The sequence below is a fragment of the Rissa tridactyla genome, chromosome 10 (genome assembly GCF_028500815.1).
Source record: "Rissa tridactyla isolate bRisTri1 chromosome 10, bRisTri1.patW.cur.20221130, whole genome shotgun sequence".
In the NCBI taxonomy this organism is placed as follows: Eukaryota; Metazoa; Chordata; class Aves; order Charadriiformes; family Laridae; genus Rissa; species Rissa tridactyla.
The window spans coordinates 3,739,034-4,025,174 of record NC_071475.1 but is presented as its reverse complement, the minus strand read 5'-3'; the positions used below and the strand labels follow the sequence as shown (position 1 = coordinate 4,025,174).

Sequence of the window (286,141 nt, the reverse complement as noted above, 5' to 3'; positions counted from 1 at the left end):
GTTTCAACCACTTCCCCAGGGAGATGATCCTCTGCATAACAATCTCACAGCCAGCGGGTTTATCCAAGCCCTCCAACATATGTTCCTCCTGTAATAGCGCATCTAGATCAGACTTCTCTCTCCTGCTGCTACCACCCAGAGACTGGAGGTGATTTCCCCTGCCAAAGCCATGGCTTAGCAAAGGACTTTATAAAAAGGCATTGCCCTGGTCCCAGGGCACATGGAATGGTCCAAAGCAGCTTCTGAAGGAGGTGAACGTGCCCCGTGACCTGCCCACAGGGCTCAGCCCAGGCAGGGACAGGCCAAGGGCATCAGGTCTCGCACATGAATGTAACGTCCCCAAACGCCACTGTGGGCATTCAAAGGCTGTGTGCCACGCTTTGCTCAGCCCTGAGGGAGTTTATCCACACCAAGAGCTACTTCTGCTTGTCCCATCGACCCCGCAGAGCCCGAAGAGCCATCTGCCAGTGTCCTACCTAATCCCACCGAGTACATCCTACATGATCCCACCAGGCACTGCCGCTGCAGGGGCAAAGGGTGACCCCGCTGAGCAAAGCCCCGGCCCAAAGAGGTGTCGGGAGGTTTGACATCTGCCCATGAACAGCACAGCTTTCCTCCTCTCCCACCCCTGGAAAGCAATCTCCACCGCACGCCACAGCTAGATTTTTATAGATACAGGCTATCCCTCGACGGAGGCAAAAAGCCAAGTGCGAGTAAGTGATATTATAAATCACCTCTCGTTGACGATCACTTGAGTTCTGCACAGACTCCTGCTCGCTCTCATCTCTTGGCTGGAAATGGTTCAAACCCTCTTTATCTTAATGAGGGATGAAATCCCACAAAAACGGCTGCGTGCCACCCGGCCTCGCTGCGCTGACGCCAGGCAGGATCCCAAGAAACGGCTCTGCTGACTGACAAACCAGCTGCAGGACCGCAGGCGCCGTTCACCCCACCGGTGTCAGCCCGAAGCAGCAGCAGGACCGAGCCAGGGGTCCAGGGGCTGGAGCTGTGGCTGTGTAACCCGCATGGCTGCTGGGGCGGCTCTAGCAGGTGGAAGCACCGGTGCTGATGGAATAAATGTTCTTGATATGGGTGGGATGAACCAGTGGTAAAAACAGCTCTTACGCGTTGGCATCCTGCTGTGCTACCCCGATAAAATTAGGAAAAAGGCAAATTCAAGCTACCAGGCGCTGCACCCTCGTGCAGTGGAGAGAGCTGTGTCCCCGGCTGCCAAGAGGCCCCACAGGGCATCCATCCCCACCGGGGCACCTTCTGGAGGGGAAGCAGCAGCAGAAGTGGAGACACCTGGGGAAAACGATTCCCCTACCACAGAGCATCAGTGTCAAAGAGACGAAGGAATAGCAGTGCCCTTTCATGAAGAGTGCGGCGCATCGAACTACAGCTCAAACAGGCAGAAATATCTTCCGATCACAGTCATGTCTACAGCAAAGACCAGCTCCAGGGGCTTCTTCCTCCCAAGTTACACAAGCAGAGGCAAGGAGGGAGGAACAGGGACCACTCCAAAGGGATTCAAGACTCAGCTGAGTTGCTTCAGATTGATCTTTTCTCCAGGCATCGTTCTTCAGAAGATCTCAAACCCACTACGCAATAAGCAATCCTGGTCTGGATTTCATTTTTCATTCTCAGCTATTTCCCCAAAAGGAGACCCAGAGTCACTAATCACATCTCAGAAACACAGGATGGGAACGGAGGTCTGGGAAGCGATCTCTGCTCCGGGAGGGAGCGGCAGCACTGAGGAGCACGTCAGCCCAGGCTCTGGGTACCACACTGCCCATGCCATCGAGGCAGGAACCACCTCCCTGCCCGCACGGGGTTGCCATCCCTTCCCAAACTCACCTTCAGAAACTTGTACAGCAGAAACGTGAACCAATTCGTCAGCATCTTCTCTGCCACCGACTCCGTTCTGTAGGGAAGACAGAGAGCAAAGCTGTCAGCAGAGGATATTAAGGGTCTCTGATCTCACCCGTTGCCACCTCAGCCTCGGACTGTGGCTCAATTATTTTTGGCTTTCAAAGGTCATACGTGGAAAGGCAGGAGCCTCGAAGCAAAGGGGCACAAGCAGACAGCAAAAGCCGTAGTGGAAAGCCTGCCCATCCAGAAGGCTGAGCTACAGCAGCCACCCAGGAGGGAGAAGCAAATTGGTCTCCATCGTATTCGGAGAACTGGAGAGCCAAGCATGACCTTGTCCCATGGGGAGGCTCGCCCAGGGGATGACCAGCTTTCTGCATCTCCCTGGTACCTTCTACTTCAGTGAAGTTTGTTTCTTCCATCGTGTCCCACCGGAACCAGGCAGCTCCCTCCACAGGAGGATTGTATGAGACACCTAAGCTAGGGAAATGTCACCAAACCTACCTCAAGCTCCCCAGTTAAAGCAAAACTTGAAGGGAAGAGCTAAGGTTGCAAGGCAAAGTCAGATCCTGACCCGCATTCCCATGACAGGAGCACCTCCTCCCACATCACCCTGTGCCTGATGTAGCTGGAAGCCCCTTTCACCACCTGGGACCTGCTGCTGACTTCTGCTCCTGCAACGCACTCAATGTCGCTATTGCCCTGACACAGGCTCACCACTACTGGATCACATGGGACTTCCCTGCAACCCCCAAAGTAGCCCTTAATCTCTACAGCCTGAAAGCCCAGGACCCACAGTGGAGTAAGAGGACAATCATCACCAATACCAGAGGGATAAAGACTTTTCCCCAGCAGCCTGTGCAAGGTCTGCTCAGAAGAACTGCTGGAGGAGAGAGAGGACATCTGGTTCTTGGCACTGAGCGGTGGTGATGGAGAAGCTTTAGGAGGCCACACTCTGCACCCTCGCTTCTCTACATGCCTCCACCCTTGGGCCTGGATCTGGTTGGCTCTCGGCAGGGATGGAGAGCCCTGCAACATAAAGAGATGGCACCGGTCCACCGGCACACGGCCTTGGTTAAAGCCACTGCTGGATTTAGGTCTGCAAGACTTTGATCCCAATATGGTTTTGGTCAAACTTATCCTCAGTACTAATTCAGCTGAAAACAAGGAGATTAAAGGAGGAAGGAGTAAGAGCAGTGGTTGGAAGCTTAAGCTGTTTCCCATGTACCTTTGGAGCACTGTGCAAAGACACTGTGCCAGGCTTGGGATTTAACCCTTCCCTGCCCGCATGGTGGAAATCCCGGGTCTCTGTGTGTCTCCTCGGAGTGGGGTGGTGACGTAGGAGTTTGCAGTGAACGATGCTGCAACTACCTGCTCCAAAGGGAGATTAAAAATAGAGTTTTGTCTCTCAGCTTTTGAAGATGCAATTGAAGGAAGCAGCCAAAACTGCCTTGAGAAAGCCTATATATTGCCCCTAGTCTCCTAAAGTGTGGTTCAAATCCAGATGCCATCGTGCTCCAAAGCAGTATGGCAGGGCAGGTCCAGGGGAGTCACTTGTGCCTGTTTGGGACCATCACCGCGCAGCATGTGCCCAAGAGGGAGAGCAGGATCCCGCAGGATGGGTAGGAGACGTGGTGGGTCCGAATAGGACGTGAGGACCTCGGGGTGGCGGTACTGCAGCCAGGACATGCCGCACCAGCAGAGGAGAGGGACAGCCTGGCATGGAGGGGGCTGAGGGTGACACAGGACCCAGGTGAACCATGCAGCCCTACAAGGGCAGCTTAACGCACCTGTCTCTGCACCACAGCCTGATCTTGCTGCTGTAAGATTAAAATTCCCCTTAACACATCCATTATTTTTAAAGCGGCTTTCACTCCCTTGAAAGTAAAAATGCCAGCCAGCCCCCCAACCCTCTCCGGTCACGCTTCTTCAGCTTATCCACCCGTTAATCATCAGATCAGCCACTTGCAACCATAGATGCTCCTGAAAGCACAAGCAATACTAATAACTCACGAATGTGGCTGCATTCCTGTTGCACCAGGGGAAGGGACACAGACAAGTTGACTCAAGAGACAAAACCCAGAAGGAATCCAAACCTCAGAGCCACCAGGAGGAGGCCCACTGCCCAATGCCACGCGCTGCCCAACGACCATGCCATGCCTGGCAGATGGGCCAGGAGCAGTTCCCGATGGCCAGATGGCTGGGGTAGGAAATCCACTTTCCCAGAGTTTATTCAAGCTGACTTAGGGTCGTATGGTCCCATCCCAGGCTTTCTCTGGTGCTAATGGGGCTTAGCCCTTTTTGGCCTCCCTGGAATAGCACAGTTCTCCTTAAACCACTAGGGGATGGTAATATTTGAGCCTCCAGAGGAGGGAAGTGCCCGCCAGGAAAGATTAATCCATCAAGGGGAAGGAAAAATGGAGAAGGGATGTGGGGAGAAAGCCAAGGACGGGGTGGACTGAAGCTATTCAGCAGACACCCTCCCCGGCCCCAGACCAGGTCCTTCACAGACAAGCCCGTAGCACTCATCTGAAGTGTCACCACCCAGGCTCCAGAGGATGTTTGTCTTTATCCGTGATAGAGCCAGATGCCACAGCAACAGAGGGATTATCCAATAACCAAATAAATAAATAACAGCTCTCCCCAGTTAGATCAATGTTAATCCAGTTGCCCTGGGCGGTAAGCACACTCTCACGCCCAACAGCAGCGCTAATCAAAAGGATGGAGAAGCTCAACCCTCAGCACCGCTCGCTCCACAACGTGGCTACAGGAAGAGCGAAGTCTCCTCATTAAATATCACTCGGGGAGGCACAAGCAAGGTACCGGCCAGGGAACCTCGTCCCTGTCCTAAGCCTCCTGCAGCTCCACCTGCGATGGGCCCTCGAGCTCCATGGCTGGGGACCGAGAGTCCTCGGGCTGTCGGCTCTCACCGTGCTGGCTCGGGCTGGGCTCTGCCCCTCTGCCGCTCCCACGGCTCAGCCACTGCGGCTGCTGGCCTCCCTGCACTGCCTTTTATTTATATTTTATTGATTTACTTCATTCCGGAGTTTTGCTCCGATGGCAGCGGCTTCATGATGCTCTGGGAGACCCAGGAGGTGGAAACGTGGTTTAAATATTTCAGTGAAGCCTGGTGTCATGGAGGGACAGTAAGAAGGGAAAAGCCTAAAAAGGATGTGTGTTCGGGGAACAGGGATGGGGACAGGGGTCGGCACCTCCAAGACACAGCCCTCTCCCGGCCAGCCACAGGTCTGCACCGCACCCCCTCCCTGGCACATTGCTAACGAGGTCCTTTGAGAAATTAGGGGCACCCGTGTAGCGTGATAAATGAAGCAGAGAGAGTAAGAAAGCAATGTGCCTAAAGAGACCGGCCAAGGGAAGGTGTCAGGGATGTAACCAGGACCGGGTCACACCCGTGTCTTCTCCAGGCGTCTCCCCAGGGCCAGGCACAAAACCCGACAGGCTTTGTGCAGTCTGGCCATGCCACGAACTTTGGTCGATGTCTGAAAGATGCTCTGGTTTTCTTGAGCCTTTCTGGTGACATGCCAGCCCTGTGGCTCTCAGCCATCCCTGCTGGAGGCTGGTGGCACCGGGCTGGTGGAGACAAGGAGGCACGGCACAGCATGCGAAGGGAGAAGACAGCACGGAGGGCCTCGAGCTGGGCCGGTGGAGCTTATTAATTGTTTTTGTTCAGCACTTGGTGTATCTTTCAATATTCATCAGCCCGTGATGAAGGAGAGCTCAGAGCTATCGTTAAATATTGATGGGCCAGGCAGACTCACAACAGGGCTTGGCAGGCTGCCTCCTGCTCACGCTGCCCCCCGGCCCCGGCGAGACTCCCAGCTTGCGAAGATCCGCTTGGCTTTCCCAGGAAAACCCCCCTGTGCCTGGCAAGGTGGGCAAGCCCCGAGGAGGCAGCGGGGAAAGGAGGACTCCTGCCTGCTGACAGCCTGCGGAGGCACCCATGCAGCATGGCAGCCACCAGGCAAGGTGAGCGCTGCCCCAGGTGCCGAGAGGTGCAGGGGACGGCCTGGTCACCTGGAGAAGGGTAGGCAGGTGAGAGCATCGCTGCAGCGATGCACAACAGCACCTGACACCAATGTGCATCCTCCCTGCACCCGCCTACACAGCTGGCAACTGCCGACCATCTTGCTCTCTCCTTCCCAGACAAGATGAACCCACACGGGCCAAACCAAAGCGAGAACATCCCATGGGCGACTCCTGAGTTGGATGGCTCCAGGCGGTCCCACATCCCTCTCGTACTTGCACGCAGAGAGGCAAGGAAATGCTTGACCACAGACCCAGTGCCGACATTGCCACAGACAACACCAAAGCCACCACTGATGGCATCCCTAAAGGACACCAGCTCGTGTCCACACACTCAGAAGAGCCTGGGCACAGTCCCACAGCTCCAACCTCTCGGATGGTCACTCACCTCCGCAAGAGCAGCTTGGGGTGGTTCTTACTCTCCAGGTTCTTCTCTATGAGGTCGGAGAGGAGCTGCTTCAGCACACCCGTGGCGTACTCCATCTCGCCCTGCAGCGCCGTCATGATGAGGGAGGCCACGTTGCCGCGGTCCCGCATGGAGAAGCTCCGCTGAGCCTCCAGAGTGCGGATGAAGGTCAGCAAGAAGTGCTTTTTGTTCAGGAGCTGCCCAAAGAGGGTCAAGGACTTCTCCACGTTCGCCTGGACCTGCAAGGATAGAGCAAAGCTGGGAGATGGGCACGAGGGAGAGGGCGATGAGAAGGGGGCTGGGCTGCACAAGACCCTGGATTCACCCTCATCCCCCAAGAGGAAAGGATGAAAAAGGGTCAAAAAAGCAGCTGGATTTGCTCTCTCCATACTACCAAGCTTCCTCTTTGGTGATCAGCCTTGGTTTCCTCCAGAAGCATTATCTAGTTTGCAATATCTCAGCATCAGGTTAACACGGTCTCAGGGCATCCATGTATATATATATATGTATTCACACACACACTTCCATACAAAGACTCTCTCCCACGCGTGTGCAGGCATACACACGCACTTCCCGCCCATAAACAAACACTCTTTCTCTCCCAAACACGCGCACAAATTACAATTTTCAGTGTCAGCTAACAAGCAGCTCAATTCCCACCCAAGTGACTGCCTGCAACACGCGCTTCGGGTATTGCACAGAAAGCAAATAAAGCCACAACCCTGAGCTCCGCCAGCAGCAAACCCGCCTGGTTTAGGGGGCCGGGGGCTGGATTTGAGACAGGGAAGCAAATAGCAGAAATCTGGCTCTGCCCCGCTCCAGACACAGCCTGGAATATTCCCGTTCCTCTTGAGATGTTTGAAGGTGTATTTCTGGCCATACTTGGCCACGTAGGACCCAGCAGGGATTAGGCTGGGATGCTTTCATCCCCGCACTGCCATCGTCAGCCCAGCTCTGGTCAGCCCTGACCACATTTCTTATCAGAAATGAACATTTTTACAACACAACGTTTTCCCATTAGAAAAGATGGTTTCCTCTGAATAAAAGCTTTACTGCGGTAAAACGTCAATTTTAATTATTTTTTTCTTTTTCCTCCCTTGTCTTCCTGATTGGGAGAATAAGTGAAAAATTTCATTTCATGTCGATATTGGGAGACAAAACAACACTTTTCATTTCAAAACACCAACTCAAAATGAAGAACAGGGTTTTGACACATCAAATCATTTCACTTCAATCAAAACTTTGGATCAAAGCTCTTCAGTTCAGCAAAATTCCTCATGGTTGTAACCTCCCCCTCCAAAATACTCTTTCCCACTGGACAAAATCCCCGTTTCCCACCCAGTCCTTGTCAATACTGTGATACGAGCCTCCAAGCGCCACTGTCACCCTCATCACCCAGGTGAGAGGGAAAACCTGCCCCAGAGCATCCCAGAAGGGTGATGGGGGAGTGACAAACCCTCTCTGTCCCCGTCCTCGGGGTTCCTCTTGCAGGCACCACGCCAGCAAGCACGTGGCTCAATTTTGCCTAATGCAGGTCAGAGGATAAACCTCCTGCTAGGAACAGAAATGCTTTAAATGATGGTTTCCCGGAGTCCCTCCCTCCAGACGACGCGGGGACCTCACTGCAATGATGCTGGTAACTCAGGCGGATGCCGGAGGTTCAGCAGCGTCGGCTGCTCCCTGCAGGGATGCAGAAATGCCGGTTGCTTCCTCAGCACAGGAAGACCCGAGAGCTGGCTGGAGCACAGCCGCTGCGCTGGAGACTGACCAGACCCACCAGTAAAACTGGGGCAGAGGGAGACGGGCTGCATCCCCACCCCTGCGCGTTTGCTGGTGCTTTTGCAGCCAAGACCAGGCAAAGGAGACCCCGGGACGAGAGGCTTTATCCCTTCAGTGGAGCAGGAGGATCTCGATAAGATGGGAAACGGGCCCTGTCCACCAGTGACCATCCCATGGGAGCCTTGGCAGGGAGCACGGGAGGACCTGAAAGCCCCATCACAAGCAGCATGGCAATGCCCGAGCCTCCCGCATGCCTGTTGCCTCCCTGGGCCCCCCGTGTTTAACTCGCTGATCATTAGCAGAAATAAATGAACAATACTGAATTAAATATTTAATCAGGCTTAAATTCGCACAAAGCAACAAACCTCCCCCTCAAAACCTGAAGCGAAAGGGAGCGGGTACCGACAGCCTGATGCTCGCTGCAGATTAGCCTGTGCGCGAGCAAGTGCCGTTTCCTTCCCGTCACTTGCAATAGCTAATGTTACACTCTGAGTAAAGAGACAAATAAAAGCAAACGTGATTAAATTATATGAAGCTTACACAACTGTAGTTGCTTTATTTAATCTCTTTGGGGGATTTTTTTTTTCTTTTTTTTTTTTTTTCCTTTTTTTTTTTTCCCCTCCTTTGCAACTTTAACCTCTTCTTTCCCAGGCCAGGCTGAGCCGGCATGCTGTCTCCAGCGGGATGTTTTAAATTAGGAGCTGGAAGTGGACAAAATCCCACCCAGCCTGCCATGGCCAATGAAAAATTCCTCCTCTGATACCGTTTTTGATAGCCTTTCCACCCCTCTCTCTTTAGAGAAAATCCTTAAGAGCAAGAGCGGAGGTGAGGGGAGAGCCAGGCGCTCGCAGAGACAGGAAGGGCTGTGCCCCAGGGAGGGCTACGCTCACGCCTGCTGCGGCTCTGAGCATCCGGAAACCCAAGCTGCAAGGGGAAATCCATGGAAACGGGGTCCCTGCCGCCCTCCAGAGCTGGGATTAGGGACCAGGGAAGGAGAGCAGGCAGAGGGCCAGGGCCTCGAGCTGTAGCCATGCTGGCGTACAACACCAGCACGTGCGTTTGCAGTTGGTAAGAGCTTGTTGCATTGTAATTAGCGACCGTGCATCTCGCACCAGCGCCGATTACTTCTCCTAAATGCATTGTGAAGCCCCCGTCGACATTAATTACTGTGCCGGGTCAACAGCGAGGGGAAGCTAAGGTCACCCCCCCTCCTTTCTCTAATCAAGAGCGGCCTCGGCAGCCCAGCAAATGAGAAGCCAATTGCTGTGCAATTGCACGCACTAAATTAAACAGATGTGGGGAGGCCGGGAGAGGAGAGGGAGCTGGTTTGGGGAGCAGGGGAAGGATGCCAAGGATGGGTTCTGCACGGAGAAACGGAGCCCAGCAAGCAGGCGATGTCGGACAAGCCTGCTAGAAACGAGCGGCCGGTCAGGCATCAAACAAACCCAATTGAATAAAGCAAGTGCTGTAGAAAATGACAGCAGCAATGATATTAATATAAATATTGATATTAATGTCAGAGAGCACAGTAACCATTCGGCAGCCGGTCCCCATTTGCGCCGCCTGCCACGCAGCGGGATGCTCTTTGCCAGCATCAGAACCAAGGCATCTCTGCAGCCCTACGCTTGGGGCACGGGGACTCGCGCAGGGGACTGGGAAGGGACAGACAGGCAGACGGTACCACACCTCCATCTCCTTCAGCACGGGGTGGTCTTCGATCCCTGGGAAGAGAACCCGCATGGCGTAGGTGCGGTAATCCAGAAAGGGGATGCCAGCCCCGTCCAGGTCGTTGGTCAGCTCGTTAATGTCAGTCTGCAGCTCAGCGAAGGCTGGCAGGGGGGAAAAGCAGAATTAAGCAACACATTCCGGAGTCCCAGCAGCACAGCATCAGCGCCCAGGCTCCGCCACACCCCCCAGCACCCCATGGGTGAGACACCCCCTCCCCCAGGCGTGAATCAGGTCTGCATCCCCCCCGCAACAGGCTGTGATCTCCGTCCCCATCTCACAGATGGAGAAACTGAGCTGCGGAGGGTGGGGATGACTTCCCCAGAATAAACCAAGTGGCAGATTTGGGAACAGGATCGTGGCTCCCAGGGGGCTCAAATCCCCCCTTCTCAGCACTCACAGCCTCCCACAGATGCTGGGGGCAGCGGGGAACAACAAGGCTTGAACAAAGCCAGAGCTTCTGGGGGAAAACGCCAGCCTAAACCACAAGAATGTCCTCGTTTCTTTTTGACCTAAATACTACTCACGAGAAGAGCTTAAACACACCCACCCCGGCACCTCCGGATCCGAGCAGAGGCAGCTGCAACTCCCAAGGGAATGCGATGCAGGGGGGGTCCTGAACCTTTAATTGCACCTACAGGGAAAAGCTGACGGGAGAGGAGTCCTGGAGATGCACCAGGGAAAGGTGTTGGCGGGGGGGGGGGAGAAAACCCTCAGAAAAATCAAATTAACGGCACTTTAAAGGGAGCTGAAAGCCAGGCAGAGGACTGCAGGCTCGTCAGCCTGATGAGAAAAAACAAACCGTCAGCTTGAAAGGCATGCTATCTTATCTGTAACTAGTGGGACTAGAAAAGAGAAAAGGCAGGGAAGAGATTGTGCCTTTTAATTAAAAGCAGATCCTTTTATCTGCCAGCTGTGGAAGACAAGACACCATCCCCTCCACCCGCTCCCTCCCCTCTCCCTGTCACCAGTGCCATCCGCAGGCGTGCGCAGGGATGGGGATTTGGGGCACCAAAGGGTTTCTCTTTCTTTCCCCTTTTTATTATCTTGTTTTCGGTGCCTGCTCCATCCGCAGCGCCCGGGCTGGCTGTGGCTGGCAGGGTCGGGGCCTCGGAAGCCAGCTCAGGGGGATAATGGGCAATTAGGTTTTATCAGAAGGATCATACAAGGAATTCTGTCCAATTTCACAGCATCCGTCTGTCACATAACGAGAGACCGACTGCCCGCACCCAGGCAGCCTTCGCTACCCTCTTTCTTTTCTCCCGTTTGGAGAAAAGGAGGGGAATTCCTTAACTGGAAAAATCCCCAGATCCCACGTAAAATGAGTTTCCTCTGACAAAGCAGCTTTGCCCATTCCCACCGCCTCGCTGGAAGGCAGCAGGGAAAGGGTGGGAGCACAGTGAGCCTCAGGATATCAGGAGACCCTCCAAGACCCCCACATTAGTGGCACAAGGATCCCTCACCCTCTTTGCATTCCAAGGCCACCCGTGATTCCAGGTTGTCCATCTGCAGCTGGAGGCGTTTCAGGGTCCGGTCAGCATCCCGGGACTTGCGCTTGTAGGCGATGAGGACGATGATGATGATGAGGAGGAGCAGACCACCCCCGCCGCCGATGCCGATGATAGCGGGCAGGGTGAGCAGGCTGTCCGAGTAGATCTGCAGCGTCCCCGGGGAGAACTCGAACCCTCCAGCCTTGATCTGCACCACGGGGAGGGGGAAAAAAAGGACCTGGCGTCAGGGGGCATGCACCCAGGGCAGCCCTCCCTACCGTGCCCACTGTGCTGGGAACTGGGGGATGATTCCCAGCCTGGGGGAAAAAGGATGTGGAAAACAGCAGGAATGGCAGGAGCCGGTCCGGAGCAGCACGGCGCACTTTAATGGGATGCAGGACATGCTGCTGGAGCGGGCAGAGAGTTTGATGTCTCATTCAGACAACATTATAGTACCAGATGGGATGTGAAGCGAGTTCCCCCACGGGTGGGGAGCCTGGAGGGGACCGTGCCGGGTCCCTTTCAACCTGGCAGCGTCCTGGAGCGTGAGCACTGCTGTGCTACAACCCCACAAACAAAGGAGCCTTCCTTACGGCATGAACCAGCACCGGGGGAAAGGGTGGGAACCCCCCCCCACTGCCTTGGCACAGGCTCTGCCTTGGCACCCAGCAGCGAAGCGAAGTTGTTGGCAGGGCCAGCCAGGGCCACCCAGGGCACAGGAACGCCCAGCTGAGCGTGCCGGGGAGGGGACAAAGTATTTGGTCCTACCAAACAGGTAATTAGGGAGAGCGATGCCCAGGGAGCAGCAGGAAGGTGCCTGAAGATGCTCCGGCACGTGCACCGGCTATCGGGTCCTCATCTGGGGCCAGGGACGCAGCAGGGCCAGTGCCAGGAGAGAGACTAAACCTCTGTGACACGTGGGACACGAGAAGCAAGGGCAGCGGTGCCGGCATTTACCGTGACTTTGTGCTGGCCGGTGAGGTTGGGGGACTCGCAGAGCAGCTGGGTCTCGGAGACAGTCAGGGTGCAGGGAGTGTCTCCGATCAGCACCGTGTAGTTAAGGCGGGAGTTACCAGCAGCCGGCGGGAGCAGGTTCCGGCCCTTTGAGGGAACAAGGAATGAGATTGTCAGTTCTCATGCAATGGGGAACACTTAAAAAAACCCAACATAAAGAAAATCTGTGCTCTCGCAGTGCGGAAATCTGCCCCAGGAGAGACGAAAAGCCACCTCCACAGAGGGACATGTCCCCACCCCTCAGTCCCTGGCTGCACGCTGCCTTACCTTGAGGATGAGGGGAGAGCTGGGCTTCAGTTCCAGCATCCCCGTGGGGCTGAGCGGCTCAAAGACAGGGTCCGGGTAGTAGACGAAGTTGGTGGTGTTGACAATCAGCAAGGCCTGGACGTTATCCATGATGAAGCCGATCTCATCTGGACGGTCGCCGACCTCCGGAGGGCTCTGTATAGGGTTGTCGATGGAGGGCGCGTAGCACACCATGGTGGTGTCATTGTAGACGGTGCAGTTCTGCAGGGGGCACAGACCAAGGTCAGACCTGGCTCCCAACAGGGAGGTCAGGATCACACTCCACCAGGATCTCCTGCAAGCAGCAGCTCTGGACATCGGGCTTAGACTTGGGATCTCCTGTCCTGTGCTGTTACATCAACAGGCACCGCACTCCACCCCAGGGCAGAGGGACTCCTGTCTGCAATGGATGTGCGAGGGGTGGCAGGTGGGAGCTTGCTGGGGATGGGATCTTTCTGTTACTATCCTGCAGACATCGCACAGTTTTGCACGCTCAGATCTCGACCCTCTCCTGGCAGCACCCGGCCGGAGGTCCTGCAGGGAGATCGGCGCTTCTTTTTGGGTGGCAGCCCTGGGAACTCAGCCCCTCCAGGCCATCACACCTGATGGGCAAGGGATGCGCTTTCTGCCCTACACTGCAGAGGGACAGCGTCCCTCCTCCTTGTGCTCTGCCGCCAGCCCCAGCCAGCACCACTTACGTTCTCCCTTTCAGAGCTGCAGTACTTCGCCCGGATCCTGGGCTCTTTGATGGTGGCCAGGTTGGTGCCAGTCACGGTCAGCAGCGTCCCACCGCTAGAGACATGGAGATAATGGGTTAGGAGAGGCAGTGTGGCACTGGGTCCCCACTTCTGGGAGGGAAGCGCCCATCCTCGCCAGCCAGACACCCACCTGCCCCAGCCTGGGTGCACCACAATGCCCCAGGGACCTTTCATCCCACCCAGCTGTCACCACAGCCAGCAGGATCTGGCATTCACCACCACGAAATCATCTCAGCTGATCCAAGGGGCAGCTAGAGATACAAAACTTGCCAATTAACACTAATGCCCTACACTGTGTCCAGGTTTGGGGTCTGAAGGCAGCTCCCAAGCTAAAGGAGACCAAGCATCCACAATGGGAAAGCATCCTGAGGAGGAGGAGGTCCCATCTGCCACCCCCTTCTCCACCATGCAGACAGCGGGTGGCAGGGCAGGCTGAGCCCTAGCAGGTTTTCTCCACAGCTTGGTGTTAAAAGCCCTGTGGTCCCGGAGAGCTCGGCCATGCCCCTGGGGAGCTCACTCCTCATCAACACCCTGGGGAAGGTTTCCCTTGGCGCTAGAGCTTAATGGATTCCTTCGCCTTCTCTCCAGCCAATTCAAACCTTTTAGAAAAATATGTAAACATTTCAAAAAAATCCCCCGATGGGAAATATTTTAATTTTATTCGCCACCGCCAAATGTCAAGCGGAAATTAAGCAGCTCCAAAGCGCTCTCTGCTTTTGCCCCCTGCCAGGCTGAGCACTGCAGGCCAGGACTTTGCAGGGCCCCGGTGCCAAGCCATTGCTCACACTCCTCTTGCCACATCTCTGGAGCATGGCCCAGCGGCTATCACAGCAGCACTGGGATCTACCCATCGGGATGGGGGTGGGGATCCACGTGGAGAAGAGCCCCCTGCGTCCCACAAGCTCCCTGCAGACACCCCACGATTCACCTGTTGATGCTCCACTCGGGATCGATCTTCTGGATGGTGGGGTCCTCCGTGTAGTTGTACTTCACCTCCGGGTTGCTCAGCTCTGCCCGGTTGATGTTGATGAGGATGGGGGAGCCGCCGGGGGCGTGCCCGGGGGGCGTCCTGCACCGGATCTCGCGGGCGCTTCTCCTGGGGCACAAACGCACAACCCATCAACCCATCAGAGCGCGGGCAGGAGGGAGGCGAGGGCGGCCAGGGGGGGGCCGATACTGCCCATGAGCCCCCTGCCCCAGCCCCTCTCCCCTTCTGAAACTGCCAGAGGAAAAGAAAGAAAGGAGGAAAAAAACGAAAAAAAAAAAACACCCAAGAAATGAAACAAAAGGCAGCCGGGAAAAGCTGAGCAGCTCCTGAGCGTTCCCATCGCGCGGCTGCTGCAAACAGCAGCGATTAGGGCTGATAACCAGTAATTACCACAGGAAAATATTTAAAGAGCCGCTCCATTATCATCCCTAATCTAAAAATTATCCACTTCATGCCTCAGGGCTTTGTGCTTTTAGAGAAAAAACCCCGTTCTTTGGGCTCTTCCTGCAGCCTCTGACACACAGAGGTTTCGGGGGGAGATGCCTCTGGCCACCTGTGGGGTTTGGCTCCCAGGGTTGCCACTGGCCCCCCAGCACAGGCTCCCAGCCTCCGGAGGTGACCGTCACCCATCCTCCTCCACCCTCTGTGCTCCTCACCAGGAGAAAGCGCAGGGCCGTCCCCCGATGGTCACGGAGACGTTGCTGCCAGCGTTGAGGTGGCTGCCTTCGATGGCAATCCAGGTGCCGCCGGAGAGAGGGCCCCGGGCTGGGACCACGCGGGAGAAAGTGGGGGTCTGTCAAAGGAAAAGAGCAGTCCTGGTGTCAGACGGGCTGGGGACCAAAACCCACGTCCCCAAGCAGCCCTGAGCACGTGACGGGGCCACAGAGGAGAGGGACCTGTGGGACAGTGGTGGGACACGGCACTGAGGGTTGGCAGTGCCAGCAGGGAGGCAGGGCAGCAGCAGCCTTGGAAAAATTCAACCGGCACAACCCAACGCCTGCCCAGAGATCCCCGCCTGCCCCACAGGGAAATGATGGCCAGTTTTCTAATTTGCCATGAAAACCACCCCAAACCACCCCGCACCAGCCCTGCATCCCGGCACGGGGCTTACCACAAAGGTGAAGCTCTTGGGGGACGTGGCTCGGTAGTTGGGCGAGCAGTCGCGGATGCACACTTCCACCCGCGCCTCGTGGACCTTGCTCAGGCTGGCATCTCCGATTTCACACACGATCCTAAGGGATGTGAGGAAGGAACCCTCAGTGCCCTGGCACCAAGACAACCCCTGTGCCATGGTAGAGATGGACCAGCTTGAGGAAGGGTCTTCAGGTTTGGTCTGACACCAAACAAAGGTCCCAGGTGCCAGCAGGTTCACAAGAAACCAAGGTGGTGGCTGTTGGCACTGCCAGCCCTGGGGGGAGCATCCCCAAAGCCTTTGGGCTCCTCCCAGAGCAACCACAACCAGCAGGTACTCCTCTCCCAGTTCAGCCCAGTCAGCTCCACGTCTTCTGCAGCCACAGGCAGCATTTGAACATCAGCACTCCTGTCCCCCACCTACCAAGGTGATCTGGAGTGCGCCCACCCCTCACCGGACACTTACTGCTCAGCGCTGATGTACTCGCTCTCGATGGGGTTGCAGACCACTCTGCCGACTCGAACGCCCCAGCGAACATCTTCAAACTTGAGGCCCAGGTTCTCTCCAGTGATGGTCAGACGGGTCCCTCCTTGTCTGGGGCCAGTCTCAGGGGACAGCTAGGAGAGAGCATGGCCCATCAGCCAAAGGAGCAGAGCCGTGGGGACACCTCGCTCGGGCAACTGTGGGATGTGTGTTACCCCTCCATGAGGGGCAAGGAGCAAAGGGTGATGACAAATGCCAGCACGTCTATAAGGAGCCCACAGAGCCAGAAAGACCTCCCGAACGGCAGCTGTGTCCACAATTTCCCCCAAAAACAAGCCAGAAGATGCCAGATGTGTCCAAGAAGAGGGTTGGGATTTGGACACCCCGCTGCAGATGGAGCCCCCTCGCAGGTGACAAGGACACAGTTGGGAAGGAGGCAGGGCAGTGTCAGCCACAGCTCCAGCTGTGCCGGCGAGGAAGCACGTGGATCTGCCTGGCTTTTGGCCAGGTCCCACATACCCAGAGATGAGGTTCCTACGTCCAAGATGTCCTCAAAGGAGAAAACATTCCCCCAGGTCCCTGCGCATGGCAGACAGCGGCGAGAAGGGTTTCTCTCCGCCACCAAACCCTGTGCCGAGGCCGGCTGGGAAGGGAGGGGACCTCACCCTGGTGCTGCGCCTCATTTACCAGGATGATGATGCCCAATAAAGTGGGCAGGTGTGGCCTGACAGACGGCGGCGGGATGAGGGATGAACAGAGGCACGGGCCCACCGCTGCCTCCAACCAGGCAATTACAGGCGGTTTTACACCAGCGCTCAGCCGCCCCGGGGCCCAGCGCCCACCTGCAGCACTGACCGGGATGAACGGCAGGGCTGCGCGCCCCAGCTGGGGACGGCGCTGGGTCCCTCGTGACACCGAGACAGAGCAGGGGAAAAGGCAGCTGTGGGAAGGAGATGAAGGAGAGAATAATGCAGATCCAGGAGGAAGGTGGGTCCTGGTGCGGGAAAAGGGACCATTTTGTCGCAGGCGATGCTCGCGCTCCTGCGGCGCTGGCGGAGATCTCCTCTAGCACCGGGAGGCACCTCTGCCAGCGCTAAACCCAGCGCCTGGACAGGCTCACACTACGGCCGTGCTCACACTGGGAGCGAGCACGTGCGAGCTCTTTGCATTCCTGGCAAATCTGGGCAGCTGCCACCCCGGGGCCGGAGCCAGATGGGGCCTCCTCCTCCTCCTCCTCCTTTTGCTCTTCCTCCTCGCGCAAGGCTCGCTCCTGGACATCACTCCCGCAGCGAGGAGAAGTGGACGAGCAGAGGGTGGGAAACATACAGCAGCAGACATTGTCCGCATCCCCAGTGGGACACATGGAGCCAAGGGCTCTTTCTGCACAGCCCCGCCACAGCCATCGACACTGGGGTTAAGCGCCATCCTCCGGATTTGCACCGGGCTGATGACCTTCAGCACGTCCAAACCGGGGCAGCCGGTCCCCCCTGCGCACAGGCAGCCTGCGGGACACGTCCCAGGACAGCATCAGAGCTGGGATCGGCGCCTGGGGCCCCGGCTCCCACCAAGGCAGCTACGACTCACAATTTACACGGCGACAAAACCCTGCGGGGCTGCGGGGAACCACTGTTTGCCCGAACCCGGCTCAGCCCCTGCCCAGCTCCAGGATCGGAGCTCATTATGGCATCCGCAGCCAGCGTCAGGTTGGGTCTTCCCCCTAAATCAAGCTCCGCCGGGGAGGCTGGCAAGAAGCGGCTGTTTGTTTGGTGTTTCTAAATGAGTGTTAAAAGCTGCTCCGGCATGTTCGATTCCTCCTCCTCCGCAGCAAAGCTGACAAGGGCCACGCGTTTGGGGAGAAACAAGCCCAGGAATGAAATGACATCGTTGGCCGCCCAGCACAGAGAGGTCACGGCTAAACAAGGTGTGCGGGAGGAGGGAGCTGACGAGGAGAGCGAGGAATGCTTGAGCCTCCCCTTTCCCCCCTCCACCTCTGAACCCCTGGCCCCGACAAACACCGCTGCTTTTCTGCTAATTGGTTTCACAGGGTCCTTTTACATCAACAAGCAAACAGCTCTGGTGGGCGCGAGCAGTGGGCTCGCTCCCAGCTCCGGCAGCCACAGCAGGGCCAGGAGGTGCCGAGGCCAAGGGGTTCCCCCTTCCCAAGGGAAGAGATAATGCTCCGAGGGTCACAGCCAGCACCAGGCAGGATCCCCCAAGAGGTTTGAAGGGGGCTTGTCCCCACCACTGAGCAATGGGTAAGTGATTCTTCACTCCAAAGGTGTGAAGACGGTCATCGCCCAGCCCAGCCCCACCGCCCATGAAGACGCCTGCACTCTGGTGGGCTGGGCTTCAGCTCCTCCTGAAATCCCTGTGAAATCCCTCTTTTCCCCCCCCACCCCATGCTGCCCCCTCTGCACCAGGCTGCTCTCTGGACCGTTTCCAAGCCTGCCCACAGTCCGGAGTGTGGGACAGGGGTTGTGGGAAGCAGCAGGCTACCGGAGGAGCATCACACCAACAGCTACGCACACCCACAGCGACCGCCAGCTCCCAGGGGACTAACGCAGAGCGGCACCAAGGTCAAGCCCACCTGCTAACAGATCTGCTTCTGCTGCACCTGCAGTTACTGCAAAATTTCATAACGATTCAGGGCGGGAGAGCTGCCACCGAGGCTGGACACCACCAGCTGCTGGGAAGCTGCTGTGAGTGGGATGCGTGTGCATGCCCGCAGCCCTGGCCATGCCAGCACAAGAGGAAAGGGCACAGCTTGCAGCAAGGCCACCCCAGTCACCACCCGGCCACTGCGGTCTTCGGTCCCACCATCCGCAGGGGTCCAGCTTTGGGAAGTTCAGCCTGAGCAGGGTAGGAAGCCACCAGGGACGGGGAGCCCTGCAGCGCCGCACACAACAGCGGATCTCCTTGTACAGATGCAGGCTCTGGGGCTCGATCCCACTCCCACAGGAACAGATCCCTTCTCCTGCCAGCACTCCGCCAGCCTCAGGCAACTCTCTGCAGGCAGTACTCCTCGCAGGCAGGGACATGCCCGGTGGGGGAATACCCCCCTCTCCCCATGTTGGCTGCCACCCAGCACACTGCAGCGCCGGTACCCTGCGAGAGGCAGGCGGCGCAGGGAAAAGGCACGACTCTCATTTCCAGCTTCCATCAGATAAGACACTGAAACCCAAACAGATCAGATCCCGTGCTAAGACTCCGGTAATTAACACCGTTGAGGCCGGCCAGCCGCGGGTAAACAGAAGGTATCCAGCAGAAATACCCACCAGTCCCTCCTCATGCACTTGGAGCTCGGCCCAACAGGCATGTGAACATTAATACACGCAATCTTATTAAACGAAGGTCATAAAAGCTGTCAGTGAAAGGGGATGATGAACTGCCGGCGCACACGGCGACAAGAGGAGGAGCAACCCAGAACCGCAGCTTTCCTGGGATCCTCCGCCCACGTGCAGGAGGAGCGGTGGGAATGTCGGAGATGGGCCACAAAGCCGAGCGCACGGGGGTGATGGAGAGAAGGTTTTAGCCTTGGAAATGAGAGTGACGACAACAGATGCTGAGTCCTAAACACCGAGCAGATCTGGCTGCTGTGAGGTGCCACCAGAGAGTCCCATCCCCATCTCCATCCCCATCTTCCCCCCCAGTTCCCCGGCACGGGATATCACCACCTGGCCGTCCCCGCGTACCTTGGTGATCTTGGGCTCGGTGCAGCGGCTGTTGCCGCTGCTGGCGTGCATCCAGCTGCTCTCGTAGGCCAGGCAGTGCTGCCGCAGGGAGCAGCGCCTCTCCAGCACGCACCAGCCGCACTCGAAGCGCGGGTCAGCCTTGAGGCACAGACCGCAGCTCTCCCGCAGGGCCGAGCACTTGTACAGGTGGGCTGCAATGGCAGGAGGAGTACGGGGGTCAGCACAGCCCCTCCAGCCCACGGGCACAGAGTTTTGGGGAGAAGGGCACCCACTCTCGCCCCTCCCACTGCATGCGGGTAATCCATGCAGAGGTAATGGTTTTAAACTGAAAAAGGGGAGATTTAGATTAGATATTAGGAAGAAATTTTTCACTCTGAGGGTGGTGAGGCACTGGAACAGGTTGCCCAGAGAAGCTGTGGATGCCCCATCCCTGGAGGGGTTCAAGGCCGGGCTGGACGGGGCTTGGAGCAGCCCGGGCTGGTGGGAGGTGTCCCTGCCCAGGGCAGGGTGTTGGAACTAGATGATCTTTAAGGTCCCTTCCAACCCAAACCATCCTATGATTCTACGATTCCATGCAAGCCACCAGCTTCCCAAGGGGACAAACCCCCACAGGCAGAAGGCACCAGCACCCTGGACTCAAAGCCAAGGCAGAGCTTTGGGCGCTCTCCCGAAGTTTCTTGGAGAAAAGCCTCTCTCATTTAGAAACCCAGCAGATTGACACAGCCAGAGCATCGCTCCCTCCCCCAAGGCACTGGTGCAAACTGCAGTCGGGGAGGGGGAGAGGGGTGGGCTGGAAGCTGGCGGCGGCGGGGGGGGGGCACCAGGATGCTTTCCCACCCCCGTCCCATGCTTCACTCACCCTGGATGTTCTGGGGATTGTCGATGACAAAGTTCCCGTTCCACACCACGGACAAGTTGACCGGCAGGTCGCTGATGTCGTTCCCTTCATAGAAATACTGCAGGAGGAGACAGAAGGAGGTAGAGCCCGTTAATGGGCGAGGTGAGACACCCCGATGAGGGGCACAGAGCGTACAACCCCATTCCATGGATGGCTCCCACCAACCCAGAGGAGAGCGATGGGAGCCTGGTTCAGTCAGGTCTAACAGCCACTGGTCAAAGCATCGGATACAGCACCTGCAAACCAGTAGGCTAGACTGGCAAAAAAGGATAAATAAGCAAAATAGAGGGTTTCTAAATAAACCCAAAACCCATTAACACAAAGGTCTGAAGCTGCTGCTGGGAGAGAAGGAAACAGATGGTGTCTCTGCAGCACACACGTACCTCTCCCCGCCAGGCACCCGAGCCCTCCCCCATGTCCTCCCCACTCCAGGGATGCTCAGTCGGATGTTTGGGATCACATTTGGGATCATGCTCATCACTACAGTGAAGCTCAGGGAGGACAAGCTGGGCACATGGCAGCAGCAGATTCAGTAGAGCCACCCCTGACACCCGGTAGGAGGTTGTCCCCCATGGTCCCCTCCAGCCCCATCACCCATAACACAATAACACAAAGCCGTGGGCGGGACAGAGCCAGGCACCAGCCCTGTGCCACACCAGCCCTCCGGAAGGTCTTGGGAGACCATCCCTCCCCTCCACACGCTGCCTCTACACCGCACCCCCAGCTGCCCCGCTCCCAGCCCCACGCTGTGCCTGTCCAGCGGCTCTATCCCACTCCCAGACCGGCATCACCACCCAGATCCCCCAGGCTCCCATGCAGGGATGTGACACTGGGGGATCCTGCCCCCCAGCTCCCGGGGACCTGCTGCATGCCCAAACTCAGGCCCCGGCACCCGCTGCTGTCCGGACGTACCCACCTCTGCTGCTCCTTCCAGCGCGGGCAGTGCCTCCTCCCCACCCACACCCCTCTCCGCTGCCTCAACACCCAAGCCCCAGCAGCCCCATCAATATTCCCCGCACAGCCCCTGTACGCAGGCGGAGAGGTTTAATCGATACAGAGGCAGGAAGGCAGTCGGAACCATCCCTGACAGCTAATGACCTCCTTCGGCAAGAGATTCCCCGCTCCTCGCCCGAGAAAATGACAGGCGTGTCAGGAGAGATTAAATGAATGATTCATGGGTTGCTGGAGTTTGTTAGGGAGCGGTGGACGCGCCGGCAGCGGCTCACCCGGCCGCAGCCCTGCCACCGCCTCCAGCCAGCCCCAGCGTCACCTCGTGCAGCCCTGGTGGTGGCCTCAGCATCTCCTCCAGCTCTGCCCCAGCTGCTGCCCCACAGAGCACATTTGTCCCTGCCAGCGCCAGGGACCGCTCCGGTGGGTCTGCTCTGCTCAACCGCCTCCCCAGGAGGCAGGGATGTGATCCACGGACGAAGCCAGCATGCCCAGGTGGCCGTGGGAAGCAAGAGGTGCTTGGGTCCCTCTCGCCATCAAAGCTGGTCGCTCCCGTGCTGAGTGTCTCCCAACCAGGCACCATCAACAGCCACAGTCCAGCATGAGACACAGCACCAGAACGGGGCACAGGACCGGTGTGAGCCATGGCTACGGCAACACACGCTTCCCTCAACCCCTCAGCCCCACAAGGTACAAATGAGAGGCTAAGCCTGGTCCTGGCTTACAGCTCCACAGCTTTTGGCTAGCGGTCCTACACCCAGGGGCCACCCCGCACAAGCACAGGGGAGGAAGGCTGCCACTGATCCGCCGTACGCAGCAGTTATAAGGCATGAGACCTCCACTCCAACCTCAACCCTTTCTTGAGCATCCAACAGCTTCACCACCACCTCTCCTCTCCTGGAAGAGCCCCACACCTCCCACACAGCCTCTCAAGACACGGCACCTCTCACGGTGTTCACTCAGAGGACCTTCAGCCACATCCCCACCACGCTCCATCCGCAACCAGAGCCTCTCAGCAACGTTCCCGTCACCAAGCCTGGGAAGATGGACCCAGAACTGGGCTGGGAATCTGGATTTGTTCACCATCCCCTATCCTCCACCCGCCCAAGGACATCCCCAACAGGACCGTGATGAGGAGCTGGTCAGACCCACAGCAGCAAGTAGAGGCCATCCCCTGGCAGCAGGAGGGAGCGTGTGCTGGGGAGGGCGGCGGTGGCGGCGTCGGAGCAGAATTTAGCTGTGACGAGCCACGTGGCAGCGTAAGTGAAATTGGCATTTTCAATTTGTACTCTGACATGTCTCATTTGGGGCCCTGGCATCTCGGGAAGGCATCCAGCCTGCAGCTGTCCAAAACACTTATTTGCATCTCTCTGCCCCGGCTGCTTTTGGAAATTAGTTCTTCTGGGAGGTGGGTTGGAGGAAGAAGAATAGGGGGAGAGGGAGGGAGAGCATTAACTCTTCATGCACCAGCCCCGAGACAGCAACAGGGCAATTGCACAAGAGACCCTGTCCCTCTGGGAAAGGGCACGGTGCTGAAGATGCTGAATTTGCTGCGGAGCTGGAGCAGACGGTGGGGAGGGAGTGCAGGACCGTGCGGAGGGAAGCAGCAGGCAGGAGCAGGAGTTGTCGCCCCAGCTGGCGTTCACGGCATGGGATCACCAAGGGAACGCAGATGTCAATGAAAAACGTGTCCTCGGTGTTTGTGTGTCCGTCAGCAGCATCTCACCTGCCCTGCAGAGACGAGCAGCGGGTTCACGGCTTGGATGCCGTTACTGGTCCCTGTAGGATGCCAGAGCCGGAGTCGTGGTTTGGCTGCGTGCAGGCAGGAGCTGCAGCCACCGGGGCTCAGCACTCAGCCTCCTGGGACACCGAGATCCATCAGATCCCTCTCTAATTTCCCAAGCACCTCTTATTTTGAAGGATGTTTTCAAAAGGCCTTCCCGCAGCTGCTCTTGCCACAGCACGGGCAGGAAGGTGCCCTCTCCACCCATGGGCACAGCCACAGACAGGGAGGTGGCAGCAGCCCGGCCGTGGCAGCTGAGCAAAACAGTGGCCACTTTCTGGAACTGAAGGCCCCACAAGCAGTGCGGATCAGGCAGAGGGGTGCTTACCAATGTCTCCATCCCATGGGATGCAGGGAAGAGCCCACAGGCAGCCAGCAGGTCCCACCACGCTGGCTCCTCCCCTGCTTCTAGCTAACACGGTGCTAAACATCCATTAAACGCTTAACTGTTATTAACTTCCCGGTTAATCAATCGCTGTGGCTGGCAGCGATCTGGGATGAGCTGCGAGAGGGGCGGGGAAGCCGGGGCGGGGTGTGAGCCGGGGGGATGCACCTTCCCAGGCAGCCCTGCTATCAGACCACCTTTCGCTCTACAAAGGTGCCTGGGACCCTCCAGCTCTGCCGCAGGACAATCCAGCACGGCAGCTGCCTCGGGGACAAGTTATAGGAAAGGGACGTTTGCTCTGGGAGCAAAAACCGACAGGCACAGCCCCAGGAGTAAACCAACAGTGCCCAAAAGAGAAGCGTGCTCACGCAGCATGGTCCACAGAAGGTGATGGGAGAAAAGATGTCATCGGGTGAGTCAGCAACAGAGATGTGAGCTGCTTGGCTCCTTACCTAACCCGGCCAGCCTTTTCAACCCTCTCTGGAAGAGCCTACAAGGCAAGCGTAGAAGGGCCGATGGAGGACACACCAGCCCCACCGACCTGGATACAACTATTCCCAGCAAGAGCTCCTTCTGCAGGGATGTGGTTCAGGCGAGAGGACTCCTCACCAAGCCTTTCTCAAGGCTCTTCACCCCAAACTGATCTCAGGCATCTTCCCAAGTAACAGCCAACAACTTCATGTGCTTCTCACAGCTCCCGTTCTCACGCCCTCCCTGTCCCCCAGGGGAGGATGCCCACCAGCCCAGCGTGCTGCGAGGGCTGTGGGCGCCACCTCCCCTGAAGGTCTCATATTTGGTTCTAGCAAGCCCACTGCTCACCCACCAGTTGGCAGGAACGGGCACCGAGAGACACCCAGCTCCCCTTGGGGTGAGGGATTCAGCACTCCAAGAAGGTGCCTCCAGGGAGCCGCGCTCCCAGGGGACAGAGCTGCAGCCAGCGAGGGGACACCCCGAATCTGGGGCGGATTGCACCGAGATGCACTTTGAGATGCTCCTGCAAGCGCCATGCCAATTAGCCAAAGGCACTAGCCCTTCCCAGCCCAGACAAGGCAGGGTGGCCCCACGGCCATCACACCCCTTGCCGTGGGGCAGCCACCTCACTCCGGCCACAACCCAGCACGGGGAAGGGAGGAAGGCTGCGGAGGGGCTGCTCCTCTGCCCTCTGCGAGCAAACCCGCACACCCGAACTTCCCTTACAACCCCCCTCCTTCTCACCGGCACCACCCCCCCGGGCTGCATTTCTGGAGGAGCGCTTGGGCTGCAGCTGTGTCCTATTTTTCTGTAGTTGATGACCTCAACTCCTTCCCCGCACTACGGGGACGGCAGTAATGTACATCGTGTCTCGCCAGGGCTCAACTGCAATTCATCATTATTTTATCTGCTGGAATTTAATTGGATCCTATCAAACTCTCCTGATACTCCCTTTTCACTTTAAACACTGCTGCAGGAAAGATAAATGTAGGCACCGCTAGGACGGAGAGCACGGCTTTGTTGGCGAACGGTGCCGGGGTTGTGGGCTCCAATCCTGTTTCCCCCTCCACGGCTGGTTAATTAGAGATACATATACTGGAGGTGTGCGGCGCTCAGAACAGGGCCTGTGTGTATGATTTATGTTCCTCTATAAACACACCCCAGGCCTAGTAAAATACCATCATCCACACAACAGCACAACTCGACAGTAACACTTGGCCTCCGATTCTGGACATCCTTTTGCTCTTTTCACATCAAATTCCCCCTCTCCTCCCCCATCACATGCAAGCTTCTTCGCCTGCCTCCGAAATTCGGCAGGGTGTGAGTGAGAACCCAAGACCCTGGGAACACATCAGACCGACACACCCAGGCTCCACTGTGGTACAAAAATACCCAGAAAAAGTAATTCTAACAGGTCTTGCCTGTCTTCCCGGCATCCACACCCGGGGCTGGGCATCCCGGCCTCAGCCTCGGCGGCTCTGGGTACCACTCACACGCCGACCCCCCCAGTCCAGCTTGCTCCGCATCCGTATCATTTCGTCACAGGGATGAGCCGCTCCGCGCGGCTCCCAGGCAAACATCCCCAGCCTGGTGGGAGGGGAGCAGCCGTTGGAAATGGGTGGGCAAGGTGGGCTGCCCGTGTCAGGGGGACTGGCGAGGAAGAAGGCGAAAGGGAGCCAGGGAGGTGACACAGCTGCTCCTCACCACGCAGGGCTTCGGTTAAAAGGAAAGGGAATTAATTGAGGCACGAGGCTTAAATTAAAGTGCTGAGACGACAAACTCAAATGCTCATGGAAAGGAGATCAGGGGTTCCTCCTATTTTTACATTTAAAGGGAAAGAGCAGCTCTGGGGCTACTTCAGTCTTAAGAGGAACATTCTGGAGAGAAAAAGCCAAGCTCTTGGCAGCGAGAAACACCTGTAGCCATTTTGCCAAGGCCAGGACTAAATGGGATGAAGTCCAGTGTTACAAGCAGTAGCGTGGATTCAGGACTGGGGTACTTTCCAACAGCAAAACTCCCTTATTTTTCGCAGCAATCAGAAGGATGAGCCCTACTGAGGAATGGCAGATGGGAAAAAATGGGCAAAAGCAGGGATTGCTTGGAAAACGAAACTCAGGCGTTACCTGCACGCATTAAGACAGGTGACCCCTTCCCCATCCTCCGCTGCATGAAGCAAGCCTGGAAACGTCTGCCTCCAGACGATTTAAAGCAACCAATTAACAAAAAAATAGTTTACTAGCAAAGAATTTGTTTTCTTAATTAGGCTTTTCTTTTCTTTTTGGTTCTTTACAAAGCATGTAGAAAACCTTTAGGGTTGATTTCCTTTTGAACGGCAGAAAGAGACCAAACTGAGGAGGCAGAAAAGGGTTTTTCTGCTTCTTTTTTGCCCTGAGATGTGTGGGGAACACCAAGCCTGGTCTCTCTTGAGTTGGCTGAAGATCTATTGGGTGTCTCAAATGATGTTTATAGTCGACACTCAAACCTTAATGAATGGACTGCTGAATATTTAACCAAGATGTCCTTTCTTCAAAGCCCTAACAAGTCATTGGAGTTTGACAAGCACTAAAACTAAACAAAAGACAAGGAGTTTTAAGCGGGCTTGACTTATTATCCCTTCCATTCACCCGAGATTCAGGAAAGCATCCCTAATTCCGCAGCGCAATTAACCTCTTGTTTAGATCCCATTGAACTACTGGAAACAAAGTGTGCTTAAATGCCTTCCCGAGGCGAGGACATCCATTCCTCACACGCTGGCTGGGCCGATGTCATCCTTTCCCTGTTTCTGCGCTCACCAGAGTGTCCTCCACACCGGGCCAGACCCAAACTCCTAACCCAAAAAATAAATTGCGATAGAAGAACCGGGTGGGTCACGGGTGGGTGATGGTGGGAGCCTGAAGTGCTATCAACCAGCCAGATGGACTGCAAAAAAAGACGGGGAGGAGACAAGCATCACAGAAGTGTGAATCCGAATCCCCCACACCATAAAGCAGCCTGGCTAAATGCCCTCAAATGTTAAAGCAGGAGAGCAGACCCTGAAAGAAAGACAGCTTCGTTCAAGCCAAAACTCTCTTCTTCCGTCTGTGAAGCCACCTTGCTCCTGAAAGCCACGTCTCCTGCCTGAGACCGCAGCCCCAGAGAGCTGCTGCCACCCGCTCCCGCGCCCACGCAGCCCCCAATGCCTGCCACGCGTCCTCTGGCTGATTTGCTTTGCTTTCCGAGCATCTGCGGCAATTTTCGGGTCAAACGTCCACCACTGTCAGTCTGGGAGAAGGTGTCTGTCATCTCAGCTCTGCGTGGGGACCGTGATGGCAGACAGGCACACCTCAAGCCATCCCATCCCTTCGGACAAGAGCTGCAGAGGCCGTGCAGCTCAAGACACTGGTGCTGGCAACAGCAGCACCCTTCGGAAAACACAAGCAGTGTTTTTTGCTTCTGCCTCTCCCTCCCGCCTTGCAAATTGAAACTTACTGGGGAGAAATGAGTCCAAATGTTTCAGACTCCCCTCTCCAAGTCCCATCTCCGTTAGGGAAAGGCTCCACTCCGGGAAAGGCTCCGCTCTGGCGCAGGCACCTCTCCCCCGACACCCTACAGGAGCCATCAAGGCTGCCGCTGCCGGCACCGTGCAGCCGCTTCTCTGTCAGGAGCATCCTGCAGCACACGCCGTCCCAAACTGCTTTTGAATGAACCAAGCCAAACCGCAGGCTGAAGAACGGGGCATGAGGGAGCGGCCAGCTCTGCCAGCTGCAGGCAGAGGACCCTGGCAGGAGGCTGGGCTGGCCGAGGGGCTCTGGCCAGGCAGGGGCTCACAAGATGTCCCCACAAAGCTGGGGACCAGCAAATCACCGTGAGGGATTAAAGTCTGCAAGCCAACATCTGCTTCCCCCACAGACTACCTGTGCCCCAGCAGATGCGGTTTCAGCTCCCAGGTGCTGATGGCCGGGGTCCCCGAAGGCTGGCTCCCTCTTTGGGACAAAGAGGCCAAGTTTCTTCCACCCTTTGCAACAGGGCAATGGTTCCACCAGCCCGTTTCCAGCCACAGGTGCTCCAGCAGCAGGGCCAAGCACTGGCACATTGCAGAACAGCCCTCGGAGAACCAAGCGGGTACCTGGTTTAACCAGCCAGGACAAGGGTGTCTCGGATGACCCCCAAGAAACCTCCCATGTGGCTGTGATGGAGACAGAGCAGCCAAGCTTGGCTACCGGCAGCAACGAGACCCCAGCAAAGGGACCCTCGCCACGGTGATGTCTCTTCACACACACATCCATCATGTTCCCCTCGAAGCACCAACATCGAGCCATGCAGGCAACGGGGGCAAGACTAGGTCTGACGGCAGATCCATGTGGTCAAGCCCTGGTGAGGGTCACAACCAACACTGGGGACCAGCAGCCAAGCCAGCTCTGCCGGGCAGTGCTCGACCTGGCTTCTCTTCCCCAAAACAAGCAGCAAAACAACAAATCTTTGCTTAATCTGCCTCAGTAATGGCTTCTTGCAGACACCACTCTGGTCCTGCACGTCCCTGCACAGACCCACCACCACCATTTCCACCAGCAGCTCAGGACGGGGAGCATTTCTGCTCCTTGAAAACTACGTGTCACAGAAAAAGAGCCCTGGCAGCACAGCATTCCCCCTGGCACTGCTGCCCAGCGACTCGGGATGCTCCTCCTGCCCAAAGCCCCGCAGCCCCGGGAGCGCAGGAGGAGGGCGGGAGCCAGGGCTCATCTTCAATGGCCTCTAAATGTCAGTGGTGCCACCAAAGGCCAAGGGAGCCGGGATTGGCGCTGGTGTTAGGCTGCAAATGAGCTTTCACAGTGTGAGTGACAGAAAACAAATTTTAAAAGGATTAAATGGGAGGGAGAAGGGAGGGGCCGGCTCCATGCGGGTGAGGGCAGGTCGGTGCAGAGCCCAGCGGGGCAGCCGAGGAACTGAGCAACGCCGGCTCCCGGGGGGGCTATTAACACCTTGGGTGGGTTTGCTCATGGGCTTGGTGCTCAGGACGGCTGCACAGCGAGGGGCACACAACACAGCTCACCAAGGGGCCACAAAACGCCCTCTCGCTTCGGGATAAGGCAACCGGAGAGGGTAGAGCAGGCAGAGCTGCCTGCAGGAGGGAGCTGCAGGGAGCAAGGACGGAGAGCAGGGAGCGAAGCACCAGCAGGGCCGGGATGGAGGGCAGGCAGGGGGATGAGGCAGCTGCCGGTGGGAGCTGGGGATGGAGAGGGGCTGCAGGGGAGGGGGGGAAGCGGGGGCTGGCAGGCACGGCGGCGTGCGGGGGAGTGTGCGCAGCGAGACACGGAGAAGGTGTTAGCTCGATCCCGCCTGTACAGCGGGATGGCTTGGTGTCAGGGGGAAGCAGGAGCGGGCAGAGAGGAGGGGGAGGCAAGGCTCCGGCACGTCCAGGCCAGCTGGCTCCCGCCCAGGCAACTTTCTTCAGCTTTCCAAAGCCAATTTCCTTGGAAGTGCTCCTAAAGCCTGGCAGCTCCCTCAGGGTGGCTCTGGCATTGATCCTATCAGGAACGACCCCCAGCAGCAGCCTCACCGTGCACTAGTGGGGGAGCCCACCTCGCACCCCACGGGCACCAGAAACCCCCGTGACCTGCCCACCGGAGAGCAAACCCGACCGTGCAACGACCCGAGAAGGTCCCGGGGCAGGGCAGGAACGAGCAGCCCACAAACGAAGCCCGCGCCGAGGTGAGCCACGCACTCACCGAGGTGTTCTGGCACTGGATGCTGGTGCTGTTGAAGCGCAGGGCGGTGACGCGGGTGGTGCTGCCGGGGATGTGGAAGATGCACTCGTAGTTGCGCTGGCCGGACTGCGGCTGGGGCAGGTTCTTGGCCGTCAGGGTGATGGGTTTCACCACGCCCACGGGGATGTAGATCTGGGTGGAGGGCAGGATCTGGGGGCAGTCCTGCGAGGGGAACAAGGGGCAGGCAATGAGAGGGGAACAGCGCGGCAGCCTCCCCCAGCACCCCCACAACCCCCCCTTGGCTGGCAGGCTGGGCAACGCACTGCGAAAATACCACCCTGAGCACACGCTTGAGTAAATCCTTATGTGCAGCCAACCCCAAACCAGCATCTCATGGACCAAAGCCCTGAAGACACAAAAGGAGAGCACAGAGGAATTTGGCAGCACGGCAGTGGGGTGTTTTCCACATCTCAGGTTAATCCAGGCGGTAGGCGGCGACTGGATTCGGCTATGGGACCTGCAACCTGGCACTGCAACAGCAGCACTGATTTCGGTGAAATGACTGGTAGCAAGATGGGCTATAAGGCCATCATTGCAGTCAGTAGGTTTCAGAGTTAACACCCATTAGGCTGTGTATTGTCAGGCTACCCTCTCAGCCCTCCTGTTTCCCTTACAGCCTCCATCCCCCTTCCTTCACAAGTGGACAGAAAGGCCTTTTCCCCCTTCAACACTGCAACGCGCTTCTGTAACGTTGCAGAGAACCTGCTCTGCAGCAATTTTTGCTGCTGCTGCCGCTTCTTAACCGTGGCCAGCTCGAAGCAGCGTCACCCCAACCAGCCCAGCTGCAAGCCGCCCAGAAGACGGCACCGCCGGCCAGGGGATGCTGGTGACTCCAAGCTGGGGACGAAGGCAAGGGCAAGGGGCTCGGCAGTGCCAGCCGCCCACGCTCCCCGGGGAAGGAGCCATTGGGAGGACAAAGCACTCAACTTTTAATAGCCACGGGCTCCCAGCTGCTCCGGAGGAGCTGGTGAGCCTTGTGTGCAAAGCACAGGGGAGCGGGAGGGAGCAAAAATAAATGAGCTCAGGCAGCAAAAACAGCTCCATGGCCCTGGTAGGTGCCACTTCGGCAACAACAGCCTGACGCAATCCCACGCCGGCCTTGCCGAGCCGGGCGGAGGTCTCGCACCTATGGCAGCGACTCCTGGAAGCGTCGGCGTGAAATAACGTCAAGAGGGAAATAACGTGTGCTGAAACGAGCTGTTCCGAAAACAGAAATGGCAGCAGCAGCGCCGGTGGTGGACGCAGCCCCCCCTCCTGCTCTCACAAGGCTGCTGACGGCCACGGCGCGGCTGCAGCTCTCGCCCCAAGGCCACTGGCAGCCACGCGTGGCCAACGCTGCCCACCTGCCTCCTGCCGGCCCACAGTGATACGGGCCGGACCCTGCGCAGCACCGGGCTTTATCTCAGCTGGTAGGATTAATCTAACTTTCAAATGATGTAGAGAAATGAACAAGAAATTGTTTCATTTAGCAAATATCAACAGAAAGCCCCAACTCGTTTTACTCTAAGCTTCCTGTTCTTCACAAGCCTGTATTCCCCAAAAGCGCAATTTTTAAGGGAAGTAACTATTTATCCCCAACACATGCTAAACGAAATGAAAGCAGAGAGGAACAGGAGTGCCAGCCCCAATCCGGAGATGGTGACGGGGCCGGGACAGTCTGGGGACCCTCAGCACTGCTCTGCCACCTCCCTGCTCCGTATCCGTGGCTGCCCCTCTGCAAAGGGGGCTGAAGTTGTCCCCTCTTTCAGCATCAGCTGGGGGCTCACAGCGGGGAGACCCCGCATGCCCGCTGCCATTTATAATGAGTGGCCCCCACCGCTGCAAAGCGGTTGCTCCCCACCAGCTCCCGTCTTCGAAGTGCTGATGGAGGGAGATGTCCCCGCCTGCTTGATCCCCCTCCGCATTGCAGGGGGACCCCCACGGGTGGCACACACCTTCCCCACGGGGCACATATATGCTTGGAGAGGATTAGTTCCCAGCTCACTCTCCGACACCTCCACCTCCTCATTTTTCTGTAATTATTCCTGCCAGCTCAGCCGGGGCAGCGGGTAAGTCCATGCCACACCAGCCGGGCTCACCACGGATGCTGGCAAGACCGGTGCCCGGGGAGCACGGCGGGGACGAGCGTCCCCATCCCCGCGCAGGCAGGAGGGCTCGTTTTGCTGACTCGCGGTTTGAGCCGCGTCCCCCCCACGACGTCACATGCTCCGCATCTGCCGGCAGAAGTGTCTCATCCAGCAAAAATGTCAGCCTGCGCCCAAACAGGAAACACCTGGCGCTGGTGGGCGCCCGGGGTGCCCGGAGGGGTGGGGGCACAGGGACAACTCATTTCCCCTACGAGCCATTCCGACCGCTGACAAAATCTCACCCCAGCGTTGCCCGGCACTTAACTTCCCTTGGGAACACTCTGCGCAGCCCACAGAGCTCCCCATCCTGCCAAAAACAGCCTCCCCCCCGGCAGAGCCTCGGCTGCCAGGAGCAGGGAGCTGTGAAGGGATGGGACGAGCAGAAAAGCAAGACCCCAACACATGCACATTCCCAAACACCGCACAACTCGGATTTTCTCCATTAAAACTGTTTTTCTAGCTGGATGAGAACACGACAAGGGTGTCCAGGTTTGCTTGGAGAGGTAAGAGCTTCAGAGTCACGCTGCAAACGCTGCGGTTTGGGTTTCTCTGGCAGCTCCCAGAGATGAGGATGAAGGCAATCTGGGGCTGAGCTTGACCCTGGCTTTGAGGTTCCCTCACAAAGCCCTCAGCCATTCCCACTGGCGGGGGAATGAAGAACAAACACAAGCTGAACCTGCTTTAGACTGAACCAACACACACGGTCCCCGCAGGCCGGGAGCTTTTCATCCTCCACAGCAGCTCTGCATCAGCAGGGACTGTCACAGGAGGGCAGCTTTTTGGGATGGGACACTCCAGCATCCATCACTCTTCACCCCGCAGCCACCGCTGGGCACCACGAGTCGGGAAAAACAAACAGCAGCGTGTGCTGCTTCATCACCCCTTCCCCAGCCCTGCACCCCGAACACGCCGCAGGGGAGGGAGATCTCCAGAGCCCAGGCTTCAAAGCCACCGCAGCTGGCGGGCAGGGACATCCTTCCTGCTGCCACCATTCCCAGGCACATTTACGTGAGCGGTGGCTCCTACCCACGGCCCGTTCCTGCCCTGCCACCCCCAGAAATGCAGGTGAACGTGCCCAGCATGCCCAGGACAGAGTGCCATGGGTCACTCTGTCTTTTGCTACAAAACAGCTGCTTCCCCACTCAGGAAACCGTGGTGAACCACGGGCTGGGAACCAGCAGAGACGGAGTTAAGCACTGCTGGTAACCCCTGTCTCTGCCCCTCCTGACCAGTGCCCACCACACTCCAGCCAACGCATACAGACCAAATCCTGCTTAAAATAACCCTCCCAGTTAGATATCCTCCCACAGAGAGGATGGACGTCTACCATTAAACTTGTCCAGTGGTGTCATGGGCTGGCACAGAGTTCCCCCACCCGCCACACCACCCTGCTGGGGACTGGGATGGCTGGGGACGGGGACGGGATGTCTCACTCCAGCCCGGACACACGGCCCACAGCAGTGGCCAGTCTGAGGATGTCTCGCCATCCCCGCCAGGAACTGCCGAAGCCACACCAATGTGCAAACAGGCTGAGCCAGGCGCTCCAAACCTCAAGCCAGGCACCGCTCCAGGTCCCAGCATGGCCAAAAGGTCTGCCGGGGGACAGACTGCCCATGCTCGGGAGCGACACGAGTTCCCGGAGAGCTGCACGTGTCCCAGAGACAACACCCCTGGGGTGTATGGCCAGATGCTTTTGGGTTCGCCTGGCAGGGAAGGAAGGGCCAGCAGCCTCCCCGTGCCCTCGGTGAGGGGAATGGGCAGACGAGAGCTGCCAGGCTCCAGTGGTCTGGACACCACGTGTCGCATTTGCAGAAGCAACACCAGGGCTGGCTGGAAGCGCGACCTCAAGAGCAGGCTTCTGGGATGCCTGGGACAGGCCAATCCCTCGCTGGATTTCTTCAGGGCACAAGCTAGGAGAAAACAGCTTTTTCTGATCTTCTTACATTACCGAATCCCCTCTTCACATGGGGCCGCCAGGCTGGGCTCGTTCTGGCCTGTGCCAAACACGCTCAAGCACCCATGAAGCACAGTGCAACCCCCTTGCACTTGGGTGGGACCTCCAGGGAGGTGAGGGACGGTGCCAGAGCCCGGAGTTTGGCCGTTTGGTGGAAGGCACAGCGCGAAGCCATCGCTGTGCCATCCGAGAGGCTGGCAGCGGGGCTGCGGCACGGCCCAGGCACCCGCACGCTCGCCAGTGCCGCGGGGGCAAGAGGGGCTGCTTAAGGAGCGGAGTCTCGTTACCATCCTGTTGACATGCAGAAACGGCAAGCACCAACCCCACCTGCCCACGTGCGGGAATGATAGTTGGGCTTTTCCAGCTCTCCCGAGGCACTTAGCTGAGAGGCGGCTTCAGCTCCACACTTGGAGTAAGGATCACGACAAGAGCCCAGCATGGCCTCGTGCTGGAACACCACCATCTTCTTCAAGTCCATCCACTCCTGAAGGCCTTGGAGGCTCCAAACTGGGGAGCGCCCACGTATGAGACCCAAGCAGCTCTCTTTGCAGGTTGCAAAGCCCAGACGTTCCCCCACTGACACAGCAGCTCCCCTGGGAGAGGGAGACACACCAGGTACTCTGGCTTTCCACAGGGATACGGCTTGGTGGGCACCCAGTGTCCAACCAAGGTCAAGCCACCCCAAGGGAGCAGGGAAGCCACACAGGGTTCAGCCCCAGTACACGGGAAGATGCTCCTCCATCCATCCCATCCTTGGCCCAAAAGCGATGGTGCTGCTGGTGGCTGGGCAATGGTTGAGTAATGGCCCAGCTCTCCCGTTCTCTCCTGTGAGAGCGTGATGACAGAGGCAGAGGGGGGTAATGGGGAAAAAATTAATTGGGGTTCCTCATCCGCAGAAGGATCCGTCTGACTCCACACGTGCTCCCAGCACAGAAGCAGGGGGACACATGGAGGACAACAGCCCTGATCTAGAAGGATACCCATGAGCTCACAAGTCCTCACCGAGGATGAGGGCAGACCTCAGAAGACACAAATTACAGGGGATAGAGATTTACTGCTCCTCCCGACCGGGGAGATGCAGAGACAGGCTTCCTCTCAGTGCCAGCCAGGACAGCAAAGACCTTGAGGGACATCTCGGCTCCTTGCCTTCACACATGGTCTGCGAAGCGGAGACAAGCTTTCCTTGTTCACCTCTGCTACCAGGGACCAGTCCTGGCCTGGGAGGCTGCCGGGACACGAGCTCTGCTGGAGCTCAAGAGACCAAACTTTATCTGAGATGATCTGGGCTAATGCTTTCTCCAGGGCAACATCCGTTTGAGCCATTCCTGTGAGGGCAGCACACGGCTTTGCTCCCAGCAGCAACCATCAGACAGAAGGACCCTTCCACTGGGCGCTTGCACAGGAGACTGTAAAGCCAGGGAAGTTCAACCAGAGCCCTCTTCCAGGACAGGGATGGAGGAGAAACTCTCCCTCCCAAAATTCTCCCTTCAGAAACCGAATCGGCATTTACAGCAGAGCCAGTGGCTGTTGGTCAGACCTCCAGACCCAACCCAAACAGCCAGCAACGCCACCACAGGCTGGGGACACCAGGACCTCCCGTGAGCGCCCTGCCAGTGACAAGTTTCGGCAGTGGGTGGCATGGATGCTGCGCAGGATGAACCCCTGCAAAAGAACATGTTTCTTAGCAAAGCACTTGAGACGAAGAAGGCGTGAGGTGCAGCGAAACAGTTTGTTTTACAGATTTCAACCTTCCCCTCTCTGAAAACAAGTTGTTCTGCAATGACAGCTCAAGCTTGCTCCCTTCAAAAACATCAAAGGAAAATGCTTCACCATCTCTGCCTTTGTTTTTCCCTTCATTCAGCCTAAAGTGCTCTCGGCTGCGCCCGGCTTCCCAAGCAGCCTCTCCGCAGCATCACTCCTCAGCCAGCGCAGCCTCTCCCCTCTGGCATCCAGTCCCGGCAGCGCTTCCCACTCCCCCCTCACTGCTTCCCAGGCAGCCCCAGCACCTCGGGCAAGGCGGTGGGAAAGGTTTCCAAAGCCGTTTGCCTTCTTCTAAACCCTTCCCCATAGGGCAGGGGGCCGCGACAGGACCAGGACAGGAGAGGGCAGCTGGGTCACGTCGCCTTACCTCGGAGAGCTTGACGCGTCCCTCCAGGAAGGAGCAGTCGGCGGCGTTGTGGGTGCAGATGTGGCGGTACTTGCACCAGTGGCAGGGGAAGGAGCCGTTCACGCAGGACAGGCAGCTGCGGAGAGAGCAAAGCGGGCAGCATTAGGGCAGAGTCCACCGGGGCACTTCTCGGGATGCTTCTGTGGGACAGCATCCGTAGGTGATCCTGCATCTCTCATCCCTCATGCGCGGGGGGCAAGGGCTGTGTGCCAGCAAGCTGGGAGGGGAGATGCCTGCACACCCTGGACCCCCTGGCCTTGCAGGGCGAGGAGAACTGGCCTTCTGGGCACCGCAGGGTCTGCGCCCCAGCCAGGCCAGCCACGCTCCCTCCTCCGCTTGGCAAGCTGACCCTGCCCGCCCCGCTCCTGGAAGGGGGAGGCCAAGCTCCAGACTTTGGGAGCTTTATTTGGGTTCACTGAAAGGCGATTTTTAGCAAGAGGCGGCAGAACAAGGGCTCTGCACCGCAGGGGAACAGGGGAGAAGGCACGCTCATTGAGAGGAAAATTATAACTGGCGAAAGGTTGGGTCAGATTAACATTTCGGGACTGTAGCGCCTTTCAGCCACTCACAATAGGTTGTGTGTCACCCCCTCCCTCAGCCCCCCTCGTCGTCAGCCCTCCGTGGCCGTGCGTGTGTGTGTGTCTGTGCAATTCCACCCTTCCTTCTAGCCCACCACGTTTCCGTGTCTCTCTTCCCAGCCTCCTCTCCAGGCTCTTTGCGCCGTGGGATCGCGCGTGCCCCCCTCTCCCCGCTTCTCCTGGGGGATGCACTCGGGCACCCGGGGATGCCAGGAGCCCCGTGCTCTGCTCTGCACCCCACTTACCAGAGAAACCAGCCCCAGGCACCTGATGCATTTCCCCCACAGCATACAGAGTCCCCTCTTTGTGCAACCATTCACACAAGCGGCACCCCAAGAGCCTGTCCCCTCGCTAACCCCCCCCAAAAAAACATGCCCTCCCAGCACCACAAGGCATCCCTGTTCGCAGGCACGGGGGATCCCGCAGAGCCCCCCAGCCGGAAGGTGATTTTCGGGGCCCTGGCCCTGCGCAGATGGAAGGGGCTGAGCCCTCCCCACCACGCTGTCCCCAGGCAGCAGAGTGGTCCTGCATCAACGCGGCGAGCCTTCACAGGGCAGGTCTCCCCGTGAGCTGCCCTCCTGAGGAGGAGAGGGGGGAGATGCTGAGGCATAAGCTTGAAGGAAAAAAAAAAAATAATAATAAATCAGCCTGGCTTTGGGGGGAGGGGAAAAAAAAAGTGGGGGGGAAAAAAAGAAGCAGCAGCAGTGTTTTTCTCCCTAGAAGGCTGATACCTGCTCTCACTGATTCAAGCACACGCAGGATCGGGCCCAAAGCAATTATATTTAAACAAAGGCAGGCTCTTCCCCTGAGCACAGCTCTGGCAGGAGGCAGGCAGCCCTGCCCAGCCCCATCCCGCTCCTAGATCACACGCCACCTCTCTGCCTCTACACCCCGGGGAAACGACGGGGAAAACACAGCACCGCCGAGCCAGGCGGCAGAAAGAAAACCTTCCCCGGGAGAGGGATCCTGGGGTGGCAGGGCCTGGCATGCCGAATCCCTGGCCCTTGGGCAGACTTGTCACTTTTGGGGTGTGGGGGCAGCACACGAAGGGGCGGCGGCAGCGGGCGGCGCAGGGTGCAAATGCGCACCTAGGGCTTCGCAGCGCCATCGATCCCTGCCCGCCCTGGGGCTTCACACACCATTACATATACAGCAAGAGCTTCCCAAATCCATGCGCACACACTAAGGAAATATTTAATTAAGCTGCTTGCAAAGGGGGCTGGAAGTCATTTCCATGTTTCGCTCACATTTTCACTTCCAAATGAACAGCCCTTTTAGCTTTACCCACAAATATGCTAATTGAGATGCTCCTTATGCAAATATATGCAATTTTATTTCAGCTGCAGAGATTCAACTTAAAAGCAGAGCCGTAGCCTCCTATCTCTGGTTGCTTTGATGGAGGGAGGTGCAGAGGGTGGGGGAAATGGGGGACACAAATAAAGCAAAAGGACGGCTCCTGCCCTCCCGATAAGAGACCGGTGGGCAGGGAAATCCAAGATGCGGAGGCAGAGGGGCAGGGAAAGCACGGGTTAATCCTCATGGAAGTAGCGCAACCACAGAGAGGTCATTTGTGAGAGGAGTGTGGTACAAGCAGTCGCAAGGCACCCGCCGGGGAATAACCACCAACCCTCCCATGAAATCTCTGCAAAGGAGAGATTTTCCAGCCACCGGGTCTTTCAGAGTCTGCAAAAAAAAAACCTCCCCAGTCCCCTCTCCACCACCTCGCGAAGTGCCTCAAAGCAGTCGGGTGAAGTCCCCGGCCCCCGGAGCTGCAGCTGCACTCCGCAGTTCTTCAGGGCCAAAGCCAAATCTTGGCTATTTCAGGACCCTGCTCACCTGAGGGTCTCCTCTGCCATTTAACTACTGCAGGTCCCAGCCGGTCTCTTGGTCTCCACTTGCCAAAAGACATATAGACACACCTAAAGCATCTCAGGTTATCCTCCACATACACCCCAAGGCACAGGGATGCCCCTCTCCCGCTTCAGTCCTCCCGGCTGCTTCCAACTTAAATGAGCCATTTCTAAAGCCCCAACCCCAGAGATGTTTTTCACACTCTGCCAAGGTTCTCCATCTGCCATAAAGACATCAAACGCCACCACAAGAGCACTCACCGCCACATGCCTCGCTCCACAGCATCTCTGCTGCATTTAGGGCTTGCCTGGGTCAGCAGCCCCCGACTGGCCAAAGACTCTGTAAAGTGGCGAGCAAGTCAGCGCCTGGGTGCCAGTAATGGGGTGAAACCCCATTTCCAGCCTCCCTCGGTCCTGCTGGCCTCAGCACGTCTGTTTGACCCCCGCAGCTCCCTGCGAGGCTGCCCAAAACCCAGGGCAGGAGCTTCCCCGGCTGCGGGTCAGGCCAGGCAGCACGGCCGGGGCCGTATCCTCGGTGTGTCCGTGTGTCGCTGCTGTCTGTTCCCAGCGCAGGAGCAGGTTGCTCGGCAGCATGATGCCATCTGTGCCGTCTCTCTCCTTCCCACGGTCAGGCACTCTTCCCTCATCACTTCTTGCCTAAGAGGCTTTCATCACTCCTGATAATTAGAGGGAGGCTCTCCTTCTTGTGTTCAAGTCCCCCCCGCCCTCCTCCCCGGAGCGTGTCGGGAGCGCGAGAAGCCCAGCCAGGCAGAAAACCCAGGCTGGGGGTGCTGCGCAGACACGGACCCCATCAACCTCCTCCCCAGCCCTGCCAGGGGACAGGCGGAGACGAAGCCCAGGCTGGGCAAGGGGAAGGGGGTCAGACCCGCCGGCAGTGCTCCCCTTCCCTCCCGACACCCTGGTGGCAAGGGGAGCAGCACCAACCTCAGACCCGCATTTCAGGATCACTCTGCAAAGAATGCCCCATCCCAAAACAAGACCAGGCTCACAGGCAGCAGGGCAGCTCTGCCCGCCTCTGAGTGACCCAGGGGCAAAGCCGGAGCCTCCCCACAGCCTCCACATTTGCCCCCAACTCACTACGCAGACAGGTCAAGACCTCCCAGTGCTGCTCCCCTCCCACTTCCCAAACCAATCCCAAACTTGCTAAGGCTGCACTAGAGAAACACCTGACACGGCTGCAGGAAAGCAGCGGTGAGGAGAGGGCGGCAGGACAGTGAAGGAGCATCTCAGAGCTGGGCCCATCTCCAGGATGGGCGCGGGGCCACAAGCATTGCTGCAGGACGAGCCCAGACCCAGGGGTGGCTTCAGGGGACCAGGCGCAAGGGCAGGTCTGCAGAAGGCACCTCCGGCCACCACGGCAAGGTCGCAGCTGTCTCCATGCCTGATCCGAAGCAATACTGCAGCTGATGGGAAGCACGGGAAGCCAGCAGTGCTGGATCCGGGCTCCTCACTCACTGTCCTTCCCGTGCTCCCAGCCCCAGGTGTGCCACGTGCCCGAAGGAGCCCAGAGCTCTTCCGTGCACTGAGTGGGGAAGGCAGAAAACAAAACCAGCATCCACAGGGGCGCGATAAGCCTGAGCAAACGAGAGGGACAGGGGGAGCGAGTGTTGCACGTGTGTGTGTACACACACACACACACACACACTGGGGCTATTTCCATGGAGTAGCACATTCCTGGAGGAAGGACACGGGGCAAAGGGCGGGGAAGAGGGACGGGGGCAAGTTCAACGGCACCAAGAGCAGAGCAGGGGAGGTCCATTGAGAAGGGAAATTATAAACACGGTGCTGATGGAAACGGCATCTGCGCACGCACAGCACAGCACAGCCCGCCGGCGAGTCCCCCGACCGCTCCCCAGACCTCCTCTTGGCAGGAGGATGTATCCTTAGTGAATACTCAGCTCCGGCATAGCCCGCATCTGGAGCAGCAGCTGGCGGGGTGAGGGGCTGAACTGTGGTGCTTTGGGCTTTATATCCATCTCTCTGCCCCAGGGAGGGGGGGAAATGCTGAACAGCAGCAAGAACAAGCACTCAGTGCCCCCGAGCCCCTACACGGACCTACAGACAGCCCTGCCCTTCCCGACTGGTGTCCAGACCCAAAGCTGGGAGAGCCGTGGGGTGGGAGATCCATCCCCCTCCCTCCATCCCTGCCCATCTCAAACCACCACATTCCTGCCCTTCCTTTCACGCCAGCCCCGATGCTTTTCCATTCCTGCTGGGTTTTGCCAAGGACCTTACTCAGGGGGGCTGGGCACACAAAGCCTCCCTGCAGAGTGGTGCAGGGCATCCACTATCACGCTGGCTGGAGGATGCAGAATCAGGCCCTGGTTTTTAAAATCTCCAGAAACACGTAATTCACTTGAAACACCTTCAGCCGCCTCCCCTCACTGAAACACAACACCAGGGTGCACCAGCTCTCCTCCTTTACAACAAACGTGACATAAACCAGGTTATCCCAAGTGGTCTCTGGAGCTATCCTACGGGATTTTCCACCTGCCCCAGCCCAGGAGTACGCAGGGATCTGTTACCGCCTCGCAGCTCAGCTGTGCTAACTCGGATACACTCACTCAACTGCTTGCAGCCATCTGTCTGTGCCTTCAACAAGGAAGCATCTGTAAGCATCTGGAAACAAGCAGCGCGGGGCCTGCGGAGAAGCAGCCACGCTGTGTACGGGCAGCTCGGAGGCACAGGCAGCCCAAGGCACGGCCAGACGGAAAGGCTGCAGCGTGGAGCCCAGCGGTACACGGACTGGCATCGTCACACATGGTCCCACGGGTGCCACCAGGTGCTTCGGCCACCACAGCAGCCCAGCCCTGTCCCCAGCCCCTGGGGCCATGCGTTAAAATCCCATTTAGTTAATGGAGGCTTACAGGGAAAGCCTGACCTGTGGGACAGGTGGACATCAGACTCACATGTCTCTGGCCAGGAGGACCCAGAGCCACATGGCATGTCTGCCTCTCGCTCCGGCCTTGGAGAAATTCAGCACCCTGCAGCTGATGGGACCCAGGTGTCACAAGCATCACTGCAGCGAGGCACAACCACGAGGCCAGAACCATCACGACCACCTCCCGGATAGAAGACACGGCGTGGGCGCGCACAAGCACAGGTTTCCTGGCTGCTTGGCTCCCCCCTCTCAGCATAAGACCCCCCAGATCTGCGATTTTCCCCCTTCCCCTGTGCCATTGCCTGGATTTTTGCTTCCACGTTGCAATGGCTGGTGATGCCGGGCAGAGTCTGGTGATGCGCCAGGCACGCCAGTGCTCGAAAAACCAGCAGCGCTGCAAAACCTACCCATAGCATCGAAGGAAGCGCTGAAGGCTTTCGTCTTCTTCCCCATCCCCCTCCACTTGCCAGCCCCCTTCCCACAGCCGCGCTCTCCGAAAAGCCAAACCACAACAGGAGTAACGGACTGGAGTTTCCAGAGGAGAAAGCCAGAGAGTAAACATGGAAATAGCGGGAAGAATTACATCCTGGTATTCTCTGGAATTGCTCGCTGGCTTTCCAGGAGGATTCCTTGCTCGCCCACCTCACCAGCAAGCGCAGGCTCTGCCGGAGGCAGGCAGGGAGCCTGGTGTTATGTCTTTATCTTGAAAGGGGACTCATTTCCCCACGAATGCTTTGAAGAGGGAGTTTAATGCTGACAAAGACGACCTCAACATCTGCCCGCGCACGCGCTGGACACGGGCTGATTCATTAGACGATCAAAGGCGCCGAGCGGTCTTTCAATGCCTGTGCTTGATCAGTGCCCCATAGGAAAACCCCAAAGGAACCCACCCTGGTCCCTGCCACGGGGTTTTCCATCCCGTCCTCCACCGCAGGAACCACAGCCTGTCCCCAGGCAAGCCTGCGTGGGCAGCCCGGTTCCCCCACCATGGGCTGGCAGCGACCCTCAGCCACTCACATACCCCTCCGCAAGGGACCCATTTTTCTGCATCGACCTCCAGGTTTCCACTCCCCCGTTCAATGCATCTCTCAGCTCAGCCAGAAACATCCCCCACCTGATGCACAAGCCCTTCAGGAGCAAGATGCCCAGAAGATGCCACCGCCTGGAAATGCCTGCCTGAGCCCCACAGGAGCCCCGAGGCTGCCGGGTGAGGTGCACCAAGCTGGGACCTCCAGAACCTTGCCAGGTGACCCTGCTGGAGCAAGGAATGGAGACCCAGAGAGGGTGTGAGTCCCAGACCCAGGCTCCCAGGGACCCCCACATGGAGAAGTACCCCGGGAGCCAGTGATGCTGGTCTGTGATGGGGACAGTCCCATTGCACCAGGTAACACTATAAAGCCCTGCAATAACAGACGGGACAGCAATGGGGCTCTACCTGGAAGGCATCCCCTCAGCGTGGACCACCACAAGCCAAATACATGGGCAGCACAACCCCCTCTGTACCCCTCCTTCCCTGCAGGGTTAGACATATTTTCCCTTTTGCAACCCCTCCCTGGACCAGACTGGTTCCAGCAGTCCTTGAAAAAGCACGGGAAGAAGAGTTTTGCAGGGCGATGAGAAACAGGAGAGCCGGGATCCTCGCACAGCAGCAGGATCCGCCACCACAGGGCTTCAGCAGCGCAATTTGCTGCTGCCTTTCCAGGCACCCGCTGAAAATAAGAAGGGTCAGACAGACTCTCCCCTGTGTACGCGGTGGAGCTGTGCTGGTTTCCCTGGAGCTACCCCAGCTTACACGAGCAAAGAGCTGCCTTGCAATCCTCAAAGTTCTCCATAGTCGTCTGAAAAATCTCACCTAAACATTTCATCCTCAGTGGAGAAATGATTTGACACACAGGCCTCTGGCTCCCAACCCAAGTAAAGCCGCCCAAATATAAAAAGAAAACGTACTGCACGGTCATCAGAGATCTCCACAGGAAAAACATTAGCCTCGTGGAAAAGCATATTGCCCTAATACAGAATTTATCAGGCTGACGTATAGATTTTCCTCCACAAAATATGAAACCTGGATCTGAAAGGCTATTAACTCCGAAGAGATCCATTAAAGACGTCTGTCTGCAAATGGTATTTAAAAGTATTGCATCATCCTAGGTATTGTCATGCTCTTCGGCTATGACTCGACTGCAGGTCACACCGTTAAAACTGCCTCCAAACCCTAAAATTCTTGATGTAAAGAAAATAATAATAATGTTCACCAGCCTAGAACATGGACTTTTCTATCAGCTCCAACCGGAGCCCATAAATATTAATGCATCCATAATTAGCCTTTTTAAATAATGCATCCAAAATTAAACATCAACGCAGTAATAAATCAGTCAGGGCTCTTTGTTGTAGGTTTGTTGGGGGGGGGGGGAGGTGTAGGTTTTTTTTCCCTCCTGTGTAAGGCACATAAAATAAAATGCCAATTCCTGTCACCTTTTCCCACTGGACCAAAATGCTGGAGCCCCGATTGGACCGGATCGGATGCCATTTGTACTTAAAAGTCTTCTTTCTTTCATTTAGAAAAAAATAAAAGCCACATCTGCTTTTTGATTTGCGAAATAATGACATGCAGCCAGCCCGAGCCAAAGCTGAGCTAATGTTATTGAAACCACACGACGTGAAGGGAGACAAAGCTCATCTCGGGAGTCAAGGTGAGGGAGAAAGTCAAGTTTGCAAACTCTCTCCTCCCTCGCCGGCACGGCGCTCTCGGGAGCCCAGACCCGCTCCCTCTGCAAAGGGCGGGCAGGCCACAAATCCCTGGGATGCACAAGGTTTGCAGGAGCAAACGCATCCCACTCGGAGCTCACTGCTACCCAGGTACCCAGCCGGGGAGCCCGCATCTCACCTGCTTCTCCCTGATCAAAGTGGACAATCCGAACGGGCTTTGGAGGAGCAACCTGCAGCGCAGCCCTCCAAGCCAGGCTAGACACTTTGCAAAACGCCGTCCAAAAGAGATCGCTCTGCATTTGCTTATCTATAATTACTGATCAGCTGGAGCGCCACCATCCATGGGAGGTTTCTGGCAGGGTAATGAAATCGCTTACATTCTTGAGCTCCAAATTCTTTGCCCAAACACACCCCGGCATCTCCTCCGACGTTCCCACAGCAGAGCCATCTCCCCGCCGCTCACACACACCGTCCGCAGCTCCTCATCAGGAGCTCGCTGTTAGAGGCTTCAGACACCCTGCTTAGACAGCACGGCGATAATCCACACCTCCTCTATTTTACCACGTGCATATCTCAAACTGCCTAAAAACCCCTACACGGAGTAGATTTCACGGCAGCCCGACAAGAAAGCAAATTCGCAATTACTTCCAGTTCGGAAATTCTTGGGTAAACGCCCCAGGACATGCAGCTTGTTCCACCCCATGTTGCTGTAACTTTCCAGCTCGCTCTCCAGCAAGCCTGGGAAGCAGGTACCGTCGCAGGAAAACACAGGCTTCTCCTTTTGCATCGCCAAGTCACTCCTATTAACTGTTTCCAGGAATAACAAGATGCTTGGTATTTTCGGTCACATGGATTATTGCTACAGTCTGCAATGCAGTAAACTCGCTTTTTCTTCCACAGCTTTGCCAAACCCAAAGCCCTGTTTTTTAAGTGAGGTTCTGCCCTGATGCGACACGTTCCCACACGCCCAAACCAACTGTGGGTGCTCTGGTCACCGTCCCAGTTTACAAGGGCAAAAGGAAGAGGTTTCTCACTGCAAACACCACTGTACTCGACGGCCTTTTCCTCTTGCAACATCAGCACCCACAAAGCTGAGATCCCCCTCTCCCAGTCTCACGCTGCCCCACCAATCTGTTCCCGGAGGACTCTGGTGAAGCCCAGGACACTTACGACTGATGGACGCTGCAGTTGTAGAAGACAAAATCCACGGAGGCAAACTTCTTCCCCGTCTCCTTAGATTTCAGGTAGAGCTTCACCACTCGCTTGTCCCCTGGGAGAGACCCAGGCAGAAAAAGGCATCAGAAGGGACACAGTGCACAGCTCGGCATTCATCCCAAGGCTTGTGATGGGCTGGAGGGAGCTGGGCATCACCACTTAGCCCCATTCACTAACAAAATCCCCCAAATCTGGCAACAAAAAGTGTCCACCCACATCCACCCAGCCACCAAATGGGCCAACGAGACCAAGTATAGCTCTGAGCCCCTACAGCTAACTGCAACCCGCTGGCATGAAGGCAGGTGCCTTGGGCTGCACTGGCGGTACTGAACGGGAGCTTAACAGTTCTGGGGTCAGCAAAATGTCCTAGAGCCCATGGCCACCCAGAGCACACCTGCCCAGGAACGGCCTGTAGGTGGGAACAAGGCCAGGGTGCCCAGGACTGGTGCACAGACCACTACAGTGTCAGCAAGTAGCTGTGCCCGTGGCTTGGAGGAGACCAAGGACAAGTCCCCCACGAGCAGCAACGTCCTCCTCCTATGCCCTGAGAACCCAACTTGGGTCCTGCTGGCTGGGGATCGCTGTCATGGGAGGACTGTCCTCCTCCACATCTGCCTGTGGGGCAACAATGGGGACAAGGTTTGTCTTGGGCTTTCTCCCCACCCCGGGGCACAAGCTCACCGCGGCCCCTGGTGATGGGGATGACATCCTTGGCAGAGGGAGAGCTGCAGTAGATCTTTCCATCTTCAATGCGGCTCTCAGACTCGGTGAAGTCCTCAAAGGAACAGTTGACTCCTGCTGAGAGGTCTGGGACGTTCCACGCCTCCAGGACCAGCTGGGGGAGAAGAAGCAAGAGCATCAGTACAGAAAACTGGCAAAAAAGACTCCTTGTCTGCTACGTGTTAAGTCCAGCCAACAGAGAAGACCAGGGGTACAATCCCTACACTCCACCACCCACACGTTGGTGGGGTGACCTGCCTGGGGCTTTTGCCAGCGAGCCCCATCCATGGACCTCCCCGCTCAAGCAAGGAGCGTGGATTTAAATGTGTTAAAAGACGGAATGACTCACAGCCTCCTGTCCTCTGCCCTCGCGGTACCACAAGCCATTACGCCTCACCTCTACAGAGACCAAGCACAGAGTCAGGCTAAAGAGTGTTTCGCGGAAAGGCATCTGCTCCGGCAGAGCCGAGGAGGGGAGGAATCCACCTCTTCCCTCGCAAAGTCATTCCCAGGGTCAGCAGTTCTCACTTTACAAAACGCTTGCCTTATTTCTAATTTGAATTTTTCACAGCTTCCAGCCATTAGTTCTTGTTATGCCTTTCCTTGATAGATTAAAAAGCCCTTTAGTCCCTGATATTTGCTCCTTGTAAAGGCACTTATACTCTGTAATCAAGTCACCTCTTAATCTTCTTTTTGATAAGCTAAGCAGATTGAGCTCTGGAAGTCTCTCACTGCAAGGCATTTTCTCCAGCCTTCAACTCATTTACATGATGTTTACGGAAGGTTTTCAGCCTCCCCCTTTAAAAGCTGGACTCCGGCCCGAGCGCAGCATCCCCGCGCCGACAGCACCAGACCTCCGTGCAGCGTCCTGCCACCGGTCAGGGAGATAACCACCCGCAGAGCTGAACGCACCGCCCTCTTCCCAGCTTCGCCCGAGGAGCGCGGAGAGCCCCACAGCAGGGGCTCAGCCCCGGCACCGTTTTCCAGGACGCCAGGTGAATGCTTGTCTTTCTCCCTCCGTGTCTAACGTTAGACTTGGCAACATCGAACCCCCATTTCTCTGCTAAACCAGCCCCGCTCAGACCCAACTGCTCTGCAGAGGAACCTCGCCCCACACCACCCCGCCAGCCTCAGCGTCCCAGCAGGTGCCATCCCCAGCCACCTCGCATTTATTTCCACGTTACCGACAAACGTTAGCCCCTGCAGAAGCGCTTTCCGGAATGTTTTCATCTGGTGACCGTTCCCCTCTCACGAGGGCTTTTTGAGATTTGTCACGTAGCCAGTTCTTAATCCACTTAACACGTGCTTTATCAATATTGTATAATGCTAATTTTTAATCAGAACATTGCGTTGTACCAAGTCAAATGCCTTGTAGAAGCCTAAAGACATCACATCCCCACAGTCCCTCTTCTAATTCAAGTCATAATTTCATCAAAGAGCAAAATGTGGTTTGTTTGACATAAAACCGCCTTGACTGGCATTAATTATATTCCCATCCTTAAATCTTTATCAGTTGTATTCTGTACGCGTTTTTTTTTCCTTCATTATTTCTAAATCTGATGTCAAACTAAGCAGTCTCTGACCATTGGGTCCATCCCATGTGCCCCTTCTGCATCGGGGCAAAAAAATGAGAACTTTCTCTGTTTCCTGGGCTTTTCTCAACATTTGCGTATTTATTACAAAATGATAATCATTCATTATTCTATTATTACAAATACCCGCAGGCCAAGGTGCTCCTCAGCAGCTCTTTTAGAACTCCTGAGAGCCCGATAGCCAGACCTGGCAGTTTGCAAAACTTTATTGCTAGTATACGCTGTTTTGTATTCTCTTCACGATGCTAATGGCCTGGAAAATACTTCAGGGAAGTCCATCATCCTTTCTGTCTGCACAGCGAGGGCAGCGAGTTGTACATCGAAGTCTCATCCCAAAATATCTACTGCAGGCCAGGGTCAGAGACAGGCTGTTGAGCTAGATGGATCACTGGCCGACGAACGGCAACTCTGATGTTGGTGTTTGTACTATGGAGAAATATTTATTGCTCGCTTATGTCTTTTCTGAATAATCATCAACCGGTTTATTATCTCCATCAATGCTCTGCACTGTGCTATGTTTTATTTGTCTCGGACCTCTCTTCCCCTTTCTTCTATTTGTCATGTACTCATTAGGTATTTTTAATTGCCACCTTCCAAGACGTTGCCCGCAAAGGGTGAGGAGGTGGCTGGGGGCATCCACAGGCAACAGAGGTGGCTTACCGGGACCTCCGACATGGTGACCGAGATGTTCTTTGGCTGGACGGTGAGCTGGACACACTGCCGCAGGTCGGAGGCGAACCGCTGGGGCTCGTCTGCCCGCTCACATCGGTCCTTGCGCGAGCATCTGGAGAGGGATGAAACCACCACGGTGAGGAGGAGAATCCTCCGGGGTCCTGCGTGGCTCCAGGCTGACGCCACGGCAGACAGACCCTTTGGCAAGGAGCTGATGCCCAGCTAGGGAACCCTGGGTGCTTGAGGTCCATACAGGAGCTCTGCTTTCCCCCGGTGCCAGCAATGGGGACTTCTGGGGTCTTTTATCTTCAGTTTTTCTTACTGGCACAAGGATGCCAAACTGGAAAGCCCGTGGGCAGGACTTAGGGGTGCCCTGCCAGCAGCTTTCCCGTGCATGGGTGCTGTGGGAAGGGATGACGGACCTCTCGGACCGCTCCATCCCCACACGTTTCAAAGCCAAAGTACAGGAAGGGTCTTCCCCAAGGAGACCAGCGGTGGGGACGGACATTCTTTCCAAACCGTGGTTCACTGGCACAGCCCCGGGGCCGATCCCGCGGTACTTACATGTTGTGGAGGACGCACCAGCCGCAGTGGGGGTCCCGGGAGCCCAGGCACAGCTCGCAGCTCTCATACTGCTCGCAGCTCTCCACCGGCACCCGCGTCACCTGCGGGGAACAGGCGGGGAGTGAAGGGGGACGGGCTGCGTGTTTCCCCGCCGTGTCCATGCCTAGACCCCGCCAGAGATGGGACTCACCCTGGCCCACAGCTCCCACCCCATTAGAGAGGAGGCAGATGCAGGGAGCAGTCTGAGCCCCCACCATCACCCACTCCCCTCCCGGGCAGCACATTTGCAGGCAGCGTCTCCACCCCAGGGAGGCTTTTACCCCAACCGAGCTCCTTCCACCATCACATCTTTGCAGGGCTGTGGGAGTGGGCTGTGCCGGCTCAGCCCCACACCGGCTCCCGGTGCCGGCCAGGCACCCCGCGGCTACCGCAGCCCTGCTCCGAGAGGGTTACCCGTCCTTTATTAATTGCTCCTCCAGATTTGATTAAAATCCCCTCGTTCTCCAAGCCCTTCGAGCTCTGTTACAACTGTTCATTTAATTACTCTCCACCAGCACTCTGATAACACCGAGCCGGAGCAGGGAAGAGAGTGGGTTTTATTAAGGAGAGGGGAGGAGAAGAGGGGGGACGTGGGGAGCCGGCAGCGGCAGGCAGCTGCCTGCACCTGCTGCGCTCGTGCCTCAGTTTCCCCAGTGCTCCCACGGGGCAGGACTCATTTGTTAATTTAAATTTGCAAACTTCTCTGCCAAAGGCTAAACCCGGGGTGCTCTCCCTCCTCCCAGCCCAGTAGGGGCTGGGCTCAGCGTGATGCCTACAGGGTTGGGGTAAGGCTGGCCAATCAGTACGCTCCGGCTTGCATACCAATGAGGATACCTGTAGCGTTTCCATTTGTCCCTGACATTACTTCAGGCAGGCAGTGGTGAGGGGGTTGGCAGCAGGTCCCCCCCAGTCAGACCCCACACAGGAGCATGCCGGCTCCCAGCAGCCACGGTGGCCCCTGGGGGAGATCCCTAGTCCAGCTCTTTGTAACCCGCCCGCCCGCAACCACGTCTCCAACATCCCCCCTGAAGAGGGGAGGCTTAGCTGAGCCAGGTCTGGGACAGAAACACGGAGGACTCCAAATCCAGTTTCTACCTCACCTGGGAAGACCCAGGTTCCCTGCAGCAGAGCAGAAAGCAGAGACAGGAGCTGGGAGAGAGAGGGAAAGGGCCCTGCTGTCCCCATGGGGATGTCTAGACAAACCCACCGCCCGACTCCAGCATCCTTCCCCCTCCCGAGCCCCCGGGCTGGTGGCCAGGAGAGCTGTCACGGTCCGAGCTCTGCCATGGTCCCACTCGCACCCCTCTGCCATACTGCGAGATGCAGGCACGCCACGTCCCAGCGAGGCAGCCCTGTGTCACCCCACGAGGATGACGCCGGATCCAAACAGTGCCGCCGCCACGGCACAAACCTGCTTCACCCGCTCCACTGCAGCTGATGAACTCCCATCAGCAAGCTCTCCCGCAGGTCGGGCATCACGCAAACACTCACAAAGCCAACTGAAACATCCTACCCTGAGCCCCAACCGTGCTGCCAGGACAGCAGCACCGGATCCACATCGGGTCTGTACCTCCAGTACAGCAGAGGCAGGGACCAAGGGGTGCACGCCAGGGCCTGGGGGCACACCAGCCCCATGTCCCCTCTGCCCCGAGGTGCAAAAGTAGCCGTCCCAGAGGAGAAAAAGCCATTTGGAGTGAGGAGCTTCTGCTAACCTGCAGGAACCCTGCTCTGGAGGGAACGGCCAGCACAGGGAGGAGGTTTATGGCCAGCCCCTCGTAGCAAGGAAGGGTCAGGCAGCCCTCGGTCCCCAGGGACCGTGGGGATTTCAAGCAGCTGCTGCTAACAATTACTGCCTGGGGCACGGCCCCAGCGCGGAGAGGAGCAGCAGGGCCACAGCGTCAGTGCCTCGGGGCAGTGTTTCTGCAGAGAGGAGCCAGAAGGAGCTGCTGCCATTCCCTGGGACAGGAGTCCTGTCCCCAGGCAGTCCAGACCCTGGGAAGCAAAGCACTGGGGAGCTGCCCAGAAGGCTTCCCAGCGCATGGACTGCGAGCTGGGGCTGCAACATGGGCTGCCATGTCAGGAGAGCCGAGGGGCTGCCGACCCCTGCCCTTACCTGTTTCTCGGTCATGGCGTAGATGTGCTGGCGGTCAGGACTCAGCACCAGGTCTCGCAGGATGGAGCTGCCCTCGTGGGCCACGACGTTCTCGTACTGCAGCGCTTGGTGCTTCCTCTCGGCCGGCAAGTCCACCAGGATCTGCGGGGAGAGCAAGGGGAGGTGAGCACGGTTTCACGCGCAGCCCAGGGACGGGGAAGGGGAACATGACCCGTTAGAGATGCCGCCTCTCTGTCCCACACCAGTGTGGCCACAGCGTGGTCATCGCAGCATGGCAAAGCAGCAGCTGTGCTGCGAACATTCTGAGCCTTTCCAAGAAGAGCAAACTGCAATATTTTCTTCCCTTTTTTGCATTTGTCCCATGTTTATGCTGACAGCGTTCACCCCTCTCCAGGGAGGGATGCCACGTACACGGCCCTGCTCTGCACTGCCCCACTGCCACTCAGCCCCAAAGCCCCTCCAACTCGCAGCATGGCACGGACAAGCAAAGCAGCAAACCCCGTCTTGCTGCAGCAGTGCCGAGTGTGGCTCGCACGCCCCGCCGCACCGAGCCCCGGCCGGGCAGGATGCTGCGATGCAGGCAGGCAGGGCTCCCGTCTCCCCATCCATCAGAGGAAACGCTTGGGCTCATGACCGGGGAAGTCAAGAGGGTCTTAAGGAAGCTGGGGGTCAACAGAGGTTCAGAAAGCGCCTTTGTTCCCTGAGCAGGAACGTGGCGAAGGCTTTAATCCCCTAACAGCTCACAATTACGTTAAAGCTCTTCCTAAGTACACTGGTTTCTGGCTGTACCGGCGATAACTGCATCACGAGGCACCACGGGGCTGGAAGCACCCACCGAGCAAGAGCTAAACTCGGCTGCGCTACTTGCCATAACCTGATTGCCACCTCCACAAGCAAGAGGCGCTTTCTGCTAACGCCATCCCTCACGATCTCCCAAGATTCGGGCTGTCCCCCAGCACGGGGCAGCCTCAAGGGAGACAGTGCCGGAGAAATGGCTGAGTGGGTCTGGTCTGCTCCCACGGGATGGGATAGGATGGGATGGGGGCCACGCCAGGAGCACGTTCTGCAAAAAAAACAGCAGCAAGCAGAGAATCATAGAATCACGGAAGGGTTAGAGTTGGAAGGGACCTTAAAGATCATCTAGTTCCAACCCCCCTGCCCTGGGCAGGGACACCCCCCACTAGACCAGGCTGCTCAAAGCCTCCTCCAGCCTGGCCTTGAACCCCTCCAGGGACGGGAGTGCCCAGGGGAGCAGCGTGCCCAGCACGACGGAGCAAACGCTGCCCAGCATCAGCTCCATGCTGCCACCGGCACACACGGGGAGCCGGTCCGGCACCCCCAGCCACGGGGCTCAGGATCCCCCCCAGGGCACGGGGGTAAATCTGCTGCTTTGAAGCATCCCCCCCAAAACGCATCCCATGGCCCTGCCCTGATCGCGACGCCCACTCCCACAGCCATGCCCGAGCCCTTGTGCCCCCCACGGCAACCGCCCCAGCACCCCGGCCGCCTCGTCCCCCTCCTGCAATAAATGGCCACCAGCATTTGCATAGTTCCCAATCAGGAGAATACGGGGCCAGGAAAGCAGGATCCCGGTGTGCAGCTGATTAGCATGGAAATGTATGCGGCTCACAAACAAACCGGGGCCCGTTTAATTAGAGCGGCGCCTTTGATTCACCGCCAGCCTCCTGCATGCACCAGCCCCGGATTATTTTTAGGCAGTTTTACAAAACAAATGTATTTAATTAAGAAAGAGACCCCTGAGCAACCAGAGAGCGTTGAGTCCTGCGCAGCAGTGAGTAAAGGGGCCGCCCTCTCCGCAGGGGACACGGGGACAGGGCTTGCAGGGCCAGGTGTAACTCTTGGGAGCCCACGGCACAGCCAAAAGCCCCCCGTACGTCTTGCCGCAGGACTGAAGGGCCTTCACCATAACCCAAACTGGTCCTGGTACTTACCCACCTTTTCAGCATCCTTTGCCAGACCCATACACAGTCCCCATCACCCCCACCCCGGGTTACCACTGTGTGCTGGGGAACCCAGAGATGCCAAAAGCCTGTCCTAAAGCTTCTGCCTGCGCTTTTTTTTGGGGGGGGGTGTCTTTCTGCCCGGGACCACATTTGCTCCTATTCCAAACATCACAGGCAGGTCAAGCCTCAAACACCTGCAGCACAGGGTCGTGCAGCACCTCCTGTCCCACCTTACCCCCTGCCCCACAGCATCGCCCCCAGGACCCAACCCTGCCTCCCCGCATCCCTTCGCTCATCACTCCCCTCCTGGCTCTCAGCTTCTCCCCTGTGAAGTCCTGGCCGAGCCAGCTCTCCGGAGGAGGGTAACAGGGAGCATCCCCCCTCCCGGCAGCAAGGCATAGTCTCTCCCCCCCACAGCAGCAACGTGACAAACGCACCTTTCCAACCCTTTTATGGGATGCAGTTGCGGCACAGAAGAATCGATATAGTTTTACCCTGGTTCTAAAATAGATCTATGGCTGGATGTCGCGCTGGCAGTAATTTTTAACTAGCGGGGTAATTTCCCCATTACATTATTGCACTGCGCAGTGCTGGGAAAGAGAAAGAGATGTATTTAAAAAAAAAACCAACAGACGTGAAGCACTTCCAGTTAATTTGAGACTCCAGGAAGAACCTAAAAATATTCTCAGTATTCAAAGGGGGCTGGAGCCCAGCCTGCCACACGTCAAGGTGCTCTGGTGGGGGGGCACGGGGCCACCCCAGGCTTGCACACACGGGAACCCTCCTCTCCAGAGCCTCTCCTCCTGCTAAGGATGCTCTACAGAGGGGTTTGGGATTCAGGAAAATGAAATTTGGAAGACCTGGCAATTAAGTTGTTTTCTGGCTGGCCAAAAGGCAGGGCACGAGGGAGTCTTTGAGTTAGCTCATGGTAGGCAAACACATCCTACCGCTCCTCCCCAGCACCAGCAGATCATCGGCAGATAGATCCCAACATCATCCCACACGAGGAGGATCCGACTGCTGCGCCGCTGCCATGCAGGCAGAGATGGGAATGCGGCATCAGGGCCCTTTCCAGTGGGATTAACCTGATGGGAACCTGCCCATCTCAGCTGGCGGGAAGGGGACGGGCGGTTTGGACCATAACACAGCGGAGCGCTGCATGGGATGCACAAGATGCCTCTTATCTGATCTCTTACAGATGGCAGGGAGGGATAGGGATGGCTTCCCCCCCTCTCCCCACACCCGGGGGGCAGAGGAAGGGGGAGAGGATGCGGTTTAATCAGAGCAGCCCCCCTCGGAAACACGTTCCTTCCTGCCCACCCTGCCTGCCTTCCCACCCAGGGGAAAAGACATTTACCAAAAATAAATAAATAAATAAACTTATTAACCTTTCTCCTCATCCTGACACTGATATAATTACCCAATACTAATAATTACGCGCACTAATTTCTCGCTCAGGATTCCTGCCCTCGCTCTTGCCTGCCTCGGGCTGGCTCCGGGCATGGGCTCGGCGGCGCTGCCTCCTGCGAGGGGCCGGCAGGAGCGCCAGCAGCGGCCGGACCCCGGAGCCGCGTGGCGGTGGAGGAGCAGGAGCGAGGGTCGGCGTGTTGGCCTGCTACCTCATTATGAAAACGGAGGAGATCGGAGGCAAGAAATTACAAGCTCCCTGCTGCGGTGAAGCATCTCAAAGCAAGCCCGGAGGTTGCTCTGCCAGAAACCCACGTGCACGCCCTCCCCACCCAAGCAAGGAGCCCACCCCACGGGGTGAGCACCCAGTGCAGCTTCACTCTGAAGAGGGAAGGGTTTAAGACCTGGTCCCCCAGAAGTCAAGCGGGCTGGCTGAGGCAGCGCAAGGCCAGGAGACGCAATGGCACCTCACCTTCCCAAGAGGTCCCTTGCCTCCCAAGCCAGCCATGAAGAACCCCAGCAGGGAAAGGAGGGCGTGCAACACTTCAACCCCCGGGCACCCCAGCATCACAAGTGACCGTGCACAGCACACCCCAGCCAGGCAAACTCCTCCCCCAGGAGGCCCAGAGAGGATTCCTGGGGATGGCCTTGCCTTGGCTGGAGACGTGAGTTTCCATCCCATACGGGTTTTGGCGGAGGAGAGCACATCACCTCACTAAGAAGCATGCAGCGGTGCAGGGTCAGGGCCAGACAACAGCACGAGCCGGCCCTGCTGCTGCTGCGTTGAGCCCAACGCTCCCTCCAAAGCTCGGCTCTCCTTTACGAACCATGATGCTGGAGCATCCAGAAGCTTCGGCAGGGCCCAGACCCCACCGCATCCAGTGCTCGTGAAGAGCCGCTGCCCCGAGGAGCTGTAGAAGACAAGGCCGGGACATGACACCCACGCAAGAGAGAATGGGAAGTGAAAGCACCAGGAAGGAAGAGACAACACATCAGAGGAGAGACGGCTCTTCCACTGCGGCATGTTTGCTCCCCTGGGCAGGAGGCCCTCCAGGCTGGTCCAGGTGAGGAGGCACCTCCACACTGGCATAACCACTGCCCGACCGCTGCTCGCCAAACCGCCAAGGGCAAAACCTCTCAACGTCCTTACGGCTGCCAGCAACAGGAGCAAAGTAGAGAGGAGCATCTCCCCAGGCTTGTCTTTTGGTACAAGACGGGCAATGAGAAGAATGAAGGGCAGTAGCCATGACCTGGAGGACACCCAGCAGCGGCAGCGGGTCTGGAGGAGGACAGCGGCAGAGGACAGGGCTCTACAGCTCAGCCTTGGCCAGGGATGCCAGGCGGAGGGGGAGGAAGCACAGCCGGCGAGGGAAGGCAGCTGCAGACATGCCAAGGCTGCTTTCGGATTTAACACATGCCATCAGGGGTCTAGCCAGGGTCTGGGGGGTGCTGGGGTGGGCCACCGGCTCCCCACAGGATCAAAAATGCATGCTTGAGGGCACAAACAGAGGGTCCCCAGGAGACCCCGTCTCACTACAGGGGACACCCCCCAAGCCCACTGCTGGGAAGAGGCGGCTCTTCACCACCCCACAGCCGGTCTCCCCGCAGGGCTCTCCCACCCCAGCCCTCCATCGCCCCCCCTCCGGGCTCTCCAGCCCCCATCCTGGGTCCCAAGCGGTCCCCCGCAGACCCCCTCCTCCAGGCAGGAGAAGTGCTCAGCCACGCTTTGTACTCTTATCTGTACGGGGCTGTGATTAATTCGCAGCGGCTGGCAGCAGCTACAAGAGGAGGGCGCTTCTGCCCGCCTGCCACACTTCAAAGGCAGGGACTTATCTGCCTGAAACACACTCCGCAGCCTTTTCACGGGGACCCTTTCCAGTTCCACGGGGCTTGCACGGCGCTGACGGGCAACAGGAAAGAAGGGCTTATTTACCAAAGTGCATTTCAAAGCCTCTCCTCTTCCCTCCCAACACTCGCTGGGGGAAGCAGCGAGTCCCCCAGCCCCAGGGGTGTCCATCGGGGACGGAGACTGAGCAGGGGGGACAAGACGGGGCTGCGAGGAGAGGATGCTGGATCGAGGTCCCCTTCCGACCTTCGCCCACGCCCTGGTCCTCTCCTGCCCCATCCTCTTCCCGGTGAGCAGCTCTACGGCACATCCCTGGGTTGGGAAGAGGAAGAAGCTTTGACTTGTGCCGAGGGCAGAGCCCAGCCCTGGGACCAAAACCTTTCCCTCCCCACGCCACTGGGGACTGAAACCTTCCCGTCCCCACATCACTGGTGCTCCAGCTCAGGCACCACCGAAGCCCCGGGCTTCCACACCCAAAGAGGTGGGTGCACATCCCCCTTCGCAGGAGCAAGGCTGTGCTAACACCCCCAGGACTTTGCTTTGATTTTGGCACCGTCCGCCCCAAGGGCACAGGACAGGGCAATAAAACCAGGAGATGAGCTGGTCCCAGCAGAGCTGACCCCCAAACCACGGGGCAACCTCCCAGAGGCAACAGAGGACCTGCACAGCCCGGCCACCCCAGGGCAGAGGTGACAGCTGCCGGGCAGTGTCACACAACACCGTGCCAACGAGCCTACAGCCGGAAAGGGGGTATCCCATGTCCAGCCAGGGGGGCCGGCGGGGGACAGGGACCCCCCCCGGGGTGCCAGCCTGCACAGCCCCTCCTGGCATGTGGCCTGGGCTCACCCCAAGGCAGCAGGCAACGGGGACACCGGCTGCCCCTCCACATGCCTCCCCCCGCCAGCCATCCCATGGGGACCAGCAGCTGCCGCCCACACGCCCCTCTCTGGTTTCCAAAGGAAGGCGAGGGGTTTAAAATGAGGTTCCCGGATCAGCTGCTTCAGGGACACACACACACACGTGCTCTTTTTCCCCCCCTCCCCAGGAAGGTGCAGGGGCTGCCCAGTGAAATGCGAGGCCGGGAGCAGCTGCGGGGCCACGGCATCGCCTGTCCCGGGGGTCACAGCCAGTGGGGACGGGGGGACTGGAAAGGGGGGCACTGGCGTGCCGGGGGACGAGAGTGAGGAGAAGGTGGTGGGGGAGAAGGCAGTGACTCCTGCTCCCTCCCATTGCATTGCAGGTTACCAAGTGTTGGCAGCCAGGGTGATGAGGTTTTGCTCGGGCATCAAGAAAATCGCCACCAGGAGAGCCCCGGCCATGCTTCCCAGGGCTCGCCGTACGGCTGCTCTGTGCGGGGCAGCGGGGGGGACAGGCAGGGCCTTGGGGGATGCGACTCCCAAGGGCTCGCACCCGGGGCTGGGGACAGGACGGCCCCGCAGAAACATCCCAACTATGCGGGGCGGGTTGGCAGCCGGCACCCCCGCTATCTCCGCTCCCCCCAGCTGCCTGCACAGGAATGCACCAGCCGGGTAGGGATCAGACACATGCCGCCGCCTCCTCCTCCTCCTCCTTCTCCCAGACGGGCAGGCAGCTGCCTGCTGCCGGCTGCTGGAACCCAGCATGCCAGGGTCGTGCGGAGCTGGATGCTGGCCTCCTGGACTCCTCAGCCGGGAGGAGGTTTTGCCAGCTCCTCAGATGGGGCTGGGATGCTCCTGCCTCACCGGGAACCTGCCAAGGGCGAGATGAGCTGCCTGATTCCACTCAGTGAAACCCATTCGCTTTATAAGGGTGAATACAAGCAAGGCTTTCGTCCGAGGCCCGACATTGCCCTGAGCTGGAGAATACTGCGACTTTAATTATACCAGTATAATAAAGCAAAAAACAAGGAGATACTTAATCTAAATCAATGCTCATAACAGCAACAAATGCCAGCGACTCGCTGACACTGACAGATATGACACCAGTTCATCTAACCGGTTTCAATGCACATGTTGTCGCCCTTGTGTTGTCCCCGGGCAGCATCCTGAGCTCGGCCACGTGGGCTGAGGACAGACGCACTCGCTGCACCTCTCCAGAGAGAGGGGGTGGGAATTGGGTGAAGGCGCTGGGGTTTGTCATAGAGAGGGGGAGGCAGGGGGGTGACCCTGCCCAGCAGGACCCTGAAACACAGCACTACCTTCCCCAAAAATCCTCAACAGCCTTTTTCTCCTGCTCAGACTCATTTCCATCTTTTCCTCTTGCACAGCCACCCACACGGCGGGCTCGGCAGAACCGGACAGACCAGCGCCAGCCCACGGGGCACGGCATGGCACGGCACGGCACGGCACTGACCGGCTTCTCGCCCACCATCTGCAAACCTTCTCAAAACCCGCCCTGAGCAGGTCTGCCCGCACTGCCCCATCAGCAGGAGGGCGAAGTACAGCCCAACACACCATTCCAGCAACTCTGACACAACTCAAACGCTGTCAGAAAAATCTTTTCCGCCTCTCTGTACCAAAACCTGGAAAGACGAAGCAAGCGCCAGGGCACCGCATGGGAGCAGCACCTTCACCAAAGTCAAACCCGGGTGCAGGAGGGACTGACAGAGGCAATGAAGAAGAGGGAGGGATTACAATCACCCCCCCCATCGGGAGCCACACGGCGTGGGATGGATAAAGGCACTTGCTCTGCTTCCCTCCCCAGCAAAGCCCCGGGTCCCGGCCCCACGGCCGCTCCGGCGGTCTCGAGCCATTGATTTCCCAGCTTTGCCCTTCAAAACTCTCCTGGCTCAGCGCCCAGTTCATATCGTCTAGTCACTCAGGAGCAAAATATCTCTATTATTATTGCAATTATTTCCCAATCAGCACCGCTCAGGGCTGAGGCGGTCAGAGGGGGGCCCCCGACAAGCGAATCGATGGGCAGCCTCTGCCCTGGGGGCTGCCGGGGACAGGGCGGGAGGCGCTGGCAGCTGCCAAGCGGCACGGGGAAGGACGGGCGGAGGACGGGAGACCCTGGGGACCCCTCTGTGTGATGCCGTGGACCGGCACGGTGGCAGTCCTCGGTCTTCGCTGACCCTCTGCCAAGCAACGGCGATGCAAAATAACCTCTGCACGGACTGCGCACGCAGCCACCGTCCCCACGCACTCCGAATGCGATGGAAGGGCTTTACCTCCAAGGCGCTTCACGGCTAAACAGAACCGACAGGAGCCCCAGGGCGTCCCCAGGGGCAGCACAGCAGCCACCGGGGCATCAGTTCCCTGGGGAAGGAGCGATGGAACATCCCGAAACTATCCCTCCAGTCTGCACCCGGCTGCGCCTTCTCCAGCGCAAATGCACAGCGAAACCCCAGCACCGCACCTCACCGCAGACGCGTCCCTCTCGAGGGAAGGGAACACCGGCAGGTAAGCAGGTCCTGCTGTTTCTCAAGCCACGGGAAGAGAGGAGGGAGTTGTGGAGGTAGGAGAGCCCGGTAACGGCTGGGGAAGGCATTTTAGCCCTGCAAAACTGAAGGAAGGTAAGGGCAGAAAAAGCACACTGTAAAATGGGACGGGGGCCTTCTCACTGCATCCCACTGCCCCACTCCGTGTAGGAAAAAGCCGTGGGTGACAAGCAGTGAAGGGCAGAGCACATCACAGAAATACAGGGTTATTTTTCCCCCCGTTTATTAATTACTGTAGCCATCCCAAGCGTCCCAGCAGGCCCCCGGCGCGCTGAAGCCATGGCAATGTGTCACCCTCCTGGCTCCCACGGGACTCAGGCTGCACGTGACCAGCCTGGGGCGAGTTAATACCTAAACGTCCCAGAGAAGTCCCAGGGAAGAAAGCTCTCGCCTGAAGGACTCAGTACTCAGTTTTCCAAACAAAAGCCATCCCTTCAGTACCAAGGAACCGGCTCCTCCAAGGAGACCGCATCCTTCTGTCCCATGGGGACCAGCCCAGACCCTCGGTACCAGTCTCCTGCGATGCCCAGCCTGGCTGGTGAGCAGAACAGACCCAGAGTCGCCATCCCCAGCCTCTCCACCGCTTAGAAGTTGCTATTTCTCCTGCAAATCTGCAGTGCTACTTATTTTCCTCCTAACAATGCTATTTAGCTCAACAGGGCAGGACAAGCCCCCCTTCCTGAGCCCCACCGCGCTTCTGACCATGCAACCAGACCAAGAGAACCCCAACACAAACAAGGGCTTGTTCCACCACCCTCGCCCTCCTGGCCACTCGGGACATGCCTACGGCCAGGGGCTCAAACCTTTCCAGATCTCCATCAGGGGATCCCAAAAGGCAGGGAGGAGGCAGCGGAGGCGGCGAGGGACGAAGGAGGAGCTCCCAAGGCTGCAGCACAGCTGGAGATCAGCTGGATCCTTCCTCCCTCCTCGGCTCCAGGAAAAGAGCTGTTTCCTTCCTGGTCCCTAAAACAACACAGCAGCATGAGAGGAGCTGCCTGAGGACAAGGCAAGGGCTGTCAGTCTTGCAAACAGAGGAGCCAGTGTCAGGAAAAGCTCACGCAGGGGAGGCTGCGGAGGGACGGACCCCAAGGGCGGGGGATCTCCTTCAGGGGACCCGTGCACAGTCGGGTCTCCTCCCACCCCAGCACCAGCCAAGCCCCCGTTTCACCAGAGCTGCCTGCACCATGGCTTGCGTCTGGATTTATCCATCCATCAGACTCTAAAGCCTTCTGCAAGCCCATCTCAGCAGCTCCCCATTCATTCAGCTCCAGCCGCGTAAGTTCACCAGCTGTTATTTCCACGGCGTGCAAGCCCAAAGCCATTTGCTGCAGCAATACATTGCAGCGAGGGGGATGTAATAGGAACTAAATCCACTGCCCATTCACCTCCACCCAGGGAGAAGGACAACACTGACCGCATGGGGGAAATTCGGCTTTCCCCCGTTTAACGCCGGCTTTGATCCCTTCCTACCGATCAGGCCTCTTGTTACTGCAGCTCTGGGCTGTCCTGGTGGTTTATCTCCATGGACGAATCACACCAGACTGCCCAGGAGAAGCTGATAAGCAATAAACGATCAGGGTCTAAATATCGCAGGGCACAGTGACAATATCAAATATTACCACCCAGCACAGGCAGCAGGACTGGACATGCAGAATCTCTTAAAAATTCAATGACAAAATCATACATCACATGATATACTTCCTGGGAACGTAACCCACGGCATCAGGAGGCAGCAGAAAGCTACAGCCACACTTTTTTTTTTTTTTTTTCTTTATAGATCAACATCTCCGCTATTGACACACCATGATCAAAACTGCAGGCTCTGCCTTCCCTCCCGAAACAGTCCGTGCTCCAAACATAAGCACCTCCAAGATTAGAGAAGAAATCTTCCATCGTTCCATGCTCAGTGTTCCCGGCGATAACAGCCAGCTAAGCCTGGCTTCGGGCTGAGCGCACCGGAGAGCGCCTGCAAATATTTTGCTTCAAATACAGTCAGACCCTCTTGCTCACTCCACCTTGAGCTCTTGACGTGTTTGCTGAATTCCATGCTCTCGCTTTTCGTTTCCGTCTTAAGGTTTCGTTCCCACACCCTAAACCTCTGGCCCCTCTGCTGTAGCATCTCCAGCCCCGGGAGCCACGTCCCTGGCTACACCACACCCTTCTCCGCATCTCCGTAAAGCCAGGGGAGAGCTATGGGGCCACGGCTCCCCACCGCGCAGAACCTGGAGCGAGGAAAACCGCTTCTCTGCAGTGGGCTCTCCGTTAAAAAAATCAGGATGAAAATTAGGCTCTTCAGTGCAGATAGCAGCAATTTCGCAGGAGAGATTGAGAAGATTTAAATATAGAGATTGCTCTCCCTAAGGATGCTGCTCGAGATATTTAAGAGCTCAGGTTTTACACGGCATGGATTTCCTTTGGCACCGATGCAGAACTCCCCACCCCGCTTCTCCAGGCAGCAATCCCTTCTTCAGGCTGTCGGGCAACGCCAGGTACCGTTGGCTAACGCACAGCCCATCGGTGACCACAGGGCTCAGGCAGGAGGGTAAACTGGGTGCAGGGGGGCTGGAGCCCACCTGGAGCTTTCCAGGTGTGACAGCACCTGGCCACAAACTGTCGTAACCCCAGCTCTTGCAGGTCCATGCAGTAGGAAAAAAAAGAGACCCACTCACTTCTTAATAAATTAACCCTGGGAGCGCAAGGCTGCTCTCTGAAAGCTCGGCTCTTGCTATGACCAGACCAGAGCACACGCTGCATTCAAACCCAAGTTCTCAGAAGACCTTTGAGGAACACCTACCACCCTCCCCACTCTGCCAGGGGACCTTCAAGCAGAGCTTCCACCCACCGCAACGTGCCAGCACCGTGACCGGTCCCAGACCGGGCCGCAGGTTGGCACCCAGCAGCCCAGCGAGAGACGGGCAAGCACCAAGCATGGCTGGACCTCACCGGCCTGATGCTGGAGGGAGCAGGGATGGGGACGGGCAGACAGTCCCCGGATAAACAGCTTTATCCCGAGATGCAACCCTGGCAGGCACCCATCGCACGCCTGAATATCTGTAGAGGGAGGCCAAGGGGTGGGAAATGATGTTAATTAAAGTTTTAATTACTGTAACCAAACGAGTAGTATAATTACTTTATTCTCACAGAGACTTCAAACTGATTAAGGACCACGTGCGCAGTCTTCGGGTTGATGTGGTTTTTAATTAAACGTGCCATCAAAGACGGTGAGAGGGGGTGGGCAGGACGATGGCTCAGCCCTGCCTGGACCTCCCCCCCCCCCCCCCCGGCCCCCCGAGATCTCGTGTGAGGAGGGAGCCCTGGGCTGGCAGAGACACAGGTCAACAGCAGCAGCCAGTGCAAAAGGGCAAGGATGCTTTGGGAAGACCGAAGCCGGCGGGATGCACACAGGTGTCTCCAAGGAGAAGCTCCTCTCCCGTACATCGTCCCTCAGCTTCGCATTCCCCCAAAACATCTCCAAAACAACCCCGCATGGGCCCTGAAAATATTAATGAACTGGTGCTGCCAACTGGAGGGAATGATTAAAAAACAATTTTGCAAAGGTATCCTTTTCAAATAATAATAATAATACTAAAAGACAAAGCAGTAGAAATTAAATTCCCAGTCCCCTACCTCAAATAAATAGTATCAGAATTTGAAATGAGACATAATTACCCCAGCAAGGTTAAAGCCGCTAATGCACGCAGAATACGGAATCACCATCCATCATAATCATATCTCATATCGCAGCCATTATTTATAATTAGGAGGCACGGTTTAAAAAACACATAAAGACGCCCATGCAATGCAGTAATTCTTCTGTTATTGCTCCTGGAGGGCCAATCCTGCTCCGGTTTGTGGAGTCTGGGATCAGGCAAAAGTAATTCCCAAAAAAACCCCCAACAATCATTCCCAAAAAGCTCCTCGCTGGGAAGGGAAACCCACCTCAGCCCACCTGCGAGCTGGCAGCAGCAGGACACAGCCGGGCTGCTCTGGGTCCCTCCCGGCCATTTCAAACCCAAGCGGGGCTCAACAAGGCATCCAGGTAGTTCTTCTCCCTTAACTATATTGAATTTATATTTTTTTTCCCCAAAACGCCAGTGCAGGAAGAGTGGAGCTGAGCAGACACCAGAGCCACAACCCGGCTCAGCGAGGCAGTGGCACGCAGGCCACGGCCGGCCTGGTGGGCTTTCTCCTCTGCTGGGTGGGTTTTTTTACACCTATTTTTAAAACCACGGAACGAGTTATAGCAAGAGCTGGGGAAACAAAAAGCTAACCCCGGCGCTGCCGAAAGCTGCCCTCTTTTGAAGCACGGGCTTTGCAGGCTGCCCTCGTGTCCCAGTGAAATATTAACAAGCTCCCGGCGAAGCAGGAGGAAATCACGCTTAATATATTCTGGGGAAGTCCGCAGACGGCAGCGCCTACACGGCACAGCCCCGCTCCTGAGGGACCCACCTCCAAATCCCTTCTCCTCCCAGCAACGAGGAGCAGCGAGGCTCCACGGGGGACGCAGTAGCTCCATGGCACACGCAAGCGATGAAGCCAGCTTGCACAGAAAAACACAAACACCGACCAGGACGTGGCTTTGAACCCTTCGGTGGTGAGTTAGAAAGCGACGACGGTTGGAGGTGGTGTCCTGGGGACACACTGCCATGATGGCTGAGGCTATGATGAAAGCTCAGGGGTGAGATCGCAGAAAGGACAGACACAGGAGTGTGTGAATCTACGCTACGGTGTTTTCGGAGATGGAAATCAAGCCGGGATGAGGAGAGGGGAAGGCCGAGCCATGGCCAGAGAGGCACAAGTCCCAGGCAGAACAAGCTCCCCATCTTGCTCAGCCCCGCGAGCGGCCAAAGGGAAACAGCCAAAGCCGGCTCACCCCGCCGGTCTCATGACTGTTACTCACCAGCAGAGCTGGGCTTCCTCAGAAGTTTCCCTAAGTTGGAAAACCAGAAAAAATATGAACAAGAAAAAGAAAAACCACCCCCTGCCCCCAACAAAAAGCCAGCTTGCAGATGCGCGTACAAACACCGCTCTCCAAAAACGAGGAAGCACGTTTCTAATGAAGGTTGCGGCAAACACAACGAAACACCAGCCGAAGATCCAGCCAGGATGCCCTTGCCGGAGGTGCCACGCTCCTGCGGCACGGAAGAGCTCTCTGACACCTGGGCTCCATCTGCTGCCAGCACGAAAGGGGGGGATGAGCCTTTTTGGGGTTCAGGCACTGCGCCCAGCCGGCTGCCAGCTCCCCAGGGCAGGCTGTCTTCTCCACCACTACCACACTGGGGGTGTCAGACATCATAAACGATGGCTCTGACCCCCAGGGTGGCAAGCAGGGTACACGGGGCACCTCTCGGGCTTGCCCCGAGCATTTTCCGGCTCTTCCTCCGTTTCAGCCAGCCAGCACTCCACCCAACACACCAAGCATCAGCCTTGCAGGATCAGACAAGCTGGCAGAAGACCACCTCGGGGTGCAGGAGAGGGGATGCTCCCCATGGGGCAAAGCCAAAGGGGACGGGGTCATCCCCCCATGGCCAGTGCCTCCCCAGGCCCTGAAACAGCCATCGGCGCAGCTCCGGGCTCCGGCTGATGTCCTTCAGCCATCCCCAGCCCCGACGGCACACGCCAGAAGGACTCTTAACATCGGTGGCAGCAAGTTTACCACAAGAAAAAGGAGGAGAGAGAGGAGGCGGCGCTTTCCAGGATCAGGCAGAGGATCACTATTTGCCCTTCCAAGTGCTGAAAACTAATCCCCCCCCTTCCCCCTTTTTATCCCATTGAAAACTTGACAGAACCTCCTAGCGCTTTGCAGTTGAAATTGGCAGGTCTTAAATTAATTGACTGCAATTTTACACAACAACATGTTTAGCTGCGAGCTGGCCCGCGGCCCGCTTGGCTCGCCACCGCTCCCCAGACACTTTTCAAGCAACCTCCAAAACTTCATAACACATCGAAGGCGAGGGGAGCAGGCTGCCAACGTGACCCGCTCCCTGCCAAAAACCAGCCCTGCCTCCCCGTGCCCCTGCCCCGACCCTGCTCCAGCTCCTCCGGTGTTTTCCCCCGCTCTCGTTAATGGTTTGTTAAATTATTCTCATCGTCTCTGAGGATTTTTGCTCCTCCAAACGGCGAGGAGCACGGGGCGGGCTGGGTTACGGGCCCGCTGCTTTGCCATGGAAACGGCAGCAATGGGACCAATGCACGCAACCGGGGCGAGTAAAGTCAGGGTGTTCTGTTTTGTTTTTTTTTTATTTCCATCCATCCTGACGGATTCCTGCTCTCCTTCCACTTAATATCCCGCAAGACGAAGCCCAAAGCAAAAGATGACAGCGCAGTGGCAGGTCTGCCCTGTCCCCATCTGGGTCTGGGCGCTTGGGGTAATACAGAAAACACAACCCCAGCGCCCAGGAACGACACGGCCCGGCCCAACCTACCCAAAAAAACCTCTTCTTAGGAGAGGGTCGGAGCTGGCACTGCGGAGCCTGCCCGCGGGGCTGGTCCCGGCTCCAGGTCCCCGAGCTCCCGCGAGATGCTGGGGCCAAGCGCGAGCCCCAGCGATGAGTCAGCCCCAGCTCCCAGACCTAATCTCATCCCGTTCCCGATGCCGGGCGGCTTTCCAGGGCATGTCCGCAACATGAAAGGCGCGCTCTCGCCGCGCTGCCGGGTCGAAAACCGGAGGAGGAGGAGGAGAGGGGAGGATTGCTTCGGCTCTGCCTAGGACTTGGGTCGAGCAGCTGATGCTCTGCGAAAGCCAAACTGGGGGTGGGTTGTTTGTGTGATTTCATTGCTTGAGCAAACAGAAACATCCTGTATGTGATTAAGAGCCTTTATGAAAAACACCCCGGCGCTGAGCCCCGCAGCTTGGGGCCGAAGGTACGGCTGCGGCTGGAAGGCAGCGCGCAGCAGGGCTCGGCCGCGCTGGGCTGAGCGGAGCTCCCAGGAGGATTCACGCAGCCACAGCATCCCAAGGATGTTTCAGAGCATGCCGGGCAGACAGACATCCCCCCCCCCGCACCTTGGAAATCACCTCCCCTGTATAATGCCACTTTTTTCATGCCAACCTCCCCAAGCCCTCGCTTGCTCTCGGGAGCGAGAGGCACAGCAGGGTTACCAGCAGCCCAGAGGATGGCTGCACGGGGAGAGGCAGCCGAGGTGCTAACATCACTCCGAAGCATGAATTCTTTCCTTTATCACCTTCTGCCCCCCAGATATCAAAGTACTCCACGCACCCCTACAGCTTGCTCCTCCTTTTGGCTGCGGGCACGGCCACCCGCAGATGGCACGGAGGAGAAACGGACGGCGCAGGCAGGAGGAGCGACCCGACCACCACCGTCTAACACCCCCAAAACAGGGAGGACTCCAGCTCCTGCCAAAAACCAGGACTTGCCTGGACTTGTGCGGCCATCACCTCCCCAGCCCCTGCCCTCCGCTCCGGCAGAGCCGCCTCTGGGGAGCAGCGCCAGGAAAACACATGGTTTTGTTTAAGGAGCACAGGCTGAGGGGGGGTGGAGGGGGGTGGAAGCCCTCAAATGTTACACACACACAAGAAAACTGAAGTTTTGAAGTTGTTTCTCTTTGGCAAGGTTCAAAATAGGGCAAGTTTTTTGTTTTTGCTGGGAGGCTTTTAAAAAAAAAAAAAAAAAAAAAAAAAAAAGTATTTCATCCATACCATCCTTGAAACATTCTTGACATTTATTACCATAAACTTTTCCTCCAATTAATTGCTCCTACACAACTATCATTTTCCTGATGAAAAACACCACCAGAAACTCACAAGCCCTTAAAAAAAAAAAACGCTCGCTCTCTCTTGTTTCTCCCTGCTCACGAGCATAACCAGAGCTCGGGAGATTAGGGGGGTCAGAAACAAGAGTTTTGACTCAACAGCTTTGGCCGGCGAGAGCTGCCACCCGCGGCAGGGACACCGAGGGCAATCTAGCTCACTGGACGCTTGCAAAAATACCAGGCTCTACAGGTATGCGGTACCACCTCCGGCGCTGACTCAGAAATGCACGATGGGCCAAGTCTCGGCTGAAAAATCACGTTCTCGAGGATTTGGGCTGGGTTTATAGCCGAGGCTTTCAGAGGGCGGCGGTGGGGATGCTCATGGAGGGGGGTGGGAAATGAAGCCGAGCAGAGGTGAGCGGAGATGCCTCCATCCCAGGAGGGAGGCATCGACAGCCACCTGGGCGGATATGGTGTCAGGGAGGACCGGAGCTGTTTGCGTGCTCTTTAATTGCTTCCATTTCCATAATGAAGCCCAGGTCTCGTTTCGGCAGCACCGGGCGAGCAGGCACCGGGTGGAAAGGCAGCCCCGGTTTGAAAGGACGAGGCTGCAGAGGGGAATGCAAGCTGTGATGCTGAACTCCATGAAGGGGGCACAGAAGAAGCTCCCCCACCCCTCCTTAAGCCAGTGGGACGCGGTTGCTCCCCACCTCTGGGATCAGCGGCTAAAGAGGGGACGAGGCACGGGGGGGGACACGCTGGAGGCACCCCAAAGCAGGACGCACCCCCCGGGGACCACGGGCGGTAGGTGCCACCACAGCTGCGCCAGCCCCCACGCAGCCTCCGCCAGAAACCCTGGCGCTGCCACACAACCGAGGTACCGCAATTTAACGAGCCCTCCTGCAGACGAGCGGCGGTACCACATCGTCACGCGGCGTGCCCTCCGTCACTGAGATGAACCACACTTTGAAGCTCAACCAAGCACATTGTCACCTCCCTACTCCCTCGTCCTCCATCCCCACGCCAAAGGTAGCAATTTTTGCCCTCTTTTAAAACAAGAAGCCACCCGAGGGAGCAGCCAAAGCTCACACATCCCACATCGAAGCTGACTCATCCCCCCGGGAGGAGAGCCCAAGCATCTCATTCCCAGGTTATTTGCTCCAGCCGCGGGCTCGCACTTTCCCACCAGCAGATTCCGGGGGGGGAAGGAGAGGCAGGAAGGAAACCCCCAGCTGAGACACGGAGTGTTTATCTCACCTGCTAGAAGAGAAACACATCTTTAATTTTAAACGTTGAGCGTAAAAACAGATCCCTCGAGGCTCATAAACATACCAGACAGAGAGGGAGAGTAACACGGCGAAACCCTGGGGAAATAAACAGAGAATTCAATTTGGGAAGTTTCCATCCCTCGTGCGGGGCGGGAATCAGCTGGCACGGGCCACGCAGGCGAGGTGCAGTTTTTTGGATTTTGAGGCCTTTTTAAAGGACTTTGCTCATTTATCACAAAAAACCATCACGTGCATCACCCACACCCCCTCCCCAGGAAACCAAGCGTGGCGGCGGCGAGTCCAATCCCATCCATCATCTCCATGCAGGGGGGCAGAGGCTGCCCCAGTCCCTCTGCCACGAAAGCTGCCGGTCCAGAGCACATGGTGGGAGCCCACTGTCTGCACCCCCCGGCCCTCCAGCCGTGCCCGTCGCCCCCGAGGTCCCTCATCCCGACCTCCACCGCCGGGGATGCCGAGCCTTTCTGCGTGGCTGCCTGCATACCAGCCTCGTTAAAACACCCACTTTCCATAGCTAATTACAGACGCAGTCACGCTGGCCAAGACACAGGCCTATTTTTGGAAGCTTTTAAAGAAAAATAAATACATATAGATATATATATACACACACACGCACGCACATCAAAACTGCATCATATTTTTCTTCCGCTAATACTTTCAGTTGCGTTTTTGCTCAACAGCTACCAGTTAATTTTTGACCGCCGTCAATGGAAAGCAAAAAGCCAGGGAACAGCCAGGTGCTTGACCCAGCCTCCGAGACCAGCAGACCTGATGCCTTCACAGCTTCCAGGACTGCAAACTCCTCTACAGACCTGAAGCTCGTCCACGAGCACCCCTGCTGAGCCCCAAATCCCCCCTCGGAAGGATTTTTGCCGCATCTTTCAGTGAAAATTTAGTTTTAAGTCCTGGCTGGGGAAGAGCATCACCAGTGATATGAGTTTGGTGGAGCTCAGGTTTTGGTAGGGGATGCTGTTGGGAGGACTGGGAGGACGCGAGAGGGCTGGGGAGGACTTCTGCAGGTGAGGAAAGTCCTGATGGAGACACATGGATGCCACTTCCTCCTCTGGTCCCGTTTCCTACCCCGAAGGAGGCAGCATCCATGTGTCTCCAGCTCCCTCTTCCCCAGGATTCACCGGAGAACAGCTACAGTGAAATCATCCACATGTATATTTAATATCATCCCTTCACCCCAGTTCCCACCCCACGCAGCTCCAGGGGTCTATCACATCCAGCAAGGACAACGAGTTGTCCCCGAAAAAGCAAGGAAGCCCCTTACCTGAGCATCCACCCAGCCCAGAGAGCATCATTACCAGCGTTAAGCCTCCAGCTACAGCAGCACCAGGTTTCTTCTGCGGATGCCGGCACATAATTAAGATCTACGGGGCTCCATCAATCACCGAGGGGAAAGAAACAGGAGGGGAACCTCTCGTGGGACACGGCAGAAGCCTACGCGTTACTGGTGCCAGGGTGCCTGAGGGATGCTGGTGGGGTGGCACAAATCCAAGCCACCCCTGGAGCAAGCAGCCGGGCTCTCCGCCCTTCAAACTGCCTCTTCTCGCCCGCTTTGCGAACCGTAACCCCCCTAAAGACAAGCCTGTGCTCTCCCAGCGCAGCATCGCTCCTAACTCTTCCTAGAAAGGGAAGAACCCCAGTTAACAGCCCCGTGGATACCGCAACCCAGGGTGGCCCTGGAGGCAACTGTTGTTGGGAAGAGCCGGTGTGTGGGAGATGGGGTGCTCCAGCATCTGAGGCTTCCATCTGGCACCCTAAAGCAGGGGCTGGGGGAGGAGAATATCTTTACACGAGTCTCCTCACCCCCGAGGAGAAGCCCTCCAGGGCAGATCCGGCACAAGGAAACGGCTTCTCTCCCACCTCTGCACTCTGCCTGCCCTTGCCAAGCACCATCCCCCAGACTGGCAAGGACAAGAGGTCTCCAGGATCAGCAGCAGGACGGCCAGGAGCCCTTTGCCTGGACCCATCCATTGCCAAACCCTCCTCTGGTGCCCAGCCCTGGGGGGCAATTCCCTGGCCCTGCCCTCAGCAAAAGGCCCTGGGGTGAAGGGACCTTCCCAGGGCTCCAGGCAAAGGGACAAAAGGACCAGAGAAGGCAGAGCCTTTGGAGAACAAGCCCCCTCCTGCCCCAAAACACCCTCATTAACCCTTCCCCTCCCAGCCAAACCACGGAGCTTGGACCCACCAGCTCTCAGCCCGCACCGCAGCAGGATCGGGGAGCAGGACGCGAAAACTGCACCCCAAGAGCACGCACAGCCTGGGGAGCAGCAGGACAACCTCCCCTTTCCCCCGGAGCATCAGCCTTTCCTCGGCTCATCCCCAAAGAGGGACCGCCCGGCGGGATGGAGCGGCATCTCCACTACCCCGGAGCCGCGCACAGCCACGCTAGCGCACAAATTGCTTCATTAAATTTCATCGCATTAAGCCAGTTTCATGAATTGTCCCCGGACTATTGTTTGCCTGAAAATTAAATTAAGGCAACATTTGTTGTTTCAACGAGTCTGTCAGTTAGGGACGGGGCCAGAGGAGGGGGACAAAGGCACAGGCAGGTGATGCCATTTTGGCAGCAGGACTCCTCCAGGTGGGCAGTTCCAGTGAAGGTGGGAAAGGCAGCCACATCTTCCTTCACGGGGGAGGGAGAAGGGAAGGATGAAGCTAACATGCTGTTTCAAACCCAAGCCAACTGTGCCAGATACAGAGAGGAGAGCCAAGCTGCCCGGGAAGGGAAAGCATCACTGTTTTGGAGCAGATAAAGGCTCCGATCCGGTCCCAGCAGCCACTCGCCGGCACGGCAGAGCATCATCCCACACTCCTCTGGGAAGCACAGACCCTGGTTACGTCCGCACGAGGAGCTCGGCACGGCAGTCCGGAGCTTTTTGATCTTTCCAGATTACAAAGCTTTGCCACGTACAGGAACGCTCTGAAAAATTTCTCATTTATTCTTCCTTTTCCCTTGAGCAGCTCCTCTCTGCAGTATCAGAAACAAAGGTGACAACCTTTCGCTTTGTAAAGAAAACCGTTGAACGAAGCGGACTATAAATAGCACCCAAAACTGACCTGCATCCCCAGCCGAGGGGAAGGAAATGAAGACGAGCGAACGAACAGCTTCAAGGTCAGAGAGACAGGGTTTTTTTTTTTTTTCCTTTGTTCAAGGTCTGGTAATTTTTATCCACACAGGAGAGCAATCCAAAATACATCATTAGGGTCGTAGCTAATAAAAACCACGCGGGCTTTTTTCAGCCCGGCGTCGTTTTCTTTGCCCGTATGGGGATTACGGCGGGAAGCTGCTTTCCCCAGCACGGGCTCTGCATCCCCTGCATCCCCCCACCGAGCTCCCCAGCCATGCCAGATCCGTCCGGGCACAGAGAGACCGACCAATGCTGCCCTCAAGAGCACAAAGCATGGCAAAATCCAAGCGCCATCAGATTACCCTGCCTTTCTCTGCCAGACCGTAGGGATGCTCCCCACCACCTCAGCCCGTCCTCGGTCTGCAGAGAACCAGCTTGTCACACGGCGCTGGCTCTCTTCCTTCTCTCCAGCTGCTAAACGGCATTAAAAGAACTAAGCATCCATTAAATAAAACTTTCCCACTATTTGCTTCCCATGTAGACAATTGCTCTCGCTGCCACAGGGAGGTTTTGTGCCGGCGGCTGGTACATGGGCGCACAAAGAGTGGGGAGGTGCCAGGGTCGGCTCTGGTACAGCACGGGCCACCCAGGGAAAGCACCCGGGGGCCTCGAAATCCAGTGCCAAACCCCAAACGACAGCACTCCCGCCGCTCGTCACGTCCCCCGCTGCATCACGCTGCAGCCCCACTCTCCCCCCTCCAGTCTCGACCCAATTGCAATGCTAAGGAAAGGGAGAGAGGGGGTTATGGGGAAATTTCCCAGCTTGGAAGCAGCTGGGGAGGGTTCAGGAAGGTTTATTCAGCGCAAAGCCCTTTGACACCACTCCTCTGATCAGTCAGAGGTGAGATGCGGGAAACTCAAGGACCCACCAAAGGGCAGGAGAGTAAGAACATGGGGCTGGCGTGCCGCAGCCGGAGATATTTTGAGCCCTGGTGGGGGTAGGAGAGATAAAAGAGAAAGGTAACGTGAAGGAAAAAAGTAAGAAAGGGAACAGAAAGTGGAGGTGGTACCTGCAGTCCATCCCATGGACTCGGCGATGCTCCTGCCCCTGCCTGAGACGCTCTGCCCCAGCTCTGCCCACCAGCCTGCTCCAACTCACCCTCGGCCACGTGGCTGCGTCCAGCCCAGGGACTAAAGCGAGAACCCACCAAGCTCATTTCATCGTGAAGCGCCATCGTGCAAAATGCTAAGCATTATCCTTATTGTGGTGGCCCAAGCCAGGATTAGCCCACCCACATCCCCCAAGGCTGGGAGACCCCTTTCCTTACCCGGGCAGCACGTCTAAACCCCAGTGATGTGGCTCCAGCTCTGCCGCCCGTTGATGAGCAGAGCTCCCGGGTACCTGCTCATCCCCGAGGCATGGCAGGATTACCAGCACTGCCCTGATCCCCGCGTTTGTTTGACTTGTACCGCGCAGGCTAAGCATGACCCAGGCAAGATGCAGGCCGAGAGCTCCGGTCCTGCCCGACATTAACGGCAGCACACCCCGTGCGCTTCTCGGGTACCAGACACGACGGGGTTGAACTCCTGTCCCCTACCCCACTGCCCAACAACAGGAGAAACAGGGGCACGGTCCCAGGGGTCTGCGCCCTTACGAACACCCGGCACCCGCCCTGGCTCCTCCACCTCCGCATTTCACACCATGATGCCGATCCTGCGGGGCACCTTGCTGTCACCTTCCCCATCAGTACCAGCCTGCCATTAGCATCCCTTCTCCTGCTCCATTTCAGAAAAGCCCATAATTAACGAGGGCAGGGGACAGCGGAGGGCAAACAGCAGCTCTTCCGAACGGCCTGGGGCTGAGCGCCGTCCCTGTCTGGACCTGCAGCAGAGACAAATGACCCCCACGTGTATCAAAGCCTCAGAGATGGATGACGGGCTGGAGCAGCCACCAAGGGGCGGCGAGAGTCACGTCCTGCGTCCCCAAGTGCCGTATCACACCTCCACCTTGCTCTTGATTTATGATGGATTTTCCTCCCAGTCTGGGGAGGGGGACTCGGGGGGGGCGGGGGCTCAGCCCACGGGACTGGGGACGGCTGACCTTCCCCGCTGTCACATCTCTACCTGAGGCTGTGCTGGGACATGCGGGGAGCTGAACAACACGAAAACCAGCTTGGCCCCTTCTGAGCACACATCTTCCTTCCTCCAGCATCTTCCCTCCTCCAGCAGGCCATGGGCTCAGGGAAAATTCCTCCGGCACCATTAACCTGGGTTAATGGGGCTGCACAAAGGCGAAGCAGGACACCAGCAGGGCCCTTCCCACCCAGGAGCACCCGCAGCCCCTGTCCTCCCTCTTCTCCACTGCCTTTGGTGGGAGGCCACGGCCATTCTCCCACCTGAAAAGCCAAAATTAGTCAGTGTTCAAGCCTGTGAATAGGCACAATAGCTCCAACAGGAGGAACCCAACAGAGCTGGGGCCTCCCAGCTCATTTCCATCTCAATGGGGTGGCTTTTCACCCTGCCCTGTCCCCATGAGGCCACTGCAGAGGTCCCCAGCAAGAGGCGAAGTCCAAAGCAGGAGTCGTGCTCCCGCTCTTCCCAGCAGAATAGGGGTCACAGGCGGGGACGACAGCCCCCCATTCCGGGGCAGAGAGATACAGAGAGAACACACAGCAGCTTCGTGCTTCACCAACCAAACCAACCCTGCCGGCCGTGAGGGAAAACCCAGTGAACACCCCCAGCGATGGGCAAGTCCACACACCCCTTTTCCTAACGCAGCCCCCCAGAGCTTTAGAGGGACTCAGTGTCCCCACCAACAATCCCAAAGCATCGCTCTCCCGCCTCGCTCTCCCAGAGCTGCTGAGCCACGGCCACCACTGCCTCACACAGCCCCACAACAACCGGGGCAGGACCAGCGACCGCATGCAGGCACAAACCCGCAGGCTCTTGCTTTTTCCTTTCCCAGCCCTATATCCACCCTATTTCCAGGGCGGCAGCCCCTGCCGGGGCACGTCATGGTCTGCAGGGACTGGCTGCGATGGTGATGCTGCTGGTACAGACCCAAGCACACCCCATGGGGCACCTCGAGCCGGCTCAGTGGGCTGCCAAGAGGTATTTTGCCCTCAAACCCCTTTTTCAGGACGATTACAGAAGCCAGCTTCGCACCTAGCAGCCCTTTTGAAGACACAGGGTCTTCAGGATCTGCCTCCAACCCTGAGCCTCCACCGGCTTCTGCAAGGCGCCGCTCCCCAAAAGTCACCTTGGCCCGACACCGGCACATCCCGGCGGCGATGCTGCCGTACCCGTCAGCGGCTCCTCGGCAGCCGGAGCGGGCTGATGGATTGGGGTTAGGCGGCGCGTTGCCTGCGGGCACCCGGCGCCGGAGCCAGGGAGAGGCGAGACGTGCACCGTCAGCGCTTTCGGCAGGGAAGGTTGGAGCAGGGCTGGCTGCTGCCGCTGCTGCTGCCTCCGCGGCTGGCCGGGCGCCAGGCTCCCAGCCCTCGCTCACCTGCCGGCTTTGTGCAGAGAGCAGAGCAGATGGGGAAAAAGGAGGGGGGAAAAGAAAAAAAAAAGAGGGTTATGGCTTGTGAGTCAAAAAGCCTGGGGGCACGAGGGGTGGAGGGAGCGGGGTTTGGAGGGAGGGAGCCCCCTGACACCTACTCTGCCTCCCCAAGGCTGTGTGAGCAACGCCGGAGCATCCCTCGGAGAGCCAGGGGCATGGAAATGCTCAGCCCTATCCATCCCGCATGAGGCAGGAGCCCCAGCCCCGGCGGCGTCCCCCTCCAGGAGTCACTCGAGGACGGAGCTGGCAGCTGCCTGCAGCCCCGGCCCCGCTGCCCCGGCCGGTCCCCGAGGCCAACGGTTCACGATGAATTTCTAATTGTTTCCTCCAACAATGAGACATCCTGTTCGGAGCCGGGCGGCTCAACAAAGCCCGACGCAGGGAGCGGGGCCCCTTCCTGCTGAGCAGGAGCGGGGCGATGCCGAGTACTCCCCACCATGAGCAGGGGGACAGGGACAGCTCTGCCACCCCCTCCCCGCCACCCCATACACTTAACACGCCAGCTCTCCAGCCACCACCTTGATTAAAACAGCTTAACGACTCCAGCGAGAGCTCTTGAGGGGGTGGGGAGCCGCCGAGAGGTATTTGATGGATTCACTTTGGCAACCGTCAGCTACCTTGTCATGCCAATAAAATTATTGCCATTGATTGGGGAGAGGCGTGGACGCATGCTCCGAGGAGCGGATCTCCCTCCCGGAGATGGGCGCAGGCGCCCACAGGGGCTGTGTCAACATGGGGAGGGGGCGAGGGGTCCACCAAGGGATGGGATGGGGATGGAGCAGGAGAGGGCAGGGGGAAGAGGCAGGAGGAACAAAAGGCCCTTGTGCCGGGCAGCCAGCTGGGGAGAGGCAGCAACACGGGCAGGAGAGGATTTCCAGGGGCTGCGCTGGGCTTGATGCTCAGGGACTCCTCAAGGGTCGCCGGCTGACACCGCCGAGGCCAGGGCAAGCTTTATGCCCTAAAACTCCCCCCCCCCGCCCCCTCCAAAAAAAAAATCCCACCGAGGCGCAGGCAGTAAGTAGGGTAGCCGGCAGCAGGGTCACGAGGGGGGCCGAGCCCTCCCAGAGCCGGATTTCACGCGCCGAGACACAAAGGGCCCCTTTTCAGCCCCAGCCGCTTACCCTGAGCACTAAGCCGAGGGCAACGTGAAAGGACCCGCGGGGACGGGACTGGCAGAGCGGGCAGGGAGCCCGACAGCTTCTCCTTCCAGCTCATATGGACCACGATCAGGTCATGCATCATATCCACGAGGCCGACACATGGGGGCTTTTGTGATGGGAAGAGAGCCGGCAGGCAATAGGGAAATTCCCAAAAAGCCCCCAGTCAGCAGCTCCCTGTCCCCACAGCACCTATTTTCAGGTCATACTGCCCAGACACATCAAGGGTTGTGAACACACTGAAGCATCCTTCTACAAAGCTTTAAGAGGATCCTAGTCCCAGGGGGTGCCTCCACGGGCTGCCAAATCTGGTTCCCCAAAGCACCCCCATCTCCCTGCCCTCGGGAAGGGGGCTGCAGGGGAGCCCCCGGACCCTCCCCAGGACAGGAGAGCAGCACTGCATCCCGTTGCGTAGGGATGGCGATGACCCACTTAGCGTGAAGAGTTTATTTATTGGTATTATTCTTATTATTAAAGTGGAGAAGCCGAAGAAGCCAGACGTGGGGCCAGTTCAGCTGTGCTTTCCGTGGGAGAGAATAAACAAGCCGCAGCAAGTGTGAGCCCGGGGAGTGGGGGGGAGCAGATTCCTGACGGAGACACGTCCTGATGTGTTGGTGCCCGAGGCCAGCCAGTTTCAGGACAGGGCAGGGAGCTGTGGGGATTACGGTGGCGACTGGGCAGTCAGATAATCCTCAAAAAAACCCCAGAGCTCGGCTGGCTGCGAGGGATGTGTAGTCCGACGCTATCCTGGCTGGGATGCCCTGGCTGCGCCGTCCTACGACCATGCCCGCCTTAGGGATCTCTGGTGCCTGGATCCCAGGTGGTGTTCGATGTCTCCCGGGGGGCTGTGGCAGGAGGGACAGCCCGCAGCCCCCTTGCTCCGCAGCAGCCAGGGGACGGCAGCGGGCAGGGAGCCATCGAGCTGCTTGGAAGAAGGAGTTCAGCTCATCCCCCCCCCAAAATAACCAGGCAGCACCCAAAACTGGGTCAACCCACAAGGGTCACACCGGAGCCCAGCGGAGCCCTAGGGCGGCGCCTTGTTTGCATAACGAGGAGCAGATGGTGAGCTAACGAGGTCTCTGGGCTGCACCTCCCAGGATGCCCCAGCTCCGAGGCGCCAGCCCAGCACGGTGTGGTTACTGGGAGGGGGCTGCACCATCAGCACACCCCCTCCAGCACCGCCCTTCTGCCCTCTCTCCGTACAACACTTCAAGCACACCCAAAATCGGGTCGTTGGTGGGCACAGGAGGTGACTACGGTTAAGAGGTGACTACGGGTCCAGCGTCAAACGCATGACTGAGCGCTCCCATTGCAGTTACACACGCGGCTTTCTGTCCACCCGAAAAATTGGAAAGACAACCTGGGAAAACGACAACCGCCCAATACAAAGATTGTCAAGCGAGGACGGGTGGTTTACAGGAAAAACCCAAGCATTAGGAAGCAAGCCACCCTTCCCTTGCGCAAATATCCCCTGGATATCCCCGCTGCAGCATGCTCATGGCTCACGTCCCCATGTCACTTCCCCATCTGCAGCACCCTCAGACCGCAGGGTGCAGGGCCGGGTCCCCGACACACCGGTTCGGGAAGTGGCTCCCTGCCAGCGTGAGAAGTCATCCCTGCACTGCTCACCCGGCCAGCGGCAGGAATTCCCCAACCATCCCAATCCCATGACTGCTGGCAGGGAAGAGAGCGAGCACGCGGGGCCCGAGGGCTTTCCAAGCCTGGCCTCTCCACAGAACTCGGGGCCAGCCAAAAGATAACCGCCTGCCTGGTAACCCAGAGGGGACCAGCCGAGAGCGGGCTGCCACGGGCTTCGCTGCTGCGACCCGCTGAGCATCCTGTATCTCCACCCCTGCCACTGCCTCCCCATCCCAGCCCGCAGCCAGTTCTGCGCATCTGACATTGCTTGCGATATCCTTACGTGCGCACGCACATGCACACCCCCCCGAAATTAGGGTCCCCCTGCAGCTGCGGCGGCAGCAGGTGCTGCCCAGCACCCCGGCCTCACGGCGGCAACTGTTGGCGGCAGGGCCGGGGAGAGGCTGCCGGGCAGAGGCTCGTGTGGCTTTTTTTTTTGGGGGGTGGGGGGGGGACAAAGGCAGGCTCTGTCTGCACGCAACAGCCTGGACAAATGCTGGGCATGGGAGCTGCCATCCAAGGAAAATCCAGACGCGGCAGTGACTCTGCCCTGACCTTACCCCGGCCCAGATGGCGAGATGGGTGCCCCCTCGGCAGAGCGGCCTCCATGACAGGGCTCCCGGGGATGGGGAGGGGAGCTCCCAGCTGTCGGCCCAGCCTTCCCTGCCCAAAGGAGATGCCGGGGGGTTCCAGCAAGGGCAGGGGCGAGGGGCAGGAGGGCAGAGACGCCACCAGGCTGCACCAAGCCTAACACAGGCGCTTGCCAAGGGGACGGGGGAAAACACGGATGGCTCGAAAGCAGAGGGACTGCAACCTCTGCCGGGGGATGCGCCCCTCCTGCACCCTCTGCCTGGGGGAGACGCCTTGGCCGTGCTCTGCTGTATACCCCAGGCATCCCCTGCCCTGGATGGGGACACATCGGCACCACTCGGGGACAGGTCAGCAGCCCCCGTCTCACAATCCCCAGGTAGGGGGGAGGCTCTCCCTTCCCTCCAGCCCTGCCGGCAGACAGGCAGCAGGATCGGGTAGCTGCTGAGGCAGCGCTTTGCTGGGCCAGCAAGGCAGGGGCTGCTGCAGACAGGCTGGGCTGCCCACCCCAAGGTCACAGCAGGGGACGAGGCGGGGACCCAGCATCGCAGGGCTCAGCGCCCGCAAAGTGCTCCCCCATGGTCACCGGAGAGCTCTGCCACCCCAGTGCTCCAGGCAGGACGAGCCTATGAAACCCACCAGGAGTCCCGGCGCTGGGACAGGATTGAGACCCACCCCGTCAACCCCCATGGAGCTCCTGCTCTGTGTCCTCGTGCCCTGCAGGGCCAGAGAGCCAGACCAGCACTTTGGGGCACCGAGTTTAGAAACCAGCAAAAAGAAAGCTGGGGAAAGCCCTGCCGAAGAGGACGATGCTCAAACGACAAGGAGGTTTGCCGAAGAGGACAATGCTTGTAGGATGCAGCCCACACCCTGGCCAGGCAACCCCCCTTAGATCGCCACTTGCAAATGGCTCTGAAGGTGCAAGGACCAGAGAAAAACTGAAAAGAAGGAAGGAGAGGAAAAAACAAATCTGCCATGTAAAAACGAACTGCCAGCCTCTCTAGATAAATAAGGAACTAGAGGTGTAACACTGTCCCCATGGCTTTGTGAACCCTCCTCCCACACGCTCCTTTCTTCCCATCCCCATTTAAAACCTCCCATCTGGAGCCCAGCGGCAGGAGAAACCGCCAGCAACGTGACACCGGTCCCTCTGGATCCCTCATCGATCCGGAAGGGAGGACGAGCTGCCTCCGTCAGCTCCCCGCAGCCCCGCTCAGCCCTGGCGCCGCCATGCCCACCCCCACTGAGGACCACAGAAAGGCAAGCAGAGGATGTGGGGCTGGAAAGGACCACCAGCATCCTGCCCCCACCTCCACACATGCTGCCCGTGTCCCCCCTGCCCCTAAACATGCTGCTAACAGGCAGGGCTGCAGGCAGGTCAGGGGTCCAAGGGGAACACGGGCAGGGCTAGCGGAATATATGGAGACTACTGCCCACAACAGCACCCTGCTCCTGATTCCTGCCAGGGAAGCCACCATGCATCCTCCAAAGCACCCTGCCCAGCACAGATCAAGAGAAGCAGGAAAAATGCAGGGTGCTGTACCCAGGACGGGGCGCTGGAGCACCTCACAAGTCACAGAGCAACAGGCCGGACCCCCTGGCCAAGCCCTGGTCCTCCTGCCCCTGGCAGGGACCATACCAGGACCTTCCCTAGCTAAGGATGCAGTTAATGCAAGCTGTGTTTATACAGGGCATGTACAGCTGTAATTATAGGCACGATGTTATGATAACAGGAAATCCGTGCCCTGTGGAGATGCAGGCAGAGAAAGGCATGCACGGAGCTATTTGCTAATTGCCACCAACAAGCAGCCTTTTGTGCGATGGCGGGGTACGGGAAGAGAAGCCTCCCTCACGCCGGGCTGGAGCCACCAGCACCCACCTCCACCCACCCTGTCCAGGTCAATGGCAAAGCCATACGGACACGGACAGACAGAGCCCACCCTATGGCAGCTACAGGGCAAACCCACCTGCCCTGAGACACAACGGGACAGGCTCTGATCCACCAGTGGACAGGACTCAACTTCCCTAGGCTATAACCCTTCCAAAAGACAGAGGTTTTGTAAATTTGATGGGCAGAGAGGAGCAAGGGGAAATTGCCCCTCACTGGCCCTTTGCACGTTACCCCCAGTATATCAAGTCATGCTACGAGAGAGGCACAGCCAAAGGGCTGGCGAGGCGAGCGGTCATCCCTCCCCATCAGCATCACTGACAGCTTTCCTACCTTTTTGATCTTCCCGCTCCGCGTGCCCGCAAAGACGACCGTTTGTCCTCTGTAGTCGTAGGCAGCCACCGAGGTCATCCCATCCTCCTTATCCACGAAGAGCGGGGTCCCCTCGATGGTGACGGTCCCGCCCAGCGGCTGGTTAAAATCCTGGCCACAGAAATTGTCGTCGATCTGCAGCGGCTGTTGGAGGCAAACAGAGGAGAGATGAGCTTTTTGACAATGTCTCAACACGCCGGACCTCCCAGATGGCCATCGGCCATCTCCCACCTCCACCCCATCAGCTACGGCAGCTTTGGCAGCGCCATCCCTTGCCCCTCCTGTCCCAGCCATCCCACCTCACCAGCCGAGGGAAGGGATGAGCTGATGCTTCCCTAAAATTCCCTACGCGCTGATGTAAGGCAGTTGGGACACATCCAAGGCATGCAGCCCCTCTCTGCATCTGAGCGAGCTCTGCAGATGAGGACCAAGGCACTCAAGTCCTCTGCATCTTACACAGCGGCACTCACAAACCCAGCGGGAGCCAGCGCAGCATCCCTGCTCCCCCTCCATCCCCGCCGCTGCCATCTCAGGCACGTGGGATGCCGGCACGAGCTCCTCGGCGCACAAACCCCCCCCCTCTCCTCCTCACCCCGGCGCTAGCTTCAAAAAGAAAACGGTTTGGCAGTAAGGCAGGAGGGGCTGAATCCTGCGCCCCAGCCTTCCCCCAGAGACAGAACACTTCCCAGCCAAGGCCGTGCCAAGACAAACAGGTCAGGGCTCCTGAAAGAGCCTCACTTCACAGAGCAGAGCCTCCAGCAAACACGCTACCCACCTGCCAGCCCTGCTCCTCCTCCCGCAGGAACGTCTTTGGGAAATCCCCGCATTTTTTTCGTGTTGCATTGCCCCAGACAAGGCGCCTGGCTCAGCCAGCTGCCTCCCCGGTTCAGCGCTCGCCCACGGGCCTGGGAGAAGCTTTTGCAAGCTCTTGCCTGCACCAGTGGGCAAGGAAAAGCCAGAGGGATGTCCCCTGTGAGAGCCAGGATGCAGGTGGGGGAGCGGGACCAGGACGAGCTCAGCAGCACTCGCCCCCTCCACCGAGCATCCTCGCCACACCGCCCTGACCTGCTGGGCAGAACAACATACCCTGCCCGTGGGTACCCAGCCTGGGGGGCACCCGGGCCTCATGGAGGTCCCATTGGCCTGATGGCCATGCACAGCACCAGCAAAATCCAACTCCAGCAGCCCCCAGCCCATCCCAAGCAGCGAGGCGCTCCAAACAAATCCCCGGGGTGGCAGCAAGCCTGGGTGCAGGAGGTTAGGGCGGCAGGGCAGGCACGGCCACAGGGACACAGCCAGCTCCGGCCACGGGATTCTTCCACTCCACGAGGCTCCTTATGTAACTTTGAATTTAAAGGGGAGAGAGGTTTTTTGGCAAGTGGCGGCCTCCAAATGCATGCCAGTCCCCAAGGGGTTTTAAATCCGTGCCGCATGTGCACGGAGCATATGGGAAAACACCGAGCTCCCGCGCTCCACATACACAAGGGCTCCACCATTCCCACTCTGCCGCCTGGGAAGCAAGGGTCAGCCCGCAGCGGCTCCCACCAGCAACCCACAGTCACCTGCGGGGAGGAGGGAAAACTCAACGGTTTTCCGCGCCCCGGCACAACGCATTCGCAGCCACAACGGCTTCAGCCTCCTGCAGCCACGGCGAGGCCGCTCGCCCTCCTCGCAGTGCCACCACACCGGCCCCACGGCCAGCGGTCCCGCTCCCGGCTGCAGCCGGGACTCAGCGCCGTGCCAGCCTTCCAGCGGGGGAGAACTGGGAATTACGCCAGTCGGTCACGTTTGGCCTCCCCCATTGGTCTGGGGATGCTGGGCTGCGTCCTCAGTTTTTGCAGGGCGCCTGAGTTAATCTACAGTCAAAGATCGACTCCCTTCCCCGCCTGACCTTTGCTCGTCCTTCCCTAAACTGGGGAAACTCCTACAGCCAGGCCTGAGAGATGCGGGGATCCCCAAGACAGGAACATGAGGCACCACGCGCCTCTGCAACCACAGGGAAAGGGGGGAAGAAGAATTAGGACCTCTCCACCCGTCCCCCGAATCCCAGCTTTGCAAGCGCCCTCTCCCATCCATCAGCCAGCACACGCACTCAGCATCCTCCTCTGCATCACCAGGCTGGGCGTTTTCAAACAGCAGATCTGAGAAAATTATCTTCCTGACCACGGAGCGAGACGGCAGCGATGCTCCAACCGATACCCAGTGCCCATCCGGATACCCGGGATCCTTCAGCCACTTTGCTGGGGAAAAAACACCCTGTCCCGGCCAGCCCCTCTGCCTTGGTAAAGCATCCCAGCACCTTCCACCCGGCCGCCAGCAATAGCAGAGGGGTTAAGGGCAATGCCGTGAAGGTATTTAAGCCCTGGCAGCCCCTGGGTGCAGTTTCTGCTCTCTCGGCTCTCAATCTGCAGCTTCCCCAACCCCTCGGCTGCTGAATATGCAAGAGGGGAGATGTTTACGGTGTTTACTCCTCTCTGCTTTGTCTCAACAAACTCTCTGGGAAACGACAAATACAGCTGCGCTCCGGGACCAGGAGGAGCGCCCGCTGCCGTGATGCCGACACCACCTCGATAAATAATTACGCCAACAATTAGCTCATTAACAGCAAACTGCCTCGTTAGGAGAGGCGCAGACAGGCAGCACGGCGAGGTCGGGCCAAGGGCGGTGGTACGGGGGTTACGGCACCAACCGGCATCCCTGGCGGATGCGGGCTGCAGGGAGAGGCAAGGCGGAGCGATGGAGGGACAGAAGGACAGCTGTCCCCTGGCCGGTGCCGGCAGGGACCGACATGCACCGTGGCACACGAGGGCCAGTGACCTTGCAGCATTTCAGCTTGCGGATGCTGGGATCTGCAGGAGGCATCGAGCTCTGCCCGCTCTCCCATTTGCACGGACCATGGCCTCAGCACATTGCAAGGGGGAGGGTGTAGTTTGTTTTGGGGGTTTGGAGGTATTTTTTGTCCCTTTTTTTTTTTTTTCCCCTCTCTTGTTTTTCTTTCAGTTCTTTCCCTTTGGCACCCCTCTGCGCTGCCCCTGGCCCCCACCTCCATGACATTGCAGCCTTCTCCTCCCTCCCACCACTAACCCGCCTCCCCAAAACAGGGTCAGGAAACTCAGATTTCCCAGGAGAAGCGGCTTGCCAGAGGCGGGGGGAAAGCGGACCCACAGCACCGAGCGAGCGGGAGCAGGCGTCTCCTTGACATGCCTTGTCTCATTGCCTCCCTTCAAGCCCACTTACGAAAGCAATGAGGGAGCAGACAGCAGAAGCAAGGCTCGCACCACTCAGCATTATTAATTAGCCTGTAATTTGCCAGTTAACACCATTACAGGCACACCCCGTCCCCTTGTGCACCCCAGGGGCTGCGATGGAGGATGTGGGGGACGCGAAGAGACAGGGAGGAGGTTGCAGGAGGCAGGTACCAAGTGCCAGGCCGGGATGCCAGCCTTTTTGCACGTTAATCGCTGCCCAGGAATAATCCCAGTGTGGTACAGTTCATTAACACATGCATTTCTCTGACTGCCCCAGGGAAGGATTTGGCTTCTCCTGGCCCAGTTTGGGCCAGTTTGTCACCAGCCATTGCTCTGTGCCAGCCAGCTGGGCAGCAAGCCCCACCAAGGACTCAAAGCTCATTTTCTCCCTGGGGGAGCCCAGGGAAAGCTGCTGCCCAGGTCCTGCCGGCTCCGGGCACTGGCTTTGCCTGCGTTGTCAGCCCCGGGATCAGGGACTCGGGGAAGCCCGAATCGCTCCCTCCTGTAACATCTCCACTCCAGCTCCAACCCACCACCCTTTCCCAGTCATGCTACATCAGACCCTCGTCCCCCCGCTTTGGGGACAGGAGCACTGGGCAGATGTGCTGAGAACATCTGGCTGCGGGCACACAGACCTCCAGTCCCTGCGCTGTGCCGGGGAAGCAAAGAGCCGGGCTACAGAACACCGAGCATCTCTTCAGTGAAACACAACGAGCAGCAAAACCTCTGGACGGGCTCAGGAGCAATTTGGGCAGCGGGGATGGCAGAGGGGAATGGACCAGATGGTTCCTCAAGGTGCCTTTGCTGCTTGTGCAAGTCCGTGCTCAGGTCTGAAGGTACCAGCTTGAAGGGTCTCGTTCCTGAGCCAGCTCCACTCCCCTTCCCACTGCCGGACCACTGGATCCCAGAAGGGGAGAGAGAAATCAGGGGACTGGAATTTGCTCCGCTCACCAGCACCGGGGAGGAACCGCTAACATCTCGGGAGCTGGCTGCCAAGCCTGGCGGCCTCTCCTCCTGGCTCCGACACCGGCTCCAGAGAATTGGATCCCTTGTCCCTGCGCTGCTCAAGGTCTGGGACCCGGAACCAGCAAAGCTTCCTCCAGCATGGACCAGCCTCAGCCCCTTGCTATCACAAAGGAGTGGAGCGAGAGACCTCCTGGGATATTTTCCATACGGATGGGGTGCAGATCCCAAGCAACTACTGACTTGAGCAATTACATTCTGCCTCCTTAAAAATAATAATAAAAAAAAAAAACAAAACAACATGCCCTTCATTTTCTGGCCAGCCCTCACCACTGAGACATCCGTCACCGCCACGACCCACCCCAGAGGTGGCTGCATTTTATTAGGGGCGCGGAGATTCCTGCCAGAAAGAGGTTACATGCTCCGCGGGGTCTGGTTTGGCTTGCGCCCAGCACAGCGAGGGGCCGAGGGCTTGACTCGCAATCCAGTCGTGCCTTTCCAGGCTCTTCTCGGCAGCTGGAGAAGGACAGGGACAGAAAACACCACCTGGCTCCCCTGGGGGAGAGCAGCACCCCCCAACCCAACCCACTGGAAAGCAGGAGACACCCCATCGTGGCAGGCGTCCTTCCACCCCACCAGAGCTGTCTCTGCAGGACCCAAAGGACACCTTGAGATCCACCTACTCATGCAGGACAGCCACCAGGTAGCGATCCCAGGACCTTCCTAGCATGAACCCCCCCGCCAAGGGGTTAGAGCCCCCTCCCCAAACCCAGGGGGCACGGTGCTGCTGTGGGGCGCTGGGGGAGGCAAGCCAGGAGCGCAGGAGAAGGCAGCGAGCATCGCCGCCGCCGGAGCCAGCAGCTGCGCGACCCAACAGGCAGCAGTGTAACGATTTCATCATTTTCCAGCAAAATTGAATTAGTTCAAAGCCAAAATCTGATTTGCGAGCCCAGCGCTCTTGACAGCAAACCCTTTACTTTGTCAGGCAGCTGTTAGCTGTCTCCTCCGGAGCTGCAGGGAGGATGGTGGGAGGGAAGGCAGGGCTGCTCCGCAGGGACCCCCCTCACCTGCCTGCACCACCAGGCACCCAAAACCCTGTTCAGGCAAGGCTGGGGGGCTTGGTGATGGGTGCTGAGGACCAGCAGGGGGGCTGAGGGGCGGTGGGCAATAGCAGGGCTGTCGGGACCTCCACCAGACCCTCTCAAACACACACACCGGCACCCCAAACCCCGTCTCTGCCACGTATCCGACCCTGCCTGGGGACTACCCAGCCCAGCTTGGTGATGCCCAGTGTAAGACCTCCCCGTCACCCAGAGCCACAGCCGCCCTGTGGCCACTCGTGGTTTATAACGTTGCCTGGGAAAAAAATCCAGCAATAATAATAGTTTAGCTGAAAAACAAACCCAGAGAGCCAAGCGGGGAGGTCCTCTGCTCCCTGCCACTCATAGGCCCCCCACAGAGCAGCTGAGCCATGAGCAGGGGCCAGAGGTGCCCACGTGAGCACAGGGCAGGAGGACACATCTCTGGGGACAGAAGGGAGCTACTCACTCAGCTCTGGGATGCCAGCACTCGCCTCCTGCACCTCAAGACGACAGTTTATACTGGCCACGCTCAAAACCCACCTCGCTGACGGTGCCTTGTGCCCTCCGTCTTCCTCTCCAGCACCCCATGGAGAAGACACGGTCCCTTCACGTTGAGCATCTGACCAACTTCTACTGGGACGGCCAACATCCCCTCCTCCCTTCATCAGCTCTGCGCTCCCTGTCCCCCACATCCTACTGCCCCAACACCTGCTTGGCCACCACCAAGCCCCAGGTGACACAACACTCACGAATTCACGCGTGCCATCTGCAAGGGACTCCCCAGCGAAGCTGCAGCAGATGCGCTGAAGACTGAGCATTCTGCCCTCTCAGGACAACTCACCGACAATCCCCAAATCCACTGGGCACAGGCACCAGAAGCAGGCCCCTGCATGGACACAGGGGCCCTTGCTTGGGGCTCTCTGCGGGCACTGATGAAACCCAAACCCAGATGGCAACCTCACAATGAAGCAATGACCTCCACAAGGAATGGTACCGAGCAAGCCAAGCGCCCAGCCCTAGCAGCGCCAGTCCCCCTACCGGGAAAACATGGCTCAGGTCAGGTCACCAGCAAGGGTCTGGCCAGAGAGGGCACCACCAGGAGCCAGAAACAGCCTGGCTTGGGTAGAGACAAGCAGGAACTTACCGAGTTGATGCAGCCCAGCTCCTTATTCAAGAGCCAGGGCAGCGAGAGTTTCCCTTCCCCTCTGTAGCACGACTGGATACGCTCCTTGATCTTATCCTTGATCTTCTTCAACGTGAAGAGGCAGAGCACAGACTCCTTGGGAGGCTTAACCCTGTTTTTCTGGCCCTGGGAGAAGATGGTGAAGAGGATATCCTCCCTCTCCGAGATGCCCAGGTACTTGGCCAAAGCCTTGCCAGGCTTGGTCAGGTAGGCGTCCTGGATCAGGCGGTATTCAATGCCGTCCTGCACGCATCCGATGGGGAACTCCACGTAGGAGTAGAACTTGGGGTCATCCACACAGAGGCGGACAATCTTGGAGGTGAAAAACTGCTCCCCAGTGGAGTCAGGCGAGGTGAGCTGGGTGTCCAGCTGCAGGGTCAGGTAGTAAACAAACTGCTCGCTGCTGAAGCTGTAGATGTAGTAGATGTCGAAGGTGGGGAACTTGGAGAGTGTATCCGAGGGGATCTTGAGCTGGGAGGAAACAAACTCGTCCTGGTAGACAAAGCCAAACATCTCCGCATTCTCCTCGTTGGCCATCAGCTTGCGGCTGGAGAGCGTGGGGAAGTACTCCGACTTCCCATCAATGGGCGTCCCAATGAAGAGCTTGTTCTGCCCATTCAGCACCTCGATGATGACCCCAGACATGGTGCCTGACTCGTTGACGCTGGAGAGGTAGTGCTCCTTGCGGTGGTGGGGCTCACCCAACTTGAAGAGGTCGTCCAGCCGCAGGAACTGGCAAATACCCTGGGAGGCACTGCCACAGGCAATCAGCCGGTTCCCCGAGTAGTCCACCAGCAGCAGTTTGTTCACATTGTTGGTGGTGACCAGCCCATGCGGGCAGGACTGAACGCTGGGCGGAGGGTAACACTTCTCATTGTCCTCCACGGGCCCCGTCACATGAGTCCGCAGGAGCGTGAGGTTATTGGAGAGCTTGTAGATCCGATTGACAGCCCCCACGTAGACCTCCCCGGTTTTGTTGTGGACCACCAAGTGTGTCAAGCTCCAGTCTGTAACCGGGAAAGTCCTAAAGGGAGACTTGGGGCTGCCTTCCGCCAGCGGTAGCCAGGTGCTCCCCAAGAGCAGCAAGGTCCAAATGTTGATGGACAAATGGTGCTTGAGCCAAAGGAGCCACATTGCAGCAGCCTCACATCCAGCCAAGGCCATGCCCAAACCCAGCCACAAAATAAATAGAAACAAACCCAAACTAAAGGGAAAAGGGAGGGAGGAGGAGCTAATGGGACACAGTCTCCTCTGCTTCTGCTGCGCTCGGCATTCAGGGCATCGTGGGCACGGCCAGTCTGGTCAGCCCTAGAGGGAAAAAGACAAGAAGAGCAGGGTTAGGAGCCTTTCCTGCAGGGTGTCAAGCCTGTTCCACCCCACCCAGCAGAGACTCGGCTGCTTCACGCTCTTCTAGCAGGCAGCCTAACAAAACGCCCCACACCACCCACCTCCTGCCCCAGAGGAAGACACGTCCCCAGTGCGGGGACCAAGTGAGCCTGCGACATGCTAAGGACAAACAGCCCCACCTGGTCGCACACAGCACATCCCAAACAAGGAACCGCCATGTGCTTTGTCTCCCCATCCCAGCCTGAACCACCATCCAGCAGCCCCCTCCAAGGGGCATCACCCAGCCCTCGCGCCCACCCAGGTCCCCTCAGGAAGAGCAGCAGCCACCTGAGCGTGCCTGCAGCCGCTGGCTGGACCCAACCAGCACATCCCTGGCAGCCAGCAGCCTTGCAACACGCTCCGGTACATCTACTGCATACCAACGCTTTGGCTGGCCTCAACCCGCTTTTAACACCACCGGCAGCACCAAAGCGTTAGCCGGGAATGGCTGCTAACAAGCCATGAGAGGAGCCCCCTGGCCTGCTGCCCCTGCCCCGCTCCACCACGGCACTGGGAGTAGATGCAAAAACACAGTGTGCAAAAAACACAGCCCGAGCCCCTAGAGAGAGGAGGACCTTCTAAAGGAGCTGGGAGAGCCGAGACCCTGGCATGCTGCCGGCCATCCCTGCCACCTGCCTGCCTGACAAAGCCCAGGAGGGCCGCGGGCAGGAGGAGTCGGGGGGAGCAAGCGGGCACGGCAAGGAGAAGCACGTCCTTCTGGCATTTATATGCATTAAGAAGCGCAGGGCCAGCCATCAGGCAGTTGGCTTGAGAGGCTCCGGAGGGACGAGGGGGCACACGCAGGGAGGATGGAGAGCTCTGCACGCTGCTGTGCCACGGCTGGGGCTCACCAATACAGAGCAGCAAAGCAGCAGGGAGCCAGCCAAAAACCCACACCAGTGTGACCTCTGCGTCCCCGGCAGCGGGGAGATGGCCGCAGGCAGCCAACACAGAGAGCTTTACCCTTCGTGCCTGCTCAGCAGCCCCTCAGTTGCATCCTTCTCCATCCCTCCAGCAGCACAAGCCCCCCTGGGATAACACAGGGATGTGCAACCCCCCTGCCAGCACACAGCCCGTCCCACCGACACCGTCACAACCCATCCACCCAGGGTGGGACCATCCCTGCCAAGGTCCACGGTGGGGACAGGAGCTCAGCCCTCAGTTCCCCACCCCAGCCATGGCAGATAAGCAGCTCTGAAAGCGAGCGGAGGAGGAGAGCCTCCCTCCCTCTCTCTCCTTATCGCCCATCTCTGACTCAGCCCGGGATAACCCGGCGGGAGGATCCCCACCAGGGAGTGGCACAGGTAGGAAACATGGCCTGCGGTGACTGCGTGGCTCTGCCGGCATCCCGGACAGGGCAGGGTGGTGTTGGAGGGCGGCCAACAGCAGGGGAAAATGGCAGCCCCAGAGCTCAGCAGCCTGTGCTCAGCAGGGCTCTGGAACCCACCAGCCAGCCCCCACACAGACGTTGGGGGTGCCGTCGTCACCAGGCCAGCGGCTGGGCCATACGGTACCCTGACATCCCATATAGCATCCTTCATTTCTGCTGCCCCAAGCCAGGAGGAGGTCAGAGGGAGGGGAGAGGCTTTTCCCCCCCTTTTCCCACTCCCAATGAACATGAAACCTTCCTCTCCTTTCCCAGTGCAGCTCCAGTCATCCTGCATCCTTGCCAGCTGTGCCAGCCGGCGCTTAGGGCAAAGCCTCCACAGCACTTCCAAACCCTCTGCAGATCTGCTGGCTCCAACAGCTCTCCCCTGCCCATACGTTCACGATCCTGGTCCCTTCCACCCCTTCAACACATCACCCCCCATGGCAATAACCTCAAGGGAGGTTTGGGAAATGGAATACGAGCAACACTGAGATCAAAGCCAGGTGCCACAAAGCTCCATGGGTGTGGAGACAACCAAAGCATGGAGCCATCAGCCTCAGAAATCCCCTGCATGGTCCTCATCTCCCATTCCCACCACCTTTTGCAACACTGGGAGCCTCCTAGCAAAGAGCACACGGCCAGCACTCCCGGGGCGAGCGCGCTCCCAGGGGACAGCCATGCAGCCCAGCCTCCTCATTTTCACGAGCTCATAGGTAACATGAGCACCCCAGATCGGAGCTTACGAGCCCCAAACCACACCAAGGCGTGGGACCAAGCCGTGTCGTTGGCACAAATCCATCGTCTCAGAAACCACCATCCCAGCAGCGGCAGGCATTGTGGTTTCCTGCCGGGTCGCCGGAGGGAGGTTTCCCACCCCAAGAAACCAGCCCGGCTCTCACCAAGCTACTGTGAACTATGGGGCCGAGGCCCTCCCAGAACAATACAATCGGCTCCCTCGCAAGGAGATCACCAGCGACACGAAATTCCGGCCCCAGCGACATGCCGCAGAGAGGAGAAGGAGCAGGGAAGGCAGTGGAGGTGAAAGCAGAAGCTCGGAGTAGCGTACGGATGGATGCCAGCCGGAGCATCGTCCTGCTGGGACAGGTGACGGGGACAGGGAAGCCACTTTCTGAGTGCTTTTCTATGATTCATCGCTTCTATTTCAGGGAGCGGGAGAGCTGGAGGTCGGGCTGCTGCTACAAAGCAGGGCTAGAAAGCCCAACAGGAGATTCCCAAATTAATGTAGGGAACTACTACTCGGGAGCTAGAACAAGAGCAAAGCGAGGCAGAACTGGGGCCAGCAGCGACACGACACCCTGCAGAGCTCCGCCGAGATTTCTGCTCCTAAACATACACTAGCAGCAACATCTCATCCCAGTGCTTGATACCAGCAGGGTCGTTGTCCAGTCCTGCCTATAACCATCAACAGCGATTATTAAAAAACACAAAAAAAAAGAGAGGAGGAATGGTAAATTTGTCTGCTTTCTTCAGGATTAAATGATCCGGGTACCTGAGACTTGGATTGAATTAAAGCAGGATCCAACTGCAGCCCTGAGCTGGAGCACAGCCGCCCGCATGGGCCCAGCTCCCCGCCAGCGGGAGCAGCCAGGGAGGAGCGGCGCAGGGGCCAAAGGGCATTTCCCTCCTGTCTCACTGCCTCCATCCCCCACGGGGAGGTCACGGCACGGATAACGGCAGGGCAGCTCCTCCGCCGGCACACGCTTTAAACCACGCAGCACCCAAACCCCCCAGGGCTGCGCCCAAGCAGCACCTCGCCCTGGGGGGCACCACCAGGACCACCAGGGAGTGCTGCCGGCAAGCGAGACCCGCACCGCGGTCCCCAGGCACGGAAAACCCCCAAGCGGACACCCGGGAGCCGAGCCCAGCCCTGGAACAGGCTGTAATAACATAATACACCCCCAACCTGGATGCATATGTGCCAACTGGGAGAGTAGGACCAAAAACACACCCTGTTACGCTGCCCGGGCAGCAAGCGATGCATCGCAGAGCACCATCCCCACGCAGGGCTGGATCACCCCACAGCGGGGCCACACCACCAGAGAGACAGCACCACAGGCTTGTCTTTGTTTTCCATGCACATATGTATATATCTATACACACACACACATAAACATATAGCAGGAAGCCTGCCGTCAGAAACAAAGCCGGTGAAGCAATCGCGCAAGCACCAAATCCGCCCCAGCCCCTTTCATCCCGCGCCAGAAAGGACATTTGCTCACGGTTTCACCTCGAAAATGGCCACGCTGCGACGGTCACAGCTGCTGCATGACCTGAACGGGGCTGCCCGCCTCGCCACGGCCAACGCTCGTGCACCCCGGCTTCAAAAGAGCCTTTCATCAAAAAGCCATCGGCTTGCCCCGCAAATGCCTGCATCCCGCTTGCTCGCTGCTGAAGAGGTGACAAGCGGCTGCAGCATCGATCCCGCGAGGCTGCTGGGCTTCCCCGTCCCGCAGCGTGGCCAGAAACCTGGGTTTGGGATGGGAGATCACACTTTGGGAAAATAATCATCACTTTTGATAGCACAAAGCAGGAGTACTGGGATGGAAAAACTAACCTTAAAAGACCGGACTGAGCACTAAGGACCAGCTCTCCGCTCGTCCGGGCAGCCAGTCCGGAGCACTGACGGATGCCGAGTCAGCACGGGCAGCTCGGCTAGGAAGCGGCAGCTCTCGTGGAAACAGCCAAAGCTGGGGTTTAAAAGATGCCGACGGGCACAGCGGTGCACAGCTGGCACTCACAGACCCGCTGGCCGTCCCCACCCCTGCACCACCAAGACCCCAGAGGGCTCACATCGCCGCTGGTGCTCCCCGCCACCACGCACGCCCCAGGAGAAGCCCCCCAGGGATATCCTGGGGTGGGGGTGGGGGGGTCTCTGCACCCCCAGGGCTCAGGAAAGCATCGTTTGTCTTGGAGAGAAGCTGCTCTGGAGCAGTGGGACGAGGCTGCAAACCGCCCCAAGAGCTTTACAGCCTTGCACTTTGCAAGGGAGGCTGGAAGAGTGAAGCAAGGGGATTGAAAACCCCCATATAACCGACCCTGGAAAGGGGAAATGGCATTTACCGGGTCTTTACCTGCAATCTCTCCGAGTCACTTTCTGCTCTCAGCAATAGGAAACTGCCTGAAAAGGAACCGGCTCCATTTTCAAACACGCGAGCTGCTAGGCTGCCAGTAATTAGCAAAAGGGAGAGAGGGGAGATTATCCGGGGGAGAGAAAAGCCCGCAGGCCACAGGAGAGTCCGCCTCACCATACAGCTGGTGTATTTTTAGGTTCGTCTGCCTGGGAAAAGCCTCGCAACAATGAGGAATGGCTGGTGGTGGTACCGAGTTAGAGCTGCGCTACATATGCAATCCTCTGCAACGGGGCTAAACTTTAACTCCTTCCTTCGCCGCACACACTCATTAAAAACTATTCGGCTGGGGGCTCTCCCTAGCCAGCGAGTTAAATCATTACAAATCTTATCCCTGGCTCGAACCGCACCCTGATGAAATCAGTGGCAAGCACTGAAGCTACTATCACCAGCACCAGGAATATCTTCAGTTTCCTCCCGGGCTCCTGCCATCCCCCCCTGGGGCAGGGACAGAGGACCCCGTCCTGCTCTATCACCGCGGCGCACGTGGACACGGCAGCTTCCACTCCTGTCCTGCAAGCATCTTCTGGGCAAGAAATTCAACCTCTCCCATCCTGAGAAACATGACAAGCAGAAGCAGCCATCTACTGCCCAAGGGCTTCAAGAAGCAGCTTGACCCTCAGCAAAAAGGGGCATAAAAGAACAAGTAGCAAGGAAATTAAATAGCACTTCTCAAGCGCGCAATTCCCCTTCCCCAGTCCTCCGCAAGAATTCATGTCACGCCAAGCCAAGGAGAACAGCTCTGGAGCCCTGCAGAGAGCGGTTCCCAAACAGGCTCACGAGCACTTCTGAGATGGAAACACAAGCTTCCCCCAACGACAACGTCCCAAGGCAGAGGCACGCAAGGACGGTCTCAGTGGGTCCTGCCAGGACTGCTTGTGCCTGCTATGGAAACCAGGCATGGACCAGGACCTTACACATGTTCTCCAACTCCATCCAGCGATGCTAGAAGTGCAAGCCAATGGCTGTCCTTTGCATTAATTATTCTCACAACTCATCTGGGTATTGAAGTCCCTATAGGGACCATATAAGGACTCCTAAGAGGCTTTCTATATGCAGCCCACGAGCTGGATGCGTACTTCCCAGGAAGACAGTGAACCCCATCTTTCACTTGAGCTCCTGCAGCCAAGGGAGAAATATAAAGACCTGGACGAACTGATGGCTGGATGGAGACCAACACACAGCCCACGGCTGACCATCTACACAGGACACAGCCTGCTGCCTCCCGCTCCTGCTTCAGGAGATGTGTCCATCAGCACACACGGAGCAAAACACCTTACCCCGAACCCCTCTGCAGCTCTCGTCATGCTGCAGAAAGTGACCCAAGGCACCAGGACCGCAGCTACAGGGCTGTGGATTCCTACTATCAACATCCAGGCCAGCTCAAGGCTTCACACTCCAGACTGGCGTGAATTTTTCGACCTCGATCAGGAACACTTAACAACATTTTGCCCCCAGCTTCAGAGCAAAGAAGTCCAAATCCCCCTGAGGGCCACCTTCCACCTTGACTTTGGCCCATGCATTCCAGACACTGGTTCTCACACCCCATCAGTCCCCTGGCCAATGCAGACATCCCAAAAACCAGCCCTGCTGGCAGAAGTCACCTTGGTCCAGCTGCACCTGCAGAGAGCCAGAAGGTCACTCACAAGCCCGGTCTCCCAACAGCCAGCACAGAAGTCCAACGAGAGGTCCTCTGGCCACTGCCATCCTTCCCTTGTCTGATCTCACTCCCTGTGCCCTAACACATTGCTCAACGTTCCCGAACTCGCTGCTCCACGTTCCTTCAGCGGGCCAGGGCAGCCACAAACACAACCCAATGAGCCGACCCTCCCCAGATCAATGCACCTCTTCCAGCCCGGCTCTGCATGGAGGACCTTCCCCTCTTGGACACGCACACACACCTCCGCACCTCCTGACCTGCGCTTCCCCCAAACATCAGAGCGAATTCCAGGAGCTCCCGCTTTGCAACGACGCACTGGCACAGGAGGATTCCTGGGTGCTGGACCCCATTCTGCTCCCAGCAAAGGGAGGTCGCTCCGGAGCTGGCTTAATCCTGGCTGAGCCGAAATTCCCATGCTTCCGCCCGGCGCCGTGCTGACACCAGCATCCGCGCTGTCACGTGGTGAGCTGAGCACAACCGCCACCAGAGTTCGGTCTGATTAAAACAGACCATGAAACTTCTCCAAACGAGGTTTCACCAGCTAAACTCCAAGCCGCGCCTTACCCCTAGATCTCCCGTCCTTCCCTCTTCCCCGTCCCAGCTGTGCTGCCCTGAGCCCGCTGCTGGAATGGGCTCAGCTCCCGGCTCCGCTTCCCCTGCGAGGTCCCTGGCTCAGCACGGCTCCACGCTTTATTTGCCCAAGGTGGAGCAGACCCAGGAGCAGTGACTCAGCCCGAGGGCTAACGGAGCCTCGCTCGGCTACGGGATGGGCAGAGAGGGAAAAGAGCCCGAAAGCCTCCCCACGGCACCACCACCACACGGGAAACTGCTCCCAGAAACTAATGGGCATCGGCACGGCCCCCCGCTCTGGCACACCTCCCCCTTGGCAAGGGGGTCTCACCCAGCCGATCCCGGCAGAGCGAATTTCAGAGCACGGGCGCAGCACTGCCCAAGAGACACGGGCTGGGACAGCGAGCAGAGCGGTGCTGCTCCTCTCCCCGCGGATCCCAGTTGCAACTCCAACCCACGCTGGGCGCAGGCGCCCTGACGCTGTGCACGAGGGGCCAAGACCCCAACAGACGTTAGCGTCATGGATCTACTTATTCGCCGCAAAACCGAGAGGATGCGGCTGCCTGCCTGCGCTGGGAGGGCTGTCCAAGCACCTCTGCCAAAAATCCATTTTGTGCTAATGAAGGTGGCTGGATGGCGGCTCCAGCGAGCGCCATCACCCCACAGAGGGCCAGGGAGCCATGCATGGCACACTCAGTGAGCCCAAAAACATCCTATCGGGAATCCCGGTGCGGGCTGACGCATGCCCCTGGCATCCGGGCATCCCTCCTGCTGCCTCTCACCCACGCAGGCACCAGGTCCTGCAGAGCGGGACCTCTGCCACACGTGCCGGCAGCCCCGCGGGCACCGCCACCGTGCCAATAATAAGGAATAATAATGGGTGTCGGTGGAAGCCCGGGCTGCCGGCGGCGTCAGGGGCTCGGCGGCTGCTCTCCTTCGGAAGCGTCGCTGCCTTCCTGCCTTCCTCCTCCCCCATTTCTTACCGATGACATCAGCCTGAAAAACAGGTTCTTGACTTCAGAAGGGCTCATCGGGCCGATTCTGGTCCCGCCGGAGAGGGGAGAGCCCCCCGTGACTCTGGGAAGGATGCAGCCATCCAGGAGCCGGACCCCAAGATAAGCAGCGGCAGGCAGGGACCCTGCCGGCATGCCAGCACTTCTAGGAATAAAAACCACGCAGGAGGAGATGGGGGTGGAAGGAGCGCGACACTGCGGAATGGATTTGACATGTTTTACAAGAGGCCTCGGCAGCTGGAAGCTTGAGCTTGCCCAGCTCAGGTACGGGGAGCCCGACCCACCCAGAGCAAAAGCCAAAACCCAGGGCCTGCTCCTGGCCCCCTCCGTCGCCCAGAGACCCACAGCGAGTCCTCAGGCTGGCCAAAACAACAAGATGAGGCTTAACACCGCCCAGCAAAGACTTCCGAGGGCCACAGAGCTGGACTGGGACCAGCGGGGAACACGATTCTGCGAAACATCCTGCCCACCGGCCAAGCTCGAGCATTTATTTTTAAACTCCTCCGAAAATACTTTTGGTTTTTCCTCTTCCCCTGTGTGAAACTAACAGTCTGCGCAGGAAGAGCGAAGTCAGAGCACGGCCGCCCGCACAAAGCAAAACAACTTATTGCCATTACAATTACCTGCGATGTTATCGGCGGCTCTGACTTGGCCGGGGGGGGGGGGGGGGGGGGTCGGCATTCGCAGAAGGAAATGCCGTTTCCACAGTGTTGTCACTTGTGTCATCCCTTCCTCCCGCCCTGCCCGAGGGGGTCGGCCACCAAGCAGCGCCCACTCGCACCCACACGACGTTAAATTGGGGTGGGGGGGGGCAAGAAAAGCCCCAGGATGTGGGGCTGCATCACACGGGAAATTTCTTCCCCCCCCAACGCAAGCGCCGACAGGGAATCCGCCTCTCCCCTCGCCAGGGATTTGCTTCTCCAAGAGCCTGAATATTTGGACACACAGTAAGCACTCAAAGCAAAGGGACTCGCAGTGATTTATCTGGATGGGGGTAGCGCCGGTTGTGTCCGGGGCCCGATCCTCTGCAGAGGATCGGGCCCCGGACACAACCGGTGCTACCCCAAGGATGGGCTCGGAGCATCCCGGGATGGCGAGCATCCCAGCTGGCTTCCTGGTAATGGTGGGAAACCAGCCCTGCTCCTAACCCCTCACGTGCCGGACCCACAGCTCTGCTCCACCGGAATCCCGAGAAAACACGAATCGCTCAACATTTATCAGTTCAAAACACCCGTGCAATTAGCGAGATTATTTTTTTTTTTTTAATTTTTTTTTTTTTCCCCCTTCTCCCTCCAGTATAATTATATACGTTCTAATGCAATTACCACCCCTGTATTTTGTACATTAAACAGTAGGCAACCGAAGGAAGAGAGAGGCTTTATTTTTCTTGGCTTCGCCTTTCTGAAAATAATAGTATGTTGCAAAACAGCTCCGGCAGAAGGGCTTATCTTCCTCAGAGAAAGAGGGGGAGCAGGCGGAAAACGGGAAGGGGGATGGAGGGATCTCGGGAAGGGAAAGCAGGGATTGCAGTCCCCCTCCGCTCCTTACACTTACCTACACCTGGAAACCCTCCCCAATAGCACGGGCAGGACTCAGAAACAGCCTCCGCCTCTGTCCTCCACCGCCGACAGAAAGGAAAACCAAATCAAGCAAATGGTCGTCGGTTACTCAACCCCTCAAGCCGGGGTCATTAGCCGGATTAAAGTTCCCAAGCTCCGGCTGGCAGCACGGATAGCAAAGTGCAGCTAAACTGCCCAAATTGGATTACTACCGCTCCCGGGTCTCCGTGCCAAGTTGGCCAACAGATTGCGGGATGCTCGAGACGGGGAGGTGGGCGCCGAGCCCCAGGGCTGATCTCGGGCTGCCGGGGAGGGGGAGGAGGGATGGGGAGGGGACGGACCCTGCACAGTGGGTCCCCCAGAGCCCCGCAGCCTGTCCCCAGCGTCCCCGCCGTGCTCTCACCCCGGGCACTTTCTCCAGCAAAACCCCTCACAAGCTCAGCTCAAGGAGCAAAGAGGATATCGCACCACAGCTCGCCCCAGGCCCCGGATCAACCCCAGCGGTAACAAATCTCCTCTGAGGTTCAGGTGGCTCACAAGGGTCTTGGTCCCCGGGCACAGACCAGTACACAGCAGCCCACGGGGCTTGGCCCCCATCCCACCAAGGCACCCCACACTGAAAGGACAGAAGGATCAGCCAAAATAGCCAGCCTTACACCACACAAGGAGACTTCAGAAAAGAAAGGAGCAGAAGTATTTGTGGAACACGAGCCCGACAGTCTGGACGCGGAGTTTTTCTCCAGACTGAAACATCTCAGCATGTCGGCAACAAGGAGGAGGTTTGCCAAGCCTTGGCTAAAGGGAAAATAAACTTTTAAGTGTTTTTAATTCAGGTTTTTAAGTGGTGGCTTCCACCAGGAACAAGGGCTGGAGGCAGGCGTGGGATGCTCAGGGAAGCAAGGCAAGTGAGGACACCACCCCGTGTCCGGCCGCTCTCCGACAAGCTGGTGGGAAGATGTGCATTTTGGCTACACAACATGCCAAGTGCAGGGGAGATGAGCCATGTCTGACCATGCCTGGCACAGAAATCAAGATTTATTTGTTGGCTTGAGCTTTTCTCCTCCATAATGCGCAAGATATTCGCTCAAACCTGGCTTCTAGGCACAGCTGGAGGACCATGTTGGGGTATCTACACAGCTTCCACGCTGCATGCATGGCCAGGGCTAGGAGGGGCGTAGCTGAGGCTGCAGGTCAGAAACAGTGGCAGAGCGCACACGTTCTCATCACATATCACCCATCTGCAGTAGGATGTTCCCCACGGCTCTGCCCAGAACGTGTCATGGGCTACAGACAAAGAAGGTGACAGCCTCCAGCCTGAAGCCAAACCAGCCACCCAAGCGCTGGACGGTGGCAAAGACTCACTCCTCCCCATTTCACATGGAGCCACAGTGCCCAGCACTTGCTGGGAAAAGGGGCTCTAGCCCAAACCCAGGAGAGGTAAGGGATGGGGGGGCCATGCTGAGCTAAGCTCCCCATCACTCGTGATTCCCAGCCCTTGGGCCTTCCTCTACACACATGGTACATTGTCGAGCCATTCACCAGTCAAACACTGGTCAGGAGCCCTCTGCCCACTGGTTTCTTCCATATAGCACACAAGTATCTAATGACATGATTTGGAGGAGACACCAAAGGATCACAGAGAGCGGCAACCCAAGGTCTCCACGCACACATCCCACCAGGGAGGTCAATGCAAAACCCGAGCTTGCAGGCAGCGAGGATGGCACATGGGCATCGGGGTGATCCATGCCCACCTTTCCATTGCCACAGAAGGGTGGCAGCACCCCCACAGCCCTGCCTCTCCCAAGGCCCACCCTCCTTTTCCCGTGCCGGGGTGCCAAAAACCATGACTCACTGTGGACACAAGCGACCACGGCACCGAAACTCCCAATGTGGAGAGGGGACCACAAGAAAGTCCTGCGGGACCAAGCAGAAGCCCGACGCTGCAGGCAAGGCTCCCCCCCTGGTTTGCAGGGAGCCAGCGGCGCCAGCACAGCAGCTCCGGGCTCTCCTGCTCGGAAATTCCCAGCTCGGGGCCAAGTCCGGCTCCCGCCGGTGGTTAGTGCTGCAGCCGGCAGCAAGGCAGGCAGCAACAAAGGCCCCGACCCGCGCTCAGCCTCGGGAATAAACGCGTACAACTTTCCTTCGTTAAATCCGATCCTGGGGACGAATCCTTCCCTTTGCCCCTCGGATGTCAAACACAGCGAACCCACCGACGTTAAATCGCCCGGCGTGAACGTTTACACGCAGGGAACAGGGCCGGGGCCAGCCGCTGCCGGGATGGAGGAGGGGAGGCAGTTCCGCCGGCACGCAGCAGCGCCGCTTTTATGACCCTCTTCCATTTCGGCTGCGCAAAGCTCCGGCGAAACAGCGGCTCGCTCGTAGCCTCCGCCGGCAGCGTGGTCCTTGGCCCCGTCTCCGCCGGAGTTGGGATTTTTGTTTATGGCTCACAGGGGCCTCCGTCTCCGCACGGGAAAAGGGGCTTTGTGTGACGGAGAAGGCGGCGAGGGCTCTTCTCCCCGGCTCCGTGCACAGCCCAAGCGTGCGCGAAGGCGGATGCCTCCGCTCTGCTCCAAATCTGACGCGTCTATCGCCAAAAAAAAAAAAAAAAAAGAAATAAAAAAAAAAAAAGAAGCCAAGAAGGGGGGAAAACTCTTGCTGGTGCCACCGAAACTTTAGTCTTCAGGGTACCGAGGAATTTCTTCCCCCAGCGCAAGCACCGACAGGAATCTGCCTCTCCTCTCGCCAGGGATTTACTTCTCCAAGAGCCTGAATATTTTGACGCACAAGCAATCGCTTAACTAAGCACGTAAAGCAGAGAGACTCGCGGAGCTTCTACAACGATTTGCCCAGATGGGGGGTAGCGCCGGTTGTGTCCGGGGCCCGATCCTCTGCTATTGCAGAGGATCGGGCCCCGGACACAACCGGCGCTACCCCAGGGAGGGGCTCGGAGCATCCCGAACGACAGAAAGCCCAGCCTCCCGGCATCCCCTCGGGAAGCAGCGCATCCAAGCTCACCGCTCTCGGAGGAGCGGCACACGGGCAGCTGAAGCCACCGGGAGCAAGCGGATCGCAGGCACAACGGGCTATTTCAAATCCAAAACTTCCTTACCAGCCTTCCTTACGGCCCCACGCCGCCGCCAGCACCGGCATCCACCGGCAGCAGCAAACCGCACCAGGGCGAGCGGGCAGAAGCAAAAACCTTTCCCCCCCCCTTGCAGGCGCTTAAGAAATTATCCGTGCATCCTCCCAGAGGCTTCTGCCCTGCTGGTTCTCCTTGGCTTCTCCACCTTTCCACCCCGTTCGGTCACCAGTGTCTTGAGAGAGAGAGACATCGAGTCACTCATTTTACCCACTGAGTATATACAAAAGACCCTGAGATTGTTCAGGAAGCAATTAGCCGCTGTTCAGAGGAAAATGGTGTTTTCAAATGGATAACCTTTGATGTAGTCAATAGCCCCAGCTCCTCTTTTTTTTTTTTTTCCTCTTTTTTCCTTGCAGCCACACACAAAAGAAAAAAAAAAAAAAAATATCCAGCAAAAGGCTGGTAATTCCCCCCGACACAGCCCTCGCTCAGCAAAAAGGGATTTTCTCGCAAGCCGGAGGAAAAGCAGCTTCGGAAAGGCAGCTCATCTGCCCAACTTTTCTCCCCTCCGTGTCCCAGAGCGTACGAGAAGCATCATGAATATTCATCCCCCTCCCCGTTAGCAGGTTCGGCTTTTGTTTTGTCCTCCCCAAAGCAGGAGGAAGGGGGGAGCTAACAAGTGAGGTTAATGCCTGTCTTTTCTCTCCCATCCATCTCCTCTTTAACCAGTGACCTTCATGTTAAGCCCTGTTTACACACCAGTCCCCCCCCCTCCCCTCTCCCCTGGCTCCCCCCACCCCGGCGCTGGGCCAGGGGCAGAAGGAAGAATTTCCCCGCAAGGAGGACAAGGGAGAAGGGAGGGATTTCGGGATTTATTTCAGCGTGCCACAGAGATTTTGCAAATCCCTCCCCGCTCGCACGCCGGAGCTGCCGGGCGTGTTTGCAGGGCAGAAATGGGTAAAGCAGAGGGGGGATAAGGGGCCACGAACGTGCAGCCCCCCCCCCCCCCTTTATTTGCCGCCTTCCACGTTAATACCGGCGGCGGCCGGGGCGCAGCGGCGGGCAGCCCCGCACACAGGTATCTCAGCCTCCCGCGGCGCGGTCGGAGAGGTGCCCGGGCGCCGCGCTGCGAAACTACGACGCGATCACAATAGTCACGATAATAAGGAGGGCGACGGCAGCCATCCCGCAGGGCGCCCTGCCTCGCTGGGCAAAGCCGAGCCGGTCTGCCGGCATCCCCCCGGCATCCCCATCCCTCCGCCGGCTGCCGGGGAGAGGGATGCGCGGGGGGAAAACGGCGGCTCCGCGGGGTTCGGGGCGAGCCCAGCTCGGATGCGGCGCACCGCGCCCCGGCGGGATGCGGGGACGTGAAGCAGCGGGGATGCGGGGACGGCAGCGAGGGTACGAGCAGGGATGCGGGGCAGCGGGATGCGGGGATGGCAGGGAGGATGCGGGGATCCGAAGCAGGCAGGACGCGGGAACCGGCAGCAGGGAGCCCGGGAAAGGCTGCTCCCCGCACTCACGTCTCCAGAGCTGCCGGACCCGGGCGGGCAGCGGGGCGGTGGGCTCCCCGCGGTGCGGCACCGGGGAAGCCAACCCCGCCGAGAGCCGGGGCGAGCTGCATGCGGGAGGGAGGCGGCCAGCCCCGCCGCTGCACCGGGCAAGGAGTCACCCCCGGCCCCGGCACCCCCCCGGCGGGACCGACCGCCCCGAGCAGGAGGGCGGCCCCCGCCCGGTCCAGCCCGCACCTGCCCGGTCCCCAGCACCCCGCTGCGAAACCCACGCGGGGCGTGGGGTGGTTAAAGAAAAAGGCTCGGTCCCCGGCGGGTTCGCGTCCCCCCTGCGGGAGGCGGTTCCCGCGGCCGCGCTCCCGGAGCCGCGGGGCGCAATGCGGGCTGGCCCCGGGCGGCAGCAGCGCGGCGGCGCCGGCCCGGCCCAGCCCAGCCCAACCCGCCGCGGCCCCTCCGCGCCCCCCGACGGGCCGCCGCTGCCCTGCCCGGGCCAGCCCCGCTCCGCCGCCGCCGCATTTTTGGGGGGCGATAAAGACAAATCCGTGTATTTTTTTTTTTTTTTTTTTTTGTTAACAAATCAACGCAACCGGGCGCATAAAGCCGCGCCCGCGGACGAAAGTTGCGAACCGGGGTTACTCACGGCTCCGGTCGCCGCTCGCCTCCGCCGTGCCAGCCATAATTGCATTCCACACCGAGCCGCCCGCCGGGCCCCCGCCTCCTCCTCCTCCTCCTTCTTCTTCTTCTCCGCCGCCGCCGCCTGCTCCGCGCCCGCCTCCCCCCGCCGCCGCCGCCCGGGGCTCCGCGCCCGCCTCGCTCGCGCCGCCGCCGCCGCTGCCCCGCATGAATGGGACGGCGGCGCGGGGCCCCGACGGAACGCCGCCCGCCGCGCGCCCCCGCCGCCGCGCGCACGCGCACGGCCCCACCGGCGGCGCGAGGGAGGAACGGGGCGGGAGGGGGGGAAGGGGGGGGGGAAGGGGGGAGGCGGAGGCTCGCGCCGCCTCCAGGGGGCGCCCGAGGGGAGGGAGAGGTGGGCGGAGCCGCCCCGCCCGCCCTTAAAAGGGCGATGCCGCCCGGGAGGGGGTTTTAAAGCGGCCACGGTGAGGGTGGGGACCTCACACACCCCACACGCACAGGCAACGCGGGCGGGGTGTGGGGCAGCCGTGGGGCCGGGAACACACCTGAGGGAGGAGCAGCGCTGAAGGGTCCTCCTCGGCCCCCCCACACGGCAGCACCGCTTTCCCTAGGGGCGTCCACACAACATCTTTCCACTGGTGCCCCATCCACTCCGCCTAAAAATGAAATTACAAAGGGGGAAAAAAAAAATATTAAAACCCATAAAAAAAAAAAAGATCAGTTGAGGGGCTGAGGTGATGGTTTGTCTTTTTTAAGCTCGCTCGGTGCCAGCGACTTTTGTCACCTTCACTCTCCCACCCTTGCGCTCTCTCCCTGGGCCATTGTCTTCCCTTTCCCCAGCATCAGTGGTCCCCTGCCCGCCCCAGCACAGCACACCTCGTACAAGGGGTCCTGCGTGTTTGTGTAGGCCCTACAGAAACCCTCCATCATCTCTCAGCCGGGAAGGGACCTTTGTAAAGACCAACAGGAATAAATACAGTGTTTATAATCGGGACCTCCACCGATTTCATGAGCGACCTTTGGGATGGAAATGGTGGGGAGCAGCTCTATCCAGACCTGCCCACCAGGAGATGGAGCTGCAGAGGGTTATGGTTTACCCAGACCCCACCATGTGCTGCAGCACGGGGTCCATAGGGTCACCTCTCCCTGAGCAATCAGTGCAGGGTGCCTTGTTCACCCAGGTTTTCATGGGTGCGACCAGCCAGATCTTTATCCCCACCAAATCTCAGCGCTGGGACACCCTTTGCCCTTTAGACAGGGATGTGCCATTAGAGCTTGGGAGTTGCCCCGATCCACGATGGAAGGCGTGTGCTCACCTTGGGCGTGCGCAGATCTCCTCCGCCGGCATCCTGGCAGGCATCTGTGCCTCTGCATGGGCCAAGGTACAAGCACCTCCACAGCTCCTTGCCCTCGCTGATGGGAGGAACCAACTCCTGAAGCCGCGGGGACCAGGGAGGCTCCTTCAGCAAGAGCAGCACAGAGGCCACTGCGGGTCCTTTGGGAGAGGACATGGAAAGAGAGCCAGGGGCTCCTGGTCAACCTTAAGCATCAGAATGGAGAAGGAAAGGGGCCCTTGGAGGCTCCAGCAAGGGTAAGAAGGAGAATGGAGGGGAAAATAGGTGATTTGGCCAAGTACACCAGCAGAGGTGCTCTTTCCTTCCTCAGCACCTTGGTCTTGCTCATACTTTGCTCAAAGCCCACTGGAGAGCAAAGGTGACCGTCCCTACGACTCGGACAACAGGTCCCTTCCAGCACAAACAGGGTTTCCTCCTCCTTTGTCCCCACACTCTGCCCTCACCAGCATCCCGCTCCTGGAGGCTCAGAGGAGCCGGGAATGAGCGCGTTCCCCGGGGACGCTGCGTCGGTGCCTGCCGTTCTCCCACCTCTTGTTTGTGCAGACACACATGGGGCCCAGACTTAAAAGCTTTCCAGACAGAGGAGAAGAGAAGAAATCAGGGAGCTCTGCCGGCAGGGAAGTGGCTGGGGTTTGGATCGCTTCCCCCAAATTGAAAGAAACACTTCTTTTTTTCTTTTTTTTTTTTTTTCCCTTCCTCCAAGAGACTAAATTTAGTGAATTCCTTTCACATTAAAAACTTGTCAGGTATTCACATCCAAAGAGGCGGCTGCTTGGCTCTCTCAGGGGAGTTACTGAGACAGCGAAACCTCTTAAACGTATAAAGAAGAAGGAAGAGATATTCAGACAATCTCTCACTGCTGCTTTTAAATCCACTCTCTCCCAGGACGGGTGCACGGGCACCTTGGTCCCATGGCTGCCATCTCCTGCTGCGGATGCGAGAGGAGAGGGATGAATCCTTCCTCCCCGGGGCAGGGCCGAGCGATGCAGAAGCACCGAGCCGCAGGGCCGCCGCCACCGTCCCCGTGTCCCCCTGCTCAGCGCCGGTGTGAAGGAAACGGCAGCAATTTGTTTTTGCTGAAAAATGGATTGTCAACATCCATCCGGCGACGAGGGAAGCCAAGGTGGCAGAGCTGAGAAAAGAGCGGGCATCCCTGGCTGCGGGATCACCGCCTGCCCCCTCCTAAGCCACTGACGTCCAGCCCTGTGACGGGGGAACAAAAAAAAGACAGTAAGAAAACCCAAGCATCCCCCATGGATGGCCAGGAGCCCAGCACAGGGTCAGGGAGGGAGCTGGCAGGGAGCATCCCGGGTTTGTACCGGGTGGGAAGCAGCCCCTGTCTCACACAGCCCTCATTGCTGGTCCGACGGCCCATCCAGCACGGTGCCCGGCGGGCACTGGGACACGCTTGTCACTCACATGACTTCCCCCCAGGTCTGGGCACATCACCCCTGCAGAGAGACCCTCGTTATCTCGGGAAGCCTGGCCTTTTATCCGGCCTCCCATGGGGCTTTAATTGCTCTGTTCATTCCCCAGCCTCCTTGCGCATCCTTACCCCTCTCTCTCTCCCGACAGATCCCGCGGGCTGACAGCCTCGCCGTGCCCCGAGGACAACCGGCTTGAGTGGCACCTCAAAGGCACTCCGAAGCTCCGCGCTCGGCAGGGTGCTGGGAGGAAGGGCTGGAGGCAGAAGATGGCTCTGGTGGCAGCTGGACCCAAAGCCCCAGCGGTGAGGGGTTCGGCCGGCTCCTTCTCGTTACGCTAACAGCTGAGTCGGCACGTCTTACCCACAACTTCGACCAAAATTACACTGAGAGACGATCTGTCCTCCGTGCGTCTGGTCTCCACGTTACTGAAGAGACCAAGGGGCATTTTGTTCTCTAAAAGCAGCCTGACGACTACTTCGTAAAAACAAAACTAATTGGGAGAGCATTAGGAGGCTGGAGGGAGCCCAAAGAGATGGGGAGACTCTTCTGCTCAGCTCACCGGGTTAACCCCAGTCCGAGTGGTGAGGGGCTAAAAATAATCAGCTAAATTCACGATTTTTCAACTGTTTGCAGTTTTTGACTGCTAAAAATTTCTTCTAAAAGGCAGACTCCGGCACGGTTCACCCAAGTCCTGAAGCACACGCCACCTCCTTTGGTTATCGCTCATGGACCATTGATAAATGAACCTCCCAGAACCTGCGGCCAGGGTTTAAACCCCCTGCACTGAACGGCACACGGGGACGAGATAAATCCAGCAGCCCCAGCCCAGAGGCCTTTTGGGCTGTGAGATCTGCCTGGCCCAGAGAACAGCCCTCAAATGTGGGCTTTGGGGACCTTCACACGGAAACTCTGCAGCTCAGCTCTGCCCAGCCGGTCCCGGGGCATCCTCCGGAGGAGCATAGGCCCCAGGAGGGGATCAGCTCTGCCCCGATGTCAGCAATAAGGTTTTTTTTCCCCTCCTCCCATCCTCGCAGACATCTTTGCTAATCAAGTCCCGGGAAAAGAAAGGCTGGGCAGGCAGCGCTGGGTCCAACCAGAGGGTTTGTCAAAGTTTTCCAGGAGGTGTCAGCAGCTCTTTAAGCTTCTTGACAGCCAGGATAACAAACTGTGTCTGCGGAGCTCTGGGGATCCAGGGCAAAATTAAAACAGGTAATGAATAGAGCCATTTTTCAGGGGATCGCAGCTGCAGAGGCAAGCGGGGCCAGCGGGCAAAAAGCGCTGAAGAGGGACGTGGGGAAGGGGCCTGGGGTGGCACCGGGGCTGTCACCAGGGCGGCGTGTGTTCCTCATCTCCCAGCTCTGCCGGAAAAGGAAGGCACTTTGCTGGCTGCCAGTGAGGCTTTTACCCTGCGCCTGCTGCTACGGGCACCCTCCGGATCAGCAGGGCCTGCAAAGCATCGTTGGCCAACGGCCCCTTCCTCCCCCCCCGCCATGCCTGTGTTCCTCAAAATGGGGAATTTTCTGTTAGAGGCCTCAGTAGGCACGCTGCGCCACCATCGGTTACAGCAAGAAGCTCCCCCTCAGCCAGGGCTGGGAAGGAAGAGATCTGCAGGCAAAGCGGGTCACCTCGAAGGGGATCGGGAGACAAGAGGGGGCTGGGAGCATCCTTGCTTCCCCAGGCTGTCCCGTTGGCAGCAGCGTGCTCTTTGATTTGGGACGAGGCTGAGTGGGATGGGCGCTGGGAGCGGTGTTTGTGGGAGATGCTCTAGGGGACCCTGCCAGGTCTGTAAGGAGAGGAGCAGGCGTTAGTGCCAGCACACGGGACCCAGGGGAAGACACCTGGTGTGACGGGAGAGGATGGCCACCCAGGAGGACAGCTCGCCCTGCTCTTATCCAAGCTGATTCCCAGCTCCCAAAAGACTTGCCTGTCCTGGTGACTGTATCCGCCAGCCGATGAGCCGCACACGCACCAGTCCTTCCCAGTGGGCAGGGAGGTCCTGCAGAGATCCCCCCCTGGCCGCACCTGCACCGGCTGAGCTCCTTCCCGGCTCCTCCATCCCTCAGCCCCGTGACTCACGACGGCGCTTAATTAGCAGGAAGCCTGATGCAGACACCTGTCAACTCCTCCGAGACAACCAGCATTTCACGTTAGCTGCCCCGGGGCTGTTCGGCAGGAACAGCTCGCTCTCCGTATTGATATTCCTTCATCTCAGCCTATTTTCCAAGCCATCAAGCTGCCATCTCAACCCTCCCAGGGCCGGCAGCGCCGGGGAGAGCAGCCTCGTGTCCATCAGCTCCTGGACTCTGCTCCCACCTTTGGAGCAGCTCAGGAGCACTGGAACCGCTTTGTGCTTCCCCCCAGCAGCCCGAGGGCTCCCCACCAAGGAAATCAGGCAGCCCTTAATGAGCCAAACCCTGCCGTCCCTGCATATCATCCACTTCAAGTCAGGGCAACTTTGAAGGGAGGAAAGAAAGTCACTTTCCGACTCCTCAGCTTCACAGAGAGTCTCCGAGACACGGACCTCTGCCACCCTGCTGGCACCGTGGATGCAGCATCATCTCCCCGGCCATGGCGTGGGGATGCCCACCCCACCACGAGACACAGCCATAGCCGGTAGAGACTGGGCAGCTGCTTTGATTCATTGCAGCAGGCAGAAGGGTGGGGTGCCATCACCAGCGTGCTTAGTGCCAGTGGCATCTGGTGACGCAGTGGTGTGCCATGGCCGCTGCGCTGGGTCCTGCAGAAGGTTACCTGGGATGGGCTGAGGTTCATGGCCGGTCTTGCAGAGGCAGGAAAAGGTAGGACAGGTTGACCTGACGGTTCTAAATGAGGTATAAAGAGACACCCTGTTAATTGCAAAAGACATTAACTCTGAAACCTAATGGCTGAGGGCTGAATAGAACCCTGAGGTCAGGGCTCACCACCTTGGCTGTTCTGTCACCAGCTGGAACCAGGCAGCGCGTCCCTCCTGGGGTAATGCCATGCCCTTCGGAGCCACCCTCCATCCCCCCTCTGCCATATCCCACCATACTGTTGCTTACTCCCACCTGCCCCATGCCCTCCCTCACCAGGCCCAGCTGAGGACCCCTTTCACGGAGCAGATTTGCCTCCTCCCTCTCCATCAGGATGACATCTGTCATCACCTGCTTCCCAAAGGCTCTCTGGTCCTCCACCAGTGCCAGGATGAGAGATGCTGTTCTTAGCACGCCTAGGGACAAGGCGGGGTTGCAGTGGTCTAAGAGCATCCCCCCTCCATTTCATCCCCCCTCCATTTCATGCATGGGGAGAAGACAGAAAATGACACAATTAAGGCCCAATGATGCATCAGCCAGACTAAACCCCAGGCCATAATTGCCCCTTACTTCTGGGTGCCAGGCTCCATCCCCAGGCTGGCCGCTTCCCCAAGATTCAAGTCAGTGGAAATATCAACACCAAATCCTGGGGCGACTCAGAAATTCATCTCCGTCACATGGAACAAGTGGGTGGCCATCAGACGCCAAGGAGTCCCTTCCCTTTCTCCAGTGCCCATGTAAAATTAAAATGGACAGGGAAGAAGCTGCTGTAAATAATGCATTTGTGGTGCACTACACGGCTTCGGGAGCACATATTCATTGTCTAGTCTTATTTAAAGACACCCAGCCCCGCCTGCGTCATTAAAAATGCATCCTGGTTTCAGCTTCATCCCATATACACTCACCACTGTGAAGCAGGTGGCTCGGTGGCTGTTTTCATGCCTTCCCACTCTCAGCTGGTCCCGGGCAGCCCCATGCTGGTACGAGCGAGGCCTCCGGGTCACATGAAAAATTCACGCGTTGGGCATCAGGCGTTTTCCATCCCTCTGCTCCCTGCTCCTCCCTCGCACCTGGGCCTGAGGACCCGCTCTCTGCCGCTGCCTCCCGGACCCCAGCAGCATTCTTCGAGATAATAAAGGATGCTGACGAGAACTGCTAAGCCCCAGGCTGGCCACAGCATCAATCCCACCACTTTCCCATCCTTCTGCCTTCTCCCCACTCCCTCTGGCCAGTTTTAATTCCCCCGTGCATCCCGCATCCCCCACCCACCCACAGCCGGGGTCCACCAGCTCTTGGCTGGGTGTTAACAGCTGGTGGGAGCCGAGCCTGCAGGGAGGCCCATTCCCTACAGCATCCTCCTGCTTCGCTGGAGATGGCAGCAAGGAGTCAGGCCGCTTTGGACCCGCAGGCTGCGGCGTCCTGTTTGCTCTTCATTTTCATTCCAGGGATGCGGCGCCCAAGGCTGGCATCTTGCACGGCTCCCAGCAGGCACTGGAGGGGATTTAATTTGCCCTTTGGTGCTCTGGGAATGGTGGCTGGGGATGAGGTGGTGGAGGAGAGGCTGGACCCAAGACTGGAGCTGGGTAGAGGAGGGCCAGGTTGCCCGATGCCTGGCTGAAATTCACCACGTGCCATTCAATAACCAGGCGGCCACAAACCCAAACACCTCTTTAATGGGGCAGCGCTTCAATTAAGACAGCTGAAGCAACAGCAGCTCATTAATGATGAAGATCCACCGCTTGCAGGCTGAGCCGAGGCAGGGTGGTAGGAGCAGGGCTGCGTGCGGGGTGGTGAGGAGAGCAGCCACGAGGAGCTCCGTGCCAAGGGCATCTCCTAAGGGGTTGGTGTGGCACATACAATGCCCAGAACAACCTGCGTGGCAATTTGCTGCAGAAGCAGAGCAGCCTCAAGCCACTCCAGAAACTCCCAAAATGCCTGCCCTGGGCACTGCTAGCATGGGATTCATCATAGGTGGGGTCTCATGATGTCCACCAGCCAGCCCTGGCACAGCAGGGGCTCTGCAGGGAGAGGGGAGGAAACCCAGGGGGTTTCCAGCCCCAACCAGTGCTCCCACCCCTCAGCCAGGCCACAACTAACGTATCTGCACGCCCCCCTGCAAGGACAGATGGGTCCTTGGGGTGCTCCATGCCGACCCCATCCCTAGGCAGAGCCATCACACCACGCTCAACCCATCTCTGCTCCTCCTTCTTGGAGGGAGCTCAGGGCTGGCCACAAGTGCACGCGAGATCACAGCAAACCTGGGTCAGAGCAGTTATTCACAGCCTGTAAAATCTGTCCCTGCTTGCTGCTCACCACCCCCTCCTCTCTGGGAAGCGCTGAGCCGCCAGCCGGAGGCAAACCGCGGGGTGGGATAACCCGGCAGCATCGCTCGGACACACGGACACCAACACGCAGTCCGTGCCTGCCCGAATCCCCCGCATCCCCCTGCGGAGGAGCTCCTCCAGAGACACTGCAAGAAAACCTGGGAGATAACACATGCCTGCGACATTAGCAATTAAGGAACATTAATTATAATAATAATAATTATCACAAAATAGCATTTTTATGGCACAATATTATGCTGAAGGATTTACAACATACTGAATCATGAAGTTCGTAATTAACGTTATTTTAGTTTCTAATTCTGTTTTAATTCTATTCCAATAAAAGATATGATAAATATACGTTAAAAAAACCCAGAGAAACCATTACTTAAGACAATTTCCCTATACAGGCATGTTATATTGCAGCACAGAGATCCCTTGAGGCGCATCACAAACCTCAGCGAGGAAGAAATGTCCGGTCCCATGAAATACTGAGCTCCCACAAGCCTCACCCCAGGGCAGCAGGGCATTTGCAGCCTGCGATACATCCATGGCCCCTTGGCTTCAGCTTCCTGGCCGCGAGCCCTCCCGAGACGGTTCTGTAAGTCACCGTGTTTCTTCTGCTGGGAGGAACAGGAGGAACTGGAGACCCTGGTACCCACGAGGCAGCTCCCCAGGAGGAGCTGAGCTGGGTTTATTCCTCATGCTGCTGCTGGAGGAGCCCTGGCATCACCACGACGTGTGTAACGTCCTCCCTGGATGGAGCTGGGATGCGTCTCTCCTGCTCTGACTTCAGTCCATGCACCTGTAACAGTGGGTAGGAGAGAAAGAGAGCAAAGAAAAGAGCCAAACCCCAGTCTTCCCCGCCTTGAGGAACTTACTTGGAAACTTCCTTTTTTTCCCCCCCTGCACAACTTTTTTCCATGAGAAAATGCTGATTGACTTAAAAAAAAATCCAAACAACCTCCAATTGGTGTGATCAAAGTTCACCACCACAGTAAGAAAAGAAAAAAAAAAAAAAAAAAAGAACATGGAGAAAGATCTATGTCTTGGAAGAGATATTGCCATTGCAAAAGGATGTTTCAGTTCCATTTTGTGAATAAACTCCATAATATTAGCAAAGCCGAAACCAGAAGACAAAGTTTGCCCCTTACCACAGCAGCCCGCTCTGACCGCCCCTTATCTTACTGCACAGGAATTTCGAGTGTCGAGTGCATCACCCCGCCGTGGAGCAAGACACAGTTTGAAATCTCAGGTTCTCCCCGAAAACCAACAAGTCCAGCCTCTGCTTTGCCGGTCCTGCACCGTAACCGGGCTGGACCCACACGGCAGCCGGGCTCACGTCGGCTCAGCCATCCCCACCTTGATGCCCCACTGTGTTGGGAGACGTGGGGCCACCTTCAGCGGGTCTGAGACCCCCTTGCCTGGGAGCTGCGCCCCACTCTCACTGCCGACACCAAACGGCACAAGAGGAGGGGAGGGAAGAGGAGGAGCTGATGGGTTTGAGAAGTCATTTGCTCCAGACCCCCCAGGATCAGCCCCGTGGCCTGGGCAGACACCACAGAGTGCGAGCGGCTGAAGATCCATCACATCCATCCCTCAAGAGTCAGCACGGACCCAGCTGGCACGCTGCTGTCCCGCGGCGGCAATAGTCATTTGATTTCACCCCACCTGGAGTACCGCACCCAGCTCTGGAGCCCTCAGCACAAGAAGGATGTGGACCTGACGAATCGGGTCCAGCAGAGGGCCACAAAGATGACCTGAGGGCTGGTGCACCTCTGCTGTGAGGACAGGCTGAGAGGGCTGGGGGTGTTCAGCCTGGGGAAAAGAAGGCTCCGTGGAGACCTTATAGTGGCCTTCCAGTACTTAAAGGGGCTCCAGGAAAGCTGGGGAGGGACATTTTAGAAGGGCATGCAGTGGTAGGATGATGGGTAACGGCTTCAAACTGGGAGAGGGGAGACTTAGATTAGATATTAGAAAGAAATTCTTCCCTGTGAGGGTGAGCCCCTGGCCCAGGTTGCCCAGAGGAGCTGTGGCTGCCCCATCCCTGGAGGGGTTCAAGGCCAGGTTGGATGAGGCTTGGAGCAGCCTGGGCTGGTGGGAGGTGTCCCTGCCCAGGGCAGGGGGTGGAACGAGATGATCTTCAGGGTCCCTTCCAACCCGAACCATTCTATGATTCAAAAGCCAGAGGATGTGCTACATCCCTATGCCCACAGCACGGCCCCCACTCGCTGCCTTTAAGGACCCCTCAGTCCGCCTGACCCTGTGGTCTAACGCCAGAGCAACTCATCACGCCAATGGAGCAGCCGCAGGGAATTAATTTCTCCATAATTAATTTAGGTGCCGCTGTGTGTCTGCTGCCCACCGGGGCCTCCCGAGCACCGATTGCCCACCTCGCTGCGGACGCCGGGAACGTTGTGAGTGGGGCTGGGGGACGGCAGGTCCTGGCTCCCTGCCAGCCCGCAGCCGGTGGCTGGTGCGGGGGGGCAGCCGGGGCAGCGTCCATTCCCAGAAAAGCAGCGGGTGATCCTGGCACCCACATTCCCAGACAGAGAGGGACCCAGCCTGGGCCGGGAGGGAGATGGGAGTCCCCCAAAAGCAGAGCGGGGGCGGTGGGAGGTGCATTTGAGGGAAGGGTGGGGGCTTTAACTAAAAGAGGCACGGCTATTACTAGCAAGGCCTTTAATTGATTCTGGGAGAGTGATTACTAAATTATATCCTGACGCGTACACCGCAATCAATAAATGCATTAAAGCCCAAGGAGGCTGCAAGCCCCTCGGTTGTGCTGCTCCACGCCATCCCCGCGGCCCCCGCCCTGCCCCGTGTCCCGCCGGGGCTGCAGAGGAATCCCACGGGAGCAGCTGGGGACGTGCCCACGTGTAGGATCCCCCCACCCCGGGCAGGTTGACCACCCCTGGGAAGGACACAGGCACCCCGAAATACCAACTTCTTCAAGACTCGGTGCCACGGTTTGGTGGCAGAGACAGAAATAAGTGGGGGCACCGTGTCCAGCTCTGGAGCCCTCAGCACAAGAAGGACATGGACCTGTTGGAGCGGGGCCAGTGGAGGGCTACAAAGATGATCCGAGGGCTGGAGCCCCTCTGCTGTGAGGACAGGCTGAGAGGGCTGGGGGTGTTCAGCCTGGAGAAGAGAAGGCTCCGGGGAGACCTTAGAGCCTCTTCCAGTCCCTGAAGGGGCTCCAGGAGAGATGGAGAGGGGCTGTTTGCCAGGGCACGTAGTGACAGGATGAGGGGCAATGGTTTAAACTAGAGCAGGGCGGGTTTAGAACAGACATCAGGGAGAAGTTCTGTACGCTGAGGGTGGTGAGACGCTGGCCCAGGTTGCCCAGAGAGGTGGTGCAGGCACCATCCCTGGAGACATTCCAGGCCAGGCTGGATGAGGCTCTGAGCAACCTGATCTAGTTGAAGATGTCCCTGCTCACTGCGGGGGGTGGGACTGGATGGCCTGTAGAGCTCCCTTCCCACCCAACGCATTCTAGGATTCTATAAGTCTCCCTCTGGTGCTTCCACTGCAGCCTTGAGCTCCTCCTCTTACCCTGCTCCCCATCTCCCGGCTACTTCCAACAAACTTCTTTCATCTGGAAAACCAAGAGCGAGGCGGAGCGGCCCTTTCCATAAGGACATGCCAAGAAATCCTGAAAAGCTCGGCTGCCCGCCTCTTTTAGGACGACAGGTTTCGGAAGGGGTTTAGCATCCTTGGGAAAGGTTTTCGTGCTTTGAAGCATCAGCCTGGAGGTTCCCGCTCTCCGTGCAGCCTCCCCTGGCACATCCCCGCTGCCCGAAGGGAGAGCTGGGAGCTGGAAAAACAAAAGCAAACACAAACACTTCAGCATATTTATAAAAAAAAAAAAAGTTTACAAAATGATGAGTGAAAGACAGCTAATGATGCATCGTATGGTTAGTGCCAGGGAAAACGCTCTAAATTAAAGTCCTCAAATATGAAAAGAATCAACATTTAATAAGACAGTTAATGTATGTTATTTAAATGTCACTTCATTATTAAAAGTGTATATTTTTTGAGGTTTAATAACCATGTAATTGAGGCATCTTTTCTATAGTTAAACCTTGGCAAATATGTTTTTCATAATTAGCTGGTATTTATTTAACATGCAATAACCATCCCATTAAATTTAATGACTTCAATTAATAGGTACAGAGGGGCCTTTTTTAATGTCAATATGTATTCTTAAAGACTGTTCCCGAGGCGGTGCGGTGAGGAAGCTGGGCTACCTGGGGGTGACTGGGGAGGGCAGGAGCCCGAGCCGAGCCCCGGGGCTTTGCCGTCACCCCCGGGGAGGGGGTGCTGCGTGCCCTGGCCAGGCCTTGGGGTGCGCAAGGAGGGGGATGTCACCGGAGACCCCACAGGGACCCCAGCCCATCCATGCCCGGCACCTCCTCACCCCGCCAGCCCCTTCCCCGGGTACAAGGAGCGAGGCTGAAGGGCAAACTGTGCCGGGGCGGTGAAGCAGGAGAGGTTCGGCCTGATGCAGCTGCGACTGAGCCTTATAGCCCAAATCGTGGAATCGTTTCGGTTGGAAGGGACCTTTAAGGTCATCGAGTCCAACCATCAACATAACGCTGCCAAAACCACCGCTAAACCATGTCCCTCAGCACCACGTGGGCCCGTCTTTTAAATACCTCCAGGGACGGCGATTCCACCACTTCCCAGGGCAGCCCGTTCCAGTGCTTGATAACCCAAATCAGCGAACAGCCCAGGATACATTAACTCCTGCAACAAGCCATCCAGTACAGGCTTATTAACCGCCTTGTAATAAAGCCCAGCCCGACGCTGTGCAGGCTGCAACCCTGGCTCCGGGCTATAAAACCCCACACCGTTAGGGAGGAATCCTCATCACGCAGGTACGCACCACCTCCATTGCCCCGGCACCTCCCCTCCCGGGCAGGGGCTTTGCCTCCCTGATCCCTGCACCTCCAGGGGCTCCCTCCTTCCCCTCCAGCCCTGGCAGGACCCCCCAGATGCCTCTCCCCCACCCTTCGGGCCCCTGCTCTCCCCATGGACCTCACCCACATGCCGGGGGACTTGGATTTGTCCGAAGGCAGATACGCCCGAGGAGCCGAGCAGGGAAGAGCGCAAGTTTCCGCAGGTAGCAAACTGGGAAGCGGGCTCGGGAACACGGAGCAAACCCCTCGGAAAGCAATTACTGCTCAGGAGAAGCAGCGCGCTAGAAACGCATCGCCTTTCTGCTCCGGCAAAGGTGCCGGAGTGCGGAGCCGTGGCAGCCGGCCCCGGGGCAGGCTGCAAGCGAGGCGCTGCCCCGGGGACGCCCGAACGCCGATGGCCAAGGCCAGCAGCCTGCATGCCCCCCGGCCTGCCCTGGCTACAGCCGGGGTGACCCCAGTGCCCCCACAGCCACCCACCCGTCCCTGAGGCCATCTCACCCGGGGACGTGACGCTGGCTGCGGGCACCAGGTCAGGTCACGTCCTCCTGACTTAAAAACCGGTGAGATGACGCTGGTTGTGCTCACTGCAGCCAGGGGACCCTGGGGAGGTGGTTGCTCCATTTTTCCAGTTGTCTTGAGCCAGGACACAGCTCAGGAGACACCATATCCTCAAAGGCAAAGGATTATAGGTTGGGTTTATAGCTCTGGCCAGGCTGGTTCACCCTAGGGCAGAAAACCAGCTCTAGCAGAGCCCACACCCCCAAAAATACCCCAGCACGTGACCCTGGGGCTTTCCTTCCACCCCTGACTTCTCCCTGCCCCTTCCAGCCCTTCCCATGGCAGCACTGCAGGGGCTGCGGGGCATCCCACCGCCTCGGTGTCCCTGGCACCTCCTTCCCCAGCTAAAACCCTCCAAGACCACTCGCAGGGGATGGCCGAAACGCACCGAGGACGGAGCAGATTGGGGAAGCATATGTCTCCATGCATTTCCCCGGGCACGGAGCGAGGTGCCAGCAGTGCCACTGGCCTCCACTGGGCAAGACACCGGCTGCCTGTGCTCGCCCACCCCATGTGCAGCAAGGGAGCAAGGCTCAGCAGCAATCGGTGAATGCCATTTAATTGCGGTATGAGTAATTAAGGGACCCCATCGGTTGCTCCAAGGCTGCCAAGAGCCATCTGCTCCCCTTGCCCGGGGGTGGCGAGAGGGGCACGGTGATTTCTGTGGCCGGGGTCTGGTGGGAGGACGCCCACCCCGCGGCCCCCCTACCTGCGGCTCGGTTTGGGTAGCATGGTCAGGATGGGGAGCGGAGCCGATGGGGTTTAGTGCCTCAAATAGGTGCCAGGTGCCTGGCGGCGAAGCTGCCAACCGGCGAACAGCCGCCCGCACCGACGTGGCCATAAATTACCCGCGGAGCCACCGGGGACCCGCGCCGGAGGGGAGGCAGTAGTGTTGCGCGGCCCCGTGCAGGAGCCCGGCGCAGGTGATTAATCCTCGTTAGCAGCCTGACAGGGAGAGGGGCTTGCCGGGTGTGTGGCACAGGGTGGCTGCTCCTGCAGCGGGGCTCGCTCCTCCGGCACCGCTGCCCGCTCCCGCTTGTACCCCTCCTTCCTCAGTGTCCTCTTTTCTCTGCAACTCCCCCCTTCGCCTGTCCTCCCCCCTGCCCTCTCTCACCCTTTTTTCCTCCTGCCTCTCTCCATCCTTTCTTCCCACCTCTCCCTCCAGTGTCCCCCACGGAGGATGCTCCCGCAGCGCTGCTCCCATCCCCAAAGCAAGGGTGAGCCCGGTCCCTGCCCACCGTACTCGACAGCCCTTGCGAGGAGGCAGCCGCTGAGATTTGGGCATCCCGTGCCACAGTCTCAGCCACCGACCTCCCGGCTTTCCAGGGAAGAAGATGAAACCAAGACGTGTCAAAACCACAAGGCCACCTCTCGAGCCCAGACCCGCCCTGCTGCGCCCCAGCCCGGGGGGGACACGAGGCTCGCTGGGCCGGGGCAGAGCGCAGCGCGGGCAGGGCAGCCCAGCAACGCTGCGCAGGGATGTGTCATCCCCAGCGTGACATCCCCGAAGCGAGCAAATGCCGCTTCTCGCACAGCAGATGGCAAATCCCGCAGCGGGGAGGGGAAGCAGGGTGCCCACCAGCACCCCCAGCTATCGCCTTAACTCAGCACCTCCCGTTTCAGGGCTGGGAGCCAGCGCCGGGCTCCCAGGCTCTCCCTTCCACCACCGTCCTCATCCCGGCTCCAGACGTCCCCAAGGACACCCCCCAGGGCCAGGGACCAACCTCTGCCTCCTGCCCGCAGCCCTCTGCACCCTGGTCCATCAGCCACCGCTCCAGAAGGAAGCATCGAGCTGAAGCAAGAAAGGACCTTGGTTTGAAAGAAAATAATAATTCTAGAATAAATAAATAAATAACAAGCCCAAGCACAAGTCTGCTTTTAAATTCAAATGTGCAATATGGCCCAGAGCCTCGGAGCCAGAAGGAAACTACAGATTTGGGCAAAGAAACAGGGAATGTTTCACTCCAGCTCAGTCCAAGCCGTCATGATTTACACCGCAGCGAGGGAGGTGGGGGGAGCGCTGCTCCCCGGGGGGGCTCTGCAGCTCCGGCAGCCGTGTCCCCCCTCCCGCCGCCCCGAGCTGCTATCCCTAGACATAAAAACTTTCTCCGGGCTCTCACATCCCGCATCAGCTCCCCATCATGTCCCACCAGCTCCGCTCCTGCTTAACCCTCCAGCACCCACGGGCACAGCATGCTCCTGCCCCACCGGCACCCTCCAGCCCGAGAGGGGCACAGGGCCACCCGTCACGGCCCCCCAGCAGCAGCGTAACTCCCAGACCCCGCTCAGGGGCTGTTTGGGATCACAGAAACGCCACAGCGGCTGCCATCCAGCTCGGGCTGGGTGTTTGCGTGGGGCAGCAACGCCCCAACTGCGGCCCTGTCCCACGGGGAGGCTCCTGCCGCTGCCGGGGGGTCACGGCTCCCACCCTGTCCCAGGGCGAGGGACGTTCTCCTGAGCCCCGGGACACCACCAGCCAGTGCAGTGCTCAGTTCCTGCTCCCCCCGGGCCTCTCGGTTAATGCACCCGCCCCAGGAGCCCGGGGCCATAACCCGGATTCATGTCCTCTGCGGGCCACACGTGACACGAGTTTGGACAGGCCTCAGCCCAAGTCCTGCAGTTGGGCACAGCCGGGCTCTTACCTCTCCGATACCGGGGTCGTCCGGGATGCTCACGCTGATGCGCCCCGACTTTCCACAAGGGCAGAGCTCGGCCAAGGGCAGCCTGGGGACACGGCCCGTCCCCCTGCGCCAGCCCCGGGTCCCCGTCCCCCAGCAGCCCCGGGGCTTCCCCCGGCCCGGAGCCCAGCGGGAGCCGGGAAGCAGCTCCGGCAGAAGCGCGGACCGACAGTGCCATCTTGTGCTGTCTGCCAGAAGGGATGCCCGGCCCCGCCGGCCCACGGAGGGCCCCCAGCCCCACGGGTGTGGGTCCCGCACGGCGGGGGGCCCCGGTGGGCGCTCCCCATCCCTCGGCGGCACAGGGGGTCCGGCGCAGGGGGCTGCGTGCCGGGGGAAGTGATGGGGGAGGCGACGGCGAGCCTGGAGCTGGGGGGGGAACCGGAATAAACCCCCACTCCTGTTTTCCCCCCGCCAGCGGGTGCGTTAACCCCACTACCCCGGCGCCCCCGCACCAGGGTGCGAGGACAAGGTGGGACCGGGCACAGGGTGATGGCTGTGCCCATGGCCACATCCTGAACGCACGAGCTGCAGGACCCTGCGCCCAAAATCCAGGCACCCCGAGGCACGTGCATCGCCCAGCCAGACACGGGACACACGGCTTCGCACAGGGGCATCCCGAGAAGAAACCCCTTGGCCCTGCACAGGGAAGTTCGGGGCTGCTGCTCGCAGTCCCGCTGTCATGGTGGCTGCTGGTGGGGCTGGGGAGAGGAGCCCACCCCAAAACCAGCAGGTACCCTCTGACACAGCCCAGCTCCCCCTAAAAACATAGGGGCAACAGGGCACAGCATCACCTCAGCACAAAAAGAGCAAAGTGGGGGTGCAGGGCTGGCTCCCAGGGGGTGTGAAGGCACACGGAAGGTGTCAGGGACAGCTTGTCACCGTGTCACCCCGTCCCCAGGCACAGCTGCTGGGGCCTGACGGAGCGATCCGGGGATGGAGGGGCTGCAAAGGCCGCAGGCAGCGCAGTGACATCCTCCCCCCACATCCCCGTGGCACACGAGCATCCTCCACCATGAGCGTGGAGAGCGAGGGACGGGGGGGGAACCGACCGTGGGGTGGGGGGGGGAAAAAAAAAAATCTGCTTCACAAATTACCGTTAGTACCAAATGTCCCTTCTTATCAAGACTGGACGGGTATTCAATTTTCTCTTCAAACGCCTGCCTTCTGAAATGGTAATAGAATTTCAAATATAGGGGAAAAGGGAGGGGAAAAACTGAATATGCAAGGATTAACAATGAGAGAGAGAGACAAAGGAAGAAATTATACCAAAAAAATATAGTCGGAGCCTTTGCAGGAATTAATTAAATACAAATATAAAGAGAAAATTAACAGTCTCATGCTTAGGAGGGGGGAGAAAAGGGATATTTTCTGAGTTTAATTAACCTTTTTTTGCCAAGAACAATGAAGAGGAAGGGGGAAGGGAGGGAGAGGAGAGCAAAGACTCCTAATTGTTTTGCCTGGCAGGAGATAATTACGGGAGCTGGCCGGGTCGGGGTCTGCCCACGCGGGTTTGGGGTGCGTGGGTCCGGCTCGCGCACGTGCCGGGGTTGTGTGCATGTAACAACTCATTTGTTGCTCCTAATTGGAAGGTGAATCGAAGGAGCAAAGGCAGAGCCGGGAAGAGCCCCGGTCCCCTGGATGGCAGGGGGCTGGAGGCGGGTGAGGAGGGGATGTCCCCTCCTGGCAAAGCCATGGGGAAGGGGAGAACGTTGGGCATTGGTGGGAAGTGGCTGGTGGCCACGGCGGCCGGCAGGACTGTGAGATGACCTCCATCCCCGTGCTCCCTAATGTCTTGTTTGGAGACTTGGTATCTGTGGTGCTCGGAGGCACCAGTCACAGGGCAACAGCTCGGGGGTAGGATGGGGGTTTGGAGCTGCTGGATGACAAATTAATGTCACCGCTGTCCCCTCCTAGGGAAATCAGGGGAGCCAGGCAGCGACAGCAGGACAAAAAGCACAGGACAAGGAAAAGGAAGGTGATGCTGATGGTAACAGGAGCACTTGCGTGCCGAGTCCTTGCTGCACGCCTGCTCCTTGCCCTGGCACCTCTCTGCTTTGCTGCTGCCCGCACAGGAGCTTTTTGGCCACCGCGCGGACTCCAGAAGAGGGGAAGGGATAAAGCCAGGCCTGGAGAGCAGGAGCGCTGTGGCTGTGGCAGCAGCCAACACCGTGCCCCGCCGTGCGGAGCGGCACGGGGCTGCCTCTGGGCTACGATGCCGCCCCACAGCCAGGCTCAGCCCTGCGAGCCCCACAGCAACGCTCACAGCAACTCACGTAACGCCAGCGCCCGGGAGCGACGGAGATCAGCCAGTCGATGCCCCACGGGCCATGTGGGCAAGGGGCAATGAAGAGCACTATCCTCCTCCTCCTCTGCGTGCCTTTCACTACATCCTTTTGATACCTCGGTGGCACAAGGTTAGAGCAGGACCTGTCTCCCTCTAACCCCCAGCCGGGTGAAGCAGAGTTTTCCCAAGGATTCATCACATGTAACTTCCTCGGGCCACAACCCACGGAGATGTTCTCCACCTCCACCCCTGCACCACAAGCTCTCCCAAAAAAATTGCAAAGCCCTTTCCTCTCCCTTCACCCCCACCCTTCACTGCGCTTATACCACCATCCATCACATAGATGCTTGGGTGGGTGATGGAGAAGCCCAGGTCCATGCTCCTGGATGAGGCCGGAGGCAGCAGAGCTGGGTTTCCAGGCGGGATCGGCTGCACCAAAGCCCGGTTTCCACTGGGTGACAGGGGGAGAAATTCGTTTCTCCCAGGCAGGAGGCTCCTGAAAGGCACAAGCTGACGATCCGGACCTTTGCAAGGGTCCAGCTCCACCACCACGGCATTGCCCAGGAGGACGCACACAGGGGCTAGGGATCACCCAGGAATTGGGACGGGGTGATTAATAAGTTAAAACCAACACCAGGAAGCGTTCATTTAACAAACGCAGCTCCTTATCTGTCCGGGAATAGATTGCGAAATTATGCAAGAGTCTTCAGTGTAAATTATTCTCGGTATAAGGATTGTTTAAATTGCAAGCTGGGAATATTACTGTGAAGTGTACAAGGTATGTGGTAAATTATGTAACCAATTTATGTAATTTATAAATTGAGTTACATAAATTAGCTACACAAGGTACAGCATGAATGTCAAATTGTATACTCAATTGTCACAATAATAGCTCAGCATCAGATTAGCTTGAGGATTAATCCAGACAGTACGAAGTCTGGATGTTACAAATAAATAAATATAAATACCAAACTGTATAGTAACAGCTCAAACTAGAAAGTCATTGGCATTAATAAAGTGCAACCACTCAATTACTTGTTGTGGGGGGGGGAATGAGGCAGAGGCGGCAGCATCCGTTTGCTTTTCAGCATGCGCAGACGTCCCCGGTGCCCCGCGGAGCACTTCTGGAAGGGCAGAGACTGCCCGAGCCTTCTCCAGAAGTCCAGGTCTCACTCCTGGGGTAGGAATTATCTCCGTCAACAGTAAGGGGCTACAAAATCACTGACGGACTTTGCAATTAAGAAGGTGAGTCTAAAAGGCACCGTTACACCACTTACTTCGCTGCACCCAGGGCCACGAGGATGGAAAAGTCCGTCAATTTACTGCACAGCTCGGAGGCTCACTGGCCATTACTCACAAACCCGAGTTTTCAAGACTTGGAGAACCCTCAGGAAACCTGAACTAAGTTAACGCTCAAAGGTACGTTTCGACCGCTCCTTTTCCATGAGCGTTTCCCCTCCGCTCCCACAAAGCACTCAACCCCCAGGTTCAGCACGGGCGAGACAGCCCTGGGCCAGGCACTGCCTTTTTGGACATAGGGACACCAGGAGATGAAAGGAGCTTCTCCTGCAGGCTTCAGGTAGAGCTTTGGCACAACTCGAAAACCTGGAAAGGGGTTTTGGGAGGATACGTGGGGATTTGGAGAAACAAGAGCAAATATTACAGATTGGTTTATAAATTACTTACCTTAAAATCTAAGGCTGGGTGGGAGTAACTGCTTTGGACCAGACGAAGCAAGGAGAGCCAGGAGCTGCCCCCGGGGAGCCCTGCTCATAGGGCGGCCCCATGGGCAGAAGCAGGGCTGAGCCACCATTCACGCTTTTTGCTCCTTCGTCCACATTCTCAACGGATGCTAAAGGCTTCCGAGTTTCGGAACTTTTTACCTCGTACACCTTATTAAAACCTAATTTGCTTTCAAGTCGAGAACGGCAGAATTCTGCTCTCCTGAGAACAGCTGTGATTATGTTGTCATCTACTTGCCCAGGAGTGCTGCAAGGTCTGCAGCAGTGTTAGAGCACCAGCTTCCAGTCCCAGGGGTGACTAAAAAGCGGTCTAGAAGCACAATTCTCTTGAGTACAACTCGTTAAAACCTCCCCGCTAATGGGTGTGCTTGGTTTTCCCAGAGAGCTGTATGAGTTTGGACCTCCCAAGCAATCCCAAAACCATGAGCAGGGGTGGGCAGTGACCAAGTTCACAGTTAGAAGGATAGTATAGATTACCTTAAAATTATGGTCTCATGGGTCTCTTTTTTCAGTGCAATTCCTCACACTGTTGAACAGAGACTTTTGCCCAGAAGAACCATACTTCGAAACATCTGGCCCATCAGGCACAAAGGACTTCCTTTCTCCTGATGCCACACCTGTAGACTGTCCCCTTGACATCGGGGTCCTACAACCTGCACAGATCTAACCCCGTTCAGATCTCACCCCGTTCATTGATTGAAAATAGCCTCAAACGAAACTACTTGAGCTTACAGCAGCAACAAGCAATGCAGCCTCCGAAGAGGACATCTGTTCTGTTCTTTGAGGAGCTGAAGAACCAGACCCCGCTGTCTGAGGGTGCTTCCAAGAAGATCATCAGCTTAGACTCCGAAGCATATTTTCTCTTCTCTCTCTGTTTGGCCACAGACTAAATGGCGACCCTTTCCTTCAGACAGCACCGTTCATTCTTCCTGGCAATAGGGGGGGCGTCAGGCCAACCAGTGGCTGGGTGGAATGGACAGCTGGCACGGAGCTTTCGCGGCTGGGTTTCACTAGGATGTTAGGGAAAGCAGTCGTGAAGTATATTAAATATATCACTGCGGATATTCCATTTTCTAAGCCACCCCCCCAGCCTGGGAATGTATACTTCAGGGTACCAGAAGGCACTATATAAAATCATTGGAACGTAGTCTTGAAATAAATGGATGAGCCTTTTCTCTCTTTGTAACCTCTTTAACTTAAAGATGCAACAGCACAAGCACCTGATTTAAGTCTGGAACAAGCCCAGCACACCGATAAGCCTACTGGTCTCAGCTTACGCTCTGCTGGACAGCCCTGTCTGCCTTCCCACCACGGAGCCATCCTTGGGAGCCGGCGCAAACCTCATGGCAAAAGGTGGCTTCGGACACCCGGAACGCACGGGGATGCCCAGCTCAGTCTATGAGGCCATCACAGATGGACATCGCCGATCCATTTAATCCAATAAATCGCAATCTGAGGAAGTTATTAGTCGGCAACAGCGCACTGGGAGCTAAGGAGTAGAGGGGAAAAGTCACGACACAAAGAAAGCTTGCAAAGAAAAATAAGTAAATAAGGATTAAAGGGACTATGAAGGCTGTTTCATTGAAGCAGCCCATAAAGAGCAATTTCCCTGCCTTTTGTAAGCTTTTATTTTGGCTGATATGATTTAAGCTAAATCCTGAACTGGCGTTTCCCCCCTGTCTCGTTAAGAGCCATGAAGCTTCACTGCAGTCACCAGCCAGACCTCGGCAGCTGAAAGGCTACTGAAGGAAAAGTAAAGAATTAATTTTTAAAAAGCCATGCTCGCACACGGCTTTATCAAATGGCAAGAACTCAAATCTCTCCCTTGGTTCAGCCGCTCGGAGGGGGAATGCATGGCAGTACTGGCAGAGTTCCTGTTTACTTGTTTTATGATGGTTGTAACGAGGAACCCATTAAATTAATAGCCGTGCTTTATTTTTAATGTTATGTTTAGCTAATCCTGACTTACAGTGGCACTCCCCATTCATAGAAAAGAGAAATCAAACTCGCCATGACGATGGAGTCCATTGCCAAGACAATGGATACAGAGGGATGTGCAAGAGGTCGTAGGAGCGAAAAAATAACACCTTCCTTGTTCCTTCAGAGGGAGCGTCACTCACGTCCCTCAGCTGGTGCCCACTAGAGAAATTATCTCAGGCAGTTCAAGGACTAATAGAAAACTGATATAAAGCCCTAAGAGAAAAAAAAAATGCCAGATAGACCCAGTCCAAGTCCAGTCGCACCTCAGCCCCAGGTACCAAAACAGAGACGTGCTCCTGCCCCTGCCACAGGGAACCCCTCGGACGGCTCCTGCACGCCCTCGTCCCCGGTGCCCGTAGATATTCTCCTCACCTGTAAGGCTTAAGTTATCCACCCCCACACGCCAGAGCACGTACAACAGGCTAACAATGCAACTGGGTCAAAATGAGCCTTCTTAGATCTGAGATGGATCTTGGGAACAGCAGCCCTTCAACTTGCCTGTTCAGCGACCAGTGGACCCTGGAGCGGCTCTGCCCCGGACCCAAGAGGGAGATGCCCCCCCAGAGAGCCAGGCAGAGCCCCGCAGGCACAGAGCCACACGCAGAGGGCACGGCTGGAGCACGCACACGTGGGCACACAGCGCTTCCAGCCCTATGGCCCACCAGCGCAGGCGAGGAATGACCAAGGACAAGCGGGCACGGTCAGCCATAGCGGCAGAAGGGTCTCGCTGGGGCAGGGACAAGCCGTTCAAGTGTATCACCAGGTCCAAAATGCACTCGCCAGGGCCACCTCCCACCGCCGCACAGCAGCCGGGCACTGCACCCCCGCGGGGGCGACAGGCACGCAGCTCTCAGAAGGCAGCAGCTGCCTCAGAGCAGGCACAATTCAAGTAAAACAAGCCCTTTTCATTACAGACAAAATTGGTAAGGACCAAACGCAGAGAAGCCAGAAGGACTCTGAGTTTCCAGCGTGATCCTCGGAAAGCTACCGAGTACAGCACGGCTGAATGAGCCCTCCTATAGCTGCTCCTTGCCCTCGGTCATCTCCCACTCTGCAGTCTGGGTCAGCCACCAATCTTTCCTGGCCTTAAGCAGTAAAGAACTCTTTTGTTTTTAAATTCTGTAGAGAAGGAAGTAGGAAATGTATAGGACTGAACTGCATGCACCAGTTTGCCATAAATGTTAGCAGCAGGAGGTGGGAACGAAGACAACTGCAAACCTGCTCCGAAGATATCAGAAATGATATTTATTTCTAAACAAACTTTTGGAAAACAAAGGAAGGGGCAAGGTAGGAGTCAAAATGAGACTCCAGGTCCCCACTGCCCCTTCTCCTGCACTCCCTGGGACGGCAAGTCTTCCATGCAATGGCTCCCCCACAAAACAACACGGGAACCAGACACAAGCACTATCAACCTCTCACCGCACATCGCACAAACGGAACGGCTGGATCAAGCACGAGCTACTCCACTGAGTGCAAGCAGGAAGAGCGTCTAATTTAGGCCACTCACCTAAATTAGGGGAAACCAGCTTCAGGAGCCATTTGTTACATATCCCAGAGGGAGCAGTTAGTTTCATCTCCAACTTCGAAACAAAAGTTTGTTTGCTGCTCTCCCTTACGCAGATGACAAAGGAAAAGTTCTCTGCCATGTGCCGACCCCTGTAAAAAGTCTGAAAAGAGCACATGTGTCATTAAATCCAAGACACGCTTCTGACACGGAGCCCTCCTGAGACCAACGGCCACTTCATTCGCTCCCTCTGGCTTTGCCCCAGGCTGCGCAACTACCACTCTGCCAGCGTAATTAAAAACCAGAGGGGGAGACGGAGGGGCGGCATTGCTCGCCCTGAACAACCTCAGCGAGAAGACGACTACTGGCCCAGGCTAATCACTTCAGCCTGCATCACCCTTCACTCTCCCCAGGCATCAGCCCAGGAAAACCGGGGAAGTGACGAGAAACCAAGACATACCAAGAGCAGAGTGATAAGGCTGATAGAGAAGGAGGGCAGGTGAGTCAGTTCAGGAATATCCCATCCATCTTCTTCCAAGGATTAAAATAAAATAAAATAAATGGCAGGAGGTGTGGGGCTACAACCCCGCAGGACTCTGAAAGGCCCTTCAGGGTCCTGTAGGTTTCTGAAAAAGGGCTGATAACTCTACAGCGCTGGGTGCAACAGCTCCCAAAAGAGCTGTAGCAGTTGTAGGCTGTATTTTATCCAGGTGCATCTAGTTACAGCAACCCCTGGAGGGCGTGGGAAGGAATGAGTGGAGAATCCCTGTACCTATACTGCTTCTAACCCCAAAAGACCAAGTCACCAGGCAAAGAGAAGGCGGCAGCGGTCCTGAGACGCGTACAAGACTGGCAATGAAGCGTTTTAGGGAATCAGACATAAACAATTTAGCAACAAGCTACGGACAAACACTTTTAACCAGTTTGGAAATAAAAAATAACAACAACTTGAAAGACAAATTGAAAAATTCTGCCTGGAAAAGGAGCACACAGCATGAGATCACAGGATTCAGCAGACTATAAAATAGGAAATGAGACTTACTCTTCTCCCCCTACAGCTACACAAAACCCTCCCACATAGATTACAGACAGGCTTGGCAATTGCCTTCCTCCTCCCGCCTCCCCCGTTATGGACAAGGCAGAGTTGGTAGAAGCCCAAATGCAGAGAGGATATTAGATACAGCGTCTTGCAAAGCCAAGTGTGAAATATTAACAACAGGAGGCAATGGGTCGTGTTTTTATGCAAGATCACAAATTTGGTGCTTAGAGAGCCTGAGATGTTCTTGCACACTGGAATCTCAAAGCGCTTGTTGAATGTTTCATTTAAAAAGCTATTGAAGCCTACTGGAAAATTTCTCTCAGTTCTGTTACTTGCTGTATCTTCTCTAACTTCGTTGGTTTTGTTCTTTTTCCTTCCTGCAACACTAAGAAATCACGCACGAATAAAAAGGTTGTTCCTTCCATTCATCTGGCCGGTTTTAAAACAACCCATACTGGTAACGCGGGCGCTCTGCAAGCCTGTATCACGTGAAATTACCACAATTGTGCACGTTGCACCCGAATCCCCGGATGCATTTGTACACACAATTACCCCATTTGCGCACGGGACTGCAATAACCGGGCAGGCAGAACGGCCGTGCAGCTGTTCAGCTGAACGGAGCGCCGCGCCGCACCTGCATCCGGCAGGTTTGGTTTTAGTAGGTGAAACAGGTCACGGGTATTCCCGCCCACAAAAAGAGCTCCTTTTTATCCAGCACAGCCAGCAGCGTGGCTGGCTGCCCCTACCCTACCTCAAACTTGCCTTTGGAGGAAACTGCCTCCAATTCAGCCTCTACAATAGATTCAGACCTTGTTTATCCCGCTGTCCTTGCTGCCCATTAACGCCAACTGTGACGGTTAGCTGTGTGATAAGGACGTTTATTCAACACTGGACACCAGGCTCCAGGAATAATGATCTCTGCCACTTTGGAGCGTAACTGACACCTGCTGTCACAATCTTGCATGAAAAAAAAAAAAAATAAAAAATTCATGCTCCGAATATCCAACAAGCAGTCAAGGAGAAACATAAGGAGAGGGAGCCTAAGGGAAGATGCAAGGCTTCTTCCTCCTTTGCAACAGCCTCAGTAGTATAGGAGGAGCAAAGATGAAGGGAGGGGGAAAAAAAAGAAAAAAAAAAGAGAAAACACTCGACACCGTGTTACCTGTATGGTTTTCATTTGGATGGCAGCTGAGGCTCTGCGAACTGAACATCATCTTCGGCAATTTCCTATCGACATCTCTGCCCATCTTTTTTTTTCCCCAGGCTCAGATACCCGAGCTGATGATTAGGGCAACAGCAGCAAACAACTGCTCCTGGGCACTAGGAAACAACCAAAGGAAAGAGACTGCCCGAAAGGCAGATGGGACCACAATCCCCACCAGCACCATCACCAAGAAGTTTATAGACATTCATCACGGAGTAAGCTAAAAATCAAACCCAACGTGGCAGGACAGAGGAGTTTCCCATTTCAAGGCTACGCAGTGAACTAACGTCTGTCCTCAGAGACTACAGAGAGCCAGAGTTAGGCAAGCCAGTACTGAAGTGCCATGACAGGCAAGAGGTATATTTTCAGCTAATAATCAAGCAGTCCCTCAACTGGAGGTACTGGATGGCCTTAGAGTGCCACTTTGTCCTTGTTGGGCTGCAAAACAGCCGCAGTGCACCTGGCCAACATTAGCTGGAGATGTTACATTTATGATTTTATGGCTGATTTTTTCTTCCCCCTACCCTCTATCAATTGAGTTCACTGTCTGAACGATCACATCTGTTTATGTTCCACAGACACCTGCATATCTTGAGATGACAGCGACTCCCTGAATGCTGTAATCAGTTATTTCTCAACAGAGGAATTGCCAATTTGGTAAATAAAGCTCATTATAAAAGAACATGGAAATGTATTACAGTTGCCTAACAGAGAAAATTGTCCAGTGCCGCCAAATAATCAGCCCTGGCATCACAGTCCCCCCCAATTTAGGGCAGCTGAAATAATGACATGCAAATTACTCAGGCCCAGGCAATATTGGATGGGGGCAAGAGGAAAATGAGGAAGAGACAAAACAGGTACTTTTCTCTTCAGACCAACAATAATTTAAAATCTGGTCAGGGACAGACCTCGATGCCCCAGATTTCTGCGTGCAGAGTCAGAGGTTTTGCGGCTCTGTAGAACCTGGCTATCCCAAGTGGATCCAAACGCCGGCAATGGCAGCAGGAGCAGCAAACGCCCTCCCAGTACTGCTACAAACAGATCTGAGGGCACCAAGCGTCCTACTTTGCTTTGGAAAACTTGCCCTTGGGGACAGCAAGTTTGACCTGCACAGTGATAAAACGCCAGAATTTTTGCAAGATCTGAGACTGAACAGAGATGAGCCATGGGTAAGCAAATATCGCGTCTAAGGAGGAAGAGGGTTATGGCATCAGCTCTCCACAAGAAGGAAAAGCATTTTGTTGCTTTAATGAAGATGTAAAGCGCTAAGTTGCTGCCTAAAGGAAAAAGAGACGAAGCAGAATATAACACAGAAAACAATTCTCAGCCCCCCTCATCCATTTTCATAAACACTACATTAAACTCTGACATGACCTCCAAAAATCCATGTTCGCATTCTTCAGAAACTGTCAGATACAGTCAGAGAGGACACGAGCAGCAAACGCTGCCAGAGGAGAGGCTTTAACCAGAGAAGGCGAATCAAGTTACCAAGCTAGACCTGCCGCCCTGGTTTGCTGACAGGTCTTTTGCGAACCTGACGCACCTACCTCTACGAAGACGAAATGCCGGAGGCATGCAGCTCCCACTATCCCGCCGCTCTGCAAGGAGAGGGATCAAAACCGAGCACAAGGCTGAAAGGGATGGTGGTTTATGGCAGACAAAGCAAGATCTGCACACAAAAGCTGGTGCAAGGAAAGATAACTCGGGCTCTGCGTTCAGCAGGCGAAGGTTTTTTCAGTATGATTCACCAACACCGGTTCCCTTCAGCCAGGACTTCGCACTCTTCCAAGTACTTTCAAACAAGCCAGAGTCAGTCAGCCCAGGACCAAAATGAACAAGTTTTGTGATTTATAAACTGTGACTTGAAATATTTCTATTCCTCATGCTTGTTTGGAGTTTTTGTTGGCATGGGCAGGAGGCAGAAAAACAGCAATTTACAAACTCACGGGACTGAAAGTATCTCACGGCACACAGTGACCATTAAACACTTTATTGTTTAGGAGGGAACCTTGGAAGGGAAGAAACGCGCCTGCTGGTGTAACCGATGGGAGCATGCTAGGAACAGTTAATCCTAACAAGCCAGTTAAGGTTACTTCCAAATACTTCAGAACCCTTTCTCCAGAGCAAATGGACAAAGATAACAGCTCTTGAAACTCAGATGTGGAGTGGTGAAACCAAAGCTAGCAACAGGGTGAACCAGGCTCGTGTTGGGCAAGCCTCCAAGCTACAAGCTGTGCTGGAAGCACCTGGGGTCAACAGGATTCTTTACATTGTAATACAATAAAAAAGGAAACGGTAGCGCCCCCCTCTCCCAGGACCTTCCTCCCAACTCCAGGAACATCCACTGAGACTGATACATGCAGGCAATTAGAAGAGGAATCATTTCGTTGTCTTGGACCGCGAAGGGCAGAAGGCACCAGTTTTGGTCAGTGTCTATCCAGAAGGATGCCGGGGCTTCCAAGGGCGTCTGTGGTCCCTGTCCTCTGCTCTTTGGAGGCTGATGTTTATCCAGAATTAACTAACAGCTCCTGGGGGAAAAAGGAGACAAAGGAAAAGGCAGCAAGTTAGTTATGCAGCTGTTGACATGGGACTGTTTCCTTCCGAAATGAAGGAGTAATCTTGGCAGGGTGAAAATCCCACAGAAAAATCATCAGGTTTCGCCTGCTGTAAAACACGAGACACTCAAGGGGACACAGGACTGTAGAAGCAAGATAGCAGGTCATGGTATCAAAGGCGAGACTGATTCTGGGAACAAGAATAGATGGTGAGTTGCAAATGATTACGGTTTATAAATCCTAGGGCCTGCAGCAGGAGAGAAAGGCCACAGTCTCAGGTAAACCTCAGAGCAGCTGGGTCGCAGGAGTAATTGTAGCTCCACGCTAAGTCCCAGCCTCAGGAGGACACCGGAGCACTTTGATTAGGTGCCATCAAACACTCACACACCACTCGCTCGTCCTGGAACACGATCAACATAAGAGTGAGCATTAGAGAGGGGAGGGGAGGAAAGAGAGGGACTCGGAGACTGCCCTAACTCCTGACATGTTTGACAGCCTTTATCCTATTAAGACCCAAACCCTCCTAAAATCGAAAGTAAAATCACAGCAGCTTTGTCCCCCACAGCAACCTCCTGTTTTCTAAGTGATACATCCTCAGATCATGCAGACATCTGCATATGAGCCATGGACTTCCAAGGGGTAGAAAAAAAAAAAAACAGGACGCCTTTGACCTTTTTAGTATGGAGCCTGCTATGGTCTCTTCCTATTTTTATCTTATCACTCCTATAAAATCAAAGAAATCAAACCAACAAGGCCACCACCTGGCACCAGTTATAACACCTCCCCCTCTGAGGACCTGGGGTATCGACGTTGGACCCTACTTCAAAACCCAGGCAGGCAATCAGCTCTCGCGCATCAGCAACGGCACCTTCATACCAACAACCTGCTGGTGTAGCTACACTAACAGCAGACTCGCACAGGGTGATCCCATCAACACGCTATTTTTTTCCCATGCTCTGCAGTTCCATTTTGCAGAACAGACAGTACGTACCCACGTTTAGAGGACTCTGATAAAGCAAACTACAGAAAGCTAAGTGAACAGTTAGCTGCACGTGGTCTTGCCACCCGTTTTCACTAGGGCTGGATTTGAGCTTGGTTCTACTCATTAGACACAAGCCTTTCTTAGGAGAGAAGCTGTGCTTCCTCGAATGTGAATCAGAAAGGAGAACATCCCAAAATAACGACGCTAGCACACTTGGCAATACCTGTCAGAAGATGAGGATGTCATTTGGGCTGCTTCTGCATAGCAGGCTGATATTCGCTGCCTAGCACCTGCACGGTCAGCATACTCCGTCTCCATTGACCATGCATCTCCAAAGACAGCCCCATCTCTAACAACAATGAACTGGAAAAGCTTCAAAGGACTCAAGAATAAAGAGAAAATTGTTTGCCAAATTATTTAGACAAAGCTTATCCAGAAATCTGACAAATGAACCATCAATATTACTCGACTGACTCTAATTTCCCAGGTAATTTTTCTCATCATTAGTGACTTAAAGTTTTGTACAGAGCAATACATTTTAAAAACTCCAATAGCACTCACACAAATTGTAATGAGCGAAGCAGCAACAACTCGCAATCAATTTTGCAATAAAGTAATTTGCTGTATTCACATTGTAACACTTCAGTGAAGTGTCGAGGAATGCTACATTTTGTGAAAAAGCCACTGATGTGGCCACTCTGTGGTTAACCCTTACGGAAGACAGTAAAACCTTCTTCTTTAAAGTAATTTTAAAGAATACTATAGTTACAGAATTTCATGTTCAAAGTCATAACTACATATTTTTATTCATTTCAGGGGAAAATGCAAACAGCCAGCACTTAACCTCAATCAATTCTTTCCAACCTAAGCTGCCCACATAGCAGGAACGCATCAAGCAGGAGGCTCACAAACATTCCTTGTGCAAAAACATCAGGTTCCGTCTCACTCTGGATGACTAAACCTTCTCAAAATCTTTTTGCACAGTGAGCTCTGGGCCCAGAACTGATGGGCTGCCAGGCAGCCCCGACCCCAACCTGCTGCTGCGCAGCTGGCAGGACAAAGGGAACAAAGGGAGCAGGTAACGATACCGTCCATCGCTGCTCCCAACAGTGGCCTGATACAATTACGTCTAAGACCAGCCTGCGCTGGATGGAACAACTAACTAATGTCCCTTCCCTCCTCAGGGGCACGGAGTGCTCATAAAGGTTATAGCATTGGCATTTCTTGGGAACTGAAGCTCCCCCAGTAGACAACAGCCTGCACACACAAGTGACTTTCCCAGCCGTTTCAGACTTTCCTGATCAGATGCCAACCCCGATCTTGCAGCATTTGCCATGCCGATGTAGACCACTAAATCCTGAACCCTCTAGTATTGCTAAGGTTCTCATGGTTCTTTCTTCACAAAGAAAGCGGAACCAGAGCACAGTCTCCGGCTGGCTATGGACCTGTGCTCCCCTGGATCTTCTGCAGAACGTGCTGTGCAGTGCAGGCACAATTAGCAGCTAACGATGCCGGAGGCCAGAGGTCTCCTCTGCCAGCTACTGCAGAGCGTCACACAGCCACTCCACGCTGCACAGGGGAAGCTCTGCAGGCCTTGTGGTCTGTTAGCACATCGTATAAGTCTACGCTTGTCGGAACATGCACATAATTGTTTTCACTGTTCCTAGGCCATCAGTTTATAAACCTGTGGCTAACTACTTAAAAGCACGGTTGCATCGATTTCATGCCTCGCATGCTGTGTAATAGCATGGAAGGACGCCATAGCTCTAAGACTAAACCCACTCTTTGCTAAGCCAACCATTTACACCAGCGCCTTAATTCCACCTACCACTGCAAACATGCCAATACAGGTTTGGGACCCCTTCATTTCCTTCCAACCTGGAATCCTCCCTGCAAGATGCTACCAGGTTCCTACAACACTTACCTTGAGCAGAAAGAGCCAGGAAAGGGAAGGAGAAGCCTTACCTCCCCTGCATGCCCTTAGCGTTGCATATGCAACTTGTCTGGTGCAACAAGTCCAGGCAGCTTGCAATCACAAGCTGTTCCCACGCGACAGGATACTCCCAATTCATCGAGTTGAGGCTCAGCCTGAAGAAGTTCGGTGCCTCGTCACAAAAATAACTGCCCCACAGTTGACATTAGCTGGTCTCTGCTGCAGTCTTAGCAGAACAACTCAGGAAACAAGTAGCCTTGGAAAGTGCACCGCACACTCGCTCTAATGAGAAGGGACGGTGCCCTTCTTGCACAACGAGGGTAGATTGTTTTTAATGCCACTGCAATGTCAGGTAGACGCCAGGTTCCAGTCTCGATGAGCTCCAGCACCTCTGCACATGAATGCTGTGTCCGTACAAAGACAACTCCTCACAGCTGTGGCTGCAGCACAAACAGGAATGCCAATCTGTTCAGTCCCAACGGCAAACCCAGCTGGAGGGCACGCAGCACTCTCTCTTCCCCACCTCTCCTGGCAAGCAGGACCCTGAGCCACTAACCCATGCTCTTCTACCACCATGAGACCCCACTTGGGCACTAACAGCAGTCAAAATTGGCTGGCTGCTCAGCTGACACAGCCGCCACTTCGCAGCACCTGTGGGGAAGCCAGTAGCTTTCCAGTTCTGGTTCCAGTTGAGTGAGGAGAAAGGGTCAAGCTCTGCACATCTCACCCCTGCTGAGAAGGGAGTCGCCCAACACGGTCCTTGTCCCGTAACAGAGAGCTGAGGCCTTGGTACCAGCACCAGGGCAAGCAAGTGCACCGCGCTCTTGTCTTCCTCCTGTTCCTTCTTTGCCTGTCTGCATCCCAGCATAGGAGCTCAGGGCTGCCTGGCGAGTCTGCAGCATCCTCTCCGCCTCCCGCAGTCACTGGCTAGTTCTGCGCCTCGGCTCTCAGCCTCGTCAGAGGCTCGGAGCCAGCAGAGGAATCTCCCTCCTTGAAAGCCCAGACCCTGAAGAACTTCCTCCCTCAGTGTTTGCCAGAGATGCTGTTTGCCAAGCCTCAGCTGTGCTAAGACATATTTATTTAACCAGCCTTTAGTCTCATGGGGTAAACCCTGCAAGTTTCCTCCAGTGAGTGCCTTACCTTCGTTCTAATATTCCTTTAAGCGGTCGCACCACGGCGCTCGCACATATGGGCCCTGTGTAGCTATGAAGAAATCAGAAAGCAGATCCCCATGATAAATGACTCGGTGCATTTGGAGTGTCAGTGACAAAGTAGAAATTAATCTCCATAGTTCCTAGTTCCTTGCCACGTGCAGGCAGCTCTCTCAAAACCAGAATACCTGTTGGCACACTGCGGACTTCAGTAACATGACTGCACAACTTTTTAATCTCAGTCCGGAAAGAGGCACTAACGAAATAGGAAAATCCTGACCTGTCCTAAGATGGGTGTTGTTCAAGGCCTTTCCACTGGGTAAGGCATTTGTTGCGGGGCTATTAGCACCCCAAAGTGCTGCAAGGGACATTTGAGTCACGTTGGTTTGATGTATGCTGTAGGTATTTTTTGGTTATGTGCAATTTGTTCTGATACATTCAGGGTATTGGCTATTTTGTGGAGCAGCTGTGCTGACTAATGGATCACAGCACTTGTATGCCATATAGTTATTGCACAGAAAAGCCTCTGTCTCTCTCATCCTTCAGGAGTCCAACAGTTGCTGTCCTTGGGTTTGGAATAAGAAGGGGCAGGAGTATGCCTGGCAGCAACAAAAAAATACTAATTCAAAAAGCTATGAAGAGAGTTTTGTTTTCCCTCTTCTCTGTGCTGGTGTTAATAGCTTTGCAAAGCAGAGAAGTTCACCCAATGACTTCTTGGCTGCTTCCCCAGATGGTGTCTTCAAAGCTGGCTTGACAGCAGAAAAGACGCCTTTCAAAAGACTCACCAGACACATTGTCAGAACACCCCAGAAAGTGCTTTCACGTGGAAGTCCCCTGGTCCACATACCCCACCACCAGAGTGCAGGAACAGAGACAGTTTTTCTGGTTTCCTCTCCCCCCTCCTCACTCTCCTTTGACTCACAAGAGCCCCACGCTGTTTGCTTTGCTCTGCCTTGACACCTCCCATTGCTCTGCATCGCCCGAATATGAAGTTATTTACCAGCACAACTAATCTCGAGCTGTTCTAAGACTCACCTGTTTGTTCATGCATTGTAACACTCATTTCCTCCAGACAATTGTTCTGATCATTGTTCTAACTCGCAGAGAGCTCCCGTCATTAGCCTTGCTTAACAGGAAATGTTTTGCCACTGACTGAGCAGCTCTGCAGTTACTAGACTGCACAAAAAATCATCCCGGCTGGGGGGCTGCATCCCCCCGCTGAGCTGGTAGCCCCAGCTGTCACAGTGGGGAACGCGCGCTCAGTGCTTTTGATTTTGGACATGTGCTAGAAAATACCCGGGCCAGGAGGAACAAATACCGCTCTACAAAGGGCCGCTGCTGAAAGGATAGCTGTTAATTAATCGGCATACAAACTGAGGGCGGTTTTTGTTCAATCAATGTTAATTGCATTTAATCTCGTTCTCACCATTAAGAAAAGCCACCAGGCCAGGCTGATGTTGCGGGTGCCTGACATGCAGATTCCACCCACGTTTGGGAGGCAAGGCGGGAGGAGTAAAGTAATGGAAAGAAAGGAAATAACCCTTCCTCACCCCTTCTGCATCACTGCACAATTTCATCGGGTCTCTTCCATTATTTAAACAATTTTTGTTTTCCAATAACATTACAGAGGAGCTCAAAGGATGAAAATCAGACATGGAGCATTTCACTACTAGTTATTCTTGCTCTCCTGGGTACTAGCTTCGAGCTTTGCTAACCTGCACAGTCCTGGCTATTCTGCTTCCCTAAAGGACTGAAATAAGAAAATTGCTTATGTGAAGCGGTGCCTGCTTTTTAATCCCAGGCTGGTCCCAAGAGAGCTGCCAGTGCCCCTCAATATGACCTACAACTGCTGACTGCCACCTTCCACCAGCTCTGCCAAAGTCTTTCTCCTCACCTTGCTACTGACCACAACCCCACCGCGTACCAAAGGATGCTGAAGTCTGTCTTTCTCTAATGTCTTATAACAGAAAGTAGTATTTGCTGTTAAACAACCTCTGACCAAATTTGCCTCGTAAGTCAGTGCACGTTTGAAGCCTGAGCTTCCCAGGTAAACCACTAGTGCATCCGCCAGCGACTTGGCTCTGATCTGGGGACTGTGCCACTATCTGCCCAGCCACCTGCTTGGGAAACGGGAGCGATCCTGTCCCCTCTGCAGGAATCAGCCTGGGGGCAGGGGGGCAGCTCTTGCAGCACAGGAAGCCCAAGGTAGTGGATTTCGTGACTACCGGCTTATTGCTTCTGCGAGTGCCTTGCGTTTTTCCAAATCAGTATCAAGAACAATAATAATGGAGACTGGGCTCTGTCGGTGCCTTTCGCCTGTGGCAGCACACAACGCTTGCTCAAAGCCGATGCTGCCATTTGTCATAGATTTTCTTTATCCCTGGACAAGTGTTAGTCCCATTGCCTCTCACCGCATAAAGTGGACATATCACAAGTGCCGTGAAGGGCTGGCTGAGTTTTAAGTGGTCTGAAATGGCTCCACTAGACTTGGTCAAGATTGCTTTAAAATCATTTCCCATTAGGACTGTGACCCTCTCTCTTTACAGCCAGCATAATGACTCTACCTCAGGGGAAGATAATTACATCCCACTATCTATACACATCAGAAAGTATACACTACAAACACTACCGCGCCTTTCTGGAACAAGCAACAGAAGGCAATGCAGGAGGAAAAGGAGATAACACTGGATGCCCCTCCATCCCGCAACTGGAGTCACCCCGAGCGTTTTGCAAGCTGGTGGATTAGCCCCTGGGAGGGATAAAGGGATCCAGAAGGCACAGAGTGTTTCTAAAGCAGAATGACAACTTGTACAAATCCAGCTCTGGTTTTGTAAGGATTAAAGTGAACTTCACCCAACTGTGAATATCCGTTGCCAGAGCCAAAAGGAATGGAAAACCACTTAATGATGCAACAGCATTTCATTATTTCAAACCCTAAGCCCAATGCTTCCAAAAGTGAAGGAGAGGCAACAGTAATGTTACTGCTGGGGGACATCGGCTGCAGGCGTTTAACTGCTAAACTGCCAAGCCGTGCCCTGAGCACAAGGTAATGAAACAGTACACACAAAGGCAACTCCTCCGTGCTCTCATTCGTGCTCTTGCTACCAGCCCCCAGAATAATCAGTGGGAAACGAAAAAAAATAATCCCAGAAGCTAAGAGACTTTGGATTAAGTTGTATAAATTACCTGTTACCTCCTAACACAAGGAAGGGAGAAATGCAATAAATACCTGCAAAGCCATTCCAGTATTTTGGATTAAATGGATTACAGAAATGGAAAGTACATGATGCAAGATGTTATAAAACAAGACGCCAGGAAAGTGCAGGAATTTGAATCAGGCTGGCAAATGACCCCTGCAGACTATTGAGGAAAATTAATAGAGAGAAGGGGTAGAGAAAGGATGCAGTAAGAACACTGACTGATGAACAGTGTTGTTAGGACATGTAAATTCAGGATGTCAGATTTCCACTTAAATCTACTTCAGTCCTGGAACAAAAATAGCAAATCCTACTGTTAAAAAGTCAGATACGCCGCGCCTCATTTCAGGATAGGTTTCCCCTGTGCATCCCTCAAGATTGAAGTTTGTGACTTTAATTATTCCTGGAACATTGTGTATATAGGGATTCAATGCAGGGATTACTAGCAGGATCCTTGTTATAAGTGCCACTTCTCAAACAAATTACACTTCACTGGATGTCAGCAACATACACAAGAAAACAAATTAGATAAAAGGCAGCAGGACGGAAAGATACAGATCTGGTGCAAGGAAATTTCACAAGGTCACCCAGCAAAATAAAGACACTTAGAATATAAACTCCTACAACGTTTCTAATTCCACAGCGCATTAAAGCCTCGCATGACCCAGGCACAATCTACCTCCTATACACCGGTGACTCCACACAAGCCCGAGACCAAGCCTATTGAGACATGATTTCTTGTGAAGAAATGCCACCAGGGCGGGGGTGGAGGAAAAGAGACAGAGATAGAAAGAACCACCCCAGTTGTCCTCTGAACTCCTAGGGACCACCCCACCCCATCCCTTAATCCTGCCTGTTCACAGCCAAGCACAGCTGGATGGGAGAAGCCAGAAGAGAGGACGTCATTTTGTTTGGAGGTAGCGACAGCAGCTCCTTGACCGTAGGGCTTCTTCACAAACCGATCCCAACTTTCCATATTGCATTTTGCGGTTCCGGATCTCATTCTGGAACAGATTATTAACCTGCACTAGTCCTAATGAGCACATCTTTAACTCCTGGAATTTTCATGAAGATGGAAGCACAGGGAAGTCCGGTCTTTGCATAGAGTGCAAAGAGCTGCTGAAAACACTTCTCAACCCCCCGGCTACGGCACTGTGCCTTTGAGATGGGACCTCAACCGTCGTTGTTAAATTCTCATCCTGGGGATTTCACCTGCCACTTGTGAGCATCTCTAAACCCTGCGGCTTTCCCGTGGGCTACAGGAAGGCAAGCACTGCCCGCAGGCCGTGAGCCAGAGTCCTGGGCCCTCTTCTCGGACTCCTCCCAACTTCGCCCAGCAGCTGTAGATAAATCCCCATCTCAGTTTCCCTTTCTGTACACAAGAGTAATGCTACTTACCAACCACACAGAAGTACGATAATTATTCACCAGCAGAAGATGCTAAAGAAATGCAAAAAAACCCACACAGTTCTCAAGGGATCCATCCCCTCTGCACAATTTGCATTTAGGCTTCAGAGGATATCTAGTGCTTTATCTTGTCCCTTTCTGCCTTGCTTTAGCAGGCTCCTGCAGTGGATAAAGAGATTTCCTCTCCAGGCCAAGGTAGCACGTCCACATTTAAGGCATAGCTCACTCCTGTCTAGTCCAGCTTCACATACTAAACACAGAGGTAGGCAGAGAAACTTCTCCAGATATCCTTTTTCTATGCCTAATTCTATTTCTGTTCAGTGACACAGTGAAATTCCACGCAGAAGTATTATGAGCTTGACTGGCTTTATTTGTTTAACAGTTCACATTTTCATTAAGCTGTTGCTATTCGGCAGCCAGTAATTTTATTTGTGTGATAGGCGTATTCATCTCGCCCGTATGGGTGTAGATGTCGCTCTCCTTCTCTTCTGGCAGAAGAGGCAAAAATCAGCAATGATAGAGCCAAGAGAGGACTGGGAATTCTCATGTCTGTTTGCAGATGGATGCAGATGGAATATAGCTTCTACCTGGGTTTGCAAAGTCTCTCCCAAAGACTTGGGTCACAGTAAAGAGCCTAAAGGTAAATTTAAAAAAAAACAACTCGGCAACTAAACCTGTCTTGGGAGACTACCTCCACTGCTCAGGTACAAAACCAGAAATTGGAATATTTTTGGAGCAGAATCGGCCCCTTTGACTCAACACTGCAACTCTTCTGCGCCAGAAACTTATTGCTGACTGAGCATTTACGGAATTTGAGTATCAGATTTTAAAGAATTAATTGCACGTCTAACTCTTGCCAGTCTTTAAGTATCTTGAGATATCTGGTCCCAGGAGCTGCAAGATCTGATTAGATCACAAGGAAGAGAAGCCCGGTTGGTTGGCCCGCACCAAGCCCCAATTAGACAATCCTCTACCAAGTTCAGGCAACCAGACAGAAAAATAACAGGCGTTTTGAAATGTTAATGACCTGAACTGAGACAGTCAAACGACTCAACCACACCTCTTAGATAGAGGTTCCAGAAGTCACCCAAGGAACTCTCTTTTACAACATGAAGGAGCAGAGGGAGTGCTCCCCCAGCGCTGGGGAGGGAACCCGCAAGTCCGGCTGTTCCTGCCGGGCACGGCACACTTTCCGCAGCAGAACGGAAAGGCTGCAGAGGGATCAGGAGGCCACGGAGACGTTCAGTCAGGCGATTACGTGCGGATGCCCAACCACAGGCACACCCAGGCAGTGACCTGCGTGAAGCTGCATGCTCAGCCCTGAACCAGGAGCCACCGTAGTCAGTCTCTCAGCAAGACAGGTTTGTTCCGAGCAACTGCCCACCGGCGCCCAGCAGAACCAATGCAATTAAGAGAACGGCAGATAAGATGCCCGACAACCTGAATCATGGATCTGAGCAAACAAAGGGAGAATGGCGAACACCGGGAGATGCATCTTTATTTCCCAATCAATGTCTCCTCCTGCGTAAATTCCAAATCCTTCTTTCAAGATTAAAAACCTTTACCAAGCGAAAAACAAGTCAGCAGTTCTCTAGCTTCTTCCTGTCCCCTTCCCTCTTCGGTAGAACACCAGATGCTGGAACAAGCCACAAAAGCCTCCTAAATAATTATCTCCCAATCTCCTCCACTGCAAATTTATAGTCCTGCATCTGTGTCGGTACAGAGACCTGTTTCCATCTGTCTAAAACACATCCTTTGCAGAGGGGACCTAAAGGTGGAATGTTTAATCAGAGCATTTGAAAATGTACGAAGAGACTGGAAAAGAAAGCGACAGTTTATAAGTGTGCTGTTCGCTTGTCTTGTGGATTCTGCTCAAGTGGAGGGGGAGCTTTCTTTTTTTTTTTTTTTAAATATGACAAATGATGCTGGTCCCATCTTGTAATTTCCCTCACTGTGCAGCATGTCTGTTCATGATAGATACCGGCACGGCTGCTTAGGTGTCCGTTTATCTGCTAGAAAAGTGTTGTCTGTTTGGAACCAACTCATCCTAAAACAGTAGCCCCAGAGGGGGAAGAGAGAAAAGGGAGGGGGGAAGGAGAGATGAGGGAGCTGTCGACTGGGAATACGTTCACGCTTCTGCTGCAAAGGTTCTGGCAAAAAGCAAGCATCATATTTAGTTTTAGCTACGTCCTCTCTTCCCTCCTCCTAGACCATTCTTTTCTAGCAACAGTCAACACCTCTTTACACCCTCTTCCCACAAAGACCTTACCACTAACGTACGTTTCATTTCATACTTGCAACCTGTGGAAACAAAGCAAGCCCACAGCCTTCTTCCACAGGGCTGTGCCAGCGCGCAGGAGCTCTCAGGTCCCAACCTGAACAGTCTGCAGCTGAAGACAGGTAAAAATGAAAAGAAAAACAAACCCCAAAGGATGGCAAAAGAGAGAGAAAGGACCAAAAAAAAAAAAAAAAGCAATCAAAGGGTATTTATATTTTGGGTTTAAAGAGACTTTACGCAGGAACTTGCCAATTTTCTGTAGCCAGGATTAGAACAGAACGAACTCAAGCACTTTGTCCTTCTGCAGAGCCCTCTGAGCCGAATTTCACTCTCCACAAAATGGCCAATATAGAAAGAAGCTCATAAATCCCTGTGACGTCAGTAACTTCACATTACTCTTGGGGAAACAGAGGCAGGGACAGATTCATTAATCCAAGTAAATGAATCTGTGAAGCAGCCTGGGTTTCTGAATCCCCATAATGTCCCCCACAAGAAGCAGCACCCAGGCCCCAGCAGTTTCTATGCCATGCTGCCTGGCACAAGCAAAGCAAAACACTTGAATGGATTGAGAATGTTTTTAGATAGGAAAAATATAGTCATTAACCACACCTGCCCTAGCCAGGTAAGCATGCATTCTTATGAAAACATGTTTTATTACTTTAAAATGCCTCCCACCATTTCACTCACTGCATCGTTAATACCAAAGACCAAGGTCACATCTGTAAGATGCTGCCTCAGAAACCTGCTGAATAGCAGAGAGCTGCAAAACCTGTCTGAACAGGTGGGTACCTATTCCAGCGGCTCAGCGCTGCCGGGGTCAGCCTGCTGGGCATACCCATGCCAGCAAGGTTAGGGCTGGCTTTCATATGGCAACATCATTCTGCAGCTTAGGCGCATCCTGAAAGGATGTTGCTACGGGCTGATACTCTGCCTCCGCTTTACCCAATACAACTGCCACGCGTGTGCAGAAGAAAGCTGGGTGCTTTAAAGCTGTTTAGATAGTTAGACGTTCACTAAGAGCTTTGTAAGACATTTATGTTAAGGAGCTATTAGAACCAGCAATGAATCAAAGACTTCACTTTCAAGATAAGGAACTGTCCCTTAAAAAAATTAGGGTTTTTTTTTGGTGGAGTGGGGTTTCTTGTTTGTTTGCTTTGAAAATAATGAAATCCCACATGGAAGATGGTATCAGTCAGTTGAGGTTAAATTGTGTAAGGCAGTTGTCATTACTGTGACTTAAAACTGAGACTCGCATTCAGAAAGTTCAGTATTTATTGCCTCCCAGAATTTGAGTTCACAGAAAGACTGGCTGCTCCTGCAGGCGGAAGGCTCGTCCTACCATCTCTCATCCATGATCAGCCCACAGCCACATTCCCACACACGAATGGTCCCGAGTGGACTTGCTGACAGCCTCCAAAGCACCACCCCTGGATGATGCTCACCAACGCCAAGCGCAAGGCTCTAAATTACACAAACTGAGTCCAGCCCCACTGACGCCAGCCAGCCTTAGCTTTTCAACCAGCCTGGGAAGGAAACACAGGCGTGCAAGCACACATACACCCCCCCGGCCCACCCAGCACCGGGGGGACAGGCCAGCCACTCGATTTGCAGAGAGCTTTTCCATTTGTCCCACTCTACTTACTGCAGCGTTCGAGCAGACAGCCCGCTCCCCTTTCACATGCTCTGCGGTGGCCATTTCTCCAGAGCTGCCCATCATTTCCTTATCAAGCAGTAAAAACGCAGGATCACTAGAGACACCGCTCAGCCTTGCTGAGATTTCACTCTCTCAGCGGGTTGTAAATGCCCCTATAATGTTGGCTTTTTTAATCTTGTGTTATTATTACCCGCGGCTGCCATTCAGTCTGCAGAGAATAAAGCGTCAAGGCTTTCAGGACCCACACAATGGCTCTGTGCATTTGCCAGCGGTTGGACAAACAATACCTCTGTGTTTCAGCTTTATTGGAAACCTTTCTGTTGTGGGAGCCTGACTGCATGTGTCCCTCTGCTCGGGTGACGCAGAGGTGCGAGCGTGTGCCTACGAATTCGGCGGTGATTTCAGGAGCACGTGCCTCCGCGGCTGCCTACAGAAGCAAGATGAAAGCGTGCGGGCAGCTGCCTGCAAGCCCTGTGTGCTCCTGCGAGCCTATGGAGGGGCACAGATAACGGGATTGCAGAGCCAGTTGGTCTTCTCTATAGATCAACCAGGGAGCACGAAGCTGAACCGGGCCCCTCTGCGAATAATTACGTTCATCTCTGCGTAAACGGTGTTGCCAGCTCATGTGGAAGTCTGATGGTATATGACATAACTACGCAAATGTCAAAGCTCCACTTCCCCGAACCGTGTTCTTACGTGAAATCTTGGCTTCTGCTTAAAACTAAAGAGCTTGAGATCCTTGCGTTTGCAAGGAAGGCTCGAAAAGTGGAACAACCAAAAAACTCCACAAATTAGAATGCAAACGAGGTTTGAAAAATCCAGGGCTCTTCTAATTTGGGGAGACTGATTGTTTTGGTCGGTTCGTTATTGCTTGCAGGGGACACTGCAGATGTGTGAACTCTTACAGAGCTGCAATAATTCTCTCACTCAAGAAAACGAGCCGCGCTGCACACTCTTCACATATTCAAAACCCAAGAGAGAAGTCAGAAACTCCCCAAAAACCACAAGGTTGACTTGTAAAACTGTTTAGAAATGCACTGGGGTTATTTCACTTGGCTTCTGGTTTTAAGCACCTGAGTCACGTTCTCATACCACTGCTGTCTAGGCAGGAAGGCTAGATTATTTTATTGTATCTATTCCTTTCTTTTTTTTTTTTTTTTTTTTATAAAAAAACAGAACTAAGATTCTCATGTACTTGTAAAACTTCAGAACAACTCCACAAAACTAGGGCAATAGAAAACATGCCAAATACTTCAAGGCTTGGCAACAGTGAGTGCCTGCCTGTCTCTCCGTGGCAGGAGGAATGTCTGTCTGTCTCAGCCAATGTTTCCGAGCAAGAATGTCTCATCCCGATAGCCCGTGCACATATAAAACACCTATGCTGTCAGCTCTCCAGGAAGAGACCTTGACATTTTGCAGAAAACCACATCCCCATCTCCCCCGAATATCAGCAGAAGGCAGAAAAACCTGGTAGATCTGAAAATGTAAGAATGAGGTGCTGCCTTCAGCAAGAATTAAAGTTAAAATGGAAAAGGCAGTGGTGAAACAAGCACAGAGCAGTCACTGCGCTCAGAGTACCAAGGAACCAACCTCCAGGTTTCCCAGACCCCTGTCTGCAGCTGGGCTGTCCCACTCACAGACTGGCAGGGGTTGGAAGGGACCTCTGGAGATCATCCCCTCCAACCCCCTGCCAGAGCAGGGTCACCCAGAGCAGGTGGCACAGGAACGCGTCCAGGCAGGTTTGGAATGTCTCCAGAGACGGAGACTCCCCCACCTCTCTGGGCAGCCTGTGCCAGGGCTCTGCCGCCCTCAGGGTAAAGAAGTTCCTCCTCATGTTTAGGTGGAACTTCCCATGGTCAAGTTTGTGCCCGTTACCTCTTGTCCTGTCCCCGGGCACCACTGAAAAGAGCCTGGCCCCATCCTCCTGACACCCACCCTTTAAGTCTTCATAAGTGTTGATAAGATCCCCCCTCAGCCGTCTTTTTTCCAGACTGAAGAGACCCAAATCCCTCAGCCTTTCTTCATAAGAGAGGTGTTCCAGTCCCCTAATCACCTTTGTAGCCCTTCGCTGTCCCCTCTCCAGCAGTTCCCTGTCTCTCTTGAACCGGGGAGCCCAGAACCGGACACAGAACTGGACTCCCTCTCTTGGGAGCCAAGAGAAGAAATATCTCAAAGAGGAGGAAATTGAGGCTTTGCTATCTTAAAAAGAATAAATAAAAGGTGAATGGTTTCAGCACATACCGTATTATCATTGCAATATTATGTACCTCATGCACCCGGAGAGATAAACTGCAACTCGCTCTCTGAGCTCTAACTTTATGGTAACCGGGCTGGCACGGGAAGACGAGCTCTGCTCTCTGCGGACAGAGTAACTGGATTGCAATGTTCTCTTCCTGAAAAGAGTAATGAGGTGCCCAGAGAGCCTGCAGAGGTGTCAGAGAAACAGATGCTGTTAGACCCTTCGCAGGCCAAAGACAGATTAAGAATAACACAATACCAGCACAACAGGACCTTATCGACAGTCTTGCAAGCGCTAAGAAGTGGAAGCTGAGCGAAGGCTGTGACACCTGTCTGCATCACAGCCCCGCTATTACCGCCTCCCGACTTCCCGCACAATCCGAGTGTCCAAACGGCTTTGAAGCAAGAAACAGCAAGACAGGCAGGTGAATCTGAACTGCGATCAGCTGTCTGAAGAGGCGGTAGGAATACCTTACATTTCAGTAACACTTTTCATCCACAACATTTCCGAGACATCCATTCAACCTCAACACTCCAAACCACAGAAGTAATATCTGCCCGGGTAGAGATGGGCAAATAAACACAAGTTAAATGACTGTTCAAGGTCATCCAAGGACTACGAGAGAGAGAGAGACACACACACACACGTCTAGCAAGTAGATTACTCTTCCCTTTTGAAAGGCACACAGACACACACACGCACGCACAGGGGATTGAAACTGCTTAGCCAGGTGTGGAGCCTGCTGTGATCAACGCAGCTTCACCGAGCAGCAACTCTTCTCGCTGCTGTTTCGCTGGTGCTAAAACGTAAAAAGCAAACCTTTGTAAGAAAATTCATTCAAACAGATGCAAATAGGGCTGGGGGATTTTGCATCTGGGCTAAGTTACTGCAATCTACACATCCTATTTGTCTGCTAGTTATTAAATTACCCACAAGCCATCAACAATTCAAGTCTCTCTCCGAGAAGCAGAGATTAACTAGGAATTGCTATGCAGAAATGCTGCTCATCTCTCTCTCTAGCGAGATCAGCCTCATGATGAGTTGCGGACATTTGGGAACAAAGGTGAGCTTTCCTGCAAGAATCAAGAGGCACAGAACGATGAGGAAAATGCTACTACGGGGAGGAGAGGATTTGCAAGGCAAGAATCCATCAGGAATGGTTTCACACACGCCGCAGACCATGGACTGACCAAACGCGCTCCTGTATCGGGAGCACAGGAAGCCGCACTTCTGTCCAAGCACTAATGCAAATGAGATTTTCAGGGAAAGACAACGAAGCCAGTATGTAAATATTAATTTAACAATCTAGTTGACAAAGCGTCAGCTGATCTATAAATAGCCGGTTTATTAGCAGGTGATGCCGAAGGCAGCTAGCCTGGCTCCTCTTCCCACAATCCCCTCTGCCACCTTGTTTTTATTGACCCCAGAGACACGACGACTCTTCACCGTAACGCAGCTTGCTTCTCCACCGCTACCTGCAGAGGAGCTACAAGCACTTGACAATACAATATATATTTATCAAGGCCCTTACACCACAAGGATCCTGCAGCACGACGCACACCACAGCTCACAGTCCTCAAAGCGAGCAAATGGTTTAGAAAAATAGAAAAATAATCATGCAGTCTTGCTTTTAAGCAGGAGGTGGCTGAGGGGCTGGTCATTCTGGTACCATCAGGCATTTAGGGAATGAGTGACGCAGGGCCAGAGCCAGGCACCATCCGTCTGCATTTACACTGCGCACTTGGCAAGCTAAGCCTCAAGGACAGCAACACCTTTAATAACTTTAGGCCACCAAAGAAGCACTTTGCCTTCTCAAAAGAAGATGTCAAAATCCTGATTTCTTTCCCCAGTTTTATCTCATCTGGCATTATTACGATGCATAATCAATCTTATGATTCTTCACCATCTCTTTGGGCGGCACACGCAGGAATCCCTTCTCTCACACAGGCACAAGACAGCTGTTTAACAACGGAGAGCAACACCACAGCAGAGTTTAGAGCGAGCGGTCAAGAATCTTGCACCCTGGTAAAACCGCTGTGGCATTTGGACCAACAGAACACAATTGCCCAAACCGCGGCATGGCCAGCATCCATGGAAACAACGTGAATTACGATATTTTAGGCTATTCGCATGGATTTGTATATATTCCTCGGAAGTCTTTTAAAGCCTCGGTCTTCCTCTTTCTGCAAAGAACAGGGACAATGTACTTGACGGGCTGGGCTTGTAAATAGGCAGATTGAATTAGAGGAACAGAACGGACTTTGTTATCCCTCCCTCCCACTTGCCTCGAGTTTCTAAAGGAGCCTTCTGAACACAAGAAGTCACTATGTTACTGCTTATCATATGGCTAGGAGAAAGAAAGAAAAAAGATGAAAAACCCACACAATCAACACTTTTTTTTCCCCATAAAGTCTATCATATTCTTGTACAGCTTGTACAGTGGCAGGCCTAGAGCTTACCCCAACTGGGAACCTGCTGCGCCGGGCATGGCATCAACCCCGGCACGGGCAGAGCCTGTGCTGGCAGTGGAGAAGTCTACACTGTCATCCACGCTGCACGGAGGGGTGCCGGGGCCATGCAGGCAAAGAGTGCAGGTACATACCCTGCACACAGCCCACCCTGCTGCCGCAGCCTCGCTTCTCAGCGCTGCCCCATCCGTTAGGTGATAAAACATCTCCAGGATACCAACGTGGGCTCCCACGGCACGGCAGACAGGCTCTAAAAAGATCACGGTGATCTCCGCCAAGGGAAGTAAGGATCCCTGTGCAGCAGGCTTTGGACGCAGGACTCTTCCTTCATTTGTCCAAATAACAAATGTTTCAAAATTTTGTATTTAAAAGTTTTAAATACAAGGGTTAAACTGATATTTATATGATTGCAATCCTGTGATGGTCTGACAATCTGGCTTTTTATGACCACCAGGGACTGTGGAAAGGAAACTTTTGCAATAAAGCTCACTTACTAAACTGTCTTTTCCAAATGGACGTAATTCTGTTTTCCATTATTTATGGAAATAAGACAGAGGAATTTGACTTAGCAGAATAGAGTTTTAAAATAAAGCCATGCTCAGAAACCCTGCGAAATTTAGCAAGAGAAGTGCTACACGTTGCCAAATTGACCATAAATAAAGAAATGAGTTGTTCTCATTAATCAACTAGAAAAAACCCTAGTATAGTAATAGATTTGCAATCATCTTTACTATATTATTTACTCTAATAAAACTGCCATAAATCTAATAGCAACAGATGTAAGTAGCACCGAGGAAAACCTGGAACATTTTAGATAGTTCAGTAAATGCGGGATGCTGCAACAAGGCTGCAGAATAGCCTTCCCAGGAGAAATCCACTCAGTCGCCGTCTTCTTTGTCTTTGATGTAAAGCTACGTATAAACCTGCAGTGCTAAATGACTGAAAAGCTTCTCTTCCCCAAACCTCTACATGTGCCATTTCCTGAAGCTCTTGAAAAGTTGCTGCTTTCTTTATCTGCTGTCTCCTTTTCATATCAGCACATCGATTTCACAGCCCAGCCAGTCGTAATCCAGGAGTGCTTACAAGCCAGGACCCGAAAAAAAGTTTAACTAAGTTTGGTTCCCTCTCAAGTAAATTTCGAGCAGGTGGAACACAGATGAAATCCAACTTATCCAGAGTAATTTATTCTTCACACTTGTTTAAACATGGTCACTCACCGAGGAGAGACGGGCAGCGTTCTTTGTGGGCTGTAGACTCCACCGCACCGCTAGGAGCTGTGCTGAGACAAGTCCACATCACACGCCAGTGGAGATGGACTGCAGCCTTCAGCTCTGGGATGGGAAGATCAAACTGCTAGATAGGTTCTCTTCCTTGCTGGGTACGCTGATTTTTATCAACGGGAAAAGCCAATTAAAGTTGATAAAGACACATTCTCTGCTGGTTTTTCCTTACTGCCCACTGCTCAGTGCTAGTATAATGGATAATGTTCTGCCTGTGGGTGTATTTTCTAAGATCTGTCAGTTCTGACAGCATTTTGGCACCTGGATAACTCAAGATTTATACCGAGGGTCCAGGAATGCACCATTTCTCAGCAGCTGATGGGTACATTTTTCAGCAGGGCTTCCCTAATTAAAGGGCTAGAAAGAGATGGGATCAGATTGATAGGTTTTACAGTCACACGTTTTACGCTTAGTTTGATGAATTATAAATCATCTTTTGCAACTTTTGGAACACGTGAGAAGAGCATGCAAGAGAAACTGCAGCAATATGTCCAAAATATCACAGTATAAGTACTTATTTTCAAATTTCACCCCTACCCCTATGGCAAGACCATTAAAGACATACTCAAGAAAAGAAAAAAAAAAGTATATACATATCTCAAAAAGAAAACTGATGCTATGAAACGAGACACTGCTGCTCTGGAAGTACTCCCAAATGGAAGCGTTTTACCCCAGGTGGGACACAAAAGGTGCAGCCCTCCTCCTTGGAGCACCACCCTAGGCTGGGGACACGGCAGTGGGATGGAGTGTCTCACACAGCTCAATTAGCAGCCTCCCCTGCCAGACCAGCGGGAAGTTTTGCCTTGTCCTCTGCTGTCACAGCCTTGTCTCGGGGCTAGAGAAACCACTATCATATTTAATGCTTTGACTTTAATACCTGTAAAACTGTGCGAGGACAACGTATTCTGTGCTGGTTTCGTTGTCTCTGTCAGAGCTCCTTCTGTATATATAGTGAAATATAACTCCAGAGAGGCCAATGGCAAGATCTTTCAGAATAATCACAGCTGATGCTGGTCTTAATGGGATCTGCAAGTACTGAGCTCCTCTTGGGGGGGGTGGGCGGTGAGGGAGAACAGCAAACCACCCAAAAACCCAGGGTGTGAGAGCCCAGTACCACAAAGTGAAAGTTCACGAGTTCCTCGTTGCCAGAGCGTTGTTCAGACCAATGTAGCCTTAAAGCTATAGAAAAGAAAGTCACAGAATAACCATCTGGAATGGCGAAAAATATTTGTTGGTAATTTAAAACATGAAACTGAAGAAACACAATGCAGAGCAACCAGGATGTGAAAAGCATTTCCAGGCACTGAGAGGTTAAAACAATTATTTGAACAGCTGGGAAAATTAAAATGGTAAAATAATAGCTACCCTTCAAAACTCTACAGATGCAAAGAGACTCTTCAATGAATAACTGATAAAGGGGAAAAAACATTTTAGAAGAGAAACTGTTTCACGCATGAAGGTCATACAAGTAACAGCTCCTCTTAAGAACCTGGATTTTCAGACTTGGCAAGAGATGAAGCGGTGGGGTTAACACAGCAGCCTTTACCTCTAGGGATCCAGGGTCAAATCCTGAATACTCTAAGTTACACATGAAAGCGACTTTGGGCATATCCTTTCTAACGCTTTTTTGGAAACGGTTCCCCACCCCAGCAGAAGCAAGGTCACATAGGATCACGCCGGAATTGTTGCAGCGGTTTGTTTGCTTTCCCAAGGAACACTCCCAGCGCTGGCACAGCCTCAATGGCTGCAGCAACTGGTGCAACCTTAGAGCTGACTGCTCCGGCAATTTTACTACCCTGTTATCCAGAGCCCCCCCGTACACACAACCTGGCTCTGGCAAGAATGTGGTAGTACGTAATTTTTGAGAAAACATTGACAGTGTAATGAGCCACTTGCCTATTCAGAAAAGGTGTAAGAGGAAGAATAACACCAGTCAGGACTGCAGTGTATGAGCCATGGTGTGCCCAACGCTGCTCATCAGGACAGACATATCCAGGGGACTCAAAGCTCCAGCAGAGCCGTCTTCCGGGCAGGGAGGAGCTGAAAGAACACGGCTGGGGAAGATCTATCTGCCACTTGGCTCCAGCTACCCTTCTTGTAGGCAATGAAACCTCTCTTTCTACTAGCTATTTTAAAACAAGAAACCAAAATTTTTCAGAAAGTAGAGAAAAAATTGACAACTGAATATGTAGCACTGCAGAGAAGAAATCAGCTGCACGGTGCCAGCTCTTGTTTCCGTTCCTCACCCACTTCAAATGCACAACCTCTTCCACATAAATACCGAGCAAACTGTTACAAGGACAGCAACTGAACACACCTCATCAGAGTCCAAAAACATGGATCCTTTGGCAAAAAAAGGCAGAATTGGAACAGAAGGCCAAATCCATCCACCCCAGCAGTCAATTCTTCTATCACTCACACATATCATTTCACCAGTCTCCAACTGGGAAGTCTTAACTAACTACAATTTTTTTCTTCAAGTCAAAGAAAAAAGTTAGACAGCACAAACGCTGAGGTCGTCCTACAAGAGGACTTCTTCCTCCAATCAAAAGACTTTGCTATTCCAGCATTATTAGAGCATTTCTGAAGAACTACAATGTAGCCTTCTCAATCTGTATGTTTCTTCTCTCTCCAGAGCAGATCCTACTTTAACCTACTTTGAACTCAGCTGTTGTACTTCTCCAGTTGACAGTCATCTGGTATTGAGTCCTGATGCTGTCAGGTATCTCCTCTGATGTTAGGCTCCTCACTAGTCAATGACACTAAAAGAAAACACGAAGAGGATGAGCCTGAAGCTTCCCCCACGCTTCTTGCTGCAATCACCTTGAACACCCCCAGCTACGTAGACCAGGTTCGACCACTTTAAGGATCATAAACATCCAATATGTTGCAGAAAGGAGTAGTTCTTACCCTGTGGCTATGCCAAACCAAAGCAGCCCATGCCGCAGAAAGTAACATGGCTGACAGAAGGTTTCTAATAGAGGTCTTGACCTTCCCATGGTCCTGAGGGACCCTGTGACACATTTTTACAAGAGTCAGGATCCTGGTATTCTGCCAAACTACATACCTTTGGTCCAAACTAAAATTATGACTGCAGCTTTAATTCAATATGCTCTCCTTCACTTCCGACCCTAATCTGCTGGCAAGAGCTGTTGGACCGGTAAGCACCTACCGTTGGTTTTTTTTGCCCTTTGAGTGACTACATCACTGTGCTGCCTGAACAGATGCCAGCGGCTAGAGCTGCACAGCAAAACCATTTTGGAAATTCACCAGCTGGGTACCTAACCTGCCTTAGCAGAGCTTCTACTCATACTGGGAAACCTGCACACCCATCTCTGGTACCTTGTCAGGGCACTGGCTGTGATAAGAATGTGGAACAGGGATATCCCACTTGTCCCCTCGCCGTACCAGCGCGATGATCAGCCATTAGTCTTTTACTTGCCCGAGGCAAACCGTATCCTGCAAGGTTGATATACAGTTAGGTAATGTACTTCAGGATCCTTTAGGGTTAAAAAAAAAAATGCATAAATCTGATAGGATGAGAAAGAAGCTGAAGCAGAAAAAGAAGGTGTGAGGCTTACACAAGCACCCACACCTTTCTAGCCTCCTTCCATGGAGCCTCTGAATCTTCCTCATGTTTCCTGCAGTCAAACTCCCCTGTGCCAAGCAGCTTTCATGTTCAGCGAGGAACGCAGGGAGGATGCGGAGGATTACTCCATGTCTTTATGAGCTTCCAGTACCCAAAGACTTCTTTGCTCCTCTGATCAGCCATGTTCAGATGCATATTTAAAAATAAGACAGACACTGAACTCTGTCTTGCCCCCTGAGGGAACTACAGCCTCCTCTTTCCAAACCGCCAGTTCAGTGCTGCAGGGAATAGGCAGCCTGGTGTCAGCTCCAATACAGATTTTAAAATGAAAGGAATGCAAACGAAGGGGACAGAAGAGAGTGGAGGGAGGGAGAGGGTGCAGAGACAGTAGGAGCAAGCAGGTGAAAAAATGAAGAAGGGGGAAAAGGAAAAATCCAGACTCTAGAAAGAGGTTAGTAAATAAAGAGACAGAAGGAGGAGGAGGTAGCAAAATAGGCAACAGCACGTGTCTAGCTTGCTTGTACATACCACAAGAAAAATCCTACAGGTGTCCAGAACCGCTCATGCTAGTGGGGTGAGGAGGGTATCACTCACTCACAGTGATATCGCTGAGCCACACACAGTTTAGAATATACGTGAAATACCCACAGCTTGAGTTTCAATCACAGAATGTCACCAAAGAGCCCCAGAACAATTTATCCTTGCGTATAGCTCAAACATTTGCTACGCACTGTCCTGAACTAATGGAGACCCATCCCTATGCTAGCGTGGCATTCCTAATGAACTTGAATTCAGCAAACCACACAAAAAATACATCAAACCAAGAATACCGTGTAGAAAATGACTTGGTAGTGCTATACAGCACTTAATTCTGGTATCAGTGGGTCAAAAGGGGGATTCCTCAATGCTGCATGTTTCTAGATCTTGCCCAACAGGTTTGGCAAATTTCTGGTGTTTTAAAGCTTAAGACAAGGATTCCAGGTAGCTAACCTCAGGGAAACAGTTTTGAGAGCCTTAAGACATTATTGGTCTATTAGGGAGGGGGGGAAAAAAAAAGAGAAAAAAGGAGAGAGAGAGAGAGGTAATCAAATGCCTACCTAGAAGTAAACTTGCAAATAAGAAATGACAAGTCAGAAGTCAGGAGGAGAGGTTCTTACAGATCCACAACACACAATTTCAGAAGCTCATCAAAACTTCAGTGGCACTTGAGAAGTATGTGCCAAGATGAAGAAACACTTCCAACTGTTGATTCCAATGCAATTATCAGGAAGAACACAAGCTTGCCTGAGCTGAAACACACAGTACGGTGTGAACTTACCATCCTGTTGTCAGGACGGATCAGGTACCATGGTACCGAGTACAAATCAAAACTGATAAAGCCAAGGAAAGCACCAACAGAGAGAGCAAAGCAAGAACAAAGATGGAGCAAGAACCAAGGATCATGAGGAAGAGCAGGCACAGTTACAGCCTAGAGGCTTGCGGAGCAGTTCAGAGCCACGGAAGAAATTCCCTGACATACCCAGCTGGGCGGTTGTCCTGGTCATCAGTCAGATCCCAACCTGCTGGGGAGATTAATTGCAAATGACAGATTAACACACAATCCTTATAACCTTTTATTCACATGACAGTGTACTAGATTGGTGCTCTGTAAGGCTCTTCTCAAGGGAAGATGCCTGCTTCAACCTTCAAGCACCACAACATTCCTAGTGCTTTATGTTGTCCCTTAAGAAAAGCTTTTCATAGCAGCAATGAAAGCTTTTTGCACTGAACAGCTGGAACCAAAGTCAAAGCACAACCTGGCAGTTTTCTTGGCTGAGCAGAGATGCCACTGAATCCGAGGCACAGGCAGAAAGCCCATATTGACAAAGGTTTGAGACAGTGGTTCAAGGTATTAAGAGAGTCAGAACTGCAATTTGCAGGATTTACAAGAAGAATATTTTGAACCTTATCCTTCTGCTATGGCTGGCATCCAGGGATTATCTCCCTTACTTCTTTCCTTTAAATATTTTTTTCCATAACACCTATCAAAGCCACCATCTTCCCAGCAGGAGCAGCCAGGGCTTGCTGTCAGGTCTCCCTAGATGCTCAGATTAGCGAACTCTCTCCTCCATGTGGGAACTCTCAGACCCCACAGCTCAGTGAAGCAAGGATTTGGATCTGAGATTCAAGTTTCCATGAGGGGATTCCTGTTATTATAGCAGATCTGGTTCCAAACACAGCCACTGTGAACTATGTGACAGGATATGAATCCTCTTCTATATATTCTTGCTGTGTGATCTCACTCTTCATTTCTTCACATCCCCCTTTCCTCTATAGTATTGCAACACTTCATTGATTCAACACAATCGCCAAGAGAGCATGAAGGCAAAGGCAGACTCTCAGATTGGAACAGCTGGTTTTCTTGATGGCATCGTGTCCCAAAGAGAGGTAAGGAATCACAAGAAAAGAGACTGCTTATTCTCAACAGCAAACAACTCCACACCAGAGAAGAAAGCACAACCCTGCTGACTGTGAGAAAAAGGTAGCAGGGGGATTTTGAATATATTTCACACTCCTTGACGGATCATGCCTGAAGATTTTGTGGGAAAGCGGAGCACAGAGGAAACCACGCTTCAAAGCCTATCACTGTACTCACAGGGACAGTGAAAACTTTATAAATACGATCCCCTGCTATACTGTCCAAAGCTCACATGCAGACGTGCTGACGTGACCAATTCCTCAATGGTCACACTCCACAACTACTACACCCCACTGCCACTAAGCTTTGGAATAAGCTCCTGCCAGTCACGGGCTTAAGGATAGATGGACAAGGATGACGAGCAGAGAATGAAAAAAGATGGTCAAAAGTCATTGACTCTGCGACCAAGCTCTGACATAACAGCCACCCACGTCTCAGCCAACGACCACACTGAGTCCCCACCCGTGAGTTGACAAATCTTAGGCTACTCCACTCAAACACAGTTGCCTGTCGCACCAGTCCTTGGACTTGCCATAGGAGCACCACGTTGCAAAGTCTCCTCTTCCCCCATTTCAACCGCTGTCCTGACAACACGCAGCAGCAAAAACAAGGTACCGAGGAACTGACAACGGCCTGCTGATCAGGAGGAGAAGGTGCTGAGGCCAGCAAGGCTCAGCCGTTGCTCTGGTCCCCCGAGCTTAAATTTCCCAAGTGTGAAACATTTGGCTGAACAACGCAGAAAGGGGTGCAGGAAGCAAGACCACAAGCTACCTTAAATCCAGGAGGTCTGTTCTTCTTCCAGGTTGGTCACACCTAACACCATATCTTTTATCTCATCCCAAAATAAGAGAACACGCATTGCAGGATCAAGCTATTAACATCTGAAAGCTGGGCCCTCTCCACAGCCCTCTCTTGCAACAAGGGGTTTGCATCCATTTCTCAAAAGCAAAGGAGGAAATTGATACTTGGACAGAGAAAGCATATTCCAAAGGACAATCCCTAAGAACAAGGCTGCTCTCTTTTCTCAGCTGCTGCAGTGCCGCCCTTGATGAGTCTCTCCAATGAAGCTGATTATAACGGTAAGCACAAATCAGACTCTCATTTAGGCAAGCTGGAGTCCTCGAGTGGAAATAAGCAGTTTCATGAGCAGCAGAACTGAAGTCACTTGGATTCCTTCAGATTTGTGTCTCGAAGTCAAGTTCCTCTGTGACCAAACTGATGTCTAATAAAGGGTGAGTCAATACCATTCCCTCCTGTACAAGCACCACTGGGGTCCCTTCCCTCCACCTAATTGCCTGCTTTCACAAGATATACAGGAACTTATTACTTCAGAGCCTTTGTGCCTTCTGAGGAACATCACCGCAACTCGCCAGCAGGTTCAGAGCAAGCAGAGAGTGGGACAGAAACCAGGCTCACGGACGCACAACATGGTTACGCGAGTCCCATTTCCTTAATCAGGGTAAAACTCCAGACACGGCTCGGCAGGAGCCATACATTCAGGGGAAGTGCTGGCACATTAAACCCAGAACAGCGTTACCCGTGACACCTGAGCAGGCTCTGCCCTGCTCTCCAGGGGCTGCTCTGTATACGGCAAAGCTCCTGACCTTCCAACATCTGTTCAGGTTTTATACAAAAGCAATTCAGGGCCCTGTAAGGCAGTACAACATCTTTGTTGACATTTCAGTCCCTGGGAGAGAAGCTCTCCTTTGGCTTTGTGTCAGACACCTTTGGCTATGTCAGAAAATAGTGCATAGCCTGCTCTCTCAAGCAAAGCAATTCGGCTGTGCAAAGGTTCCCGGCAAACAGACAGGAGGTGGCAGCTGGAAGGAGGAGACCTGGGATCACTGCACACAATCTCACCTTTTATTATTTATCCACATTTACTGAACACAGCCTGGCTCTAATCCATCAGTGCAAGAAACCTGTTAATACACCTACATGATTGGAGAGAGACTTCCCTGCATTTTATGGGGCTCTATTGCAGCAAATGTCAAGGCTCAACAAAACAAGGCGGCACTAGCAACTGTCTCGCACAGCCTGGGACCTCTCTCTCTTGCTTATCTCCCAACCAGCATACATTCGACACTGCATTAAACAAGGAACTTGAGAGCATTCTGTTGTCTCAAGTTCACGCCATAGCTTTGTCTGTACATAACCCCGCCATCAGCACAAGATAGAACAAAGTATGACTTTCAAATTTAACAGCTTCCAAAATGCTTGTTCTTCTTGAACAAAGTGGCACCCCGTGTGCCTCAGACATTTGGTAAAGGCTGGAAAGAGGGGAATTCATTAGAACATTGCACCCTGTCTGTCCTCAGCAGTGAACCTGCTTCTGCTCCAGAGAGGTCAATCTGGAGTCTGTACGGATGCTTCAAGGTTGGCTTTTGCAGAACAATAAGGTGGTCACTGGTGCAGCACATGATCTCCACAAAAATTTCTCCAGTGCACTCCAGTTCTACCACTGTGCCTTCATCACGTCAGCTGAAGGCACACACAGCCGGGAAGAATCCTGCCCGGATCACAGCATCCAATACAATATTCAATGGCTGCCTACTTCTACAAGACTTGAGAAGATTTCCTGAGCCTCAGGATACTCCTGAACACAATTAGGCTTGGTACTAAAAGACAAAATACAACTATGATGTGCCACAGGAAGTTAAATAGTTCTGCTAGCATCCTAGGGCCCAGAAATATTATGGGGCTTGTTAAATGATGATACACCTAAGTAGGCCAACCTTCAACACTACTGGAGACAAAAGCTCTCAACTGTTCCTGCTGATAAGGCCTGAGGGAACCTCTTGTATTCAAAGTCAGCAATTGGTGTACACCTTAATCCACGAGAAGACACAGTAGTCACGTGTCAGAGAGCCCAGAGGGTCCTTAGAAGTACCCATATAATTTACCGACATTCTGCGTTTAGCTGCAGACAGTGCCTCAAAAGTACATGTTTTCTCCCTTCTTCCGCCCATTAAAAGGAATCAGGAGAAGTGCTCAAATGTGGAATTAAGATGGCATTGAGGTGGGTCAAGAAACAGTAATTCAGTCTCCTTTCCAATTCCTTTGGAGAGATCAACAAGTCTCCATATCCTGCCTACAACCAGAAATTCTTCTATTCTGTCAAAGAACTTCTTTCATAAAGTTATCAAGTACAAAATTGAAACAGAGTATATTACTTGCTCTGCTGCCTCACCCAGAAGACAAAACCCTCAATTCTTTCATATTTAGAAACTTTCTAATTTTTTCTGAATCTTATACCAATATACTCCTCTACATTACACAGTTCTTCCTGAAGTTTACACCAGTAAGATGTGTTTACTTACACTTTTCTTCTGAACCCCTCTCTGATCCCGAGTTCAACCTGCTCAGGAGTTAAAAAATATAAATAAATCTCATGATCTTCTTTCACCAATGTTAAATTCATTCTGAGAAGGGAACTAGGTACAAAGACACAAAAATGCTGCAGATGTAGTGGTGACTGTTCAGAGCTCCCACTCCCCCAATAAAAGGACAGTGTAATAATGCTTTACTAATCGACTGAACGAGTAACCCTTAGCTTTCTGTTACACAGCCCGGTGAAGGAACCCAACAGCTGATCTGCTCAGAAAAATAAACCCAGACCTTGTGGGCAGCAAACGCGGACTGATAAACTGAGTGGGGGCGAATGCAGAGGCAGATGGGTAGAGGTAATCGGAAATGACAAAGATAAGCAGGCAGCGGGCGAGCAGAGAGCTTGAAGGACAGAGGCAGAAGAGCTGAGGTTTTACCGCATACAGATATTTGAAAAGTTAAATCGACAGCTTTCCGATAGCATTATTTTAAAAATCATTCCCCCTAATATATGCAGGGAACCAGCTGCTTGCAAAATGACCTTTAAACCCTACCTACTATACCTTATTAGACTAATTCAGAGCTGGGGGTTGGCTGATCCTGAAATCCATTTATGCAGGACAAACAGGCATTCAGCAGGGACAAAGAGCGAACACATTGTCAAAATAATTTCGTCTGCGTTTCTGGATGCACACTCAGGCTTAACACAGTAGAGCAGCGCGATGCTCCAACTTCAGAAACAACAGCATACACGAGACATGGCAGCACCATCCTCACTCAAGGCTTCACTACCTGCTTCCATCAACTTACAAAGGTAACAAACTAATTACAACAAGTGTTGGCTTTCTGGACAGCTTTTGTGAATGCAGAAGTCTTTAAGAGTCTTTCATAAATTCCTACAGGCCCCCAAAGGCCTCTAACCAAAGAACGATGTTATAACCAAATGGAAGTTTCTTGCTCACAGATGAAAGATCAGCAGCAGAGTGAACTCTAGCACTATATACAGATCAATGTAACACGCTGTCTTCAATGTGTCTTGTTCCTATATTTGAAACACTGATGTCCATAAAGGTTACTTCAACTGTCTTGAGAAGGTCTAGGTAGGACTGATACCTTTAAATCGCTTCAGAAGCATCGCAAGTATACTAGGAAATATCTCCAGATAAGGAAATATCTCCAGATATTTCCTTGTCTCCAGACAAGGCCTGTCGGGCAGTCAGTGTCACAAGGGGGTGAAAATCACAAACAATTAATGCAGGCACGATGCAGAAAAGCCTCCCCGCAACGTTCAGATTTTGTAACAGATGAATGCTTTACAGTCTCGGACAGAGAGGCTCTGTAGAGAGAACAAACACCAGCAAGCAGCATCAGAGCAACTTCCCCAAGCCTTCTCCTCCAACATGCCACAGCCCTGATGAGAAAAGGATTGGCTTTCTACTAATAGAAGGGCTCGTCCGTCGTTCATTAACTTCCCAAGTTCTCTTTGGCAGTGCATAGAAGGGCTAGTCAGAGCAGTCTTGCTTGCTTGGTAGCAGCTCTTCCACTGGACTGGGACCAATGCCACCAGAATAACCCCCGCACATGCTACCTACACAGACACATTCAGCCGATCGGCGAAGGCTTTATATCCTATTATTCCTCAAGGTATTCAGTGCCAAGACCTGCTAACAAAAACCGCTGATGGATGGTGTGTGGAAACTGCAAACTGCATGTAGCAGGAAGCCATCCTGCGCAGACTACGACCAACAAGGAGCATAACAAATCTTTGGTTTCCCCAGTTTGTCATGAAGACTTTGGCACCACTGATATAATTTCCCAAGTTATAGCCAAGTTGTCAGAGAATGGATCTAACATTAGCACGGAAGTTATGGAACTCAGGGCTATTTTGGAACTTCTTGGGAGTGTGAAGGCATTTGACCACTGACCTTGTGCTTCTAACCAGCAATTGCTATCGACAGCAATTTTTGTGGATCTGTTTCAATCTAACTTCAGCAGCAAAACACATAGTTTAAAAATTGGAAATCAACTTCTTTCTGTCCAAGACTGCTTGGTCATCAGTCTCCCAGAATTAATCTGAGTAAGAATTTCCACTTCCAACTTGCCAACATAGTGCTACAAATCTTTTTGTGAAAAAATCTGGCATTAAAACAGCATGATGTATCACAACACTCTCTCACCCCCAAGCAACTATTTCCCGTGCTAGATAAGCCCAGATGAATACAGGCTACGGTTCTCAGGAAAACGCTGCCGAACACACCATACAGAGCACAGAATTAGAGAAACCTGTTAGATACAGTAGATCCATGTAGGTCCCATTAGTTTAAGCCAAAAGAGAAATAATTTTTGAAAAGAGAGAGAGAGAACAATACATCAGAGAGATACATTCCTCCCGATAACGCTTGGCCCTACTTTGCTTGGAATTTTGATACCCAACTTCAAATGAGCCTTTTCAGATTCACTCGCTCAAAGACCACACCACAGCACCATCAGCTATGACTTCTCATTCCCAACTGGCTAGCTCTTATAGTATTTTTATTGTAGAAAGAATTTTAGACTGCCTTTAAACACATTCAGGCAAACTAAGTTTTAAAATAAAAAGAGCGGTAGTACAGACCACATTTTAGACGTTATAAAATATCAAACAGCTCAACTTCAGGAACTGTAATGGTATTCTGACTTCTTCCCCTCTTATAACAAAATTGCCGTCAAAATTATCTGTGAAAGACGCATATTTAGATTAACTTTACCTGTAAGTGTATCTGAGATCAGAACCATCAAGCGAGAAATTAGACCCAAAAGCAATTCTGCCGCACTGCAACATCAAAAAAACCCAAACAAAAACCAGGAAACCACGGACTGTGCATTAGACTGCTAGACAATAGATTGTTTTTAAGAAGAGAAATGGGGTCAGGAGCCCTCCTTCCAGACCAGGCAACAGATACAACCACTCCAGAGGAAAAGATGATGCAGGGTATGGACTAAGTATCTCTGGAGGAGGAGCCTTGAAGCAGAGCCAAGCGAGCAGAAGAGTTTAAAGCTTATTTATGTTCTTGTTTTCTTCAAAATTTACAAACACCATGAGGTGCCGCATTTGGGGTTTACGTGGCCTGCAAACAGCAGAGAGGGGTTAGCAAGCACTGACGACACGCCAGGCTGTGGGGAACATCAGGGCTTCGTGAAGTGCCGAGACAGAGCAAATAAAGAACTTATGCCTCCAGTTTCCTAAATACCGGTACAGGCAGGAGCCATTTCCATTTTAAGTAGGCCAGCATTTTACTCTGGGCCATGCCTCATGTATTAAGGTGACGGTTTACGTCCTTTCAGGCAGCTCTATACTTTCAGTTTATCCACTGATGAACTCTTGAGGATATGAAGCGTTGTGTATGGACCCAAGACTCGCCAGAACCCAGAACTGCTGCCTTAAAAATCAAAACAATAACTGTTTCCATCCTTTATAATTAGAAGGAAAATACGGATCCTTTTCACCTCAGCAAATAACAGGTCGGGGTATGCTTGGGTACAGCTAATCCACTGCCGCTCTCCTCTGTGTTTACGACTAAACAAACAGCAGCTGCCTGCAGCTTGCGGCCTCTCCACCGACTCCCTTGTGGGGGCCATTTATTGAGTCATAAACTCTCTGATAGTGTTATCACCACAGCATTTGCACAAATAAAGGTTGGAAGAGAGAAAGATTAAAAAAAGAGAACTGACTTCACAGAGAAGGCAAGACAAACGCTCTACAGATATGTTTGCTTTGAGCAAGGACCGACCGCCAAAAGCGCAGGGCGGGCATATACCTGGCTGAGGATGGCTGGGCACATCATCCTCCTGATATGAAACACACAGATTTATCTGAAACTACAAAGCTGCATTTCAGAAAGCTCAAACAACCCTAAAGCCTTCCAAGTTAGATATATTGCATTTCAAGTAGCGTACCGTGTGATATATTTATATCTTCTCGACGAGACTTCAACAGCTAAGATCTACCTCTGCAGAATCCCGGGGGAGGAGAAATCCTGGCGTTTCTCAAGCACAGATATGGACCTCACTGTATCTGGCCAAAACCTTCTTACCTCAGCCACACACACTGACAGCTGCTCTCTACCCCAATAAGGTACAGAAACAATCTATAAAGCATTTTGCAATCCATCAGAATGGAAACAATAATAAGAGCCTAATGATCCAGAATGATACCTGCAGTGCAGCCCGTGGCATCCAACGCATCCCGAAGCTGCTTCTCTTAAGCAGAGAGAGAGTTGGGTTGCAGAAACGCCAGCTCCCGGCAGGCCACGCTTCAGCGGGATCCAAAATGCTTGAGCGAAACTGCTCCATCAGGATGGGACACTGCACAACTACCTGCGGCATCTTCTCAGCAATCTAGGTCACTGCCCACAGATGAGAGACAACCTTCCAGCAGAGCTGCAGTGCTTTGCTGTGTGTGCCAAATGGGAATCGAGCTTTCACAGGGATCACTTGGAAAAGTAGGAGCAGTAAACTGACCACATTCCTTTTTACTATAGTCAAGGGCAAAGAAGAATGCAGTCGACTCAAGGTTGTGTTAAAAGTCTACCTCTGCTGGAATCCAGACAACCAGTGTTTTGCAAGGGCTTGTTTGCATAGCAGAGTGACTCACAGAAAACAAGTGTGAATTTTCCCTGCATTTCCATTACAAGCCGAGAATGCTCATATACAGAGAAGTTGCTGTACCATAAACTCACTCACCGGTTTATGGCATCGTAATTTCCTTATGTAGACAAGCCCTTAAGCCCTGATAGAAGGCGGTTTACCTTTGTCTGTTATGAAGAGCAGACTTGTGAGAAGCTGGGCGCAGAATACGAAGAAAGAGCGCAGAATTATGAATGGCTCCTAGCTCAATGTATACAGCGCCTATCGACAAGGGAATACATGTGTCTGAGTATGCAGCTCTTTATAGCTTGGTTTGGCCAGGAGCTAGAGCGCAAAAATTTCACCTTGGTCCTTCCGTGAAAGACAGGCACCTAGAGACAGTAAGAAAACACTAGGAAAAGAAAGGGATACACGCTCTTCACTAACCGGCATTTTTTTTGCACGCTGTTGCAGGACGCAGGTTCTGTTTGAAATCTCAAATCACGTTAATACATGGTCACCAGAGGCCGCATTTTTCAAGTGGCAGCTGGTTGGAGATTCCCCGGTATAACCACCGATTACGTAAGAAATTTACCAACTAAAATTCCATGGAAATTCAGATTTGCCTACTGGTGTGAACAGGACGTTAAGGAAAGTAGAATGGGTCACAAGTCTTCTGAAAAGCTTGCACATGAGTGCATATTTGCAGGGGGGAGGGAAGCAATTCAGTAATAGGACTCAGGCTTGAAAAAAAAAAAAATCATTTGTTTTTCGCTTCCATCTGGACTCAGAGTAAGAAATTACGCAGATTTCCACTGCCCACTCTCCTTTTCCTTCCACACCCTCTTCTCATTGGCACGAGATAAAACCTCGGGGAAACAGCAGCAGCAATTTTCAATTCTCATTATCTAACGGCAGCAGTAGCTCTTGGTGAAACTTGCGGTCAATAAACTACAGGCAATTTTAAAAGACACAATGGGAACTGCCCCTCCCACAGCTGTCCCATTATCCCAGCTTTTATTAGATTTAAAGCCAGTGATTTTTATGCTGTAGCTGAAGTTCTGCAGAGCCACGAAAACAGACCACCAGAAAAGATAAAACACTCTCAAATTAAACAGGAGACATTACAGTAACATACTCTAAAGTCAGAGAGCTTCCACATAAGCAAAGCACCGGACGCAGCAAGCAACCGAGAGCCCAAGTGGGCCGACGCCGCTGCAGCGAACCAAAGGTGATGTGACCAAAACTGGATGTTCCGGATGGAATAAATGGCAAAAGTTAGTGAGCAGGTTACGCGGGGCAAGCTGAACGCATACTAGCTACAAAAGCAGACGATCAGAGCAGGATCCTGCTCCCATAATGAATATCCCACTACAGGCATTAACTTTGGAGTGCATAGTCTGGATGTGCCTCCCAGGCAGCAGAGAGAAATACTCACCCACCGATGGCAATTCAGCTGGCCTGATTCAGGTGACTGTCTCAGGATCAGCTGCGCCATGCTCTGGCAGTGCCTGTTTCCCTCCCTCGACTACAAAAGAAGCCCTGATAGCCAGAAAACATACAAAACAGGTGATGTCAGTTATACCCCCGTCACACGCTACAATAAAGTAACCTGTTCCAGTAAGAGGGCCTGTACAGGAAACGAGTAGAAAATAAATTTCAAAACTCATTAAATGATTACCTGATATATTTGTCCACGGGGCAGAAGTAACTGAGGGTGCATCTCAGCTCCTGGCTCAGAGATGTGCACGGCAATAGGCAAAGGGAAATGGGTGCCCAAAGGAACAGTCTCAAACAAACACGGTAAAGGGAAAGATGCGAAGAATTATTCTCATCCCCTGTAAGCTGCAATTTTCAGTCTAGAAATCTAGAGCTTGCTTTCTCTGAGTCTAATGTATACCATGCCCTGGAGACATTTTTACCAGCCATCAAAAGGAACTTGCAGAGAACCAGATGCTTCATTAAAGAATATTCACCAAGCCTTATAAAATCTTTAGTAAAAAGCAGAAGAACAAATCACCGGCATGCAAGTGAGCTGAAGTCACACATCCAGCTTTGATTACAACCTCCTGTACTGGAAAACAAATTGTGTTTTTAAAAAAAAAAAAAAAAAAAGGAAAAAAACCACCCAAGGAATCAAGAGATTCTGGCCTCCCTTTCCCACATTCCTCCAACCTGAATTTCCTGAATGAGGAATGCGTGAGACAAAGCCATTTGGTAGAAGATGCTAATTTAAACTTAAAGAAAAATAACAGCTTAAAAGGGGAAAGGGAGGAGGGAGTTTTAATGCTTCACGAAAAAAATACAACAGCTTGTGATCACTACATATTTCTCAGGAGTCAGAGAACTCAGTAAGAGCAGTGAGGAAAATTGTCAGGGTTTGAGCAGTCCTGGGACAAAAGAAACGACAGAAGATGTACTGCCTTACACAAGTTTTATTTGAATTTGTACTCGCAGAACCCTCTAGCGCCTATATCTAGTGCCAAGGTTTAGTTACCTAATCCTTAGCCTCTCTCACCCCTTCTTAAAACATAGCAAGGAGATTTTTCTGCCACATTGTCATCATCCACAACAAATTAATGTCCTGTGCACTGCTCCCTCCAGGAACTTTCTCTAACAGTGGGGAAAAAGTTTCTGAAGTTCACTGAACACTCTGGGAACCAAGACGATCCCTAGTTTTTTGGTTTATAAAGGAAAACCTACCAAAAATCGCACCACCACACAAATCCAAAAAAGATCCAAGTTAATAGGATCTTTCACTGCCCTCTGCTGTTACCAGTCATTTAGCTTCCAATTTACTCTTTAATAATGTTGGGCTGGAGATCAGGGCTGGCAGCGTCCCAGCCCCTTTCTCAGGCGGGTTGGAGCCGCAGCTTGCAAATATGCTGAAGTTTAATGCAATCTGTCTTCTTTGGTAATCACATTCCGCCCGCACTGCATGCAATAAAGATGTATTGGTAAATGCATTTGCTAAAGATCTACTCCACTGAAAAGGCTACAAGGGCTGATTTACAGGAGGCCAGGAGGAAGCATCAGGTAACGGGGGCTGGCAATAGATGCGCCAATGCTCTGCACACAGCAACAGAGGGCACGGATTGTGCAGAGGCAGCACAGGCACCGCTTTACTTTAAAGCTGAGAAAGAAAAAGAAACCACACGTTTTGGGAGCTGGGGACTTTAAAGATATCAGAGAAAAGCCCTTTCCCTGGCAGCTTTAACCTTGCTGATTTGCAGACATACAAAGACCTTCTTTGTAAACAGGAAGGAAAAAAATTCCACTAGGACTAGCAACAACATTTGGTCTAATATATCCTGACAATTTTCCCATCTCCTTCTGTCGGGCTTCTTCTGGGAGCCGGCTGGCAGCTTGTTTCATGTTATACTTAAATCAGGCATACAGCTTCCCCTCACAATGCTAATGCGACAGAGAAAGACTGCTTCTATGAGATCTCCACCCTGTGCATTAGTAATCCCACAAGAGGCGTCTCAGTTTTCTATTCCCAGAAGGTTCCCCAAATTCACCTTACTATTGTCTCAGCCCCTTTTGGAGAATTTTCAACCGTCCCAAAGAAAAAAAAAAAAAAAAAGCCTGCCCTTCAGGGACACCTGACCCACTGAATTTTCACGTGGGGAACAGCATCCTTTACACTGCAGACATCCCACGTGGCAGCTTATGTCTTACCACTCACTTTTCCCAAGACCATATCCTACTTGTAATGTCCAAATCCTTAATTTTTCCTTTCTCCTTCACTTGTTTCAATAGACAGAAATTCTTCCAAGGTACTGAGCAGCCACTGTCCTAAGGCATCAACAGACTCTACTAGGGCTCTGCATCTCAGAAGGAAGAGCCATAAGGCTTGCTGGCCACCCCCGCACAAGATAAATAGTTTTTAGGAGTGTGCATTTTTCTTAATAGGCAGCAGCTTTTCCCAGTAAAGAAGCCTTCCTCATGCAGCAATGAAAGGAAAAAAGACTGTGAAGTCCCATAATGGGAGGATGTTTAGAGCCCGTTCTAAATGTTGCTGACATTGGCAAAACGGATTTGCCTACCATTTGCAAAATACAGCATCCAAGAAGGCAAAACCTGGGAAAATTATTGTGACTGACTTTGAAACCTAGGAGCGTCGGTGCTACTGTTTTGGTGGCAGCTCGGTATGACAGGACCCACTGACAGGAGTGAAGCTGGGACATACCACAGCGTGACTGGGAAATGTGGAATGAATGTGGGGAAAATGGATCCCAAAGAAAAATCGTCTCCTATGAACACTGCAATTTGACTAACAGATACCACAGCTCTCAGAAACACTTCCCAGAAGAAAACACCATGCAAAACAAGACAGCAAAGCCAGCAAGTACAACAGAGCTTTTGTTACCTTCTGAGCTGCACTAACGCAGCGCTGGTACTTCTTAGCCAGCTCTGAGCATTTGAGCACTTCACGTTTGTTTTCTTGGTAGCACTTCAGAATTTCAGACTGCAGGCTTGCACAGACAGGATCAGTGTTCCTCCTCCTGCAGGGAAAACAAGCACAGAAAGACACGTGAAGAAGAGTTTCACCCACTTACTACCATTTTACCAGTGACACACATACTAATCTTGTGTTGGAGGCACCTAGCCCTAAAAAATAGAGAAACTGGTGGGAGCAGCAATCACCAAATTGGGTGAAATGACCAACTGTGTCCTTCAGCTGAAAAATCCAGAGCACCTAGCAGAAAAAAGGAACACTTTCTTTCTGGGTTGGTGTGGATGGCTGTTTTATCCTTAGATAAAGCATCATCTCCCCTCTGCAGTCAGGAAAAAGGAAAAAAAAAAAAAATCAATTCCAAGAGGTTCAATGGTTTCCCCAACTCACATTGGAAATCTGTGTCAGAACTCAAGAATCCTGGCTGGGCCTGCGCTAGATCTGTAACAGTCTGACAAGGAACTGAACGGACTTGGTGAATAAGCCGCCTCAATCTATTGAATTCTCATCTATTTAAACACTTGAAAAAATCCAACATGGTTGAAAGCACTGCGATTCTCTAAGTGACTAGAAAAAAACCGGAATAATAGCAAGACCAGATATCTTTTTCTTTGTATTTCTGAAGCAATTAGTACTCATACCCCGTAAGTGGCATTGACAGCCACCCAAGAACAATTAGGGATGATGTTCTTATACTCTAATGTGCATGTGTACATATGGCACATCATCAGCAACAGTACCAATAAAGGGGAAGGTCGTTGTAAAACAATACCGGCAACAATGGCACAAACACAGGAACAACAGTGTCATCAGCTGCACAGACAGGCAAACACAAATTGCAGGAATCTGCAGCACAATTGGCATGGTCTGGTTTACCAGAGAACAAGAGAACATATGCTTAGGTGTAGCAATCGTCAGATGCCGCCTCCTAAACCATAAATCCATTTAATTCCTTGCATTTTCTGCCCCAATATGCTTACAGATCTGTGCCCAAATATCAAATGCACCTCTTCCTTCCAAAGCGCTGGATGCTACAGGCAGGCATTAATGCCGTGCTATGATGTATTCATTCCCACAGTAACGACAAGCGGCACTCATTCGGCAGCAGGGCTTCATAGCAAGGCAGAGAGAAAACACGACCTCTTCCTGGGCACGTCTCATTCTCTCGGCTGGAACAGATTTCTAAGAAACATGAAATCTTAAATCAAGATCTCCTAAAAGCTTTTGGAGAGCTCAGATAGGAGTTTCCAAATCACGCTCGCTTTTTGTAAGGTGCTCAGGAAGGCAAGTGGAAGGACCCAAAGAAGAAAAAAAAAAAATCTGCCCTTTCCATATCAGCAGGCTGATTGCTCCCGCAAAATAGTCTGGTTGAGGCACAACTCAAATGACGCTTCTTCAGTCCTCAGTCCTACTGCCAACATACAGACAGACGAAGAATTTATCGGTAACAGTATGACAGCCACAGTCTAAAACACTGATGTTTAGATCAGAAATCACCAAAGATACTACACAGACTTCTTTTTCCACCTCTTCACTAATCTTACGGCTTTTAGAAGAAATCTATTCCACACACGGTCCCCTAGAGGCTGGTGTGCATTTCTAATTTTTATGTTCTACAGCAAATCACTCTAAAGCCTCTAAAAATCCACGTTCTAAAATATCTTCAGATTTTGGAATAGAAGAGAACCCAGGGAGAGCTTCAGAAACTCATAATGTTGGCATTTTGCTTTGTCACTAACTTTAATATCACTCTAATCAAATCATTGAGACTGTGGAAATGATACCAAACAATACCAGGTCAGGAAATACCACCAAATCCCTCAATTCATTCAAAAAGTTAAGACCGTTAAAATTACGTTTTTTAAACTCAGCCATGTTAAACTGAAGGGCATTCTGTATTTTTCATGCAGAGAGCTGGAAGAGCAGAACGGTACGGCATGCCACAAAACAGTCTGTATTGACCTGAATTGAACAATATGGTACAAACATTAAGAAGAATGCTTGAGGTTGCCATTGTCGGTATGGAGAGCTACAGGAATCCAGCCTTTTGGGGTTTTTTTTGTCTGTTCCTTCACTGTCCCTTCCTGCTGCATCGGTTGTGCAACAGTAGTGCAAAGTCCATGGTCCTCTTCTTTAGGAGATGCCTCGGTGCTCAGCCCACAGTACAGGGCTCTTTAAAAGCCACACAGTGGTGAGTGAGAAGCCACGGAGTGAGTGTTGCTGCCTAAAGCCTCCCAGAGGCAAGGGATCAATCAGCACAGAAAGGCATGCCCAGCGAGTACCTAAATCAGCGTTCATACATGCCACTTCCCACAACACAGAGCAGATTTATTGGGCACCTGGTACCCAGAATCATAACAAGATTATTCTCCTTTATTTCTTCAAAATAAAATCTCAAACTCCGGTTATGCATCACTTGCACCAGCTTCTCAAAACAGATTTAAAGAAACTAATCAACGTAACGCAAAGTTGGTTAAGGTAATTATCAATACAAATTACACAAACCAATATATTAGTGCAGTCACAAGCGAACTGGAAATTCAACAGAGCCAGTTAAATCCTACCGAGAAAGACTTTTCACTTTGGAGTGGGAAGCTAGTGCTGCCTGGGAGGTAACTGCCACTGTGCCCCACCACGCAGCGTGGTCTATGAAACGAAGGGACAAGAAGTGAATGTGAGCTCACCATAAGGAAACGTACCCTGCAGAGTCCAGGAGTACACAAGTCACCCACATCAGCAGACTAGTTCTGGTACCCATCCGGACTGGAAAAGGCTATCCGAACCGCTTTGGTGAACAATTGCTTGAAGGGCTTTCCTCCCGGTGCGGCAACCACTACTCCTGTCCTATCTGACTCAAAGGGATGTCACTCTCCTGCTCACGCCAAGTCTCTTAACTTCAGGTTGCAATATTTCCATTCAAGTGGTAACTACTGCCTTATACACCAGTCGCACCTTACAGTTGTCTGGCTTTACTCATATATGTCTGAAAGGAAAAGGAATTAAGCATGAAAAACCTGATGGAGACCAGCAGCGTTTAACTACAAACATTTCTGCTGAGAGAAACAGCACGCTGTCTTCCAAAGGAGGTGGCCTTTCATTAACCATCTCCCTTCAACCTCAGCCCAGCTCAAGGCTGTTGACACTAACCAACCTTTAGAAAAACTAATCTTCTGGGCACTCCACTACAATTGGTAAACATCTCATTGTTTGACGGTTTTTATTATCGTTTCTTAAACAACGAGGGGGAAGGAACATGGTGGAGCAGGGATGAGGTCCGAATGCATGAAGAGCAGATTAGTATCCTTTGACCTTTCTTCTAAAATGGGTCACAGTTTTAAGCAAAAATACGCTACCACCAAAAAAAGTAGACAATTAGCCTCTGTCTAAAATAAAATGCGTTGTAATTGCTACCGCTATTATCAAAACAGATGTAAGAGACTCATTTATAGCAGCTAGGGAAAAGGCAAGAGCAAAAGGCTGGGCTGGGAGGGGGCAGGACAGTGCCTGTGGCCAGGCAAGTATGGGAGATGAGCTCTGACAATACCTCGGAAATAAATGCAGGTCATACAGAATATGAAAGATTAAACCAATAACACACACTCTCATCTGTTTAAGGGAAGAGGAAAGGAGAAAAAATGACAGGAGGGAAAAAGGAAAGGATGAATCTAGAAATAAAACTCATTAGTAGTGCCTCCCCCACCACAGTGGGGAAAGAAACCTTTGCCTCGCCACTGTTGGGTGGGAAGGAAGGCTATGTACACATGAAACCCACAATTTCAGATCTTCCTCTCCCCCCTCCCATGGACGGATCTAAATGAGGTCTTTGTCGGGGAAAGAAGGGAGAGGTTTTCTTAAAATGAAACAAAGGGCATCCTTCTCTCTGCTATCCCTTGAGGTAAGGCAGAACGAGCATGATCTTGCTGCATTTTGACACACCGAGAGTTACCAAATCCTCTCTATCACTGCGTATTCCCTTTACTTTATTTAATAAATGAAATCTCATCAACTTATCCTTCTTCTATTATCACTGCTGACATCAATCTGATAATATTGGCTTGGCGTGGAATCGTGCTATTATATGTCCTCTTGATATTTAATTTAAGAGAAACGTCTGCAGTGGGGTGAATATGTGAAGCAAGCTTTTTATTACTGGCAGCAGTAAGGACGCTGGGAGTGAATTAGACATTCATCTTAGTCAGGGCCAATCTAGTGGCTCAGAAGAGGTTTTCTTCTTAACCCTCTCCTAACTGTTCAATAGCAGCAGGTAACGGCTGCTTCAGTCAATAACTGCATTCATTTGTCTTGGCAAATTCATTTCTACATGGATATAAACCCCATGAAGAACTGCGAAGCGTCTGGGAGGTTAAAGCAAGGTTCTTCGAGAATTTCCATCATAAGCTCTGCGATAGTAGGAAGAGTGCTGGTCTAAATGTCCAACAATTAATCAAGAAGCAACACAGTTTCCAAAGACAAACGCACAAACTTACTTCAAGAAGTGATGAAGGCGGCAGCATCATCAGGATACAGACCCCATAGAGAGAAGGGTTCAAACACAGCACAACGGCTACTAGCTAGTTGCTGCTGACAGGCTCCCTTTTTGGAAGAAGAATTATGTCCTCAGTATTGGAAAGCTGGAAAACGTGTACGTATTTGCTAGTCCTTCCACCCAGCTAAAAGACCAGACTAGCCAAGCAGGGATACAACTTTAGTGCTTTAAGACTTGGCAGCTGTTTAGACTAGTGCAAAATCAGTAACTCCACAGCGAGTACTACACCTTCGCTTGGCTTTACCGGGTAGAACAGCAACTCCAGATGGAGTTAAGAGCAAGATCCTCTTTTTATCTTTTACCCTGGGAAACCATTCAGGCTGAGAAAAAACTTGAGATAGAGACCGATGGTATCTAAATCCAGACGTTTAGATACCTCTGCTCAGAAAGTGAAAAACAAAGACATGCACGGTCCCTCTCGTATAAGCCAACTTTGGAGCAGCTAGCTCCAGCACACAGCTGCAAGCTGCGATCTAAATGGGACAGCAACCTGGAATGTCCTGTGGGCTGCAAAACCCAGCAACCGATTAGCTGCTTTCTGCTGCATTATTTGATTAAGACCAATGTCTGAGCTAACTCGAGCAAGCCGCATTAGTCCTCACTGTCACTACAGTGCAGACGGCATCGGAGGTCAGCAGTGAGGTGCATGGGCAGCACTGTGAGCAAAACCCAGGGCACACAGCAGCAGTTTCTGCACATCAGGAAGGAATCAGAGACGTGTCATGTAGTTGGTTAGCACGTTTATATATCCAGGGTACATTATGTGCATTTCGGACTAAGCTCGGTGACGCTTTGGTCACATAAATGTGGTGTGCTGTCATGCTGTACTGTACATATATAAAAACCGGTAAGTGGCTAACTGACCTGTAAAACTGCATTCTCCCTTGGGTAGCAGTTGGCTCTGATGGCTTCTCTTTAACATGTCAGAAAAATAACTCCAGACAGATGCAATACGCAGCACATAGAAAGGTTCCATCCTCTCTCATTACCACATCCTTGACATTTACAGCGGAAAATTAAACACAATTGAAGCATTTCATTCACATATAACAAACTCATCAGCAGAGAGCAAACAGCCAGGAAAGCTAACTTTCAGGTTACAGGATGCTGTACTATCACAACGCAAACACTATGGCCTCGCTACAACCTATGGGATTCCCTGATCCTGCATGTCAGCTTGATAACATGGCTCGAATGAAAGAGGGAAGAGTCATGTTGCAGCTGTTTGGCAAGAGAAATAAGAGATGGAAGAAGCTGAATAGATTACCCAAATGTCTACTAAAAATTCAGTAATATTTAAGCTACATAACCCTAGCACAGTGTAAACAAACTGCATGCCTCATGAGGATAAAATCATGTGATCAGGAAGGAAATATTTCTGATCAGCCTCATGTATTCAAAACACTGCTCATCAGGCTTTGCCACCGATCTGGATGGAATACAAGGCTTGTAGAAGTAACGTACTGCGTGGAGCAAGAGGACATGGACTAAAAGAAGAGGTGAAACCTCATGACAACTTTCATGAGAACAGGGCACTACCTCCAAATTTCAGCTGAAGCAGTTGTATTCCTGTCTTTCTAAGCCCTTCCCATATGCCTTTCCACACTGTGTGCAGCACGCTGTTGCCCACCCCCTCTCCTTCTCCCCCTGTATTTCAATAATAGGTCAGCCAATTCTCTTTTTCCCTACCTTGTCCGCTGAAGTGCCTGATGAGTGCGTGTTTATAAAGTACTATGAGTTTCTGGGTGACTCTTCGGTCCTCCAAAATTTGCTACTCAAGTACTTCCCCATCTCCGCTCCTGCTTTGACAGCTTGTTTGAAGCTGCCACACAATTCCCCACTGCAATTCATGCACTCGGTGCATCCTTGTCCTTTCCAGGGCAGATACCGCCCTTCTTTCCGATCACAGATACGCAGAAGCTGTTCTGAAAGCTTCTCCAGCGTAAGTAATTAGATTCTATCACCGAGAACAAAAGTTAACACAAATGTCCAAAACTCAAGTGTCAGCAACTTGTTGTGTCACTGTACTGCATTCAGTGAGAACAGCCTGACCCAACCGCATTTTCTTCATCAAACAAAAAAAAACCAAAAACCCAAACTCTAAAACATACAGATTGAAGTGGAAAATAACTCAAAGTTAGCAGTTTTCTAAACGACAGTTTTCTGTAACAACCTCTAATTTTGGAAATCCAACAACGGTCTGTCCATTTCAGCGATGAAATTGATGCAGAGATTGTGTGACCCATCCAATGCTGGTTCCAGCTCTCTATCTTACTTACTCCAACGTATCACAAACTTTCCTGCCTTCCTACACAGTTTATCCTCACACACAAGCAGTCATTTCCCATTTCACTAATGGGTCAGCCTAAAAGGCTTCCATTTATACTTCACTGTGCGTTGCCAAGTGCACTTTCAACCAAATTTATCTGGCTTCCTTGGCACCCCATAAGCTGCAGGCACTGGGGTTTTGGCAGTGGGCTGCGGGTCTTTCGGGGAGGAGGAAGATGGTAGCAATATGCAAAAAACTGCACAAAACCATACAAAATTAAATGATCCCTATCCTACTGAACCTGCAAACGCAATAACTAATCATCCCTATTAGCATTCTGCATGGCAGATGGCAAGTGGTTTGGAATAATGAGAGACTTTTCCCCACAAGTGGATAATTCCAAGTACATTTGGATGTAAATTCTTTACTGATTATGATGGTAGAATACTGAGTTATGAGAAACTGCCAGTTTGGAAGATGAAAGGAAAACTACTGCCTCTTCCTTCACTTGCCAAGAGATACAGAAGTTAACAGAACTGGATCTCCTGCCCACAAAGCCATGCACCATTTTTTCCAAAGATGCCAACTACTAAAAGTTGACTAGCAAAGATGAAGAGCCTAAAGTTAGCTGCAAAATGGTCTCTGGAAGCCAAGCAGGAATGAGTCAGAATCTTGTTGCTGGAAGGAGTTCTCTGAATCAGAAAGGAAGCTGGCTCAGCTCCCACAAGGCAGAAAAGCAATATAGCAAGCAATAACTGAATCTGAAAACAACACACAGCCCAACAAGTGACCCGAATAGGGATTTTCTTCCTTCAGATAAAAAACATCATCTAAAAACTAGTTAAGATCTCAGGTCAGGAAGGAAATGCATGCAGCTTAGAGAATGTACGCAGCACGTGCCCTAAGAATATACGGGTTGTGGTAGTGCTATAATGTCTGGGAGTTAGCTGGGAAACCGTCTGCTGGGAGGATGCTGGGCCCATATTCTTTGCTGGTCTATTAAACCCCTCCCCAAAAAGTATTCTAAGGAAAGTAACTGAAGATGTGATTATGATGATTTCATATAGCCACAAGACATGAGGGACAGACAGGTTCAGTAAATTTTTCCTATGTGAGATGATCTCGGAATGATGTCAGACTGCTAACAAAATGTTCTTTTTAAAAGAAAACCCTGACCGCTCATTTGAACACCAGTTACTTTTCTGGAATGCTACTAAGCACTGTACGAGGTACACCAGGCTACACAAAGGGGTATCAGCGATGGACAAAAATATGAGCCATTAGCATATTCTGCACTGACAGAGTGGTATGTCCTGCTAAGGATCCAGAAACAAATTGTGAGAGGAGAATGAAGCTGCCGACATTGAAGTTCAGATGGGATCTGAAGCTAAACATTCGCCTTATTAAAAAGGATCCCCTTGCTTCTGCCCACATGCTCTAATCTTCAAAAGCAGTGCCCCCTTTCACCATGCTGTGCAATTTGCTGGGTACTGACTCAGCGAGATCCCAGCTGAGGACTCAGCTACGCGTCCCCCAGAGAACGTCAATAACGGTGTTTCGAAGAACACCACAAAGCCTTGAAGTCTGGTTTTGGGGGGAGGTGGGATTATTATTTTTTTTGTTTGTTTTAAAATAAATATTATAATTTCAAGACGTCCTAAGAGAATTGAAAAAAATCCTTATAGAAAATAATTTAGGTAACGTGGTTTTAAGTTTGGAGAAGAGCACATTAAATGTCTCGGGTGAGTTGAGGAGACCCATGCCCACCTGAGGCTGCTCCAGTGTGTTGTTAGTGGCGCTTGCAGCCAGCACAAAGCTGAGAAATTCTCTCCAAAGAAACAATATTCATCCCTAACCAAGCAAGTGTTCTAAAATGCCACTTTTTTGGGCCAAATTCCTGATGATTGTGGTTGATGTGGCATGTGTATGTCCCAGACAGGCAGGCAAGAGACACTTCGGGACTAAAAAGGAAAATGATAGGAAGGAAGAACCAATCCCAGCAAGGTCCTCTCACAGTAGGCTGAGGATCACCTGATCTTGAGATTCCAAAGCTGATGGGACCCCATAGCCCAGAAACCTGTTTTATCAGAGTAACTTCATGAACTACCAAAATCACACCAAATAAATAAGAAAACAAATTAAGTCATCGAAGCCTAGTCTGATGGCAGAGATGATTCTTCTCTCCCTTTATAAGGGAAGAAAGGATCTCAGTCTCTCATCAGCCAACAACATCAAACACCACCAACTTCCTCTGTGGAGATGGATCACCATGATGGAAGGCATCCACAGCCGTCCTGCCACAGTCCTTATTTTCTCAGAACGCAGAAGTACAGAAGCTATACAGAACAAACTATTTCTCTCCTCGCATTTCCCCCACTGGTACTTGCCTTTGGTCTCTCCTGTCTTCTCTCCATCACTCCAGGAGGAAACTCTGACTCAACAGTAAGTAAAGTCATTTTGCACAGCGCATATAATCCAGAATCAGGAATACAATTACTGTTCAAAATAGCAACATTGCCCTTGAAATCAGTTGCTACTGAATTAATGACCAGATTGTTAGGAGTGCTACCTCAACTCTGCCTTAAGCTGCTAATTAGCAAACAAGTCATTAATTCACTGGTAACAAGTGGTTTCTCAGGCATTATTGCTTCTGACATCTTTAATTCACCATTCTTTTTGGAAAGCTTCCCCAGACAACTCAATCCTCTATAAATCAACCCCATGCCACTACCACCAGCACACTATACAACACACACGGAAGACAGAGGCAGAAAAACACAGCGTGAATAAACTGAGCTGGGTCATTAATTAATATTCACAATAACCTTCCCAATTCAAGCCAAAGGGGGATCAAGGCACAAGAAGTTCTGGACTTTGGCGGGGACTTGTCATTTATATATAAATACGCAATAAAATACCATAAAACCTGGAGAAACCTTGCTTCCACCACGGCACACAGTGGAATATGTAATTCCCAACCTGAGGGCAGAGATCTGCTTCTATTTTCACTGCATTCTCCAAGATAAAGAGCTTTGAACTGAAATATTTCACGTACTCTGATGCACAAAGTATTTCTGAGGTTTGTTTTAACAGCTGCACAAATATCCATGCTTTTGAAAACAATCTGGATTTGGCCTGCCAACAAATCCTGATCTAAGGGTTTTATAATGGCAACATTAGTAGAGAATACAAGTGCTTTCCATGTAAAAATCGATAGCAATAGAAACATCCCTAATAGACTACATGGAGTCTTTGGCACCTCTTCCTTTGCTGTTCCAGCCTTTGCTATTCAGGTCTTATTTTATAAATTCCCAAGTTCTACCAATGTACCTTTGAAGAAATGCTCTTGCAATTTTGAAAAGATGTATTAATATTTTACACCAGTTTTTCAGCACTAACAGAACTGCGCTCTCACTTCATTGGACTGATTTATTAGTCATCCCTCAATGTGCATGAGAGGAAAGACGACACTGTGAACACCAGATTAGAACATCATTTTACTAACTGGGCTAAAGGAAAGTCTTATTTGGAACCAGCATCTTTGTCATCCCCAAGACCTGAACTTGAGAAAGAAGACTTCACAGCTTGGATAGAGTATACAGCCTAATAAATTTTCAAGATTTAAAATTCGGTTCAAAAAAGAATAATCTGGCCCAACTGGAACATTTACACAAATCTGTTACGTATATTCAACTTCTATTACCACATACCATATTGCTAAAGTTACAGGGGAACACACCTTGCTTGGAAATCAAGGCACTGGTACAAACAAGTTGTTTAACAACAGGCCTTCTGGAATTTGTAAAGAAAATTTGTAAAGAAAAAAGTTTACATGCTAATGTAAACGAGGGAAAAGCTGTGTGAAGCAGAACTGAAAGTGATCAGAAAGTTTTTCTTCTAGTAAAATTCACACCATGTAAAATGACACAAAGTCAAAATTGACCCATTTACTCTTTTACCCTCTTTTGAAATAACTTTGGGGAAACTCATGCCTTATAGTCTCTTAATAGCAATATTCCAATTTCCTACTAAGAGCAACTTTACAAACATGAAAAACAGCAAAGTTTTGACTAATAACTCATCCCTTTATTTAAAGATTACATGAAACAGAGTCAGTGCAGACAGAAGTAGGAACAACTAACACAAACCAAGCACTGAGGGAAGAACAGGACTAGGATGGAGCCAAACCATTTTTTGGAAGGTATCATCATTGCAGGGCACAAAAGCACTCTATTGAGATACGGCTGGGGATGAGCTCCCAGCATTAATCAGTCTTTTATTCCTGAAAACTCTTAAATCCCTATTGTAGAGGCTCTTAATTTCAACACTGAATTAATCATTTATCTAATCTAATGACAGGAGAAATCCCAGAGCAATTTTGTTTGAAAACTATGATGTCTTTACCCTTCTTCTCCTTGGGCTTCACGACTGTCCACATAATAACCGTTTCAGATCTTGACTCCTGGGCACAGCCCTCTTGAAATACCTGAGGCCTTGGGGTAGATTTCAAGATTAATATCAAGAATCACCTCATAACGATTTTATAAACCTACCAGATCTACACAAACAGGAAAAAAAAGAAGAAAAAAAAGAAAAGGCAGCTCCTCTACGTTCCGGTTAGTGCTGCCATTTTAACTGAGGGGCCATCAGACTCATAGAATCTTGTGCAATTCATTTCCATGAGTACTGAAAGCAAGCCATAAATTCCCTGTTCCCAGCAGACAGTCCATCTCTGAACTTTCTCCCCCTACCCCTGCCGAGTCAGTGGGGTTCTGTACTCCACCTTCAGCCCAGGAGGATACTTACTACTTGCCAGTTTCTCTAGCATAATCACCTTAAATACTCATGTCCATTAAGTTTAAAGATCTTAGGACCATTAAATGAAACTCTTAGATACTAAGTCCCATATGGAGTAAATCTCTTTGGCAGTTTCTCCATTGGAAAGCTGCCTTGGATTCAAGGCTGATCTTTATCAGGATAAGATACCGACGTTCTTTATGCGCTCCTTGATAACAGCGCAAAGCATATACAGTCCTCTCAGCACCACATGCAAAGCAACACAGCCATCAGTACGCAGCTTCAGAAACGCTTCTGCAAACTATAAGGAGATCTCAGAGGGAAACTCAGCTTCAGAACAATTTTATCTTTTAACAGCTTCCCAATCCCCTCACCCCACTCCTGCAGCTTTACCTTTCAGAGAGAGTCACACCCCCACCCATACCAATTCTTGCATCCAAATTTAACAACTACAAAAATAAAATAAAAACGCGATAAGACAACCTTCACAAAAGAAAATAAATCAAATTTTTTTAAAAAAGAGCATTTTGAGGATAAATCTAGAGTGCCTGCACTAAGCCGTAACCTCTTTACTGATGTTTTTTTCCTTCCCCTTAACAGATTCAGGGACTGTAATAACATTTAATCCTCAGAAGCTAATCTAAATGTAACACTCAAAAGAAGACAAAGACAACGCAACAGAAAAAAAATTTGGCCACTGCCTTTTGGGAGTGCTGCTTTATCCCCGGAGCGAGCGCATTAATAGAGCTTGGAATGAAATGCCATTTTATTCTCTGTAGCGGGGAGGGGATTAGCAAGTTGTCTTCTCTAAACCCAGTCTGAGTCATGGCTCTATGAACACTGAGAAAAGGATGTGGAACGAAGTGAAGGGCGGGGAGCACTGGCTTTTTATTTACATGCTGCTCCCTTTGTGGGTGGTTACTGATGTGCACAGTTTGCTAAACAGGGAAGGAAGGGGGGGAAAAAAGTTCTAGGTCCCCAGACTTTAATTCTGTTGGTTAACAAAAGAGAAAAAAATAATAATGCATCAATTATAATAACATCATTGAGACAATATGTCCGTGGCAACTGTCCAATTCACCACGGCATGTAAGCAACAAGGGCAAGTTGCTTAAGGTGCTGAAAGCTGTGCTCAGTGGTTTCTTGTTGCTAGGATCTTCTTCCTAGGAGAAAGAAACGGGTTGGACAAAGCTCAGAACAAAGAAGAAGGAGACACTGTGGTAGGAGGAACGCAGACAGGAGCAAGCTGGGTTCGGGTGAAGAAATGAGGATCCAAGTCCGTTGCACAAGTCAGGCCATGCAGGCACCAAGACTATCACCCTACCTTGAAGTAGAAACCAAGAGCTAATGACTGTATCGGTGATTTACTATGAAGCTCAGAATTAAGTACTTCTGTTTCTATACAAAGGGAGATAGGAAGGTTTACTTGCTCACCTCGCAGACGTGCTGTGAAGGGTCACTGGTGGAAAGCTTGCACAATATTCCTAAGTCCTGCAACACTTGATAATCACTAAAGAGGGGAAATAGTCCATGGAACGCTTGACCACTTGTGCAGAGCTGCAGGTGTTGATAACGGAATTACAAGAATCAATAAATGCCAAGAAAATACTGGGTTCTTTTTGTTTCAGATATTTCTTATCTTTGCTTCAACATGGACCCTGACAAACAGGGTACTCACTGTGGAAACAGCCCCAGCTCTAATCCCCTCTTCCTCCATCAGCTACGCTGATATACAATGGCAGAAGACAACCAACACATGGTAGATTGGTCTCACAAGGCACAAGTGCCAGGGGCTGGTCAAAGAGTTCAGAGTGAAACAGAGATAGTACAAGCTAGGGAAGAGCCACCATGGCAATGAGATGCGCTCTCCTCTGCAGATGGAGAACACGCCACTCCTGGTTTCCTTTCATCACAGGAGCTGTCATAGTCCAGCACTGGAAACAGGCAGAACTGCACTTCATTCATAATTTGGCTATAGTCCAGTTCATGTAATTTTGCTGCAGTGTCAGTTCATTCCTGCTAATCAAGTTACTAGATCTGCATAAATCAGTCTCACCTACCTTAGCACTAACTGTGCTTGTATGTCCAATATGAGAGTGCAAAACAGGACGAGCAAACTGTTCTTTCCACTGAAGTCACAGGATCTTGTAATTTACTACCATAAACAGGCTGTAGAAAGACTTGAACGTACAACTCCTACAAAGAGGACCTCACAACATGCAGACTTCACGTCCTACCAATTAAGCACGAATGCCAATGCACGGAAGAAGTTTCCCTGACCTTGTGCCAGACTTATCATGACCAACGAGGCTTGTGCATTCTTTTAAGAGTGTTTGTACAGCACATTGTATGCCGAGGCAACAATCCCAAGAAGGATCACTGCATACTGCTTTAAGAGACACGTATGGTTCAGGCTGCTGGGGCAAAGCAATGATTCTTCCCACATGTACAATTAGCAAAGGGCATTATCAATCCCAGCTCACGCACTCCAACACGCAGCTCAGTGCAATACTGGCTATTGCTGGGGATTTCTACTGTAAAGAAATAGAAAGTGTGATGTTCACCTTCCCCTCACACTTCCACTAGTGCCACACAGCTTGTCCCTTCACACAAAATTCAAATTAGGGCAGGTGTCTCTTTCGTCAACAAGGAAGACGACAGCCTAAGGCATCTGTCCCTTCATGACAGCTCAAGTTCATATGCCCTGCAAATAGAAGGGCATTGTACAATAAGGCCAGAAGCCAGGGACTGGCAGATGATGAAGCCTCAAAGAAAAGGGGAAGGAACCCCTAAGAGACCATAAACACATTTTCTGAGTCTTGAAAGAAAGAAGTCATTAGCATTTGCATTGGTCTCAGCCACCAACCTTTATGAGAAATGGTTGCATTACCAGAGTTCCCGACATTACCAGTCTTCCTCTCCACAAGAAACAGAAGAGAACAAATGAAACTGAAACCTCAGGAAACAAACTTAAGACTGCTATAAAAAAAATAGGTTAGTTACAGTCTGTAATAGCAAGTAAACAACATCACACAAGGTCCCAATCTCTTCCTTTACGAAGTCACAGGGGCAAAACATTGCTATGTGTGTTCCCAACAACTGATCGCACATCTGCAGAAGCAAATCCAAGGAAAGATTCAACTGATCAAAGACTGTCAGAACTTTTTGTCCTATGAATTTTTAAAATTTTATTTAAAAACAGAATTTAGGTTTCTGCTATGGAAAACTGCATGACGATGCACGCAATGTGTTAGCTGCCTTGCTTTGGCTTCTTTAGCAACTTATTGCTTGACTGTCCAAACAAAAAATGTGAATTTACAACAGGTTATGTGATGCTTTGGCAGCCAAACATAATTTTAAATAAAGACAGCACAATATACTGCACTCCCCACTAACATATTCATCACTACTATATTATCTATTTATACAATTAAGTATCATACAGTCTGGACTGGACCCAACTGGACTACATATGTTGCTACTCCAGTTTACTGCATGTTGGCCAACTGTTTACCCAACTGAGATCTGAGTGCTGCTCTTGACAGTGTAATTGCTTTGGATTCATTAATATTAAAGAATTATAGAAAATATTTTTTCTTGGACAGCTGTTAGTGCATGTGGAACAATAATCTATATAACACTACTGGCAAATAAAAATGGAATTCAGACACTAAACATGCTCATGGTAAAAAGGCAACATTAAAGGTCCACTAATTGTGCCAAGGCCAATAAAAAAGGTCAGAGAAATCACTGTACCCATTCTAAGAAAACATTCATGATAATTACAACTCTATTTTGATTGAAATTTACAGGGCTGTGATTTAGGCTGTTTATCTTTTTCTTACATGTCTTCTCCCCCGCAAGATCTAACAACTTAATACCAAACTCCGTCAAGCTTGGCACAGGAAGAGAGGATGCAAGCTTACAGCTCCTCAGCCCCCTAAATACCTGACAGGAGGTAACCCCACACTCCGTTCAGGGGAATATCCAGAGGCTACACACAAACCGTTATGAAATGCAACCGGAACTGTCACAAAGAACAAAAATGGCTCCTCACTTTATCCACTCCTCTGCCTTGGTGGCTGCCTCCTGGTACTGCTCGGATGTCAGCTTGTAGATCTCTGCGTTCTGCAACAAAGAATAGAATGCTCAGCTCTAAAAATTAAAGGCGTCTCAGATCTTATCCCATCACAAAGTTATCTTCTATAATTAATAACGATTTCCAACAACAAACAGCATATTCAGTTCAAAGAACACAAAAAAAATGCTTAAAAGTTGATTTTATTTTCAGCAAAATGCATCAAGGCCACAACGTGTCCTCCATTCCACGCTTCACCTTTGTGAAGGGAAAGAAGGGGGAAAAGGTCACTAACAACCAACCGTCAGCTTTGATTATTCCATGTAACCACAAAAACAAGGTGTTTCCAGCGCCGAGTTATTTTGAGTTTGGTTGTGTTCTGTTCTCTTTTTTCATTAATTGCTGTGAAGGATCTTGTAAGTTACTGACGTGCAAGTATCAAAATTGGCTGCTAGCACTGGAAAATCCATTTTACATTTCAGTGCTTCTACTTATGTTACTTATTCTTTAAAAGAAAATTATGCAGCCTGTTTCCCTTTTAACAACATAGGGAGGCGTATCAGGTATCAGTTAAGGCACTGCCAAGCGGAGTCTGGAGTGTCTTGCTGCAGGGCTTAAGAGGTTTGCATTAAATTCTCCTGAGCTTGCACAGAAAGAGTTTTAGTTCACAACCGCTCAGGCGCTGAACATGGAGAACGGATTCCTCCTCTCGGCTGTGCTCACAAACCTCCCAAGCACAAACAGCAGAAGGGAACGGCTGTGCACCCCCAGCGACTGCGCTGCAAGGTCTCGTGCCCCTGAACTGCTGATAAAGCTGCTTTAGGCAAAGCCTCTGGACTTTATACTGAAATAGCTGCAACTGCCTCGCTCAAAGCTCATCTGCAAGGTCCTTAGTCTGAAAAGGCGCACGCAGAAAATATGCAATAATCAATCAAAAGAGTGACAAAACGGTATTGAAAGCGAGGACAGCTATTCATTTAGGGCTGGTTCTAGCTGCTATCTCATCTCTCCCCAAATTTGGTCATTTTATATAGAATACTATTCTTGCCCTTCTTCATTTACTTTCCCATAAATGCAGCTGTGGTCCTGCGCATGATGAGACGACACGTATTGTTCAGCAGTTAGAAAAAGGAAAGGACAGATATAACTCAAGTTCTATTAGTGGTTCTGCCACTTGTGCAATCTTGGGCAAGTCACCATTTTCCATCTGCAAGCGGGGGATAACAGCTGCCTGTATCACTGAAGTTGTGTGAAGCTGAGCTAATTGGAAGGTTTATACAGGTTTTCAGAGCCCAGGCTTCAAGGTGCTATATTTAAGCGTTTTATCTCTGGTGCCTGAATTTATGTCACGTACCGAAAAAACCCACAGAACAGACTTTGCTTTTCCAAACTTTGACCTAGGAGACAGACTTAAACTGAGAAATCATGGGTAACCACTTCAAAATGCATTTTTGCCAGCAAATTGTCATTAATGTTTTCATTTACTTACTTGTTACATAACGGTCAAACTTCTATGCTATTAAACCCATTTTTCTCCTTCCTATAATGAAAAGTTCAGCTTTTAATGGAGCCTTTTTTTCTGTCCTGTAAACAGACCTCATGACTTTCAGCTCCCTGCTGTTACTTATTCACACATGAAACCACAAGACCTGTGCTTCATTAATTAAATTTGCCATTAAAAATTAAATAATGTGAATAAGTAGATGTAAGCGTTATCTCCATGGGCTTCATAAGTCTCACCATTTCTCCAATTACCACCCAAGCAATTTTCATATTTCATACCGTCTGATTTCTCAAAGGGACTGGATTTGAGAGATCAAAATGAGAGAAAGTGGGAAAGAGAGAAAGCAAAGTAGTAAAATTAAACATTTTTCAGGCAATAGGAAGTAGCCCCGTCAGATACTATTAGCCTGCAGCACTCTGCAGTGAAACAGCAGCAGGAGAGGAAAACAGGAATAAATATGTTGTACGTGAGACGCAGCATGAGGTTGGCATTTAACCCACCCAAAGAAAGAAAAAATAGCCAACAGATTAATTTGCTGGTTGCTCTGTCGATTAAAGTGGCTGTGGCACAACCTCGCCCAGTTTATTAGAGAGAGGGTTCAACTGCCCAGTGCCATGGTCAGCCCATCTTCAAACATCAACTACAAACGTGTACAAAAATACCTGGGAAAGGAACCAGCATGCAATAGCTCTCGATCCTAAAGCCGATGAAAAGCAGGCAAGTAAGAACCTGAACGGAGAGGCAAGAATCTCAGCGAGGGAAAGGAGGAGAGACCTGGCCTCAAAGAAACCACAAGGCACACGGCATGATGCGAAGATCAAGGAGGGGCACAGAAGACCTTCAGCCTGAAGATGAAAGCTGATGAGTTCTAAAAATGAAAAGGAAACATCTTTGCATGTGATCCAGCTGGGCCTCTTGCCTTTGGATCAGACCCCTTTGCCACCTTCTTCCCTCCTCCCCCTCAAAAACCCTAAAAACCAATGAAGTACTATTTCCAATGCTATGACTCAGTATCTTTAAATGAATCCCCAAGTAAGAAAAACAGAATTTACCATTTAAACCTCAGTTCGTTCAACAAGCTGACTTGTTAAACAGGTTTTCCCTGTCCTCTAGGCCCTTTCCTACCTTGGGAAAGTCGCGTTCACTTTTGTCCTAAACATGGACTAAATGAGCAACAGACGGGCCTTTCAGCATGGGCACAGTCACGGCAGGTTCTGTGATTTGAGGCTTCTACTTACAGAGAATAATCTTCCAAGTATCCTCACCTGTACGACTTCAGATCCAAGATCTGCTTCATTTTCAGTATTTTACCCTATCACACTGTGGCAGGGGATAATTTTCCAATGGCCTACAAAAATCTAGGACTTTATAATAAGGTTGGGAATGAGGAACCAAGCCAGGAACCACCTATGCACTTCCCGCGACTTCAGCAGAGCCGCCCACACAAGGGCTATTCATCAGGATCAAGGTGTGGCATTTGCACTTGAAAGAAAGTCTGAGCTGCCCATAGTCTTAGTGAAGTCCTTTAGCTTCATAAAATGATACTCAGTTGCACAGTAAAAGGGAGAACATTCAACACAAAATTACAAGACATCAACGCTGCTTTTAATTTACTCTCACAACATTTGATGCTTGAGATAAAATGGCAGCTCACAAAGAAAAAGTTGAGCATGAGACCTCAACTGTTATTAAATAAAGCTCCTGGCAGTCTTAGTTGCAGAAATAAGTTTAAAAACATGACCAAAGGACACCATAAGGGCTCAAATAACAAGAGACACAGAAAGAATGAATGAACCACCTAAAATGTTTCACTTCTCTCAATAAAGTTGAGCCTTAGGGGAGCCAACTTCAGAACATCAGAGCTTTGTCATATGGGGAGAGAGCTCTCCAGAGAGGACAAACAAACTAAACAAAGAAATGTTAGTTTGAAAGATTTTCCCCTGCTATTAAATGATGGTTCGTAGCAAATAATAAAAACACCAAGAAGTTATAAAAATACATAACTAGAGCCTAAAGACCAACAGAACCACTTTTCCTTTACCCTGCTGCTTTTCTACAACAGATTTGCTGCTGTACCCTTGCTCCCCATTCCTTCCAAAACATCCGCGCACTAAAAATTCCCCTTGCAAAGGAAATCAATTTTAAAACTTAGAGATAAATTCGGAGTCATTTTAATTCAGCATTCCTCCTTGGCTGCAAACATGCAGAGAAACTCCAACACTCACTACTCCACCTCGCTACACTACCCAGGCCCTTTCCACAACATACAGCAAAGAAAGTAAGAAAACAATACAGCAGAAGACGCATTTCTCAGGGTTATTTCAGGAGGGAAAGTAATTGAAGCATAAAGAGAAAACCCTGCCAGTTCATTCTCACGTTGACTTTAAACCACATTTGTCACAACTTCAGTGAAACACGCACTATTTGCAGTAACAAGTAAAAGAGAAAGTCGAGCAGCGCGAGCACGGGGCACTAGAAATTAATCAGATTTTAAGCAAAATTCTTTGTGAACATCAAGCAGCAGCAGCAAAAGCTTGACACTGGGACACAGATTTCTCCACCAGGTTCAGTCTGGGTCAATAGATCAGAAGGTACTTGGATTTAAAAAAAAAAAAAAAAAAAAAACACCAAAACCAAACCCAACCACCATCACCCCAGCTATCTTGAGATATTCTGACACCTCAGAGTATAGAAGCTTGTCAGTGGTCACAGTGCTTAAAGATACAAAGAGGATTAACAGCTGTTGAAATGCTGCCAGCCTAGATGAATGCTAGTGATACCTCTGATGAAACGGAGCAGGCCAGCGGAGGCCTTGACAAACGCTGCAGGCGACAGCCGGGGGATTAGATGGTACGATCTGCCCCGCGCCTGATGGACACGCTGCTTCCATCCCCTCTCCCGACATCCGTACCCGCCAGCTTCCAGCAAACCTCCCACCGCAAGCCCCACTCGAGCCGAAAGGAGCCCGAGAGCCGGTGCCGCGTGGCGGGGGGAACACAGAGTGTGCCTCACCAGGAGGAAACACCACAAACTGGGGAGAGAATGGGGAGAGGAAAGCGGTTACTTCCCATGTATCAAATGTCAACTGGGAGACGTTCCAACTTCTCCTTCCAGCTGCTTCTGGAGCCAGAAATAAGACCTCACACCATCCCGATAAAGCAGCATGACTGTCACCTGCCTGCACGCACCTGGGGACAGGGAACACGCACATGCCCTGGACACAGCTGTGCCACAAGGAACAGAGGGAAGCCGCGGAAAAACATGGGTCAGTGCAGGCTTTGGGAAGCGCCTTTGCTCACAGCAGTGGCTACGGGAAGCAAAGGAACACTCGGGCACCACACACCTCACCAGGTGGCTGTTCACACGCACGCCATGAATCAGGTTGTTCGTTCTCGTTGCTCGGAACTCTCATGCAAATGGCTCTTAACAGATTTGAAAAATTACCCCATCTACCTGCACCCCTCCCGCAGGTATGGAGGCAGATGAGCTGAACCGGTCTGTTCACTGGACGACCATTTGGATCTGTTAAAATCAACCTACACAATCAATCACTGCTATCAACTTCGGTCCAAAACAGGGAGTTTGGGAATTTCAGGAGACACTGCAAGAAGCAATCTCTTCACCTCCTGAGCTCGCTCCTCTTGTGTTCCTGCTCAGCCTGTTTGTTGGTAACAGCTAGCATTTAGCTAAAAGAGATCATTCACATTTTCTCCTTCCTCTCAAGCACAAGTGCACATACACACAGCAGCCAGTTAACAAGGAAGAGAAATATGCATATAAAGCATATCACGAGAGCACATAAGCCAAGGGTTAATCGGCTTTTATGTGAATTCAAATGTTTTTCTCTCAAAAGGTAATAGAGGAAAGATGCAAGCAACTACAAACAGCTTGCTGATACAGAAAAAAAGGGTTTTTTCAGCCAAAGCCAACTTCTAAACACAGTTCTGTTGTTTGCTGTTCATGTGTGGGTTCATCCACTCCTCCCGCTGAGACCAATAATGAAATGAGAGCATTGAATTTGTGTCATTCTATTCTTTCCTTCGGCAATAAACTGTGAGATCATAAATTTTGGATTAAGATTCAGAGAAGACAGAAAAAGAGAAATGTCCATAGTAACAACGTAGGGAAGTTAAACTAGTCGCAGGCAGAAGTATATTCCTGTTTGAACAGATCTTCTCATGACTGCAATGTTACCCTGAGTTGAAAGCAAAATATTAATTCTGTAGCACATCTAGACAGCTTCTCAAAGATAAAAATGCCACAAAATACCGATCTCCACAAAACTTGAGGAAGGCAGAGCTGGGGAGAAGGACCACAGCTGGATTTATCCTGTGGATAACAAGCTAGGCACAAGAAGGTTAAGCTACAGCCCCTAAAGCACACGGTGCATCAAACAAAGCTACACACGCCAAGACTTCCCAGAACCAGGTCCCACACCAAGATATTTCATCTGGGTGAAAAAGGGTTTCCAGACCCAGGCTGAGATCGCACGTCAGAGTCAGACTGTCGTTATGAAGGCGCCCTGGGAAGAGTCCAATTAAAACAGGTACCCCACAGAAAGATGGTATTAGGAACTTCTCCGAAGAGCTGCAAGTCCCTCACTGGAAACATGCAGAAAAGCCCCATGTTATCTTCAAGTCAGAAAGATAGGCAACGACAAAGAAATTATTACTACAGAGATGATTAAAAGGGGAAGAAAACCCAGAAAGAATTAAACACTGCATTTATATGAGGCTGCTTTAAAGCACACCGTTCTGAAAGACTGCAAACAAAGCATTGGTAATTCTTTAAACATAAACTCTGGAAAGTAAAAGCACCTTCAAAGAGAAAGGCCATAAAATGCCAGCAGGGTTTCTGACAAGGACAGCAACAGCAACGTGAAAGGCCCAGATTAACGCGAAAACCGTTGTAGGAGAGTATCACTCTGCTCTCCTCCTAGCTGGAAGTTTAATATAAGAGCAAGAAGTCTTAGGTGAGGAATTCACAGTAAATGCCCGAATCAATTACACCTGACAAGTGCAGGTAAACAGGCTTCCCAGGCATTGATTAAACATCATGGGTCTTCAGCATCTGCTTCAGAGAAGTCCTAACACCCGGCCGACCTGCACAGATAACAGTGTCCATGACGTTAAGGGCACGGCAATGCCTGCTAAATCCCTCGCCCGTGCTGGGCAGCTGCACAACTACTCCCATAGTGACACCTGGGTCCTACCAGCCGACCTGTCACACAACCAGGATGATCTCCCACATCACAGGACGCTGCGTCTCACAACTGGGCATCGTCCAAGAGAGAGTGACAGGCGTGCGCAGGATCCCGAGCTAAGGGAAAGGGAGAAGAGGGAAAGAAGGGAATTGCCAGAATATCAAGAACGTGAAGGTATGTAGCTCAAAGTTTCACTAGGAGGCTGACCAGCACTTCAGAGGGAAAAAAGAAAAAAAAAAAAAATTCCAAACAGAAAATTGGCAATCATCAAGTACTTGTCATACATTTGAAAAGATACTAAGTACATTCCCCTGTCAGGCCCATCACAGGAGCTTATTTCGGGAAGGGAGGAACATTATAATTCAGGTTTGATGCCATCATGCCAAAGCTGGTATTTGACAGAGCCTCCAACAGAACTCCCACCACCTCGGACGGGCACACTGCAGCTCAAACTCCCGGCTTTCTCTGCTGAGAATATCCCTAAGGCCCATTTATAAACTGCAGCAGCAGGCCCAGTTAACAGTTCCTGTCCCAATTTTAAAAATCTAAATTGTATTCATGAACCCATCCTTTTCCACAACAGGTAGCCAAGGAATGCAATTCACTGGATTCCCAGAGGAAGTCAGAACAGGAGGGGCCCAAGGCAGAAGGATGTGCAAGAGGACTGGAGAACGCTGGGGAAAAAAAAAAAATGCATCACATCCATGCACTTGCATGGGGAAAGGGAACTGCAAGGAAGAGAGTCACTATAAGGAAAAAAAAACCACAAAACAAAACAAAAAACCAACACCACCAAAACCCAGAAGTATACCAAAGCCTGCAAGTTCCACCCCCTCCCCAGGGTTTTTCCTCTACCCCCAACTGCAAATTATTCTCCATGTGCAGTTTCCAGTAAATCAAGCTTTGCTAAATAACCCCGACATGTGCGGGGCTGAGAACCAGCCAACAAGCAACGATGAGATGTCCCTGGAATGATTAAGGAAAACGCAGACATCTCTCAGGTTACAAGGAAGCCTGTTGTACTCTCCCCTTAGTGCATATGCAATGCTGCAAGCACTGTTCCGAAAACCTCTGATATTCAAAGGCTCATTTGGTTGACAAGGAGCCTGTGGATTCGTGGACAGATTGTCACACAAACTGTCAGGTTTTTAGAGAGACTATCAGACCTCTCTTTGCCTACGTTATGGAGCACATCAAAGACACAGAAGATGAACCAGACGCAGACTGCACAGATCTGACAGAATGGTGGGTGTACATATTCAGAATACTGTACTGCTGGGGGGGGAGGCTTAATGTGAATAATCAGGGGCTGAAAGTTCCAGAAATGTGACAGTTTTTGGCAGCGATTCTCATCTTTGCATTTATTTATCGAAGGCAGAAAAACTGCCATACTAGAGGCAAACTTGTGAGAGGAAGAAAAATTATATCAGCAGCGATTTATTTTGCCACCGTACTTTTTCTTTATTATTAGTACTCCCAGAGCATTTTCTAAAGATATTTGTATTTTCAGTCAGGGTTCTCTCACTACGCTTGCAGCTTCTCTTCCCATTTTATCCTGTAGGAGAGGCTGGTTTAATGATTACAGCCAAAAAGACCGCTAGGACTTTACAGGTCAGCGTACACGGTTAATGACACAGACGAATCCACACTTCCAGAAGTGCCCGCTGGCTCATGGCTCTGTCTGGGGATGCTCAGGAGCTCATTATTCAAAACTTCAAGCTCAAGTTATGGATAATCAGCACATCTGAAGTAATACAGCGTACCTGGACAACCAAAAAGTGAAGTAACAAAAGCTATTATGGAAAATACTAACCTTAAGCATTAGGGTCTCACTTTTAAAGTGGGGACGATGTTCACTTGTCTTCCAGTGCACTAGAAACCCAGTTAACAACTGGAAAAAGTTCCCAGCTCCACAGCTCCAAATTAGTCTTACAAGGATAACTTGATGTCATTCTCCTTTATTAGTAATACTTGGACAAACATTCTAAAGCAACAGTATATTTATTTTACAGCTGGCAAAAAAGGCATTTGAGTATTTATACCAAGAGGTATTGATTACTACCTAAAAAGGAAAGTAAAATATAAAACAAAACACCGATAACAAGAATAAGAAAATGGATTAACACAGATCCTTTTGGCCTGCCTTTACAATACCACTGTCACATAACCTCCAGTTCTCCACAAGGCATCAGTTATTCCAGAGAAAAGAACACTAGTATCTTTTTATATTTAGTTTGCTATTCAAAACGGATTGAAATTCTCCACACAGTAAACAGAAAATAAATACGATGTTTATCTTAAGATAAAAAAGCCAAGGAGGACAAAGGAGAAGCGATGGTAAAAGGGAAGAGAAAGAAATCAGAAAATATTTGTAAGCAATTTCCTTCCCATCATTTGACAGTCTCATTCTCTCTGCTTTTAGTGATCTTCTCTTTCACACGATTTTTAGCGCAGTGGTTTTGCCTCCTCAGAAGAGGACGAGGCATTGCAGAGACATCTCTGTAGCTGGCAAAGAGCTTGTGAAGTCTCCAAAGACAAGCCCAGAAGGACCACAGACCGCTAATCAAGTGGAGAGAGGCATTTCTCCGCAAGGCTATTGAGACGTAAATATTAACATGAAAATCAAACACCCACACAAACGCTTCACTCCCATACTCGGGCAGCCACCGCTCCTTCACAGTCGAGGACTGTCACAGCCCTTGTGCATGTTGTCATCCGCGGCCTTCAATAGCCTTTTGGTCACCACCAGCTTAGTATCGCAATTTTCATTACAGGATACAGACGGAGGAAAGGGAACAAGGCATTTCTTACATTTAGTCCACTACAGAATAATAGGAATAATTACTTCTCATTAAACCAGAAAAGTCTCATGATGCCTTGTAGCCGAGACACCCCAGGAACATAAAAGGAAGAATGGCACATCTACCATACACCCATAGACAGAAGCTAAACCTACTCTCAGAATTTAATTCTAAAAACTGTCTCTAACAGCAAGGAGTACTACATACAAATAAGAACAGACATTGACTTTGGGACTTAACGAGAAAGAAATAAAAGTAGGCTTAAAGCTCCAAAAGAAATATTTTGGTGTAAGCATCACAATTATCTGGGGTTTGTTGCTGTAGCCGATAAACTTTCTAACAAGAAGAGTCTTGGGAAACTGTGTTATAAGTGAATTTCTTCAGACTAATAAAAAAAAGTATCACTTTTTCACCTATATCTACTGGACAAGACCAAACAAAAAATCCCAGCCCTTCAACTGGGGAACAGCTTGGACTCAGAAATCAGACAACAGGAACACAAAGAAGGAACAGAACTACACTTTTACTGGGAAACAACAGGAGGGGGAAAAAATCCAAACACTCCAAACAGCAGACCCGGAGCCAAATACTCTGCATAGAAGCGAACACACAACAAACTTCCAACCCAGCCCTGTCCTATTTTCAGCTTGCAAGTACAATCTCCGTGTTCCTTACCAGGATGCCCTTTGCCCATCACAGAAATCGACAGCTAGGACACAGTTAGGCTTTGGGGTTGGTTTTTGTTCTTCTCGCAATAAACCCTTACCTCTAACCGGAGGAAGAGTTATTATCTCGGTGCCACACGAATGAGTGATTAGCCATCAGCAAGTAATGGCTTTTTGCTGCTGCCAACGGAACCCGTATCTGAACAAATTACCTAAAGGTGAAAGGTCTTGTATACTACACTTAATCCTCTAAACAGCCAAAAGAAATTTTGTGGTATACTTAACCATTATGAAAAGTGAAGTTAAAAAATTCATATACATGCCCAGGCGGGCACACAATACAGCATTTTTACACGCCCGTGTGAGTCGTCTTCCCTGTTTCAAGAACCACAGCCCAGCCAGTTCAAGACTTGCTGCATGTCAGAGCAAATTAGAAGATTTCTATATACCATCCAATATATCACAAGACATCTCTGGGGAGGGGAAAAAAATAAAATTCAGGCACTCCTTGATTGACCCAGGCATGCAAGATCACAGCAACCTTGCAGCTTGAAATTATATAAGCAAAAATTTGGCTTCTGTTCAGAAGAATGGGGAGGGAGAAGGAAGAAGGAATTAAGCCTTTTTTCTTATGAAAAGACCTGAAATGCAATAATTGGGAAGGAAAAGGAAAGCTAGCTCTTCCCTTAAAATAACCTAGTTATTACAAGTCCTCTCAAATCAGAGGCTTAGTTTTATCTCAACTCCCGCATTTCCTTTTCCCATCTCTCGCTCTTCTGGGGCCCTTGGAGACTGACACGGATTAAGTGGCCTCTCAGCGTTTGCTGGCTCTGCGGCTGTCCCTTGCCATCACTGCCCTCCCTGCAGGGCACCGCCTCTTATCTGATGGCCACTCCGCTGGTGAGTACCAGCCAGGGCAACACTCCCCTCTCCACATTTGTCAGGGTTGGACTCTACAGCAGGCAGATAGTTCTAGTGTGCGTGAGATGGATGTTTACTATTTTTGTTAAAAGCAGAACACAAATACAGCCATTATTTTGCATTGACTTACAAAGGGGCCGGACTGTGAATGGGTAAGTCAGGTAATCCTCATTTGAGTCAAGGTGTTTAATGGTAAACTGCGACTGGGATCATTCTTGGTGCAGCAGAATATATAGCCAAACCACCAGCTAACCCCAAAAACAAGCAAACAAAAAGCCCATCAGGCATCATCCTGCGACCAGGACGTTCTGTGACATATGAAGCAAATACCATTTTCAGTGGCTCAAGACCTCACGGTGAGCCTCCTGGTGCAGATATATTTAAGAACATTAAAACACGTTATTTACAAGCTCCTTCTGAGTCACTCTGGTCTCTTGGGAACGTGCATTATATGTTCAAGAAATTGGAATAGCTCTTTTATTTATGTTTCTTTAAAATGACTGGCAGATGGGGAAAAACCTTCAGAGAAGTGGCCCTAGGCTGTCATGAAACATGTATTTAACACACCCACAGTAAACTACTAAACACGCTCCCTTCAGAAGGTACAGCCACTGTAAATACGGAATAGTCCCTTTTTAAAGTCTGATCTCTGGACTACTTAATTCAGCACAAATTTGAGATGTTCTGTGGAGTCTGCCCAATTTACAGGGTAATTACTAGCCATATTTTGCATTAACATGACGACAGCATATTCTCTAAGAGCAGAGCCAGAATTTTAAGGGCCTTTTCAAAACAAGCCCAGACCTTGGCTTTATTTTTAAGTCACAATAGTGATGCCTTTTTTCCTGCCACATGTGGAAGGACCGCTGTGGGCTGAAATAGAAATCTCAGATTCCCCAAAGTCAGGCTCTTACGCAAGTGGATTCCACACACAGAGGGAAGTTTTGTCTACCTGAAACAATTTCCAAGACTAAATCTAAATCTGGAATATCCCAAGAGAAGTGCAAGCTTCAATCATCCAAATCCCAGCAGACACACAGACTCCAGCCTAAGGTCTGGAACATATTTAATCAATTCACTGTGCTAACTCTCTACAGTTTCATAAAATAGCCAATACTGCAATAACAGGGCCAAAAATTAATTGTACACTGGTTGGCGAATTACACGGAAGTAACAGGCAGCACTGGTATTTATTGCAGCAGGATAATGTAGTTGGTGCTAAGGTACAAGTACACCACAGTAAAAATAGGTGAGAGACAGACAGTGTGTGCGTGTGCACGCATATATATGTACATATGTGCATGCAAGCACTGCTTTCCATTAGAAAAGTAGCACTGGTTTTACTGGTAACAGTGCTACCTGTATATACACGCATTTATAAATACCGTTCTGCTTATAAACAGCACAAAGAGGGAGAAAACAGAAATTTAAACTATTAGGCAGTAAAAAAAATGAATGAAATGATGGGAAAATTGGGTTGAATAAAAACGCCAGGGGAGGGTATCAGAAATATCAGATAATGGGGAAAGCTCTCAGAAGTAAGACAAAAGCCCCCCTTGTTTTGCACTTTTTGGACTAGACTTGACAAATACTCTGGTGTTGAGTTCTAACAAAGAGACAAGATCACATTCTGGGTCTTTTTGTTCTGCCTTTAACAAGTCTTCATAGTGATACACTGATGAGACCAGATACCAGATTGTTATCTAAATTCAGCTGCTAAATGCAGTGTTAAGACACTAAGTTCAAACCACACATTGCCACATTTATTTCACAAGTCGAGCCTGAGGATGGATTCCTCCAAGACTGAAGCAGCCCATAAGCATCACTCTCTCCCTCTGCAAAGGTACTCTAAATGCCAGGGAAAGAAAATCACTGCAAGGCTCTGACAGTTCATCCTTCAGCACACAGACTGCAAAAGCATCTCTACACTAATCGGGCACACCGAAGAGGAAGCAAACACTTAGTTGCTGTTTGCATAGAGGCTGCCTGTAATTTGATGTAATGTACTGTACATCAGACAACACATATTGAAGAGAGAACATACACACGGCAGAGAAGGCAGAGAGGCAGTGCTGACATCTAACACATTTTATTTACCCTATTATAGATGTTCTTTGAGTTCATCAAATTACCAATCAATTTATCTGATCTCTAAAAGCTTGTGTACTGAGGTATATTAACTACTAAACTTTACAAGCTTTCAGCAAAACAGCCATTAAACGGCTGAATTGAGCACAGGGCACTGGAAGTCAGCTTGCCAGTTGGCCAACAGTAACAACGAAGCAACCTCTCCCCGCAGACAGGGAGGCGACGGAGGAGCATTAGGAAGGCAGGCTCCCCGAGATGCTGTTCAGCCCTAACGGACACCAGCAGAACAACAGAATTATGGATGCTGTGCTGCCTCCTCCTCCCCCAGCCTGACACTTAATGTCTGTGAATAACTGAAAAGAGGAAGAGGATGGGAGGTCAGAGCAGTTCAGATGACAATTGCAGGTTCAGATGACAATTTCAGGTTCTTTCTTTTTTTTTTTTTTTTTTTTTCATTTTGTTCCCATTCAGAAATTAAGCACGCACACAGGACAAAATCTGCAGTTCTTGAAATATCAAAGGCTGAGAGGCTGCTAGCACCACCGCCACCTGAAAGACAACATCCACCCAGCCTCGGACAGACAGCCCAAGCCACTGGGAAGTGATCTGGATGATTAGGATGGATCTTATCAGCCTCTTTCAGAAAACTATACGGGGGATTATTCTTCTTGTGTTCAGAAGATTAAACCAACAGTTCGATGAACTGGGTGCTGCGTTATATTGCTCCACTGGCCTGAAAGGCAAACTGCTTTTTTGTAGGTTCACAGAAAGCCCTGCTGGTTTTCTGGGAGGAAGGGTTTGCAGGGGATGAGAAGAGAATGAACAAATTAGGTAAGAAAAAGAATGGAAATTCTAAGGAATATTGTAAGGCTTGATGACGAAGGCAGGGATGAGTGATACTTTTGAAAGGGAAACACATTTTCTGAGACCAGAACTTGGTTTCACACCAGCTGTTCTTCCTCAGAGTACCCCACAGCAGTGGCTAGAGCAGTAAGCTAGTGCCTGGCCACACAGTGACTGGAGGCAAAGCAGCCCTTATACACGCAGCCCTAAGACGTTACAGGCCGTTTTACTGAGAAAGTAAATGGTGTCGGTGACACCTGTCAAGACAGATGAACTCACTTAGAAAAGGGCACTGAATCTTTAACTCCCACTGAGAGGGCAGAAGGCTTGGTTGAAGGTAACATCTCAACACAACTTGCTTTTCAAAGGTAGGGGAGAGCTCCCTAGGGCTCGTGGACACAGACACGGCCTGGGATCCCAACTCAGGGAACTGATTCCCCATCCCCTTCGACAGAAATCCCTTGTCACCTTTGCCAGGTGACATCAGTTTGTTCAGCCCCACAGAATCTGCTTAAAATTGATCACGAAGACCCAACGTGAACATATTCTTGTGGAAGGCTATTTTTCCAAGGCTGCTGTCACTTTCTCCACAGAGATTTTTAGCGAGACAAGTTACTGGTCAAAAAGCATAGAAATGACAGTGGATTCACATGTAGGGGTGACCTTGGTGCACCAGAATTGGGAGACTGCTCCAAGAAGAAGGATCAAGACCAACAAGATTAACAAACAAAAATAAGTTTGCCTCCCATTCTTTACACATCCTAAATGCTTTACAAATATGAATTAAATGGTAAGTGCAAGGGCAAAAGGAGATTAATTTAAAAGCGCCAGACAAGGTGAATGCCACACACAAAATTAGAAGATTTGTGAAGCTAAACAGAGAAAAGGGTGCAGTCTACCTTATTAATAAGAATTTAAAAAAAAAAAAGTTATTTGTTCAATGCACTGCTTTCCCACTTGCTTATGAATACTCCACAGCTTATGAATACCTCTTGTGCTATTTACTGTTCTGAAAAACTACAAGCAGAAAAACATTGCATATTAATGTACCCACTGCTGACAGTAGTCCACAGCCACCTAATAAAAGATAACGTGGGAGACGGAGCTTAGGAAAATCCAAACAAAGACGAGACATCCATCTATAGAGCAAGGAGTTTCACTTCATTGCCGGATTACCTTCAGCCTTTCTCTGCCGTTCCGCGCTACTCCGAAGAGCTGCCCGTGTTCTCCTGCCCTGTAGCACTGCCCTTCACCTTTGTCAGGTTAAAGCCAGCAAGAGGCCAAATAGCAAAAGGAGTCAAACAAATACTTACTTGGGAGAAAATTTACAGCTAATACGCTAAGGGAGATCTCCTGGCATCTAAAGGGTTCCAGGAGAGACTGCATTTCTTTATCATACTTTCTAAAGGATGATTCTACCATTTGGGGAAAGCAGGACAAAGCATACATGGAATCCTCAATAAAAATCCCAACTCTGAGCAGTATATGTTAAGTATTTATACCAAGCTCCCGCCATCTCCCTCCCTCCCTGCTTCTCAGTAACATATAAATGCATGAACGAACATCAGCTTAAGCTTCTCAAATGGAGTGTTTCTAAGGTTTTCCTTACAGATTATTAGGCCCAACTCTCAATCTTTCTACAAAGAGAAACACTACAGTACAAGACCTCCTTCAAAACAGTTGAGACAAGACCCACTTTTTGTAAAACAATTCCAAATTACATGGATGAGATGTAAAATTACTCCAACAAGTCAGAGTTAGAAGTTTAAACGCTTATAACAAATTAGCCAGGTCTCATTACTGGATTACTTATTGGAGATTAGACAGTCACACACTGGAAACACAGGTGTGGAGTGGAACGGAATGTCTGTATCACCAGCTCCAAAATCCTGCAATTACACACAGTCATATAAGAAACAGTCAGTTCAAAGGATCTATTCCCTGTAATTTTCCTGATTACCAAAATACTTCTAGCACTCCAAAACAAAAACACACAGGCAACCCAAGAGACTGAAACACACAACTACTACAACTACTAGAGCTAAAGCGAGGAAGACCAGGGGCATCACCAGTGTCCTAATCCTCTGCAAGGAATTTGTTCAGTAAAATTTGATTTTAAAAAAAAAAAAGTCTAAAAACCATGCACCGCACCACAGACAGACCAAAACCTACCATCCCTCCGCACACACGCACAAGCCCTGACAAACTGATAAGGAAGGGTGCAGGGGGAAGAACACCTCCCAGCAACAAATCACAGCATTGCTGTAATCCCAGTACCGCTGCTTCATGCACTCAAATCCGCACACAAAATAGCTGAATGCTGCTAGTAGCAGTAGCGTGTGGCACTTGCTGAACACAAGTCACAAGTGCAAATCAAGCACTAGGCACCACAAAGAAACAGAGAACCAAACAGTAGTTCTCGTACAGCTGCCATATATATTCATGGTCTACCTGTATCTTGAGCACTCTGTGCACGGTTCTGATTCACATCTCTCAGAGAGGATTAAATAGACGCGGGAAAGTTTCAAAGACGAGCAGCCAGGATGAACAAAGCATTTGGGGCAAGTACTCCATATATTTGCCCTGATCCTACGTTCATCCCTGGTCATCCACCTTCGGTCACAGTCAGGACCAGCACAGTGACACAGCGGTGCTGCACTCACCACCTTACTTCTTCCAGTGCTTTAGTGGACGATGTAGTGAAAACCCCAAGAGCCGAAATACTGAAATTGTTTTTTCATACATGCCCTTTCCTGTGAAAATTTTAATGAGATTGTCTAGAGAACCTGAGTTTCTCAAGATCTATTTGAAATAAGGTACACCCATAGTTCATCTCATGCAAAACTAAAGGCAAAGCCTTTTTAGCATTTCTATAGCTTTACTGTTTCACAACACTTTGCCCTCCCATTATAAGCTATTCCATCATATAGATGGAATAAGTGAGATAGATGGACTAAGTAATTGTTTCAAACTCCCCAAAGAGAAACAGCTATTAGAAAATGAGCAGTTTTTTGCTTCCAATTCTGTGCTCTGTCCAGTAGATTACAGTACTCTTTCAGAGATTACAAAATAAAAAGATAATGTTATTCACACAATCTGCTGCATTCAAGGGAACTACCAAGTTCAATTCTAGTCATTGCATCTCAAAGACAGAGCCGCAAGGGGGAAAGGGCCCAAAGACAAACAAGTAGAATGAGAAACCTGGAAAAAAATTATTCACACAAGCAGAGACTGAAAAGGTGAGGACTGCTCAGCTTAATGGGAAGGTAAAGGAGGGAACAGATGTCTACAGATAGTGAATAATGAAGAGAATTCCTTTTATCTCTTTCACATAAAAGATATGAAATGAAAAAAAGTATTTGAAACTGGTAAGAGAGAATTTATAGTGTATGTAAGTTAACCTGTGGCACACACCGCCACATGATATTGGAGGCAGAGCGCTAAACAAGGCTTCAAGGAAAAGCGCCCGAGACACGTAGAAGAACAATGGCAGGAATCCAAGTTCCATTACAGTGAATAAAAATACTGAATGAAAATAAACTTTTGCAGCAGGGTACACGTCAGCCTCTGACTGACAACACTTAGGAAGACTCTTCTCAAAGTTGTTCTCCAAAAGTTGGGGCTCTTTTTGTTTTGGTGAGGTTTTTTTGGCATATTCCTTTGAAGTCTTTGAAAACTGGCCACTGTCAGAAGAAACAGGACAGTCTCCACGTTTCATTCAGTGCAGCAGCTACTACATTGTAAGGAGTATATAACAAAATTATTCTTAGCATGCTACCAGGAAGGTACTTAGTTCTCAACATCAACAATTCAAAACATCCTTCAAAAACAAATCTCTAAGTCTCCTACTGCTGAATTCTGTTATCATGCAGAAGTGGGGACAAAGCCAAACTGAGGTAATAGATAGGCACAGCAGGGGAGGAGAGGGGGGAATTCCTGACAGCCTGATTCTTAGGAGAAATGTCAGCTTTCTAACTCTACGCTGAGCCATCACACTCATTCACTCCCAGCCCAACACCTCTGACCTAGCAGCGACCACAGTCCAAGTGACCATCCCCTCTGGCAACAGCAGGGAAAGCAAACTTCTATTTCAGAGCTCCTCCCCACCTCAGCCCCTTACCACTAGCTGTTTTTCTGATATAAACACACACGTACATACATAGATGTATAAAAATATATATCTAAGGCTGAGTTGGAAGGTTTTAGCAGAGTAGAAGGAAAAATAAATAAATAAACGTCAAGGTCTGCGTGTATTCAACAAATAAAAGCAGAATTATATAAAAGCAACAGCTAATAAAAAAGATTGTTCTGTGCTGTGTTTTCCATCTTTCCAACCATTATAGGAATAAAATTATCCACAGAGAAGATAGAAAACCTTTTTCAAAACTAATACAATTAAGCTTTATTACACTGTTTCAAGTACATTTCTCTCCTCTCCCTTCTAGCCCCCACCACCTCCCACTCCAATCTAGACTAACGGTTGGCGGCATTCTTCTGTTTTATTACCAGCAAAATGCTAGTGTTTAAGGGTCAGAAACTATCTAGTGTTTCAAGAGAGGAAAAGAAAACCTGTCCTTTTTAGCTACTTGCTTTTGTACGTGTAAGAACTAGAAGGCAGTTTCTATGCAGCTCTGCAGTTTGAATAGGACTATGGGCAAGCCACCTTACTCCCCTGAGAAGATCCTGCGCTAAAATATCCATCACCTTGTTTAAAAAGTTACCCTGCACCAAGGGACACAGACCTGAAAAGGGAAACACAAAATAGAACAAAAGACTTCAAAAAGAGGACAACGCAGCCTGGACACAAACTTCTCCCCACTCCTCTGTCCACAAAGGACAGACACACATACAAATTTTCCCTGCAGTTTCTGCTTCATGAAACCAGATCCAGAGAGAAGAATATAATAGAAGCACACAGCATGAGACCAAGAAATTGCAAAAATTCCCTTTGCGTATGAACATATGGACAACTGTGATAATTAGAACGATAGCTGCTAGATTGTTTGCAATTTCACTGAACAATCCCCATTATCTAGAAATAGAATTTAAAAATCTGAATGCAACACCAAGTGGTAGTTTTAATAGTTTATTTTTTAATGAACTGTATGGATTAAAGTGTTGCAAAATCGTATTACGTGAAATTGCTCATGGGCACGTTTTACCATCAATGGCTTAAAAAAAAAAAAAAAAGCTGTATGGACAATCATGCAGTAGCAGGGAATGGATGTGCCAACAGTTTTGGACCATTTCTATAATCTGTAATTTTCCCATGTTCCATATTCACTATCATGCTACATGTTGGTAGTAAAGCTGATTGATTTCCCTGTCTCTTTACAACCCACCTTTTCCATTGTTTGCATTTCTTTTTAGTCACATAACACAACTACAAGTCAGATGTATGCAACTCCCTGTCAGGAGGTCTAATTGCTTCAAATTGGAGAAGATTATTCTCTACATTTATTAAAAAATAAAGACTACTTATAACATTATTTCATTTTGCCAGGAAGTGAAAAACGCATTAGTTCATAAGGAACAGCATGGCTGCTCCTATTTTTATGGCATCAATTTTTAAAAACTCATCATGGTAAACAATTAAACAGAGAAGCAAATCCCACGTTTAGGGGAGAGATTCAAATCCCTAAATGGATTTTCAAAGGTCATTTCAGGCTTAAAAGATGCTTGACGGTGTCTCTTTAAATCATGTTCATTTCAAAGGCTTATCCAACAAGAAGCAGGCAGTGCACTGCAGCACCCCCCGTTGAACTGCTGGGCTCCCCAGAGAAAAATTAATAATACAACTTTAATTCATATTTATAGCCAGATTTGTGTTTGGCTTTTTCTTTTAATTTAGGAAAGGATTTTTAACAAAAGGAATAAAAAAAAAAGGGGCATTTGTTTTTTTGAACTTAGCTTTCACCTCAACCCCATGGTGAAAAAGAAAATAAAGTTTGAATTACTTCATTAAAAAAATCACCCAGTTAAACCCCCCCTTAACCTTTCCAATGCAAGTTGTTCAAAAGATTTGGTTTGTACAGCTTTTTCATCGCTTAACTATGTAAGGGGTGGGGGGCAGACAGATACCGAGAGCTGACAGTTCCAGGTTTCCGCACAATGCTCCTTGTTTCTCTGCTCTTTGGATCCACACCGACCTGCATCCAATCCCATCAGTATTCAGAGGCCACAAATAAAAGCCAACTTAGTCTTACCTTCCTCTCAATGCGGGCCAACTGCTCTTTATAGAAGGCCTCTTGCCGCTTCAGCTCGGCCTCCCTGCCTTGCAGCTCAATGGCCTAGGAAGAAGAACAAAAGACCATCAATAGAAGAAGAAATTAAAAATAAAAAGTGTGAGTGCAAGGAAAGCACATGGGATGCAGACCAGAAGGAACCAAAAACATCATTGCTCGGGACTGGTGTATGGGATCCCTCTCGGGGGAACTACAAACGGTCGTACTGCAGTTCATTTTGGATTATCCCCACAAGTTTGAAATGCTCTTATTAGTATCACACTCAAACTCACAGCCTTGATTTTATTTCTCCTTATTAAATGAAAACATATAGGCATAGAAAGGTGACACCTTCCTATTGCCTTTTTCAGAACTCGACCTTACCCGACTTTGTCTTCCACAAATTCTGATGTTTATTACTCCACTTCAGTGTCCCTCGCCTTACCTTAAAAATAAACTCCAAAGCCTCCACTTAATAAACGCTTGCCCCTTGGAGTGTCAGAAAACTTCTGTAAGATTTAAGAGACGCCCACAATCACGAGGAAGATCCAAAATAGAACTCTATGTTGTAACGTTTTTATAGCAACATGCATTCTCACTGCCCATGCGTTTGCTTTTTACACACGTAACTAGAACTACCCTGATAATTACTCTCTCCACACTCTCTGTGCGTACACCACCAGCACCCCCAAAGTTCCTCTGGCTGGGTGCTGCAAATTTGGAGGGGCGATGGGTGTCAGAGAATTTCTCTTCCATCTTCCAAAGTATAAGCGTGACACTTCCAAAAGAGCAAACTTGGTATACAAGCGCACGCTTAAGCGTAACCTGGTCATCAACTAAACAATGACCAATTGTGTGATTACAGCAGCGCCTTTTGCCTTTTAGCTCTTTACAACCAGCAGCACTTCATTGCATTCCCAACCCTAAACTGAACTAGCATTAAGAAAACACGGCATTGATGCACCCGAACCAAACTTTTTAAGCTTAAAAATAACAAGCAACAATAGCAAGAAAAATGGCACTTGTTTTTCTTCCCCCATCCCACCCCAAAATCTCTGGGGCCACATAAGTTATCACCAGGCAGGAAGACCTTTCAAAACTAGAATTATTAGTCCGTTTAACATGAACACAAACCCTGCCAATCTATAGCATCCCAGCAGCATTGCTCTAAACTTTTAATGATGATGGTACAAGCACAGAAAACGCTGGTCCAATATGATTAAGCAGCTGGGACAAACATCCTCGTGGGCTCAGACCTGTCATTTTACGGCCAGCAGCCATTGTTAATGAGAAAAATTACATCTGAAAGCCAGTTGCTGTGTATTTCCTTCTTTCTACTCCCCCGCTGATGGAAATACAGTGGTATAATAGGGCTTAGAAGAGATTTTAAGCTAGGCAGTGAGGGACAGTTGATAAGCAAGCAAGAAAAGAAGTAGGAGCACATGAAACAGGGGGGTTGCGGGAGTGAGGTGGTGTCTGTTTGTTTGTTTTTAAAGGAAAAATAAATATTTTGGTTCCCATGTTTGTCATACAGCCAACAGGGCCAGAGTAAGGCACAAGCACAATAGACTCACATCTAAATCCCCTTGCTCTCCAAGGCACTCCATTAAAGGCAAAATCTCTGGCTTTGGTTTCACCAGAGCTGCTATGTACCTTCCAGCCCACAAACCAGCTGAAAAAGGATGGGAAGGGGGATGAGAATCAGCTGCCCCATACATGTAGCCTGACCAAAGAGATACCACAGCAACAATAGGGGTACTGATGGCCACTCTGTAAGTGCCAAAATTATTACTATTCTGTGATAAGAGAACCAACACTATACTTCTGAACCAATATCCACCTTCTATACAGAAAAGGACTAAGCAATTTCAACTGAAATGAAACAGATGTAAGAAGGCAGGGTGGTCTGGTGGATGACCAAAGGAACCTGATTCTCCTGCTGATTTTCTGCATAACACCCACAAAATCAGATTACTAAACAAGTGATTTGTATTTCCTTAAGGAGAAAATAAACAAGGAAAAGAAAGAAGAGTAACATGGTACTGACCCCTCTACACAATTCAGATGGAAGGTGATTGTGATGCCAAGTGTATTTCAAGAAAGAAAAAAAAAAAAAAAGAGTCAAAAGATCAACTCTTAAAAATGCAAGAAAGTTTCTGCTTAATCTAAATAAATTAATTATGTGGCATTGCCACTCTCCTAAAGTAGCAGACTATTCTGCAAGCACAAAACCAATACGTGTAACAATACTGGTGAGCAAGAGCCTGTGTTCTGTTTCTGGCAAGACATGGATTGACATCTCTAGAAGGGAACACAATCCAAATACCTAATGTCTCCCGTGGGGTGCTGAGATGCACACACATTAGAGGTGTGCTGATCTGCATGATGACAACCCAGGGACTCCCAAGCAGACCAGACTGGAGCTGGGGTGCCCACTGAATAATACCTCCACACCAACGCCCCCTGCAGCAGACAGACATTCTGTTAGTGCCTTCCCTAGGGTCTTGCAAAATTGATGTCAAAGAATCAAAACGGGATCTCCTAACTGCAGACTACGACCTCAGTATACTCCCCGTTATTCCCCCTAAGTAATTTCTCCCATATTATCTCCCGTTACATCCCACTTAGGGCTCATAAATTATGTGATGAACCAGCGGGTGCAGAGAAAACTTTTACTCGCAACTCAAACATATTTTCAATGCCTTGCTTGCTTTCAAGAGCTGCTGATGTTTCAGTGCATTGAAGTGTAAGGGGAAACATTCTATTTGTGACAGATCTGCTTGAAAGTTGCTGTTTCCCTCTATCCCCAGCTGTTATTACTAGAAACTTTAGTACACTTTATGATGATGTTTGAAGTATGAATGGTACAGTCAGAGCATGTGTCATTTGAAATATTCACTGTTTCAAACTGGGTTAGGCAGCAAGGGACATTTTATATGAATACAGCATATTTATTAAGAGTTCCTCTAGTCCTGCTGCTTATTCTCTACCCGAAGGCAGAAGCCTGTGATGTCCCAGACAGAACTGGCTGCTATGGATATGACTACAATTTCACTGGGGACTGAGACTGCAGGTGCCAAACAAAGCATCAGATACACTTTTCACATAAAGGCCGGTAGAACTAAAGAAGGAAGGAGAAGGGAAGATATACATGATAACACACTGGTTTGAAAATAACATATTAGAAAGTTGCATTTCACATCCACGCTGCAGAACCTACATCTGAGCTTGAACATATCATGCAAGAGATGACCAAAGCCCAGAGATGACATCTAAGAAGCTGTAGCGTAGAACACAGCCGAGTGTGGTGTACAAGAAGTATGAAGGCAGAATAAAAACAGAGGGAGGGGAGGAACAGCGTAGTTAGTTGTAGAACACACAAATCCACCTAAAACTTAGAAAAGTACCATGGGACAGCACATATTTGCAAGAGAGAACGTATGCAATAGGCAATTGTCCTCTGTACAAAAACTAGGTATAAGATATGTTGAGGAAATACTCAAGAATTCCCTGTGACGATGTCAGAAGTTACAAGCACTGCATTCTTACAAAAGGACAGTGAAGGTTCACTACTAGCATGCTACTGCAGCTTCCACGGGCACGGATCCGTAGACTGGTTGCGGGCTCTTTCAAGTCCTTCCTAGGTTTTAACTTTACACTTTTTCCACAACCCAAAGGTTTTTTTGGGTTCTCTCAGTGCTGCTTTGAACAGCAGAAAAGAGCTAGGGTAGACTCACCTGCGATTCCCTGCCTCCTCCTCTCCCTTTACCAAGTAACCCATTTGGAAACAACCTGTGGAAGCAAATCTCTAGAGCTATGCATTACACACTGGCTCAACTGAAGAATTCAAGTACTAGCCTGACAGCTGACAGGCAGGCCAAAAGAAATATTTCACAAGCCGCTTAATTGAAGTAATGAAATATTATTGGTTCATTCTCTATGAACAAAGCCAGACGCTCTTAGCCCTGTCCTGAACTGACATCAACAACCAACACATCAGACTGTGCAACTGATCTTCTGGAGCTGGGCTTCACTCTAGCTACAGCCGTTCACAGATTAGCTTTGGCTTTGCCCCCCAGGAAACATCACCAGATTTTTATTATTTTTAATCACAGTCCCTTCTCATCACCTTGTTAAACATGAAAACCAGGAAGGAAATCTGCTTGAGAAAAAAAAAAAAAAGGGTTTCTTGGCAGGGTCAGATTACAGTAGGGAATGTGGCACCCAGGAATAAAGTGCAGCAATGGCACAGCCCACAGCTGATGGCTACCATCGGGCTGTCTCTCTCTGCAGTCCTGTTGGGATTCTGGGATTTGGGGAGACGGCGTGGAGAAGACTCTACTGGAAGGGAAAAACAACCCACCCCAACCCCCTCTCTGCAAAGGGCAAGTCAAGCTAGAAGGAAAGGTCCATACCTCAATCTATAAAGAACTTCCTCAAAGGCAAGTCACAGCACTTGGCAAGATTATTGCAAAAATATTTATCTTCTTGGCAAAACACGTTCACCAGTCACAGCCAAACTAGTGAGATGACGCCCAGAGAATCAGTCAGAGGCAATCCAGGGAAAGAAGCTACATGGATAACGGAAAGTCTCTATCAAATGCCTTGTTTCTAGATCATCCTGTCTTTGCTGAGAGGAGTTATCAGCTTCCCCCAAAGGTATCCAGTAACTTCTCTGCAGCAGCATAGCAGAGATGTTTTGGCTGAGTACCTCAGCTTGCCACACTCCACAACTGCAAATTCTTATACCTCATGCTTTCCCATGTCTCTTCCAGTCCTGGTAGCAGTCCAGGTGGCAGGGGAGAAAAACAAATGCTATTAAAGGCTCCAAGACTAGAAGAAGGAATTAACAGCAATGCACCGAAGAACAGAACTAGCTCCGAAATTAGCTAACTGGCATGTTCCTCACCAACCCTAAAGGGAAAGGCAGAGCTGAAAGGGCAGCACCGAAACAGCAAGAGCCAGCTTACGCACATCATGTCTGAGACTGAACAGCAGAACTTTACAGAGAGGCTTGTACCGGACAAGTAACCGTGGGGGAGTCCTGACTCAGCCTCCACTTGCATCAGCAGAAATATCACCACTCCTCTGGAGTCACCTACAGTCACTATCGCAGACACGCGAGACTTACAAAATTGCCTGCTTTTTGTCCTTTCTCTCATTCTGTTGAAGGCAGGAGACTGGGTTTGTTTTTGTTTTAGAACCCAGATGCAGACTCATGGCCTTAAAAAGCAGCACTGGTGTAACCTTCATTTCCTCCTGTTTCTGCTACTCTCTTAGCCAAAACACACATCACCAGATCAAGTTTGGTTTCAGCAGCTGTAAGCTACACAAAAGGAACTAGTGAAAATCTTTATGGAGGAAATAATATGCAATTTTCTAGCTGAACACCTTTTAAAATGTAATGACAGAAAATAAAATCCTGCATCTGTGCTCAGCAATAACAATCTGTATGCGCGCAGTAACAACATGACACTTGGAATAAGCAAGATCCAGACAAAAAAGAGAGCTTACCCAGGCGTCCAAATCCACAGGCTTGGAATAAAGAGAGTGCAAGAGAGAAAGGAAGGGAAAGAGAAGAAAAAAAGAGAAATCAGTGATTTATGGAGGCCGCCTGCTGCTGCACAATATAGCTTTTAGGATGACAAGTTTAGAAGAGTCCCTTAAAAATGACAAGCATCTTAAACAGCGCAGTGCTGTCCCCTATTGGGAACCGTGCTATTAAAGCAAAACAAAAGCACATGCACCCCCAAAAATAAAAAGAAAACAAAGGCCCTGAAGACTGCTGCAGGATTGCCCTTTAGGGTGGAAACTAAGGGAAGGCAGCTTCAAAGCAGCCGGTTTCAGGGAGTCATGCAAAGAGCTGCACAATGTTAGAGATGCTGACATCCGAATCATGCACCAATGAACATGGCAACGCGGGACGTACTCAAAAGGAGGTGGCCAACAACTGTGCTGTTTCCAAATTACCTGCAAAGAACAAGTATCCTTTTGCAAGGGCATTTTTGAATGCACAAGCTGACCTACATAGCAAGACATCTTCTTGCTGGACAATCATCTGCTGGACAATTTCAAAGAGTGCTTCCTAACAGAAAGCCCGTTGACTGATCAGATTTCTAACCAGATCCCCCTTCATGGGCAATCAAACACACCTCCAGTGCGCGATCCAAACCTCTGCCAAATCCAAGCTGCCTTCACCTGCTCCTTCTTTTGTCAGCAAGCCTATTTAAGTATGAAGACAAGCAGGCTGCAGCATCACTTCTTGTTTACCTAATACTACTTTTTACTTAACACAGTAACCCAGCAGCAGCAAAGCAAGTACAAGACGATAAACATTTCATGCCCATAACCACCTCCTTCTGAAGCCAAGGCATTTATGAGGCAGCCACAGTTCTCATTTGTTGTCAAGGGCTGCAGGCCTTCCCTGCCTCTCAGGGCTACACTCAATCAGCAGCACGTTTGCTAAGCAGGAACTTCAGAAAGGCTGGCCTTTTTTATTATGATTATTTATTTCAGGGGAGTTGACAGGGCAGGAGGAACTTTCCTCTTGGTCATAGTTCAGTGCCAGAGGGAGCAGACGGTGGAGTGCAATATGTTTATGGGATCTGCCATCATTTTAATGGCACAGGGCAGCTACTTCAGGTAGCTGAGGGATGATGTGTCATCAGCTGTGTGCATCGTCCATCCTCATCCTTTGCAACAGCTGAGAGGGCTGGAACTGAGCATCTACTGTTCAACTGGGGGAAGCCAATTCCCCCCCTTCTGCAGACAGGTTTTATATAGCAGCACTGAGTCCTTGGCCAAAGAAACCAATACACAACAGGTGTTCACCGGTAATCACTGACTGATCTTGACAAAAGCCTGATTTGAATAACATTTTTCTTCCTGCTGATTTTTTTTTTTTTTTTTTTTTTTTTTTTTTTTACAATCACGACAGATGTGCTTAGTTTTGTTTTTTTCAGTTTAGCAATTGCAAGGCTGTCCATCCTCAGCAGATGGACAGGAGGAACACAGGGCTCTTTATGATGCATGTTATTATTTCAGCAGGTAGGTCATCCACACCAATAGCTCTTTACTGGATTTACACCTGTCATCCCTGGGGTGCCTAAGGCATTAACTGCCACATTCCTGATGGACAAACGCTTGCATGACAAAATGAACAGGAGGTACTAACTCAGTGGCACTGGACAGCTGCTGAGAAGAGAGCAAGGAGAAGGAACCAGCCCTATCACTGAGAGGTGGTCCTCCTTATACCCCATAAGATATAATACACAATAGCAGAATTACAGTTTTAAGAAAGGTAACGCTGTCACTAAGCACAGAGCATCTCTTCTGCAGGTACTGCCAAAGGCTTTCATTTTGTCACCTTCCAGGAGGGGGGAAAATTATTACTCCAAGAATAGACAGATACACTCCACTGAATGGAAACAGGAAAATTAAAACAGGTGTAGATGCAGTAGGACATATTGCTGCATTGGGAAAAAATAACTACATTTGGAGTGAAGCACAGAGTAAATAAAATATAATAATAAAATAATACAAAAATGAAAACTCAGGAGGGCTACTGGTTTAAGTTTTGTTACCTTTGCCAAGATTTCTTAGCAGAGCTGCATTTACCAACACTGACGGATAATAAAAGACACAGCACATCCACTAATATTTTCAAAGCTTAAGTAAACTGTTTAAGAAATGAGCAATATCTGGGTTCCTTGCTTCCTAACTGAGTGAGTTTCACTTCCAGCTCCCACCTGGGGGCTTGCAAGCTTAATGATGCCTGCTGTCTTTTAGCACCCTTGGTCAATACTGCAATACTCTTCTGCTAAAACAAGGGTTAAATTTCTTTTCCAGGTAGCCCACTAGATAGCAATCACAGGAAGCTGAATAAATACTGGACTTAATCGTTTGGGGTCAAAACCAAACCAACATATTCCTTCTTGACAGTGGGATCAAGTGCACCCTAAGCAAGTTTGCGGACAACTCCCAGCTGAGTGATGCAGCTGACAGGCCTGAGGGACAGGATGCCATCCAGAGGGACATGGACAGGCTCAAGAAGCAGGCCCATGCAAACCTCATGAGGTTCAACAAGGCCAAGTGCAGGGTCCTGCACCTGCGTCAGGGCAACCCCCAGTATCAATACAAGCTGGGGGATGAAGGGATTGAGAGCAGCCCTGCTGAGAAGAACTTGGGGGTACTGGTGGATGAAAAGTTCAACATGAGGCAACAATGTGCGCTCACAGCCCAGAACGCCAACCATATCCTGGGCTGCATCAAAAGGAGCGTGGCCAGCAGGTCGAGGGAGGTGATTCTACCCCTCTGCTCTGGTGAGACCCCCCCTGAAGTACTGCTTCCAGCTCTGGACAGGAATGACATGGACCTGTTGGAACCGCTACAACCGCTAGTTGAAGCCACTAAAATGATCTGATGGCTGGAGCACTTCTGCTGTGAGGACAGGCTGAGAGAGTTGGGGTTGTTCAGCCTGGAGAAGAGAAGGCTCTGGGGAGATCTTACTGCAGCCTTTCAGTACTTAGAGGGGGCCTACAAGAAAGATGCGGACAAACTTTTTAGCAGGGCTTGTTGCAATAGGACAAGAGGTAATGGCTTCAAACTGGAAGAGGGTAGATTTAGATTAGATAGAAGAAATAGGTTTTTTTTACAATGAGGGTGGTGAAACACTGGCCCAGGTTGAGCACAGAGGTGGGAGATGCCCCATCCCTGGAAACATTCAAGGTCAGGTTGGACGGGGCTCTGAGCAACCTGATCTAGTTGAAGATGTGCCCGCTCATTGCAGGGGGGGTTAGACCTTTAAAGGTCCCTTTCAACCCAAACTATTCTATGATTCTTGACTGTACCAGAGAGAAGAAGTTATTGAAACAGGATCTCAGGCCAAACCAGCAACCCCTGTCCTAGGTATTTATATGGGGAAAAAGATACAGTCCACTTGGAGAAGACTCTGGTTAGATGTGGGAATTACATAAGTAATGCGTCTGTGCTTCCAAGAACTTCACGTTTGAGCACTGATTCTTCAGGTAGTGCTTGCATTCCCACACACATATCAACAGTCCAACTTCCAATGACATCATGAATACAGCACCGAATTAGTATTTCACACATACAGACTATTTCCAGCACCTTTTCCCAATCCCATACACCACATCACCCATACATGACTGTCATAACGGGCACATCATTCATGTCTGTCATGGTCTAGGCAAACATAAAAATGGCAGTAAGCAATCAAAACAGTTCTGCAGTTGTGGGGGCAGTGGGGAAAGGGATCAGCACGATAAAGCAGCAGCCTTAGGAAGGGCAATGCCTTCGTAACCTGACTGGAACCAGCTTCACCCTAGATGTCCATTACCTTGCCATGGTCAGTAACTCCGTCATATAACTAATTTCACTACAGCATGACCAATGACTCAGGAATTCAGACTACCAGCTTGATAGAGATCTCCTACTTAAGAACTCAAAACAGAGTATTTTTAGGGGCACTGCCAACTTTGGGAGTGGAAGATAGAGTGGGAGATGCGAGAAATGAGAGGCAGCAGGTGCCCAAAACCCAAGACAGCTGCTGGCAACAACTTTTGCACTCATGTCAGTATCTGAAGAGCTCTGCAGCACATATTCTAACATCTTGATGACCAGACGTCATCACTGAATGAGCAAAGAGTCATTTCTTCTTAAGGCACTAATCCAGCTCTAAACTTTTCCACAATGATAGGAATGAAAGCATTTAAAGAATATATCTAGACACTCAGTATCCACTCCAGACCCTTAAACGCTTCCAGTTTAGTAGAAAATTGAAGCAGTATCAATATTAAATGTAATGAGAGTCAGAGATGTAACCAACTGACAAGGGAGGGGAAGCAGGAAGAGACACTGAACAGCAATCAATTTTGAGGAAAGGCTGTGAGTGATGAAATTGCTCGACTCTAATGTATACAGAGCATACAAAACTCTATAAACATGAAGATGGGAAGCAGCAGCAAAGCCCTCTGCCCTTTTATGATTCAGGGACAACTGCACTTCTAATACTTATGGCATTCCTGCAAATAGGTTTGCAATGCTGACAGTTGATGGTTTTCATTTAAAACAAAATAAAGAGAAACCTATGTTATAAAATCAAAAGTAAATTATCTGCTTTCATTGCCTGCTTTAATACTTCAGCCCATCCCCACATTCTCATTCTCCCATCGCTACTTCTATACATGCGGACATACATACAGAGTTTTCATTTTGTAGACTGCCAACAGAGAAGGCATTCAATGTCCATAGAAATCTTGCAGAGTGTAGGCTCTCTAGAGATGTATGCTCGAGATGCTTATTTCTGATAGCAGGCGAGTCAACAGCTCCCTCCAAATTTTTACCTCCTTGCTTAAATTCCTACTCTGCCTGTTAGACATAAGAATCTCCAAGTCCCTGACCAATTTAGCCGAAAAAAAAAAAAAAAAGAAAAAAAAAAGGAATCTCAAGAGAGGGCATCATGAAATTCTGTATTAATTATGACTTTCTATCCCAGAACATATTTCAGGCCCTACTGAGTAAATGAGGTATTTTCTCATAAAGCTAGAATTGAAGGCCACTCAACTCCTCTTGGATTATTTCTAGCTCATAACCATTAATACAGACTCCCATTATGCTAGCCTAAGGGTGGCATATGGCTTTCTAGGGATAGGACAGACGGGGGAAAATAACAGTTACGCATGCCTATATCCCAATCTCATTTCTGTGCATGCATATGGGGACATAGCTTTCTCTTGCCAGATTCTTAAATACCAAATATATTAGCTTCCGAGTCAAACATAGTACGTCAAACACAACCACTGTTTTGCAAAAAATCAAGATGACATGCATAATCAACCCGTGCGCCTCCAAGCAGTAAAAATGATGAACCATGTGAGTTCTGAAGGAATTCCCTTCCCACACTTGCTCCCCGACACTATATGCAATTTTTACCTGCCTCTGAACAAAACAGACCTTTACAGGCACCGGCCAATGGATACAGGTTTAGTATAGTACAGTGAATACAGAGTTCCTGCCACAAGATTAGAAATCTAATTTCTTTTTATTTAAAAAAAGATTATCTCAAATACTATACAGTTTAAGAGAAATACAGTTGACTTTGCGGTTGCTTTTTAATACAGGCAAAGACCGTCTTAATTACATGGCTGAGTAAGAAAATTCTTGAAAGCCTTCAGTCATGGTCATGCATCCCCTGCCAGTCTCTGAATCCTTCTGCAGGTGGAAAGTCAGGAGCACTTTCAAACATCACAGTTTACGTCTTTACCTACTCTGACAGTCTCCTAAATTTTCCTCTTCTCCCTGCTCTTTCATCCCAGACACACACAGAGCTCGCTTTACACAGCGTTGCAGGGTCGTTATCTTTCTGGGGGCAGAATCCAACCTACCAGTTTGCCAAGATGCATGTGGGAAGGACATACAGTAATCAGCATTTAGTATCAACCAAGTGGATTCCAAAGCCTTACGGAAAGGACCACAAAAAGCACAGGGGAATCCAGTGAAAATAAATGGTCTGGGCTAGTACACATACACAATCATGCTTGCAGTAAGGTATTATTTATGGAGTAAAGTGGAGTCAAAATATGTAGAAAGATAGTAGAGGCTGCCGAGGAAAGAAAAAAAAAAAATATAGAAGTGAGGAACTTAACCACAATCTCCCTCATTTCTATGATCGCTACAGAGAGACAGGCAGTCAGCACTAAATTTCCCTACAACCAGTTCTGAAAAGGTACCTCGGTCTTGGCCTGCAGCATTCCCTACATCCTAGGCCACAGTCAGCGTTATGAAAAGGCTGCCAATTAAGTTGTGGTTTTGAGCTATAGACAAAATGTCCACTAGAGACTCTGATTCTTGCTTCCAAAGCACTTGCAACCCACTGTGTGTTTTAGGAAGAGAATATACTGGCTCTCAAATACATGCACTCTCGGCGCCTCACAAGGCCGCGATCAGAGAAAATGCTGCAAGGTTGCGTCTTTTAATGACGTCCGAGTATATCAAAATGAAATCATCTGCAAAAAGAAGAGTTTAGATTCAACAACAACAAGGATTTCGGGCTATTGTAAAACTGTATTCTTTATTTTTGCACTGCAATCTCCAGGGCATGATTGTATCAAGAGCAACTTGCAAATCTATGTCACTACAAAATTTTGATTTCCATTTGATAGGACAATTTGCAGACAGCAGTTTTCCACATTGTGCGAGTGCGTGCTTAACATTTGTAAGAACTACAAGAACTCCATGCCAATTCGATGACACCATTTAATGGGCAATGCAACACACTCTTGCCAAGGCAGATAGCTTGGAAAAAAAATCAGGAGTGGTGTGAGCATTCTCTCTTTCTATGAGGGAGCGGTACCTGGCAGTCTCTCAGCAAGGATCACAAACCTGGTGCTGCTGCTGTCGAGAAGCAGAGGGTATAGACTGGGTGCAGCAGTAACAAGCAGTTTGCGGAATCTTCCTTAGGAAAAGAAAAGAACATTTCACTCTTGGTGGAGCTCCTGAAGCTCAAAAATGATGTCACGTGCTAAGGAACCAGAGAAATATTTACTCCTGAACCTTTTAATCAAAAGCAAGAAGCTTGAAATTTAGCTTTAAAATAGCGTATGCTCTAAATATAGCAGTCAGATGACCTGATAGAGCTAAGATTCATACTTCATGAGTTTGCAAATTGAAAGAGTCAATCCAGCTCAGAGTATCACAGAACCCTAAAGACAGATTGCTGTATTTATTGTACTAGATACTATTTACAAACATATCTCCACACTGTTTGCTCTCCAATTATAGTTGGGGCACATACAGTCATTTACTTTCTGTGAGCTCTTTTTGTATGCTACACCTCTAAAGTCAATGAAAGTAATTTTAAGAACCTGTTGATTGATTTATTGATCAAATAAGTTGACCAGTGTAATAGACTAGAAATAACCATACAGGAAAGTGATTTGATAACTGGAAACTAGTCACTATAGGCACTGGAAGTCAGGGAAAAACCCTCAAAGGCAGGTTCAGGCTTTTTTTAGAATCTATGTTAATAGCGGGCCCTAAAACTTCATTCCTTATGCAGGCCTGCTTGGTTAAGTGCATTCCCCAACCAAATCTCTGAGATAATTCTGCGCAATCCAGTATTAGCTATCAAATTCAGCAGAAGCAATTGGCAGAAGTTCAGCTCCTATTACCAGAAACAACATGAGAAGAAAGAGGAAGGGGGGGGCGAGTGTCTTATGCAAGAGTTTGAGGCAGGAAAGGGGTACTTCTACCTGACCAAGGCCATAGGACAGAAGGAACACAGGTGGAGATCATCATCCACAGGCAGCTTCTAGTGACTCGGGCAGTTTTCCCGTGATTCTATGGTGGGACTTCACCACAACTTTCACCGAGCTCCAACAGCAAGGAGCAGATTATGCCCCTGGCCAGCACCAAAAACCACAAGCCTCATCTCTTAAGTATTCATTGAGATGGCCAATATTTTTTTCCTGTGGATTTAATTCTGATTTAGTGAGGTTTTCAATGAAACATGTTGGCATCTTATCATAAAACTAAGCTGAACATAATTTGTACTCCTTTACGCGGTCCACTCAGTTGCACGAACTGTCGTCCAACTCAAGCAAGAGGCAAATTAGGATTCGACTCTGTTGCATAGGAGTGGTTTCCTAAGAAGCAGAGGACAGGTAGGCTAACACAAAGCAGGAGGCAAAGGAAAAAGCTTGAGTTACCACTATTATTTGTACAGTACTTTAGACAATCTTTTGGCACTGTGGTTTTGGGGAGTTTATATGTATCCCCAACACAATAAAGGAATTAAAAGTCCAGGAATGCCAATAGGTTTTTCTCCCAGAAGCATAAAATTAAAGTAAGAAAAAAAAAAACATTCAGGTGCAGAAAAAATAAATTAGCAAGATCAAATTCACAATCTCTCATAACCTCTCAGCATTTTTGAAGGTAAATGCCACACTTATCAAAACAACCTTTAAAATAAAAACCTTTAAAAGCCTATTTATCTCATAATATTCTCCTTCCTGCCTGTCATATAATATATGTATTACATACATATAAAATCAAAAGAAAAATCCACTCAAAGAAACCAACACTCCAGTGCTCCATTTTCCATTTAGTGTTGGTTATACACCCAACAGAGACCTTAAAACATTTTAAAGGATCAAGCTTTCCTTCTCATTAGTACCACCGTCACGTTGCTCTGAACTATGGTCATATAACCTTTTGCACCTTTTCACTCTATTGAATCAATCTCCCCTGGCAACTTCTGGTGTGGCACTCCGCTCCCCCTGCCTCCGGCTCTTCTTCCCTCACTAATTCTGTGTTCAGAACTGTGAAGCACAAAATTAGACGTTTCAAATTAAGCAAGGAGAGAGAATGAGAGAACCTTATTAAATCAACATTAGCATCAGAGTGTCTTTAAAAGAGAAACTCAATTGCAAAATATTACTCGTCTCTGTAAAGCTCTTTACATTGACAGAAATGAGACAGGCAGCAGCTGAAGTCGTCTTCCTCTGCCCCCACCTTCCTCTTCGTGCTGGTCACAGCGCTTGAGCAATAAGAGCAGGATCCTTTTCAGACCACAGCCCCAGAGGAAGCAGAGCTTACCTTGAAATCACAAGCACTCGAATTGCCAAGTAAAAAGGACAAGATCTATTAACATGATGTTGGGAGAAAAATACACATGCGCAAAAAAAAAAAAGCATATTAACACACAAAAGCAGACTCCCTTCTCCTCCCAAGCTTTCCACAACACTGGTCGTTCTCTCAAGTCACGATAACAAGTTACAGTCAATTCTTCTTACAACAAGGCAAAGAGCCATTTCAAGTTTTAGTTTCCATTCTCCGTCCCCAACAATCAAAGTTACTGACATGATGGTGATGATCAGCACATTCTGTTCCAAAACATAACTTTCTGAATGTGAACCTCCAGTTCCTGGCCAGATATGCTTAAACTCCTTTTCAAGATAAATCACTGAAGTAGCACACCATTCCCCCTTGCTGGATAATTAGACATGTTGTTAAAGCCAGAGATCACCTCTGAGCCTGCACGGTCTTTAAATGCAACTTTCCTTGGCACTTCTTGAATAAGGGTTGATATTTGCAAGCCCTGTCAATAGAATGAGTGTTCACGCCTTACATCACTGTGCAGCTGGCTCCGTACTTGTCCGTTGGGCTGCCACCTACAACAGGGGGTGTCTCGGCAGTATCTTGTAGGAAGAGCTTGTAATGTGTGCTGTTAAGGAGTCCTATGGAAACAAACCCTACTACAACAAGTGCACAAAAAAAAAAATTTTCAAAACTATTTCAATTAATAAAAAAAATAAAAATCAGTGTTTAGAGTACCCATTTAGCTAGGCAATATTACCCTAAGGGCAAGCAAGACACGAAACTGAAGTTGAATTCCTGATGACAAAACAAAGCTTTCAAAGCATTTTTGGGCAAAACAGACACTACTCCAACAGAAGTGGAGGCTGAAGCTTTTGACTGCTCCAGTCCTACCACGCAATGGAAACTTCTGTATCAGCCTGACACTACTGAATACTCTGTATTTTGCAGACAGGCTTCCAAGTGCAGATTCTCCATACCAATAAAACAGCACTTTGAGGAGCCAGGGGTGCTGGCAGTTCTGATGCTGACCTCTTCAGAGACATAACAGAAGTGCCCAATTCCTCGCCTGACATTAACTGAGCGCAGGACAAAGCAGTTCCTACGTGAGAGTTAAGACAAAGTGCACCAGGGAACCAGGAAGAAGGGGCAAGATTAAACTAACACCCACAAGAACTAGTAAGAAAAAGCTAACCTGGTTGTTAAAGGGCTGTCTATTCAACATCCTTGTTTCGTAAAGTGAAATGTTTCATTTTTACCTCAAAGGGCAACAGTAGCGATACAAGACTGCTTGGAGCCTTCCAAAATGAAAGGGTCCAATGAAAACGAGCAATTTACCGTTCAATTATAAAAGCTGAAAAATGGTGAAAACAGAAAAGTCAGAATGAAGGACTGAACCTGCAGTCTTCGGGCTGCCCTTGATGCCTTTTCAGGCCAGTTCAGTAAGAACTCGTTACCAAAATATACTTAACTGTCTGCTACATTCCCCCTTTTCTGGGAAAGGACAACACTAAGCGAAAATTGAAAATATGTTTTTTCTATTCTCTGCTGCAGCTAATTTTCCTCTAGCCTTTCCCTATCAGTCTGACACAGAACGAGAAGTGGCCTCCCATCACCTTCAAGTCTCATCCCCTTGCCTTCAATTCAGTGGGACAATAACTATACTGATGGATGTCTAAACAGAATGATAAAGCAAGGGGCTTAAGAAGTTAAGCGCTAAACATAATGATCAAAGTTGATAAACTGATATCCCTCAATATGAACATATTAGTTCATGGGATGAGACATAGTTCTCCTGCAAGGCCCTCTTCTCTTGTACGCAAAACACCAAGAATGTCAAAATGGAGGAGTATCTCTTCAGCCTAAAAAAAAGCACTCCAATTTCAGAGTGTTCACTAGGTAATAGAGTCTGTTTTTCCACACTTACCAAGTAATTAGTTCGCACTCACATGCCCAACACTTTCAGCTCTTTAGTGCCCCCATTCTGAAAATTTTTCAGGAAACAGTCAACGTTTACCAGCCACACAAAATGTACAACTAAAAGAAGAAACAGTTGAGACAATTTTTGTGCAACTTCCGCCATCTAATTCTGTTCCTTTCAAATCACAAGCCAATTTGATAACTCAGCATATACCAACGCCACAACCAAACAATGAAATACATAGGTACTTAACATCGCTTATTACTGAAAGCTCGGAAAAGCTCTAAAAGAAACACAAAGCTTAAAAATCCAAAAAGCATCAAGAACTAAACAACCAGAGGGTTCTGAGGGGTTTTATTCACCATACTATTCGCCTTCAAAGATCTCAGTGAATATCAACGCATCATGACAACACTTCTTGAGATAACTACTATTCCAAGAAAACCAAAGGACAAGCAGGATGCAATAATTTGTCCCGATTCATGCAGAAAATACTAGACAGGATCATGACTGATAACAGAGACCCAAACCACCGAAGAAACCAAGATTTTCATCATCCGTGTATTTGCGCAGATTACTGAAAGGAAAACAGTCACAGTGTACTGACGCTTGCCTGTTAATATCCTTCCAAGATGGCACAATCAGAAAATTATCTCAAAAGATCTAAGTATAATGGAATGAAAGGTTACATACATTTGAGATGAAGGGAAAGAGCTGGAGCAGCAAAAAAGCAATCCCTATTTCATTTTTAAGTCTCTAAGGGACCCGGGAAGCAGCAGTGAATGGTGGAAAGCCATCCACCAAATCCAGGAAACTAATATTGCTTGCAGTGATTAACTCACTCTAGGTGTCAGCCTGCCACCTACTACTGTCAGTGTGGAAAATTCGCTGTAAGCACCAAGAGGATTCTGAAGAAAGGAACAGAAACACTGAAAAAGAGGCAAGACAGACACAAAACAATGCGAAGAGTCACAGCAGCCTTTCCCTTCAGTACTAACTATTGGCTGCAGCACTTAGCCCACTTCTGAGACATCAGTAAAATAGACCCGTCTCATCATCGTTCAGTTTTTCAAGCAGCAGATCGGGAATTAATATTCACGGGTTCTATGACTGACATAATTGCAATTTAAAAAGGGCAATTAATCATCAGCCACACTGGCGGCTGACTTACCAGGCTGGGATCCTTTCTCTCCACACCTGCCAACAAACTCACGGGGGGCAAAAGCATCACACATGCACACAGAGCCAGGAAGTGCCATTCTCCCTCTTAGCCCCAACTCCAGGCTTCCCAGAATATGCTGTGGGGACTTTTTTTATTGTTTTTTTCTCCTACATGTGCTCCAGCGGAATAATTCATCCACCCTTTCACCCAGCGGCTTCCCCACGATGGCCAACCAATCTCCCTTGCCACATGGATAAGGAATGCTCTCTTCACGTTGTATCTCACTCGTGTCAGCCAAGAGAACTGAGGCAACGAGCTCCGTCACCTACATCATGGATTTCTCATCTCCCCATTTTCCTTTGTATCTTTGCATGAACTAATATTTTTAAGAGTAACACCTCATCCCATTCCTACTTGGAAAGTATATTACAAAAGGTGAGAGAGTACAGCTCCAGAGAAGCAAATAACATAGGCTCATGGAAACTTCAAACCTGGCAAATGGTTTTCATAAAATGAGTCCAAAAAGCCACTAAGGCAGTATTTACTTCCATGCTCTTATGGGAAGGTTTTTAAGCATGCTTTAAACAAAAGCGAAACCCAAGCAATTGTTCTGGGTATTAGTTTCGCCACTTGAAAATCTTTCTATATGAGCATCCATTGCCAGATGTGAAAGGTATTTCAACCAAGAATATATGTAGAAAAGAGACATTTGGAAATTTGTTGATGGCGTTCAGGTTCCCAGAAAGTCCTGAGACTAAATTATTGCAGGATGAGTACATAACCTCGCATACGAAGTACAATTCTTAATATAACACCCTTTCCTGAGTAGAAGCAAGCCATCAAACTGACCACCTTATTATGCCACTTTATTTATCTGCAAAGCACTTAAAACACTATGGTGACAAATACCATAGAAAATAAGCATGAGATAGATGGAAAGATTTAGAGCTCAGCAAGCGGTGAGGTCTTCAAGTGACACACTTAAGATGATGTTCTTGGGCCAAATATACAACGTACTTCTAGGCCAAAGAAGTCTTGCTCAAAAAGGTGCCACTGCTGCCAGCCAAGTGCAGCAGACAGGTAGGGACTGAGGATGCAGGACGTAGCACAAGCTGTATGGTCTTCCCCTCCTCATTCCTGTCAGTCAGCAACCAGAAATTGCCTTCATCATTAACAATACAGGAAAAGAAATCATAACAATACAGGAAAAGAATTCTGTGCTTTCGTATGTGAAAGAGAGTAATTTGAATCCTAAGAATTAAGTCAGGATGGAAGCTGGAACACAATTACATATTGCACGTCTTGGTCAGAGTTCCAAACAAAGGTAGTTGGCAGAACGTCTCTGCCAGCAGATGACACCAATAAATGGCCTCATTTCCATCTATTATAAGATAATAAACAGGCCTTGCTTTCTCATACGGTCCTTATTTCTATCAGGTGCCTCTCAAGATTAGCTGTATTTTTGACACATGCTCCAGGTGTTCTTCATCCACAAAGCTCAATGCATCATTGCGAGTTAAATGAGGTGTCTACAACCCACTTCTCTCAGCTTTGTGAAACTAGGCAAGCAAAATTAGGAGACCCCTCCAGCTTTTTCCTCATTCAAATTTTGCAGGGCTTTAGTAATCTCTTAAAGAACATTCTGATGCCAAACAGATCTTTACCTTCAAAGGACTCAAGTATCATGTTGCCCACTTGCCTTCTGTTTGGAAAGGACCGATCTTGTCCTCCACTAACAAAATCACTCCTTAACAGATGAGTGTGGTGTTAAGAAATAGCAGGTATATCACGTATGTATCCTCTCTCAATTTATGAGTAAATACCCTGCAACTCAGTTGCTTTTCCTCGCAATGACCAGCTGCATCAAAGTCTTTTACCGGCTCTTGGAGAGAGCATTTGCTGCAGAGTTGGGAACAAACAGGGGGGAGGAAGAAATTAAAAAAGAGAAAGTGGGTGGGGGGGGAGGGGGATGGTGGTGGTGTGGAAAGAGAAATACAAAGAATCTTTCTCAACCACAATTGGCACTCCTGGGCTGCTGCCCAGGATCATGGATGCTTCATTTCTTAAATTTCTTCAGATGAAAAACAAATAATTGTGCTTCCAAGTTTTCCTAACACCTGTAAGCTTAATGCCTGCAATCAGCACTTGCTCACATCTTTATCTTCAAGCCCATATTATGAAGTTTTGATAAGCTTTTCCTTCCCAGTGTCTCTCACTCCACATGGATAAGAGCCACTAATAGAAGACGGAGACCAAAATCCTTGCCTCTTCTATTGCCTACATTTAGCAATCAGCAACTGCCTGAGTATTGTGTGAGACCCAAAGCACCGCCGTGTATTACACACTTATCTCTGCAAAACCACGCTGCACAAGTGACAACTTCCAGGCAGGGGGGAGGGGGAATTGTGCAGCTTTGCGATAATTAAAGCGTAGACGAGTGTCACTGCTGTAGATAATTATGCATTAGCAGTGAAATTACTTAATGGAATGAAATAAACTAAGCCAAATGTTTTGTTTTAAAGGGAATTTAGGGTCTGCAAAAGGTGCCCAACTGACAGCCCAGGAGAGTGAGAATGACAGCCCTCCGTCATTCACAAAAACGGTATGACACCGCAAGAGCCTGGCAGGCTTCCACCTCCCACCCAGGCACAGGGTGGGCAGGGGAGAAGCTAAAGAAAACTTCAGCCTCCCCGGCCATTCAGGCTCTGATCTGTCTGATGAGTGCCCACATAGGGACCAGTCACCAAGTAGAGAGGAACAACTGACTGCGATCACTTCCTAAATAAAGATACCAGCTCTGACGAAAAGGATTATTTCAACCCACAGATCTTCCACAGCCCACCCTCACAAGCATCCATCAGAGAAAAGAAACATGTTTAATCACTGTCAGTACAGACAAGACTCCAACCAACGACAGAAGCAACAGGGTAAGTAGGTACACGGCCCATAATGAAACCACCTCCTCCTACCAAGCCCACAAGGTCTTCCCCCATCCTCTCCTCTTGCCTCAACAATTGCGCACCTACGCACACTCCCACCGCTGCTCTCGTCTAGATGGCTCTCAACATCATCCTCCCGCTTGTTAAAACAAGGACTCTCAAGGTCAGTCAGAATTTATAAGGCAGCCATTTCATCTTCTGTGCTTCCCTGGCTACATTCCTTCCTAAAAGCTGCTGAACATTGGAGATTCTGCTGGGCCTGAAAGCCCTGCCAACACCAGGGCCAATTAGGAGTTTCAGGATGATGCATATTAAAGTTATTATGGGAGGCAGTTATGCAGCCAGAATAAATCTTAACTGAACCTTTAAGTGGTTTTTATAACTCTTGTTTCTCCTTCTTGAAAACAGATGAAAAGATACAAATCTCCTCCCTAAAAATCTGCAGGGATTTCAGCCAACCACCAGCTTGTCCCTGATGAGAAGATTCTGCCCTCAAAGCAGTAATTCATTTTGTCCAAGGCCAGCAGATCATCTTTATGTTTTAAACGCCAAATCACTCAAATCAGTCAGAAACTTAGAATATCAGTGAAGACTGACCGGAGATACTGCATTTACAAAAGGCACTGCATACACATCTCAAACTTCTGCTGAAAGAAACTCCAGTGGCTTTTCAGTACAGGCCTTCGTAGACAGTCTGCGTAGCCTGACTGCAGATAGTCAAACTGACACAGGTATTATACAGTCAGTTTTTATAGACCAAGTTTTGTAGGTAGTATCTAATTAGAAGGCTAGGATGTAGGTCAAAACAGTGAATCTTAAAGAGGATCTGAGGAACGGAGGCAGCGACGTCAGTTTTGATAGCGAGCATGAGATGTCATTAGGTGAGCATCTGCCGCTCTCCTCCCACCACTTCCAAAACCAAACTCGCTCTCAGCAGCAGTTACCTACCCCTCCAAGAAGTACTACTAGAAAACAACTAGACAGCTGAAGACCAAAGAGAAATCTGAGGTGGCTGAGAACATACCACATCATTTGTGTGGAAACCTGCAGAGTCTTCATGACAACCGTGTCCTCCCCTGAATACACAGGGGCTTCACAAGCTGCTAGATCCATGTATTTAAGCATGCAAGCGAGCCCCAGGAAACATGGTGAGAAAATGAAAGAGAGAAGCAGGCTGATTCAACACACATCTCCAGTTTGTAAATTATGCCAGTGCACAGTGGCCTCATCACTTCAAATGATGCATTTCTACAGAAATCAATGAACTTCAAAAACTTAGGGTAAACGCATCCTGAAAAATATTATGGTAACTCGGGGAGATGCTAGAGTCAGAACGAAAACAAATAAGCAAAAAAAACCTCTGAGACATTTCAATGGTATGCAAGTAATTTGAGGGCTCAGCAGTTCCCGGTCCGCCCCTGGAAAGGAATCTTCATGGGTGTCCCTTCACTGCCACCTTCAGGAAATACTCACTGCTGCTTTGAAAATGTTCTCGACACAGCAGGAGAAAAAAAAGTATGAACTCAGCGAAGGCATCACCACTGGCATGCAACTGAGACGCACATTAAAAATCTTTAGTTCCAAAATAAGAGTACTACAGCTAGAATCACGTCCCAAAAAACTGAGGAGAAGAGCACAGAGTCTGCAAGATCAATACACAGAGCAGTCACTGGGCTGAGCAGTGGTTTTGACCCCAAATAAGATACATAATTCATCTCCCAAATGCTGCACATGAGGCAGGTAATAGATTTTCCCAGATCCTAAATTCAAAGGGGTACTAATGAGGATATGCCGTTTATGGATTGTTTATTAGACTCCATTTGCACCATTCCATTTTAAAGTCTCGCTTGAAAACCCAACAAACTCCCTCCCTCAAAAATAATTTTAAAAATAAGCAAATCAAAACTGCTTTGCTAATGAAAATGGAAAGTTGCATAAGAATTCAGAGTCAGTAATGAAGTGGGAAAAAAATAATGCACAGGTTGAAAAAAGACATTCTAATGTCATTTATTTATTTATACACATGTGTGCACAAGATGCACCTTAAGTCTCCGGACAGTATATTGACTTCCCAGTAGATGACATGAATTATCAAGCAGGAAACTTGGTTCCAAATCAGCCTCCACCATAGCTCTTAAAATAGGCAAATGACTTGCTGAACAGTGAAGCCTAACCAAGCTCAACAGCAACATCTGCTGGCCAACGAGCAACACTATGAAATTCATCTAATAGGTAAGTTTATTATTCATTCTTACAAAGATGTGAATTTTTACTGCAGTTTAGGAATGCCCAGTAAGAGACATTTCTTGTGCGGAAAGCTGATGTAATTTCTAAACACGTATGCAAAAAGCATGGCAAAATTTTGCTTGCACTTGCACGCGCGTGTAGTCAGAAAAATCTGTCATCTACCATTACCTGCCCACAGACACACTTGACAGCAAAACAGTGAAATTAAGAGGGGTTAAAATTCACGTTAGTGAGACTAACTTGCTGGAGGCGATCTCTTCTATCTAGCCACTTCCATCTGAAGAACACCCATGCCACCCCTTGAACTACTTTCTTTCCTAAGGGAGTAGCTCGCATGTGCAAGGCCTGAGGCAGCGAAGTATTTATCAGCCACGCTAGTCCCATCTACACAGAGGAGAATGGCAGGTAAGACCATTAGAGCTCCTTTCCCTCCAGGTGCCTTAACACATTCCTTATTAACCTTAGAAAATAAGCCTGCTATGGCAGAATGACATTATTGGAGCAGGAGCACAGCTAATGGTCCCCACTTAATTTGGGCACAAACTGATACTCTATCTACAGTAATTACAACGAAAACTCTTACCCCAGATGCATAAAACTTGATGAACTACTTCTAAAGTGTTCTGAAGAAAAGAAAATGCAGGTGGCTGGCAACAGCTTCCAGATTACATTCAGACCTTCACCATGATCTGGAACAAGGGCAGAGTGACCTGAGAGCGCTGGCTTCTGAACACAGCCTTCTGAACAGCCATCAGACGGGAAAAGGTGTTGATGCATACCACTTCTCTTACCAGTAAAGGAACAGTGTCAAATTCTTACTTGACCACAGAGAACCACCTCTTTTAGCAGGTCACTGGTACAGCAAGAAATCACATGCAATTAGGGTTTTAACAGAACTCTATGATAACCTTCAGTAGCACAAAGCTTAGAAAAATTACACTGCAAAATGCTGAGCCTTGAACAGGAAAAGGCATGCTGGCTGGCTGGCTGCGGGGGGGACAACTTTTTAAATGATAGAAAAGTATAGGCTGGACTGACATTCACTATCTTTACAGTCATAGTTTGCTTTGCAGTTTAAAGCTCTCGTGCTTTTCAAAGTTTTGTACTTGAAACAAAATTCTTTTACCCTGAAAAATTAGGGAAGAGGATTTAAGAAACATGCTGGTTTATTTACAGCTGACATAAGTTTTTGTTGGTGGTCTTTTTTTGTTTTGGTTTTTTAGGGTGCTGTTTTGTTTTGTGGTGGTTTGTTCTTTGGTTGCTTTGTTTGTGGGTCTTGGTTTGTTTGTTTTTTGGTTGGTTTTTGTGGGTTTTTTTGTTGTGGGTTTTGGGTGGGTTTTTTTTTTTTTTTTTAAACATACCCATATTCCCAATCCCCCTTTTTCCACATTTAGCTGTTAAACTAGGAGAGCATAACACATGAAAATACAAAAATGACTGATTGCTCAGGTCCTCAGCTGGGAAGAGAACAGCTTTTGTAAGGAACCATTTGTGTATTGGAAGTTTGGAAGCTGCAGAGGGGACTCTCAGTTTCAGCTCAACAGTGCCAATTACAGCTATAGCAAGATGAATACTGAGGAACAAATCCATTCTGCTCAGAGGCTGGAGAGAAGGGAAAAGGAGAGAGAAGAGATAGGAGCATGTGTTTAGGAAAAGAAAAGGGGCTTGAAGTCATTTGCTAGACAGTGAACCACTTTTTCCATGGCAAAAGCATTAGGCTGAAGATCCAGTGAATGTGCGTGGCAAGCTCTCAGTCCTAATTGGAAGAGCACTGGTTATTTAACAAATGTGTCCTTACTCTAATGTACTATTCAAGTAGGTATTAAACTATGGAGCTTTTTTCTTTTGGACAGTAATTATACATAGCCCTGCTCTATCTGTCTGTTTGATCAATTTTTACTCTCGACTCCTACGGCATCATCCTTCAAGTTTGCCCATTATCACAAAGTCTTCAAGGCTAAAAAGGCTCTAAACCCCCAATGTAACACGCAGACAGGAAAAAGAAAGCCAGCTAAGTCTCTAATTCCTTCACCCCCTCATAAGCTTGCAGGTGTTCTATTTTCGTTGTCTAAAAATCAAAGAGAAAGTCATCAGCTCATTTCCTCTCCCTTAGTACAGTCCTTTTTAAGAAGCTACTTTCCATCATGTTTTACTCAATACTCATAAATAATATAGATAATTGCAGATGGTCATAACAAACAAGCAGAGAAAGTATACATATATAGTACAAAGGAAACAATAAAAATTCTGATGTGCTCCAAAAGCAGAAGGAATTCCTGGCAAATAGCAACAGTTGCATCCAGGTTATTTTTTTAGTTGATGTAAGGCAATCATAGAGCCAAAAATAATATAGGGACAGACTTTACACAAAGCTAAACAAGGGTGTTGGCAGCCCACTTCCTTCTGCAGCACATATTTCCTACCTCCTCCCCACGTACAATACACATAGCTATTTCTTCCCTAAAAATTTGCATTAGGAAGGAGGAATATTGCTCATGGAAAGATAGGTTTAAAACTGCTGAAACTCCAAAATACATAAGCAGCACGCAATTAGGAAGATATTATGCTGGCTGTAATAAGAAACTCTAAGAGAGTCCACCCAGCTGCCCAAGAGTTAACATTATGCGTTTCTCATCAAAACCTCTTTCAAGAGGTTAAGCACACAATAGTCTATCTAAAGCACAGCTAGAAAGGCTGCTTGAAATTCCACACATGTGCCTCAGCAATGTATTTCTATTAATGTCCAGTGTGTGTCAGCGTGAAGATAAGGTACCAACATCATGTCCAACCAGCCAGCTAGAGAATGGGACGCCGTGTAAAACATTGTCTGATGCTTAGAATCCGGAGAACAGTGGCGTTTGCAATCTCACCCGCTGCACACGTGCCTGATAACGCCACCAACGAGGAAAGGCAGCAGGAGCAAACCACCCCGCAGTTTTGGGAAACTAAAGAGACAGAGGGAGAAAGAGGGAGGGAGAGGGTAGCAAACAAGAATGAAAATAAACTTCATCAGCAAATAGAAGCAGACTAAAGGATGCCCAACTGTAGTAGAGGTTATAAAAAAAAAAATGGAAAAAGCTTTTGTGAAATTTACTCTTCATATCAGCTTGCTTTAACTTTTCTTTAAGGTGGGAAATAAATAACATCAGAGCTTATTTTGATTTCTCCCATCGTACCGTGTAGACTCAGCTTCCTCTTCTAGTACGATCCAACAAAGCTATGTGCATTGGGAGACTTGTGGAAGACGTTGTATTTGAGGAAATGTGATCTTGAACAGGAGATATCTGCTCTGTTGGGCCTGGACCTAAGGTTTGAGAAGCCCGTATGTTACCATCAGCAGCTGCTGCATGGGAAACTGCTGGAATAGCCCATGCGGGTCTGTGCTGTGCGCTGATGGGTGCTATCATGCAGGTAACATTCCAGCCCATCAGGAAACTTCCTATTAGCTGAACAGCTTGCTAATACAACCTGTAACTTACCTATCTTTGAGAAAGGTAAACCAAATGCAGACGAAGGAGCGGAATGCAGTGATGCTGACCGGGAGACCACTGCACATCGAGGAGGTGGTGATCCACAGAAGAGTGAACCTGAGCAGGCGCAGGGCTGTGCTGTGCTGCACGTAGAGGTACAGCACAGCCTTCAGGTCTGTCTTGTGCTGCACAGACTCCTCAGCATCCTAACGGAGGAGCCTGCAGGCAGCTGCCCCTTGGTAGCGGCCCCTGCAGCACCTTGCCTTTATCTACAAGAGCAGCAAGACATTCTCATGTGAACATCCTTTAGGAATGGAGTTGTTTTCTTGTAAGAATATAATTGCTCAAATGACCAAAAAACGGAGGAACCTCTCCATCTGCACAGCCATGGGAAAATCCATCCAGAGTTTGTCCAATTCTGCATGAAAGCAGGGCTCCTGGCATCTAAAGGGACGTAAGATTTACTTGCTATCTATGGTCCTCTTTTTATTCTATCTTACTAAAACAGCTATTTTATTAAGTCACTTGTCAGCCTTTCTTGACAAGACCCAGGAAGAATCCTGCATCATTTCTCTCTCACACCGCCCCCAGTGCGGAACACTCTGCCCATCTCAGGTACCTTCTTTCCTGCCCCTCTGTTGCCAACGAGGATCACGTCAAGATCTACATGTTAAGGTTCCAAGAAAAGGTGGCAGAAGCATCAAAGCTAGTTTTCATGGCATTTAGGGAATATGACAGAAGTGACATCCCGTGGCAGGTCACATACCTCGCATCCCCATCGTCTGAGAGTGCAAAAGCAACCCAAGTGTTACGTTCAGTGCAAACTTATTTCCTAGCTATTATATCAGCACTTTAAAACTATAATCTTGCTTTCTTTTTAAGTAACACTTTCCAGTCAGAAACATCAAGAAAATTTTCAGTGATCAAGGATCACTGATTCGAGATTCAAACATTGTCATTTTTTAGATAGAATACAATGAATACTGGAGAGCTATCACCAAACACTACGTTAGATATATATAATATCCGGAATACTCAAAACAGACAAGCAAAATCATAATGAAAAAATAAAGTTTAACCAAGTTAGTAGGAACTACATTCTTATAACACTCTCAGCCGTCACACTTATGACAATCTCATACTACAAACCATACCACATTTGACTAATACTGGCTTGGAGGAAAGGAAAGTCTTCTAAAACACCCTGATGCATTACCAAATCTCTGTTGCTTATGCCCACAAAATTAGCTGCAAAATTATAACAAAATTCTACAACTCCACAGTAGCCTGGCAGTAAAAAAAAAAAAATAAAAAAAAATGCAGTATTAGCTTTGCCGGACCATTCATGGAAAAATATCAACATATTATTATCTTATTTCTTTATGAATATTTTGTAGTTATAGATAGGGGAAAAGGAAGGCTAATCTTATCTTTTGCTTCTTAAAAGATGGAATGGCTTTACAGTAACCCTAAGTCAGAACAAATGAATCTGGAAGAAGTTTCTGTGGAGTATATGAACTTGGTAGACAAAAAAAAGAAGTGTGAAATATGGGCACAGGAGAACTGAAGGCAAGACAGGGGAAGGAGGCAGCACCACAGACAACTTCAATTTGTTGCAGCTGTAGGATTTAAAAGAGGCCAACCTTGTGATAAGGTGTCTTAGTCCAACAGACTACAAAAATGAGAAGCTCAAACAACCATCAGCTGCTGAAATCTGCAAAAACTCTCCAAACACAAATTAACCTTCAGTCAGGAGATAAAAGACTAGCTGCAGAAATTGGAAGTTGTTAAAAAAAATGCAACAAATCAGAGCAGCAGTAGAAGGGAAAATGAGGAGTACATAGGCAGCACCTTACCCATAGCCAGATAACAGCATTGCCTTCCCTCAAGAGAAGATGGAGAAAAAGGAGGTTTTCTTTTGGTTTGGCTTTGGTTTTACTTTCTGGGTTCACTGTAGCACACATTCTCCAAAATTGCTTTAGTTAAATGTAGACCTCGCTAATGCTCCAGGGACAGAAGTTAACAGCTTGCTGGAAGTAGAAGACTTGTAGAACCTCACCATGCCAAGCTTAAGTTTAATGCGAACCTTTCCAAAGTCCACCATTTAATACTGCAAGATTACTTTCTATAGGGATCCCTTAAATGTTTAATGATTTCAGAAAAAGAAGTAATTCCTTCACTGCAGAAATGCACCCACTTCTACAGTAGAAGGTAGCAGCCAAAGAGAACTCCAGCTGTGGGGCGAAAGGAGGGATGTTCTGGCCAAAGAGTATAGAATAACAGAGCACTAACTTTAAAGACTCCACACATGAATATATGTTCTTTAAAAGGAAAGTCTAGAAAAGTACCCCTTAGCTCAGAGACCAAGAATGAGAGGGACAGAAGGAACAAGGTCTGAAGCTACTCAGCCCAGCTATTTAAATCCCCCTATCAGTAACTTGCAACATTTTGTAATAAATCATTAAGGCTTAAGCCAAAAAACACATCTTACCATTTGTATCAACACATTTAAAGGGCAGTTTTATTCAATTAGTGAAAGGAATCAAAAACAACTGCGTTGCAAATTCTAGCTAAAGATACCACCGCTCCTGCTAACCTACTCGGGGTCCCCGGCTGGTTTTGCATGCACTAGGGGTAGGTATGGGAGTGTTTGACACGCAGTAGGTGAATGCTCTGCAAATAGCCAAACTGCAGGGAACAAGGCTCATCAGGAGGTACCGCTCCCACAGCTGGCAGTACCCACACTGTATGGGGGAATTAGTGTTCTGCTAACTAAATGCACCAGTCATTTTGCAAAGAAAACCTAAAAATTAATCTGAAAAAAAAGGTGCCATTCCTTTAGTAAATACATGTAGATACTTGTTGCTAATCACTGTACCATCAATGAAAATCAACTTGGGAGGAAAAAAAAAAAAAGAAAAACATAAATGGGCTTTTTCCTCCTTTTGCACTATTATTTAAAACAAGCCTCCATTCTTTCCAACTTAAATCAATGTTTTCTGTTAAATCCACAAAAAAAAATTCAATCAAGAAACATTTACAGAAATTAAAGAACCACTAAACTCTAAACCCCAAGATTTGCATTAGCAATGTCTCCTCCCAGAACCAATCTATTTCATAGAATTTTTACATATAGGAATTTCCTATATGTAACTTTAGAAAGAGAAGGGGTTTAGCTTGATGTGCTACATTTTAGATGCAAAGCAAACAAGACCAACAAAACTAGCCCTGATGTGAGCAGTATCCAAACCATAATGCAAAGCTCATGGAGACAATACCTTTCATTACATCAACCCAAATAAATAGGGAGTCAAAAAATGACAAGTTTTGACGACAGAGGCCTCACCTCAAAAACGGCACTCTCACTTCAGTGATGGCCCCACGCTGTCATAGTTTCAACAGTTTATGTGTCCAGTTTACCAGATCTCAGCTGGTCACTCCAGCTTGTCACAATGATATGAGATTATGCACCACAAAATCCCTGTCTAATCTAGAGGTGCTTACCTATGGTTAATCAGCCAGGATAAAGCTGATCCCCAGCTTAACACAAAGTAAATGAAAGCTTTAACAAAACTAAATCATGTTCAGCATCGTTTCTAAAACCATCTTCAGTACCAGCTCAGCTGCATCTACAGCTGATACTGCTCATCAACAGTGGACAATTCACAGCAAAAAATGTAAGCAAGATTGGCTTAAAGCTTCATCAGTGACCAGGAACATAAAGAACTTTCCATGAATAGGCCAATTGGGTCATTCCTCCACCTCTACAAGGCCAAAAAGAAACACTGCTCCACCCAATCTCTCCCCCTGCTACCACCAAAATTCTCCTCCGTTGCATCAATCTATGAATAGGATTTTGAGTTTGTGTGTGTCTGTCTGTGCTGCTTTCCGCAATTTTAAGCAATTTTACACCCACGTTCTTTGAAATGGGGAAGAAAACATACCAGTGAAAACGTCAGTAGACCAATATACACTAAACCAAGGGCGCAAGTGTCCAAAACATGCCACTGGCAAACTCCAAGAGTTCATAATCCCACATTCACAAGATGACACGCGCATCAAAATCCACTGCCCTGATCAAAGGCATTCCCCACTCAGCATTCTTCCTTCAGCCCTTCTCTCCTGAATCAACAAGAGAAGAGAGCCTCTGAAGAGCAAAGACGTTACTTCTGGGCAAGAAATCATCTGAAAGAATCCAACAGCCTATGGCCAATTATAATCAGCTACTGAAGCAACTAGAGAAAAACCCTAAATCCTTGTATTTCTTTCCATGCTCATATTCCAGGCCACACTAATCACAACAGTGCAATGCTGGAGCCACCAGAAAGCAAAGGCTGCCATCCAGCAAGCCAGTGAGCAGGGCATGACCAGGAACATTGGAAATAGCAAGCCATTCGTCATTGACGGATGGAGAAACTCTTTCCCAGCAATTTAGGAATTCTGTGTCCACTCTGTTTTTTCCACGCAGCAACCAATGCCCATCAGTCTTGTCTGAAAAAGCTAATCGTGGTGCAAAGTTTGTCCTACCATCACCCCATTTCTGAATTCATTCTTTCAAAGTGAGAAGGAAGACGATGACTTTTGGTCAATAACTCCGACAAAGCCATTATCCTAGGGGTATTAAATGGGGAGATAAGAACTTCAGGGCTTTGCACAAATCATATTAGTTCAATTCTCAAATCCGGGTAATGCTTCTTTTCAAAGTATTAATTTCATTTATTCTATTTGCTCTCCCTCTGTCCTGATAACACAGGCGCACATGGCCCCTAAATGAGATCCTCCTATTTTATAAGTTATAATCCTCCCTTTCTAGGGTAGTAATGAGATGTCTTCGCTTAATCGCGTTTATTCCCCCCCCCCAGCTTCTGCTTTTCTCCATCCCCATTCCACATTGATTTGTCTCAAAGGTTTCGGCAAAAACCATCAGGCAGGGAGTCACTTGCTCCAAGAGGCTCATGATGCATATGCTGCACAGCTTTAGGAGATTACAAAAGCAGAAAGGAGAAAAAAGAGCAGCTTTGCTTGCGATGTTTCTTTTGTTGGTAAGAAGGAGAAAAAAAGAAAGCCAGAAGAACTGAGAAGTTGAGAGAAGAGGTTTTGATTCATTGGAAATGAAAAAGGAAAGACTCCTGGTACAGGGGAAAGGTGAGGCTATTCACAACACAGTGAAGCAATTAAATAACTTGACTATGACAATTTTGGAAGTTCCTCATGCTAGAAATAAAAAAAAGATTTAAAGATCGCTGTATTAATTCTTGGATATTTCACATGAGACTTAAGGTGTGCTACGAGCATTAGTTAAACACCCTAGGCCCTGCTGTGAAGTACTGTACATATAATCCCTGTTGTCTTTTAAGTGCTCACAGCATTAAATTATTCAGAGAGTCCAGTCAGCACCATGACCCTGCAGTGCTGTACAAACAAACAAAATATTTTATCTCTAATACAAATTGGTGAGGGTTCTTCTGCAGCAGCTTAGCAGACTACTTCCATTCGAGCCAGTCCCACGTGGTTAATCAAAAGCCATATTCAAAGACAGAAGTGAATGCTGCAGTGTTTCTACCCGCAGAGCTATTTTGCTTCTTAAACTAAAACTTTAGGGAGTTTTACTCAAAACCTAAGGTACCTAGAAGCTAAGTAGCTTGTTCAAAGTCATAAAAAAAAAAAGAAAGATCAAGACAAAAATGTAGAACAAGACCCAGGTACTTAATTCTAAATCCCTCTTGTAACCAGTGTACCACTTCAAGAAAAAACGGAAAAAAAAACCAATAACAAAACAAAATGACCAAAAAACCTCCACAAAAACCCAACAATAAATTAATCTGCACCCTACCCCATAAATGATGAAGTAACTGGCCCCAGAAGCTGACAGCAATTTCTTTATCAAAGGTTATCTGTAGTCCATGCTCTCTTCAGGAATGTGCACTATATAATAAGACTGAAGAAGTGCTTCAGAACAATACTGCCAATAATAAAAGTCAGTTAATGAAAATCATAAAGAACAGATTAAATGACAAGAGACGTTCAGCACAGTCAAAATGAAATGAAATCATTTCAAAATACAGCTATCATATTTGGATTTATGGTCTACAAGTGGTAAGGTTAAAGGAGAATATTGTAGCACTACTGAAGACAACTCTATAAGAGAAGGCTACTAATCAACATATTGATATGTTAAAGGCATGGGGCACCTCAAGATCTTACTGCAAATATTAAAAAAAATAATAAATAAAGCAAACCTTTCTAATTATATGTGGCATGATTTTCAATTTTTACTAGATTCAAGTACTGCTAGAAGCAAATTATTTGTCTGCTATTTCTTTCATGGGAGTTGTGCCACTTTTCTCTGGCTTCCCTAAGAGGTCACAACAATAACAAAAACCCTGGAACTTGTTTGCTTATAAATTTAAGCAGATAATTTCCTGTGCCATCTGCACCTGGACTACCACTAGGTACCTAGAGTTCCACTACCATCTTCTACCTGAAAGAGAAGACTGACACAGAATGAGATGAAAGAGCAACTCACACCCATTATTTGCCTCATATGCTAGGACTAAAAAGCAGAAAAGTGAGCAAGAAACATCCAAGCCCGCTTCCAAATAAAGGAAGAAAACAATACTGGAAGACAAAGGACAGATATTATTTGAGTAGGATTAAGACAATACAATAAGGTAACCATGACTAAAAGGAAACTGTAGCTGAGATAAAGCAAGTCTGATAGGGATCCCAATAATTTAGAAGGCTGGCAGAAACAGTTTCTGCTTAGGAAGACATCTAGAAGCCGAAAGACAATAGCTTTGACCTCATCTTTGCAAGGACAGGCTAGACTATTCCATTTGTAAGGATCTTAAATTTATGACTGATCAAGAGATTGTTAAAGACCAATGAAATTTAACAGCTTCTCATTCTTGCATCACGTTCTGGGCTAACGCTCTGTGGTCACTATTTATCTTTTATGGGTTACACAAGGAAAGCTTGATCAGATTTTTGCAGAGCATCAAGTATGCAATATCTGGGTGTGCAATACTGCACAATAAAAGCTAATTTGGATAACAGCTTTTGTATGTTAGAGGTCAGGTCTCAACTCATTGTAGAGGTGCCCTCCTTACACTTCACACTGCCTGGCTCTGCTAGTCACATTTCTCCAGGATTACTCCGCACCTCACTGCGGGAGGGCCAGGCTCTACTTATGAGCCAGGCCACATCGTTAGATTGGACAATAAATCCACTAGCTTCTTCCCTCCCCTAGCTCCTTTACAGAAGTCCATTAATTGCATTCATAAAGAGAATATTCTTTTTCTAGTGGAAAGAGAGTTAATACTGTGTCTGCTGACCCAGCTGTTCTATGCAGAGTAACAGCAGTCACCTGCCTCAGACGCCATTATCCTACAGCTCAGCAATCAGGCAGCTTCCCGTGGTTAGGGTGCAATTTGCCAAGCGGAAATTTCCTAGGACACAGCAGCCGTTCACAAGCTATATCCAGGAGAGCAATCTCAGAGACCTACCAACCCAACCACATGCAAATGTTATCATGGAGTCAAAAAGCACAAATGGGTCAAAAAACACAAACAGACAAATTAATGTAAGACAATTTAATTAAGGACTGTTAACCACCAAGGTGAAAACCTCTTGTTGAAGAAGCTATAAGCCCCAGAATGGCAGAAGTTGAGGGTACGCAGGTGGGAAATAATGCTATACACCTGCCCTGTTCTCATGCTCTCCGTACACAGCTGCTACGGATCACTGTCAGAGATGGGCTATAGCTAGAAGGACTTTCTGTCTGAACCACTATGGCCATTCTTATTTACATTTTATTTATTCAGCCCCCTAAAATACCTTCATATTATAACCTCAGAATGGTTCACAGCCAAGTCACGTGCCTGGGTAAGCCATGCCTATTAGCATTCAACATACAGAAAAAACATGCTCATAGAAAGGTTCTTCAGCTAAATCAAGTGCATGCAACAGATCACTAGGATGAAAGAAACACAATAAAGACCATTACTCAAGTCTGTCCTCTTCCTAAACCATCCTTTCCATGTGTACTGGGGCAAGGAGGATTGCTCTTAGTCTAGTTCTCTCAATAAACAGTTTCAACATCATAGTCTAAATGAACAAACAATTTGAGCTCATCGTGGCAAGCATAGTCCCACCTCGCTGTCACACCCTGACACTTGACACCACCCGAGGTCAGGAAAAAGTGGCAGTTCAAGTAAGACTCTGCATTGTTTACAGGTAGTACACCATTGCCATAGCAATGCTAGTATTTAAAATAAAACTATATAAAATAGTATCATGTGAATATTAAGCACCAATGACAACCCCAATCTGCTGTAGGGATAAAAGCCTTTTGCTCTACTCAGTCTCATCTCACTGTATTTCCGCCCTCACCACTGCTCTTCTCAGCACCAGTATGACAATAACCCAATGGGTTATCTCAGCAACAACAAGGTGCCTGACTAATAGTAAAGGCTGCAGCAAGAAGTCCCCAAAAATAAGTCTGCTTACTGGGCAAGAACAGATTGGTTTGGGAGTCAGTGGTGCGTACAAAATGGGTTTCTGCTTCCTGGTCCCTAAAAATCAATCTTAAGCCTTCTTCAAAACGTTACAATACTTGACAGTTTTATAACAGTTCTTCTGTTACCAGCATCATAAAAGACTCAAACAACAGAACTCATCATTGCTTTTTATTAATTTGGGTGTTTGCACAATTACACTCTAGAAAAACGGAGCTAAGTTTCAGGATAGATCAGCTCAGCAGAATCTCATCCTGGATATATCCAAACATTCATTTCATACACCTGATAGTTTAAAAGAGGGCTCTCTAGCTCAGACAACGACCCCATATACACACACCACACTGACCTGCCACAGGTAAAGGTGTCCCCAGCACAGTCATTGCTTACTCCTTTCCCTGCAAGCTTGGCCTTAGTGTGACTGCATGACATGCTGCAGGCGTAGCTTGCCAGCTGCAGTGTTAAGCCCAATGCAAGTGATGAGCTGGGAGCTTATGAGTGCTTCAGCCTAAATCAAAGTTTCTAAGCTCACCACGCAGGTGACATTTAATGAATCCCCTCAAGCAGAGAGATGTTACCCTCTCCTGTATGGAAACATACTGGAGTCTTTTGTTACTCACCAGCTGGGCTGCTCTCTGCCTCTCTTCATTAGTGTTGTTCCTTTCCCGCTGAAGGGCAGTATTCAAGGCCTCACTGGCTGCTTCCCTTTCCCTTTTGGCCAGCCGAAGCAGCTCCTCTTGGACAAGTGCCTGTTCTCGCTCATACCTGTAAGAGCACCAAAGGCAAACAGAAAGAAGGTGATCAGCAGACTTCTCGCAACAGAGCCATGGCATAGCATGGACTATTCCTGCCTAGAGCCAAAACACTAATCCGTAATCTATTTGACAGAAAGTCTGCTCACAGCCCCTCCATTATCAGCAGGAATTCAAAAGTCCAACAAACTTTAAACATGACCTGCAGTTTCAGTGAGGTACAGCTCTGGCAACAACAGTAAACTTAGCACCATATAAACTTTATAGTTCAGCTATATTTAGCTCTGTTAAGTACTTAATAATTATCACCTCAAAACAGTGAGAACAGAAAGTAGTTAGATAGATAAATAGGTACTACTTTGGAAAAGATCAAGGGATGTACAATAATAAAAGGAGTTAGCCTATCTGACAATGCTGCTCTTCTGCTCTACGAGAGAAAAAAAAAAATCACATAAAATGCATGCAGCGACAGAGCTGAAAGCAGCAGCCTCAACAAATCCACAGCCTAGATACTTGAATCTCAGATTGCCACGAAGGAAATTTTGTCCAATTCAAGCTTTGGAATTGCCACGTGCAAGCAGAGAGAGATTAACATGAAGTGAATATATCCTTTTGGTGCAACCTGTTCCAGTGCTCCACTGCTCTCAGTGACTGACTGGGGTTTCCCTCCCTACTCCTTATACCCAGTCAGAATTTCCTCGCTGCAATTTGTGTCCCTTGCCTCTTGTCCTTTCAGTGTGCACCTCTGAGAACAGTCTAGCACTGTGTCTTCCAAAAAACTACCTGGAAGTTGAAAACAACAGTTAGATCCCACCTCTGCCAATGCAGTTCCGTAGCCTCTCTTCTCCCACGTCTCTAGATTGCCAAGATCCCTCTGAGTGGTAAAGTTGCCATCCACAGAGCAGTGACCACTCCCTAAGTTTGGCATATTCCACAAACTTTCTCAGGGTGCATTTCAGCACAATCAGGTCTGGTTCTTGTTCCACAGTTCAGTCGCAGGCATACAAGCTGCTCCTCCCTTTCTTGTCTTCCCTGCTTACCTTTCCGCTGCATTTCTGACCCTACCCCTCCTTTCCCAGATCAGGTATTTGGGGTGCAGTTCATAGCTCAGCACTGAAAACTGCCAGCAATTTCAATTCCAGAGTTCCCCAGAAAGTGAACCAGTTTTCCACAGACTTCCTTGGTTTCATCTCTGACTTTCCTAATGACAGTGAGATTGATGCAACAGGTGTTTGTTGCAACAGGGTTGGACAGTCAGTTGTAATACTAAAAACAACCACCGCAAACAGAGACTGCTTTTCGTTGTTAACAGGAAAAGACTAATCTTTACAGCATTTTTAAGAACACACAGACATCATCAGGCCAGCAGTTTTATAACAGAAAGCTACGAAGTTACACAGAACTGAAGTTCTCATTGCCCTGCAATGCCTAGAACTAGGAGGAGACTGCTGTGGTTCTGTCAGAGAGGTGAACAGCTTTCTTTTGCAATTTTTTTTCCCCCCTCACCTTACCCCCATCTTCACTGGTACTTCTATCTTAATATATTAAAATACCTCGGGATAGAAAATTCATAGCACTCTAGCACTGGCTGATAGGCACTACATCCCATCTAGGAAAAGTTGGAGGAATGGAATCAGATACATAAGATGGATCTGATTATTTTAGGCATAAATTGAATTAAACCCATTACCATGTTTGAGATTACAAAATCCCTAGGGGAAGCATCAAATATTTAGACTCCTTCATTTTTCCCAGAAAAGGCAAACGTATCCAAGTTTATGCTCTATTGGTCTTGCAATGCACATCACACAAGTTTTCTGTAGTTACCAACTCATTACATTGGTCCTCCCTGTTTCTGTTTCACCACTCCAACTGCCCACAGCTCCCCTGACTGCTCCTTTTGGCTAAGGGACAGGCTTCCCTAAAAAAAAAAAAATTGTGTTCCATGGCCCTTAACTGAAAAAGGCTTCAGAGGGGATTCTCAGGCATTAAATACAGTTATTGTGCTTGGACTGAAGTAAAACATACATGTGTATATACATTCCAAAAGGAGCTAAACTCTTGTCTTTTTTAAGACCTTCACCTCACCTCCTGTACAGTTCCTGTTCTGCAGCAGTAGACTTCTCACCAGAGTCGCCCGTCCTTGGTGGCTGGATTCCTAGAAAGAAGAATAGAAACCTATGACAACTATAGTACAAAACGTAGTCCTTCACTACATCACAAATTATTTGAGGAGCATGTCATATATGAGTGTTATCCCACCAAGAGAAAAACAACAATACACTTTGAAAAGTCTCAAGAAAATTTGAGTTTGATGGATGGAGTTTGAACTCATGAAACAGAGACACTGACACCATTGTCTTCAACAAGGCACACCGAACAAGGCATGCTACAGAAACTTCCAGGTAAGGATGTTAACTTCTCAAACCCTGGTTTATACTGAAGCATAAGCACGGTTTTAGACCTACTTTCCATTTCCTTCCTCTAGTTCCATTAAGTCTTCCCCTTGACCTCCTGCTTTCCTTGTAATTACAAGGGCTCCCCCAAATGTAGATGAAATTATTTGATGGAGTTCAGGCCATCCATAAGGCTGAATCCACTTCCAGGAAAGATGTAGACTAACAGCAAACAAATCTCTAAAAGCAAAGGCCTGGCTCCCTAATTTCATGTTAGTCTGGATACCTTACACAAATCCACACTGATAACATATATCAACAAAGTGTATTTGAGAACCAAGAGAAATCAAATAGTTTTCTAACCTGTAAAGAAAGACAAGTTCAGAAACCAAGTTCTCATCATCTGCTTGGCAATCTGTGCTTAGTCAGTCTATCCTTCGTTATGAGCTTATTTCAAAAGAACAAGAAGCAGTATTTCCCCCATGCATCCACTCCCTGTGCGTGGAAAGGCGACAACAACGCAGCTTGCCAGGAATGAAAGATAAAATAAAATTTTAAAAAATCTGCCTTGCTTATTGCATGTTCATCTAAAAATCCTAGAAATGTTCACAAAGTGATCCAAGTTCATTAAAGTATTTGGTATTCCAAAGATGGAGAAGGAAAGGGCCTAGAAAAACAAAGCTGTCTTACTTAAGAGCACATAGCAACAGAACTAGAACCATAGCATTCCAACTGCCAGATAGTAGCTACCACAGCTACCTTGCAGGAACATAAAGAGAACATCACAGGACCATTACATCCAAGGCTTTCAATGATGCCAATATCTACATACATGAAAAGTGTTACAGGCTGATCAAAGAGCTCCTCTCACAACAAGACAGTCTTGAAAAATACAGGCATACCATATAACATCCAGTGGCAGCACTACAGAGAAGTGTGTCAAAACAGTCAGTAGACCTGAGAGGGACTGACAGTACCTGTAGGAGATTTGGGTTTCCCTTCTGCAGCTGGTGAAGATGGAGCTGTGCCACTGGATGAACGGGTTGATCTCTGGTTGTCCCTTTTACTTTGAGAAGATTCTTTCATTCGGTTCACTACATCTTCAGTGAGCTGAAACATACGTACATGGGAAAGAAATTAACCAAGTTAATTCTTAATGTGTGTATATTTCACTACATATTTGTTAGTTTCCATGCTACTGCAAAAGTATTGCCAATTATCTCATTTCAATGCCACAGTCCTTTGAATCCAAGTGGCCAACATCTGTATATTGACTTTACATTTCAAAGAAAACACACCCTATCTGTAAGTGATAAAACCTCCAATCTACTGACCCTAAAGGCTTCACTGGACGATGACAATTAATCTTCCACAAATACTAACAAAGGTAGAGAGCATGCTAAACAAGCCAACTCCTTGAGTAGGGACATATTTAACACAAGTACAAGGAAAGTAACTAAGCAGGTTGTAAGTCCGTCCTTCGTCTTCCCCCATGCTTGCTAACCCAGCTCTGCACGGCAGAAGAACTGCATATCATACAGCAGAGAACAGCTGCACAGCCCTCCCCTTCACATAAGGCTGCAAAAGTTTTTGCAATCTCAACTTCATTCTCACTCCCTTCCTTGGGTCCAAACCCATGGAAAAGAAAGAAAAGTTAACTTGAAGTTTTCTGGCCATTCAGTCCAAGGGGGCTTCTCACAACACTGTTAAGATTGACGCCTTCCTCCTCCCAAGGTCAGAGGTTCTGTACCGACTGTTCTGGCTCCAGAACAAAACGAACTGAGGTTGTTTCCCCACCTAGGCTGGTAACAGACAGATTTTCAGCTGCACCACTGCAACCCAACTTAACAGCATTTTTAACATATTCGTTATATGTTGTTGTCATGTCAAATTCCTGGTTATGGGAACTGATTTTTAAAAACAAAAGTCTGTAAAAAGCCAGACTTCGCTAAGGGCAGGCTCAGTGGAACTACTTTTATATACATAGCTAAAGAAAAAAAAACAAAAACAAAATAAAAAAACCCCAACAAATAATGTCCTTGGTACTAAGAATGAGAAATGATTATTTTCTTTCACAAAACAAGCAAACCAAAAAAAAAAAAAAGGAAGAGAAAAACTTTTACTTCAGGAAGTCAAATAGAAAGGTCTACAAAGATGACGGCTCATGCCCTATGAGATCCATAGGGCATCTTCATCTTGAGCTCCTGGAGGTCATACACAGACCAGTTACAATAAACCCACGCTTTCTCTACTCCCATCGGCATCTAGCTGATGGAACAGCTAACTAAATTGAAGCACCAGAACAAATTACTTCTATGGTAGATGTGGATGAGTCCTCAAGGGGTCCCTGTCTATATCCTGTAAAAAGAAATCAGGCAAAAATGACTTCACCTCCATCGCTTTAAAAAGATTACCGCAATCTTAGTTAACTTTTGTCAAATGATTAGTCAAAATGGGACATAAACAAGTAACCACAGCAAAACACACTCTGCAAGTTCATTTCAGACAAATATTTGGGGAAAACCAGATAAAAGTATGAAGAAGCAACAGCAATGAAATGAAGGTAGTCATAAAAGAAACCCAACTTAAATTACCAATGGAAAAACAGGGAAATACTGATGGGGAGAAAGAATGTTCCTTAATGATACCACCACTCTCCAGGGCTTGTTTTCACAAAGTTCAAGAAGCAGCTTCCCACTGCCCCTGCTAGAAACATCCCTAATCCTCACTAATCCCCACAACCTCTTATCTCCCTGCACGTTCAGACAGCGGTGCTCCGCCAAGGCTCCTACTACCATTAATAAGGGCTGAGGTGTCTCCTCTTGGATGCCCTCAGAGCCAGGCAGCGCCTTGAGCATCAAACTGCTTGCAAAGCACAAGAGAGGGGCAAGATGGGGTCATTAAGCAGCGAGGAGGGAAAGAGGGTTGAGAGCAGAGTTTGGAAGGGGAGATGAAGGGCTGGTGTGTCACCACTCCAGAAAAGCCATGCTCAGGCACTCAGCCCCCTTCCCCACCACATTCCAGCCATCCCATCGCCTCTCCAACCCTCTACCCCTTCAGCCTTACAGCTTTATCTCCCTTCTTCCTTGCTGGTTTGCCCCACTCACCCCCCTCCAGCCCTGCACCGCATCCCCTGCTCCCCTTGCCCTGCCCTACCACTCCAGCAGGGCCTTCCTCAGCCCGGCTCCCTGCCTCCGGCGCCTCCATCTCCCGGCCCCGCCTCACCCTGATGCCCTGCAGCACCCGCACTTGCTCCCGCTCATCCAGCCCGAAGGAGACCTTCCTGCCGCCGTGGCTGCTCTCGCTGCCCCCCATGCCGGCGGCGCTGGGGACGCCTCTTCCCGCCGCGCCCCCCACACAACCTCACACCGGGCTGCCGCCTCTCCGCTTCCCCCGCCCGCCAACATACCCGCACCCCATTGGCGGCCGGCTGCGGGACGGCCAATAGCGCGGCGCGGTGCTAGCGGCCGGCCGCGGTGCAGGCTGGGGGCTGTAGTCCGCCGGCGGCGGCTGGGCGGCCGGCCTGACCCGGCCTTGGGGGCGGCTGCGCTCCGAGGCAGGGTACAGTCACCGCTTTATCCTGCGACAGACCCACGGCGGCACCGAAGTGTCTCCCCCCTGTAGCCCTTGGCCTCGCCGAGCTTCCTCCTCTCCTCCTGCCCGTCCTCCACACCTTCGGTTTTGAGCGCAGGATCAAACCACCCCAAAAACTGCCACACCCCACCCGCGGGGTTTCTTCACTGGGTCACAGTTATGGAAGGACGAAAGCCAACCCACGTGGAACCACGCAGAAAACAAGCCAGGAAGGCACAAAGCTTGGCTCCAAGACCGAGCAACCACCCAGACGACGTCTGTCACAGAGGTTCATGGGCAGAGGAGCCCTCAAGGGCGTCCAGGCAGTTTTCCCTCATCCAGTGAGGCAAAGCAGCTCCCAACGCAGCCGAGCCAGGGCATCCCTCACCCCACCAGAAAGCCCTTGTCCACCTTCACACATGCCATTTCTCCATAGTCCTCGAGGGAGGTCACCACCCCACACACCGTCACACATTTCTCTGGCGATTAAGAACAAAGCTACAGCCTACAATTTCCAGTCAGTTTTACAGCAGCTGCTCTGTGGGCAGAATTCACCTCCCAGCTCCCGTCAGCCACTCTGTTCCAGCGAGACCTACTGACCGTGCCATTACCTGCCGTGACAGGCACACACGGGTCCCACCTAGGTCAGGCCATCACAGATATGGTCCCTGTCACCAGGCACGGCCGATCCACAGCCTAAGCCAAAGGACTGAGGAAAAACAACATACCACACAAGGAGCCGGACCAAGAAATGGCAGCTTTGAAGGGTCTTTCCCAAGTAAACTTTCTGCATTCCCAGGAACACAGGCCACGTGATGACCTAGACAATTTTGTGCATTTGTAACTACAAAGTTAACGAAGCCTTGGTATCAACATGCTCGTTATCTACTTCTTAGCAGCGCACTGGAGCGGTTTTAACTGTGGAATGCTTATTCTTCACTGCAGCTAATGTGGAGACTACAGCTTTGACTCAGCAGCGGGGACCCTGACCAGCTTTAAGGGACATCTAGGAGACTCTGCCCACCCCACCCCACCCCACCCCGCAAGATATCCAGGCCTCTTCTCTAGCACACTCCTGGAAACAAGCAATAATTTTGTTATTTGTGTAATACCTTGAACGCTGGGGACTTGTCCCATTGCTTGAGTTCTCAAGGCAATGGCACTGCATGGTGGTGCTGTCAGCTGTTTGCACTGCAGTACAGCAACACTGTGAAAGAGCAAAGGTCTGGCTAAAGTCAAACCACCAACGCTCCCAGAACACTCTCACCAGCCTCTTGTTTGTTTCTAACCTGCCACCTGCTCACTTCATTTGATGGCACACAGTTTTCATACTAAAAAAAGATTGTGAACAATCATTCCTTATTGGCCGCCTCTGTCCTCTCAGGGTTTCACAGACCTGCGTTGTTGCTCTTCCAGACTGGTGAGTTCTCAACCATTTAATTGCTCCTCCAGAAGTCATCCCATAACTCTGATTATTCTTCTCATCCTTCCTTAGGCCTTTTTCAGGTGTAACTCCAGCCAGGTGCCAGGCATCAGCTGCAAAGATCCAGGAGGGAGAGTGGGCAAAGACAAACAAAACTGCACCTCCCACCTACAGCTGTGCCTTCCTGTGATCTCCAAGAGCCTGAGGGACCCAACAGGGCCCACAACCCACGGGACACTGATGTGGAAGCAGCCATGATAATGGTGGAGGAGCTGTACAACAATTTAAATGCTTCTCCACCTACGCAGGAGCAGAGGATGTCGTCATAGTTAGCTCCAGCAGTAACATCTCCTAGGGCAGTTTTCTGTGTGGAACCTGGAAGGAGCTCTGTAAGGTTTTACCACACAGTGACCCAATCCCAAGGTCACCCCACTCCCCAGACTGTACCCCCGCCAAAGAGATCCTGATGGGTGCCGATTACTGCCAGCACACTTAGCTGTTACTCGGCAGCTATCATGTCCTCCCTGCAGCCAGAAAATTAGTCCTGATACACAGTGCTCATTTCAAAACCCAGAACAAGAAATGAGCAAGAGTCAATTCCAACTTCCACATCCACCTTTTTCCAAGCAACAGAGAAAGATATCTGTAACAAAGACCCCTGATACGAGACATGCCTAGGAACGGCAAGATCTAGTTACCAAGAGAAGAGTCAAAGGCTTCACTGACAATTATTTAGACCTGGAGACCACTCTCTACAGTCATCTGTTGCCCTAGTAATAGCCTTCTGAGAAGGAAAGATCCATCTCTGACAAAAAGACATCATGTTATTCCATTACCATCTGCCATGTTTGTTCAGGGCTTTAAAAAAAAAAAAAAGTCAAACCGAAAAGGTTATTTTTTTCTCCATAATACGGATCATTTGAGAAAGAAAGTATGACCAATTATGCCAAACTTAATTTTATTTCTTTATTTTACAAACAAAAATATACATTTATTCTATATTTTCTCTCTTTGCATCCCCCTCACACACATAACACACTTCTGCTCAAGGACCACTGGGAATGTGGCCCAAAGTATTATATACACATAAAAATACAACAGGAGGAAGGTCAGTCCATGACCTAGCACAGAAGCTCCTCAGCAGCAGAAGACGGGACGCTCCAGAAATACTGGAGTCCTGCCAGCGAAGGACAGGATGCACATGGCGACCACCTGCACAGGTGATCCTTCAGCAAATACTCCTTGGGACAGAAAAGCAGTTGCCCCTTTATTTCTCAACTGCTTTAAGACCTTCATATCTCTTGGCTCTGTCCAAGACCCACCAACTCCAGGGACGCTTCGCAGGTTTCCCCACACTAACAGCAGCTCAGGATCGGTGTTGCAAGCAGCAATAGGAGCAGCAGCAGGGCAATTCAGGCACCACATCATCCATCCCTATTAGAGTAAGCAAGCAAGCGTGGCTCAGGCCGATTCACAGCAAGTGACGGGAGGAGCATGGAACACTTCTCTAACACGGCAAGGGCTGAGATGCCCGGTTGCCCTTACACGGTCATTGCATGGAGGGGAAATGTGAAAGGCTGTTGACCCACGAGACAATTCAGCTCTCGCACATGGACAAACGGAGGCCTTTTTTCCTCAAAAGTAAATTAAAAAAAAAGCGAGGGTGGTGTTTATTTTCAAGGTGCCAGTGCTACTTAGAGGCCTGCAGGGCAAAGTCCACAGGCAGAAGAGAGAGGCTGCATTGTTCATTAACAAAAAAAGATAAGAAAAGGGCCTGCATAGTTTTGGCAACCAATATGAACTTCATGTTCTTACCCAAACTTTCCCTATGGTGGGAACAACTGGTAGCAAATGCTTTCCCCTACCTGCTCATGACCCAATCTAACACCTCCACGCTGCACCCTGCATGACGATTTCCCAGAAACTCTTACCTCAATATTCTTCAGGAAGAGCAGTGAGTTGGGGCAAGGGTTTCACACAGTCCCCAGACATTTCAAATTCCCTCTTTCTACCATGTCTAATGGAAAGTTGCTATTGCTTATAGCAGATCTCCACCTACCTGGAGGACTCAGGTAGAAAAACACCCCCAAAGCTAGAGGAATACACCTCTTCATCCTTGGAGAGCACAGTAAGTCCCAGAAACCAGCCTGATGCAGCTTTCAGCTGAACAGTGCCTGGACTGGAACACGATGTCTTGAAACTGCATGCCAGACAGCTCAGACAACAGTAGTCCCTTTTCCAGCATGGAAGAGGATAATAAGAAGTTCCAGATAGTTTTTAAATGAACCACGCTCCACGTGTGCATAAGTATTTTCAACATATTGAGCCATAAAACCTATTCAGACCAGCAGAAGTCTGGGGATCTGACTGCAACATAAGAGGACACTGGCAGAGAAACACACCCGTCTCCCAACTTGCCTCCACACTTAGAACACCAGCCAGCTTGATTCTAGCATGCCTATGGTGTTTGAGAGTTTCCAGTCACTAAACACTGACAGCCTGGACTCATCACGGGCTTCTGCTCTGCCTCAAGCACCTGAACATCTCTGGAGCCTTCATCTGCAGAGTCAGCTTCCTCCTTCACAGCACCCTCCAAGACCTTGCCAGAGCCATGAAGCAGAGTGCAGATGGAAAATGCACCTATCTCACAGGTTCTGTTCTTGAAACTCAGCCCTGATTCAGTGTTGTTACCTAGATTTTCTTGTGAGCTCAGATGCACAGTAGTACACCCTCCACAGACTGTTTCACAGCTCCTTCAGCTCAGCTGGACAGCAGCACTGTCTGTCCTTCCATCTCCCTATTGTTCAGTCCATTCACATCCATGCTGCTGGCTACTAGCCCCCCAAAACGCTCCCAGGGCACAAAGAACAGTTCATTCCTCTTCATACCTCTCTTCTCCTTCCCACACGCTCTGAACACTCCTTTTAACCCCTAGCAACTGCAATTCATTATTTTCATCAGTATTAGCTGAAACTAGAGATGAGCTCAGCTGACCAGCTTCCCTCTTCAGACACTGCTATCACCACCTATGCTGTTGCATTATGACAAGACCCACGCAGCCATGCTGCTTGAAAATGCCCAGGAAGACCCTCTTTGGTTTCAACCACCAAACCTTTCTATATATATGTACAATACAGCAGTCAAGTCAACACCCTCATCCCTAAACGCCATTCCCCTAATTGGCAGGCAAGTGCTTTCAGTCATTGAAAAGGAAGAGGTGCCAGTCAGGCCTGTCTTCTGGGTTATATTCACATCTGGAACACGGAGGATCAGGAAGGTTCAGTATTTATAGGTTTACGAACAAGACTTTTCTACATTGTTCTCAGTTAGCAACACAAAACGTTCTTTCCAACAGGATTAGGGCTGCCAACTTAATTCCACAATAGGTTTTGGAAATCCAAAGGAAGAGAGGAAAGCCATGGCGGATAGCCAAGGACAGATTTCCAATGGACATCCTAACAGCTGTAGTATCAGGGAGTTTGGAAGGAAAGGAATGAGGCATTGTGTGAAGCGGGTAGCCCTGCCTTAGGCATTGATGGCTTTCCAGCGGTCACTGTCTATGCTGTTGATGCTGCCCACATGATACGGCATAGAGGCCACGTCATCCAGGTAGGCTGTGGTGTCAATTTGAGTGCTTGAGTAGAACCCGGAATCCATTCCTTCCTTCTTGGCAACAGCATAAGGGTGGGGTAGGTGCACATCCACATCCTCAGGTTCATCCACCTGACATTTGTAGGAGAAAAGAATCTTCGGTTCAGACCTGGCGTGATTAAAAATACGTGTTTAAGCAATGTAGTATAACAGACACTTACCCTTAACTGAAACTCAGCAACACTAAGAAATTGTTTATTTAGACCCTAAAAACTCTTCACACTAGCTTTCAGTCCTGAAATATACCTAGTAGAGTAATTGCCATATAGTAATACTAAATGCAGCTTTGGGCTAAGTCACCGAAGAAATAAGAATGACAGAATCCCAACTCCAGTGCGGGAAAGGTGTTATGATCTTTGGGAGTTCTGAATTACTGAGGGCAACAGCATCCAAACACCATTGGACTCCACAGCAGCCTGGTTACTGGCACCAACAGAACAGGAGCCCACCCCAAGTTCCGTCTGTGTGCATCAGGAAAACCAAAATACAAACACCTGGGGATCAGCAGTTTCCATCTCTAACTCCAGACACTGTTCCCTTTTGATTTCAGAAGGCAGCAGAGGCACATTTTGATGCTTTAGGAATAATTTATGTTCTTAGTTATTTTAAAGCCCGCTGTTTCTTGCCTATGGACAATAAAAGCTAAGGCCTACAGTAAACCACCCGGTTTTTCCTACGAAGATGCATTTCCTCTGAATGGCCACATGGCGGCAAACCCGACCCAGGAATCACACTCCCGAGTGCTTTAAACTTGGTGACTCTTGGGCCCAGTACGCAGAGTACTCAGCCAAAGGGCTACCTAAACCCTAGATTCTCTCTACAAACATACCCCAAAACTCACCCAGGATACCATTTACTCTTCCGGGACTCAATCTCTCACTAACCATTTAGTTACCAACTTCAGCAGTAACACTGTACTAAGCAGGATGCAGACACTGAAGACGTGATGCTCCTAAATGTTTGAGAGGAACGTTACTATCAGCTCTACTTTGAGTATAAAGAAGTCTCGGACAGAAGCAAGCAGCCCGGCGTCACACAAGAAAAACTGCAAGGCCAGAAACTGAAAACCGGTTCCCTAACTGGCATTCCAATCCCTGCCCTTATTCTGCACATGGGGAGAATTTGGGTGCAGAACAATTAAATGACCGTATATACCCTCTAAACTTCTGTTCCTGGCTACTCACCCAAAGAAGCCTTTCAGGAACGCCACATAGATGAGGGGTGCAAAGAAGCTGAAGTAAAGGAACGTGGTAGCATCAACGCAGCTGTCAACGGCAAAAGGGAACACGAAGGAATTTAGCACTCAAGCACAATACAGCTGGATAACACCCACCACATCCCCCCAGAATGATCCCATTTCCCTCCAGAGTGCCCAAGCACAGCACAAGACAAGTCTTGTGCTAAACAAATTCAAACTGATGCAAAGTATTGCCATCAACATGTGTCACTGCTCCTAGACACTCATGAGGGAACCATCCCAAAACCCAAGGTCTGACCGAGAGCACAGTCTTAGTGCTCCCAGTTTTTGACTCACAGAAGCGACACTCATCCCTGCAGAACAAGACCACTGCAGAGCACGCAGCTCCACACACCTCTCCAGTGTGAGTTTCCTGACCACTCAGAGGTCTTTTGGCACAAAACAGATTCAACAACTTTATTCCTTCTTAGGAACACAGCACAAGTTTGTTTTCTTGGGAGAGGCAGCGTTGAGAGACACTCAAATGCAACATGAGAAACTGGGCTGCAGACCTGCTCCCCCAGCATACATACCACAGTCCTTCTATGATATCCACACAGAGGAGGGCACTGCCCAGGCCCTGCACCAGGTTCAGCAGTGCCAGGATTCCAGCATAAACATAAAAACTCTTCCTGGCTGTAGGAAAGACATGGACACGGGTGAAGCTCAACCTCATAAGCACTAGCCCAGTGCAAATCCATTTGATGGAGATGGCAAACCCAACAGAAGCCTCTCACCATCTTGTCTGTTTAAGAACTGAAGAACTAAGACTGCGTTTTTCTGGCAGGACTGATGCAGGTATAGCGGACTAAACCACACCCTCCTGCATGTGTATACACACACAAGACGGGTTTTGAAAGCACATAGTCATGGCAACACATGCACAGACTTTCTTGGCAAGCATCTGGAACAAGTGTCAGTCACATACTTGAACATAAGAAAAACAAACAAAAAACCCACAGCTGAACCAGCATCTGTGCCCTTCTGATGTACAGCACTAACAAAACTGCTCAGGAGACCCAGACAGGAGCAGCAGGGTCACTGGACACGCTGGACACTAGGCAGATGAGGCCCAGGATGACCTGCTTGTGGCATCTGCCACACACATCGACTCCCTCAGGGTACCCACACATAGGTGCCGACACTACTTAAGAGAGAGAACAGCCCAATGCAAACAGCTCAGTAAAAGCTTCCCTCCCTAAGCAAGAACTGCAGATGCTCTGCAACAAGAAGAAAAACCAGAGAAGCATCTTAATAAAGTGGATGCCCAGATAAAAATTACTAAGCGATTCCCAATTAGCCTTTCTTTCCCAGGGGATGACCACCACGTACACTTTAACATCATACATGAATTTCAAAGGAAGCTATTATTAGAAGCCATTTCTTATGGCTCTCTGAAGATTATGTATTTACATTACATCTGTATCATTAACTGAGCAGTAAATCTTGTTTTCTTAATGTAATCATTTAGCTACTGAAGTAACAATGTAATTGCTCTTACTCTGTCCTCCAAACGATACAACATACTATTTTTCATGGGATAACTTATCAGTCCTTTGCCATGTATCTGTACACAGAGATAGTGGGAGGTACCTGCAGCACAACCAGATACAGGAACCTCTTACTCCCACCTATGTTTCATTCTGGCGCTGTCTCCATCTATACTATGGAACACACTATAGTCACTTACAGGGCAAAGAAATCCGGTCTTTCAGAGGAGTTTTTGGAAGAATCACCACCAAGGAATAGACCTGTTGAGACAAAGAACTAACTGTTCCACAGCTGCTTGATAACTGAACTCAAAATTCTTTGCAGGAATGGCATGTGGTGTAACACGCTCCCTGGATGTCTCAGGACAGAGGCGCCCTGATATTAAACTCTGTGCAGATGTGAAGGCCCCACACCTCACTCCCATCAGCACACAAAGACCGGTCACTGAGAAACAATGGAGCGAAGAACATCTCCGTTCAGCTGGAATTCAGCTGCCACAGCTTACACCACTCCCACCAAACCTTTATTGCTTCAGCTCTCCTGCTGCACGAGAAGCATCCGTGCTGCACTCTATCAGGCAGGAAGGGGACTAGTGCTTTATCATACACAAATCATCCTCATTGCCCCATTTAGAAAATACAAAGAAGCTATCAGAGTGCATGACACATGCCCAGTACTTACCAGAAAGAAGAAACAGGAGCTGGCAAGCCAAAAGTGTCTCCCTCCATGGCCATAGATGTTGAAGTCTTCTGCTGAGAGGTGAGCATCAGGATACAGGATTTCCAGGGTGCCCTAGGAGAGAAGTGGCACCAACATGATTCTGTTATAGGCAGCATCCTCACTAGAGTGGGTGTCTGGACAAAGGAGACTGTGTTTAAAGAAGTCCAGACAACAGCTGTCCCTGCCACCTAAGACCCAACCATTGCTCTGCTTAGACCAAATTAACCTCACACAGGAGAAAAGGAAGAAACTGAAGACAAGAAACGAGAGGAAAAAAGTGGCAGGAATGTGCATCTGAAGGAAACCAGCATCAATGACATTCCAGGAGAGAGACTGACGGAAAGGACAGGGGATGCAAGCAGTTGCAGATGCAGCAGTTAGACATCTGTTTGAAATAGACAGAGTTCCATTTACATTTCCATCTTTAAAGTAGACCTTTGATGAAATATACAGAATACAAAAGCCAACGCTTGTGCAAGAGTTGGGAAAGAACACTGTCTCATTCACTTGAATTCCTGAAAAATCGTATGAACAGAAGCTACCACGCAGACAGTGGAGAGAGAAAAGTGTTTGTAAGCACCACTGAACCCAGACATAGTTCAAACACTTGATATTTAATGAGGCTCCTTCAGCATGATCATGTGGCAATGATCAGCCCGCTGCCTCTGCAAGCAAGAGCCTGGTCACAAAACAAAGATCTATGTGTTATTCTGGTGCTGCGTCAAGTATAGAGGCACAAGGCTGACCACTTACGTACCAAGGAGAATAAACCCGGACACACACTGCATTGTCCAGAGAGACGGAGACACAGCTAATAAACTGAGCTAGCAAGCCAGATGCTAGTTTGAAGGGAAGCAGGAGCTCTCAGCTCTCTAAGACTCAGGAAATGAGGCCCAGTGCACTGCTCTTATCTGACAAGAACACCTCACATCTGTCTATCTAGTTTTTAATGGCACTTGAGGCTAGATTCAAAACTTGTGGCTCAGGTGTGGAAAACTCTCCCTCCCGTTCCAAGATTCACTAAACAAGGCAATCCATCTAAACCTCATCTCATGTCTTGACCTTGGCGGAGCCATTCCTGCCATGAAGAGGACAGGGAGATACAGTCTGGTGTATGCTCTGGGCATCCTGATACATTGCCACAAACATACAATCTCCCCCCAAAATCTCATTCAAAGAGCGAAGCTGCCACTTTCCAGATAGGAGTCCCACACCTAACTGCTGAACTCCAAGCGAAGTCCCCTCTTTTGCAAAGGCTAATTCTCTGCTCCAATATACTCACCTGGGTGACAGAATATGCCAGAGACAGCACTGTAGTGATTGCCAGAACACGTTTCACACTCGACTTGCTCTCCAGGTGACCTGGAATTAAGGAATACAGAAGTGACTCAGGATGTGATCCCAGCCCTGGTAAAAATCAGTTCTCTTCAAAACCAACAGAGGACCACATTTATATTTCCAGAGGCTTTCAAGGGAAGTTTAGAGCTCACTCAACCACTAGAAACTGCTTCCCTGTTCAGAGAGTTGAGCCTGTCACAGACAAAATAATACAAAACAACAAGTTTTAACTTGCTTTCCTTCTGCCCACACTAATATACAGAAATCAACTAAGTCCTTCCCCTGGGGTTACAAAAAAAATAGTCAGGAATTACTCCAGTATCGTGTACGCTGATATGTTGTAAAGTTTCTTCTCAGGAAAAAGCTGATGGGGGACTGGGTTAGAGCAGGGAAAAAGGGCTTACACAATTTAGAGAAATCTGCACTGGAATATGCTGGAGCAGACAATCTCCAGAAGCTCCCTCCAACCTAAGTTATTCTATGAGCCCTCAAAAGATAAAAGAACTAGTGCTCAGATGTCCCACTGGCAGTTGCAACAGTGACACCTACCAACTTCCCTCTCTCCTACCGCCAACCCACACGAAGAGCTGCTCCAAAAGCATTTTCACTCATACAACAACTCTGAAAAAAGTAAAGTTATAGATTGCAGCTACAGTTATAGCAGCTGAATGAAGCCAGGATGGAATAAAACCAACCAAGGGGGGGACAGAAGGACCCTCAAAGGAATCATCTTAAAGAAAATGGGGTTGAAGCAAAGATCAGAGAGTTGATCTTTGCATAAGCCTTCTTCACCTAAGCTGTACGCTCCTTCACCACATGCATGCAGGACAAACAAGGCACAAATAAATCCTGAAATTGCACAAGCCATTGATCTGTAAATATAATCAGGCTTTCAGCCATTTCTAACTAAAACTGCACAATTTGTCCTTTGTTTTTACTCTAGAGCTCCTTCACATTATAGAATCAGCATCTCCACAAACTTACAGATGCAGCCTCTGTGGAATCAAAGGGAATAGAAGACATTCAAAGCACTCAAAAACCGTACACGTACCAAAGGCAAGGCCTAGAATCACCACACTCAGCTCAATCGCCAGAAGGAAGAACCTTGTGATCTCCCACAGGATCTGAGGGATAACAGAAACCAGACAAACATGATTAGACAGAGCCAGGAACCAGTCGGAAGTTAATAGAGCGAAACTCCACTCTCTGCTCCAGAGAATGACAGCCTCTGAACAGAGCAGGTAATTTCCACAAACCTTCCTCATGTTTTGTAGGGATGTTAATTATATGCTTGTTCCAAGCCCTGTCCATGCCTGTGAAACAGAACAGTTGTGTGGGAGCAAGCAAACAGCATGCCTATGGAGAGAGGAAGTGGCCATGGTATGCCACACTTGAGGATCCGTCACTTGTCTTGGATGTGTTCTTTCTGCTGTACTCCCAAGGAGCACTAACCCAAGACGACCTTAAAAATCTAATATTAAACAGGGCCAGTTCTTAAAGCAGTAGATTCTGCAGTACAGTTATGACTGAATAAATTCAGTATTCTGCACTCCTCCAAAGCTACTGGTCCTGAAATCTAATGTACATTAAACTCTAAAGCCCTCCCCCTTCCAGTTTATCATTTTCATTACCCGGCTTTATTTGGTGAAACAAGACCAAAAAACCAGCAGGCGAGGCAACTTCTCAGGTAGTCATGAAATAAATCAGTGTCAAACCTAGAAAAAGAACCCAGGTTCTGGCTTATTAATCCCTTTCGTCTGAACACTGAATGGTACTCCCCTCTTGAAGATACACAATATTTTAAGAGGCATTTGGTGAGACACTTCTAACCTCAGAAAATACAGTGTATATATGTGCGTGTGTATATATATATATGAGAGAGAGAAAACAAAAGAAATATAATAGACATGATAGAACGTGTGTTTTTTACAGGAAAAATTGACCGAGTATGTGTCTTAGCGCATGACTTCCCACCAAGGTGCACTTACAACACCAACAGAGCTGAAGAAAAGCACCTTCTCACCTCTTCTCCATTATTCAAGTCCTGGACCTACATCTATTCAACAGAGGCGAATTAAAATGCTACAAACATCCAGCCACTCACAACAAGCTGCACATTGCAATGCTTTGACAGGTAACATTAAAGGGAAAAGCAAAAGAACCGCACTGATCCCAGAGAATAAAGCCAGAAGACTTGTACTTTATGGGTGGCTCTCCTTCCTCTAACAGCTCAAGAACTACAGAGTTTTTTGGTTTAGCTAATATTCTGCTACAAGTCAAATGACTGCAAAGGAACAGCACGTACAAAGCTATTTCCTGTTTGCTAAGGGTTCACCCTGTGCTCAGAGTGGCTGCAACGACGTTCAGGTATCAGTCTCAAAAGGGCATTCGGTTTTATTTGCTTTCAATACGAAAGAATTAAGTATTTTTCAAAGAGACACTCAAATATTGCAAGAGTAACAAAGGCCAGGTCTTGCCTATCCACAAAAGGTCTCTGAATGTTTAGCTCTTGCAAAGCAGAGTCATTCCATCTCTGCAACAGGAAAGTTTTGCTACCGCCATCTGTGCAACTATTTTTGGAAGTCCATTGTTTTACAGCCCTGGATGTTGTGATCATTTAGATACAGCTATCAGAACAGGATTCCATAGTAGCTATAGCTATGACTACTGGAAGAAAACACATTCTTCTTCTATGTGCATAAAAGGGAAGCCTTAGCAGATTGCTGTGACCAGAACTGCACAAAGCACACAAAGCGGAGATTCTCAAAATCAGTACTGTACCTACCTTATCAGCGACCATGGCAGCATCAGAGGCACTCACAGTCATGGAGACAACAGCACGGGCAATACCAACTAAAGCCACCACAAATACCTACACAAGAAGATAACCAAAAGTGAACTCATGTCAAAAGGCACATATGCAGCAGTGACCAGGAACCCTTTTGGAATACCATTTCCAGGTCAGCTTTCAAGCCTGACAACGTGTACTAAGGATTTCCTGTAGCAGATTGGAGTTAATTTCCCAAAGAAGATTCCTCAGGCCTGTTAGATGAAAGAGTACTGGCTTAGAATTTAGGAAGGAAAAAATTTCCTCAATGGTCAGATTAAACAGCTCCAAAGAGGTCTCATCCACTCCTTACAACAGTACCTTTATAGGCAGTCTTCCCACCCTTCAGTCCACTGGGGCAGGGGAGGAGAAAAACCAGACAAAACCCATATCCCTCCAAATTACAAGATCAAGTGCTTGGTATGACTGAATAAATGTATCGCATCAGATAACAGAAGCCACTCAATACCAACTACACTTCAGATTTGTGACAAAACTAAAATCTGCAGTTCTCTCACTCAACACTGAAAATGATCAGGAACACGGAGGAAAAAACTTAGCTGCAGCCAACAGCTTTAAAGTATCTTACCTTGCTGCACAGCACAACACAAAGATACACAAGTCATCTCATGTACCATTTAAGCATGACAGCATGGAGCTCAGCAAGGCTAATTTACCAACTCCTGTGCTGTCACAGCCATACTACGCAATTAAGAGCTCAGCTGGATATATCTACCCTCCACTGTGCGCTTACCCTCTAAGAAAGCAGATTTTTCCAGATAAAATTCTCCAAGTCACAGGCTAATTCTAATGATGCAGGTATGAGACACCTAAATCTACTGGAGAACAGAGTCCAAGCTGATTCCAAGGTGTCTGGAGAATAGAAATGACCAATAAGCCACCTACAGCTGAATATTTCCTCCTTAGAGGAAGAAGGGATGCAAATGCCATGAAAGAATAATACAACAGTCCTCCTGGGGTGGAAAACTCTGGGACAAAACACTGACAAGAAGAAGGGTCCCTGAATATACAGTGTTCTGAAGCAGCAACAACTTATTGGAGAGGAACACACACCCTTTTTGCTTCCTCTCTAAGTAGGTAGAGACTCTTTCAAATCTATTAACTTCATTTTAATCACTGACTCCACAAGAAAGCATTCCTTCAAAACATGACAAACAGCTGTTTGAAAGGAAATCCTCACAGAACGCACTTACATCCTCATTTCCCAATATCATAGTCCAGAAGATCAAACTGAACTAAAGTGTTTTCCTCTAAGGCTGTTTCACCACTTTTCCTGCTTCTCACTCTGTTTTGAAGAAGTCAACAGCATACGGTCAGTTCACTTTTTTCTTCCCTTTGGTTTCTTGGGAGTTTTGCTTTTCAAAGCCTTTGGCATGAACTTTCTATTGAGCCACGTCCATTAATGTAAGCATAAAGGAAGATTTAAATCCAGACTGGAAATGCCTGGTAATATTTTTAGAAGTTTGGAGCATTTTTGTGCATGCCTGGTTACCCACAGCTGTGCACAAGCCCAGTGCCCACACTCCAGGCCTGAAAGAGCTAACAAGACTTTCCACCAAAGATTGAGTTGTTGCGACTAGCTCAAATTTGGTTTTGATGCTTCTTGGGTTTTGCCGTGACATCACCTGTAGACAACCCAAAGAAGGATGCCTCCCATCTAACCCAATTCAAACACACATTTACTTCTACAACCTGTACTAATCTCACTGAGGAAGAGCAAACATACGCTACATACTAAGGCAAGCCAAGATCTCAAAAGGCACCTATGATAAAGCTTCTGAATGACATTTTTAAACAAATCCAGGTAGGTCCTTAGCATGCACTTACCATGCCCTGTGAGCAGTATCACAGTTAATAAGTATGAAGTTTGGAGATTACTACAGAGACTACTTTAACATGATCAAAAGTTGCCCAGGCCTTTTTACACTGAGGAGAGGAGAACAGACAAGGTCTTACACATTAAGAGTTGTAACTGTACTGCCTATCTATTCTGTTTCCACCTGAAGAATTTACAAGAACATCCTCAAGTCAGCAGTCGCTTTGATATGATGGGGAAGAAACTAGCAGGGTTGGGTGTCTACATTCCCAGACTAAGCAGAACCTTGTCACATCACCAGTTTCTACAGCAAATGGCCAAGCTTTCTAACAGCTTCATGGATTCTCCAGTGTTTCACTCTCACTAGCCCAGCGAGAAGCTGGTTTTATGTCACATGTGACTGCAAGGAACAAGAGAGTGTAAGATGCTAAATTCTGTGACAGAAAAGCAACAAAAGTTGGGGGAAGAAAAAAATAAATCACCACAGGAGAACAAAATCCACCAAATCCAGCAGATACGGTCCCAGAATCTGTGAAAAGCAGAATTCAGACAGTGAAAAAAATTAAAAAAAAATAAATCTGTGTCTACTTCTTGTAGTATACCTTCAACTAAAAACAGACTTTATCCCTGTGAGATGTGGTCTACGCTCTCTCTCTACTCGTTCAGTGATATTGTTCATGAGTGGTAATAAAAAACACTCACTCATCAGTTCAAAAGAACAGAGCGGTACTCACTAGTATGTAGAATGTGGTGAAGATTGGGCTGGAAGTGACCCGGATTTTGGCCCTGGCAGAGGGCAGCTTCCAGAGAAGAAACATAAAGAAAAGCACATTGGGAACCAGGAGCAGAAGATCCCAGTAGCGGACTCTGCAAGAAGTAAATAAAACAGGTTTTTTTCCTGTTCTTCAGCATCCAGAAGACAAGGCACCAGCCCTGGTCCCTTCTCAACCAAATTGAGAAAGAAAGCTCTTTCCCCTGGCCGAGGGCCAGACCACGGTCCCATTTCCTCCATCTCACCTGGACTTGCCAATGTCCTCATAGAGCAACAACAGGCACTTGTGTGGCACAGTGATGTTGGTGTCATTGATTGCCTGCGTTGTTGTCGGGGACAAAGTCGTCACATTATCCAGTGCTGTCACCAGGGCAGTCGAATGCGTGATGTTGTCAGACACGGATAATCTCATCACAGACATCCTGCCTTCCTTCTGGTCCAGGTCAAACGCAGTGCAAGACAACCACAGCAGAGACAAAAAGCAACGTTAAATCAGTTGTGAGTCAGGGCTAAAAAAACACATCCCTGCCATTAGGCTCCTGCATAACTGCTTCCTGCTCGTTACAGCAAATTATCATTATCAGAAAGACTGTATTACACAATGAAATGCCACCTGCCCTTACTCTGCACACAGCCATTAGGGTGGACAGTACAAACCCACTACCTTATATCAGAGTAACAAGCACCTTCAAAATACTGTAATCCTATGCTGGATTAAATTTTGTGAATTTTTGAGCTTTAGCAGATTCATAGAAGAAATCAAGACTCAGCAGCAATATGTGGCATCATTGGATGGAGACAGAAATTCTGCTGTACCAGAACATTAATTATCATTCTAACTCCCAAGATCAAGAAGCTATAGTCAATGATTTGATTTAAACTATTGCAAACTAAAAATGAAATCCCCTACCTAAAACACGTTGCTGTTACCAACCCTACAGTCTGAGAGCAGGGAGAGCCTCACATATACTTCTACCTAAAGGGATTGTACAGACTCTTTATCTTCTAAAACCGACACTGGCAAAAGCCAAAATTCAGCATTTTTCTTCCAGCCCTCTGCAAGACATCAGAACTGTTCTGATTTTAAGCAGAACAGTAAGGCTGTGAAAAGACAGCGCCTTTCTAAAACCCTGTTAGCATAAAGTTCTCCCAACTTCTTTACATCCACCAGTCTCAACTGCATTGCACTCACGTCTCAGACACAGATCGGCATCACCACTGGTACCTTACAAACCCAGAACCAGTCGCAGCCCTACCTAACAGGTTTCCTAAGGTCAAACTCTGGGGCAGCAGAGAGCTATGGTCAGAATCAGAAAGGTCATGGCACTCAGTTCTTTTGCCTGACCTACCTTATACCTCTCCTGTCCCTTGGAAAGATGACAACACAGAACTTTCCGCTCCCCTGACGAAACTTTTTTGAGTTGCCTTTCCTGAGAGATCATTCACAACTTTTCTGCCTGTCCATCACATCACACCTGTCCATCCCCCAGGCCCTACGCTGCTGCGGCATTAACTGTCCCTCCAGAAATTAAAGGGAAACTCTGCTCTGCTGTCCATAAAACTCCACATGCTTCGAACCTGTGCCAGTGGCTTTGGCAGAAACAACAGCAGCAGTTTATCCCTCTGTTCGTTCTATGATCACCTTGGAAGCTTAAGTGGACTATGGCACACGGTACTTCAGAGCTGCATTTAGTATATACTAGAGTTTTGACCTGATTTACCTTACTAAGCCTACTCCTAATTCAATATATCATTTTGTGCAAATCCTCTCCTCTTCCCACCCTACAACAGCAACCCTCACCTTAAGGCACTTGACTAGCTACGAGCTGAATGCAAACACAAAGTCCTACCATCTCTCCTGGCACTGCCCAAAGAAGCGGTCACAGACAACACACAGATTAAAAAAAATAATAAATCTCTATCAACCAGCATCTTAAAGATGCATATTGCCAGAGACAGCACAAGTCTGTGTGCTAAGGTCAGTCCAGGATGCATCTCAAAAAAAAAAAATCTCCCTGTTTGACTTCAGCCCTGACCGGCATGGCAAAAACTGACAGCCTGCATGACAGGACTCAGAAGGTATTTTTCCTGTGAGGTTCTGGGTGACTCACAAGTTGGAAAGAATCAGCACAGCCTTGTGTCATCTGTTGAGCTCTTAAGAGTTCAGTAGCACCTTCTCAACAAACTGCTTGAGACTGTCAGCCAGAGACTCTTCTTTCTCTTCAGAGGCTGAAATTCCTCCCAGGTCTTCTGAGGGGCAAGGTGATCATGCCACCCTCAGCTAACAAACCCTCCCTTTGATTCATCCATGCTGACAGATACTTGCTGAGCTGGGATTTTTCTTTTGCGACTGCCGTATGCTGCGCGACACAAGAAACGTCACATTAAATAAACACATGCAGACCTGGAAAGATCAACTTTGTGCTGAGACGGCAGGCAAAATCTGTGCCAAAAAATCGTAGTTCTAGTAGAGACTCCAGCAAACAGCTTCCATATTCCAGACTTCTCTCTCTTCCCTACAGCTTCTCACTTCTCTGAGCTGACACCATTGAGAATGGTTTTCTGTTAATAATTTTGCTCCATTCTCTTCCTCTGAAACACCACTGTATTTCAGCAGCAGCGAGGACAAGTGTGTTCACATTTGCCAACACAGAAAAAAATTCTACCTCATTTTTAAAAAAGCTGGGAAAGCTAGAGAAAAACCTCACAGAAGATGGGCAGAAGAGTGTCACCAACTCCAAACCATCGCAACCTCCTAATACCTCTTCTGGGACAAGGAATTTGATCTGCCTCTCACACTGAAAAGAGCTCAAACATAAAGCCGCGAGAGAACTACATGGGAAAAACAGCTTCCTTATAAAAAGAACAAACACGCTCTATTCTTTTTCCCTAGACGCCACCACTATCACACAACAGCAGCAAGCCGCTGATAAGAAGAGGAGTTGGCCCCATGTAACAGAGCTCCAGTCACGAGGTTTCAAAGGGCAAAGCAGAATCAAGCTTACCTCTCAGGCAGACTGCTCACTACAGCCTTGTATTAGTATCCTATTCTTCCTCCCAAGATGAAGTATACACAAAGGCAGAGCAACAGAACATCCAACATGATAAGAAACGGCAGCCAAAGCCATCAGCCAGACAGCACGATCCCCATGCTTTTCTAATAGCTAAGGCCTACAGCAAGCATGTGGAGAACTGTCCCGTTCCTGTCAAAATCACCAGCAAAAATTCCACGATGACAGGGTCAGGAACTCATGGTAAGGATCCGGCTAGACTTCATCATCCCCAGCAACACTGCTCCTTACAGCACACTGTCCCAACCCCTGCCCTGTCTAGCCCAAAATAAATCCAGTCAGCTGAGCATATCCAAGAGATCACGCACCACACCCTGCCTCCACAGGGATGTTCACTTCAGCCAACCCAACCTACGCAATAGGGGTAAAATCACCCCGTAGCCACATAAAAGAAAACCAGTGCCACAGTCCTTGTCTCCCTTTTTCTTCTAGCAGGCAGCTCTATTCACCATACACCTGAAAACAAAACGGTTTTCTACACTACAGCTGAAGTCAGCCCGACTTGGCTGAGAACTATCCCCCTGTCCAGGCGCTGGACTCCCAAGTTGCATTCAGATCAAGAACATCTGCCCAACTGGTAGGATGCTGGGACTGTGTTGGGGAAGGTTCAGCTGCACCTTCAGCGACACCGATTGCCTCTCACCGAGGGGAGGCTGTTTCTCAATTCATGGTACCGTAACCATATCAAAGCTCAGTGAAATTCAGGGCTCAAATCACTGGCAGTGCTCGTGAAGTCCACGCACATAAAGATGAATTACACGCCACTAGAATAAAATAAATAGTAATAAAAAATGAAAGTTTTTTTCCTTTCTTTCTGAAAACTGTATCAGAAAGTCTTGCAAGTACAGATCATACTAGGGTTAAGATTTCTCCTTAAAACACTGTTTTTTTGCAAGAGAAGACCAGATTCCTGCTTAAATGTATTGTTACTTCAATAACTTAAATGCTTAAAAAAAAAAAGAGCTTTTTCTTGCCTCTTCCTTTTTAAGATGGTTCTTCCAATATCACTCTTGGTCACAACAATTATATTTTGCAATTTAGAACAAACTCACACAACAAGGACTTTCCACCAGTGACCAAGAAACGTTTTCTCTCTTTTCTCCAAGTTTCATTCTCACATCTCATTCTGAACTAAGCTGAACAGAAAGGAACTGCAACGCTAAAAACAACCAAAGAAAAAAAACAAAAGGAGAAATATCAACAATAACCCAAAAGCACCAGACAATGCTCAGGGATATCTTTCAGAAATAAGTATCTGAAGTTTTTCGTTGTTTGGTTTGGGTGTTTTTTTTTTTCTTCTAGAAGGCGGGTGCACAGACAACAAGCAAGAAGGCGGCACGTTAAGTGCAGTAACAGCACACGGTCACTTCGTTCTCTGCTGGGAAGGAAACGCGGACTATTTTAAAGGCTGCTGAAGGAACCAGGGACACGGAGAAAACCTTAAGTGACTTTCCATCCCTTAGGCTGGGCAGAGGCGCCTCCAGAGGCTCCCAGGCTTCAAAAGGAGGCACAAAGCTGCCTTCCAGGGACGCGCTGAAGCGTTTGCGAAGGGCCGGGCAGAAACCCGGAAAGCAGCGAGGTCCGCCCCGGCCACCGGTAGCCCCCGAGCCGGTCCCGGCTGTGCCGAACGCCCCCAGCGCCCCGGGCGAGACACGAAGCTGTTTTTCCTGCCCGTACGCCAGACCCGGGCAGCTGGGGAACCTCCGGAGGCTGCCAGGTCCGTTCCGGCTCCCCGCTCGCCCGGGGTCGACCGCCCCTCCGCTCACCTCAGCGGGCCGCGGCCGGGTCGTGCCGCCGGGGCAGGCCCCACCGCCCCGGGCTGAAGGGCCCCGCCGCCCCTCCCTATAAACCCCTCTCCCCATAAGCCCCCGCTGCCGGTGCCGGCTCCGCTCCTACCCGCCGCGGGCCCGGCCCGCCCGGCCCTGCCGCCCCGGCGCTCAGTCGCGGGGGCCCAGCCCCGCCATCCCAGGCCCCGGCCCCGCCGCTCCCCTCAGCCAGGGAGCGTGGCCGAACAGCGGCTCAAGCAGAGCGCCGCGCCGCCAGAGCCAGCGCAGACGGGACGACTCCTTTTCGGCAGGGCCCAGAAGCGCTATTGAGAGAGAGCCCCCGAGAGAGGTGCCACTCTGGCCAATCAGAGACCAAGCTGAGAGAGGTGCTGTCAAAGAGGCTGACAGAAATAGCGGCGCGAGCCAATGGGAAGGGGCGGGAGGCGGGACTCCAGGGCCGGACCCGCCGCGCGTTAAAGGTGCTGCGTCCCCGGCCGCACCTTTGCGGGACGGGGAGCGGAGGACGGACGCGGCCTAGGCTGTAGCCGTCACTCTCGGGACGCCGCGTCCCCTGCCCGGCCCTGCGACGGGTGGGAGGAACAAAACCGCCCCATGAGCCCCAGTGCAGAGCTCCACTGCCCGGAGGCCAGGTCTGCCCTGGATGCTCTCTTCTTCCAGGCCCTGCCACCATCCTGGCGTGGAGCATGGGCCGTGGGGAGCACGAAGGCCAGGGCCCAGCAGAAGCCTGTCCTCGCCAGGGGCAGGCGGTGGGGGATGCGGCCTGTAAGGTGCTGGCTCTGCGTGCGTTACCGCAGGATGGTGTCCTCCATCAGGCTGCCCAGCCCAGCCGCACACCCAGCGCTCCCCTGATCCAGCACCCATCTCGTCACACGCCTCCAAGGCGAGGAGAAGCGAGCTGCTTCTGTAAAGGAATTACTGATTGCGAGGCAGGGGAGTTAATAATTTTCTTCCATGGACTGGATGCTATAATCAAGGCCCTGCAGGAGAGAATGATTAACAAGCTGGAGAGTTTGGCTTTTAAGGGAAGTTTAAAGCTGAACGAACTAGCCTAGCATAGCTTGGACAGTAGCAGCTAAAGGGAAATACGATAAATAACTAGCAGGATTTGGAGGTACAGAGAAAAGAAAAGTTTAGTGTAGTAAACGAGGCAATAACTGGGGCAAATAAGCCAAGATCTAAAAAGGAAATTAAAGGGAATGGCTAAATATCAGCAGGTCACCCTCGTCAGGGCTGTCTGCCTGAACAGAGTTCCAAGGGGGGTGCTTGTTACCTGAGTCATTTCAAGGGCTGGAGGATAAACTCTGGCGTGGTTTTCTACCTGGGGCTCACCTGGGGCTCTAGGGATTGCTTCTATAGGAACGCAAGGCTTTTGCTGAGCTCGAATTTGCTGTACAAGGTCTGCATCTCTTTAGAATATCCATATATTGATGAAGTTTCGTGCCCTGCTCTAGCAAACAGGACACAGGGCAGGTTTCAGGCCCACCCCACACATACATCTTTCTCAACTTAAATCTGCTTGATCCTCTTCTCCGGTTTAATTTTCCAGCTTCGCTGCAGCAAGCCCCATGGAGGGGACGAACCCTAAGACGCTGTTGCCTGCCTCAGCCCTATTCCTCTGATTTTCTACTGGGGTGAACCAGGTTTTTATGCTGATGCCATGCATTTGGAATGACATCTGGAGAAGCCAGTCCTTAGCTTGCCTCTTCTCACACTGTCATTCAGGTTAATGATATGTTGCAATATTTTGGCGTGTTCTATTTATGGATCCCAGCTCAAAGGCTCAGCAGGCACCAGCATCTCTTGACTTATACAAGGGACACTTGTGTTTAAAGAGAGGTGGAGTGCTTCTGCCTAAAAAGTGCCTTGTTAACAGAGCCAGGAGTAAAATCCATGTCTTTTCACTTGTAGCCTCAGGCGCTAACTAATTGAACATGTTACCTCCCACATAACTGTGTCAGAAGAAGAGACTTTGCTTTCCAATCCACCTGTTCTCTCCATCTGATTCACTCTGAAGCTAGAGCCCAGCGCTGGGGACACCAGATCCAACAGCTGTCTCTCAGGCAGAAGACTGCAGGGTGCCACCACAAGGACGGTGACAGTTAAGATCCTGCCTTCCTCGCTGCTTACATGAAACAGAGGAGGTGGGGAATCCACACTTATGTCTCCCTTGTATTTACGAGCCATTGCCTTTCAGCCTAAACGTGGTGTGCGCAAACATAACTAACCGTGCTCGTCCCACCTCCAAGGACTGCCCCGTCTCCTGAACTGCACACATCCTCCCACTTCAGCTGAGAGCCGCTGCTCTGTGTCACCTCCCCGTCTAGTGCATGAAGGTGGCGGGGCTCACTCTGTTTGTCCTCGCCGTGTCACTTGGCATTGCCAGGATGAAGCAAGACAAGAGGTGGTATTTAGCAGCCCTCGGTATAACCTTGAGGGCGCCAAGGAAAGCTGGCACTTGGCGCTGTACCTTCTGTCCTTTGGCAATCTCACCTGACTTGCAGGCATCGGAGGCAGAAGGTGCAGTCATGGTTTCCATGACAGCATTACACCCTCATATTGTCACCAAATTCCACTGTTCTAGGACATTTTATCTCTCTAAAATACTCTTTCAGCTTTTATTACATCAGTCTACCAGACAGGATATTAATTCTTATCCAAAAGTGCTTTGCTGCTCAGGTGCTGAGCAACTGCAGAGACAGATGTGCCTGTCTTGTTTCAGAGCTGCTCTACCAAGCTCCTGATTTCTAGTATTGAGCACAAATTTGCACCACCTGGGCTGTACTGCAGTGTCCCTGCCCTTCTGAAAGGGGAGAATCCAGTCCCCAGGAGTCCTCCTGTGCTGTAAGCCACCAGGCTGCGAAATCCTAGTGGAGTTTGGTGCTCAGCTGCGTTCACCCCAGCGAGCTGCCCGGGCCCTGTCTGCATCCCAGCCCTCTTGCCTGCCCCGGTGCATCCTTCCCAGCACAGCTCCACAGGAGGAGCCCTGTCCTGTGCATGGCGGCCACCTGACTTTAGGGAATGTTTTAGCTGCCAGCTCAAACACAGGACCACTTGTAGCTGGCACCCAAAGAGAGCAGTGAAAACATGGGCATGGTCCGCGGACTTGTGGGAAGGACAGACAGAAAAGCCGTCCATCCATCTGGCTGTCCAGTGCCTGGAGAGACAGTGGCACCCTGTGGTGAGACCAGTTCGTCACAGCGCGTCACCTGGGCCTTGTCAGACAGCACCGCTTTACCCAGGTCCTGGGCTGGCTTCCTTTAAGCCATGATGGTCTCTAGTAGCCTACTGGCGGTGGCATTTCTGAGGGTCCGTGTGCCTGTTCCACTCTGAGCACCAGCCAGCTCCTCGTCATCTGTCACAGAGATGAGGATGAGCCACTCTCCTATTTATATCGTGATGTTCTTGCTTTGCTATATTCGTACCAGGCTGAATCATGGCTCTGGAAGAGCCATTTCAGGTCTATGATTGTCAGCTGCCTCTTTAGTCACTTTTGCTTCTGGTGTCTCCTGTTTCAGGGTTACTGTCCCACGTCTGACTGCAGCCCAGAGCAGGAATAGCCTGATACCAAATAGTGGTCAGAAACCCTTCAGAGAAGACAGATCTTCAAAATCCAAGCCACCAACCATTACGCAAGAGCCTGCAGCCTGGAATGGTGTTTCACCTCCTTGCCAAACATCGGACCATTACTTTTTTTGTCTCTTTAAATTCGTCTTGCAGTTTCTACGGGACAGGTGCTTTTCTTCTGTTCCTCTCCTAAACAGCATCGCTTGCTACGCCAAGCAACGGCGGAGGCAGATGTGCCTGTTCTCCAGAACTGCTCCGATTAGCTCCTCGTTACTGTTATTACGTGGAGACTCAGGCCAAAAAAAAAACCCCAAATGCGAGAACCACTTTCCCACACTTTGTAGTTTTAGTGTGAACCAGAATAAAGGTGACTCAAGTGTCTCTGCAATGGGTCAGTATCAAACCTGGTCAAGCCAGGCTTGATTTTAGCTGCAGAAGAGGCGGACACGAGGACATGGACACAGGAATCCGCAGTGGGATCTCTCCCATGACTTGGGTTCCCGGCAGGAGGGGTCTCCTCCCGCCCAGCGGGAAATGCCCAAATGTTTGCCAAAATTTGCCGAAGTTTGCCACTGCTGCCCACCAGGAGCCCCCGCTGGCCGTGCCCGTGGGTGGCCGTGCCCCCCGCCCGCCTCCTCATCCATATTCATGAGGAGGGGCGGGGCCCGCCCCGGCGCTATTCATTATTCATGCGGGTTCGCGCGCTTTTCGTGACCACGTGGGTCTGTTTTCGCGCGGAATCCGGCTGGGCAGGAAGAAGCAGCGGCGATGGCGGTGAGCGGCCAGGCTGGGCTAGCGGAGCGGTGCGGGTCGGGGTGCGGACGCTGGGTCCCCCCCCCCCCCCGCAACCCGCGCCGCCGGCGGCTCGGCACCGCGGCCACGGTCGCGTGTGGTCCGGAGGGGATTTCGGGGAGGGGGTGAATGGGGGTGGGGGTATTAATGGGGGTGCGAGTTGATGGGGGTGCGCTCGCCAGGGACGCCCGAAATGCCGTGGGAAGTTTCCCACGGGCTGTGCACCGGAGAAGAGAACCGCGTCGGGTTTGGGGGGAGATCGGAGCCCTTCCCCTCCGCTCCGCCTGCGCTGGGCTCGGAGGGTGCCTTTCCCCCCGCTCTCCTATGCGTTTCCGTTGTCGTTTGCGAGGAGGGCTAGTTATTTTAATTTTCCCCCACTTCGGTGATCCGTGGCCCCCTTTTGACCGCCGCCCCCGTTAGAGAGTTCTGCCTCCCCTCGCCGCCCGGTGCCGGGGCGGGGGGGGGCGCTGCCCAGACGCCCTGCCCTCACCCTGTCCCTCCGGTCCCCGCAGGACTCCTCCGAGTCGCAGGCGGCGGCCACCAGCCCCGTGCGCAGCTCCCGCCGGGGCGATGCCTTCACGTCCAGCCCCGGCCGGGACCTGCCCCCCTTCGAGGATGAGTCCGAAGGGCTCCTGGGGACCGAGGGGCTCCCCGAAGAGGAGGAAGAAGGAGAAGAGCTCATCGGGGAAGGGATGGAACGGTAAGGAAAGCGGTGGGAGCCAGCTTCTGCGGGGGGGAATTGTGTCTGCGGATGGGGTCTTGCTAATGGGATGTCAGCGACATGGGGGCTCTCAGCCATGGTGCGGTCCCTCTGCTGTGCTGGTAGCTGGGGTGAGGGGGCTGGACAGTGGAGAACAGTCGGGGCATGGTGTTGTTTGAGTCCTAGAAGAGCTGGGGAACTTGCAAGCTTGGCGCAAAATGCCATCGTGATCCAGTGTGGATAAACCAGGATCTCCCTGGATGTGTGATGTGCATCCAGCCCAGCTCCTTAATCCTGCAGGCATACATTTTAACATTTACTCAGCCAGGCCTGCTGGCAAGCTGGTGATCTTTAAAGTACAAAGGCTTGAATGCTGACATTCATACCCGTGGTGCTGGAGCCCTTTGCACTGCAGGGCATCTTCTGTTGTGAAGTGCCTTCCTGCTCAACGCGTTCAGTCTTGCTGCAGAACAACTGTCCCGACACCTACCCAGCAGTAGGCAGAGAAGGGCTGGAGAAACGATTTCTGGAGCCTGGCCTGATTCGGTGCTATATGTGTGTGCTAGGGACTACCGCCCCATCCCCGAGCTGGACGTCTATGAAGCAGAGGGCCTGGCCTTGGACGATGAAGACGTGGAGGAGCTGACTGCCAGCCAGCGGGAAGCCGCAGAGCGAGTAATGAGACAGCGAGACCGCGAGCTGGAGCAGGGCATGGGCCGCATGAGGAGGGGGCTGCTTTACGGTAGGTGCTGATGAGCTGTACTGAGTGGGTTGCTGATCCCTGTGGGGCTGACTGTAAGCCAGCCCTTGTGGGGAAGCTGGACTGTCACCCTCCGAGTAGCAGGGAGGTCCCCGGAGCTCCAGTTTATTTGGGCTGTCAGTGAAATCTCTGGCTGTGGGCTTGGCTGGACTCCCCAGCACGTGATCCCTTTGATTTGGGCTTCCGAGAGCTCATTTGGTGTGGTGTTCTGCTTATATGTTCACTGCTGAAACAAAGGCAGGATCCTGGGCCTGTATCACGGGTTTGGGATTCTACCCAGTGTATGCTGTGGAGTTTGTTGGTATTCCTACGGAAACTTTTGTGGGCCGGATGGGAGGGCCTTTGATGCACTTGGAAGCCTTTGCCTTCCTCCCTCAGTGCGTTAATGGACATGACTATGTGCTCTTCCATGCAAATCTTCTTATTCACTCCCGTAAAGTCTTTGGTTACATTGTGGAACTGGATTTAGGCTGGGCCTGGGATTATTCTTGATTTATATCCCAGGCTCTGACCTCTCCGCTTCCACAGCCTGTGCAGTCCAACCATGGCTAACCCAAAGAGCGTGAGTGTGAATCCCCACTCTAACGTTTTTTCCTCCCAACCGTTAGATAGTGACGATGAAGACGAAGACCGTCCTTCACGGAAGAGGCGGCTGGCAGAACGGGCTGCCGACGGCATGGAAGAGGAAGATGAAGACATGATTGAGAGCATTGAGAATCTGGAAGACATGAAAGGGCATTCGGTGAGGGAGTGGGTTTCCATGGCAGCTCCCCGGCTTGAGATCTACCACCGCTTCAAGAACTTCTTGAAGACCCACGTGGATGACCATGGGCACAATGTCTTCAAGGAAAGGATCAGCGACATGTGCAAAGGTAGAGCTGGGTGATTAGAGGTTCTCTCCTCTTTATGTGGGTCATGGTAGTTCGCAGTGATCCAGTCCATAGGTGGACTTTTTTTGCCTGCCCTGTTTGTCTCAGACATTGAGTCAGCACTTTAAGAAAGTCGGATGCTGATGGAGATAAATGAATAACGGAAACATGTCTACTATCTTCTTTGATTCTGGCTGACTAATTGGAAGGCCCCTGGCGTCTGCTACTCATTAATATTCATATCGTAGAAATGCTAGCAGAAGAATACGCGGGGCAGCAGACAGTGGTCTACAAGCTTGCGATCTGAACGAGACAACAATTGCTTGCTGTCTGTGCCCATTACTTTCTCACACTGGAAACTGGATTATCCAGCAAGGGGACACAAATAGACCTTGTGGCTTTAAAAACCGCGTCTGTGTTGCAGCCTTGTGTTCTGACTGGGTGCTGCCAGAAGAGGGAATTGTTAATGCTGTCATTGATAAATTTTAAAAGCAGAAATCGTCACATCTATGAACAGCTTATGCAAGTGCAGTTGTTCTTATTTCTTCTTTATATTGAGGCAGAAGCTCCAGAAGCTTGAGTAGTAGATCGGGGTCAGTGTTATACAGCTAGGAAATAAGAGGCATTTGTCTTGTCCCTTTCCAGGAACATAAGACACAGAAGGTTTTTTGCCAGCCATTCAGCATAGTTGTCTCTCCTATTAACGTCTGTTTCCGGGAGGTCTGTGGGAGAGTTTTGTGTTGGGCTGAGGCCTTTGAGTCTCAGGACCAGAGCCTGGGAGGTATCTGTGCTGAACTGGAAAGGAACAATCACAAGTTTGGTACTGATAAAGAATTTGTCAGAGAGAGAAATTAAGAAGAGTTTTCCACCCATTTTCAAATTGTTGACCTCTAAACGTTTTTCGGGGAAGGTACAGACATCTGCAAAGGCAGGATACAGGCTTGTCTGTTCTGGCTGTCTTTTGCAGACTCCTTGAGGAGTGAGCAGGTTGAAAATATAGTTCACACCATCTTTTTCTTAAGAGAACAGAGAGAGTCTGGTGGTGAACTACGAGGACCTGGCAGCCCAGGAACATGTCCTTGCCTACTTTCTGCCTGAGGCACCAGCAGAAATGCTGAAGATCTTTGATGAAGCAGCGAAGGAAGTGGTGTTGGCCATGTACCCCAAATATGATCGTATTGCACAGGAGATCCATGTCCGTATCTCTCACCTCCCTTTGGTGGAAGAGTTGCGGTCGCTCAGGTAAGTAGCAGAATTGCCAGCAGTGGCTGTGGGGCCTGCAGCGGGCTTTGGGGTGCTCAGCAGAACTAGTCTGCAAGCCAACGCTCTGGATAAGTCGAACGGGATGACTGAGCTTATTACAGGAAAAAAAAAAGTCAAATTAAGGACGAACTTCCAACGTCCCTAAAGGTAAAACAAACCCGCTGAGAAAACTCGTACTGATCACTGTTTCTTACTAGGCCCTTGGGAGTTGTGCCTTGTAGTAAGAGTATTTCTGTAGCGTGTTGTGCCTTCTGTGCCCTGCAGGCATCCACCATCTCTCTTGTCTTTCCTCAGGCAACTGCACTTGAATCAGTTAATCCGGACCAGCGGAGTGGTGACAAGTTGCACAGGGGTCCTGCCTCAGCTCAGCATGGTCAAATACAACTGCAGCAAGTGCAGCTTCATCCTGGGACCCTTTTTCCAGTCCCAGAACCAGGAGGTGAAACCTGGTTCCTGTCCAGAGTGTCAGTCCCTTGGGCCCTTTGAAATCAACATGGAAGAGGTGAGAGATGTGCTTGCCTGGATGGGGCTGTCTGCGCGTCCTGCCCAGGCTGCTGCATGGCCCGTTCCTCCTGGCCCTGCCTTGGCTCCCACCCTTTGAACTGGTGTGGTGCTGGGAGAGGGCTCTACTGCTATGTCCAGGGGTCTGTGAAGATAGATCTTGTCCATTTGAGCTCTTGATCTGAATCTGCCCAGTTTAGAAGCCAAAAGTCGTTTACTACTCACTGTAAGTGTTTGGGATTAATCTTTTGCCACAGTCATCTCTGTGGTACGGTTACCTATCCGTACCGTAGACGTGCAGATGGACTGTCCGGCTCTCCGCCTTCCCAAGTTAGGTCAGTATTTTGTGATCTGCCAGCTAAGGAAACTAGAGGACAGCAGCAAAATCTTAGATGTGGAGCTTCTCGCTTTCATTCTTTGCTTTGTTATCTTTAACCATCACAAGTGGCACATCCTCCTTCTACGAACTGGCCCAGTATTTGGGTGGGTAAACACTGTGGTGGCTGAAACACAGTGGTGAGATGTGGCAGAATGCTTTCCTGTCCCATTGTTGTCCATCGCACTCTGGAATTGCTCCTCACAACCTTTATCCTCCCATGCCCATAGTTTTCTAACCAAAGTATAGTAAAATCTTTGAATGAAGCTTCTCGGGTGAGGTGTCTTTGGAAAGCATTGGCCGTGCTGATGTCTGCCAGACTTGCTGGGTAACTTTTATTCTGTTCTGCAGACAGTCTATCAGAACTATCAGCGCATCAAAATCCAGGAGAGCCCTGGGAAGGTAGCTGCCGGCAGGCTGCCCCGCTCCAAGGATGCCATTCTCCTTGCCGATCTGGTCGACAGCTGCAAGCCAGGGGATGAGATTGTGAGTACATTGTTGAACTCAAGTATGGGGTGAGCGCAGAGCGTTTTTAAACTCTGACATCGTGGGAATACCTGTGGGGAGGGAGTGTCCTCAGATGCATTTGGGCAGCTACTTTTGAGACTGGCATCTTAAAATGGAGAGGGGGCTGCTTTGTACTGTGCGGGCACTGACACACCATCTCCTGGTTCTCAGGAGCTAACAGGGATCTACCACAACAACTATGATGGCTCCTTGAACACTGCCAACGGGTTCCCAGTGTTCGCGACTGTGATCCTGGCCAACCACATTGCCAAGAAGGACAACAAGCTGGCTGTTGGAGAACTGACCGATGAAGATGTGAAAGTGGTTGTGGGTCTGTCCAAGGATGAGCAAATTGGGGAGAAGGTGGGTCACCCTCAGACATCCCTTCTTTTCCTGTTGGTAGCTTGCTGCCACCTGACAGCTGGATCAGAAAGTGATGAAAAGTGTCAGCTGGCTGAACGGTGGTTAAAGAAACTTTTAAAAATCCCGGTTCCTTCTGAATGGTCTTCTGTAGCTCTCGGACAGCTGTTGATGAGAGTGAGTTACAGCAGGGAAGAAAATAAGAAACTTTCCTTGTACTCTAGTGGGTCAGATTTTCTGTTTCTCCCCTTCCTTGTCTGAGTCTTCTACGTCACAATAGGGCTGGAAGAGAGACAGCGAGAGACACTCAGACACTGCTTAGATCTGATCATTGTTTTCTCTCCCCGTATCTTGAAAGCAAAGTGAGGGAAGTTGTTCTGAGGGCCCAATGCTTGTGTCTCCAGTCCCTGTAAGGGGATGTTATTACTTAGCTTGAGCTGTGGTAGAGATCTTCGCTTTGCGTCTCTCTGCATGCTAAGCCCTGAATCCAATACTTGGAAGAACAAAGCTCCCAGATTGGTCCGTGTTCGGTCTCACTTGGATCAAGTTTAAACTCTGTAATAGGGGGACTTGACGCTGTTGCCTTGGTCGTACTTTTTTTACATTGATTGCTGTTCCCAGTGGGTGGAGCAGCTTCAGTTGAGCCAGGACTGTTTTAACATCACTAGTCTGCAGCATCAGGCTGTTATCAGAATACCCTTGAGGAAATAAGCCGGTTGTTCATAACATTTGACCATGATGACGATTCATGTGCGGCATGGCCCATCCAGCTACTATCGCGTGCAGTGAGTAAGTCTCAAATCAAGGTCTTCAGCTTTGCAACAGCTGATAACGGCCACTGTGCTGTGCTTTCTGTACAGCGGGAGCGTGGAGGCAGCAACAGCAGCTTCCAGCACCAGACTACACAATCTGCCATGCCCCAGCAGCGCCGTTTTTGTGAAGCACCTTTAGGGGATTCTGGGTGGGTAATTACCTTTGAAAAAGCCCCTTCGGCATGGATAATAAAAGACTCTTCGGTGACAGCAGTATTGTAAGGTTAACCATAGATACAGCCCCTTGCTGACTGTCGTGCCAGATTCTGACTGGACTGGGAAATGGTATTCCCTGGACAACTCCTCTGGTTTTCCTTTCAGATTTTCGCCAGCATTGCCCCATCTATTTACGGGCATGAAGATATCAAGAGGGGCTTGGCTTTAGCTCTTTTCGGTGGAGAGCCCAAAAACCCAGGTGGGTGTCAACTCATGTCACTTGGCGCTTCACTCAGCGAAAGCAAATGGATCTGGGTTTGTCTGCGCTGTTGCAATGAGGGTGGTTAGAGTTGTCTGTGTGGCTTGGTGACAGACGAGGTAACAGACTGTGGGATATCTGTCATGGAAGTGGCTGCTTTTATCATTCTGAAAACTCTTGGTGTGACAGTAGAAACGCTAAGACTGAAAACAGCTCCTGCTGCAAACCTGGGCAAGTTTTTATCCCTCCTCCTCTAGGAGGTCGTGTTTGATGCCGCTTCAGAGGTTTGACCTTTTGGTGTCCTGATTTGTTATCATCTCCTTTTTAGAAGGATGTGTTCTGCAAGGTTAGAAACGCTGTTTTGCACGCGACCACCTCCAAAGCTGACTTTCTTTTTCCCTCAACTTCCCTGTAAAGTGGTTTCCCTGCCTACTCTTTGCCTTCCCTTCAGCTTTGTGGTGTTCAGGGCAGGGTAGCTATCAAGCCGTGCACTCAGCTGCCAACGTGTCTCTCCCATAACTATTGTAGGTGGCAAACACAAAGTCCGTGGTGACATCAACGTGCTTCTGTGCGGAGACCCTGGTACTGCAAAATCACAGTTTCTTAAATACATAGAGAAGACGTCTAGCAGAGCAATCTTCACTACCGGCCAGGGTGCTTCTGCTGTAGGTCTCACAGCCTATGTCCAGAGGCACCCGGTCAGCAAGGAGTGGACTTTGGAGGCAGGAGCCCTGGTGCTGGCTGACAGAGGTGTCTGCCTGATCGATGAATTTGACAAGGTGAGGCCTACCTTCATCTCTGTGGGAAGGATTAGCTGTGGAGGGACCAGCTGTAACCTCTGTGATGAGACACTATAACTCATGGTGCCACCTCCCAGCGGAGACTTCTGCAGTTTGCTTAGGCCCTTACAGGTCCGTAGTGCAGTTTGCTATTCTTTCAGAGCTTCAGGAGCTGATTCCCCTTGGTATGTTGGACAATGGGTATAGACATAGATTCAGTTTAAGTCATTCTTGCTTTCTCGTAGATGAATGATCAAGACAGGACCAGCATCCACGAAGCCATGGAGCAGCAAAGCATTTCCATCTCCAAAGCTGGCATTGTCACATCCTTGCAAGCCCGCTGCACCGTAATTGCTGCTGCTAATCCCATAGGTAAGTGCTGAGAGACCCCAGGACCATCTCAGGCCTCCAGCAGGAGTCCTGCTGTCGTGAGAACTGTGGCACAGCGTCCCCTCCTTCTCCCTGGTTTCTCCACACCAAGCGAGCAGTAAAGTCTCTCTGTGCAGGAGGTCTATGCTTGCTTCAGAGCTTCAGCACTGGAGCTTGTGTTTGACTTGGAGGTTTGTCTCTATGATCTAGGTGGGCGATATGACCCATCGTTAACTTTCTCGGAGAACGTAGACCTGACAGAGCCCATCATCTCTCGATTTGATATTCTGTGCGTGGTGAGAGACACGGTGGACCCTGTGCAGGTACAAGCTGTGCTATGAATCTCGGGTTGTTCTGGGCTTACGATGCTGCTGTCGAGATGCTCAGCTGCAGTTGCCCACTGGGTTTTGCTATCCAGTGAGTCTCTTCAGTGTCCTTTCCACTGCTTTGTTGTAGGATGAAATGCTCGCCCGGTTCGTTGTTGGCAGCCACGTCAAGCACCACCCAGGTGGCAAGGAGGCAGTGAATGGGGATGCCAATGAGGTCATTCTTCCCAACACATATGGGGTTGAACCCATTCCCCAGGAGATCCTGAGGAAATACATCATCTATGCCAAAGAAAAAGTCCACCCCAAACTCAACCAGATGGACCAGGACAAGGTGGCCCGGATGTACAGTGACCTCAGGAAAGAGTCTATGGTGAGAATACTGAGGAGAAGGGGGAAGAAGGATATATCCAGACTGCAAATCAGCCTGAGACGGCTCCAGCATATGTTGACACGTTCTTGCCATTCCCGTCACAAAAGTCTGTGCCACTGTTTTGCGAGACAGGCAGATCCTGCAGTGTCTGCTGAACAGATGATCCTTCATCTAAATGCGGAGTTTTGCCTGTTGGTGATCTGCGGACTGATGGACTGGACACGTGTACCTGTCATGGCAAAGTCCTCTTATTGTCACCCAGTCTGGCAGGCCCACAGGAGACATTTGCATTCACTCACACCCATATGCTCCTGGGAGGGAGCCGTTCTGTGTAGAAACACCCTTCTCTTTTGTCCATGGGATCTCTTGGGCTCATTTCTTGCTCTCCAAGGGGAAGAGGAACTTGTTGAGGTCAGAGGGAGATTTTTGGAGCTTGGGAAAACTATATCTTTTCTTTTTTAATTGGCTTTTTGTTTCTTAAACTCCTAAAAGTTGCTGGGGGAAATGGGATGGCTGTTCATGCAAAGGCACTAAATGATGGCAAAGAGGGACCCCACGTAGCATCCCCTTGCACCCTGCTGAATTAAAATGTTGAACAGGGGAGCCTGTGCCGCTTAGCACAACGTGCCAGCAGATGGCAGAGCCTCCTTAGCCTGAGAGTCCTCACAGGTCCAGGAGCAACTCCCTATGGAGTGAAGTAGGTCCTGGGCCAGAAGCCGCCTGTTTTGCCCCATGTCTTTTATCTTTCAGTAACAAACTGCCTGCTCCTCTCCCCTCTTAGGCAACCGGCAGCATCCCCATCACAGTGCGTCACATTGAGTCCATGATCCGGATGGCCGAGGCTCATGCCCGCATGCACCTTCGGGACTATGTGGTGGAAGATGACGTCAACATGGCCATCCGGGTGATGCTGGAGAGCTTCATCGACACGCAGAAGTTCAGCGTCATGCGGAGCATGCGCAAGGTGGGCACCGGCCGAGCCAAGGGCTGTAGCTGCGCCCCACATGCTGTGGCTTCGACTGCAGCCTCCTTGCACTGCCCTGGCCGTGGGCAGATACTCTTCCATGCCCTGTGGGGCTCTGTCCTGCAGCGCCATAGCTGAGTCCGTGTAAATGAAGTACTGTGAGTCTGAGGCACTGCTACGGGACTGTCCTTCGTTCCTCTGTGGTTGGACAATGTTTTTGTTGGGGCTGAGAAGGGAGCGTGCCCTGAGCCTCTGTATTGAAAGCACTGGCTGCGTCTCTCCCCTTTTTTGATGCCTTCCTTGCTATTTTGGCCCAGGGCTCCCACTGCTGCTGCTGCCAGGTGATCGAGCCCAAGCAGGCAGTTAGCTTCTTCGCGGTTTTGGTTTTTTTTCTAGGGCTGCTCAGGGGACAGTTAACCACAGGGCAGCACTCAAGTGCACAGTCTGCCCTTTTCTCTGAGTGGCAGGGGCTGGCTCCAAACGCCTCTTGGCTGGCCACAGCCTGGCATTTGTCCACTCCGAGTGTCTGCCCTCAGTCTGGACGGCTCATGGCCTCTCTCTTTGGCTGCAAACAGCCAGCCAAGTGTGAGTGTCTGCTGGGCAGGCACAGGACAGCCTGGGTCAAGGGAAGCTGCTCTACGCCTTCCCCAGAGCCAGCTCTCCCACGGCTGCATCCCCCACGGGCAGCACCCCTCCCCAGCAGTGCACTGCCAGCCCCCAAGAGGTCCAGGGCCTCTCCGGAGACTTTTAATGGGTGTGAGAGCAGCTGGTAGGGGAGCATCATGGCTGTCACAGGGCTGCGTTTTAACTGCGTGTGCAGGTGTCAGCTTGGCAGGGCTGAAGTCCCTTAAGAGACTCTAAGGGTGCAGGTGACAGTGGTGTCACTTGGTTCCCCTTGTGCTCCGTGGGAGGAGGGGGTTGGCTGGTGTTGGGCACGGGAGACCTGCAGTGTGTCACTTGGTTCCTGACCCTCTTGGCTGTTCTCGTCCTCTCTCCCAGACGTTCTCCCGCTACCTTTCATTCAAGCGAGACAACAACGAGCTGCTGCTGTTCATCCTTAAGCAGCTGGTTGCAGAGCAGGTGATGTACCAGAGAAACCGCTATGGGGCCCAGCAAGACACCATAGAAGTCCCAGAGAAGGACCTGGTGGATAAGGTATGGGCTTACCATAACAAGCCTTCTCTGGGGTTGGTTCCTGCGCTCTCTGCAGCCTCAGAACCAGAGGTGTTCTCAGACTTGTAACTTCCCTTCCTGAATTATGGTAACAGGAAAAAGATGGTGTTAATTTAACCCAGAATTAGGGCTGTCTCATCTGTATCTGCTTCTCTCTTCTTTGGGAGCGCCAAATTCTTCCACCTCAGTTCTCATGCACCCCCATAAAGCTTTGAGTTTGGAATGGTCAGTCTTGCAGTACGGCTGGTGCTTTGCAGGTGAATGAGGACAAAAGTTCCCTGGGACCTTCGTTTGAAGGAATGTGCAGAAAAATCTCTGTTTGTATGAACTTTCCCAATCCCTCATGAGGCTCACCCTCCTCCTCCTTAATGCATCCTCATCGTGGTCCAGGGACTGTGCTCCTGGCTCTGCCTGTGCAAAGTATTGACCTTGCTTGGCACTAGAGCAGTATTTGATTCCCGGGTTGCTGCTTTTCTGCTCCTTGCCTCAAGTGTGCAGAGTAACTACTTCTAGAGCCACCAGCTTGGTGCTGCTGGTGTGACCACCCCCAGCCAGAGGTCTCCTGCAAAACTTTCTCCCACCAGGTGAGCTATTAGGGGCTTTTGGATAGTAGTTACGTTCTAGCTCTAGTGGAAAAGTAAAGGACGAGCTGAGAGCAGGCAGATGCTGAGCCAGCATCCTCTCTCTGCTCAGCTCAGCTCTGCGATGCTCCTTTCCTCCTGACCTGCAGTCTCCCCTGCTGCTGCAGTTCTGGTTCCTGCTGAGCAGAGCAGAGATTGCTGACTGTCAAATTTTATGCAGCCTTTGCTATGGAAAACCACATGGTTCGTACTTTTTTTTTATTTTTTTCTTAATAAACATTTATCTCTCCCCTCTCTCCTCGTCCCAGGCTCGGCAGATCAACATCCACAACCTCTCTGCCTTCTACGACAGCGAAGTGTTCAAGATGAACAGGTTCAGCCGGGATGTGAAGCGGAAGCTGATTGTCCAGCAGTTCTGAGGCTGGAAGCAGAGTTCGCCACATGCTCCTGTGAGATGAAACCTCCCATCTTGCAGCTCTCCCAGGAACGATACAGAGATCACGATCCAGCCGGACTAAGCTGCACGTTCTCTTGTTTGCTTTGTGCCTTATGGATTAAGGGAGTGCTGAGCTGCTGAAGATCTTGTAAATAGAACAGAGTTAAGTAGTTAAATGCCCAGCCATGTCTGTTTAGTAACTTCATTCGCTGTTTTGCCTTGTAGCTAAGCACAACAGGGAGAGAATCGCTGGCCACGTAGATGGCATGTTTGCTGTTTGTTTGTCACTAGTTGTTATGGGCTCATCTGCAGGAGAGACCGAGTGGGAGCATTCGAAAAGCATTTTTCTGCCTTATCCACGCCCCTTGGATTGCAAGCACCCTCAGGGATTCTCTTTTCCCATCTCTGGCGACTGTGCAGCCTGCTGGGTGATAATTGAGACTGCTTTCAACTCCGCACGACCCAGCCAGCCTCTCAGCTCCAGGCCTGCGTGCCTGACACTTGACATTTCCCCAGGTGCCCACATGGGTTGACCTTGTGCTTGGTTTCTGCAAGGGAGGGAGGGGAGCAGAGGAAGATGAGAACTGAAATAAAACATAACTATTTCTAATATTAGTGGTGATGCGTGAGGGCAGCGAAAGCTCCTTCAGTACGTGCTGGGGCAGTGTCTTAGGGAAGGGGCTTCCCCTGCCTCACCAGGTGTTATCTCTGTGCAGCTGTCAGCAGATGCAAATTTATGGCTGGATCGAAGTTCTGGCACCTAAACTGAATGATGAGGTTGAAGTGCACATGGTGCTGGTTTTGGGAGTAGCAGTGGAGGAGCTCTGAGCTGGATGTGTTCAGGGAGGACAGGGTGGGCTCAGTGCTCACATGCAGTTTTCTTACTGTGTGCGTTTTTAATACATTTGTTTTTCAATACTTTTGTGTTTCCTCCTCTTTTGGCAACTCTCGCAGCCATGGGGGAAGGAGGAGCATAAGTGAGCAACTGGATGCTGGACCAGCTGCTCAGCAGTTTGTGGGGTTGGGTTTGGGTACAAACACATCTCATGCTCGCTCTTCAAGTTAGTAGGAACGGCCAGTGCTGGTCTCTTGGCTATTGCACATCTTCACTGGGGATAGATACCAGGACGCGGCTGTCCACAGGACAGTGTCGTGAATGTTGCCTTTCCCACCAAGGGCCTGCCTGCAGTGGCTCCTTCCCTGCCTTGCCAGCTTTTTGGAGCACCGGTCCCTCTGTGGGACTCCCCTGTAAATGTTTGTATCGCCTTGAGACTGTCCCATCGCAGTAGGTATCTCCCACCTCCCTTCCTTTTCCACTCTTGGTTTAGACAGCCTTGATCTCATGTCGTGGCTGCCGCTTGGATTCCAGTCTGGGAGAAGCAGTAAACCCTCTCCAAGACGCAGCTGAGGTCCGTAGTGAATGTGCTTTGCCTCGCTCGACTGAGGGGACTGTAAGGCATCTCCAGCCTCCTCCCTCCTGCGCTTGGGAGAATTTGTAAGCTGGCTGTTGCCGTTCTGTGCTGGCCAAGCAGACGTGTCCCTGGCTGTCGACACCGTGGGGTTTGTCATGGTGATGTGCGTGCGTGTGTGTCCTCTCAGCCTGGTTGTTACTCGGGAGCTTGCAGTGCTTGAACCCTGCCGGGGGCTTAGCACATGACTCTCAGCCTGAAACTGGCTCCGTGTGTTGCCTTTTCTGTCTGCCAGCTCCCTCCTGTGTATTTGTTTAACTGTTTTGGCTGTTTTTTTCCCTTCCCACTGGGTCTCTGTCTACCAAGGCTTTCAGCAAGCAGCCTGTAGAGACACTTTTCCTGGCGTGCCTTCCCAGCCCGAGCTAGCCCTCTGCCCCCTGAATGTGTGCCCGGGTCAGGTGTGTGCTGGGGGTGGCAGAGCTGCCGTGTGCCTGGAACCGTGGGGTGAGGCCCCAGCGCGGTCCTTCAGGGCTGGGCACAGAGCTGTTAGCACCTCACCTCCTCACGCCAGAGGCCATGGGCAGAGGACATCCCTGGGGAGAGCAAGCTGTGCCCAGCTCTGTGGGCACCCACATACCTTGCTAGGGCAAGTGCCGGCCCTGAGGCAGCAAAACTAGCAGTAACGAGGGAGGCAACAAGCTTTTCAAGCAAACAACTTTTGTGTTGTGGGGTGAATGTTGGGTGTGGGAGGAGAAAGAGGCTTTGTGTTGCACTGGGGAAATAACAAAATGCCTCCTAAACGCTTGCAACCTTGGGAAGCCTCTGCTATGCCTGTAGTGACCTACACAGAGTTAAATACCTGGCTAAGCATGTCACCACAAACCACGGGAGAACACACGGGAATGGAGCGGGACTCCTGATTTTCCCAGCTCCTTGTCCTGCTGATGGACGGGGCTGTTGACAGTCACCCTTCGGTTTTGTCCTACAACTTGCTCCTGCCTCCCATGCTCTGGTCCCACCTCACTTGGCACACAGTGTGAGCAGTGGCAACAGAGAGATGCCACTGTTGGAGTCACTTGTTTGTCACTTTGCTTACTCTGCCTCCTCCCGAATCCTCACTACAAAGGCAGTTGTGCCCTCCCACCTTGCGTTGCCAGCATCCAGCAGAGCAATGAATTCTTGCAGCTGCGCCCTTGCTAATGTTGGCATCAGCCGCTCAGTGGAGTGTTAATGCCAGTCTGAAGGCATGTTCCTCCTCTCACAGCCACTGAGCTTTTCAGGTTCCCTGGAGCAAGCTTTGGCTGTTGACAGCATCAGGTGTCTGGTCTGGACAGGGGTGCAGACAGGGGTGAAAACAGATGCTGCTTTGAACAGGGACTGCCTTGCCAGGGGGCATGTTCCAGCTGAACGTAGCGAGGATTTTACTGCAGGGCTCTGGAGGTCGGCAAGCCAAGCTGTGCTCTCATGAAACGAGGAGTTGCTCCCCTGACAACCCTGACTTTAGCCAAGCTAAACTTGGCTTCTCGCTGCTGCGATTCAAACATCGCACAGTGCCTCTGACGACTGGGGGCAAAAGCAAGAGTCGTGGGGAGGTGGGGTTTGTCCACAACAGGCTGTGCCTGGGCTCAGATGGAAGATGATGGGGGTGCAAAGCAGACAGGGCTTTGTGAAGCCAGGCAGTGTCCCTTCTAGTGGCCATTCCCCCCTTGTGATTGTGGTTGTTGGCAAATGCTGGGTGAGACTGGCTTGGAAGAGCATCTTGATTTGAAAAGGGCACGATGGGCCAGATCAGTTTAATTTGAACATGCTGTGTGCGCACTCCTGAGAGAACAGCATGGCTCTCTGCATCTCATAAAAAGCTGTTTGAGCTTAGCCCAGCATGGCACATATATATATATACACACACGCATACACACATTGTGCACACATGCCTGCTTTGGGGTACAGGATAACCAGCTAACATGTGAGGGTACGTGATCTGGGAAAAAGGGGAAGACAAGCTCCCTCCCCTTCCTGCAAGCTCTTTCCTACCTACTGACAGGGTTTAGAGTCTTGACAGCTTCTGCCTTTACTGGGATCATAAACCAACACGCTACATCTGCAAGTCCTGGGTTGTATCCAGGGTGCTAATGGCTGTTTCTGAGTCTGCTTGTCAAATGGCAGATGCCCCTTGAGTAGGGGAAGTTCTACCTCCAGTAATACATTTTTTTTTTCCCCCTCAAATTAATGCCAAAGTCACTTGGAAAAATTAGCATAGGCAGCATTTCTGGACCAGCAGTGTTTCTCTTTCTCCCATGCCAGACCTTGGCTGGAACCC

General features: G+C 50.8%; 4 protein-coding genes across 16 annotated transcripts in view; 1 reads left to right on the top strand and 3 right to left on the bottom strand.

Moving 5' to 3' along the window:
- Nucleotides 1-103,572, bottom strand: part of PLXNA1 (plexin A1) — a 120,332-nt gene extending 16,760 nt beyond the window's left edge. Inside the window, exons 1-23 of one of the 5 annotated variants that reach the window (XM_054216380.1) lie at nt 103,427-103,572; nt 87,449-88,795; nt 80,973-81,155; nt 51,093-51,233; nt 48,941-49,041; nt 48,365-48,488; nt 46,074-46,227; nt 45,348-45,447; nt 36,103-36,217; nt 29,856-30,056; nt 20,525-20,621; nt 19,666-19,856; nt 15,956-16,107; nt 15,470-15,590; nt 15,015-15,151; nt 14,299-14,466; nt 13,311-13,404; nt 12,595-12,834; nt 12,271-12,414; nt 11,287-11,521; nt 9,785-9,927; nt 6,302-6,558; nt 1,858-1,924 (exon numbers count right to left, since the gene is read on the bottom strand). In XM_054216380.1, the coding sequence (XP_054072355.1) occupies nt 1,858-1,924; nt 6,302-6,558; nt 9,785-9,927; nt 11,287-11,521; nt 12,271-12,414; nt 12,595-12,834; nt 13,311-13,404; nt 14,299-14,466; nt 15,015-15,151; nt 15,470-15,590; nt 15,956-16,107; nt 19,666-19,856; nt 20,525-20,621; nt 29,856-30,056; nt 36,103-36,217; nt 45,348-45,447; nt 46,074-46,227; nt 48,365-48,488; nt 48,941-49,041; nt 51,093-51,233; nt 80,973-81,155; nt 87,449-88,651 (4,368 nt within the window). In that variant the 5' untranslated portion in view covers nt 88,652-88,795; nt 103,427-103,572. Of the gene's footprint in view, nt 1-1,857; nt 1,925-6,301; nt 6,559-9,784; nt 9,928-11,286; nt 11,522-12,270; nt 12,415-12,594; nt 12,835-13,310; nt 13,405-14,298; nt 14,467-15,014; nt 15,152-15,469; nt 15,591-15,955; nt 16,108-19,665; nt 19,857-20,524; nt 20,622-29,855; nt 30,057-36,102; nt 36,218-45,347; nt 45,448-46,073; nt 46,228-48,364; nt 48,489-48,940; nt 49,042-51,092; nt 51,234-80,972; nt 81,156-87,448; nt 88,796-95,308; nt 95,830-98,188; nt 98,414-103,023; nt 103,128-103,413 lie in introns of those variants that run through there. The other 4 variants (XM_054216382.1, XM_054216384.1, XM_054216383.1 and 1 more) reach the window with 4 other exon arrangements.
- A 27,630-nt stretch (nt 103,573-131,202) lies between these two features.
- Nucleotides 131,203-246,157, bottom strand: CHCHD6 (coiled-coil-helix-coiled-coil-helix domain containing 6). Of its 5 annotated transcripts, XM_054216120.1 has the most exons (11): nt 245,994-246,157; nt 243,746-243,878; nt 242,461-242,530; nt 240,241-240,385; nt 210,264-210,284; nt 204,732-204,815; nt 184,480-184,550; nt 168,724-168,859; nt 166,033-166,140; nt 165,790-165,893; nt 131,203-131,756 (listed from the first exon to the last, which is right to left on the bottom strand). In XM_054216120.1, exons 1-10 carry the CDS (start codon nt 246,081-246,083, stop codon nt 165,837-165,839), a joined length of 915 nt encoding a protein of 304 aa, XP_054072095.1. In that variant the 5' UTR covers nt 246,084-246,157; the 3' UTR covers nt 131,203-131,756; nt 165,790-165,836. The 5 variants fall into 5 exon arrangements, with proteins under 5 accessions (XP_054072095.1, XP_054072096.1, XP_054072094.1 ...); XM_054216121.1 differs by lacking the exon at nt 210,264-210,284; XM_054216119.1 differs by lacking the exon at nt 165,790-165,893 and having other exon boundaries at nt 245,994-246,150.
- A 2,559-nt stretch (nt 246,158-248,716) lies between these two features.
- Nucleotides 248,717-266,794, bottom strand: TPRA1 (transmembrane protein adipocyte associated 1). Of its 5 annotated transcripts, none has more exons than XM_054216293.1 (11): nt 266,605-266,794; nt 261,883-262,070; nt 261,600-261,732; nt 258,987-259,073; nt 257,253-257,325; nt 256,146-256,225; nt 254,825-254,935; nt 254,343-254,403; nt 253,186-253,288; nt 252,600-252,680; nt 248,717-251,524 (listed from the first exon to the last, which is right to left on the bottom strand). In XM_054216293.1, the coding sequence occupies exons 2-11, from the start codon at nt 262,056-262,058 to the stop codon at nt 251,290-251,292; spliced, it is 1,140 nt and encodes a 379-aa protein (XP_054072268.1). In that variant the 5' UTR covers nt 262,059-262,070; nt 266,605-266,794; the 3' UTR covers nt 248,717-251,289. The 5 variants fall into 5 exon arrangements, with proteins under 5 accessions (XP_054072268.1, XP_054072271.1, XP_054072269.1 ...); XM_054216296.1 differs by lacking the exon at nt 266,605-266,794 and adding an exon at nt 266,475-266,535; XM_054216294.1 differs by lacking the exon at nt 266,605-266,794 and adding an exon at nt 264,643-265,715.
- Nucleotides 266,795-270,758: 3,964 nt separating this feature from the next.
- On the top strand, nt 270,759-283,290 carry MCM2 (minichromosome maintenance complex component 2). The gene is made up of 16 exons (XM_054216726.1): nt 270,759-270,833; nt 271,364-271,551; nt 272,118-272,293; nt 272,920-273,183; nt 274,203-274,422; nt 274,738-274,945; nt 275,672-275,806; nt 275,999-276,190; nt 277,321-277,414; nt 277,943-278,193; nt 278,439-278,565; nt 278,773-278,885; nt 279,019-279,261; nt 280,043-280,225; nt 281,225-281,380; nt 282,288-283,290. Exons 1-16 carry the CDS (start codon nt 270,828-270,830, stop codon nt 282,396-282,398), a joined length of 2,667 nt encoding a protein of 888 aa, XP_054072701.1. The 5' UTR covers nt 270,759-270,827; the 3' UTR covers nt 282,399-283,290.
- The last annotated feature ends 2,851 nt before the right edge of the window (nt 283,291-286,141 follow it).

Coding starts and splice junctions, on each gene's coding strand:
- MCM2 (XM_054216726.1), top strand. Junction 271,552..272,117: donor ATCGGGGAAGGGATGGAACG/GTAAGGAAAGCG, acceptor TGTGTGTGCTAG/GGACTACCGCCCCATCCCCG. Junction 275,807..275,998: donor GCAAGCCAGGGGATGAGATT/GTGAGTACATTG, acceptor CCTGGTTCTCAG/GAGCTAACAGGGATCTACCA.
- TPRA1 (XM_054216292.1), bottom strand. CDS start 263,781: ATGACACAAGGCTGTGCTGATTCTTTCCAACTT. Junction 262,071..263,748: donor GTGCTGATTCTTTCCAACTT/GTGAGTCACCCA, acceptor GACCTGGACCAG/AAGGAAGGCAGGATGTCTGT. Junction 251,525..252,599: donor TTCCTGAAAGGCTTCTTTGG/GTGAGTAGCCAG, acceptor TAATCACGCCAG/GTCTGAACCGAAGATTCTTT.
- CHCHD6 (XM_054216120.1), bottom strand. CDS start 246,083: ATGGGGGGCAGCGAGAGCAGCCACGGCGGCAGGAAGGTCTCCTTCGGG. Junction 168,860..184,479: donor AAGGCAGAGGAGTGGATAAA/GTGAGGAGCCAT, acceptor TTTTCCCTGCAG/GAGGAGGAACACTGATCCTG. Junction 165,894..166,032: donor CCCGTGGACAAATATATCAG/GTAATCATTTAA, acceptor TCTGGCTATCAG/GGCTTCTTTTGTAGTCGAGG.